Source organism: Schistocerca nitens, chromosome 3, assembly GCF_023898315.1.
Source record: "Schistocerca nitens isolate TAMUIC-IGC-003100 chromosome 3, iqSchNite1.1, whole genome shotgun sequence".
NCBI lineage: Eukaryota > Metazoa > Arthropoda > Insecta > Orthoptera > Acrididae > Schistocerca > Schistocerca nitens.
Genome location: NC_064616.1, coordinates 846,476,830 through 846,765,187, shown reverse-complemented (window position 1 = coordinate 846,765,187; position 288,358 = coordinate 846,476,830). Strand labels below are relative to the sequence as shown.

General features: G+C 41.0%; 1 protein-coding gene across 3 annotated transcripts; it reads right to left on the bottom strand.

Annotated features, from left to right (window-relative positions):
- Positions 1-52,339: 52,339 nt before the first annotated feature.
- LOC126248869 (nuclear pore complex protein Nup98-Nup96-like) lies at positions 52,340-265,357 on the bottom strand. Of its 3 annotated transcripts, none has more exons than XM_049950313.1 (17): positions 265,224-265,357; positions 192,331-192,579; positions 179,396-179,649; positions 171,656-172,057; positions 166,025-166,184; positions 165,427-165,528; positions 149,426-149,860; positions 148,482-148,954; positions 147,515-147,722; positions 135,704-135,913; positions 121,681-121,915; positions 113,919-114,185; positions 106,128-106,283; positions 86,909-87,064; positions 69,916-70,013; positions 66,753-66,999; positions 52,340-52,658 (listed from the first exon to the last, which is right to left on the bottom strand). In XM_049950313.1, exons 2-17 carry the CDS (start codon positions 192,551-192,553, stop codon positions 52,454-52,456), a joined length of 3,831 nt encoding a protein of 1,276 aa, XP_049806270.1. In that variant the 5' UTR covers positions 192,554-192,579; positions 265,224-265,357; the 3' UTR covers positions 52,340-52,453. The 3 variants fall into 3 exon arrangements, with proteins under 3 accessions (XP_049806270.1, XP_049806271.1, XP_049806272.1); XM_049950314.1 differs by having other exon boundaries at positions 149,426-149,854; XM_049950315.1 differs by having other exon boundaries at positions 166,025-166,154.
- Between the last annotated feature and the right edge of the window lie 23,001 nt (positions 265,358-288,358).

The window sequence follows — 288,358 nt, the reverse complement described above, 5'->3', positions numbered from 1 at the left end:
AGAGGGGAGAGAAAGGTGCAGTGGAGGGGGGGGGGTTGGAGGAGAAAAAGAAAAAACGGGGGGCGGGGGGCGCACCAAGAGGCAGGAGATAGGTGGGGCAGGATATGAAGAGGGAAGGAAAGGCAGGAGGGAGTGCAGAGACACAGAAGGGGACCACAGGAAAGGAGGGGCACAGGAGGGAGGAAAACCACTCATAGAAAAGGAAGAGGAGGGGAGAGGGAGTCCTGAGGAGGACGAAGGGGAAGGTGGGGTTATTGATGGTAGGAAGGATAGACATCAGGACGAAGCTCATCATCCGGGAGGAGTAGGTGCAGGAAGTTGCGTTGGGACAGGAGGTGGAGAGGACGGACACAACGGTAAAGGCACGGCAATGTGCTGGGAGTGGAGGTCAAGGGTGAGGCCGAGGTATTTCAAGGTGGACAGGATTACCATAAATGATCAGGTAAAAATCCCCGAACCGGAAGGAGTGGGTGGTATTACCAATGATGATTGCCTGGGTCTTGGAAAGGTCGATGCAAAGGAGTCACTGGTTGCACCAAGTGGTGAACTGGCCCAGGTGGGTTTGGAGCATACATTCGGACCGTTGAAGGGCACGATAGAGGGCCAGGAAGGTGGTGTCATCAGCAAAATGGAGGAGATGAACAGGCGGGAGAGGTTTGACCATATCGACAGTATGCAGGAGATAGAGGAGAAGGGAAAGGACGGCACACCTGCGGTGGTATAGAAAGTAGGAGAGTTGGTATTGTGGATAGTGACATAAGAGGGATGATGGAAGAGGAAGGAAGCAACGAGATGGACGAAATTGATGGGGAGAACATAGGTCTGGAGTTTGAAGAGGAGCCCAGGATGCCAGACATGGTCATAGGCGTTCTGGAGGTCGAGGGAAACAAAGATAGCAGAGCAGGGGGGGTTAAGTGGGAGGGACAGGAGATTGATAAGATTAAGGAGCTGGTCGTTGGCAGAGGAAGAGGGCTGGAAGCCACACTGGGTAAGGGGAAGCAGGAGGTGCTGGTTAAGGAGGTGGTGAATACAGAGGGAGAGGATGGACTCAAAGACCTTACTGAACATGGAGGTGAAGCAGATGGCACGATAGGAAGAGGTGTGAGAGGGGGTTTGTTGGTTCTAGGGAACTGCAGGACATAGGAAGTCTTCCACAGGTCAGGGTAAAAGCCTGTGGAGAGGAGGACGCTGTACAGGGTAGCAAGGACAGCCAGGAAGGACAGGGAGGATTCCTTGAGGTGGCAGTAGGTGACACCATCATGAACAGGAGCGGTGTTGCATTTGGAATGGAGGATGAGTTTGATGTCATGTGCGGTAATGGAACTGTTTATGTCGGAAGGGGGTAACTGATCCAAGTACTAGAAACTGGGGGTGAGTGGCAGGACAGTGTGGTCAAGGACAGTGAGGAAAAGGGAGTAACCAAAATGGGGATTGTCAAGGATGGAGAAGATCTCGGAGAGGTTGCAAGCAAAATGGTTAGCCTTACTGAGGTTGATAGGGAAGGGACGTTTGTCGTGGAGGAGCAGGTAATGGTTACCAGTAAGGCGGTGGAAAGCAACCAGTACTTCGAGGAGTTAACAAGGAGGGTGGAGTTGAGGCTTGTATACGTCTGGCGACAGTCCTGGCGATTCTTTGCTGTGAGAAGGTTGCGGATGTGTCATTATATTAGCCAGTGGTGGAGAAGTGTATCCTGGTCACAGGTGTAGAAGAAGGAGCGGTAGAGCCTGCAGGATTCACAGAGAAGAAGGATGGCCTGTGGAGGAAGTGTAAGCATAGGTCGGTGAGGATGGATGAGTTTGGTAGGAACATGGGCCTCCACAGGGTCAGTGATGGTCTTCTGGAGGAAGGAAGAGGCACGGGTGACATCAGTAGGATGGTGAAAGTTAAGGGGGCGGCGTTCAACCTGTGAGGCCATGGATTCCCGGTAGGCATCCCAGTTGGCACGGTGGTTCAAAAATGGTTCAAATGGCTCTGAGCACTATGGGACTTAACAGCTGTGGTCATCGGTCCCCGAGAACTTAGAACTACTTAAACCTAACTAACCTAAGGACATCACACACATCCATGCCCGAGGCAGGATTCGAACCTGCGACCGGGCACGGTGGTAGTTGTGGAGGGCTTCGGAGGGGCAGAAGGGTGGGGGGCAGGAGGGTGGCCGTGGCGGAGGAGATGATGGGAAGGATGGGGAGTTGGTCACTACCAGTGGGATCGAGGACGTCTGCGGCGCTGCGGCCAAGGAGGTTGAGGGAGTGAGGACGACATCCGTGGTGGAGTTACTTTCAGGAAGGGTGTGCTGTGGAAGAGGAACAAGGTCACCATGGAGGGTGGAAAGGAACTGATGCCACTGCCGAAGGATTGTAGGGTCATGGCTGTGGATTTTGAGGTCTGCAGCAATTACTTAGCTGGAGAAGGTACAGTCAACATGGGAAATGAAGTCGTAGGGGAGAGGAACTGCAGGACAGATACAGATAGTGGCACAAGTGACGGTGATGGAGAGAAAAAAGATGCTGAGGAGAAGGTGTTCAGTAGGGTCACTGAGTAGGGGTTCTGGACGGACAGGGTGACGCTTGAGGTGGCCAATAGCGACCCTGCCTCGTTCGAGGGGAAGGAGGTTGCTGGTGCAGTTGAGTGGATAGGGAGAGGTGCCGACAACGTGGTGAGGTTGGAGGAAGGTCTCATTAAGGATGAAGGAGTCGACCTGGTGATGGGACATGGTATGCATGAAAAGGTATTTAATGTCAGGGATGGAGCGAATGTTTAGGTATAGGAGACGGTACTGTCTGCCCCTCTACCAGCCTCCCCTATATACTGGACTTCTGTAGCAACATCATCTGATGAGCAAACACACTTATATCTACTTACAAGTCGCAAGTCGCATCCTAGCTAAAAGAAACATAGGAAATACATCGTACAATATTTTTTGCAATTGTAGTGCCCACGAAAAAGAAAACTGATCATTCACCTCCAGTTTAGTCCAGCGCCACTTACCAGGTGTATTGTGCACCTGAAGAGCCGAACAGCGAGAGAGGTGCCACCCACCGAAGGCCTAGCTAATCCTTTACTTCCGACCGTCCCGAACACTCTTCCCACCAGCCGCGGTACATTGCGGCCAGACTCGGGCTAACTGCAGTCCTATCCCTGACGTAGACTACCCAGTTTAAAAAGGTCCGAAACGTGGATGTTCTTTTTGTGAATACACCTCGAATTCCTCACGCAAAATGTTACACTAGTCATTTCGAAGATAGAAAGGCCGGCCCCAGTGGCCGAGGGGTTCTAGGCGCTACAGTCTGGAAGCGCGCAACCGCTACGGTCGTAGGTTCGAATCCTGCCTCGGGCGTGGATGTGTGTGATGTCCTTAGGTTAGTTACGTTTGAGTAGTTCTAAGTTCTAGGGGACTGATGACCTCAGAAGTTAAGTTCCATAGTGCTCAGAGCCATTTGAACCATTTGAAGATAGAAAAAGTCGGACCATGCACGCGTTTTCACATCACTAAAGTATCGTTACTTGTTGTGAAAATCCTGTACAATACTACGTTATAGGCTATATTTTCTCTTCAGTGGCTCCCAACCTGGGAGTAATTACCCCCTGAGAGGTAAAAGAAATTTTCTGAGAGGTAAAAACAAAATGATTCTATTCTGTTTCAGTCACGAAACTAAATTGTTTCCAAAAGATCATTACTATTATCACAATTTTGTAATACTCAAATACTATCAATAATTACTTTTTCTCAATTAATGGCATTAATCCGGTGTAGGTTACAGGTTCGTTACATAGTCCACCCACTACTCACATATGTTGTGCTTTTTCTCGTACATTGCTGACGGTAAAAGTGAAACATATACGTAAGGAACGCTAAGTATCTCAAGAAAATGTCTTCTCCAAATTGTAGATAGTACCTGCAGTTGTCCAGGAATTGTTTCGTTACTCACTTCGAAACAGATAAATCAATTAATTGACAGCACGATGTAGCAGTAACTACATAAGCTGTGCACAGTATTATTATTATTGTTATTATAATTATTAGACTGGTTAGACACAAAGCATAAGCCGGCCGGTGTGGCCGTGCGGTCTAGGCGCTTCAGTCTGGAACCGCGTGACCGCTCCGGTCGCAGGTTCGAAAAAAAATGGCTCTGAGCACTATGGGACTCAACTGCTGAGGTCATTAGTCCCTAGAACTTAGAACTAGTTAAACCTAACTAACCTGAGGACATCACACACATCCATGCCCGAGGCAGGATTCGAACCTGCGACCGTAGCGGTCTCGCGGTTCCAGACTGCAGCGCCAGAACCGCGCGGCCACTTCGGCCGGCCGCAGGTTCGAATCCTGCCTCGGGCATGGATGTGTGTGATGTCCTTAGGTTAGTTAGGTTTAAGTAGTTCTATGTTCTAGGGGACTGATGACCACAGATGTTAAGTCCCATAGTGCTCAGAGCCATTTGAACCACAAAGCATAACGGCCTGGAGTCGGGCAACTTGTGCTAGTTCAGAAGTAGGGAATCCAGCACACAAGTGATTTACAAGCAGTCAGTGTACTGCAAGCATCTGAACTTCTTTGATTTTAAAACGGGTTGCAGTGCGCAGGACAAGCAAGTGCCGCAGTGGAGAGAAGTAATGCAAGGGAAATATGATTAGTAGCAAGTGTCTAGCCTCACTGTGGATAGTTAGCATTCTTACCTGAGAAGGAGTTGTGTGCAGCACTTGCGTTGCTCCGCAAATTGCTTCATCATTCATTCTAACACACACACACACACACACACACAAACACACACACACACACACACACACACACACACACACACACACACACAATATCACTCATCTTTCACATCTTTCATCATTATAAAAATAAAAGTGTACCAAGAAAAGTCTTTCATTCTACACATAGCATCTCGCTGTCTTCCGACCTGCGAAATGCAATGGTTGCCAGGCCACACCGCACTGACCAGCGCCTGAGAAGTTGCAAGTAGTGGCGTGCTCGGGGTGTGCTAATTCCTCCTCTGAACAAAAGCACACTTCTTGTCGCACGGGAAATACCTCAGCCTTCTTTCTTTGTGGCACACTGATCACACCATGTGGAGCCGGCTGTAGACCTGGAGCCATAGTGCCTTCCTCTCAGAGCCATCTGCAACGCACACAGATATACAGAAAACAGAGGAAATGCACTACAACTGTAGAATATGTGGTTGGAAGTGACTGCATGCATTCGAGTACAGTGCTATACTATACCATCCAAGCAGAAAAATAGTGCATTTGCGCTACGTGTTGACAACTTTACTACATTTATAAGCAATTTTAGTATAAATACCGAGAAGTGATGTCATGTTCGTATGGTCAGAAGGGACATAAATTCGATAAAATTACGAAAATTGACGGAAAATGATTGTACACTGAGGGAAAAAATACTCCGAAATGTGAAGAAATTGAGGGAGTACTTGCATGTCTTCTGCTTGGTGCAGGACAATTCTTGCACATGGGGACGAATATGTGTTAACAAGAGGAACACGAGAAAAAGTTGACATGGAAGCACCAGGATCCAGGGTAAAAGTCATATTTCGTTGACAGCGATAAGACGGCTGGAATAGAATGTTTAACGTGGGTCACCACAAAATGTAGAGTAATAAATTTGTATATGCCGAATCACAAGCCCATGTGCGACCACTCAAGTTAACGCCAACCACCTTATAGATTTTTTTGAAGTGTTCTTAGCTAAAGAGCGTTATATTACCAGTTGGGGAACTGCGGTACATAACTACAGAATGGATCGCGTGTTTGACGCTGTGGAGGACCGTTTAGGTAGTTTAAAACCTAACAAACAGTATTTACAATGTGCTTCCCTGTATTGTATTGTATTGTATTCTATGTTAACTGGGGACCTAGAAACGACGGAGAGGCTCCGTCCCCGCCGCAGCTGCAGTGGTCCACAACCCCACGACGACTACCGCAGTCCACTTCACCCTTCCGCCGCCCCACCCCGATGGGACTCCAGATGAATAGAACCTGAAGCATTTTACGTAAATCAATTGCGCTATCAATTCTAAAGTATTGTTCTGGTGTCAGGGGTCAGTACCAAGAGGGTATTGGTAAGAGAGAAATGATCATAGAACATAAACACATGCACTCTAATGCAGTACATACATGTCCAACATCTGATGTACATCCACCCAGCAAGTTTTCTATCCTGCAGCGCCAAACTTTAAGAAGATAAAACTACTTCCTTCTACACCGAACAAAATAAAACATATAGGCTTTGTCATACATTCAAAATATAGTTTTCCAGAATTGTATAGCGCCCACTGTTCACATATGATCACAGTTCAGAGATTATACTATGCTCTCGCTTCAGTCCTGCAAAATGATTGTCATCAACAGAGAAAGCCTCTTACAAGGAAACAGACAGACGCATAGCAGCAGTGTTTGATGTATGAAATTACACGTCATGCTGCCACTGACTCCATAAACAGGAAATCTGTCAAGCATATGTATACACAGGGATTGCAGTACCTCATTAACACCTGTCACCAACTTAGAATGGCCGTAGTTATGAAACGGAAGGCTCGATTTATGCCCAAAATGCGGTAGGGGAATGGAGTACGTCGCATAAATCTTCGTTTGGTTAGAGGAGGCTTTCCATCGAGAGACATGTTTCATGGTCATGAGTTGGATGTCCTCGGATAACTGTGGTATGGAGAGGTTAACTGTTAACAATTGTATGTAGATAGTGCTCTAAGTCACACACACGGAACATGCAGTTCTAAACGAGTCGAATGCAGGTTATATCACAGAACTGATACACCCCGAGAAACTAATGGAAAAAAATAGTTAAATACACAGTAAATGACCTACAGCAACATCTCCCTCTCTCTATAATACATCATTAGTCTGCCATTCAGTCATACCTCATTACAATCCCATCTCAACCGATCACTCCATCCACTTTCTATCATCCTTTAACGCAGATGTAAGTCAGTTTTTAGGCAAATGGTTGTCTTTCTTCTAGGAAAGCATCAAAGACAGCTGTCAACTTGCATGTATCACTACTACCTCAATAGGCATGCAGTAGTGTTGCCGTACAGCAACCGTTTGTTAGCTGACACCGCAAGATTGTGATTGACAGAGAGTACAGGGAAGCAAGCCCGCCCGGTTAGCCGAGCGGTCTAACGCACAGCTTTCCGGAGTGGGAAGGAGAGCACGAATCCACCCGGCGGACTTATGTCAAGGTCCGGTGAGCCAGCCAGTCTGTGGATGGTTTTTAGGCGGTTGTCCATCTGCTTCGGCGAATGCGGGCTGGTTCCCCTTATTTCTCCTCAGCTACACTGTGTCGACGACTGCTGCTCAAACAAGTTCTCCACGTACGAGTACACCACCATTACTCTACCATGCAAAAATAGGGGTTACACTCGCCTGGTGTGAGACGTTCCCTGGGGAGGGGAGGGGGGAGGGGGGGGGAGTCCACCGGGGGCCGAAAAGCACAATAACACATTAGTTTCTCGGGGTGTATCAGTTCTGTGATATAACCTGCATTCGACTCGTTTAGAATTGCATGTTCTGTGTGTGTGACTTAGAGCACTATCTACATACAATTGTTAACAGTTAACCTCTCCATACCACAGTTATCCGAGGACATCCAACTCATGACCATGAATCATGTCTCTCGATGGAAAGCCTCCTCTAACCAAACGAAGATTTATGCGACGTACTCCATTCCCCTACCGCATTTTGGGCATAAATCGAGCCTTCCGTTTCATAACTACGGCCATTCTAAGTTGGTGACAGGTGTTAATGAGGTACTGCAATCCCTGTGTATACATATGCTTGACAGATTTCCTGTTTATGGAGTCAGTGGCAGCATGACGTGTAATTTCATACATCAAACACTGCTGCTATGCGTCTGTCTGTTTCCTTGTAAGAGGCTTTCTCTGTTGATGACAATCATTTTGCAGGACTGAAGCGAGAGCATTGTATAATCTCTGAACTGTGATCATATGTGAACAGTGGGCGCTATACACTTCTGGAAAACTATATTTTGAATGTATGACAAAGCCTATATGTTTTATTTTGTTCGGTGTAGAAGGAAGTAGTTTTATCTTCTTAAAGTTTGGCGCTGCAGGATAGAAAACTTGCTGGGTGGATGTACATCAGATGTTGGACATGTATGTACTGCATTAGAGTGCATGTGTTTATGTTCTATGATCATTTCTCTCTTACCAATACCCTCTTGGTACTGACCCCTGACACCAGAACAATACTTTAGAATTGATAGCGCAATTGATTTACGTAAAATGCTTCAGGCTCCATTCATCTGGAGTCCCATCATGCGTAAAACCACACGTTTTCTTTTTAACCATCTTTTACATCATCACAACACTCTCATATCTACTATACACCGATGAGGGATGCTAACCACCTCGACAAGTGCGTATTTGGAGAGATCTTGTGCAGTTGGATGGGTGCCATGAGTAACACTGTTGCAGAATAGTCTTCACTGAACAGCGGCTACAAACACAGCTCACTCTGTTCCTTCACAAGAAGTGGAATGTAGCACGTACAGGAGCCTCCTATTTCTGACAGTTGCAAATTAAATTTGTTGCTGTGTTGCATGGAGGGTTGGTCAAAGATAGTGCAAGGAGATCTTTCCATCTCTAACTTTATCCTAAAAATGTTCTGTGACTCCCACATGTATAGGGAAAAATGGGCAATCATAATCGTAATTATACTCTATAATTGAAGTGCTAGAAAAATGTAGATAACATAACTGCATCGGTATAGGATGCTGTCTGGTACACTTTGATATACAGGGTGGTTCAAAAAGAATACCACAACTTTAGGAATTTAAAACTCTGCAACGACAAAAGGCAGAGCTAAGCACTATCTGTCGGCGAATTAAGGGAGCTATAAAGTTTCATTTAGTTGTACATTTGTTCGCTTGAGGCGCTGTTGATTAGGCGTCAGCGTCAGTTGATGCTAAGATGGCGACCGCTCAACAGAAAGCTTTTTGTGTTATTGAGTACGGCAGAAGTGAATCGACGACAGTTGTTCAGCGTGCATTTCGAACGAAGTATGGTGTTAAACCTCCTGATAGGTGGTATATTAAACGTTGGTATAAACAGTTTACAGAGAATGGGTGTTTGTGCAAAGGGAAAAGTTCTGGACGGCCGAGAACGAGTGATGAAAATGCAGCACGCATCCAGCAAGCATTTGTTCGCAGCCCAGGGAAATCGACTCGCAGAGCTAGCAGAGAGCTGCAAATTCCACAATCAACTGTATGGAGAGTCCTACGAAAAAGGTTAGTTATGCAGCTGATAAGATTAAAAGAATCGATTTCTGTGATTTTATCCTTGCTCAAATGGAAACAGATGAATCTTTCGTTTCAAAGATTGTGTTTAGTGATGAAGCAACTTTCCACACTAATGGGAAAGTCAACCGTCACAATGTCTGTATATGGGGCACTGAGAATCCGCGGGAAACAACTCAGTATGAACGTGACTCGCCTAAGGTAAACGTTTTCTGTGCCATTTCAGCCAATAAAGTTTTTGGTCCCTTTTTCTTCGAAGGTGCTACTGTAACTGGACTACAGTATCTGGAGATGTTAGAGAATTGGCTGTTCCCTCAGCTCGAACAAGAAGCACAACAATTCATATTTCAGCAGGATGGAGCGCCACCACATTGCCACTTATCTGTCCGTAACTACCTGAACGTCAACTACCCGAGGCGATGGATCGGCCGCCAGGCAGCCCGTGACAGAGCACTTCATCACTGGCCTCGAAGAAGCCCTGATCTTACCCCCTGCGATTTTTTCTTATGGGGGTATGTTAAGGATATGGTGTTTCGGCCACCTCTCCCAGCCACCATTGATGATTTGAAACGAGAAATAACAGCAGCTATCCAAACTGTTATGCCTGATATGCTACAGAGAGTGTGGAACGAGTTGGAGTATCGGGTTGATATTGCTCGAGTGTCTGGAGGGGGCCATATTGAACATCTCTGAACTTGTTTTTGAGTGAAAAAAAAACTTTTTAAATACTCTTTGTAACGATGTATAACAGAAGGTTATATTATGTTTCTTTCATTAAATACACATTTTTAAAGTTGTGGTATTCTTTTTGAATCACCCTGTATATGTTCGAGAATCAACAATGAATGGATGCACTGCACAGTCATCTATCTACATTCACAATCTAGTACATAGTACACGCGAAGTAGTGGAGGGGTGGTTTGGCGAAGAAATAGAAATTGGGAAGCAGGCTGCCGTGTCACTGGTCGGTGCTGAATTATGGAAAAACTGGTATAATTGCTAAAATTGATCACAATATCAATTGTGGTGCTTATTTCAGTACATCGATGGTGTCTTTCCCATCCCATCCATTCACTGGTACACTGTTGGTTATCACATGTTGACTGACTGACATCACTTGTTTGAGATGGAGAGAGAGTCTTGATGGGAGCAACAACTTCAAGGGATGGGCAGCACTGAATCAGTGATCGCATACATGACTGCAGTATGAGGAATCAATCGAAACAGAACACCGAGACATCTGCTACCCCTTCATTGTGGTAGATGAGAATAAATGTAGAGGTTATCAATCACCTTCAGGCAGCTGTTTGTAAACACACCACAATGCCGCAAAACTCTTCCAGTTTCCATATGTTGTGATGTCTTCCGCATTTTTATCAATAAGAAACACTGTGCAATGTCCAGTTTTCTGTGAGAGCCAATGCATCGAAATATGTTAATGTCAATTTAGTACCTGACACAGACCTCGAAGTCATGGTGGAAAAACAAAATGTACAAAGCTGCAGTCATACACTGCTTTGATGTGTTACAGCAGAAAAAACTATGTATCAAACAACAACAAGACAGGGACCCTCTCTTGCGACTGATAGTCTGTGGGATATGATCCTCTTACAGTACACTGACCACATGCTCCAGTCAACTAATACCTGTATATTTAACAGGATCACCATATATGGTCAGTATCAACATGCAGACAGTATTTGTTTTTGATATATTGGAATAGGGAGACACAGTAAAATCTTATCAAGTCCTCTATCACGTGAAGTTAGTGGGGATTTTTATAGTTTGTAGCTTTTTGCTGGATGGTACAAATAACAAGGATAGAAAGACTGTTTGGGTAACAGACATGAATGCACATCCTGAAGGATGCAGATCGCCTTCGGACTGCAGTACCTCATCCTTCTTCCAGTTTCTGTAACTGCGTGTCGTGTCTTTTCCACTACCTCATGCTGCAGTACAAAACTTCAATTGGCGCTGGCCATACACCTTGTACAGTGTTAGCGGAGCTACAACAACATGTTCCCATTTCCATGGAGTGGTCAAAACACGAAGTCCTGTCGCATTAACTCAGCTCACCCTGTTCCTCCACGGGATGCAGAAGGTGGTAGATACAGCGTTCTCCAACTTCTGTTCACTAGGTCGGGACAGATACTGATGAACAGTTACAAGATGCAGAGGGACTGTCTAAAAATCGACACTGGAGTTTTGCTGTATTGGGGGCCCTTAGCAGATATGTTTGAAAAAGGTGCCACGAATGTGATTCACCATTAGCTGTAATCACTAAAAGGTGTCTCCATAGGATCCGATGCAAGAGCACGTTTGAATGGAAAGACTTGATTCCAAATCGCAGACAGCATTTCTAAAACAAAGCGTAACACTATAGATCTGAAAAGGCAATGTATTGGTCATAGGATTTTGTACATTCGATAGTCGATATAATCTTCATCCAGTACAGGCGACAAAACTTTACACAGGTCTGTGGAAGCGAATTCGATTATTGTTCGCCTGCTCTAGTGGACAAATACATATATATTTAATGGGATCACCACATATGGTTGTTGCCAACACGCAGATGGTATTTATTGCCCGATATATCGGAAGAGAGAGATGTGTGAGAATCTTATTGAGTTCTCTACCATGTGACGTTAGCGAAGTTTTTAAAGTTCATAGTTTTATTCCGTTGTGTGTTCAAAAATAAGAAGGAGAAAGAACTGTGCTGTCAACGAAAACTCTGACACCATTATACTATCGTATTTCTAGTGTGCAGATTACAGGGATACGATAAAGGAGATCAGGTCATGTACAGGAGGGGTATTCGATATCGATGAATTGTAGGTATTATGCTCCTGAATTTCTTTGAGCACTCCATGTATACTCCGCATGGTTATGAATTTCGTGCCGAGCGGAGTGGCCACGTGGTTAGAGGCGCCATGTCACGAATCGCGCGACATCTCCCGCCGAGGTTCGAGTCCTCCCTCAGGCATGGGTGTGCGTATTGTCCTTAGCATACGTTTGTTTAAGTTGGTTTAAGTGGTGTGTAGATCTAGGGACCGATGACCTCTGCAGTTTTGTCCCCTAGGAATTCACACACACTACATTACATTACGAATTTCCTCCTATACATTACTGTGCTATTTTCTCGTTGTGATTGCTCTCTACTTAGTCAGTGATGGGTAGAGGACTTGACGGTCTTCTAACTAATGGAACAGTGCGGTCAGAGCGTGATGAGATTTCGAAAGAATTAGTAGGGGTCTGTAACTTTGCTGGGGAGGACATCTCTTATGCGTCGAAATCAGATCGATTCAAATACTATAAATCGAAGACTGGAAGATTTGTGAGAACACGACAGATAAGCGATACTGTGACGAAAGGGGGGTTGAGAGGAGAGCTCTATACCGTTTTTTCTAAGTATTGTGGGCAAACGTATTACAACCTCTCACATATGTCTCGCGATGTGACTGTAATGAGAAAATTAGTGGCTAATACGGAGATTTCTATAGAGAAAGTCTTTTGTTTTACCGGTAAATAAGAGACAACATTCTTCCGTGAGTTTTGCGTGCCTATAAATTCGATGGACTGACATCTTAATAGGTAAACTAAATTTACATCTGTACCCTTACTTTGCAAGCTATTGTACGGTGTGTGACGTTGGGTCTCCTGTACCACTACTAGTCATTCCCTTTCCTATTCCACTGGCAAATACAGCGAGAGAAAAGACCACTGATATGTCACCCTATGAGCGCTAATTTCTCGTATCTTATCTTCGGGGTCCTTATGCGAAATGCAGATTGGCGGCAGTAGAATCCTTCCGTGGTCTGCTTCAACTGCCAGTTCTCAACAGTGTTCCTCGAAAAGAGCACCATCTTCCCTCCAGAGATTTCCATTCGAGTTCTCGAATCACCCGCCCACTACTTTGGCGGGAAGCAATAGGGCTTTTATAGGGCTGTGAGGGGACCCTAGATCTGCGCACTCGTCCACATTTGGGATGTGGCGGCCAGTATACTACTATTTTCTTATTATTCACTGTGTCAGCCTTTTCGGTATATATCGAAAACACATTTCAGAACGTTTCGGTTTGCAGGAGAGATGAGAGGAAGCGTAGTTCAACGTCCCTGTATTTACCCCAGTGACTATGCTTACTTCGCAAATCGTCTTACAGTGTGGGGTGGAGGGTATGCTGTACGACTACTAGTCATTCTCTTTTCAATTCCAATCGCAAATACACCGAGGGAAAAAAATGCCTATATTTATGCATATGAGCGCTGATTTGTCGTATCTGATTTTCATGGTCCTTATGCGAAATGTATGTTGGCAGCAGTCAGCTTCAAATATCAGTTCTCAATAGCGTTCCTCGAAAAAGAACATCGTCTTCCATCCAGGGTGTCCCATTCGAGTTCTCGAATAATGTTCACATGCAATGTGGTGATGTAGGCCTCGTGGAGGTGGAGAAGACGGCGAAACATCCTACTCCCCCACAGACCGACAGGTCTCAGCAGGATTAGTTCGGGAGTCACTTACTTCCACCAGCAACACAGGACAACCGAGAGACAGAACGCAACTAGCGTTGAACGTCTTCAGCTATTTGACGACTGTTACTATCCATTTTGGTATCAGAGGAACTGTTTGCCTAGCCTGTGGAAAGCTTACAGAGACGCCACAGAAGCGTGCGTAACAGTTACCTGGCGACTGTAATCGGTGTCAGGAAAAAAATTGCTCAGCATGCAAAGGGGCTCTCATGATCAAATTAATTAATTAGCCTATCAATCTGATTCAATGACGTGCCGCCAGGAGGGTGGAAGCGTGGGGTGAGAGTAACAAAAATATGATTCGAGAGTTGGAGCGTTAATCAAGCGATTTTTCGTTGTGGTGAGATCTGTTAACGGAACCTACACAGGGCGAGATAATCATCTTAAAAAATCAATTGTATTATCGAGTTTATAAAGTGATACGTAGTATAAACCCGATTTTTACATCTTCTCTGTGCTGTTACCTTAAGAGACAAGGTATGTAGCAAAGCATTTCGTTACTTTGAGAGAGTTCGAAAGTGAGGAAGCATCCTGTGGCAGAGGTACAGCATGCTCTTAGCAATCCACGTGACTCAAAAATGAGTTTAATATTCTAGCTCTGTGATGCAGGACGTAACAGATGATAAAACATATTTTTCTACCCGTTGAGTGAATAGATAGAGCAGTGGTTCCCAACCTCTCTTAGACCAGAAGAAAAAAGTGAAATCGGAGGGAAAGCTAGTGGATATTTTACAAGCCTGTCTCATTCACATTTCTTATTTCTCTGATGTTAATTTCAGCTTTCGGCAGGATTGGGCAACTTCATTCTTCTTTTCAGAAGAAATCATTGTCATACTGAGAAATCAAAACATTGGTGGAAACTTTGTCTGCAAGATTAGCTCCACTAATGGATATACTTTTTGAGTTGTGGAATGAAACAATTAGGAAAGCGGAGGAACTTAACGTTGATGGACCAGTTTCCCCTAGAATATGGAAGACACCAAAACGCCACGACGAAGGTGGTGATCCTCATACGTATCAAAGACCAGAGGAAATATTTTTTGAAATAATTCATGTGGCTGTGGATTCGCTAAATCGTAGATATGACTCAGAGGTACCGGAACTTATTTCTCAACTTGAAGTTTTGCTATCGGTCAAATTGACATTGATCGAATCCTGCAGCTCTACGGCACAGACTTTGATGAAGACAAGCTAACATTGCATAGGGACATGTTTCTACATGTGTTCAGAACGAAGAAAGAGGAAGTGGCCAACTCCTCAGACATTACAAATATTTGAAGTAGGGAAACCAGTGGTCCCATGCGTGAAATGCTCACAGAATTTTTGAAGTTTGTTTGGATGGTTTTAACTATATATGTTGCTTCTTGTACCCCTGAGCGCTCGCTTTTAGGACTTAGACAACTGAAAAAGTTTTTGCGGTCAACAGTGACACAAAAATGATTGAATGATTTGGCAGTTTTGCATGTTCAGAGAGAAATGTCTAAAGATGTTGATATTACCAAAATTGCAAAGAAATTCGTATGTGCAAATGACCTAAGAAGGAAAGTGTTTTATACTGAACTTTAATATGTCACGATTAATATGCGTTACCTAAAGTGAATTATTTCGTAGTTTTCTTCACAGATAAATCTTTGTATACTTCTTTCTCCAATAAATTAAAATTATCTGATTTATGAAGATTTTTCCATTTTAATTTGTAATGTTGGGTCTTACAACCACTGCGCATGTGAGTTGTTTAAAGTATATAATACCTGATACGGATCTAACCGGCATTTTGTTAGTAGATTAAAAGTTGAAAAAAGACAAATAATTTAATACAGAAAGAATCGATTAATGTTACGATTACATATTTTGCGAATACTCGTTACAGTAACTCACTCTTATAATCCAAACACAACAGCGCACAGTCCTTGCGGGTCAGGGCCTGTCACAGAGGCCTTTGTGTGGGCAGATACGTGATAGTGAGTCGCTTTGGTTCCAGGGTTGTCCCCGGTATTCATTTCAGACTGAATAGACCTCAGAAACGAACGTGCAGGTAGTGTAACGTCAGGGCCTGCAATGCGGGCCGGCCTGGTACTTTGACGGTCCGCAGAAGGTAACGGATTATTGTTATTTTATAAAAAATTGAAATTAAAAATCAAAATATACACAAATATAAACACAGAAATACGTAGCCTACACGATAAACAGTGAAATCAAACGCATAGGAATGTTAAGATCAACGCACTTTCGTAGAATCATTTAATGCTCAACTGAAGTTAGTCCAGAATATGTAAACAAGGATTGTCCTTTCCATCTCTGCATCATGTTCCTCGGACCTCTCAAAAGTACGGCGCAGGTTACTCATTACAAAACAATGACAACAATGGAAATGTATACTAAAATATCACATTTAGGTAGAAAATTATCCATTCTTGACGTTTAGTGTACCTTAGACTGTATAACGCACATTTTTCTGAACATTTAACTGTTGTCATATCTTTATTCCGCAACAATGCCAATTATGCAGTAAGAAGTAATGGAGTAATAACGAGCAGTCTACTCAGTTTAGCACAATGGTTACAGACGTTTACAGTGTCACAAGTGAGTGCTATTTTGAAGTGAAAAGTTATAACAGCAAATTATCAAGGAGAAAAAGAAGGTGGTAGCAAAATCGCCATAAATGTAGTTAGGCCTGTTAATATCGGAGACCATTCAAATGATTACGCAGATTATCTGTTGGATGTAAATGATGAAAATAAGAAGTTCTTCGTTCGACAAAATCCTTCAGCTTGGAGGGAAGTGGTCCGAGATTGTCGGTAACTTTCGAGATTGGAGGTGGCTAACAAAAAGTATAGTGTGACACGAAGCTATATGCACGTTTTAAGGCATGCGTTGTATTCAATTCGTGGTGTAAGAAAAACACAGTTGACGCCGGTATGCATTCATAACTAAGGAAATCAAAGTGCATTACGAACAGAAATGGAAATACTAAGTGCAATAGATGAAAAGGGACTTTTTAACTAAATGCTGTGGGCAGGGTTATGACGGTTGTGCCAGAATGTTAGCCATATACAAAGCTATCAGAACGAGAATTCAGCCCCCCCTCTTCCTACCAGTAATTTAAGAAAATTATTAGTTATATTATGCTTTGTACACTCCTGGAAATTGAAATAAGAACACCGTGAATTCATTGTCCCAGGAAGGGGAAACTTTATTGACACATTCCTGGGGTCAGATACATCACATGATCACACTGACAGAACCACAGGCACATAGACACAGGCAACAGAGCATGCACAATGTCGGCACTAGTACAGTGTATATCCACCTTTCGCAGCAATGCAGGCTGCTATTCTCCCATGGAGACGATCGTAGAGATGCTGGATGTAGTCCTGTGGAACGGCTTGCCATGCCATTTCTACCTGGCGCCTCAGTTGGACCAGCGTTCGTGCTGGACGTGCAGACCGCGTGAGACGACGCTTCATCCAGTCCCAAACATGCTCAATGGGGGACAGATCCGGAGATCTTGCTGGCCAGGGTAGTTGACTTACACCTTCTAGAGCACGTTGGGTTGCACGGGATACATGCGGACGTGCATTGTCCTGTTGGAACAGCAAGTTCCCTTGCCGGTCTAGGAATGGTAGAACGATGGGTTCGATGACGGTTTGGATGTACCGTGCACTATTCAGTGTCCCCTCAACGATCACCAGTGGTGTACGGCCAGTGTAGGAGATCGCTCCCCACACCATGATGCCGGGTGTTGGCCCTGTGTGCCTCGGTCGTATGCAGTCCTGATTGTGGCGCTCACCTGCACGGCGCCAAACACGCATACGACCATCATTGGCACCAAGGCAGAAGCGACTCTCATCGCTGAAGACGACACGTCTCCATTCGTCCCTCCATTCACGCCTGTCGCGACACCACTGGAGGCGGGCTGCACGATGTTGGGGCGTGAGCGGAAGACGGCCTAACGGTGTGCGGGACCGTAGCCCAGCTTCATGGAGACGGTTGCGAATGGTCCTCGCCGATACCCCAGGAGCAACAGTGTCCCTAATTTGCTGGGAAGTGGCGGTGCGGTCCCCTACGGCACTGCGTAGGATCCTACGGTCTTGGCGTGCATCCGTGCGTCTTTGCGGTCCGGTCCCAGGTCGACGGGCACGTGCACCTTCCGCCGACCACTGGCGACAACATCGATGTACTGTGGAGACCTCACGCCCCACGTGTTGAGCAATTCGGCGGTACGTCCACCCGGCCTCCCGCATGCCCACTATACGCCCTCGCTCAAAGTCCGTCAACTGCACATACGGTTCACGTCCACGCTGTCGCGGCATGCTACCAGTGTTAAAGACTGCGATGGAGCTCCGTATGCCACGGCTAACTGGCTGACACTGACGGCGGCGGTGCACAAATGCTGCGCAGCTAGCGCCATTCGACGGCCAACACCGCGGTTCCTGGTGTGTCCGCTGTGCCGTGCGTGTGATCATTGCTTGTACAGCCCTCTCGCAGTGTCCGGAGCAAGTATGGTGGGTCTGACACACCGGTGTCAATGTGTTCTTTTTTCCATTTCCAGGAGTGTATAATCAAAAATTATGTTGGAATTTTTTATTTTCCTAGTTTGACAATAGTTACCTTTTAAAATACATTCAGTAATGAGTTAAAACAAATAATTATTACAGCAGTAAGCAGGTTAACTGAAAACAAGTGGTGTGAATCATGATAGTGTTACGGTGCTGCGGGCACTCAGAATTTGTCCCTGTGCGTGAACCTTCAGGTAAAGTCTGGCGCTGGCGGGCCAGCGCTGCGGCCACGGCGACATCAAAAGGACTGGAGCACAAGCGCCTGGAACCCTCCGCCTCGCGTCGCCTTTATGCTTCGAGACATTACGACGCCACGGCTATATAAAGCCCGCCCTGCTGTCGCAGTCATTCAAAAATGGTTCAAATGGCTCTGAGCACTATGGGACTTAACATCTATGGTCATCAGTCCCCTAGAACTTAGAACTACTTAAACCTAACTAACCTAAGGACAGCACACAACACCCAGCCATCACGAGGCAGAGAAAATCCCTGACCCCGCCGGGAATCGAACCCGGGAACCCGGGCGTGGGAAGCGAGAACGCTACCGCACGACCACGAGATGCGGGCCGCAGTCATTCAGTGTAGATAGTTTCGTTCAGTGCATGCTGCAGACGTGTTTAGTGTTCCGACTTGAGTGTCTAGTGGACTATTTTATATAACTATATTTTATTCGTTTACTTTAGTCTCTTAGTGTATTGTGAATTAAGTTTGCAATGGATAAATTTGTTACCAAAAAGGAGTGTTTGGAAGTTGATGATACTGCAAGTAAACCTCCAACAACTACTGTGTCGTCAATTGCTTCATCGTCTTTAGGCGCGAACCGTGCACAGCCAAAACCTGGACAATCCGGTAATCCGGTAAGGGAAGATCATTTCAGAAGTCTTGGTTGATCAGTTACACATGGCTAGAATATGAAGCATCTACCGAAAAAGTTTTTTGCAAAACCGGCAAAGAGTCAGATGCTTAACATCTATTACAATTTTCTTCAAAAAAAAAAAAATTACCTCCGTAGGGTTTTCTAACTGGAAAAAGGCTTTGGAAAAATTTCGTCTTCATGAAAATATATTTACGCATAAAGAAGGTGTTCTGAAACTAAATTCTATCACTAACCGAAGTGTGGCCTCCCAATTGAATGAACAGTTACATAGTAATATGAAGAAAGGCCGTGTAGCTCTTGAGACAATTTTTACTACCGTGCGGTTTCTATTCCGACAAGAACTAGCAATTAGAGGGCACGAAGATGTAAACTCAACTTTTTTTCAATTGTTGGAGCTCCAAAAGAATGACATACCTGAGTTGAAAGATTGGTTAGGGCATTCGGGGTATAACTGGACGTCCCATGATATTCAAAACGAGATCATTGATCTACTAGGAAAGTCCGTGTTGAGAAAGGTATTGGTTTCAATCAAGAAGACAAAAGACTTTTCTATTATGGTTGACGAAACAAGTGACTCTTCGATCCACGAACAAGTGTCATTCTGTATTCGTACTGTCGATGATTCCTTAATCAACAATGAAGACTTTATTGGCTTATACGAGGCCCCCAACACTGAATCACAAACTCTGTTTAGTATTTTGAAAGACGTGTTTGCTCGTCTTGATTTGTCAATGGATAACTTAAGAGGACAGTGCTCTATGATGATGTCTCGAATATGAGAGGTAATTTCAAATGACTAAAAAGTTCGTTTTGGATATACAACCATAAGCACGTTATGTGCACTGCACTGCTCACAGTTCAGATCTGCCAGTTGTAGACAGTCTCCGCCACCTTACGTCTATGAAGTATATTATAGCTTTAGCCAAGGACTTAATAAACACCGTAAACGAATCCAACAAAAGGATGGAACTTTTCAGAAGCATACGCTGTGAGAGCGCCAACGACCAAGCTGGTATACGACCTCTTTGCCCGACACGATGGACTATGCGAGCTTCTAGTTTCTTGAGAATATTGAAAAACTTTGAATAACTTCCAGTGTCTTTTGAAACATTTTCTGCAGAGGACAAAACAGAGGCAGGCTACAAATGTGTAGGCTGACTTGAGTTCATGTTACAATTCAAGACTTATTTCTTTTTACGTCTTTATTGCCATGCAATGAACCCAGTAGAGTATGTCAATGAAAGAATTCAATGCCCTCATCTAAGTGTTGCTGACCTGGAAAAAATATATGAGGGCTTGTTTTGTATATTGAATGGAAAGTGTGATAGTTTTGGACACTTTTGGAAATTGTGTTTAAAAGAAAAACCTTCACAAGTTGATGATCCTTCGCTTCCTCGGAATCGAAGTATACCATAGAAGTATGAAAGCAACGAAGCCAGCTCATCGCACACTTTCAAAACCCCAAAGGAATACTACAAAGCTATTTACTTTGAAGTTTGTGAAACGTTGCAATCTTGCATCACTGAGCGGTTTACTTCAACTGGACTCACACAGGTCATTGCAGTTGAACACGAGTGCTTGCTTTTAGTAAACAGAGGCGAAACAAATTTGGAAAAATCAACTGAGTTTTTAAAAAATGACCTAGACACTGAGAGACTGCGCTTACACTTGAATACGTTAGCCAATATCGCAAATAAAAAACAACTGGTTTTAAAAAACATGCGTGACGTAAGAAAGTACATTACACAAGAGGCTGCAGTTCGAGAAATGTTATGTGAAGTAGTGAAGATCATTAAGCTTCTTCCAAGTAGTTCCAATCACGACAGCATCAGCAGAACAGTCATTCAGCACCCTCAGACGTCTGAAGTCATATTTCCGATCAACAATGGGACAGAAGCGATTGAACAACTTAGCTGTTCTTCATGCCCACCGAGATGTTTTGAATGAATTGGATATCCGACCAGTCATCAACGACTTCATAATCAGTAATCAAGTTAGATGGTCGATATTTGCACCTTTCTGAAAACCCTTTAGCCCTAATAATGGCATTTAGAGCAATATTAAAAATCTTTATCAAATAGAGAATTAAATACATACATAATGTTAAATTTTCAGTTTCGACATATCTACATCTACATTTATACTCCGCAAGCCACCCAACGGTGCGTGGCGGAGGGCACTTTACGTGCCACTGTCATTACCTCCCATTCCTGTTCCAGTCGCGTATGGTTCGCGAGAAGAACGATTGCCGGAAAGCCTCCGTGCGCGCTCGAATCTCTCTAATTTTACATTCGTGATCTCCTCGGGAGGTATAAGTAGGGGGAAGCAATATATTCGATACCTCATCCAGAAACGCACCCTCTCGACACCTGGACAGCAAGCTACACCGCGATGCAGAGCGCCTCTCTTACAGAGTCTGCCACTTGAGTTTGTTAAACATCTCCGTAACGCTATCACGCTTACAAAATAACCCTGTGACGAAACGCGCCGCTCTTCTTTGGATCTTCTCTATCTCCTCTGTCAACCCGACCTGGCACGGATCCCACACTGATGAGCAATACTCAAGTATAGGTCGAAGGAGTGTTTTGTAAGCCACCTCCTTTGTTGATGGACTACATTTTCTAAGGACTCTCCCAATGAATCTCAACCTGGCACCCGCCTTACCAACAATTAATTTTATATGATCATTCCACTTCAGATCGTTCCGCACGCATACTCCCAGATATTTTACAGAAGTAACTGCTACAAGTGTTTGTTCCGCTATCATATTATCATACAATAAAGGATCCTTCTTTCTATGTATTCGCAATACGTTACATTTGTCTATGTTAAGGGTCAGTTGCCACTCCCTATACCAAGTACCTATCCGCTGCAGATCTTCCTGCATTTCGCTGCAATTTTCTATTGCTGCAACTTCTCTGTATACTACAGCATCATCCGCAAAAAGCCGCATGGAACTTCCGACACTATCTACTAGGTCATTTATATATATTGTGAAAAATATTAGTACTAGTTTAGTACTGCATTACTATAGTACTGTAGTAATTATCAAATACTTAAATATTTTTAGGGTGTAAGACCAAATTAAAACCCGCTAGTTACGTACTTTTTGACTGAAAGTATTAGGCATACTGTATTAACTTTATTAACTGTATTAAAGCATTAACTTTGAGATATTGTTTTTATTTAATGAACCCTGAGCCCTTTTCAAAGTAAGCTTAAATTAGCTATTTCACTTATTAATCAAAGTGCTATTATTGTGCGACAGCAATGTTTTATGTTTTATTCTTTCAATGATAGTTTCGGATTTATTTAAATATAATTTCAGTCTTTTCAGAGCTATATACTCACTGCTCTGTAATAGTCTGTAAGCATGATTATTACTGTAAATTAAATTAGCTTTTTACGAAAATACGGTGCGTGTTTATGTTTTGTTTCCTTTTTCAAAGCCAACAAATGTGTCAGGCTTGTCGAGTTTCCTGGAGTGTTGAGTTATCGAAAGTCCAGTTTTCGGAGTTCGAATGTTGATCATATGACTCTAGAATGCTTTAAAACTCACTATTTTTCATCTAAAATTTAAAAAATTTTCCGGGCAAGACCCTCAGTATGCCAATCCCCCCCACCCTCCAATATTTTTGTAAGTCGGCGCCCCTGAGCAGAGACAAAAGACTACAAAACATGTGCATTGTGCAGTGCACGCTTTAAGTCTAGCAATTACATGTGAAATTCAAAAAGCCAGGTCCTTTTATGACTCAATAGAAACGTTGTATCTTTTCGTCAGTTGTAGGATTACAAGATCGGCAGTTTTGGTATCTCCTTGTACGGTACCTTAAAACAGCTTGACCCAACGCGTTGACTTTAAGATACCAGTCTGTAAAAGCCCTTCTTTATGCTTATGTCTATTAGGCTATTTAAGGCTACCGTACATAAAAAATAATACTAACATCTAATTAAAGGGAAGAAAGAAAAAGCCAGTTATAAAATGTGAATTCACTTTTCAGATAGCGCTGCAATCAGAGCTCTGTAATTTAACGTATCAAATTATGCAGTCGGGAAATGTGGAGCTTGATAAAGCGTGTTCTCTTGTTCAGATGCAGCTGATAATTTGTCTTGCTATTGGCACAATTTTTAAGAAGCTATGTCATCGAGTACATCTTTGGCAGAGATATGGGACATTTTAATGGCTGTTTAGACATCGTTGTAGCCAAGTAAAAGAGCAAATTTGAGGGTATGCATAAGGTTAAACCATTTCTTCAGAATTATTTTCCCAACATTTAAAAATTGTGCTTCCAACGAAGACATTCAAAATGCGGTAGTAATTCTGCAAAATGAATATGAGGATGATTTGTCCAGTAAATTCCAAGACCAAAAAAGCTCTGAAAAAAGAAATAGCCTCATTAACCCCTGGGTAGCTAATTAATAAAACTATTGCTAACAGAGAATTCAATCATAGCTGTAGCGTGCCAGGTGAATGTACAAATTTTTACCTGTTTTTAACTATTCTTGTCGCTGTTTCTTTTGCTGAACACTCAGTTTTAAGATCATACTTATAAAGAATCATCTGGGAATTCTATGACCCAAGACAGCGATAGTTAACTCCGCCTCCACGGTATCCAAAGTCATCTATTGATGCAAGTGAAATAATCAATACCTTTCATCATAGAAAATACGCTGCATGGTCCAAACTCACTAGAGGTCAAGGTGAGTTCAGTAAGGTATTATAGGTACAAATCAATTAAACAACAGATAGAACTATAGGCCTATGCTTATTGATATTGACTGTCAATGGCTATAATGTGTTTATTTTTAACAACATTCATCGATATTAATAATTTTTGTTTAGTAGAGGATGATTGTAATTAAAGTTAAACTTTCAAAATGGTTCAAATGGCTCCGAGCACTATGGGACTTAACATCTATGGTCATCAGTCCCCTAGAACTTAGAACTACTTAAACCTAACTAACCTAAGGACATCACACAACACCCAGTCATCACGAGGCAGAGAAAATCCCTGACCCCACCGGGAATTGAACCCGGGAACCAGGGCGCGGGAAGCGAGAACACTACTGCACGACCACGAGCTGCGGACTTAAACTTTCAATCCGCTGTAGAAATAACACCACTGGTCAGAATGACGTCAAATTGCAACAGAATATTATCGGAGAAGGTGGAAAACGTATGGTAGAAGAAAAATAAATAGTTACAAAATGTAGCACTAGATGGTGCTGTAAGCATCACAATTTAATAGTGGTCGACTACAAATGATAACTGAATCATACAACAATGCCTAAGGTGTACGTTTCACGCTAAACAAACTGTACTACTCAGTGTGAATGGGTGTACAGGTGTGATACTCTTAGTTATGTAAACCCATCACCCCGGCAAGGACATATTTATTTATTTATTTATTTATGCATTTATTTTACCTGGCAAGATTAGGGCCTTCAGGCCCTCTCTTACACCTAACCAGGCATACTCAGATTCAACAAATTTCAGTTTCTACAGAACATTAAGGACATATTACATGTTATACAGTATTAATGTTAAGAAAAAAAATAGAGATTATAAACGTAGTACAATGATAATTATAACAATCAGAAATTAATTATAACAATCAAGAATAATAATAATAATAGTAATAATAATAATAATAATGACTATGTATATGAAAGTAAACATATTTTTCTTTTATGAATGTCAGTCCTATTGCTAGTTGGGAATTTTCTCGTTATGTTCTTGCAGCTTGTGAGTTATTCTCATCAAGCAGAGACATAAGACGATAGAATGGGGTGAAAGAGATATAGAAGAGGTAGATAGGTTAGAGGAAGAGAAATAGAATGGTAAAATTCGAAGCTATGATGGAGAGGAGAAAGAAAGAGATGAGAGGGGCCCAACAATGGTGGCTATACCGTCCCTAATATGTAAGTCTTGAGTTCACTCTTGAATGTTGAGTGGTTCCGGATAAGACGCAGATCACAGGGGAGCGCGTTCCATAGTCGTATGGCTGAGATGGAGAATGACATGGAGAAAGATTTTGTGTTATGTAAAGGTACAGCCAAGATGCTAGACGTATCCGATCTGGTATTGCGGTTGTGGAATGATGATAGGTGTTTAATGTGAGAAGATAAGTATTGGGGGCACCAGTGGCTAAGAAATCGATGAAGTAAGCACATCGTGTGGAGATCGCGTGCCTTATGTGGGCGTATCCAACCTAGCTGGGAGTATGAAGGACTGATATGATCATACAACCGTATATTGCATACGTATCTAACGCAAGCGTTCATCACTAGCTCGAGGCGTCTCGAATTTTCACTATTTGTGCCGTGTTGAACTACATCACAGTAGTAAAGATTAGGCAAGACTAGTGTTTGGACTAATTTTTGTTTAACATGGGTTGGAAATATTTTTCTAAATTTCTGAATTGCATGTAGGGAGGAGAGCGATTTCCGGCAAGCTGTAACTGTTTGTTCTTCCCAGTTTAGGTGTTCATCCAAGATTATTCCAAGGTCTTTTACTGTTTTTTGGTATGGTAGTTGGGTACCATTGAGGTGTATTTGAGGGACTGTTTCGTGAAAGTGCCGACTGATTAACTTTGGATGAGATATAAGTATGACCTGGGATTTCTTGGGGTTTAGTTTCAGACCTAGGTTCTGTACCCATCGAGAAACAGAGCAAAGATCTGCGTTCATACTCGCTACTGCGTCAGCAATGTTCTTGGGGCTTGCACTTATGTACAGTTGGATGTCGTCGGCATATAGATGGTAGTTGCAGGAGTGAATCACTGAAGAAATATCATTAATGTACAGTGAGAAGAGTAATGGACCAAGGACGGAGCCTTGGGGAACTCCAGAGCGCACGTTTTTCCATGATGACTTTTCCGACCCACAAATGACTTGTTGACTTCTGTTTTTGAGGTAGCTGTCGAACCAGTGTATTGCGCTGTTTGAGAAATTCAGCTGCTTCATTTTAATTAGTAATATATCAAAGTCAACTGTATCAAAAGCCTTGCTAAAGTCAAGCAGTGTTAGGATGGTAGCTTCACGTCTGTCCATAGCATCGGATGGGAAAAATCGGTTTTTAATTGTCCTGAGGCGAAAGACCGCATAAAATGCATCACTCACATCGGTTTCTAATCCTCCTGAGGCCACAAAAGCATCAATCATATCGGTTTTTAATTGTCCTGAGGCCAAAAACCGCATAAAAAGCATCAATCAAAATCAGATCGGATTATTGATTTCCATGTGACTGGCGCAAAACATGTTCAGTATGCTGTCCACCGTTTCTGCAACAAGTTGAAATCGAAAAACAGCATGTTCCACAACTGATCGAAGTATTTCCAGGGTCACGTTCAGAATGTGTTGCGCAATGCGTGCCTTCAATGCAGCAAAGTCTGCAACTGGAACACTGAACACAACACCTTTCAGTAAGCCCCACAGCCAGAAGTCACACGGATTAAGTTCAGGTGATCGGGACGGCCATGCTTTAGGGAAATTGCGGATGATAATTCTGGCATTTCCGAAACGGCGCTTCGGCAGCTGCTTAACTGGATTTGCAATGTGCGGATGTGCGCCATCTTGCATGAAAATGATCCCATCCACACATAAACGTTGTTGGAGATCTGGAATGACGTGGTTGCGCAAAAGACACTCATAGCGCTTACCAGTGACGGTACAGTTAACAGGACCGGAATTACCTGTCTCTTCGAAAAAATATGGCCCTATGATAAATGATGCCGCAAACCCGCACCACACAGTGACGTTTCCAGGATGAAGTGGTACTGGTTGATTTGCGTGTGGATTTTCCGTTGCCCATATTCGACAGTTCTGTCTATTGACATATTCTGTCAGATGGAAGTGGGCTTCGTTTATCCACAAAATCTTATATGGTCGATCATTGTCCACTTCCATGCGAGCAAGAAATTCTAAAGCAAATGTCTCTCTTGCTGGCAGGTCAACAGGAAGCAACTCGTACACACGGGTAATTTTGAATGGATAGCAAAGAAGGACGTTTCGTAGGATTTTACGCACCATGCTCATGGGTATGTCCAATGTTCGGGCAACTCTCCGTGTCCTACATGTTTGCGCACCACCACTCGTCTCCTTCTGCATTGCTGTGGCCACTGCTTCCACTGACGTCGAATCAATTCGTTTCTTCCCTCCACCAGACTGCACAACAAAAGAACCCGTCTTGTTGAATTTCCGTATCATTTTCTCCAGACCCACGGCAGTCATCGGACCAACGCCTTTTTCCAAACCCTTCAGTGTCCGGAACTTCTGCAGAGCGATGTTTGTGCACAGTCATCATACTTGTAATACAGTTTTACAAGCAGAGCGCGATCCCGCATAGAGACAGTCATGGCGAACGGCGCAGACGCGAAAGGAGGAAAAGCCATGCACCCGGAGCGTTTATACCAACTTCAATGGGTTGTGCACATGACAGGTGTTTTCGTTTACATTTTCTGACACATGCAGCTCCATCTATTGATCAATTTTCACACTTTTTTTTCTTCCGCCATACGCTTTCCCTTCTCCGATAATATTCCGTTGCAATTTGACGTCATTCTGACTAGTGATGTTATTTCTACAGCGTTTTGAAAGTTTAACTTCAGTCACCCTGTATTTTGAATATAGTAGACGATCTCTTTGTTTATATTACATGGGATTTCACAACACACTCCATTAAATTTCTATTTCTACCTGCTGTAATCAAAGTTACGTTACTTAATGATAGGTTACACATTTTATGTTAGGGGGTCAGGATTTTTGTTTTTGCAGGTGGGCCCGTATCGCGTACGTTTCGCCTCTGGATCTGTGGTTTCGTCGAAGCACATTTGAACACGAGACTGATCTCATTTCTGTTGTTTTTAAGTCAGCTGTGTTACCGACTGAGCTAGGGGGCAGTCTCAACGTATGCTTATAGTACCGGTATATTTTACTTTATCGCAGCACGATCTTTATGACACAGGCAGTGTTCATAGAAGATTATAAATGAAAGGTAATCATTTTAAAACTATCGAGACTATCCAGAAAACATATACTACATTCCGCCATTGATATGCACCCACAGACATTTTGGAAAGTCGGCGCCCTTGTTTTTACTTCCTTCCGCTACTACTTTCACTGAGCTGCTGTCACAAGTTAAGTTTCGAATCTTAACACTCCATGTTGCGTCTCCTGGCAACAAAACAGGAAGAAGTCTCTTGACAAATCCGAAGCAACTGCCAGTGATATGAATCTGTATTATGTTATTCATCTCAGTATCAATCAAGACTGGATTAATCACAATTACAATGAATAAACTTGTCAGTATGCACTACCTATGGTAGATCTAAGAGATGAAAAAGTGTGAAAGTACACAATTGCATGTGTGTCTGTTTTACTTCTGCTTCAATAGTCATACTTCAATTTTTCGCTGTGAATCTACAATTATTTATTACTCTGTGGCATCGATGTATTAGTATATTATCCACAATATCTCCACATTTTGGTCGTATTCCTGATACTGTAGCTGTACGTAATATTAGACAGTACGTAGATGCAGTCCATTTAAAGTCGATAGTGCATAGTGTATTACTGTTTATTGACTTTTGGACGAGATCGTTTTGCACACATTCTTAGTCTCGTTAAAGTAAGTTTTCGCCACATGTCGAACAGGGCAAGTGTACAACTCTTGTATTTTTCAGCGGCGTAGTCTACTGACGATTTGAAGCTGTCACTTAGATCGGCAGCTGGTAGCGCAGCTCTATTGAGGGCTGGCTGGAGCATGCCGCGTATAGCAGTGACGACATTGTGAGCTGTCCATGGAGTTAATAGTGATAGTGCAGTTTGGACTTGGCAGTATTGCTGATGATGTTGGCACCTCGTGATGGTTCAAATGGCTCTGAGCACTATGGGACTCAATAGCTGCGGTCATAAGTGTTGTGGATTGGCAGGAGCCAACCCACGGAGTTTGGAGGAAGCCGAAAGGCACGCGTTTAAGCTCACGCAGGCTGGCGTGAGGTCTGGAACAGGACAAGGAATTTAGACTTCAGAAAAAAGGTGGTACTTGGTGGAATACTTAACTTTAATCCATTAATGTTGAACGTAGCTCTTGTCTGTACATTATTTACAATATCAATAGTAACTGATAATGGCGCCTTGCTAGGTCGTAGCAAATGACGTAGCTGAAGGCTATGCTAACTATCGTCTCGGCAAATGAGAACGTATTTTGTCAGTGAACCATCGCTAGCAAAGTCGGTTGTACAACTGGGGCGAGTGCTAGGAAGTCTCTCTAGACCTGCCGTGTGGCGGCGCTCGGTCTGCAATCACTGATAGTGGCGACACGCGGGTCCGACGTATACTAACGGACCGCGGCCGATTTAAAGGCTACCACCTAGCAAGTGTGGTGTCTGGCGGTGACACCACAATAAGTCCCCTAGAACTTAGAACTACTTAAACCTAACTAACCTAAGGACATCACACACATCCATGCCCGAGGCAGGATTCGAACCTGCGACCGTAGCTGTCGCGCGGTTCCGGACTGCGCGCCTAGAACCGCGAGACCACCGCGGCCGGCCACCTCGTGATCGTTCACTCATTTTTGGGATTGGTTCTCTTTTCGTACTGATGAAGTGATCTGCATATTAATTGCGCCGCGCGGGATCGGTCGAGCGGTCTAAGGGGCTGCGGTCATGGACTGTGCGGCTGGTCCCGGCGGAGGTTCGAGTCCACCCTCGGGCATGGGTGTGTGTGTGTGTGTGTGTGTCCTTAGGATAATTTAGGTTAAGTAGTGTGTAAGCTTAGGGACTGATGACTTTAGCAGTTAAGTCCCATAAGATTTCACACACATTTGAACATTATTAATCGCGTTTATATGAGACTGAGATCGTAAATTTAATTTTTCGACCCTAGAAGGGTAATTCCTCGCTTAAATTTCAACTGGTTTTGTATTTCAAGTTGTGAACTGCCTGCCATTGCTCTGGTAGTAGTTACTGCAGAGCTAAAAGCAGCAGTTTCACGTTTGCTCCGAGGCGCCACGCTCATCTCGTGATCTAAACCAAGGATAATCGCTGGTTTAAATCTCGTAGGACTCAATTGTGTATCGTTTCAGTTTTTGTTCTTTCTTTTTTTTCTCTCTCTTGAAATAACCAGACCGGGATTCAGTAACAAAATGCTAAAAGAATCTTTGCGTTGCGCCAACTAATAATCAGCCTATTTTCATTTTAACTGTCAACATTCTTTTATAATGCAATAAACTTCATTCATTATTAGTTTTTTTATTGTTACTATCATTATTGTTATTCGTTCATTCGCAAAAGCTTTCATATTCCTATTTGGTACCGATGCACATGAGCAGTGAATCTGGAAGACGTTAGAAAGTATCAGGAGATAAAACCAAACGCTGTCACATCTCCCCTACGAGCACCCGTAAAAGACGAGCACGACGTACATTTCGCTACATATCTGTCCCTAACACAGCTATGAATTGGCAACATCGTTGCAGATATTTGCCAACTGTGATGCAGCTCTTACTTCCGCATGTGGTCCTGAATAGATCCGCTAACTTCACTTGGAATTGCCTTTCCATTTCGATGACTTACTAAATGATTCTCAAGTAAGAAAATTTTATTTTTTCACTCCAGGAACGCCGTACTTCACATAAATAACAACTGTTCGTATCTTTAACGTTGCGTTATGAGGCTTAGCGACCAACACTGCAAAGAGAGAAACCTGCTACCAGCAGCGTTTCGTTAGCTAGGTTGCTCCACACCTGTCTTGTGATGCAAAGATGGCGTGAGTTCTTAGTTCTAATCGCGGTGCAGACCAGTGCACTCCAGGTTGCTAGTTTCCGTTTTATTTAATGTAGCTGCAAATTGCTAGAAGAAATTCTTTAACACACCCTAGATTACTACACCCTCGTAAAGTTTACGATTGCAATAGGGTATAAACCGGAAATAGTATGTAACATACCATTGGAGACTAAATAATTGTAACTGAAATGAACTGAAATGAAATGAAATGAAATGTCGTGTGGCAAGGTTCTCCCGCCGGGTATACCTGTCTCCACTTCGGCGACTTGCGTGTCGATGGGGATGATGTGACGATGCAGACAACACAACACCCAGTCCCTGAGCAGAGAAAATCTCCAACCCAGCCGGGAATCGAACACGGGCCCCTTGCATGGCATTCTGCTACGCTGACCACTCAGCTATCGAGGCAGACATAACTGTAATTAACTAATGCATAATCTACGACCTATAGCATCCTTTCAATAAACTGTGGCGTAGTGAACTTTACGACGGTTTAGTAGCAATGTAACATTTTCCTCCCTTTAGTGTTCTAGGGTTAAGTCTTCTTACATGCTTGACTCATTAAGCTGTGTCAATGGTCATAGATGTCTGCTTTGTGAATACCAAGCTTTTTCACTATACCTACGTTTCTGAAGAACTTCGACTCTACTGTCAACCATACGAATTTGAGTTTTGTTCGTCACGTAGGACCCATACGTCAGTGGAATAGTTATGAACTGAATATAGTTCATCTGAGCTAAATCTCTGAAACAGCAGTTAGGCACCCCTGTAGACATATGCTGACACCGACGTTAGCAACTTCGTACCACGCTGGGTAGCTCAATAAATGAGCAACTTTGTTGGTTTAAATCTAATTAAATACCTTAAATATCACTTTCGACGATCATTAAGTTCTCCTTGAATCCATAAGTGGACCTCAAAATGTGCAGTGTGAATGCATTGTTATAGACCATGCATTGCATCATATTCACACAATTTATCACTTACATTTACCTTAAGCAATCAAACCAAACAGTAAAACTCATTACACCACAGTTACTGACTGTGGCTTGATGAAAAAATTGCATTAAGAACCGCTTCTAAAAGGGAAATAAACAAGATATAAAGCATTAAGAATAACCTTAAGCAACATAATAAGGTGGTAAGACGATCACAAACTATAAAAGTAATTTTGAGCCACATTCATGACTTGCATACTAGTGTAATACAGTACTCATAATAAAAAAAACAGGTCGTTTGCTTTTGTTAAAGCGATTAACACTACCTGACGCTTTCGACAGAGTACGAGGAAGGGAAGCGCCGCCGCGGCAAAGATGTCTTGATACGCGCGACGTTCAGAAGCAGACAGTCTGCCAACAACCCTTTTACAAAAGTACAATACTGGCCATTAAAATTGCTGCACCACGAAGATAATGTGCTACAGACGCGAAATTTAATCGACAGGACGAAGATGCTGTGACATGCAAATGATTAGCTTTTCACACCATTCACGCAAGGTTGGCGCCGGTGGCGACACCTACAACGTGCTGACATGAGGAAAGTTTTCAACCGATTTCTCATACACAAACAGCAGTTGACCGGCGTTGCCTGGTGAAACGTTGTTGTGATGCCTCGTGTAAGGAGGAGAAATGCATACCATCACGTTTCCAAGTTTGATGAAGGACGGATGGTAGCCTGTCGCGATTGCGGTTTATCGTATCGCGACATTGCTGCTCGCGTTGGTCGAGATCCAATGACTGTTAGCAGAATATGGAATCGGTGGGTTTAGGAGGGTAATAAGGAACGCCGTGCTGGATCCCAACAGCCTCGTATCACTAGCAGTCGAGATGACAGGCATCTTATCCGCATGGCTGTAACGGATCGTGCAGCCACGTCTCGATCCCTGAGTCAACAAATGGGGACGTTTTCAAAACAACAACCATCTGCACGGACAGTTCGACGACGTTTGCAGCAGCACGAACTATCAGCTCGGAGACGACGGCTGCGGTTACCCTTGAAGACTGAATCACAGGCAGGAGCGCCTTCGATAGTGTACTCAACGACGAACCTGGATGCACGAATGGCAAAACGTCGTTTTTTCGGCTGAATCCAGGTTCTGTTTACAGCATCATGACGGTCGCATCCGTGTCTGGCGACATCGCGGTGAACGTACATTGGAAGCGTGTATTCGTCATCGACATACTGGCGTATCAACTGGCGTGATGATATGGGGTGCCGTTGGTTACACGTCTCGGTCACCTCTTGTTCGCATTGACGGCACTTTGAACAGTGGACGTTACATTTCAGATGTGTTACGACTCATGGCTCTACCCTTCATTCGATCCCTGCGAAACCCTACATTTCAGCAAGATAATGCACGACTGCATGTTGCAGGTCCTGTACTGGCCAGCAGATTCTCCAGATCTCTCACCAATTGAAAACGTCTGGTCAATGGTGGCCGAGCAACTGGCTCGTCACAATACTCCAGTCACTACTCTTGATGAACTGTGGCATCGTGTTGAAGCTGCATGGGTAGCTGTACCTGTACACTCCATCGAAGCTCTGTTTGACTCAATGCCCAGGCGTATTAAGGCCGTTATTACGGCCAGAGGCGGTTGTTCTGGATACTGGTTTCTCAGGATCTGTGCACCCAAATTGCGTGAAAATATAATCACATGTCAGTTCGAGTATAATATATTTGTTCAATGAATACCCGTTTATCATATGCATTTCTTGTTGGTGTAGCAATTATAATGGCCAGTAGTGTAGGCCTATTATCGGACAGAACTGTTATTACCAGTGTGTCAGAAAGTGAAGTAAATTCTAGCTGTGCTACAATTATACTAAAGACTTCAGCATTCAGACGAAAGGCGATATAAAAATTTAGGCAACGAGCAGTTTCGAACGCGATATTTTGCAGTCAGCAGTGGTTTGGTGCTATATCAGTATAACAGCCTTAGGATCACTGATCGTCTACGTTAGCTGATTCGAAAAGTTCAGGTCTGTTGGTTACTAGACGGTCTCAGAAATCGGTCCTGTATATATATGCGAGGTATGTGAGAAAAGTAATGAGACTGATTTTTATATAACAAAGTTTGTATTTTATTTTTTTCATACAATATTTTCCCCTTCAAAGCAATTCCCTTTGGGAGCTACACACAAGCGGAGTCATTGATCTCAGTCTCGGTAGCAGTGCCGAAAGGCTTGAACTGGTAAGACCTTTAAAATATCGGTCACATTCCTTTGAATATTCCCCAGAGTCCCAATACACGTCCTTTTAAGACATTTTTCAGTTTCAGGAAAAGAAAAAAGGCACAAGGGCTCAGATAAGTTGAATAGCAGGGCTGTGGAACAACAGGAATATCTTTCGAGCTCAAAAATTCCGTGTGGGAGTGTGCGTGTGACATGGGGCGTTGTCATGTTGCAGCGTCCACTTTTCATGAGCATTTCAAGGACTTCTTTGTACAACACTTGGTTAACAGTTTATCCTGGAGGAACACTCTCCCAAGAGGACCCACACTTTCGCTGTTTTCATCGGTTTTTGGAGTTGGTCTCCCTGAGCGGAGTTCATTTTCAACGTCTTCGTCCGCCGGCGGAAAACGTGTTCTCCTCATAACGATTGTTCCCATAGGCCAACTTGGACTTTGCAGAGATCACACTCACGGATTCCCCACGTTTAACACGAAACTTAATGGCACAACGTTGTTCTAAATTCCGCTGTTCCATTTCGTAAAACACAACACAAACACAACTTCACTTATCAGCTCTCAAAAATCACGTGATGGCTATACGGAGCTGAAATTCGGACTGAGCATCTGGAAGGGATGAACGCACCAGTTTACACAAGTAGAACAACACAGTATTGCCAGATCGCTCGCAGTGCTGCCAGTCTCATTACTTTTCTCACACATCTCGTACGCTCGAAATAATTTTCAGGCAAGATATTCAGCACAGTCTCACACGAATACCTGTCTCATGCAGTAGTTTCAGTCTCATGACTACCGTTATATAGCCGGTAAATTGAAGTCTACCCTTCAGCAAACTTAATCGTGATCTCGAAGTTTTCTCTGAAGCATTCTGCTACTACTGCTCTTGAGGCCGGTGGTCTATGAATGTATCTGATTAGACTGTGCGACCCACATTTGATGGGTATCATACAGAGATTACTGCACATTCGGAATCGGTCAAACCTCACTAGATATTATTCAATTCTCTGCAGCAATAAGTTCAGCAACACCACCATTTGCGTCTAGCCTATTCTTATGATATATATTCCAATTTTCATTTAGCATTTTGATACCACTCACTTCCAGCTCCAGCCCATTTACTGTTCCTAATGTCGTGTAGGCATCATGACCTTTAATTATCACTACTAATTCAGGGTCTTTACCAAAGATTATCATGTTGTTTATGAATACATTAATATTTTCTCTTTCTGATCTGCAAGGACTTCTACCCCGAAAATTCCGAGTAGCCGCTTCCTTCGTGAAGTGAACGCGACTTTTGAGGAGGTCTGCCCGAGTGCGGAGGTCGAGGAATTCGCTTCCGGGATGGATGCACAATCGTTTGAGCCTCTGCTTTAGGCCTGTATACTCAGCTACAAATCGAAGGACCGCCATCTACTATGGGTACGATATTGCAAACAGTACGGTCTGCTTCTGCCCTACATAAGAGGCTAGCTGCCTTCAACAAGCTCAGCCAAAGGAATCAAAGATGGCCTCAGAGTCCAGGTGGCAAGCGCCATTCATGCCGACATGCTACTATTTTAATTTGGTTGCTACTAGTGCTCTTTCAACAGTCGCTGGAAGAGCCTCCTCAACTGTGCGAAGTTTTTGCCGGAAAAAAAAGAAACAAGTGTTGAGGCATCACCCCAGTGAACGAAAACGAAAAGATGTCGATTAGGGGAGAGAAACGTGTAGTTGCAAATTTTTGCACAGTACAAGGAGTCAGTGTCCGGAACAACATACTAAAAATCCTGACCAGTGGGGTGTGAGCACTGGGGTGGGGGTGCGTTTAAAGGTCACTTGTTTGTGTTTTTCTTGAATAACTTGAAAATCGCGGTTCCCAACGAAAATGTTTCCCCATATAAAACAGCACTATATTTAACGTCCTGTAAAAAAAAGTCCAACTCACTTTTTTTCTCTAGAACTAATAGTTTCCTTGCTCGGGGAGGGAAAAGTTGTACATTATTGAAAATATTGCTCTAACAGTATGATGTTAATGTTTCTCTTTAAATGAAACGGATTAAAAACAAATATTAGACGTGTGGACAACATGTAAGTGCAGTAGACCCATATTAATGGATAAATTGTCTTCCGAGGGTGTAACAGAATGGAGAGAGAGGTGCGGGGTAGAAGCACAAACTAAGCTAGGTTACCCAATTGTGTTCATACACTTTCCTCCTTCATAGGTCTGCAAACTGAAGGTCAAGTAGGTGATTTCCTGCTCTATCTCCCCACTACGCCACATGAAGAAACAGGATGTTTCTCACAGTTACACGTGTCCCCCACAGTTCACTAACATACATATTTCAAAGAAAATGCGATGACACTACATGGATTGCAGATATGAGTTACTAGTAACACTAATGCAGATAACAAATAAGAACAGAATTTACACTGTTGTACACTTTCTTTCGCGACTGCCTTTATCTCACATTGTGCAGGGTCGGCGGGGTTAAGTACGGATTTGGCATGATTAAGTTTAAGGGGTGGCCAGATGCCCTTCCTGCCGCCACCCCGTATCCCCCGGGGCGGAATTTAGTGTACCCCAGCTGTCTGTGTCTAGTGTAGATTGTGAAATAGTGTGAATGTGTTTCAAATGTCTGCGAGTCGTGGAACTGAGGCGGGACGTGGGGACCAGCCTAGTATTCACCTAGTAGGATGTGGAAAACAGGCAAAAAACCACACCCAGTCTGGCCGGCACACCTGCCGTCGTCGTTAATCCGCCAGGCGGATTCGATCCGGGGCCGGCGCACTTACCCGAGTCCAGGAAGCAGCGCGTTAGCGCCCTCGGCTACCCTGGCAGGTTCACACTGTTTTACACTTGTCGGGGAGAAATTGATTCTTAGTCACCCCACAGTGCAGCTGTAATGTTCCTCCTGGAAAGGGAATTTCCCGCCATGAACAATACTCTCTTTTCATTTAATGGCCAGAAGATATCTCCCTAGCATTTCCTGCCCAGTTCTCTTACAAGAGCAGACAGAATAACTTCACTGACCTCATGTTTGTATTGCGAAGTTATTTTCAGATATTAAGCATGGACTATCTTGCAATTTTTAAGTGAGCTATAACATAAAATATGTCCCACTGTGCGTAATTTGTATGTCTGTAACCTATGTAGTGCACCTTTCTAAAGACACTCTAGCCCTTATAATGGCATTTAGAGCAATATTAAAAATCTTTATCAAATAGAGAATTAAATATATACATAATGTTAAATTTTCAGTTTCGACATTTCTACATCTACATTTATACTCCGCAAGTCACTGTCATTACCTCCCTTTTCTGTTCCAGTCGCGTATGGTTCGCAGAAAGAACGACTGTCGGAAAGCCTCCGTGCGCGCTCGAATCTCTCTAACTTTACATTCGTGATCTCCTCGGGAAGTATAAGTAGAGGGAAGCAATATATTCGATACCTCATCCAGAAACGCACCCTCTCGAAACCTGGACAGCAAGCTACACCGCGATGCAGAGCGCCTGTCTTGAAGAGTCTGCCACTTCAGTTTGCTAAACATCTCCGTAATGCTATCACGCTTACCAAATAACCCTGTGGCGAAATGCTCCGCTCTTCTTTGGATCTTCTCTATCTCCTCTGTGAACCCGACCTGGTACGGATCCCACACTGATGAGCAATACTCAAGTATAGGTCGAACGAGTGTTTTGTAAGCCACCTCCTTTGTTGATGGACTACATTTTCTAAGGACTCTCCCAACGAATCTCAACCTGGTACCCGCCTTACCAACAATTAATTTTATACAATCATTCCACTTCAAATCGTTCCGCACGCATACTCCCAGATCTTTTACAGAAGTAACTGCTACCAGTGTTTGTTCCGCTATCATATAATCATACAATAAAGGATCCTTCTTTCTATGTATTCGCAATACATTACATTTGTCTATGTTAAGGGACAGTTGCCACTCCCTGCACCAAGTGCCTATCCGCTGCAGATCTTCCTGCATTTCGCTACAATTTTCTAATGCTGCAACTTCTCTGTATACTACAGCATCATCCGCCAAAAGCCGCATGAAACTTCCGACACTATCTACTAGGTCATTTATATATATTGTGAAAAGCAGTGGTCCCATAACACTCCCCTGTGGCACGCCAGGGGTTACTTTAACGTCTGTAGATGTCTCTCCATTGAGAACAACATGCTGTGTTCTGTTTGCTAAAAGCTCTTCAATCCAGACCACACAGTTGGTCTGATATTCCGTAGGCTCTTACTTTATCAGGTGACAGTGCGGAGCTGTATCGAACGCCTTCCGGAAGTCAAGGAAAATGGCATCTACTTTGGAGCCTGTATCTAATATTTTCTGGGTATCATGAACAAATAAAGCGAGTTCGGTCTCACACGATCGCTGTTTCCGGAATTCATGTTGATTACTACAGCGTAGATTCTGGGTTTCCAGAAACGACATGATACACGAGCAAAAAACATGTTCTAAAATTCTACAACAGATTGACGTCAAGAGATATAGGTCTATAGTTTTGCGCATCTGCTCGACGGCCCTTCTTTAAGACTGGGACTACCTGTGCTCTTTTCCAATCATTTGGAACCTTCCATTCCTCTAGAGACTTGCGGTACACGGGTGTTAGAAGGGGGCAAGTTCTTTCGCGTACTCTGTGTAGAATCGAATTGGTATCCTGTCAGGTCCAGTGGACTTTTCTCTGTTGAGTGATTCCAGTTGCTTTTCTATTCCTTGGACACTTATTTCGATGTCAGCCATTTTTTCGTTCATGCGAGGATTTAGAGAAGGAATTGCAGTGCGGTCTTCCTCTGTGAAACAGTTTTGGAAAAAGGTGTTAAGTATTTCAGTTTTACGCGTGTCATCCTCTGTTTCAGTGCCATTATCATCCCAGAGTGTCTGGATATGCTGTTTCGTTCCACTTACTGATTTAACGTAAGACGAGAATTTCCTAGGATTTTCTGTAAAGTCGGTAGATAGAATTTTACTTTTGAATTCACTGAACGCTTCACGCATAGCCCTCCTTGCGCTAACTTTGACATCAGTTACCTTCTGTTTGTCTGAGAGGTTTCGGTTGAGTTTAAACTTGCAGTGAAGCTCTCTTTGCTTTCGCAGTAGTTTCCTAACATTGTTGTTGAACCACGGTGGGTTTTTCCCGTCTCTCTCAGTTTTACTCGGCACGTACCTGTCTAAAACGCATTTTACGATTGCCTTGAACTTTTTCCATAAACACTCAACATTGTCAGTGCCTGAACAGAAATTTTCGTTTTGATCTGTTAGGTAGTCTGAAATCTGCCTTCTATTACTCTTGCTAAACAGATAAACCTTCCTCCCTGTTTTTATATTCCTATTTACTTCCATATTCAGGGATGCTGCAACGGCCTTATGATCACTGATTCCCTGTTCTGCGCTTACAGAGTCGAAAAGTTCGGGTCTGTTTGTTATCAGTAGGTCCAAGATGTCATCTCCACGAGTCAGTTCTCTGTTTAATTGCTCGAGGTAATTTTCGGATAGTGCACTCAGTATAATGTCGCTCGATGCTCTGTCCCTACCACCCGTCCTAAACATCTGAGTGTCCCAGTCTATATCTGGTAAATTGAAATCTCCACCTAAGACTATAACATGCTGAGAAAATTTATGTGAAATGTATTCCAGATTTTCTCTCAGTTGTTCAGCCACTAATGCTGCTGAGCCGGGAGGTCGGTAAAAGGAGCCAATTATTAACCTAGCTCGGTTGTGGAGTGTAACCTCCACCTATAATAACCCACTTCTACTTCACTACAGGATAAACTACTACTAACAGCGACAAACACGCCACCACCCGTTGCATGCAATCCATCCTTTCTATACACCGTATGTGCCTTTGTAAAAATTTCGGCAGAATTTATCTCTGGCTTCAGCCAGCTTTCCGTACCCATAACGATTTCAGCTTCGGTGCTTTCTATCAGCGCTTGAAGTTCCGGTGCTTTACCAATGCAGCTTCGACAGTTTACAATTACAGTACCGATTGCTGCTTGGTCCCCGAATGTCCTGACTTTGCCCCGCACCCTTTGAGGCTGTTGCCATTTCTGTACTTGCCCGAGGCTATCTAGCCTAAAAAAAAAACGCCCAGTCCACGCCACACAACCCCCGCTGCATGTAGTGGACTCCTGACCTATCCAGTGAAACCCGAAACCCCACCACCCTATGGCGGAAGTCGAGGAATCTACAGCCCACAAGGTCGCAGAACCGTCTCAGCCTCTGATTCAGACCCTCCACTCGGCTATGTACCAAATGTCCACAGTCAGTCCTGTCGACGATGCTGCAGATGGTGAGCTCTGCTTTCATCCCGCTAGCGAGACTGGCAGTCTTCACCAAATCAGATAGCCACCGGAAACCAGAGAGGATTTCCTCCGATCCATAGCGACACACATCATTGGTGCTGACATGAGCGACCACCTGCAGATGGGTGCACCCTGTACCCTTCATGGCATCCGGAAGGACCCTTTCCACATCTGGAATGACTCCCCCCGGTATGCACACGGAGTGCACATTGGTTTTCTTCCCCTCTCTTGCTGCCATATCCCTAAGGGGCCCCATTACGCGCCTGACGTTGGAGCTCCCAACTACCAGTAAGCCCACCCTCTGCGGCTGCCCGGATCTTGCAGACTGAGGGGCAACCTCCGGAACAGGACAAGCAGCCATGTCCAGGCGAAGATCAGTATCAGCCGGAGACAGAGCCTGAAACCGGTTTGTCAGAAAAACTGAAGAGGCCTTCCGTTCAGCCCTCCGGAATGTCTTTCGCCCCTGCCACAGCTCAAGACGACCTCCCACTCTACCACGTGTGAGGGGTCAGCCACAGCCGTAGTCCGATCGAGGAATGCGTGGGACGAGCTGGCAGTCCCCGACAAACCCCCATTCGGACCCCCCACAGTGATGCCCATTGGCAACAGTCTCAAGCTGTGTGACCGAAGCCAACACTGCCTGAAGCTGGGAGCGAAGGGATGCCAACTCAGCCCGCATCCGAGCACAGCAGTTGCAGTCCCTATCCATTCTAAAAACTGTTGTGCAAAGAACGTCTGAACTAATCTACAGGGAGCACAAACAATTCGACACAAAATTTAAACGGTTATTAAAATACAAGATTGCCTAGTAAATGCAGTAATGCTGCTACTTGCGCACTGCTGACACACTGCTCAGCGGCGGAAGGAGACTACGCGATTTTACACTATTCAGGTACTAAAACGCGATGCTACAACTCTCAGATGCTATAATACGCCCGAAATTTATGAACTAAACATGCAAAGAAATTAAGAATTAAACTATGTAACAAATAAGTCAGCTAAGAATATATGACTTGCTGCTGGCAGCTGCTTATCCAATGGCGGCAGGGAGCACACTGGCTGTGACCAACCGACACAGGCCAAGTAGCGGTTGGGCTGCGATTTTCTCAATGCTCGAGCCGCCTGTTGCTTGAAAACTGGACTCATTTCCTCAGAGAGCAATGTATGCACATCATGCTGTGTGTCCTTTGACTGGTGCTTTCTTCTGTGGTAAATTTCTAGAATTATTTTGAAAAAGGCTGCGTTTCATTGGCAGGACACTTATTAGATGGAACAAGTCCACTAAAGAGACAGCTTACACTACACTCGTTCATGCTCTGTTAGAATATTGCTGCGCGGTGTGGGAACCTTACCAGGTGGGATTGACGGAGGACATCGAAAGGGCGCAAAAAAGGGCAGCTCGTTTTGTATTATCACGTAATAGGGGAGAGAGAGTGTGGCAGATATGATACGCGAGTTGGGATGGAAGTCATTAAAGCAAAGAAGTTTTCGTCGCAACGAGATCTATTTACGAAATTTCAGTCACCAACTTTCTCTTCCGAATGCGAAAATATTTTGTTGAGCCCAACCTACATAGGTAGGAATGATCATCAAAATAAAATAAGAGAAATCAGAGCTCGAACAAAAAGGTTTGGGTGTTCGTTTTTCCCGCGCGCTGTTCTGGAATGGAATGGTAGGGAGATAGTATGATTGTGGTTCGATGAAGCCTCTGCCAAGCACTTAAATGTGAATTGCTGAGTAATCATGTAGATGTAGAACATTAGCAAACATAGCAGCTGCTGCAGTGAATGGATGAGCCAAAATGATTGCACTGACTAAATTTCACCTGTGTACTCATTAGGTTTTTTCAGTTTGCTTTAATTTTCTTATAAATGCATCACGTTTTTGAGTGAGCAAGAAATTTTGGAAGGTCAAGAGGAAGAAGATGCTAAATAACCGAACTCGCGAGGATAATTGTGTGTTCTGCCATTATTTTGAAATATGTTATCTACCAAAGAAATGAAGTAAATCTGAACAAATAAATCTTCAAGCTCAGTCCTTTTTTTAGTATATATTACTCAAAGCTACATCAATTACATATGCGCCAGTAATGCTTTTGATAATGTCATAAATGTCCTATTTTCAAGGTCTTATATTCTTCTAAGTGGCCAGTCTCTGAAGTGTTAACGCTTAAGGTTCTGCTGGGGCAGTCTACATACTATATTCATTATCTCCTGTATTACCTGAGAATTTTTCCTTGACCTGTTATTTTTACCTGTTTTATCACCTGCTGCATTCACCATTTCATCTTGCAAAGCTACTCATTTGCCTTCTATTACATTCCTTTTACCCTATGAGCCCAACATTACTTAAAGCTCCCTCGAACTCTCAACGTCTGATTCTTTCCATTTATCATGTTCTTATTTAATAAATTCTTGCACTTCATAACCAATTTCATTTTGGTCCTTCCAATAATACTCCTGGGAAGGTCATAGCTTAAACTTTTATTTCGAAATCTGTCTTAACACTACAACTTACACTTACCATAATGTTTATTGAAAGTGGAATTTTATGTATATTGACTGAAGCAACAAGTGAAACTTTGTACCAAGGCTGGGAATTGAACCTGGGTCTCCTGCTCATTAGGCAGGTGCATTAGCCACTAACCCACCTTGGCACAGCAGTTCACATAACTGCACGAATAACCCTGGCATGGCCTCCCTTCTTGATCCAAATTCTCATTGTCACCCCAGTCTACTTTAAATTCCTGCTTACACACAAAGATAATTGCTGAGGCTCTCCATGCTCTGGAATAGCACCTCAGCATCGAATGTGAATGAGGGATCCACCTGAAACCCAGGTACAAATACAAATGAAATGACAATTTCAGAGACTCAATGGGTCTCATACAGACATGGTTTTGTGAAAATTTGGACATTCGATGGTGAGGTGCTATTCCAGAACATGGAGAACCTCGGCAATTCTGTTCCTGTGTAAGGGGGAATTTAAAGTAGACTGGGGCAGCACCGAGAATTTCAATTGAGGAGATAGGTGTGACAGAGTAATCAACGCAGTTGTGTGAACTGCTGTGCCAAGGTGGTTTGGTGGCTCACACACCAGTCTAGTAAGCAAGAGACCTGGGTTGGTCTCCTGGCCTTGGTACAAATTCAAATTTTCACTCACCACTTCACTCTATATACATAAAATCATACCCATACGAAACCACCAGTCTCTGAAATTGTGTCATTTAATTTGTACCAGAGGCTTCGTTAATACAGGGCTTTACTGTAAAAACAAGCTATAAAAGAGATAAGCTGAGTGCAATATTAACAAAAGAAAGAATTAGAAGTTCAACCTATCACAGTAAGCACCTCCCACCATGAACCTTTGTTGACCTCTAAATTAGAGAACTCACTCAAGCTCTTCTTAACAATCATCATCACAGACAAGACAGCAAGCTCGAACCACCCCACATGCTAAGATTACACTCTCGTTATTTTCCCCCTCTTCTCCATTTTATCTATTGTCTGTGTAGTGCACATATAATATATTCCTGAATCATTCAAAACATTGGTCAGGATGTGCTGCTCCTAGATTTATTGGTCAGAATATAGTTTTCAATATGCATATTCCAATAGTGCATTTTGTTTTGCTGGAAACTATGTTAGAAGTAACAGATTATTACTGTTGTAAGTAAAGCTGATTTGGACTAAGATATAGGTAGTCAGAAATATTGACACTACTGATTTGAAACACTAGCATACAGAATTTACAGAAGTATGTTTCGATTTTCCTGAAAATCATTAACAGACAATTAGTATTCAAGTTTGAACACACCAAGATGTTTCTATTTCATATCTAGACATTTCAGTTGTTAAATTCCGGCTTCTACACTATACTTTTTATGCTTTACATTTTCTGGACTGAGTGAAAGCCTTCATTAATTAAAAAATTTGTGTAATTTATCAATTTTCAATATGGGAACTGTACTCATAAATGGATTATTCCCAACACAGGTATACAAAATGCTCCAATAATGTTTAGCATTTTACTAACCCACCACATATTTTGTAAACCTAATTACTGTTGAACATATGTCTTCATCTAAATTAGAAAAATCTGATCTAGAAGTTTTCCAAACCATTGCATAGTTCTTGAAACACTGAAATGTTTGTAAGTAAGTCTTTATAAGGGCAACACCATTCCAAAATCTTCAGCCTGAGCTTGGAAGTCTTAGTGGCAACATCAAGTGGCAAGTTTTCGGTGTAAAGTTCACGCCTAGGCAGCACTACGATAACATGTATGTAAGAAATTCACTTCAGCTACCAGTAGCAAGTACACATCTTGCACCGGTATTCGCACACTCTGTGTATCTGTACGACTTCTCACCCCTTTTGCTGCTGGGTCTTTGCAGCAGCACACTGGCTGTGCGCATGGCTCGGCACCTTGCGCAATTTTTGCCTGTGTGGGGCATTTTTGCTTTGCAGCACGGCATGCCTGTAACGCCACACTGGCACCACTGTTGCTGTTGATAGAGCATCAAGATGAGATGAGCAATGGTGCAAGAGGGAGATTTCACTTGGTGCTATCAAAAGATCTGTTTCACACTTTGTATTGATTACTTGCTGTTTTGAAAGACTAAAGCTGTATCATGTTTACTGAAGTGCCTTATAGATCAGATGTTGGTAGGATCTACAAGCAACACAGAAACTTCCAAATTCCATTGACAAATTCTGAGAAGAACTATGTAAACAGTGTGACTAGCTGTCCCACACTTATGTTTTTTTTATTTATACAAATAAACATACAAAATAAATTAAAAGATAACAATACATTTCATAAATTCTTTTTAGCACAATACATTTTAAGCATGTAACAAGACATGGTCTATCACATTGTTTGCAACAATACCATGATTCGCATTGCTTGTTTCTCTTACAGCAAACAATGCATTTTTTCATGAGGGCTTCCTTTTCAAAACGATTCAACAATGCTTGGAAAGTGTCTTCCTTGTAGTCACAAGGGCAGTCTCCAGATTTTGTTTTGTGGTGATATTTTCCTAACATTTCTTGAATATAAATCAAACGAAACTCAGATGTTGACAAACTTCTCTCTGTAAGGACTTTGTAAATGAAATGGGAATTTAGTACACAAGTCTAGAGGGGCTTAAAAAAAAATTTACTCATTCAGTTGCACTTGGTATCACGTCACTTGTTTGCTGCTCCCATTGATTGATGGATTATAATCCAATACGCATTTTTGTTTGAGTTCTTCAAGATTACTTTGATTCTTCCTTTTTCCTGTTTATGCCATTTCACCTGTATGACATGTGGTCAACATACAAGTCTCTTCCGTTATACCATTTCATTACCAGCAGGGTGCTCATCGACCTACTTCAGTTTCTCGTTTCTGCAATTTCCGTTCCAGTTTTGGCATGTTTTATCTCTTGCATTAGTTCCTCTGTCATGCAAATATTGAAACAGATCTGGACTTTTGTACCAATTGTCAACAAAGATTATGTGAACTCTTGCCAGATAAGCGTTGTCACTGTATTGCTTGATTTTCCTAAATAATCTTCCTAGTTTACTTCAGTCAATGCAACGGTATAAACTAAAAAATTCAGTTTCACAGTCACACAGAACAAATTTTTTTATTTCAAAACAATTTCTTTTTGCTGGAATGTACTGTTGGAAAAAGAGGTGACATTTGAACAGGGAAGTCTTTCATCAATACAAAAGTTTTGAAATGGTCAGTGTGCAGATCTAAACTTCTCTTTGACATACACTGCTACTGTCATCTTTAAGAGTCTGTCCCCCTCAGAAGGAATATTGTTACAAAAATGAAGCATATGAAGCAAATACCACCTGTCTTCAGACACTATTTTGCAAAAAACTGGAATAATCAGAAGAGGATCTCTTAACCAGTGTTCTAAAACGTTCAACTTGCTAGTGGGTGACATAAGCACAGTTACCACCATGAAACAATACGTTTCATCCACACACGTGTCTCTAGCCATTTACAGCTATTCCCTTGGAACAGTATTATTCTGCAATCTATATTTATGATACCTGTTAGTGAAACTAAATCAGACATAAAAAATTTCTCGAAAATTTCCAAGACACTACAATTAGCTGCAAATGCAAGATTTACACCAGAATTTGACGAGTCAAACTAACTTATCAAAGCACACATTTCTTTTTTATGCCACTTAAAACTGTCCAAAGATTTTTCTTTTCACTGGAGGGGACAGCTCTGTGCTATCATTCTGTCCTCCGTTATCAGTTTTGCTTGTGAAAGCTGAGCAAGTGAAACAGGAAGGATGATTATTTTCAAACCCTGAGTTGCTGAACGGCCAAAATCCTCATCAGAAGGTGAAGTAGAATTAAATTCATTCTCACTCTCACTGTTCATAAGCAACGTTTCTGCTTCTGCATTCGACAGCCCACGCTTGCACATTTTGTAAGTGATTTGTACACACTTCAGTAATGGCGAAAGTTGCGAAAGGCAAATAATGGTGTCTCCTGCCATCTGTGAGCAGTATTATGAAGTTATTAGTGTGACTAGGAAACACATGATTCACTGTAGTTCAACTTTTTTAAGCACATAGTGATGAAACGTGAAAATGTATATAGCCGACATTTGCGCTCGGGGCACTGTCGACTGCTGCCGCACATGCACATCGCTAGCAAAGAGAGCGTGCAACTACATGGTGGACATATATGTCGGAAGCAGTTAAAGGGTTACTGTATCAAATTCAATTTGTGACTGGTATTAACTTTTATGAAATATTTCTTCGAGCAAATGTGCGACTAATTTGGACTCATGTTAAATACTGTGTCGACATGGGCACTCATTTATTTACGTTACTGATTAAATGACATAGGGAATCCATCACCTCCATACTCAGAAACCACTAGTGTAATGTATGTCCTGTGTCGGACTTAAATTGTGATTGTACTGTGAATATCCTGTCCTTGCTATTACAGATAAGCAATAACGTAATGTGTTTGCTGTGTAAACCAATTTTATGCAAGAGTTGAAACTGGTCACTGTACTGCTTATAGTAACAATAAATGTGGGAACAAAAGCCATATTAATTAGAAGGTGCATGGTGCACACTATTGGAATATTTCCTGTAACACCAGTTTTACAGCAATTCGAAAAACTTTATTCAATGATACACCAAGTGCGTAGTAAGGTGTTACAATTAGTCAACCACACAAACACTTAATATTTTAGCATATAACATTCCACAGAATACAGTGGCGTGACATACATTTTTAAGCATTCTTGTCATATTAGTCCTCCCCTTCCCTACTCTTAATACCAGGCAAACTACAAAATTGTTATCTAGCCTTTCATGAAATATTTTTGTCATTCATCCCAGCATCAGCTGAAAATTATTATTTTGGAATCATTTATTTATTTTACAGGTCCGTCAGAATAACATAAATTTTTACATTTCACTATGACTGGTTTTGGCAACTACCATCTTCAGATCTGTTAGAAGAACAAAAACAGTGTGTAACCAACTAAGCTAACTTTTCTGATGCTGAATCTATAAAAGTCCTGGTGCTACATAAGACAGATAGAATGTTTACATGATGAACAGCCATGTATATCAGCCATACATATCACAAAATATTCTGATGTAGTATCAACATCAATTATACATGTAGGTACATAATAAGTGCTGGTGATGATCAGAATGTGACTGGTATTTATGCAATGAAACTGGGGCCAGCAGAGGGCACTATAGCTAGGCAACACAATTAACCAGTATCGCAACTGTAATGGTTAAAATGTGGCATGAGTAGTCATTAATTAAAATTACTTCACATGGCAAAACGAGTGTCTGATTAAACATGTACTGACATACTCCACGTGGAATAGGATCCATACTTAAAATCCACATATAAAGTGCAAATATTAATAATGTGAAACTTCTAGCCTGGCAAGATAAAACATACAGTTGTATAAAAGTCAGTATAGAAAGTATAAGATTAAAGACCTATAAAATAAAATCTACCAGCCTGACAGATGAACTACCGTAAACGTAATTGTAAGGTAATTAATGAAGCAGTGACTATTAAATATTTCAAAATTGATAGTTGATAATTCATCTGGAGTGTGGTCTCAATGGCAACACGTCGCGGCTTCTCTGTGTGACGTTCTTGTTTTCCTGCGGTGGAACTTGCGGAGGAAGGCCCAATCTCCTCGTCACCGGCTCACATGACCGCACACCAATCCGCTGGGGTGTTCGATGCTGCTCAAATCAACAGGTTTCTGAATTCATCATAATAAGCATTTAGGTTAAACTCATTTTGTCCATTCAGCAGTAATTCCAGTTGCCGTTTTCTGTGCACCTAAATCTCCATTTCTTTGAGTATGTTCAGTCATTGTCCCGTTGGCGCACTATGCAGCTCTTTCATATTAGTCTCAGTGTTTCCTACCGAATGTTTTTCTCTGTCTAAATGTGTACTAAAAGTGCTCTTATTTTAGTTATATGTATGCTCTCTAAAACGAGTCTTTAAATTCCTTCCTGTCTGACCAATATAAAACCTTTCACAGTTGATCTTATAGACACCAGATTCCAAATATTTGTTGCTGTTGTTGCCAACTTTGTGGCGTAGCCTACAACCAACTGTGCTTTTCATTTGAAATCCAATTTTTATTTTCATTCTTCTGAAATCTTGCGCAATTTTGTCGGAAAATGCACCACTGTACAACATAGCAACAAACTTCTTGCCCTCTTGTCCTATTGTCTCGTTCTTGTCACATACTTTTGATTTTAGTTTATAGTAAAGTTTCATTACATCACGATCCTTATATCCATTTGCCTTGGCTACTTGTCTAATCATACTTAATTCTTCCACCTCATCATTAGGTGTGACTTGCAGTTTTAGCATCCTGTTGATCATAGCTCTGAAATATGCCCATTTATGCTTCTTAGGGTGACAAGATTTATAATTGTGTCAGTGGCCGTCGTATTCCTGAATATGCTAATCTTATACCTTCCATCCCTTTTAGTTCACCTAAGCTCCAAGAAAGTTATACTTCCTTCTTCTTCCAGTTCCACTGTGAAATTAATTTTTTTAGTGCATCCCACTCATTCTTTCTGCTACCTCGTGTATTTCACTTTCGTCACCTTTGTACAGTAATATGTCATCGTCTACGTAACATCTGTTATAGACAGTTTTTTTTTTTTTTTTGCAGATGTTAGGATTTTGTTCCAAAACTTATTTTCTAGCTCATTTACAAATATCTCAGCTAATTTACCAGACGAACTGTAACCCATTGCGAGCCTGTCCTTCTGATAAACTACGCCACAAAGTTGGCAACAACAGCAACAAATCTTTGGAATCTGTTGACTATAAGATCAAATGTGAGAGGTTATATATCGGTCAGACAGGAAGGAATTTCAAGACTCGTTTTAGAGAGCATGCATATAACTAAAATAAGAGTGCTTTCGGTACACATTTAGACAGAGAAAACCATTTGGTAAGAAACAGAGAATATTATGAAAGTGTTTGCACAGGGCGCCAAAGGGACAATTACTGAACCTACTCTAAGAAATGGAGATTTATGTGCACAGAAAATGGCAATCTGAATTACTACAGAATGAACAAAATGAGTTTAACCTAAATGCTTACTTTGATGTATCCAGAAACCTACTGGTTTGAGCAGAATCAAGCGCCCCAGCAGACTGGCGTGTGGTCGTGTGCACCGGCTGCTGGCGACGAGGAGACTGAGCCTTCCTCAGCAAGTTTCACCACAGGAAAACAAGGACATCACACAGAGAAGCCGCGACGTGCTGCCATTGAGACCACACTACGGATGTATTATCAACTATTGATTTTTTATATTTTTAATTAATTGTCACTGTTTTGTTAATTACTGACTTTTATACAACTGAATGTTTTACCTTGCCAGGCTACAAGTTTCACATTATTAATATTTGCACTTTATATGTGGATTTTAAGTATGGATCCAATTCCACGTGGAATATGTCAGTACACGTTTTATTGTAAGATGCTCGTTTTGCTATGTGAAGTAATTTTAATTAATGACTATGCATACCACATTTTTACCATTATAATTGTGATAATGGTTAATCGTGTAGCCAAGCTATAGTGCCCTCTGCTGGCCTCAGTTTCCTTGCATAAATGCCAAACGCATTCAGATCACCACCAGCACTTACTTTGTACCTACATGTATAGTTGATGTTGATACTACATCAGAATATTTTATGGTGTGTATGGCTGGTATACATGGCTGTTTATCATGTAAACATTTTATCTTTCTTATGTAGCACCAGGACTTTTATAGATTTAGCATCAGCAAATTGGCTTAGTTGGTTACACACGGTTTTTGTTTTTCTAACAGATCTGAAGATGGCAGTAGCCGAAACCAGTCATAGTGAAATGTAAAAATTTATGTGATCAAGACAGACCTTTAAAATAAAGTGCCAAAAATTCATTTTCAGACTTTGTCTCCAATTGAAAGCACTTCTGTTCATATTTTCAATTTTTGCTTTATTACCGCAGAACATCTGGGTTGTGTTTCTACCGTTTTGCCTCCTAAATAGGATGTAAATCTGTGTTTGTGCCATTCCCTATCCACACTTCCTCCCGGCTATTACTCAGTATTTCAAAACAAAGGCAGAAGAGAGAAGAAGGGGCACGGAGGGGCAGAGGGGGGGGGGGGGGGATGAATGTCCATATCTTGATCATGGTGCCCAACTACTAACACAACTGCTAAGTTTCAACAGTTGGGAGGTATATTCCGCTGTTGTGTGCCTATTATGAATTTAGTTAACAAACATGGAAATGTCCTAAAACTGGAGACAATTCTATATATCGGTAAAGCATTTTCTTTGATCATGTGTGTCATATGTGGGAGCTTGTATCTTAGAACATGAGACCACTTATTACCCGTTTTCACTTTTGTTTTCTTGTTCATTATATTTTCATAAAACTTCATTTATGGATATATTTTTATTAATGCTCTGGTGGTTTTCGTAAATAACTGTATTTTCAACCATATATATATAAAAAAAAACGTAAAAAGACAAAATTTCTGCTGAGAGAGTGTCCTTTGGATGTGTTATATGAAAGTCAGACATCGAACAACAGTTACAGAAGACTCAGTATTTTTAATTGTCATCTTGCACAGGATGGGACCTGTTGAAATAATTATTAAACACATAACAAGAACATTACTCAACACATAAACACTACAGAAATATTGAATACATTTTTGTGGAAACTTCAAACTAACATACTGACAATTTCATATCACAAAACTAAGCTAAAACTGTTACAAGTACAGATCTTCAAAAAGGCACGTGAAAGGCACAAAAAATTCAAAACTTTCACCAATAATGTCCTGAAGATACCAGTATACACGATCATTAATAAAACCATATTTTCAGTTTTGGGGCATGAAATTAGCAATGATTTCCTTGATCAATGGAACTAATACAACAAACTGTTTATTGTATGTTAAAAGCCCAAGTGTTAATGCGACTTACTTCAAGTACAAAAAAGAATGTTTAGTTTATGAGGGTTTCCTAACTGAACTCTGAGAAAATATTTATATTAAAACAGTTATAAACATTTCACTGTTAATTAATACTTATTTCTCAAAAAGTATAGAAAATATAAACTCAGATAGGTATTGAAGAGTGACATCATTTCAAAAACTGCTATTCTGGTGTGTAAAACACACACACATACACACGTAATGTGTTATAGATAATAAATAAATAAAAAATCCTGATTATAAATCAAAGAATAAATCTCTTAAAAATTTCCTGTACGTACTGAAGGAGGTTGCACAACACAACAACACAAAACTTTTCTTTTTTTTTTTTAAATTTCAGAAAATATACCATGGTTTTACAGTCACATGAAAGTTATTAAAATTCATGCTGATTCTCATGTGAACAATCTAGAGTTTGCGAAGTCTGCAGGCCAGTTCTCGATGAAGTTCCTTCTTTCACGTACTTTAAAATTATCTGGCACAGGCAATTTTGTAGTCATATACAGAAGGATGCGACAGCTCATTTGATCATTCCTCTGCAATCTTACGAATTCACCGACCAAATCAAAAAGTCGATCACAGATGTCAATTCTGCACAACCTGAAGACACAGGAAACAAATACACACTCAGGACAATATAATACAATTATCCAACACACACACATCCAACACACACATCCAACAAACACACACACATCCAACAAACACACACACATCCAACAAACACACACACATCCAACAAACACACACACATCCAACAAACACACACACATCCAACAAACACACACACATCCAACAAACACACACACATCCAACAAACACACACACATCCAACAAACACACACACACACACACACACACACACACACACACACACACACACACCACATAGTGTGCACTGAAGTTGCCCAATAGAAGGAAAGGGCATGGGATGTGCCCACAAGAGTTCTGTCATTCCATCTCCACCCAATCGATCATGAGGTGGAATATAAAAAGAACACACTGTGATTTTAACTTCCACTGCAATTGCTCGCCGAGCCATGGTAAGAGTGGCACGAAAGGACTGGCATCTGTCACTGATGGAAACAGCCACTCCACACTTAGCCCTGTCTCCAGTAATACCCTCCTCCCTGTAAGACTGGTAGCCCTTTAAAGCAGGTATATTGGCGACCTTAAAATCAGTTTCTTGTAAGCAGATGCAGAATAGTCTCTCCTGGGAGCCGTAATTCTTGCAAATACGATCGGTATCTGTGTACATTCCACTGCAACATAGACGTCCCTGTGGGAGCCAATGGCTAGTGATGATTGCCCACCCTCAGCAGCTCTGATCTACCAGAGGGATCGATGGAACATTATAGACAGTGCCTGGCTCTCTTGTCCCTCCATGTGGACATCAATATACTTGACAGTAAAATCACATCAGAAAGGGAGAGTGATCACTAATGTGAAGGTCTAGCTGCTGCTTTCTTCAATTTTTGAACAAGTGACGAGTTTCCCATGGACCTTGTCTTTGGTGGGGAGGCTTGCGTGCCTCAGTGATACAGATGGCCGTACCATAGGTGCAACCACAACAGAGGGGTATCTGTTGAGGGGCCAGACAAACGTGTGGTTCCTGAAGAGGGGCAAGCAGCCTTTTCAGTAGTTGCACAGGGGCAACAGTCTGGATGATTGACTGATATGGCCTTGTAACAATAACCAAAACGGCCTTGCTGTGCTGGTACTGCGAACGGCTGAAAGCAAGGGGAAACTACAGCCGGTATTTTTCCTGAGGGCATGCAGCTTTACTGTATGGTTAAATGATGATGGCGTCCTCTTGCGTAAAATATTCCGGAGGTAAAATAGTCCCCCATTCGGATCTCCGGGCGGGGACTACCCAAGAGGACGTTGTTATCAGGAGAAAGAAAACTGGCGTTCTACAGATCAGAGCGTGGAATGTCAGATCCCTTAATCTAGCAGGTAGGTTAGAAAATTTAAAAAGGGAAATGGATAGGTTAAAGATAGATATAGTGGGAATCAGTGAAGTTCGGTGGCAGGAGGAACAAGACTTTTGGTCAGGCGAATACAGGATCATAAATACAAAATCAAATAGGGGTAATGCAGGAGTAGGTTTAATAATGAATAAAAAAATAGGCGTGCGGGTAAGCTACTGCAAACAGCATAGTGAATGCATTATTGTGGCCAAGATAGACACAAAGCCCATGCCTACTACAGTAGTACAAGCTTATATGCCAACTAGCTCTGCAGATGATGAAGAAATTGATGAAATGTATGACGAGATAAAAGAAATTATTCAGATAGTGAAGGGAGACGAAAATTTAATAGTGATTGGTGACTGGAATTAGAGTGTAGGAAAAGAGACAGAAGGAAACATAGTAGGTGAATATGTATTGGGGCTAAGAAATGAAAGAGGAAGCCGTCTGGTAGAATTTTGCACAGAGCATAACTTAATCATAGCTAACACTTGGTTCAAGAATCATAAAAGAAGGTTGTATACGTGGAAGAATCCCGGAGATACTAAAAGGTATCAGATATATTATACACTCCTGGAAATGGAAAAAAGAACACATTGACACCGGTGTGTCAGACCCACCATACTTGCTCCTGACACTGCGAGAGGGCTGTACAAGCAATGATCACACGCACGGCACAGCGGACACACCAGGAACCGCGGTGTTGCCCGTCGAATGGCGCTAGCTGCGCAGCATTTGTGCACCTCCGCCGTCAGTGTCAGCCAGTTTGCCGTGGCATACGGAGCTCCATCGCAGTCTTTAACACTGGTAGCATGCCGCGACAGCGTGGACGTGAACCGTATGTGCAGTTGACGGACTTTGAGCGAGGGCGTATAGTGGGCATGCGGGAGGCCGGGTGGACGTACCGCCGAATTGCTCAACACGTGGGGCGTGAGGTCTCCACAGTACATCGATGTTGTCACCAGTGGTCGGCGGAAGGTGCACGTGCCCGTCGACCTGGGACCGGACCGCAGCGACGCACGGATGCACGCCAAGACCGTAGGATCCTACGCAGTGCCGTAGGGGACCGCACCGCCACTTCCCAGCAAATTAGGGACACTGTTGCTCCTGGGGTATCGGCGAGGACCATTCGCAACCGTCTCCATGAAGCTGGGCTACGGTCCCGCACACCGTTAGGCAGTCTTCCGCTCACGCCCCAACATCGTGCAGCCCGCCTCCAGTGGTGTCGCGACAGGCGTGAATGGAGGGACGAATGGAGACGTGTCGTCTTCAGCGATGAGAGTCGCTTCTGCCTTTGTGCCAATGATGGTCGTATGTGTGTTTGGTGCCGTGCAGGTGAGCGCCACAATCAGGACTGCATACGACTGAGGCACACAGGGCCAACACCCGGCATCATGGTGTGGGGAGCGATCTCCTACACTGGCCGTACACCACTGGTGATCGTCGAGGGGACACTGAATAGTGTACGGTACATCCAAACCGTCATCGAACCCATCGTTCTACCATTCCTAGACCGGCAAGGGAACTTGCTGTTCCAACAGGACAATGCACGTCCGCATGTATCCCGTGCCACCCAACGTGCTCTAGAAGGTGTAAGTCAACTACCCTGGCCAGCAAGATCTCCGGATCTGTCCCCCATTGAGCATGTTTGGGACTGGATGAAGCGTCGTCTCACGCGGTCTGCACGTCCAGCACGAACGCTGGTCCAACTGAGGCGCCAGGTGGAAATGGCATGGCAAGCCGTTCCACAGGACTACATCCAGCATCTCTACGATCGTCTCCATGGGAGAATAGCAGCCTGCATTGCTGCGAAAGGTGGATATACACTGTACTAGTGCCGACATTGTGCATGCTCTGTTGCCTGTGTCTATGTGCCTGTGGTTCTGTCAGTGTGATCATGTGATGTATCTGACCCCAGGAATGTGTCAATAAAGTTTCCCCTTCCTGGGACAATGAATTCACGGTGTTCTTATTTCAATTTCCAGGAGTGTATAATGGTAAGACAGAGATTTAGGAACCAGGTTTTAAATTTTAAGACATTTCCAGGGGCAGTTGTGGTCAGTCCACAATTTATTGGTTATGAACTGTAGACTAAAACTGAAAAAACTGAAAAAAGGTAAGAATTCAAGGAGATGGGACCTGGATAAACTGAAAGAACCAGAGGCTGTAGAGAGTTTCAAAGAGAGAGAGCATTAGGGAATGATTGACAAGAACAGCGGAAAGAAATACAGTAGAAGAAGAATGGTTAGCTTTGAGAAATGAAATAGTGAAGGCAGCAGCGGATCAAGTGGGGAAAAAGACAAGGGCTAGTAGAAATCCTTGGGTAACAGAAGAAATATTGAATTTAATTGATGAAAGGAGAAAATATAAAAATGCAGTAAATGAATCAGGTGAAAAGGAATATAAATGTCTCAAAAATGAGATCGACAGGAAGTGCAAAATGGCTAAGCAGGGATGGGTAGAGGACAAATGTAAGGATGTAGAGGCTTATCTCACTAGGGGTAAGATAGATACTGCCTACAGGAAAATTAAAGAGACCTTTGGAGAAAAGAGAGCCACTTGTATGAATATCAAGAACTCAGATGGAAACCCAGTTCTAAGCAAAGAAGGGAAAGCAGAAAGGTGGAAGGAATATATAGAGGGTCTATACAAGGGCGATGTACTTGAGGACAATATTATAGAAATGGAAGAGAATGTAGATGAAGAGGAAATGGGAAATACGATACTGCATGAAGAGTTTGACAGAGCACTGAAAGACCTGAGCCGAAACAAGGCCCCGGGAGTAGACAACATTCCATTAGAACTACTGACAGCCTTGGGAGAGCCAGTCCTGACAAAACTCTACCATCTGGTGAGCAAGATGTATGAGACAGGCGAAATACCCTCAGACTTCAAGAAGAACATAATAATTCCAATCCCAAAGAAAGCAGATGTTGACAGACGTGAAAATTACTGAACTATCAGTTTAATAAGTCATGGCTGCAAAATACTAACACAAATTCTTTACAGACGAATGGAAAAACTGATAGAAGCCGACCTCGGGGAAGATCAGTTTGGATTCCGTAGAAATATTGCAACACGTGAGGCAATAGTGACCTTACGACTTATCTTAGAAGAAAGATTAAGAAAAGGCAAACCTACGTTTCTAGCATTTGTAGACTTAGAGAAAACTTTTGACAATGTTGACTGGAATACAATCTTTCAAATTCTAAACGGGGGAGGGGTAAAATACAGGAAGCGAAGGGCTATTTACAATTTGTACAGAAACCAGATGGCGATTATAAGAGTCGGGGGGGCATGAAAGGGAAGCAGTGGTTGGGAAGGGAGTGAGACAGGGTTGTAGCCTCTCCCTGGTGTTATTCAATCTGTATATTGAGCAAGTAGTAAAGGAAACAAAAGAAAAATTCAGAGTAGGTATTAAAGTCCATGGAGAAGAAATAAAAACTTTGAGGTACGCCGATGACATTGTAATTCTGTCACAGACAGCAAAGACTTGGAAGAGCAATTGAGCGGAATGGACAGTGTCTTGAAAGGAGGATATAAGATGAACATCATCAAAAGCAAAACGAGGATGATGGAATGTAGTCGAATTAAGTCGGGTGATGCTGAGGGAATTAGATTAGGAAATGAGACATTTAAAGTAGTAAAGGAGTTTTGCTATTTGGGGAGCAAAATAACTGATGATGGTCAAAGTAGAGAGTATATAAAATGTAGACTGGCAATGGGAAGGAAAGCGTTTCTGAAGGAGAGAAATTTGTTAACATCAAGTATAGATTTAAGTGTCAGGAAGCCGTTTCTGAAAGTATTTGTGTGGAGTGTATGGAAGTGAAACATGGACGATAAGTAGTTTGGACAAGAAGAGAATAGAAGCTTTGGAAATGTGGTGCTACAGAAGAATGCTGAAGATTAGATGGATAGATCACTTAACTAATGAGGAGATACTGAATAGAATTGGGGAGAAGAGGAGTTTGTGGCACAACTTGACAAGAAGAAGAGACCGGTTGGTAAGACATGTTCTGAGGCATCAAGGGATCACCAATTCAGTATTGGAGGGCAGTGTGGAAGGTAAAAATCGTAGAGGGAGACCAAGAGATGAATACACCAAGCAGATTCAGAAGGATGTAGGTTGCAGTAGGTACTGGGAGATGAAGAAGCTTGCACAGGATAGGGTAGCATGGAGAGCTGCATCAAACCAGTCTCAGGACTGAAGACCACAACAACAAACACGATGAGTTTCCTCATTTGTGGGAGGAATTGCTTGTGTGGGTAGAGAGGACAGCTTAGAGGGCTTCTGATGATGGTATTCAGTTGCACATGGCTGAGGTTCCAAGTCCGTCAACAACTTCTGAATGATTTCAGGTTCATGTGAAGGGCATGTTGGCTATTTGAGACCTCAGTGAAGGATGTGGTTAAGCCATTCAAGTTCACAATGATTTGAGGCAATGAGGGTGACCTTTAGCATATTTGGTTAAGAGGACATTTTATCACTGCAGATGGACCACCCAGGGGTGGACGGACTGAATGAAAGACTTACGAGAAAGGGTGATAGATAGGTTTGTAAAAGTATCATCATTTGAAGTACCTACCCATTAAAAATTATTAGTAACTCATTACCTTCATTGCTCATCATATCTGATCACATATACACCGTTACTACTGTTCTGCAGTTGGCTGTCGTGGAACAGGTTGTACACACATATTTGATGTGGAGGTTCATGCAGTAAAATTTAGCAATGGAAACTCCAGGTTGCAATATCAACAATATAAAGAAAAGGTAGATTGCTACTCACCATAAAGATTACATGTTGAGTTGTAGACAGCCACGAGGGAAAGACAATTACACACAGTTTGTGGCTAAAGCCTTCTTCAATAAAGAAAACCAACAGACACACGTGCACGCGCACACACACACACACACACACACACACACAAAAATAAAAAGCAAGCGCACCTCATATACCTGACTGCCATCTCCGGCAGCTTTAACCAGAATGCAACTGTCATGTAGCACAGAAGCAGCAATCTGGAGAGGGCAGGGAAGGGGTAGCAACACATTGGTGGGGGGAGAGAAGAGCACTGTCTGACAGAACATGCACACTGCACCAACAGGCACAGCATCAAGAGGTCGTGAGGCAGGGAGATGTGAAAGGTGTGAAAAATTAGATGAGGTACAAGAGGACAGACTGGCAGGTGTATTGGCAGAGGGCGGCACACAACAAGGGTGGGAGGTAAGAATAGGGAGGAAGTAATAGAAAGTGGGGTGGAAACTTGGGTGGAGCGTATGGGATCCGTAGGTTACAGCTGACGCCAGGATAATTTCGAGAGCAAAGAGTGTGTTTTAAGGATAACACCCATCTGCACAGTTAAGAAAAGCTGGTGGTGGAGGGGAGGATCCAGATGGCTCAGATACTGAAGTAGCCATTGAAATCAAGCATTTTATGTTCAGCTGCATGTTGTGTCACAGGGTGGTCTACTTTACTCTTTGCCACAGTTTGGCAGTGTATGTTCATCCTGGTGGAGAGCTGGCTGGTTGTCATACCAATATAGAAAGGTGTACAATGATTGCAGCAGAGCTGGTGTGTGACATTACTGCTTTCAGAGGTAGCGTAATACATTTATGGGCAATTTTACACAGTTTCATGCATTTGTGCATATTTTTACATATCTGCACATATTTTTAGATTTTTTTTTACACGTCTTTTCTGTCATTCTGCTCCCCTCACAACCAACTAACACCTACATTTGCTCATCATTCTCATTATCCTACGCCATCCCTGCCACAATGCACCCCAACTCCATCTTTCTGCACCATTTCAGAGAAGTATCCCTTTCCGTGGCTAAAACTCAGTCCCACGTACTGTTTTGTAAATGCTGGCTGAATCATGGAATCCAATCAATGGCCTAGCCATAAAAATTCCTTGCTCTGGATCCCACCCCGTCTTTCACAGTGACCTTCATCTTTCCAGATTCCGCCAGTCCCTGGCCCTTACAAACCTGGTACTGCAAAAACGCATCTCCACTGCAGAGGTATTCCCGAACAGTCTCTGCTCTCCCAGCAAGATACTGCTACTGTTCAACCTTTACTACATACATCACATCTCTGAAATCCAGTCCCTTACTCACCAGCACCTGGAAGAGCATTCCAGACACCACTTCCGTAAGTTATCCAAAACTGCTGACATCCTGCCGCCACCTCGGAGCATTACTATCCAACACCTACCCGACACACAGTGTCCCTCCTCCTCAATCCCTCTTATCACCCAGAACCTGCTTAGCTGACCTTTTCAACTTGCCACATGCCCCAAAACTTCCTACCAACATTCCATCAAATCCAGAACTGAAACATTCCTGTAACACTTAACATTTCCATGAAAACCCTCATCTCCATAGAAGTTTAAGTCCTATCCAAAGGCCTCACCTTTAGCCCTAATCCCAAATTTAACGACTTGTTGAAGACCTATTCTACTCCTCCCAATCCCTGCAATAAAAACATTTCTTTGCCACCAACCCCTCTAACCAAAATCAACTTAGTCCCCACAATGAACTCTGCCTCTTCCAGTTCATACCACTATACAACTGTGATTTGCCCCTCCCACCTAACTACACCCTGCTCACCTTCCAGGAATTCCTTACTTCCGACTTGGTCTCACCATCCTTCCCCAGAACACCAAATTTTCAGCAAAAGAAAGGGCATCCACATACAATGTCAAAACAAATACTGATGCAATCACCCTACCTACAGCCAGAGGTTCCACCACTGTTATGAATCCCAGTGACTACCTGGTGGAATGCCTCTGCCAATTATCTGACTACTCTGCCAGACTGATCCCATCCAAAGTCCAACATAACCTCCAATCCCCGTTCATAGAGTGAGGCCCTTCACAGACCCCTCTTGCCTGAATCCAATTCCCTCCTCACCCTTATGAAACCCCGCACACCAATCTCCTACATGCTCCCCAAAGTCCATAAACCCAGCAATATCAGATGCTCAGTTGTAGCTGATTATTGAGCCCCCACTGGAAGAATTTTAGCCCTCATTGACCAACACCTATAACCACACCAACAACCTCCTTCACAGACTATCTTCCATCCACACTCCTCTACCTCTTGGATTCTACTTGTCACTGTTGACGCAACTTACCTACATACCAACATCCCTTACACACATGGTCTTACCACTACTGAACACTACCTTACCCTATGCCCTTCAGACTCCAAACCTACCACCTCATTCCACATGCATTTTAATAAATTTATTGTAACTCTCAACTACTAACAAATCCTTGGCACAGCCATGCGTGCCTACATGGCACCCTCCTATGGCAACCTGTTAATGGACCATCTAGGAAAGACCTTCCTAATCTCCCAAAATGAGAAACCCATAGTCTGGTTCAGGTTCATTGATGATTTCTTCATGATTTGGATTAAGGGCCAAGACACCCTATCCTCATTCTTTCAAAACCTCAACACCTTCTCTCCCATCTGCTTCACCTAGTCCTCTTCAACCCACGTCACCTTCCTGGATGTTTACCATCATCTCTCTGATGGCTCCATCCAAACCTCTGTCGATATTAAACCAACCTACCACCAACAGTACCTGCATTGTGAAAGCTGTCATCCCTTCCATACCAATAAATCCCTCCCATACAGCCTGGCCACCCAGGGATGGCTTATCTGCAGTGACAAGAACTCCCCTACCTAGCAAGTTGATGGTCTCACCAAGGCCTTTACAGATAGGCACTACCCCCAGACCTAGTAAGCAAACAGATGTTCCTTGCCATTTCCCAATACACCCCCATCATCCCTACAACCCCAAGAACCAGCTACAAAAGAGTGCCCCCTTTGTCAGCTAATAACACCCCAGAAGGGAATAAGTAAACCACATCCTTCATCGTGACTTTGATTACCTATCGTCATGCCCTGAAATGATGGACATACTATCCAAGATCCTCCCTGCCCCTCCTAAAGCAGTGTTCCATCACTCACCCAACCTCCACAACATCCTTGTCCATCCCTATGCCACTCCCAATCCCAACCCCTAGCCACAGGGATCATATCCTTGTGGAAGACGAGAAACAAGACCTGCCCAGTCCACCCACCCAGCACTTCCTATTCCATTCCTGTCACAGGCTTATCCTACCCCATCAGAGGCCACACCACTTGTGAAAGCAGCCACGTCATAGACCAGCTCTGCTGAAACCATTGCACCCCTTATACTGTGCCTGTTGGCAGTCTAGGAGTCTAGTACCTGCATATCCCACCAGGCACTGATCTTTTACCCCCCCCCCCCCCCCAATACCTTGCTATCCCTATCTCTTACCAACCCTCCCCCCCCATCCCCCCCACCCACCCCCTACATTGCTACTTCCATGCTATTTAACAGTTTGATTCCAGCCTGAGATCCAACAGACATTGGTCATGTGTGCGTGAAGTGTGCTTGCTTGTGTGAATGAATGTCATGTTCCTTTACTAAAGAAAGCTTTGGCGGAAAGCTACATACGCTTTGCCTTGTGCCTGTCTGCAACTCAACTTGTCTGTACTGAGAGCAGTCATCCATCTTTTCTTTATACTGTTGATAAGGTAAAATGTAAATGTAAAGATGTAGAGGCATATATCACTAGGGACAAGATAGATACTGCCTACAGGGAAATTAAAGAGACCTTTGGAGAAAAGAGAACCACTTGCATGAAGATCAAGAGATCGGATGGAAACCCTGTTCTAAGCAAAGAAGGGAAAGCAGAAAGTGGAAGTTGTATACAGAGGGCCTACACAAGGGCGATGTTCTTGAGGACAATATTATGGAAATGGAAGAGGACGTAGATGAAGAAGAAATGGGAGATATGATACCGCATGGAGAGAGTGACAGAGCACAGAAAGACCTGAGTCGAAACAAGGCCCAGGAAGTAAACAACATTCCATTAGAATACTGACAGCCTTGGGAGAGCCAGCCATGACAAAACTCTACCATATTGTGAGCAAGATGTAGGAGACAGGCGAAGTACCCTCAGACTTCAAGAAGAATATAATAATTCCAATCCCAAAGAAAGCAGGTGTTGACAGATGTGAAAATTACCGAACTATCAGTTTAATAAGCCATGGCTGCAAAATACTAACACAAATTCTTTACAGACGAGTGGAAAAACTGGTAGAAGCCGACCTCAGGGAAGATCAGTTTGGATTCCGTAGAAATGTTGGAACACGTGAGGCAATACTGACCTTATGACTTATCTCGGAAAATGGATCAAGAAAAGGCAAACCTACATTTCTAGCATTTGTAGACTTAGAGAAAGTTTTTGACAATGTTGACTGGAATATTCTCTTTCAAATTCTAAAGGTAGCAGGGGTAAAATACAGGGAGTGAAAGGCTATTTAGAATTTGTACAGAAACCAGATGGCAGTTACAAGAGTCAAGGGGCATGAAAGGGAAGCAGTGGTTGGGAAGGGAGTGAGAGAGGGTTGTAGCCTATCCCCGGTGTTATTCAATCTGTATATTGAGCAAGCAGTAAAGGAAACAAAAGAAAAATTCGGAGTAGGAATTAAAATCCATGGAGAAGAAATAAAAACTTTGAGGTTCGCCGATGACATTGTAATTCTGTCAGAGACAGCAAATGACTTAGCAGAGCAGTTGAATGGAATGGATAGTGTTTTGAACGGAGGATATAAGATGAACATCAACAAAAGCAAAACGAGGATAATGGAATGTAGTCTAATTAAGTCTGGTGATGCTGAGGGAATTATATTAGGAAATGAGGCGCTTAAAGTAGTAAATGAGTTTTGCTATTTGGGGAGCAAAATAACTGAAGATGGTCGAAGTAGACAGAATATAAAATGTAGACTGGCAATGGCAACAAAAGCTTTTCTGAAGAGAAATTTGTTAACATCGAGTATAGATTTAAATGTCAGGAAGTCATTTCTGAAAGTATTTGTGTGGGGTGTAGCCATGTATGGAAGTGAAACATGGATGATAAATAGTTTAGACAAGAAGAGAATAGAAGCTTTTGAAATGTGGTGCTACAGAAGAATGCTGAAGATTAGATGGGTAGATCACGTAACTAATGAGGAGGTATTGAATAGAATTGGGGAGAAGAGGAGTTTGTGGCACAACTTGACGAGAAGAAAGGACCGGTTGGTAGGACATCAAGGGATCACCAATTTAGTATTGGAGAACAGCTTGGAGGGTAAAAATCATAGAGGGAGACCAAGAGATGGATACACTACACAGATTCAGAAGGATGTAGGTTGCAGTAGGTACTGGGAGATGAAGAAGCTTGCACAGGATAGAGTAGCATGGAGAGCTGCATCAAACCAGTCTTCGGACTGAAGACCACAACAACAACAACAACAACAACAACAACAACAAGGTAAAATGTCATTCTGTGATATTTGTATTGAAACTGGTACACAATGAGAAAATTCTGTTTTTAGATGCTGGTGCATTAAACATCCATAAAAAAACGTGCCCCTTTATAACATTTGTTAATATGTAACATGCACAAAACGTTCTATTCTGGCATATTGCAAATTGCATCAAAGGTAAATGAGAATTTCACTATGAAACATGCATCGCTCTGTTGTGCAACAGCACAATGGGTAAATGCCATGCTACAAAAAGGGCATGCTTAAAAGCAGTGCCTACAAATATTTTGTCTGAAAACTCAAAAGGCCTTTTAAATTAAAAAATATTAACATTTCGTATCTTCCTTCTTAATGTCTAGATATTTGCAGCTCTCTTCTGTTAGAGCGCTCCAAATTTTAGCATGTAATATAACTATATTAGTGCACAAGAAACAGCGAGCTGTAATCAAGTTTCAAATTCGAAGTGTTTGTCGACACATGGAGCACCCTCTCTTTCAGCATGACAATGCCAGACCACACACGACTGCTGCAATATCTGCAACGAATTGGCACCTTGTGTTCACTGTCATTGATCATCCTGCATATATTTCTGACTTGGCTCCATCTGATTTTCATCTACTTCCAAAACGTAAAACACATCTTCGAGGACTTCACTTTGATAGCGATGAAGCGGTGCAATCAGAGATGAGTTTGTGGCTCCGTGAACGAGTCAAACATTCTACAATCAGTATCAACAAACTGGTCTCTCACTGGGAGACATGTGTTCATCAACAGGGTGATGATGTTGACAAGCAAATGTCTACACATGAAGAATGGACATGTTGAATGTTAGTAACATTTGCCTCATTTAAAAAGCTTTAAGAGCTTTCGCATGAAAAATTCAGCAGCAGTATTTTTCAGCACCCCTCGTATAAATGTCCATGGGGCGTTCACAAGTCATGCCTGGACTTTTTCTTTTGTCACCTACTGCTTCTTTCATCTGTTGGGCCTGGTGGTCTTGTGGTAATGTGCCTGACTGGGAAACAAGAGGTGGCAGAATTGAATCCCAGTTGAACCATGGCAGTTTTTCAATCTGCCTCTAACCTACGCTGCACAACTGAATGATGCAAACTTTCACTAGGAACAAAGCGAGGTTCTGAGACCATGTTAAACTGCAGGTATCCTTTCTACAGTAGTATTACTGGGGTAGGCTAGAAATGAACAAGTGGCTGAAGTAGCATCCAAATGAAAACTTGCACCAGGCCATTGAACCACACAAAATAATTTCATCTTCCATCCCACCCAACATTTTGGGGTCAGCTTTACTCTATTCGTGCAGTATCCTTCAGAACATTGTATAATTATTAATAAAAAGCAGTTTTACACGCCAAACTGTCTAGTTAACTCAGCTGACTGAAGTGCTTCCCAGATACTGGATGTACCAAATTATGTTGGTTTTCACGGAAGATGTATAAGCAGTAACTTGCTCTCGAAGCTATGAAAAATGAAATTTTATGAAAGTACTTTTGCAAGTATGATCTAATACACAACATCACTCCTGTTGATATTCACAGCTTAATTTCTGTTGCTGTTAAATTGCTGCAGGTAGTGCAGTACAGTGGAATACCAAACAAAGCAACAGTATGAGGTAATTGATTGTAGATTAATTAGTATGGCCAACAAGTTTTAAATGAGAATTCAAAAACATTTCAATTTTGAGAAACTTCTTCTGCTTGAGACTGGGCCTTAAATTTTATAGTGCAAGACTATTTCTGTGCCTACTGTGTCTTCCTGTACCGCCAAATTGTTAATATAAAAATAAGTAATTTTATACAACATTTTCTAACATTACAGATATAATGGATGAATTTTTAGTTCATTGGATTTTTGTCGTGGATTCAAATGGTATATAGTATGTACCAATTCTCCTACCCCCCCCCCCCCCCCCCGCTTCTACAGTTTGGTTAAAACTCATTACGTTTGACTAGCATTTGTTTTTATTGTTTTCGTGACACTCTTTAATTGCGAAAATGGTGTATTTGATTACTCAACTATTTCTGGTATCTTTTTCAGTTAGCTTCAAATGTTAGCCGCTTAGCTATCGAAGTGTTAACATCCCTTACCTTCAAAATCATCACAAACACCATATTGAAAATTAATTTCTTTTGCAAATGCTGTGGCCTTATTCTAGTGAGTTCACCACTCTGCTAGGAGAGGGGAATATATCAGTTATCTACCTTTGAAATATTAAGTAGTAGTCTGTACTTTATAAATCGTGGAAACCCCGGAACTTGCAAATCTTGGTAATAAATACGTAAGTGCTGCCTGAACGGTATTTTCTGTACAAAATTAATTCAAGATTCAAATCATAAATATACAAAATGCTCACCTGTCCATCTCTGTATTGACTATGAACTCTGGAAGCAGTCTACAGAGGCTAATGGCATCCAACTGCACTTTCTGTAGTTTATAACCATCAACATATTCTGGATGCTTCAGCATGAGGTTAATTTTTGTCATCACTTCGAGGTACAACCAAATAACATATCCACCCTTCTCCCAATTAAAAAGAGTGTTTTCCTTCTTACATTCAATGGCTAGAGGTTTCAACAGCTTAAGAAGTTCTTTATACTTTTCTGAAATATGGGAAAAGAAAGGAGTTTATGTTTCCACATACACACACAAAATTTTAAGCAAAAACTGTCATGTCTTTTCTTTCTTCATAATATTTTCAAATGCAAAAAAGTTTAACATTTTCCTGGTTTGTTTTAGGACACATTCAATACTAAACCATTAGTGTCCCAATTTCTGAACTTCTGGCCACCACCACCACCACCACCACCACCACCACCACCACCACCACCACCACCAATGAAAGCAATACAGCAGGGCTCGATAAAAATCGAGACAGTCACAGCAGAAGTACATACTAATAACTGAATCACAATGTAAGAAATTATTACAGTAATTAAGCTTATCCATTATGGATATTTTAGAACCAGTGACTGTTAATTGAATATAAGTAAGTTATATATATCTGCAGCCAGTCACTTTTTTGAATAATTATGTTTCATTCCATGAACCAGTTTTTTAACCCTTTCATGTTCATCTTCAGATTGTTTCTGGAGGTCACATCATTATTTCTAGCGTAATGTAGGGTGCTGGCTCTGTAACAAGAAGATGAAACACGTTTTAATATATCACCTTGACTTTTGTTTATCTGCCGATATGGATGTAAATTAATGTTTTTTACTTACTGCCATAGTATGGGCAGCTTTCTTCTGTTAGTGTCCATCTGTCTGCTTCCATCTTGATGGCCATCCAAATGGAAGCAGACAGATGGACACTAACAGAAGAAAGCCACCCCTACTGCCGCAGTAAGTGAACAATTAATTTACATCCATATCAGCAAATAAACAAAAGTCAAGGCGATACATTAAAATGTGTTTCATCTTCTTGTTACAGAGCCAGCACCCAGCATTACACTGGAAAAAATGATGTAACCTCCACAAACAATCTGAAGAGGAAGCTGAAAAGGTTCAAAAACCGATTCATGGAATAAAACATAATTATTCAAAAAAGTGACTGGTTGCAGTTTTATCTAACTTATTTACATTGTATTACAGTAATACTTCTACGCTTAGGATGTTAAGTCCTGCGATTTCTAGATCCATGTGAATCACACAGCAAAGCACCAGTATTACTTAGCTCTCCTTAACACCAACTAATACATCCTGTTTCTGAATATGTTGTAATGAAGAATTACAACTTTACCTCATCTGTGAATGCACGCATCTTTTCTTCAATAACCTATCACTCTTTTACATCTTACACAATTTCATATCTAAAGATAATGTAAAATCTGAAGATAATGTGAACAGGACAATTTCAGATGTCATCACATAGTACTAATGTATCCAAAACCATGCCTAGCACATATTCCTTCATGTAGGTACACTGACTACATAGCAGATCAGAGGCAGCTGATAACTTCAACAACACACTTCACTTTCATACACTAGTTTATGAAACCACATAAAATTTCACAAATTTGAACTGCAGCTAGGGCACTCTTGAATTTAAATATTGTGGACACCAACTAACAAAACAAAACGGTGTGCTCTAGTGGAGTGTGACCTCGAAAATGCAAGATGCACATTTATTTGCATTATTTTACATTTCACTTTAGTTTGAAGTTCTAAGCTCTGCTGTGTTCCACATGAACACTACATGACATAGGTAGTTATGTATGAAAAATCAATATTGAAAGGTAATGTACGTTGAGTACCATTGTAGACAGGAAGCACTGTTGATGGTCCTGTAACAATACTAAAACAATTTGAAAATTTTGTTTAAACAATTGATATACCTTACCTCCTGAAGTTTTTTTTAGAAGAGTTCCTATTTTAAAAGATAACCTTAGAAGCGATTTCATTATAAGGAATCAATCAAATGAATTAGTTAAAACATTCATGGAATTCACATGAAGTGATTTCAGGGAAGTTTATGCCTTTTTTCCAACCTATTTATTTTGAAATGTCTTTTACAAATGATCTGTTACTAAACATTCTGATGACATATAATCTCTATTTTTAGGACAACTTGTCTCAACACAACCAGACCCTTAAACAATTGGCTATTTTCTCAGACTCCAGGATACATGTGGGACATCGCCAACTGTGGTCTTAAACAAGCCATCTTTGATTTTGAATCACGAGGACAGTTTACCAGGAATTTGAGAATTATTTTTATAGCTCCACAAATTTATTGGAACACACTTCCATTTGCCTTTCCAACAATCACGACTGCCATCGTGTTATTCAGCTTCCTCTGGCTAACAGTTTTTTTTATTCTTTTCTTTCAAATACACACACTTAGATAATAAAAATTTTCTTTGATTTCTCTAATCAGATGGTAAATGATAATGATGACACTGCACATGCATTAAGACGTAACTATGAACCTAGCGAAAAGTAATAGTGAATCATCATGCAAACTGTATGTGAAATACATGCAATCCACAAATTGAAGGGAATTCTAATCAATGCTCTTATTCTTTAAGAAAGGAAGAAACAAACTAGAAGCAATAATAGTATCAAAATACCTTATTACTATTTCACCTGAGAGTCATTTATTTATTTAAATAAAAAAAAATACAAATGTATTCTCTATATCCTGAACTTCCATTCCTGTTGCCGTCCCCCTAACCCCCTTAAAAAAAAAAAAAAAAAAAACCTCTCCCGCCTGCACCTTAGCCAAATCCTCTCCTTGTTTTGCGTAACATCCAACTGAATTATTCCATTAGGAACTACTGATGTGACATTTCTTCCTACAGCTTCTGCTCACTTGCTGTTTCAGATTTAACAAAATATGTATTCTATGGGCAAATGCCCAATTCTCTCTCTCTCTCTCTCTCTCTCTCTCTCTCTCTCTCTCTCTCTCTCTTCCCCCCCACCCCACCCCCACCCCACCCCCACCCCCCCGACACACAAACACACACACTCACACTCACACACACACACACACACTCAAAGACACACACATATTCTTACCATTCACTACATACTCCGGAGCCAAATGCCTCATCAGAATTTTATGGGCAAAGTTGAACTGTCCTGCTTTATTTAAGAAACATGCAGCAAAATGATACCTGTAAGACAAAATAAGAAAATATGACAATATATAAGAACAACCACAGTAATTGCTTATACAAATAGGAATTTAACTTCATGAAAGCACAACATTGGAAGTACAATTTCTCTTAGATTATTCTAAAAATGTATAAGAGACTAGATGCTTTAATTGACAGTAAATCTTAACATAAACACTGATGGAACTAAATAATCTTTTGTAGTGGAAGAAAGAATTATGAAACAGTATTTGCGATTTACTGGAAGAGTGCAACAATTGCAGATCCCATATACAAGAATACTAATACAGCCACATACATCAAACACTAATGAGTCTGGCTTCAGCAGCCAGACTGTGTGTGTGTGTGTGTGTGTGTGTGTGTGTGTGTGTGTGTGTGTGTGTTTTGACAAAGGCCCTGTTGGCCGAAAGCTAACAATCCCACAGTCTTTTTCTTGTGCCTTGAGTGACAGTAACATTTCTCAAAAGGGAATTATAATGATGTCTAAGCAAATAACACTAAAAGATTCCTGAAACTTATGATAATGGGGTAAATTTTATGGCAGGTAAGTCAAGAGAGAGAGATGTGAAAGTAGGATTTATATATGAAAGCCAAACTAAAACATTACTCTTAAGTTATTATGTAAGGATATACCTGTGAGGTTTCAGCTAACTTTGTAGTTCAATCAGTAATTAGTTCTCTCTCTCAGCTGGACATCCAATGCTACAAAAGCACAGACCATAAAAAACCTATTGAGGACTGCCAAGCATGTCAAAAAATATAGGACAGTAGCTGGGATTTGAAGTTGATATTGACAGATCACTCAGTTAAATGCCCTTGTTAGTTTTCTAAGTTTTTCCTACTGCTTTCAACAGTGAAAAACATGGCCAATATCAAATGGCACAAAGTGCTCACTGTCACGGGCTGTAAGTGGCGGGTGTATCTGTGTAGAAATTACTTCAGAATTCATACAGTAAGATGACATCTCTTGACTGTCTTTAACTTGGAAGGGACTTTCGCATGAAATATGTACAGGGATTAAAAATTTCCTGCAAATTTTTGTAACTTTCAGTGGATGTTGTGTAGTAAACCAGTCCGAAACAAGTCTCCTCAGGCAACAAATTTTCATCTCTTTTTTTTTAATCACAAAAGCCAACTACCTTGAATTCCACTGTGTAACAGTTTTTTCTGCATGCAAAGACTGCTTAACTGGTATCACAGCAAGTGGTGGTATTAACCTGATTATGCTGTTTTTGAATCTCAATTGTTCATTACACCATTGTGCAGCTAACCAGAGTATTGATTGGAGGGTGCTTCTAACCACTGGAAATTTTATATCTGCAAGTCATGTACTACTAGAAGTTCATGTCTTGTGATCATCATTACGAGCATAATATAATAAACATCTTCAGAATGATGAAATAATCTCATGTTATCAACCAAGTGGCATCATCATCATCATAAAGCAATATTTCAACAAATTTCCTACTCATTACCATGGCATGAAGCTACGGATTCATATGAGATGTGATGTTTTCCAGCGAAGGAACTTCAGATGCCTCTGGCTGATCTACAGACAGCCAAACCTACACTAAACACATTAAATGTGTGTCTGAAGCCATTGTTGACAGAGCCAAGCACATCCTGGAATTGTCATGTTGGGTGAAAGAAGATTGTCACGAACTGTTTCTCCTCCTCCTCCTCCTCCTCCTCCTCCTCCTCCTCCTCCCCCCCCCCCTCCACCTCCTCAATCATATAGAGGTAGTGCTTTATTTGCTTCAGCAGAAGTTTATATGGCAGCTTTCCATTAAATGTTTTAACTCAGCAGGTAGGCTTTTGTTGTCTCCAGCAGCTTCAGGTCCAGTGCTGCCTTTTACACCACAAGCAGCAAAGAAGGATCAGCATAATGGATTTCACTTTTTATACAATCTATGAGATGTACAATGGCGATTAACCGGTAGCCACATGATCACCTGGTATCGCTGAGACACCTGAATATGGCGTAATGTAACACCTACATGGATTGAAAGTAAAATCAGACCTATAAATACAGATGAATGTGTCATCTTTACTGTAGGGGAAAAAAAGAAAGAAAGAACCACCACCTTCATGGGGACACGGTGGCAATTTAAAAACTCGGCATGTAAGTGTACAAAAATGGGTGTTCACTGTTGCAGGACATTGTGATGAATCCAGATAGCTCACTGGAGCAATACATGCACAGGCAGAAGAACATACATGAACCTTTACCTGAACACTGAAGAGTTGATATCATCCACTATAGTACAATACTGTGTTCACGACCTGGTGCACTAAGGTTGAGCAAATTTTGACAAGTGAAGCCTGCCAGTCAAGCTGCAGTATTTACAGGAACCCTTTTGCAAGAACAGCTCTTCTGAGATGTAAACAGAATGTGATCTCCAGTTTAAGAAGTACACAAAAAAGCCACAAGGATGAAATCAAATGTCTGGTATGCCTGTGATATGTAACCCATCTGCCACTGCAAAAATAGCATGCAAGGACCATACTATAACAAACACCCAGAAGTCTAGTACATTCCAGCCTCCTCATACCAGCTAGAGCTGAGGATGCCTATTTGTAATACTCTGACTGGTTCTGGTAAAAACTACTTATGGGCTCCAGACAAATCTGCAGTGGCGGAACACAACATCAACAAAGAGCATGTTCAGCTTTGAACACACAAATGTGCTGTGTCGTGCCAATGAGGTTTTGTGCACACTTCAAAGACAATGGTAGAACAAGTAATTTAATATCTTGTGAGCTAGGTGAATGGTTCCCACTCTGCATCAGATGTATCTTTAATGCAAGACTGTCAAAGCAATGCAGGCAATAAATATTACTGACAGGCACCATGTATCTGGGACTCCCTCTTGGGGAAGCACGAAAATGGTCCAGATGGGATCGTTGATAATCACTGCTCCACAATCTCATCTCTTTTCACCTGAGGCGACTTATATAAACGTTCCTTCAAAGAGAGACTACTCAACTGATGAAATAAGACTCTATTCAGCTGATAAAATAACAACAATAATTCGTAAGTAAAATGCATTCAAGAAAGCCTACATTCTCATTTCATGAGTTGTCAGTCTCTTGTGCCACAGCCAGAAAGTGCTTTCACATCTTCCTCTGGCTGTGTCCAAATCTCAACCAGATTTCCAATGTGAGGCTGATGCCACAAAAATGGGAAGAGATGGATGTGGGTAGCCTGAGATCAGAATAATGGGCCACTTAGACCAATCCATTTTCCTCCTGATTTTCAGTGAAGATTTTAACAGTGAAAGAGGGATCTAGTGCTAACGATAACTAAATTTGTTACTTGACTGGCAAAATGGTGATGTTCAATCAAGTGTAGAGAAGAGAAAAACACTGTTGATTAAAATACTGAATTGCCTCAAATTGTTTTTCTTCATTACATACAATAACATAGCACATTACTCATCAAATCTATTCATAGAACAAAAATTATTAATTACCACTCAAAAGTCTGTCAAACATAATATCTCTTATGATAAAGATTTTAATGACCGTCAGAGGAGATTACTCTCTGTGTGCCACCACCCTCTCAGTGTGAGGTCACAGCAACCTGTCCCTAATTTCTTACCTTCTTCAACCCATCCCTCTTTCCCACCAGAGAAAAGCTAAAACGAGATTGCTTCTGTTTTTAAAATAATATATGTCAACAAAAACACTGACTTTTACCTCCTTAAGTTGAGTACAGGCCAGCCATTCCATCAAATCAGTGCACACTCCACTGCAGAGTGAAAAATTATTCTGGCATCGACCTCACATAAAGCACTCATTTACTAAATTAACAGATTAAATAGTGTTCTAGAGTAATAAAATCGTATTATTTAACGAGAGCTGATTTTATTTTAATCTTATCAGGAATATGTCCTGAATCCAGGGTTTTTGTACATAGTGATAACTTCCTTCAAAATTATGTGGTTAGGGGGAAGGTTAAAGTGAAACCTCACAATTAACTGTATTTCTGAAGAAAGATGGTGAATTAACTCAGATTCATAAAATTTATGGGATACTGCTTGGATGTGATTTAAGGCGTGTGTGTGCACATATATACAAAGCAAAGCATTTCACAGAGTAAATAGCCAAAACTTAGGAAATCATATATAAAGAAGTCTCAATTGTGCTTCGACAACCACAGTGTGGGTTAATTATATAAAGCAGCTTATCTTAGATTAGCACACAAAACAAACTATTTTCAAGATGAACTCTGAAATCTAGTTTGTACAAGTTAACCTAAGATTATATCAGCATGAACTGGTACTACCTCTGGCTGGCAAAATTTTCTGTATAAAGTGAAGTTCATCTGTAATTTAAGTTTGCAATTAACAAAACAACAAACCATATTTTGTGTGAATACAAGTTGAAAAAAGAAAACAAAAATGATGGAAAAAAAACCCGGCAAGAACATACATGAATGTTTCCAGAATTAGACTTTCACCGGAGTGTGCACTGATATGAAACTTCCCGACAGATTTAAACAGTGTACCAGACCGAGACTCAAACTCACGATCTTTGCCTTTCGCAGACATTTGCTCTGCTTTTTGAGCCCTGAGTCATGCTTGGGTAGCTCAGATGGCAGAGCACTTGCCCGCGAAAGGCAAAGGTCCCAAGTTCAAGTCATGGCCCGGTACACAGTTTCAATCTGCAAGAAAAGCAAAGCTTTCACATATAATACTTTTTTTTGCATGTGTTACCCTTTAAGATGTATCAGACGCAAATGTACCACTAAAATTTTAAATAATGACAAATGTCTGGTCTTCTGGGCCCACATTTTTCGAACTGACTGGTCCTCAAATCGTTACGCTTCGAATGAGAGTCAAACACACTGTGATTTAAGAAATTCATTGCATGTTCTCACACATAACATAGTTCATCTTGTGTAAAGGAAAAATTACTTTAAAGGTAATGATTTTCAAGACTACCATCTGCAATATTTTCCTGACCTGTTCAAATTTGGTTGGCTTGAGCAGTTGCCAGAGAGAGCCAGGAAACAAGTGTTACAGCACATGCACAGCTACAATGTTGTAGGAAGCCTGTGCTTAGTGCTCATTCTTCTCACACACCTTTCACTGCATTTTTTTAGAATTTCATGTGTAGACGGGCATCATGTGGCCAGCTGCAGCACTGCAGCATGTTGTTCAGAGGGGATATATGGAGTTGTTGTTCAGAGGGGATATATGGAGTTGTACTTTGGGCAATTGTTTGTTCATCCTATCCAGATAAGGAATGCAAAATAAGAAAGCAGTCGTTGGCACAATATTTATTTCAAAACTAGACTCAAACTCATAGTATCGTAATATTTTGCAGTGTGGTGGTTTTAACATAGATTTGTTTTATTTCTACACTGAAATACTGTTACATAGCGTTTCTTGTCAGGTTTACACCTACACAGCGATGTAAAAAGCTAGTAAGACACAATTTTCTTGGGGAAAAACGTCAGAAGTATACACTAGAACTAATAAAAATCAACTTTCCACGAATTTTTAGAATATATAAAAATTAAAATGGTTGTAAGTAAAACCAAAGAACTGTATAATTGACAGTGTATATTCTACACTAGGTGTAAATATAAAACATTGCAGGGAATTACAACAATAAAACATGATGCGCTGCCAGTCTATAATTTACTGAGGAATGGCGTTCTGTAAATTACGACATGAACAACACAAATTAAGAAATAATGTCAAGCCTAGAGGAGGTACAAAACTATTGTTGAGACAAGTCTTGTGATCAAAAAACACTTACTGTGTTTGATGGAAGGCAGATATGTAAAATTTTGTTAAAGCTGGTTTTTGAGAAGTCAATTTTCTAGGAGTACCAGTATGTATTACCTCACGTTTGGCTCTTTAATATGGCGTAATTCCATTTGTGGCAGAAGATGAAAATATGCACTTGAAATTAAGTGAACAGTTGAAACTAACCACTTCGTTTCAAATAAATTGATTGTCTCTGCAGAAAAGAAATAACAACAGCCAAATTTCTTTAGCAAACTGACAGAAATAACTTCATTGTTCTTCAAGATGATTAATTCTTGATTGCCAATAATGTGGAAACAAAATAAAAATAAAATCAAAAATTTGTAACTAATAACAGTCTTCTGTAATTATGTGAATGTATTTTAATTCCCTTGATAGCTCCCAGCCACAGAAATCCATTTTGTTTTCATTTGGTGGGAGAGAACAGCAAAATCATGAAATAAACACGGATCACATGGAGGCTACTCCCCACGATAACTCTGCAATGTGCACACATGAATCTGGCACCTTGGCTGCACCAGAAAAAATTTTCAGCGTAGCATTTGGCTGCTTGCACCAACTGCTTATACAGCTAATAGCCACACTTTAAGTAACAAGATGCAGGAGGAGAGCTGTTCATACGCAATTTCAGCTCTGGTGTGCGCACAAGCCAACTGGCAACTGCTCAAACGAGAACCTGATTTAAACAGTTGTGATGTCACAGTCATTGAAAGCAGTTTGCTGTTATGAAGTATCACACAGTCTTCATCCTAAAGCCTTTGACACTTTTGCTGCCAGTGCACACTTGTGTGCATACTGTGTTTTGTTGCTGTAAATGGTGCATTTTCTTTGACCCTCAAGTTTTATATTGGCGTTTTTCTCTGGTTTGTATTTTATTGCTGCAGTATTATTCTGCAATAGCAGGCTAAAGTAAAATTCTTTGTTACAGTATCAGTTCTTACCAGTCAAAATTACAAAAATTTAACTGAAAACTGAAACAATGAAAAATTCCCATAATTCTTAAAAATTCTGGGTTTTCCCTGGATTTCCCAATTGTCCTGGGACACACACACACCCTGCAACACTATCTCATGCTAATTCAGACAGACTGAGCCTTGTTCAGTTGCTCAAATACTGGTATTATATAACATGGTGAATTTGTTAACAAGGTTCACTTTCTGAACTAAGATCAAAACTTATTAGTGGAGCTATGTGAAATTCACATACGCTATAAATGCAAAATGGTTTCACTGTGAAAAAAAAAAAATAATAATAGTTATTCCAATACTACCTGGTACAGTCTGTCATATTTTCGGTCGATTTCAAAGTGCAAAAAAACGTGAAACCAGCATATTTCAGTGAAATTTATTACTTAAGTGCTAAAACATCTGAATATACAGGCACTAGACTTTTACTGTTTTTAATACATCCACAACTGTAAGTGGAGTAACCACAAAGATGAGGGGAAAAAAAAGGTCAAAAATTATGATTGAAAACATATACTTGTTGAGTAATTACATATGTGCTAGTGACATTCTGCTAAAGGTCCAATATACATTTACGCATTACAGAGTTACCACAGAGTAGATGAAACAAGGTATGTCTCTGGGACATTTTATGTCATTGGAAAGTGAACACTATACCAAGGATGTTTTATTCATATCTGGATAGAACAGAACAAATAAAAGTGAGGAAAGGAACAAGCATCAAAGTCAACATAAATAGTAGAAAATCAGCATTTGCAGCTTACAAAACTTTACTACATAACTGAACAGTAAGTGTTTTTTCTTTGTTGGGTGTGAAAGTAAAGCAGTGTAGAATTCTTGGATTTGATGATTATCAATTTTTTTGCTTCACTTTCATTCGCTTCATTTTCTATCCGAGTATAAATACAGCAGCTTACACTGGAAACAGAAATGTTTGTTAGAAAAGCAGTCAACATACATCAGTTGCTTGACTTTTGAGATGGCTGTTCTTTTCTGTCATCTAGTGTATTCTTTACTCTTCAGTTTTCATAATTATTAAACAATTTCTAATACACTTACAGCTTCAATTTTTTGTAAATATTTTCGCCAGATACACATGGTATCACGGGAACTGCACACACTTAACCTTTGTGATGTAAAGTTTTGTTAATTCATGAACATTGTAAAGTGATTGTAGTGTGTTAAAAAAAATGGGTAGGCATTACTTCAGTTTTCAGAAGTGATGTCATGTCTATCCAAAGAAGGAGGCTATTATGCTCATGACAAATTCTTGTGTGTGTGTGTGTGTGTGTGTGTGTGTGTGTGTGTGTGTGTGTGTGTGTGTGTGTCACTTTTGTATTGTGTAACTCAACTGGGAGGAGGACAATTTAGAGAAAAACGTTGAAAGTGCTACGAAAAAAAGAAAGATATTTGAAAGGATTCCATCTGATAGTTTTTTGACGCATTATCATAATTCCATCAACACCTTTTTGCCTGTTTGAGATGTACTGAGATGCCTGAGAAAGCGCAACTTCTACTCTATGAAAAGCTTGAATACAATGAATCTCTAAGACCTGCTTTATCTCCAATTTGGTAACAAACCCTTCTTTAAGAAAAGGACTGCTTTGAAGGAATAAACATGAAACATTTTTCATGTTGAAATCCAGTTTTTATGTAATTCCTAACATGCTCAACTGAGTTTCTGATTTATTTCAATTTGACACAGGTTGTATTTTTTTGTTGCGAGATGCAGTAAATGGTAATCAATTCAACTGATTGACAGGTATCTAGATCATAGTTAGTAACTCTGCTTCTCGTTTAACAATATTGGCAGATGCATTTAAAGAATCGGATATCTATTTCCACGCGACAAAGTCATGTGATCTGACCTTAGTCACTAAATCTATGAATGGTGTGTGAATTGCAGTAGTTTGTTTACTGAAGTGTTGATGCTATCAATTTTATTTTTGTCGAGTTATGACCAGCAAATGTAGAAAGCTTACTTCACAGCAACAGCTGCCAATCATCCACAATGTTGATGACAATCTTAACATAAATCTTTCTGACATGGTGGAAGAATACAGTTCAGCACCACCTACATAAGCGGCACACTCAAAAATATGGAAGCGTTTTTAAATACATCAGATAATGATACCTGTGGATCCAAAAGGAAGGACAGTCATATGTCTACATTCAATGATGTGGAAAACACTCTTCTGAAGTAGTTTCAAGGACAGAGAAGAGGAAGCATTCCTGTAGGCAGAAACATACTCCAATATAAGACTCATGAAATCATTCTGAAGATCAGCATTGACAATTTCAATGTATCCAATGGCTGGTTGCATCTTTTTAAAAACCTCAATCTCTTGTTCCAAAGTGTAAAAAGAGAAAGTGAGGCTCTGGTGATTAAAAAAAGAGAACCCTCGGCAGAAGCCTGGAGTCTTTTATAATATAATTGCTGCAAAATCATATTCCTTTACAGGAGAAAAATGTCACAGAGGTAAAAGAGTAAAGAAAGGGTAGCACTAGTTCGTGTAAATTGTGATGAAATTGAAAAGTTGCATTCACTATTAATTGCCAAGTATTTCTAAAACATAAAAACAGTAATTTGTACTTCCAAGTACATCAGCAGTCCTTCAAGACTGCATATAAATGCTTGAAAAAAGTCAAAGATTTCTGACAAGATTAATGCAGCAAGAAGGAAAATTGTACTATTTACTGATGTGTTCCCTGCACATCCCAAGGAAACTTAATCTATCAGGAATTTAAATGCTTGTGTGCCTCCAAACTCAGGAAGTCACCTGTAGCCTCTGGACCTATGTACAAAATACTTCGTTAACGCGAAGTACAGAGTAGCAGTTGTGTTGAAGTTATTTTCAGTCTTTGAGAGGAAGGAAGTGATGAGACAGCATTGTACAGTCTATAGGAATTGATACTGTCAGGAATCTCTTTTCCTCCTTAATGCACATGAATCAATTTTAACTTTTATTAACTATCTGTAGTGACACTTTCCTTCACTGCAAAATGCTGTAAGGACAAAATAAACGAGATATCTTGATTTAAAAAAGGATATGTTCTGTGGAAAGTGCAAAACTATATATTTATTGCATTTAAATTTTTAGCACAGCACATTAGTAATTTTGTAAATAAAACCACTTTACCCATGATATACTGTGGAAGACATGAATTTGTAACATGTAAGACAGTTGGGTCACTCATTTATGAAATTTTGTGTGTCTAAGAATAAAATATAGCAAGTGACATGACAGAAAATCCACAGTACTTACGGATCATGTTGTTACTTACTAAAATGAATGGCATGTGTCTGAATAGCAGGCAGCAAAGACTGAACAATAATTCCTCAGGCGACAGACACAAAACAAGTCATTGCCATCATTTTCCAATCTTGAAACCCAGATGTTGGTTCAACAGGTTGTCTGCTAATTTTATTTCCATGGCTTCCTTGGCTACTGAATCCCAATAGGATTAGGCTGTAGCCAGTATCTTGATTTTCATGTAAACCACAGAATGGGCAGTGGAAAATTTATGTTTGGTACTGCAGATCTCCTTTTCTGGTGTTTGATGCATTGTTCTTGTACAATGTGTATTGTTCTCCTAAGTAATTATTACCACACTGATGAGGAATTCAATAAATACCCAACTTTCATAAAAACAAATCATCTTCCACATATACCTTATGATTTGTCGATCTGCCAGTGCGTGGAAGAGTACGTACACTTTGTCTTATTGAATTTATTTTCCAAAAGTACCAGTTCGTATTCTCTGCTGTGGAGTCTGATGTAAGAGCCCTATGTACAGTAGTTCTACATACAGTGGAATCTCTTAAGCACATTTTTGAAAAGACTGCAGATTTTGAGCCTTAAGCGGAACTACGTACTACCGAAATATACCTAATTTGTTAATTCTATTTTTTCATCTGAGAAAATGCAGGATTAGGAGTACCATACTTGTGGTAAAATGGAATCTCTTAATGGCACACTTACTGACATGCTATAGCAGTAAATTATAGCAAAAAATGCCCTTTTTCAAAATCATGTTCATAATATCCTACCCAGAAACACTCGAAATTATGTGTTAGTGTACAAGAAACAAAAATCTACATCTACGTGATTACTCTGCTAGTCACAGTAAAGTGCCTGGCAGAGGGTTCAATGAACCACCTTCAAGTTGTGTCTCTACCATTCCACTCTCTAATGGCATGCGGGAAAAACGAGCACTTAAATTTTTCTGTGTGAGCCCTGATTTCTCTTGTTTTATTGCGATGATCATTTCCTTCTATTTAGGTGGGCACCAAAAGAATGTTTTCACAATCGGAGGAGGAAACTGGTGATTGAAATTTAATGAGAAGATCCCATCCCAACAAAAAATGTCTTTGTTTTAATGATTGCCACTCCAATTCACACATCATGTCTGTGGCACTATCTCTCCTATTTCGTGATAATACAAAATGAGCTGCCCTTCTTTGTACTTTTTTGATGTCATCCGTCAGTCCCATCTGGTGCAGATCCCACACAGCACAGCAATACTCTAGAATATGGCAAACAAGTGTGGTGTAAGCAGTCTCTTTAGTAAACCTGTTGCACGTTCCAAGTGTTCTGCCAATGAATCGCAGTCTTTGGTTGGCTCTAGCCACAATATTATCTATGTGATTGTTTCAATTTAGGGTATTTGCGATCGTAATCCCGAAGTATTTAGTTGAATGTACAGCATTCAGATTTGTGCGACTTACCGCATAATCTAAATTTAGCGGATTTCTTTTAGTACTCATGTGGATAACTTCACACTTTTCTTCATTCAGGGTCAATTGCCACTTTTCGCACCATACAGATATCTTATCTAAATTATTTTGCAATTCATTTTGGTCATGTGATGACTTTACAAGATGGTAAATGACAGCATCATCTGCAAACAGTCTAAGATGGCTACTCAGATTGTCTCTTATGTCGTTAATATAGATCAGGAACAACTTCCTTGGGGAACACCGGATATTATTTCTGTTTTATTTGACAACTTTCCATCTATTACTACGAACTGTGACCTTTCTGACAGGAAATAACTAATCCAGTTGCACAACTGAGGTGATATTCCATAGGCACACAGTTTGGTCAGAAGATGCTTGTGAGGAATGGTGTCTAAAGCATTCTGGGAATGTGTTAAATACAGTGACACTGGCTAAATCCAACACATTGGATATGTACACTTATGCCATCAGCCTAATGGAATGCAGGGGAGTCACGTGACATGACAGTGCACCTACCACCATCCAAAATATCTATGTGGCATGTGGTGAACAAAAAATGAAAACACACTAAAACTGCAATTATTATTACAGTTCTCAAAACAAACTAACATTCTTCATTTAGCCACTCTTCATTAGTGAATCACTACTGGTAACTAAATAAGGGTTGTCATTTCAACAAACTATCAGTATACTGTACATCATGTTAGCCTAACTACACTAAAGCATGATAACATACAGTGCGTACTCCTGTCTTCATGAATGTTTCTATATCCAATTTTAATACTGTATTGTCTATCTTTGTTACTGTGTTCAACACACCATTGACTTCAAAACGAACATAATGCGTAACTGTGACCATTGCATCAATAGCTTCCGACATTGTAGGAAATGGTGAAGGTTCCAATTCATCCTTGTCCTCACTTTCCTCTGGTTTCTCTGCCATCTGTTCCTTCAACACATCATCAACTATCATGGACTGACAAACAGCAACACCTTAGTCACAGTCAACATATTCATTGAAGCTAAGACAGTAATCGTTTTCTTCTTGTCCTATTATTTGCTGCCACTGTTCAGCTGCAATTACTTAGTTTTCTGGTGTGATGTCTTCTGCCAGTATCCGATGAAAGCCATCCTCCTTGAAGCAGTTTGAGATTGCGCTTTCTTGCACATAGCATCCCAGGTCATAACCTTTTTCATTGTACAATGAGGGCAAGCCAGTCTCTTCTGTACAAGAACCTTCGCGTATTTTTGTTTCAGGCATTTTGTAACACCTTACTCAAGTATCTGCAGGTGACTTTTAGAACTGGAAGGAAAAAAACATCTACATCATTTTACTGTAGTGTATCTTAGGGATGCACTGCACACTGGTCAATAAACAGAATTATTTTCCTTTTTGTAAAGCCCAGTTTTGCATCCCAGGCATGCAAAAATTGTTCAAAAGCAGTAGTTTTTACCCGTGCACTCTCATTTGATGTATATCTCAACATGGAAATATCCCCACATTTTTGAAGCATTGTGGACTCCATCTTTCCAATTATTACTGGCAACAACTTTTCTATTACATCTTTGTTAGAATATAATACAGCAGTTAGCCTCTCTTCATTAAATTTTTCACCAAAGAGAGGGGAGGGGGAGAGCCTGTTCATCTGCATTAAAAACATCATCGAGACTGTACTTTCCTGAGACAAATAGAAGAGTATTTTTCCACGACTGAACATTGTCAACATTCACACTTCCAGCCTCTCTTCAAACATATTTATACACTAAATTATGTCTGTTCTGGAATGTTTCATTCCAACAATCAGATGCCTTGAAATCTTAGAGCCCCAACTTCTATGCCAAATATCTTGCTTTAGCATGAACCACTGTACTGTCTACTGAAATGTTCAAAGCACAAGCATGTTTTATCCACTTAAGTAGTACATTTTCCCGTTCTGAGAACAGACTGTTGTGCACTATTTTGCTTGCAATTTCCTCTGTCCAAACATGCTGCTTTAATTATTTTTTGTTTGCTCACTATTATATTTAATGTTGATAGAGGAATGTTTAGTTTTCAAGCAATATCAACACACTTTATGTGTGAATTTTTGTCCACTTCCTGAATAATGTTCCACTTTTCTTTATTTGTAAACTGGCTTACTGCCTTCTTGTCCATGATGAATTAGGAGCAGCTAAACTTTGGATTTCTACTGGCCATTCCATGGATGACAGGAAACTCAACATACTGAATACAGCCTCATCCTACTGGGATTCAGTGGTCAAGAAAGCAGTGGAGGAGGAGGGAGGGGGGAGTAAAAAAAATACAAGAATACAAAAAATAAAAAATAAATAATTAAATTTGCAGACAACTGAGCTTGACAAAGGAAGTAATTCATTTCACATTTGCCTTTTACGGCACTTTTTGCTGCCTAGTATTCAAATACATGCTGTCAAGTTTAATAAATGAACACACAATTCATAAGCCGTATGGATTTTCTGACTTTGCATTTGGTATGGTTTATTCCTAGATGGATGAAGTTTTATCTATGAGCAACTACCTTATCTACGACCGATACTTGTGCCAACTGCCTCGTGTATTTGTGGCGAAATTCACATTTGAATTTGTTGTTGCCTGTAAATGATCGGAATTACTAATTTGGAAGGTTTTTATGATGTGCCTTAAGACAGAGCCTCAGTGCTCTGAAACTGACTTAAAGAAAGTGGTGATTTGAGAGCTTTTTGAGTGGATTTACTTTTGCAAAAACTTACAATTTTTTTCCTAAAGTGGTGTTTCTTTGTTTTCATCTTTTGGATCTATCTATACTTTCACCCAATGATTGTTTCTGTTTAGAACAGCAGCGTTTTCCTGCCGGTGAACAGTTCTCCGATTTAAGGTGTGTTGACATCTTTCTTTTGTTACCCAATAGATTATTACAAAAAACTGCCGAATATTAATTCTGACCTTTCAGGGGCATACATACTTAAAAATACTACATATGGAACCGACAAGAAGCTTAGCATAGAAATAGAACTGAAAATACCTATTTGCACTTCAGTGGAAGACTTTTGGCATGTTCAAGACTGGTGAGACTGCCAGAGGGGAGAGGAGCTGTGTGGAGAAACAATCCCACTCTCCCTCCTGCAGGGCAGCCAGCCTACACCCACCTTCTGTTTTTCTGTGAGAGCAGAACTGACACAGTCTTACAGATCACCGATGACTTCTGGAGTTGTGATGGTCATACTCTAACTCTATGACGGGACTCAAAATAAGGAAACAATGAACAATGCACAACAGAAAGTGTTTGGTAATAGCTATCATGTAATTGCTTGTTGAGGTTTGCAGTGTCGTATAAACAAGGTAGTTTAGGCCCAATGTCTACCAGTATTTGATGCACACAGAGTTCAAAACATCCATCACCTTAAGACACATTAAAATCTCCCCATTACACCAAGTTTTGAACTTCAACTAGCAGACAAACATACTCATTTCTTTATTCTAAGATGTTAGGTCCAACAGCCGAGTCCTATGTTTCATTACACTGTGTATATTTTATACCAACCATCAAACCACCCAACATTTTGTGTGACACTAGAGCATCGTGCACATCGATACGTTGTTCTGTTCATGCACTTTTTAGTTGTAAACAAGTTCTTATGCACTTTATGTTTCCAAACTGAGCTTTGCTCGATGACATGCAATACATGCAACTGGCAACTGGTCACATTTTTTGTATTTATATGCAGAAAATCAAGCTATTTCAGAAAATCAAGCTATTTCAGAAAATCAAGCTATTTCAGAAAATCAAGCTATTTCAGAAAATCAAGCTATTTCAGACCATTTCTGTTAAAATGGTTCATTAGGATACAATTTGCTGTGAAATAGCATTTATTAGGTAATTTCACATTTTGAGGCAAAATTTCCATCTGTATCCATACTTATTGCAAATGCTAACTTTTCAAGTTCCTATTTACTGAAGCTCTTGTGCCTATTGTCTTTCCAATGACTGATGGGCATTTACTTTACAGTACATCATTGTGTGAAGTGGTTTTAGTTCAGTCACAGATTCATCTTTACGATGGCTGTATAGTTACAAGAGAAAATTTCAGAGGAAGTTATATTGCTGTCCTGGATGCATGCCTGAAATATGATGGCATATTTAAGTTATCAAGATGCATTGCAATTCTGGCATACAGCAATTTTTCATGGACTTTAAACAATGCTGTCTCAAGTGAGACAGTAGGCTTTTAGCAGTGTACTTTAAAAATTGCCTACCCCTATTAATCTTTTGCTTTTTAAAGATGTCCGCTTGCTTCATACATTGTTAAGAGGGCTTTACTTCTGTTTCAATGGGTCAAGGGAACACTTTCAGAAATTTAGCGGCATTTTCTGTAATGTCTTGTATCCTGTTTTCCCAGCAACACAAAAATACTGATTGTATTTTTCAGTTGCTTTTTTCTAAAATTAAATGCATTGTTATTTTCAATGTTATAAAAATGTCTGAGGCTCCATTTGTAAAGGCAGCACCAGTATAATCCCTACTTAACTAACAATTTTTATTTTATTACTAACATTATTTTTAAGGTTAAATACAGACTTTTAGGTTTCTCAATAACTTTACTCATTATTTTACAATACTTGCTGTAATGATGTAGCTGAACGGGGTTGTCTGAAAATTCTAATCTGATATACAGCTCACACTTCCTTTTGCATCAAGTTTTTATACCAATGGTGATCTATTAGTTAATGGTGTTGTCTTTGGTTTGAATGCTGGAAACCAATTTTGCACACTAATAGCTCCAATTCATCACTGACCGAACTGCACTTTTAGATTGCGGCACTGTATACCATAAAGAATGGGAACACCTTATTGGAAGCATGATTTAAAGTCCTGAATACTTACTTCATTTGTTGTCTAAACTAGTTTCCAATAGGACTTGGGTATATGCTCACTGATATTTGTATCATTTATACTGAGTTTCTGTCCATCATCGTGAGACTATTGGAGATGGGCAAAGCAAAGAATTATCTTCCAATAGGAAGATTGCTAGCAAATTAGGGAGGCTTTTTCAAAGCCACTTTGCCGATAAATTTATTAGGTTACAATAGGAATCTTTAAGACAGTCAGGAAATTTACTATCTGCCAAACTAACCTCGCTTCCTGAGCATCCTAAAATCAATCAAGATTGAGCCATTACAAAACTACCACCATTAATTTTCTTCATTCTTTACAAAATTAATTAAGTGTACAATGTTCAAACTATACTGTCTGCACAACATGTGGTGATTGTAAATGCTTGTCTGAATGGAATATGCGCCATATGATACATTAACATATCCATCAAAATGTATACTGCATTCAAGAAATTTTGTGTTCAACAACTTAAATTGACAGGTGCCCTGTAAAGCATTCAAACTCAAATTCTACTTACTTTGCTTGACCAAGAGATTTGTGAGCTTTTATCTCATATATCCAACTAGCAGGTATTTTCAGCTTTCGTTTCACAAAATATTCCTTCTTCTTATAATCTTTATCCCCAACACTGCACAAGTTTCTTTCCAGCATACGTAGGACTGCCATTTGGCGCCTTCATGAAGATAAAAGATGCGTTAAATGAGAAGTGTTGCCAACAGAAATTATTTTTATAGAACATGAGACATAATATACACAGCAATGACACAGTACAGGTAAAAGGCCACTGACTGTCCTATAGTCAACTCAGTGTAAGTAGATGCCCAGCAGTGCAGTGGGCTGACTATGGCAGCTCCACATGCCTGATTTAACCAAGCAGCTAATACGATTTTGTCGAAGTCTCTATGGTAGCAGCACCTCACTGTTGTCACAGCTGTATAAATGGCTTATCTTTTTTGCCTGCAGTTAATTGCACTTCACAGCTGAAAGCTTGTAACAGTGGTGCTAGCTGTCATGGATCATCTTACACCAACTCGACTATAGAGAAGTAGTAATATTAAGCATAACAAGAATTCAACCAAAATGACAATTTGATCAGGATAACATTTTCAGCCAAATGTTTTTTACACAAATTTTAAGACTGAAAAAGCATATCATTGACTGAAGCTTCAGTTCCGGATCTCTTTGTGTGAACAGTGAACTATTTTTGATCAGACAGTTACTACTAGTGGCACTCAATAACTATGGAAGGAGGAGGAGGAGGAGGAGGAGGAGGAGGAGGAGGAGGAGGAGGGGGGGTCACAACTATTCTGGTATGAAAAGGAAATTTATAAGTGAACTTGTTTCAATGTGTCATTGTCAATCACCCTAGTTGTGATTACTGCTCTAGACTGTGTGGAGAAATGCAGCCAACAGCACTGCACTGATGGTGAGAAATTGAATTGGCATTAGACCATAAGTAAGTACTGCAACTGTTTTTACTGATGTATAATGTAGCGAATTAATTATACCACCACCACCACCACCACCACCACCACCACGTTGATAAGTAGGGGGCCACTATCATGTCGTGAACCTACCCCAAGTTGTAGCCTCCTTGTTCATCACCAGAAGACTGTAAAGCGGGGGGGGGGGGGGGGGGGGGGGGGGGGAAGGAAGAAAGAAAGAAAGAAAGAGAGAGAGAGAGACAGAGAACTTTTTTTGGGGGGGGGGGGGTTGAGGGGGGCAGTCAAATGACAGACGGGGAAAAAAAAAAAAAAGTAAAGTAATCGTTGTAACTGTTAACGTATTTACCCAATGTGACACGAAGTCCATTCCTTCATGAAAAAATTGTTTGCAGTTGCCTACGGAACCACAATTGGACCTAGGTATACACATTTTCAACCAAATCATAAACGGCCACAAATGTGTTTCTTCAGGCTCCAAGAATACACAAACCACACGAGGCAAGATCGGGACTGTATGGAGGATGTGTAAGGGCCTACCTACCCCATGTTGCCAAGGTTGTTTCCCCCTGCTGCAAAAGTTTCGCTGGGAAGCCCTTAGCTATCCTCCATACAGTCACAATCTCTCCCCATGCAATTTCCATATTTTTGGAGCTCTGAAGAAACAACTCTGGTTGTCAATTTGCTTTGGATTAAGAGGTGTACACTTGGATGCAATTGGTTGCTTAGGAAACTGCAAACAATTTTCAATGAATGCACTGACCATCTTGTTTTGCAGTGGGATAATGAATTAAGAGTTATGGTAATTACTTTTGAAACAATAAACAGTATACTTACTTTTTCCATCTACCTCATTTTCATTTGACTGCCTATCACAGTAACAGAAAAGCTGGCAACTTCGCTCACAACCTGGAATAATCTTTTAATCACAGCATTACACATATTGATCGGAACAACCGAATGAAAACAATCATGGCAATTTGTTGTAGTTTTATCTGTCAGTTGAACTGTCATTCATTTACTTTTTTCAAGTGAAAGCAGTCAGTGGCAGCAATCAAATGAAAAGATTCGACACCACTGTAACTTTGCATCTTGATAGTTTGTGGCCTGCAAATTTAGCCCTCTTTCAGCCCTTTCATCGGTGGGGAAATCCAAAAGATGTAACCTTCCTTCCCCACCTACCTCCTCATGGTGTATACCATTGTAAAATAAATTGTGGTTATCATTAAAAAAAATATTTTAAAAATTCAAATGATATAAATATAATGATGAAGTAGTGATAAAATTTTGTACCATATCAGAACTATGATTTACTGCCAATGAGAAACAGTTTCCTAGGATATCTGAGTACACCTGAAGGACAAATTTTCACTGTCAGTTAAGTCTGGATTTTTTATTTCCAAGCACACCAAACGTTCAAATGTGTGTGAAATCTTATGGGACTTAACTGCTAAGGTCATCAGTCCCTAAGCTTACACACTACTTAACCTAAATTATCTTAAGGACAAACACACACACACCCATGCCCGAGGGAGGACTCTAACCTCCGCCGGGACCAACTGCACAGTCCATGATTGCAGCACATTAGACCGCACGGCTAATCCCGCGCGGCTCCAAGCACACCACCACATATTCTCGCATGGGGTACATGAAAATAGTGCAACGGGGGGAATGGATGTAATTCCATTAGTCCTCACACCATCCAAATTTTCCCAGTAGTGCTATTCCCACATACCCTACGGGATAATTTATTGTAGTTGTGTCTGGACGTCTCAGGTACGAACATCAGTGGCAACTTAAAGTCAGCCATGAAGGCAAATTCATAGTCAAGCAGAAAATCTGGGTTTGAGTCTTAGTTTGGTATAAATTTTCAGTTTTTCCTACATATTCATTACATTACAATATCTGCATATTTGATCAGTTTAACACCTGATCTAATTTTATGCCACTGCATCTTATTGCTTTCCATTAGAATCATACCTCTGATTTCAGCCCATTTACTTAATTTCATGGTATGAATATAATGCAGGATGGTTGAGGCAACTAACAACAGTTCCATTTACATTTCCAGACAAAAATCAATGAGCTCCAGTAATGGAGAAAAATTACTTCACAGTATATTCTGAGAAACACTGCGTGAATCACAACAGAAAATTAACTAAGAGTTGCAAAGATATCCATACATATGCAAAAGCTTTGAGCTATACAAAAGCCTACACATACAAAGAATTTTGAAACTGAAAGTGTACCTAAAAATTCAAATACACAAAATTGTGATTGATAAAAATATGGCTTTCAAAATACAAAATGGGTATCACCACCTCTGTCTTATCAACGAATTGGAAGACCATGGAAGCACGAATATCACAACCTGTGGAATGACGGAAGAAGTTTTCTTTTTCTGTAATGGAAATGTGGAAGCTGTGCACACACACTTGTTCATCCTCTTAAAATAGCTCCACACAAACAACTAAGAACAGCACTTATAACCATGACACAGTAAATGTATTACTCGGAATCATTTCACTAGGCGACCTCCCAATCAGTAGCAGTGTCTGAAGGCGCTAGGTACATGACAAACCACCTTGTGCAGATGATGCTAATGCAACAAAATCTTCTCATTATTCAGGATCAAAAATTTGCTCTCACAAGGGAACCTCCCCATCGCACCCCCCTCAGATTTAGTTATAAGTCGGCACAGTGGATAGGCCTTGAAAAACTGAACACAGATCAGTCAAGAAAATAGGAAGAAGTTTTATGGAACTATGAAAAAAAAAAAAAAAAAAGCAAAATATACAAACTGAGTAGTCCATGTGCAAGATAGGCAACATCAAGGACAATATGAACGGAGCAGCTCCGTGGTCGCGTGGTTAGCTTGAGCAGCTGCGGAACGAGAGGTCCATGGTTAAAGTCATTCCTCGAGTGAAAAAATTTTTATTTTCAGACAATTATCAAAGTTCAGGCACTCACACATAATCAACTTCGCTCTCCAAAATTTCAGGACATGTTCAGATTTGCTTGGACATATGCAGGATTTGACGGTCTACACACGGAAAAATTTGAAAAATTTAAAAACATATGTTTTGACAGAGCACAGGGAAAACTGTGTGACTGTGAAACTGTTGTATTCATTTGTTGCAGTTTATGTGACAAACTCAATGTTTTCATCACTTTTTGGGAGTTATTATCATATCCACAAGAAAACCTAAGTCGGGCAAGGTAGAAGAATCTTTTTACCCATTCGCCAAGTGTACAAGCTAGGTGGGTCGACAACATATTCCTGCCATGTGACGCACATGCCGTCACCAGTGTCGTATAGAATATATCAGACGCATTTTCCTGTGGAGGAATCGGTTGACCTACGAACTTGCGATCAAATGTTTTCGGTTCCAATTGGAGAGGCACGTCCTTTCGTCTACTAATCGCACGGTTTTGCGGTGCGGTGCGGTCGCAAAACACAGACACTAAACTTATTACAATAAACAGAGATGTCAATGAACGAACGGACAGATCATAACTTTGTGAAAATAAAGAAAGTAAACTTTTCACTTAAGGGAAAACTTGAACCATGGACCTCTTGCTCCGCAGCTGCTCACACTAACCACGGGACCACAGCGCTCCTGAGCTCAGAATATCCTTGATGTTGCCTATCTTGCGCATGGACTACTCAGTTTGTATATTTTGCTTATTTTTTTCATAGTTCCACACAACTTCTTCCTGTTTTCTCGATTGATCTGTGTTCAGTTTTTCAAGGCCTATCCACTGTGTCAACTTACAACTAAATCTGAGGGGGGTGCGGTGGGGAGGTTCTCTTGTTAGCACAGCTTGGAAACACACACAGGACTTTATTGGGAGAGAGAGAAATCACACTGTCACCAGATATATTACTGCACAGTGAGTTATGAACTGTCATTCCTATAAATTGGAAGGTGTGCTTCCTGAAGCATTGCGGACACACTATAAGTTCATGATTTTTGAACCCAGACGATATTTTGCCAAGTGTTTCTTGTTATCTATGTGATACCTGATGTCTGGCTGACAACTTCAGCAATCTAGTGGCTAGAAAATGCTGCCCACTGAGCTCCATACAGAAATCAGTGGTATTCATTCCATCTCTCACTATGAACACAACTAATTTTAACAATACCAAATGTCTGGGAATCAACCAAATAACCAACCACTGGTAATTTTGGAGTTTACTGCACAATAGAAATCCAGAAATAGCAACAAGATATTCCACAACTAACGCAACATTTAGAGTTAAGCGTTTCACTGCTTTCAAGTCATCTGGAGACAAGGACAAATTTGTGTCTCACTCTCTAAGAAAGAAATGTCTTGGCATTCACTGGACTGCCAGCAGAATCTCAGAAAAAAATTACTTACGTCAGCAGGACTTCCAACTGGCTCTTTCCAGTCCAAGTGCAGTTTAACAACTACTATATTTAACCATGTATAACACAACGCCCTCCCTTTTTTTAAAGTGGCTCCTTTGGAAAATTTTATTTTTAACATAATATGACTAAACAAAATTACAAGCTGTTTTACTGATAAAAGTATCTCCACAAAAAAGTTCTCATTATACCCATTCTTAACTTATACTCTTTGTTGGCCGTCTTATATTTTAATAATAAAAGGAGAAATAAAATGAACAAAATGAAATGGTTTACCTCAATTTTTATTTTCATTTCTTTTCTGCTTACTGTTTCTGTGGTATCAATATTTTTACTTGTCATAATCAGAGGTATCACTATCTTCATTTGTAAGCCTACTAGATTTCTTCCCTCCTGACACCCATCCCATAGTATATTCTCAGTTAAGTCATCCATAGTATTGGATATACAGTACTTTTTGAATCCGTCATAATAGATTCTGCCCCAAGCAGTACAGAACCACTGGTCCAGCATGCATACTGAGGGTTTTTTCAACTTCCTCCCTGGAGTGGGTGCATGGGCTGGCTCTGTGAAGCAGTCACTCAAACGCTGTCACAACAATATCCATTACCTGAAGTTGTGAGGTCATGCTACCAGAAATGACCATCAGTTTTATGTTGTTCTTTACTATCAGAGCCACAACTTCCCAGGTGAGGTGTTTCCCTGAAAGTATTTGACAAAAATGTTTTCCTTCTGTTAAGCAAAGAGCCTGGTATTCTGTTCTAAACAACACTAAACCATTCTAGCATCAAGTCATTTGTCATCCATTGCTTTTCTTGGCATTTGAAAATAAGCCTGCAGGCAGTCTTCCTTTTGGCATATTTGTCCTGCAAAAACACACACACACACACACACACACACACACACACACACACACACACACACACAGGAGCTTGCTTCCATCTGCTAGTGCACCCAGAATTACTGTTATTCTGGCCTTTTCATTGACAGAAGTCCTTATAGGAAGACTTTTAATGTCCTTCACATTGACAGTAACATTAGTAAGCATATCAAAATAAATGGGCATCTGACTGGCATTGCCCATATGCTCAAGCAAACAGTCACGCCATTTCCTAAGATTGATTATGTGGTGCTGACATGCAACTAGTTCTTCGTCATGCATGATAGGAAGTCTTTGACTTGACGTAGTTCTGCATTGTAATGTAAGCCCATCTTTTTTCAGCATCCTCACACATCAGCCAGTACTTGCTTCGAATTCAGAGATGCATGTAGTTGGAAAATTCTTTTTTACCTCCAGTGTCTTCATTTTGATAACTTCGAGCAATCGGGAAGCCATCATTGAGTTTTTCTAGTTTTTACTGAACAATTGCTACTCAAAATGTTGTACCCTTCCTTGCTTTGGTCCCCTGAAAGTCTGATGTGGGGAACTGGTGTTCTCTACTTTATTATTACCTGTTGTACAGTTGTTTGTGGCCTTTGCTTCATGAATAACCGTTACCTTACTATTAATGTCATACTGCCTGTGTGAACCAGTTGGCAACTGCCAACTCTTAGATCCAGGTTTCCTAACCGAGTCACAGCTGTAATTTGCATCTATGGTGCCCTTGGGGATCTGTATAGAGCAACTGGCAGAAATCTTACAAATTTGGATTAACACTGTAGCCAACTTCGAAAATCAACAGTGCTGCAGAGCAGTGGCAGCTTTAAGGGCCCCACACATGAGCGAGGTAAATCACAACACATTCAAAAATAGCCTAATATTTTTGACACGATGAGCTGTACTATTAAGTTCCTGCCTAACACCAATTTGTGAAGGCATAGCTTTGCTTTTAAGTAACTGTTTATATTTTGAGATATTGACCTCACTTGTGGCACCATACTGTCTGTATCTGCAATAAAAATATTGAAAGTACTTTAAATCCACCTTTGCAATTACAAGAAAATGCATTTTTCGTCACCAAATGTGTTTCATAATTTTGGAATAAAACTATCATTGGTGGTCTCCAATTGAAGGTATTTATATTTTGGCTTGCATTCTAGGTTTAAAAAGAAAGTTTCTTACAAAAGATGTTTATTTTTCTTATGATATTGTATGTCTCATTTTTGCTCACATCAGGAAACGCCGCTTGACTGCATTTTTGAGGTACAAGGGCACTCTTGATTCTCGCCTAATGTCACATTGCTTTGTGGTGTTGCATTTTGTTGTCTTTTAAACCACGAAATGCATATTGCTGCAAAGCAATGTGGGATTAGGCCAGAATCAATGCCAAACAAAAGAATAATCTGAAAATGTGCAAGCAGAGAGCGTTTCCCAGTGTAAGCAAAAATTGGACATAAAATACCGTAAGCAAAATCAACCTCTTTTGTAACTAACTGTTTTCCAATCTAAAAAGCAAGGCACAGTGTAAATATCTTTCATTACAGACCACTGATGATGTTTTTATTCCAATAAAACAAAAATGTGCACTGTTTCAAAATACAGTGTGTGTTAAAATACCTCCAACATGAGGCATTAACTATCCTTATTTTATTGGTGCTGATGTTTAATGTTGTATGGTATAAGTAATTGATGTGTCATGTTTGGTGATGGGCTGATGGAAGCAAATCAGGTAACCACCATCTCAATTTCACTGCTGATGGAGCAAACGTCTGCATCTACATCTATACTCTGCAAACCACCATGAGAGGCATGGCAGAGGGTATGTCCCATTGTACAAGTTGTCAGGGTTTCTTCCTGTTCCACTCACGTAGAACAGATAGTAATTATTCTAATTTTATCCTCACTGTTCCTACGTAAGAGATACATGGGGGACTGTAATATATTCCTACAGAGATCATTTAAGCCAGTTCTTGAAACTTTGTTAACAGACTTTCTCGGGATAGTTTATGTCTATCTTCAAGAGTCTTCCAGTTCAGATCCTTCAGTATCTCTGTGACACACTCCCATGGATTAAACAAACCTTTTCTGTTTATGTTCAACATCCCCTGTTAGTCCTATTTGGTACAAGTCCCACACACTCGAGCAATATTCTAGAACCAGTTGCATAAGTGATTTGTAAGAAATCACCTTTGTAGACTGTTGCAGTTCCCAGTAGCATACCAGTAAACTTTAGTGTACCACATGCTTTACCCATGACTGAACCTGTGTGGATCATTTCATTTCCTCTCCCTAAAAATTGTTATGTCAGATATTTGTACGAATTGGCCAATTCCAGCCATAGCTCACTGATATTATAGTCTTAAGGTTTACATTTTTCCATTTTGGGAAGTACACAAAATTTTCATTTCTGAACATTTACGTCAAGTTGCCAATCTTTGTACCACTGTAAAATGTTCAAGATATTACTTAGTATTTATGCAGCTTCTTTCAGATAGTACTTCATTATAGATAACTGTGTCATCTGCAAAATGCATAAGGTTACTATTAACATTGCCTGCTGGGTCATTAACATACAACATGAACAGCAAGGCTCCCAACCCACATCCCTAGGGCACAACCAAAGTTACTTCTACATCCGACAATGACTCTCCATCCAAGATAACACGCTGCACCCTCCCTACCAAAAATTACTCAGTTTAGTCACAGATTTCACATGATAGCCCATATGCTTGTACTTTTGACAGTAAGAGTAAGTGTGGTAATGAGTCAAATGTTTTTCATAAATCAAGAAATAGTGTCTACCTGATTGCCTCGATGGAAAGTTTTCAGCATGACGTGAAAAAAGTGCGAGTTGGGTATCATATGATCAATGTTTTTGAAATCCTGGTAGGCACTGAGGAGCTCTGTTCTACAATTCTACAACAAATTGTTGTCAAGGATATTGGACAGTAGGTTTGCCGATCATTTCTACAACCCTTCTTGTAGCCTTGTGTGACCTGTGCTTTTCCAAAGAACTGGGCACAGTTTTTTGTTCGAGTGATCTATGATAGATGATAATTAGAAGGGGGCATGGGGCTAACTGCCACAAATTCAGTATAGAATCTGACAGGGATTCTATCGGGCCCTGCTGGAGCTGTGTTCAGTTTTAACAGTTTCAGTTATTTCTCAACACCACTGACACTAACTTATTTCAGTCATCTTTTCAGCTGTACAGCTGTACAAGGATTAAATTGGGGCAATTCTCCTGGATTTTCCTTTGTAAAGGAACATTTGAAAACAGAGTTAAGCATTTCAGCTTTTGCTTTGCTACTCTCAATCTCAGTTCCTGCTTCATTCACTATAGACTGGACACTAACTTTAGTGCCACTAACAGCCTTCACATAGGAACAGAATTTCTTTGGGTTCTGTGATATATCATTTGACAATATTTTGCTATGGTAGTCATTGAAGGCATCATACATTGCTCTCATGACAGCCAAACGAGTTTCATTAAGCATTTACCTATAACCCTACACTTTGTTTTACACCTATTATGTGGTAATCTCTGTTTCTTTAGAAGTTTCTTTACAGTGACTGTATATCATGGAGGGTCCATCCCATTATGAACTGTTCTAATGGGTACATATCTATCCAGTACATGGTCAACTGTTTTGTTGAACTTGAGCCATAGTTCCTCTAAACGCTCCAACCTTGTGCTGAAAGTTTGAAGTATCTCATTGCGCTCTACATGTACATCGATGTATATAATACTCTGCAAGCTACCGTACGGTGTACCACTACTTTATATTTCCTTTCCTGTTCCACTCACAAATGGAATGAGGGGAAGATGACTATATATATGCCTCCTATATATATATGCCCAAATTTTTCTAATCTTACCTTCGTGGTCCTTACGGGCAATGTATGTTAGCGGCAGTGGAATAGTTTGGCAGTCAGCTTCAAATAACAGTTCTTTAAATTTTCTCAATAGTGTTTCTCGAAAAGAACTTTGTCTTCCCTACAAGAATTCCCATTTGAGTTCCCAAAGCATCTCAACGCTTGTGTGTTGTTCCAAACTACCAGTGACAAATCTAGCAGTCTTACTCTGAATTACTTCAATCTGACCTGGTACAGATCCCAAACATTCTAGCACTACTCAATAATACGTCATGGCAGCATCCTATATGCTGTGTCCTTACAGGGGAACCAGTCTTTCTTAAAATGCTCCTAATAAACAGAAATAGAGCATTTGCCTTCCCTAGCACAGTTCTCACACGCTCATTTCATTTCATATCACTTTGCACTGTTACGCCCAGATATTTAAATGACTTGAATGTGTCATGCAGGACACTAGTAATAATGTATCCAAACATTATGTGTTCGATCTTCCTACTCGTCTGCATTAACTTACATTTTTCCACATTTAGGGCTAGCTTCCATTCATCACACCAACTGGAAATTTTGTCTAAGTCGTCTTTTATCTTCCTACAGTCACTCAACTTCGATACCATACCGTACACCATGGTATCATCAGCAAACAACCACAGATTGCTGCCCAGTCCGTCTGCCAACTCATTGATGTACATAAAGAAGAACAACAGGGGTCCTATCACACTTCCCTGGAACACTCCTGACAATACCCTTGTCTCTGATGAACACTCACCATCGAGGACGTACGACACTACTGATTTTTTTCTTTTTTTAGTTTACTGACCATCTATATCTTTCTGCTTGTTTTAATTGTCTACTTTTGTAATCATCACCGTCACAACTGTCTTGATCACCATTACCAGTTTTGGTGTGAACATCCTCAAAGAGGACAGGTCTATTAGTTGCCATTAGATCCAATATATTTCCATCATGAGTGTGGTTCCTACTATCTGTTCTACATAGTTATCAGAGAAGGCATGAAGTAATGTTTCACAAAATTCCCATCACGCCAAGCATTAACAAAACAGCAATTTTCCCAATTAAACTGTTGGATGTTACAGTCTCCAGTGATGGTTACAGTATGATTGCAGAACTTACACACAAGTGAACTGAGGTTTTCTCAAAGGTTTTCATTTATATCAGGAGATGAGTCTGGTGGGTGATAAAAGGACAGAATCATCGTGTTATGTCCAACCCTGATACTGAGTCTTGCCCACACAATCTCACGTGCAGCTTCAATTTCTATCTCAGTGGATTTGAGTTTGTCTGCTGCAGCAAATACACCACCTCCATTTCCGATTTGCCTATCCTTTTGATACACACTTAAATTTTTCCCAAAACTCTAACTGACATCAATTTCAAGTTAAACCAGCTTTCTGTATCTAGCATTAGGTGAGCTTCACTGCTGTTCATGGACCCTTCAAACAATGGCACTTTTTTGCAAATTCTATGCCAGCGAGCGAGCGAGCGAGCGAGTGAGTGAGTGAGTGAGCGAGTGAGTGAGTGAGTGAGTGAGTGAGTGAGTGAGTGAGTGAGTGAGTGAGTGAGTGAGTGAGTGAGGCAGAAGGCCAAGCGCAGAAGGCCAAGCGCAGAAGACAAAAAAGGAGAAAAAGAACAGCGCCACAGACTGGACAAAATTTAGCGTAAAAGGGGGGAGGGGATATGAAGAACCATGGGCAGTATGGAGGCAAAGCCGAAGGCCTCCCAACCCAACACCAATGCTGGCCAAGGCACTCCAATTCTGGAAGGAAATTCAAGTAGTTAAATTTGGGAGGACACTCAACTTTCGTAAAGAAAACTGATGCCTGACTCAACCCTATGAGGGCTGTTGGCTAACATCTGGGACAAAGTGAGTGGGAGGGTATATTTAGTGTGAAGAGCCAAGAGGCTGGGGCAGTTCAGCCAAATATGGATCACTGTGAGGGGAAAGTGGAAATTGGGGAGGGGTAAGGAGTGTGGCTTATTACGGAGTAAACCATCTTGAGTGCACCTGGTATGGCAGATATGAGGATGGTAGAGGACAGTTAATTCCCATCGGTAGAGATGGGAAGACAAATGACAGACAGCAATAATCTGGCAGCTATCAACTCAGTTACAGAGATTTTGGAAAGATATACATTGGAATGACTGGCAGGACATTCAACAAGATACAAAGAACACATCAGAGCATTTAAATACAACACAAACCATTCAACATTTGCAGATTATCTAAAACAAGAACACCACAGACCAAGCAATACTGAAAAAGATATGAATACCACAAAAAACAGTGAAGACAGACAACTCCTCCCTTTCCAAGAAAATTTCCCCATACACAGAGCATTAACACAAAAATTGTTGCTCAGTGACCTAATAAATATTGGAAACCAGACTCTATATAAAATAATTGATGAAATTACATGAAAATGAAAAGAGCCTTTTCCATCCTTCGACCCCCCCCCCCCCCAGGTGGGCCCAATCGGTAAACCCATCCAGTGTGTGCAGCGGGTGGGCGTGAGAAAGGGAAGAGTAGATAGTGGCAGAATAGGAAACCATGACCTAGGACTGTCCACATGAAGAGGGAGGTTGGGGGGGGGGGGGGGGTTTATCATAGCCTCAACCAGGTGACTACTGACAGAGCTAGTGGGAAGGGCACTGGTGTTCAAAGGGATACCACAATGGTGGACAGGGTCCAAGAAGAGCAATGTGGAAGGGGGAGCTGAGCCATGAACTTGACAACCATAGTCCGAACAGGACAGAACTAAGGCCCAATACAGGCAGAGAAGGGTCAAATGATGCGTGTCCCAACATGTGTGCTAGGAAGTGAAGGACATTAAGCTTACAGGAAAAGCCAATCTTCAAGAGGCAGATATGGGGGCAACCAAGTAAGCTTGTCAAAAAGAAGACCCAAGAAACAGAACTGGGAACCCCAGTCATGAAATGGGTGTAGAGGTAGAGCTCCTGATGAGGATGGATTTTCGAACACCAACAAAAATGCACCAACCACAATTTAAGGGGGTAGAATTGAAAACCCTGTGAGAGTCCAAGTGATAGTGCACCAAATGGCACCCTGGAGCTGTCACTCCGCAGAGGCTACAGAGTGTTAACTACTGCAGATACAGAAATCGTCCACCTACTATCAGCGGTTACCAACAGTATGATGGAGCCACACGCCCATTAATAGCCATGAGGAATGGACACTTAACATAGGGCCCTGCAGACTGAAATTCTCCTGGGTCCACGGAGAGCTATGAATGGTTCCAACCCAAACCCTGACCCTGACCAGCAAGTGGGACAGGAAATCAGGAAATGGCAAACAAAAATTGGGAGGAGAGAGGAGAGGGGGGGGGGGGGCAGAGGGTGAAAACCCCACTCATTCATGGAGTGGAAGATATCATAGCACCAAGGCTTGTTGCAGGCCTTATGAAGATCAAAGGAAACTGTGACAAAATGGAGGCCCTGAAAAGAGAACTACTGAACTGTGGTTTCAATATAAAGCAACTGATCAATCAGAGATCATCCCTTCTGAAAGCCGCACTGGTAAGGAGACAAGAGATCCTGAGATTTGAGGGCCCAACACAGCCGACTAGCCAACCGTTCAAATAATTTGCAGGGGATGTTGGTCCGATTGATCAGTTGGTAACCACAGAGGGACAACTGATTCTTACTGGACTTAAGTACAGAAACCACAACACTGTCCCTCCATTGAGAGGTGAAGGAAACCTTTGAGCTAAGTACAGTTGAACACGTGAATGAAATACTGTTGTTGCAGAGAAATGAGGTGTTTAAGCAATTGGTTATGAATGGAATCGGGGCCAGGGGTAGAACTGCGGGAAGAGGTGAGGACCAGAAGTTCCCATTCACAGTAGGATTCCACCCAACAAGGAGTGAAACTTATATGGGAAACTTTGTGCTACTCCTTCACAAGGTCAGAAAATTATTTTTAAACACAGAAGCAGAGCTCCAATCTTTCCTGTACTGCACTAAGTGTAAAATTAGTCTGCGCCTCCGGAGTACCCAGATTGACAGACAGTTAAAATTCTGTGAATTTTATCCACAGTGGATATTGCTGAACTCCGTGACTGTTATTGTGACTGGTAGTGGAAATTTTTCCACAGCTGGTTAAAATTCTGTATTTGAGCCTGTACGTGCCCTGTGCCTAGGGACTCTTACACACACTTTGCTGCACAAATCCCTAAAGACCTTGTTGCCTGTGGGTATTGGTAAAGAGGCATTTCATAGCTGGATGAGCAATGGTATGGTATGGTATGGTATGCAGGGAAATTTGGACTAGCAAGCAACTTACATGCCTCATGCACTATGAGGAGCTGCCACCGGATATGAGTAGCAGGTCACCAGTCTCAGCACAGAGAGTGGTCCTGTAAAGCCCCGTGACCAGCCTGATCCTCTAATGGTGTACAATGTCAATGATCTTCATGTAAGAAGGCTTCATTGAACTGTACACTGTGACCCCACAGTCCAGCCGTAATTACACTAAAGCCATAAAAAACTGGAGCAGACAAAACATGTCTGCTCTCCAAGACCTATGGCTAAGATACTTCAAAATGTTCAATGCCTTCTGGACCCTTATCTTCAGGGGTGCCAACCACAACAATTTGGAGTAAAGAATGAGGTCGAAAGACCGCATGGAGTCTTTGAACAGGAGAATGGTGTTCCACATATGTGATTCAGGCCAATTAAAAACATGACAAGAATGATTAAAATAATGAATAAACAGACACACACAAAAACACTGCAGAAAGTTTAAAACTGGTCTTTGCAGCTCACTCCAGTGTCATGACCATCAGTTGCAAACTAACACATTTCTGTTGCAATACTTGAAGATGAACAGGAAACTGCAAAATCATCCACAAGTAAGGGGCATTGTAGAGGATTCTTTACCATAGATATGCGAGTGTTTTTGGCTATTGGTAAGAGGGTAACACTTAGAACACTGCCAGGAGGAGCAAAATTCTCCTGCTCGAAACTATTCAACAGCACTTCATCAGGTCAGTACCTAAAAAAGCGTTTTGATAAGAAGGACTGAATGAAGATGGGGAAATGACCACAGAAGCTCCATTGGTGCAGCTGCTCTAGTGTACTGTGTCTCCATGCAGTGCCATACACCATGCAGATATAACGTAGGAAAGTCTGCTGGACAGCCACCTCTAAACAGGGTCAGGTTGTCGACATTGGATCGACATCTCCTGAAAGCACAGTGAGAGCAACTTAGGAGCTGCTTGGTTCCTAACACAGAGACCAGACGACTGAACCATTGTAAAGGCTGCACTCCAGTAACTACTGCAACACATTCAGTTCTTTCCTGGTTTGATTTGAGGTATCAAAATTGCCTCCCTCCATGATTTGGGAAAACCAGCTCCCACATGGACAGTGGGCAGTTGTAGGATTCCAAATAGTTACACCTGAAGTCCAAGTCATCCCTTTCTATGGTAGCATGGTAATAATGGAATGCTGGAGTGTGGCTGGCAGTGGCAGTAACCATTGCAAAATGGTCTGCCATTGGCTGTGTGAGGTCTAAGGTTCAAATGGATCTGAGCACTATGCGACTTAACTTCTGAGGTCATCAGTCGCCTAGAACTTAGAACTAATTAAACCTAACTAACCTAAGGACATCACACACATCCATGCCCGAGGCAGGATTCGAACCTGCGACTGGAGCGGCCGCTCGCCTAGAACCGCACGGCCACTTCGGCCGGCGTGTGAGGTCTCCTGATGGTGTTTGGAAACACTCATTTCAACAACGCCACTATAGGCGTTTACTGTAAATCCTCCTGATGGCTTCCCATACTTCTGTGTACCAAGTGGAACCATTGCTGGAGTCCAGTAATGCCTGCTATGGCCTTTTCTTGCTGTCTTTGATGCTGCATTGAGCATTGGCCCTTGCTAAGTGAAAGTCTGCAGGGTATTTGCTGTTAGGCAGCATTTAAATCGGTCGCAGAGCTGCACACCTGGCCCACATTACAGAATGGCAGTCACAGGTCCACTGAACGACAGAAGGCCTCCTAAGATGAAAAGAGGACTTTGGAATGGGGAAGACAGCAGTGTGGTGTATTGTTCATGTGATGCAGTCCACCTAATCCTGGACGCTGTTGCAGCGTTCAAACACAGCCAGTTGGCCCAACAGCATCCAGTTGGCTCTGCTGACTGTCCATTTTGGCTACGTCCTTTCAGGGAGAGCTCCATCCACTAAGTAAATCCAGAGTGGTAAGTAATTACTGGAATGAAGGTAATCAGAGACTTCCCACTGAACTAAGTCCACAAGGACCGGAGAACAGAAAAGGAGGTTGATGGCTGAGAATGATCCAGTAGCAGCACAGAAACGAGTGGGAGTGCCTGTGTTGAGGATACGCATCTCACGAGACGTCCTGAGGCTCTCCAAAACATGACTCCGAGGGCAAGCACACGTTGAGCCCCACAATACATGATGGGCATTGACGTCTCCCAATAGGAGAAATTGTTGGGGGGAGTTGTTCTGTTAGAGCCAAGGAGTGCAGAGGAATGGTATGCATTATTGACAATCAGACGATTCAAATCACATTTCCTGCAAACACTAGCACAGGGGCATTCCTGTGTTATGAGTTTCAGTTCCTCCACATGTGCCCCAAAACCATTAATGTTCGCCTGTAGTACGGAAGCCATATACCACAAGAGTTTCACTTTCACCATGACTTCCAAGGAGGGGTGCCCGCAATTGGTGTAGGCTCAGTCTTGGGGGCCAGATGATTGTCCCAGTCTGACATCAAAGCCCATCAGCTGTGGAGATGATTCGAGACACACATCAAAGACTTAGGGAAATGACAGAAAACATGAACCAGGATGGTCCAAATTTGAACTGTTGTCCTTTACAATGTGAGTCCAACGTGTTAGTCACTGCACCACTTCACTCGGTCTTGGGGGAAATAACACTGCATGCGTAGGTGGAGGAAACCTACCTTCACATGCTCTGTAAGTTTCATGCTGTTGAAAGCAAATACGAACAAGTCCAATTTGGTCAAATCATTATCCACCCTTTTCATGTTGTTTCACACATCAACAATGCCTTTTTTTCACCCACTCCGCTTTCACCTCCTCACCGGGTATTTCGATGAGATCTATGCAACAGTGAACACATTTTGTGGAGTCCAGTTTCAATTGCGTTCTCTCTAAGGCATTGAACTTTCTAGAGTTGGAAACTGAACAATTCTATGAACAGGGTGCAATTTTTCAAGTATTTGACAGATTTTAAAGTTCCAGGGAACTTCCTCAAAGTTTCCCTCTTCCCCCTTTAACTATTAGAAATAGATTCTTCAGAGAGGTCCATCTCAGTTCCACTAGCAGCTAGGGAAACACGGGTCCACTCACACAGAACCCTGCTTGCCTAAATAAGCCTTATACAACGGTGGTACAGCAGGTTCCCCAGAGGTCACCCACTCGTGACTGTTCCACCTCAACAGCCTTACACCTCATCAGTGTACAGCACTCACTGTGATTGAGGGTTGGTTTTTCTTTTAGGTTTTTACCACACACACAACCCAGGCAGTCAAGCCAAGATCCTCATTCAATGTGCACACAACATTCCACTGCTGTGCTGCACTTTGGTCACTGAAGCAAGCCCAGAGCTTACTGTGACAGCAGACTCCTGGCATTTACCAGTCCCCAGCTCAGGAAACCCAGGCTTGCCAAGTCCATACCCAGAAAACTAATGCTGAGCCCCCAGGGGCAGCCAGGAGGTAGATAAGAGACTGAAAACTGTAACCGCAGAGTCCAAGTGGACCCATACAGCACCTGCTTCGATCTGGTACGAAATTCATACCAACAATGCCCATATGGACCAATGTGTAAACACACTGGAGGCCCTCGAAGGGCCTATCCCATTCCAACAGCATACACTGAACCCACAAAGGGTCAGTGAGTGAGCATAAGTAAAATGAGATTCCTGAATAACAACAGAAGCTGCAAAGCAAAAGGAAATAAGGGACTGCAAATTTGGAAGGTCATTATGGTATCCATTACAATGCCATTGAGTAGGCACAGAACTGGAATCCAAATGGGAGGCAAATGGGCCGAAGCCAGTCATAATAAATAGGAGATCAGACTCAGGTTGAGAGGGAGGAGTTGGCACATCCAGGGACAACAGAAGGACAGCCTCCTCCTACCCCTCCCCCCCTTCCCTCTGTTTCGTAAGCCAAGAAGAGTAAGGGGGTAGCGACTAAAGAGAGAGAGAGAGAGAGAGAGAGCTGACTTCAGCAACATCTGAAACAGAGAGAGTTAGTGACCTTGGGGCACATGGATTGTGGGCCCTGTGGCTGACTTTTGGCAGCATGCCTCCAGTCTGGGACACAACTAGAGGAAGGGTCGCAGGAGGGGGGCAGGCCCCAAAACTGGCAGGAGCCAAAGAAGTGGGACACTTCTCTGGCTGGGTAGGCTGGAGTGACATGGAGATGAGAGGGCATGGAAACTACACAGAAGGGGGAGAGGTGGGCATGTCTGGCATAAGGAAGAGGGAGGAGGTGGTGGAAAGGATGTAACAGAGGCAAGAAAATGTGGAAAAGGTGATAAAGCCACATGGCTAAGACACTAAGTAAGGTGTTCTTCCCCAGCTGGCTCTCACTATGGAGAGAGGTCAGACCCAAAATGGGAACCAAAAACACTGGGGGGGGGGGGGGGGGGGGGAAACCAGGCACAAAACTGGATGAGATAGTAGAAACCAATAGGATAGCTGGGCCGACGCAAGCAAGGAGACACTGGGGAAGGGGAAGGGGTCAGAGGGGAAAGGAGCAAACACATAGAGGGACAGGCACAGGAGAGAATGCAGCCTGGGAAGGAAGGTCCACAATAGCTCAGTGCCACACATGTGCCGCGCACCATCTCGCAAGAGAGCCATGACTCTGCATGGCAAGGGGGGGGGGGGGGGGGATGAATCTTGGCAAAAAAACCTCGTCTGATTATCAGGTAATGGTGTATCACTTAACTGGTTGCAGTAAGTACTAATAAATGCATTTATTTTCTACATCACTGTCTCTGTTTCATTAATGTGATTATTCTACTGACAAAACTACAGAACTTCAATATTACAAGTCTAAAATTTTATAATTTCAATTTTACATGTAAACATTATGTGACAGTCCACTGTACCTTTTACTGTCAGGGATATGAAGCAGTACAAATACAGCCCACTCCCACATTCCATACGACTCAAGTTGAGCAGCAAAAGATGAATGAACATGTGCTGCTCCATATTCAGATGTGTGATGATAACCAATTGCATGGAGAGATATGTACACCATCCAGCTGTTAAAAAAGAATATTTTTTAGTGTTACTATATCAAACATACATATCCAATAATAAATGGTCGATGTATAAAATACTAATTAAGTTTGCATTTATTGTCAATTTGCTGATGACAACATAATTTAACAAGCACAATAGCTTGCAAGATAGGCAAACAAACCAGATTGAAGCCCACACACACTATTACTTCGTGTGAACCAACACACACCATCTGGATGCAGTTAGGGCAAACATTCCAGATGAATATTCATTCAAATTCACAATGTTGCATCTAATAAATCTCTCCATTGTTAGTAATGACACTATGACAGACTTCAAACTAGTGTAAAAATGAAACCTAACCAAAGAGGATGTGTGTAAATCTACATTTTTTCACAGTCAGAAATCACATTTCTTCATGAATTACAAATGAATTCTTTAAGCAGTTTCATTTTATACCATACATTGAAAATTAATTTTTTAGCTTAATGCAAGAACAAGTACTGTCAAAAAACCTTACTTGCAAAAATAAGGCATTGAAATTTAGAGGAAAGTTTCAACGCCATTAACACTGATAATACTTTATACTGCAGATTCTTATTTGGCACTAATAAATATTATAAATGTTGTGATTTACACTGTGTAGAAGTCCCTAGCACTTTACTTGATTAGAATTTTTCTGACATTGATTGCTTTCATACTGAAATAGTTTCAGTAACCTTTAGACATATATTGTTTTTGTGTCATTTATTAATTATGAAATGTGTATTTTTGCTGTTTTACGTAATATGATAAAATGAGTCACTTATATTATTACAATTTGTGCATGTTCTACATTTCACTCACAGGATAATATCCGAACCCTTGTAGGTATAGTTAGGCTGTCAGCAAGTGGGTTAATAGTTAGGGAGAGCACTACTCTGTAGCATGCGGCATATGGAAATTAGGGTCAGACAGGGAATATGCTCAGATAGCCGAGGTGGTTAGGACGACCACTCACATAAAGCAGGAAATCCAGGTTTGACTCTTAGCCCAGCATGAAAATTTTCATCTGTCGTCGTTTAGTTTGCTCAATGCCCCAGTGCAGCTAAATGTCATCCGTTTCTTTGATCATGTAACATTATTCATAGTCACTTTTATCTGGTACGTATTTGACAGTCTCCTGGATATCCTAGTAACAGGTTTTGGTGAAATGTCTTCTACAGTGGATGTGTGAAGGTCATTAATGAATACAGGTCTTTGATCTTTTCTGCAAATAACTATATAGGTGTTGTGTGAATGGGTTACAAGTCATGATCCAACGGACGTTTGTTGCATTTTGCTAACTGAGAAATTATGAAAGGCACTGTGTGTTGTATTAAAAACGTATTAGTAGTTGTGGCAACTCTAATAAAGATGGTAGAGGAAGACATGGCAACTAAAATAAACACTGAATGAAGGAAAGTGCCTAACGCATCTTCCCATTTTTATTTTATTTTATTTATTTATTTATATATTTATTTATTTATTTTTCCCCATACCTTACACAGTACTTTTCATAATTTTGGGATGGTGTGTTTAATACTGTTGTTAAAAATAGCACCTTTGATTGTGGCACCATACACAATCATTAACCTGGCTCCAGGGAGGAATGGTCCCCTTCCCTATTCCTCCACTGGGGTAATTCCTGTCTGGCGCGTCCACGTCGCGGGGGTGGGCATCTTACACTTCAGTAGGCTGGAGTGCTAGGATGGCTGAGTTCAGGCAGGGACCCAATCCCATGGGGTATAATACAGAACCCATGCCCATGGTTATGGGTGAAGACCTTAATGGCAGCGACAGCGGAGAAGGAAGACTTCAGAACGGCGTAGCTGGCAAATGAGGCAACCCTCCTTTCTGGGGATTAAATGAGAAGGGAACCACTGCCTTGTGGTGGAGGAGAAACTCCAAAGGCTAAGGGAGACAACCCCAACAGAAAATCCTTTCTTGCATTAGGCCTAGCAAGCCAGTACGAAAGTCTTCATATATTGCTTTCAAAACACAGACGAGCCTCGGAACGAACCACTCAGGATTTGACCCCACTGCTTCAAGTACTGATGCGAATGATGGGAGACCTGACGATATTCATCAGTACAAGAAGATGAAACCAACTGGACTAAAAAATAACGTAAATATTGGCACCCTTAATATATTAACCCTCAATGGAAGAATGGAAGAAATGACAGATGTACTAACAGAGAGAAAGTTAGATATATTGGGATTAAGCGAAACAAAGTGGAAGGTAAAAGGTGAGAAGAATTTGAGAGGAGGAGGAAAACTGTACTGGAGTGTGAATAACAGGTCTGGAAGAAATGGTGTGGCAGTGATGGTGAATAAGAACGTACAAAGCTGTATTGAAAGTGAGAGATATATATCAGACAGGATCATACTCTTAAACCTGAGATTCCAAAACGAAACACTAAGAGTAATCCAGATTTATGCACCTCAAGTGGGATGTAACGAAGAAGAGAAGATTGACTTTGAAAATGTGTTAGAAAACCATATATAGAGTGCTAATATAGTGATGGGAGATTTTAATGCACAGGTAGGCAAAGACAGAACGGGGTTTGAGCAAGTATTGGAATGTTTTGGATATGGAGGCAGAAATGAAGAAGGGGAAAGGCTCCTGGATTTGTGCCAGAGGAATGGAATGAAAATAGCGAACAGCAGGTTTATGAAGAGAGAAAGTCATGTTATCACCAGATACAGTTGGGATGGAAGAATCAAGAGTGTAATTGATTATATTCTAGTAGATAGGGAATGGGGAGAGAAAGTAACAAATGTGAAGGTAATTCCAAGTGTGAGTGCAGATGGACATCATAGATTACTGGTGGGACAATGGAAAATGAATCAGTGTGTGAAAAATAGAAAACAGAAGAAAGTGATGAGGATACGGGATTGGAAACTGAAGGAGAGTGAATCTGTTGAGAAGTACACAGAATTAATCACACAAAAATTTCCAAAAGAAGTTTTCTGCGATGTAGAAAAACAGTGGAGTTTATTCGAAGACACTTTACTCAAAGCAGCACAAAAAGTATGTGGCAGAACATCTGGAAAAGAAAAAGTAAGACAGACAAGTTGATGGGATGATACCACAATCCAAGCAATTAGAAGAAAAAAAAAATGGAGCATGGAGAAAGTGGTGGAAAACTAAAAATGACGAAGACCATAAAAGATATATAAAGGAAAAGAAGAAGTGCAAAGAAATAGTGGAAACAGCAAAGAAAAAGGCATGGGAAGAGTTTACAAAAAAACTTGAAGATGATGTGAAGAGCAATAAGAAAATTTTCTATAAAACGATGAAAAATAAAAGGAAGGCTTCTGAAGTACCAGTACAAATGGAAACAGAGGACGGGGTACCGTGATTGAAGATCCAGGGAATATAAAAGATCTCTGGAAAGAAAATTTAAAAAACTGTTAAATGCTGAGGATCAAGTACATGAGGAAACAACAAATAATGAAGAAATTGAGAGAAGCTGGGAAGCAGAATTAGGACAAATTACACAGGAAGAAATGAAAAAGCTGTGAAGAAGATGGAATGGGGGGGAAAGCCCCAGGACCTGATGAAGTATCAGTGGACATGATAAGAGCAGCAGGTCCAGTGGGAATGCAGTGGCTGTATAGAGTACTACCAAGCGCGTGGAGAAATAGTGCAATACCTGACGATTGAGAACAGAAGACACTATTCCCATCTTCAAGAAAGGCAATAAAAGACTTTGTAAAAGCTACTGAGGAAAAACCCTTATGAGTCATACAGCCAAGATTTTTGAAAGAATTTTAGTAAATCGAATAAGTGAAAAGATAGAAAAGGAGCTGAGTGAAGAACAGCATGCGTTTAGGAAAGGAAGATGCATGATCGATCTGATATTTTCTATCCGTCAACTGATGGAAAAAAGTTGGGAGTATAAAAAAAGGGTGATAATGGTTTTTATAGACATAGAAAAGGCATATGACTCAGTTAACATGGAAAGACTCTGGGAAGAAATGAAGAAGATAGATACAGAAGATGGTTACATTAATGTAATAAAGACAATGTACAGAGGACACAATTGTAGAATTAGAACACCATTGGGGAACTCTGAATGCTTCGAAATAAGACAAGGACTTAAGCAAGGAAGTATTCTATCTCCTGCACTTTTTAATGTTGTGATGGAGGGAATGAACAGGGCAGTTAAAGATGTAGTAAAAGAAAAAGACAAAAAGATGATTTTTGCAGATGATATGGCAGCTAGATGTACAGTTACAGCTTGGTGCATGGAAGGAAATAATGAAAAGGTATGGATTAAAAATAAATAAAGATAAGAGTGAAGTAATGGTATTTGGAAGAGAGAAAGGGATCAACAGAAATATTACCTTGAATGGAGAACCCCCTCAAAGTGGTAGAAAGTTTCACTTAAGTGAATGAAATATCTAGGGATGGAAGACTAACTAATGAAATTAATAGGAGGTTACAGAAGGGAGGCAATTTCTACCAAAAAATAAAACACCTGACTTGGAATACGGAAGTTTTTATGTATAAGAATTATTACTTCCCTATTGTCACCTATGGTGGAGAAACATAGACAATGACAGAAAAAGGGACTGGAGCAGACTGCAAGCAGGGGAAATGAAATTTCTCAGAGCAGTTAAGGGGAAAAACAAGAATGGACAGAGTAAGGAATGTAGAGATTAGAAAGGACCTTAAACAAGAAAGTATGGGGAAAAAAAGAGAGAGATTAAGATGGTATGGGCATGTTAAAAGGATGCATGGGCAGAGACTCCCCAAAATTATGGAAGAGCTCAAGATGGATAGGAAAAGACCTAGAGGGCACCCAAGAACATGGTGGAAAATGGGAGTGAGAATATCTGTAGAAAGGAGAGATGTGACCTGGCAGCAAGTGGAGGAAGAAAAGTGGTGGGAGGACCGAGCCAAATGGAGAGGACTCTTCAGCACCCAGACCCGGCAGTAGCTGGAGCGGGATTCGGATATAGATAGATTAAAAATAGCATGCTATATTAATTTTCATTCATTTTACGTTTAATGTGATCTAAAACTTACATTCAGTGAATATCTATGTGGGGTTTACATTCTCCTATCTACACACCACCACTGTTAAGTTGGTTGGTTTGGGGGAAGAGACCAAACAGCGAGGTCATGAGTCTCATCGGATTAGGGATGGACGAGGAAGGAAGTCGGCCATGCCCTTTCAGAGGAACCATCCCAGCATTTGCCTGGAGCGATTTAGGAAAATCACGGAAAACCTAAACCAGGATGGCCGGACGCGGGATTGAACCCCCGAATCAGAGTCCACTGTGCACCACTACTGTTAAGGTGGAAAGAAGAGTGTCTCACTGCTAGGTAGCAGTGAAGGGTTAAAGGGGGGGGGGGTGTTGACTATAATGTCACAAGTAATGTGAAACCTAGTGCCAAGCTTCACAAGATGTAAGAACATAGGGGCTTTGTGCAGAGATTTGGATGATGATGATGATTATTTACTTACATGAGCAGGAACCTTGTTTATCAACTTGAAAGAGTATAGTATTATAGGTGGCTGGAGGGAAATAGGTACAGCAAGAGTGCACATCCATGTGGGTTTCATGGAGCTTTTCCAGTGCCACAACCAGCCCTGGGTTAACACAGCTGTCAACCACAATAATCAAAGATGTGAGAGGATTGCTTCTGACTGAAATGAAGTCTCGTATCTGTGCTCTACCTGTTGCTGCAATTTGGAGATGAGGATTCAAAAATCATGGCCTGCACCTGAACAGGAGGAGGAACACAGATTAGCTGATCATTTTGCCGGAAGTATAAGGTACAATAAGCACATAAGGCAAAAATCCTGTGGTTACTGGAGTCAAGGGGCTCACTTTTTAGGTAAGAGCCAGGTTATAGACAGACTGTCTTGAAAGAAGTTAGAAGTAAGCTGACACTCCATGAGCTGACACTTAGGGAAAAAGAAAAACAAAAAAACAAACACACGAGCTTATTGAGTATTGGAGCAGATTTGGGGCTGGATTCATAATAGAACAAAATCTACAGATGTAAAGGTGATTTCCTGAGTACCTTAAGTAAGCGTGATAGGACTGTTACTGTTTACAATATATACATAAAAGATGTTGTAGAAAGCATCGGATGCTCTTTAAGGCTGTTTGCAGATGATGCCATTGTCTATTAAAAAAGTAGCAACACCAGAAGATAGTAACCAATTGCAGAATGATCTCCAGAGAATTGCTAAATGGTGCAGGCTCTGGCAGCTGCCCTGAACGTAAATGAATGTGACATATTGCCTGCACATGGGGAAAGAAATCCACTACTATACACCTACACTACTGTTAGAAAAAGCATCAACTGTAAAATAACCATGATTAACTATCCAGAGCAACATCAAGAGCAATGACCACACATAAAACTAAGTGTCTGCAAGATGGATGCCACAGCAACTGACTCCTGAAATGAGAGAACGACATGTTGATGCTTGTGAAGAACTACTTCGGCGCTTTGAACGAGAAGGTGATGGCTTCCTTGCAAGAATCGTTACTGGGGACGAAACCTGGGTTCACTTCCACCAACCAGAAACGAAGAGAGCGAGCAAGGAATGGCGCCATTCCTCATACCAAAACCAAAGTAGTTTCAAACAGAACTATCAGCAGGGAAGGTTATGCTGACTCTCTTTTGGGACAAAAAAAGGCGTCATTTTGGAGCATTACATGTCTAGAGGGACCACTGTCACCAGTGCATCACACACAGATCTCCTAAAAAATCCTCTGTGGCTTGCAATCAAATCAAAGCGACTTTGATTGCTGTTAGCAGGTGTCCTTTTGCAACGTGACAATGCAAGGCCCCACACTGCCCGTACAACAGTTGTAACAATCACAGACCTGCATTTTGAGTGTCTTCCTCATCCATCATACTCACCAGACCTTGCCCCCAAGTGATTTCTATATGTTTGGACCACTCAAAGACGCAATGGAAGGAAAGAAGTCCCGTTCTCATGAAGAGGTAAGACACGCAATGCACGAGTGGTTGTGCAGACTACCAAAACAATTTTTTTTCTAAAGGAATTTATGCACTTTGTAAGTGCTGGAGGGCTTGCATTGAGCGTGGGGGAGATTATGTTGAAAAGTGATACAGCTTTGTACCACTTCTGCATAATACATAATATTTAAAAGAATATTTAAGGTTTTCATTTGACTCACCCTTGTACTCTACATGGGATTATTAACCAAAAGTAGTACCCACTTTCACACAGTTTGTGTTAGGTGAAAAACATCCCTTGCTAAAGCTTCTGTCCCTGCAGGCAGAGCTGTGTACGACAGTTTCTTGAGATCCACGTCAGAAATTACAGGACTGACTATCTACCATGAAAAATAATAACAACAGTAACAACAATAACCATGACTTTTCCTACTCACTGAACCAGGTAGGATGCATTAAATTTAGGATATGCAGTTATGTTTGACCCTTACTTATTCACCCTGTTACAGTTCACCATGAATATTTTCAGCAGCAACACAACTCACTGGCCATCTGTACGGTGATCCCAATGCAATCCTTATAAAAGTATAGATCTGCTGGTGAACCTGCACCGTCTTTAAAACTAGTTAATCGAGAAGTGAACAACTTAATAATTACAATTTAGTTCTAAAATGTTCATTACCTAAGGCTGTAGTCCAATACATCCAGTGTGTGTGCAACTGGATCAAACATTTTTGCCATAGAATAGAAGCGATCACAATACAAATGGATAAGGTGGTAACAGAGATCTAGTGTCGGTAGTTTCTCATCTGAGTCATATATATAGCCCTCTTCACAGTAAGGCGGTAATGGAGCTTTTGCATAAAGATTACCAAAATCCTTTGGATTAAATGCCTTTTGATATGCAGTGAATGCATCTTTGATTGTCTGGATACTGGATGTTAAGTACCTGTAAACCAAATTAATAAAACTCAGGAAGGAGAAAAATGAACGACAGCAATACAATTTCACATACACACAAAGTACAACTAAACATTACTAATATTAAATATCTGTGCTTGCAGTTGACAATGTTCTAAGTCCAAAAGTGGTAAAAATTAGTTAAATCTACAAGTACTTCCCAGGCACTTCACTTCTTGTCTAAACACTGTGTCAAGACCTATTGGTACCTCATGCTGAGCAGTGCATTAATGTATAGTGGGTTATTTTTGTAAATGTTGATCTGATGCAGTGAAGGAAGTGTCTAGTTCAACCATCCTGACATGGCACATTCTTCCTTGGGCTCAATGCAGTTGGGAATGCGTATTATCCTTCAAGTCCACTGACCTGTGCTACGTGCCATGCCGTTCTCAGTGAAGTCTTGAGCTCTGCAGAACAAATGCTACTAACAAGGAGAGGATGCCTAATCATCATTGCCGAATTCGTCCAAATTCATGGTACATGTAGAGCATGGTGAGACATGAAAGTGCCCGAAGTGGGAATTTCAGATGGCAAAGCATTCAGGAAATAAGAGGAATTTCGATACGGATCTATCACCATGTGTACCTTATCAACTGTCCCTGTGATAATGTGGTGTTGGCTCAGCAGTAAGCGAACGGATTTGTATTGAAAGGGTCGCGGGTTCGACTCCGCTCAGCAGCAAATATTTTTGCGCTCCTCCTTCAGAATCCGGTAAACTGTCAACAGACTTGTACAAAAAATATTTAACTGATGTGATGAAGCCCTATGTGCAAGAGAATAAATGTCTTCTGTTGATTGACTCATGGGCAGGACAAACAAATCCACAAACGTACAATGAACTGTTCCAAGATCAAGACAGATTGCCAATGTGTTGTATCAAAGTAATTCCCCAAATGTACACCACTAGCGCAACCCTGTGATGTATATTTTCATAGCCAGGTAAAAAATCTAGTAAGAAAGTTTCAAAACTGCACTTACCTTATCGAGAAAGAAGAGGAAATCACTTCCCGAGAAGCTTGTATCAAACTTCATTCCATTGTACATTACCTGCTATCCTCGCACATATTCAGCGACATGCTGCATTACACATGGTTCGCTGCTAGACTGTGCGATGAAAGAAGCTGTTTTCAGAATGTCAATCAAGTTTCTTTTTCTATGGAGACATTAAAAAAACCACGTCACTGCAAAAAGGCGGCGTTTATAATGTGCGCAAGATGCGGTCAAAATTATTGCTTCCTCTGTTTCTTTCATGAATATCATCCCAGTACATGATGTTCCCATGTACACGTTAACTACAATCCATTTTTAACTGTTTGCAGTCCCGCATTTCATCCTATGCCTATACTTTTTGTGCTTATATGAGGGTAAGTCAATTATTATCCGCAGAGTAGTTATAAAATTGTATTGTAATCAAATAGGAAACTTACAAGAACATCGTTTTTCGACAGTCTCCTTGCGGTTCAACGCACTTGGTCCATCATTGTGCAAGCTTCCTGATGCCCCCATGAAATAAGGTTCTCCGTTGAGCTGCGAGCCAGGAATGCACCGCTTCATTCACTCCTTTGTCCATGGCAAATCAACTGCCTCTTAATGCCTGTTTGAGGGGACCAAACAAGTGATAGTCAGAACGGGCAAGATTGGGACTATATGTAGGATGATCTAGTACTTCAACTTTGAGTTTCTGGAACGTTTCAGCAGTTTGGGTAGCAATATGCGGACGGGCGTTGTCGTACAACAGAACACCTTTTGACGGCAATCCTCATCATTTGCTTCGAATTGCAGGCTTTAGCCCGACAGTAAGCATCCCACTGTAAAGTAAACTGTTTACTGTTGTGCGCCTTTCCCCATGATGTTCCAGTACTGGACCTTGTGCGTCCCAAAAAAACTGTATGCATCAGTTTTCCTGCAGACGGTTGGATATTTAACTTTTTCTTGCATGGTGAATTTGGATGTTTCCACCCCATACTCTGCCGTTTAGTCTCCGGCTCATAATGATGGATCCATATTTCATCACTAGTGATGATCCTGTCTAAGAAGGTGTCCCCGATCATTACCACAGCGATCCAAATGTTATTTCGCAGATGTCTAAGTGCATTTGTTTATGCAACTGTGTGAGCTGTTTTGGGACCCATCTTGCACAAACTTCATGAAGCCCAAGTCTGTTATGGATGATTTCATAGGCAGAACCATAACTAATTTACAGACAATGTGCCACTTCATCAATAGTTAATCGTCTGTCCAAGAAAATCATTTCACGTAAACGCTCAATGGTTTCTTCATTTGTGGCGGTAAACCAGCTCCTTCATCGTGTTTAACACTTGTGCGACCATTTCAAAATTTTTCAATCCATTCATACACACTCCGCTGTGGCAAATCACTGTCCCCATACTGTACCAAAAGTCTTCGGTGGATTTTGGCCCCTGATATGCCTTCTGACCACAAAAAATGGATCACTGAATGTTGCTCTTCTTTGGAAAAATTAGACAGTCGAGCAGCCATGATTAACAGCACCGCAGCAATAATTAAACTAACCTAGCAGCCTGAAAATTGCAGAGATATGCCAACAAATAAACAAAGCATGTGTCATCAATGTAAAACGACAGTACTACCAAAATAAATAAAAATATAACTAAATTGCAGATAATAATTAACTTAACCTCATATAAATTAATAAAATAAACTATATGATGTTGCCGTTAATTGTGATATCAGTATTGTATGCATTGCCAAGGAGCACAAAAATATTTGCCACTGGCATAGGCGAACTTGCAACCCTTCAATGCGAATCCAATGTCTTACCGCTGAGCCAAACTCCGCTTCCTACACATTGTGTCACAGGGACAATTGATAAGGTGCACATGGTGATAGATCCCTTTCAAAAGGGCGCAGCTTAAGAGGAGCAGCTTATTCGCAATCACGCTGGAAATGTAGAACCAGGTAAGCCTCCTTCCTTTTGTTTCTTAGTTGGCACTGATGAGGTGAAAAGATTTGCCACCAAACCATCTTCTGAGAAAGAAGACTATCAGGAAGAAAGGGCTGAAGGAGGAAACACAGCCAAAAAGGATGCTCGCAAAATGTTTCGAAATTGAGGGTTGGAATACGAGATGAAGTGAGGTAGAAACAAAACTTACCCCAGGAGAGAATGTACACCTTTACACTTGTACAGGAACAAGAGTTCAGGAAAATTAATATATATGAAAGACGTGAAATACTGTCTAAGGAATACTGGTCGAGACTCCTACAACTGACGGCCTCAGAAAGAACAAGATTCAGGACAGAGGAAAGCAGCTTTGAAGGCAGTTACAGCCTCTTACTGTTTAATGACTAAAGAATACTGCTGTGCAAATGATGTTTCTTGATTGTATTTGATGAAACCAGGAGATTTGTGGAAACAGTTATTCAAATGAAGAAAAAGAAGTGATGTTCCGCCTGGAGCAATTCAGACAGGAAGGAAGGTATTTATCGGCTCAGGAGTGAAACAAGGAAATCTGTTAGAGCCAGTGTCAGAATTTCTCAGGAACATTCCAAGCTAACGGAGTCACAGTTCAAGAAGAGAATGCAGTGAAAGGTTTTTGGCCCACCACCTTACAATTATGTCCCTAAATGAAGAGTATACCAAAGATATATGGACTAATGCCAATGCACCCTACAGGGATTTTTGTGAGGAGTTCCTGAAGATGTAACTCAGTATAAAAAATCCAAAAGTGAACACATGTGACCTGAGATGAAACAAAATCGCAACTAAAATTTGCTCCACAAAGTGAAATTACAAATGAAAGGCTGCTGATAAAGAGAATGTTAAGAACAGTAATTAAATACAGGCCATTACATTTTATTTGCAGCAATCAACTCCTTGACTCACAGCAATCAACTCCTTGACTCGAAAATTTAATATCATTTTACAGACAGACATTACGGACAACAATCTCACAGTACACGACTGCTGTGATGGACTGACACATTTATGACGAGGCTAAAGCTGCAAGAGGAGCTCATGAAATGGGATCTTGTTTGCACAGATTCATTCAAGACACCAAACCACAAGTGGAAACATTGATAATGTATTCTGGCAGCTATTCAGGCCAAAGTAAGTACAGCCATATTGCAGTTAAGGTTTCCATGTGGTCTTCAATTTGTGATATTCACTCACTAATGGCACCTTTTAACAAATGCATCTTTGTTAAAAGGTGCCATTAGTGAGTGAATACCACAAATCGAATACCACATGGAAACCTTAACTGCAATATGGCTGTACTTACTTTGGCCTGAATAGCTGCCAGAATACACGCATGCACACGCACACACCCCAAATCTTCCATACTGATCATGGCAGTTTTTTCCTCCCTTTTTCTTTTTTGGGGCAGGGGGTGGGGGGCAAAAATGGGGAGGGCACGAATTCGTAATAATAGGCAGGTATAACCAAACCACAACTGGTAAACAGAATTCAGAAGACACATTAGAGAAAATACAAATGTAGGTGTTCTCTCATTGCAATAAAATCTCAACTCAACCAACATCTTGCTACACATAGAACAGCACAGGATTCTGGAGTGAGCAGAAGGACAGTCTAGAGATTTCTACGTGGTAGTTCTTTACAGCCAAGCTCACAAAGCATCATGCAAAGAGGATTTTCAGGAAACTGCCTTCTGCACCTAGTTTCTACATCAAAATTGGGACTTCATGTCTTTGCTACTGTTGACTAATGAAGCCACTTCAAACTCTAACAAAGTAAATATCCACAAGACTCCTTTTTGTCACAAGAAACCCCTTGCTGGATATAACAGGAAGCCAACTGAAATGGCTTGAGCATAAATACCTGTTTTCGACTCATCCACAATCTTATTATGAGACTGTAACTTTCTGATTAATGATTAAATGATAGTGAGTACTGAACATGCAGTGGAAGACATTCCACGAACAACTAGGTTGTTAATATAATGGCAGAAAGATGGGTCTCAGATCTTAAATGTCTCCTTGTCTATGGACTGACAGAGAGAGGATTGGCGATCTGTGCGACTGGTCACCAGATTTAACTGCTATTGATTATTACTTTTGGGGGCGCATTCAAGACATTCCGTACCAACAATCATACAATATGTGGTGATCTGCAAGATGACATTGCAAATGCTGTCACTCCCAGATACACAGATACTCTGAGTACCTAAGAGGGTACAAAGGCACACACATCTGGGCTCTGAACAGGGTATAATGCATTCTTAACACCTGCCACCATAAACCAAAACAAAAAACTTAATTTTTTTAGAATATGTCTTCAGCTCTAAAACTGCAATTAAAGTTTATTCAAAATATGAAGTATAAGAAAACTTCTACCCTTCACTGCAAAATTGAAAAGCATATCACTTATCTTGCAAACTTTAATTTCCTTCTTTAAGCCTTGTTACAATCATCATCTCCAGTACAAGTTTTTCTATATCACCAGAACAGCAAAACATATACAGACTGTCTAAATAATTTCCAGTTATGAGAGCTATTATTAATAATACTAATATTTTCCATTTTAAATCAAGTTTCCTCAATTTTTAGCAGGTTTCAGATAATGTAAGGTTAATTATTCTATTTGCCCTTCTCAGTTCGCCTAATACGTATTCTAACACACTGTCTCTCCGTAACATTTACTTTACAAGTTCTCGAATTTAGTGCAAAGGCTATGCTCCTCAAACTCAAGGTCCTATTGAATTGTATTCTGGATTGTGAATACAGTTCTGTGAAATGAATGGAATGGCAGACCACTCATCACATGGAAGTAGTTTAGGTGCATTTTACTGTGGGACAATAGTAGTAACTCTTAGGAAACGAGAAATAAAAATACTTCACATATAAAGGAATCAGGCTTGCTTGAATCATCCAACCATCATGATTAATGTTTGTGCAGATCATTTACAGCAAATGCCAGGATAGATCCTACAGACAGTCCATAAGCAAGTCCAGAATGAGATTTACACTCTGCAGCAGAGTGTGCACCGATATGAAACTTCCTGGTAGATTACAACTGTGCCGGACCGACACTCAAACTCAGGACCTTTGCCTTGCGTGGGCAAATGCTCTACCGACTGAGCTACTGAAGTGCAACTCACGACCCGCCCTCACAGCTTCAATTCTGCCAGTACCTAGTCTCTTACCAAAGGTTCCAAGTTAGAGTCTTGGCGCGGCACATGGTTTTTAATCTGGCAGGAAGTTTCATAATGAAGTCCTTCCCCTTTTATTGTCAATTATTTAGGAGTTATAAAATGAAATCAATTATTGTACTTTATCATAACCATCTATTCCATCCACTTTTTTTACTGTTATTTTCACTCCTGAATGTTGGAATTAATTTTTAAATGATTACAACAGTAAAATAAAGTTCTGCATACATTATGACAACTACGACTGATGCGCCGACAAGAGTAGCAATTATCTAAAATAATACACAACTGATGATTTTTGACAGCATGTGTGCATTGGTAACATGGCTGCTCATAAAAAGAAAGGAAATTAATACTTGAGTAACTAATCTTTTGCCGGCCGGAGTGGCTGTGCGGTTCTGGGTGCTACAGTCTGGAGCAGAGCGGCCGCTACGGTCGCAGGTTCAAATCCTGGCTCGGGCATGGATGTGTGTGATGTCCTTAGGTTAGTTAGGTTTAATTATTTCTAAGTTCTAGGTGACTGATGACCTCAGAAGTTAAGTCGCATAGTGCTCAGAGCCATTTGAACCATTTTTGAACTAATCTTTTACAAACAATAACTATACTTGCTCATTTAAATCGTCACTATGATTTATTGTCTCTGAAATTTTAATTTCATTTACCAACTAATTTTTCTTACTAATGTCAATTCTGGAAATTCAAAGTCAAGTAACTAATAAAATGGTAAAAACCTTTTTATAGCCAAGATCGCATAAATACTAATTTGTTTTCAACAACCGGTTTTGACTGGCTTTGCTGTCATCTCCTGGTCTTCAGAAATTGTTACAAAATGTGTTCATTTTGAGTTGGAAGTTCATATTAGTGGATAAAATTTAACACATTAAACTATTTAAGGTGATTTAGCAATGAATGTAATATGTCAAGCTACCATATACAGATATACTATTGTACATTTCATTATATACTGTTTTTTTAAAACTTAAACTGTGAATGCTACACGTACAGACGTTGCCACGTATATGAGGTGCATTTTGATTGTAAACCTTTTATTCCTGACAAACCTTTGCATAGCATCCAACATTTTATCCACTGATGTAACAACTTGGTATGAGATTCCAACCCGCAATGAACATATTTTGTGACAATTTTTGAAGATCAGATGACAGCAAAGCCTGTTGAAACTGGCTCTTCAACTATTTATGCAATCTTGGCTAAAGAAAGTTTTTCACAAAGTAAAACAGATTGCTCCTCCTCATTTCTGAAGATGAGAAATTTCAATTTTATTTAATATTATGCATTCAATAAACTTTTAATATTTTGTAGCAAGAATCACATTACCAGAGGTGCAGTCCTAGTGTCCTCTTCCAGTCTAGGCGTTCACATACATTAACTGTCTCATCATTTGCATTGAACAAAGGTAATCCACAGATAAGCAAAAATAACTTCAGTCTGTCCCTCTTAACAAGTCCATCAGCACCAATATTGATCCATGCTGTTACCTGCTCCCTCATAAGGTGATTAACAAACTGACCTGACGATAACTGTGTCAGCAATGTAATCATGAACAGATCACCTGTAAACATTGAACAATAAATTAAACAACATAAAGTCTGAACTGGAATATTGACAATATTATGATAAGGATTGATTGCTACTCATTGTAAAGATGACGCACTGATTTGCAGACAGGCACTTTCATATACAACTGTCTTTTCATCTTAAAATATTTCGTTCGCTACGAAACACCAAAACTGGTAATATAATGATGGTGACTAATGTTTAATTAATTTAAAATTTTCTAACATAGATGGAAATAACTTAAATAGTGTCTGGAACACCTTTAATCCAAACAAAACCAGTTACTATTCATGTTTCTTCACTTCTGTCCCACTGTACAAAATATTCATCCATACTGGATTTTACATTAATTGAACACAATTTCACCTTTTGCAGGACAACCACACTCACTCATGGTTGAATGACAGTCCTCATTCCAGCAATGAATTTACTTTCCATTTTTTTTAAACAATTTTGTATGTGTCTGTGGCCTGATGGACCAGTCTAACTACATTGCCACCCATATCTTCATATTTTTTTTTTTTTTTGTTAAACACTAGCTAGTTTTAGAGACTTTTTAAACAAAAAGTTAATGTAAAATACTAGCTACTTTTACACTTTTACATACACCATGAACCTGCCTTAGCAGGAGGGGAGGTGAGACTCCTACATGGTGCACCCGAGGCAGCAGATAGGGGATGCCTAACTGCCTTACCCGTTGACTTCAGTGACTTAAAATCCCTCTTGTGCACCAAAAACGTCTCTGCAGTTAACAATCCTAGTTGTAAATCTTAACTTGCTCCAGCTAAAGTTAATTATCTTTATTATTATTATTATTATTATTATTATTATTTCTTTACTTTCTCAGACGTTAAGTCTGGTTGAGAATGGAAAGTGACGCGGACCTTGATCAAGCGTCACTTCCTATTAACTGTACGGTATGTGTTATATTGCATTTAGGAACTTTCGGGTAATTGAACATGTATCAATAATTACGGATTTCTGTAGTTGTATATATATGGTTGGATGTAGCTGTATTGCATTGATGTACTGGTGGATATTGTGTGGTATGACTCCTGTAGTTGATAGTATAATTGGTATGATGGCAACTTTATCCTGATGCCACAGGTCTTTGACTTTCTCAGCCAGTTGGATGTATTTTTCAATTTTTTCTCCTGTTTTCTTTTGTATATTTGTTGTATTGGGTATGGATATTTCGATTAGTTGTGTTAATTTCTTCTTTTTATTGGTGAGTATGATGTCAGGTTTGTTATGTGGCGTTGTTTTATCTGTTATAATGGTTCTGTTCCAGTATAATTTGTATTCATCATTCTCCAGTACATTTTGTGGTACACACTTGTATGTAGGAACTTCTTGTTTTAAAAGTTTATGTTGTAAGGCAAGCTGTTGATGTATTAGTTTTGCGACATTGTCATGTCTTCTGGGGTATTCTGTATTTGCTAGTATTGTACATCCGCTTGTGATGTGATCTACTGTTTCTATTTGTTGTTTACAAAGTCTGCATTTATCTGTTGTGGTATTGGGATCTTTAATAATATGCTTGCTGTAATACCTGGTGTTTATTGTTTGATCCTGTATTGCAATCGTGAATCCTTCTGTCTCACTGTATATATTGCCTTTTCTTAGCCATGTGTTGGATGCGTCTTGATCGATATGTGGCTGTGTTAGATGATACGGGTGCTTGCCATGAAGCGTTTTCTTTTTCCAATTTACTTTCTTTGTATCTGTTGATGTTATGTGATCTAAAGGGTTGTAGAAGTGGTTATGAAATTGCAGTGGTGTAGCCGATGTATTTATATGGGTGATTGCCTTGTGTATTTTGCTAGTTTCTGCTCGTTCTAGAAAGAATTTTCTTAAATTGTCTACCTGTCCATAATGTAGGTTTTTCATGTCGATAAATCCCCTTCCTCCTTCCTTTCTGCTTAATGTGAATCTTTCTGTTGCTGAATGTATGTGATGTATTCTATATTTGTGGCATTGTGATCGTGTAAGTGTATTGAGTGCTTCTAGGTTTGTGTTACTCCATTTCACTACTCCAAATGAGTAGGTCAATATTGGTATGGCATAAGTATTTATAGCTTTGGTCTTGTTTCTTGCTGTCAATTCTGTTTTCAGTATTTTTGTTAGTCTTTGTCTATATTTTTCTTTTAGTTCTTCTTTAATATTTGTATTATCTATTCCTATTTTTTGTCTGTATCCTAGATATTTATAGGCATCCGTTTTTTCCATCGCTTCTATGCAGTCGCTGTGGTTATCCAATATGTAATCTTCTTGTTTAGTGTGTTTTCCCTTGACTATGCTATTTTTCTTACATTTGTCTGTTCCAAAAGCCATACTTTTATCATTGCTGAATACTTCTGTTATCTTTAGTAATTGGTTGAGTTGTTGTTTTGTTGCTGCCAGTAGTTTTAGATCATCCATGTATAGCGAATGTGTGATTTTGTGTGGGTATGTTCCAGTAATATTGTATCCATAATTTGTATTATTTAGCATGTTGGATAGTGGGTTCAGAGCAAGGCAGAATCAGAAAGGACTTAATGAGTCTCCTTGGTATATTCCACGCTTAATCTGTATTGGCTGTGATGTGATATTATTTGAATTTGTTTGGATATTAAGTGTGGTTTTCCAATTTTTCATTACTATGTTTAGGAACTGTATCAATTTAGGATCTACTTTGTATATTTCCAATATTTGTAGTAACCATGAGTGGGGTACACTATCAAAAGCTTTTTGGTAATCAATGTATGCGTAGTGTAGCGACCTTTGTGTAGTTTTAGCTTGATATGTCACCTCTGCATCTATTATCAGTTGCTCTTTACTTCCTTGTGCTCCTTTGCAACAGCCTTTTTGTTCTTCATTTATAATTTTGTTCTGTGTTGTATGTGTCATTAATTTCTGTGTAATGACTGAAGTTAATATTTTGTATATTGTTGGTAGGCATGTTATGGGGCGATATTTTGCTGGGTTTGCTGTGTCTGCTTGATCTTTAGGTTTCAGATAAGTTATTCCTTGTGTAAGTGTATCAGGGAATGTGTATGGGTCTGCAATGTAACTGTTAAATAATTTAGTTAGATGTGAATGAGTTGAGGTGAACTTCTTTAGCCAGAAATTTGCTATTTTATCTTTTCCAGGGGCTTTCCAATTGTGCGTAGAATTAATTGCTCGTGTGACTTCATGTTGCAAAATTATCACTTCAGGCATTTGTGGTATCATCTTTTATGTGTCTGTTTTTGCTGTTATGTTGTACCGGATTTGACCATATGTTGCTCCAAAAGTGTTCCATGTCTGTTATGTTTGGTGGATTGTCTATTTTAATGTGTGTGTTATCTATTGTCTGGTAAAATTTCTTTTGGTTTGTGTTGAATGTTTGGTTTTGTTTCCTTCTATTTTCACTTTTTTTGTATCTTCTGAGTCGTTTGGCTAATGCTTGTAATTTCTGCTTCTTTTCGTCTAATTGCTCTGTCGCTTCTTGTTGTGAGATTTTACCTAACTTTTTTCGTTTTTTTTCCGAGATTTCATTTCTTATAAATTGTGTTAGCTGTCCGATGTCTTTTCTCAGTTTTTCTATTCTGATCTGTAGCCTGTGTTGCCATGCTGGTTTTGTGGGTTTCTTCTGTGTGTTGGTTGGTTCTGATCTCTGTCTAGTGTGTATATTTAGTGTAGTGAGTGCTCCTATATAAACCAGTAGTTGTAACTCTTCCATAGTTGTGTTTTCATTTATTTTGTTGTGTATGATTGTGTTGATAGTTTTTATTGTTGTTTCGACTTGTGGGTTATTTGGTGGTCTATGCAAGAATGGTCTTATGTCTGTATTTGTGTCTTTGTATTCTATATATGTCAGCTGAAATTTTTCTTCTATATCTAACATGTGTGTCACTTTGTGTTCTATTTGTGCTTGTTCTGGTGGCTGCCTTAAGATTTCGTTTTTCTCTGATTGTTTAATTGGTGCGTGTTGTTCTTTGTTTGTTTGCTCTGGGATGTTTGTGTCCATTACTGTATTTTCTTCTTCTTCTGATTGCACATTATTTTGTTCCAGTATTTCTTGTTTGATGTTTTCTAATTCTGACTGGGGTATCCTGTTATTTTTGATTATTACACGGATCTGATCAGCTAGTCTTTGTTCTGTTAAAAATTTTAATTCTGGGTATCTGGTAATAAATGTTGTGTATACTTGTGATCTGTATCCAGTTGTGTTGGTTCCTAGGTTTGTTGCTTGGTAATAACAGAACATGAGGTGTCGATTAACTTCATCTGACCATCTCATCCTCTGTCTTTGTTTTCCTTCTAGGGTGGTTGCAGGAAGCATATCCTGCAAAACACCTCTATTTGGATTTAAATCATTTTCCAGTTGGCTAGCAGTGTCGTTACCATTGTGGGCGGGCATAGGGTTCAAGCGTCGTCCCCGACCATGACGGCGCTTGTCCGAGGCTTCTTTAGTTCTGTCCTGAACCAACTAATCACACTAAAAGGGGGGGGGGGGGGGGGGTTAGCCCTATTAGTGGTTTGTTCTTTTCGTCGCCTTTTACGACTGGCAGAACATACCGGAGGCCTATTCTTTTCCCGGGCCTCCACGGGTTTTATTATTATTATTATTATTATTATTATTATTATTATTATTATTATTATTATTATTATTGTTAATAAGGAAAATATACCACCATCCCGCCCAAAAAGGCAGGTAAAGGCTACATTGGAATCAGTGGGTAGCCAATTAGAAGACACTAATGAATCTGAGTGTTTGGAATCACCTAAATTCACACTGGCATACAAAAAGAAGATTCAACATAAGATAGTAAATTATATAGCAACCCACAACATAAACTCGCTGCTTAAAACCAGAAAACTCCAAAATTCCGCAAATGAATTAAATAAACAAAAAAATTTAGTAGCAGGGCTCCAAGAAATGAGAAACACAATAGATGACCAGTTCAAATCACAAGCCTATAGAAATTATAATGGGAAACGAGGACAGAGGGTTCTGAATCAATGTCCCCAATTTGGAACAGAATTTATTGTAAATATAAAGATAACAGATTCAATACCCAATTTGCAAGCAATATCAACAAGAACTGCAGCTCTCACTTTTAAAACAATGAATAAAACCTACACAGTTATAAATGCACATGCTCTCACAACTGAAAAAAGTTTTCTATCAAAAACAAAGGAAGAGGTATATAAATTTTTGTACTTTCTCGAGCAAACGGTGAACAAAATAAATAAAAGGAATATAAAAATCTTACTGGGAGCCTTCAAGGCCCAGCTGGGAAAAGGAAAGGAAAGTAAAGATATAATTGGAAAATGGAGCCCACAAAACTTTGCGAACAAGAATGGTCAACGACTAACTCTGTGGAGAACACGACCTTGTATTTAAATCAACATACTTCAAGAAGAAGCCAAATAAACTTAAAACATCGAAACATCCAGACTGCAAGAAGGTTGAGTGGCAGCTAGACCACGTCTATATAGAGAAAAATGTTCGTAAAGAAATCTACGACATTACAGTATTGAGAGCAGCAGACACAGGCTCAGACCACAACTTAGCTAAAATTAAAATTGAAGTCAAATCCACTACATTAAAGAAAAAGAATAAAAAACTAACAAAACAAGGTGGTGGTATGACCCACATTAGCTAATTAAAAATGACAAATACGAACAAATAACACTAACCATTAAGGTAACAGACAATCTAGAAGAACTGGTGTCAAGTCTCAAGAAACAAGCAGACAATCTAGCTCCCTTGCACCCACAAAGAAAACCTGCATGTTGGACCACAGAATGTGACGAATTCTATGAAGATAGACACCAAGTACTGTTTAAGTTCTGAACAAACAGAACAGAAGAAAATGCCATCATCCTCAAAAATGAAAGAAAATCACATGAAACCCTGGGAGAACTACCAGAAAACTCCATATACACATGATGAACTCTACAGAAAATAATTACCACAAAACCAATTCCAAGAACTACTACAAAATCTTTGGGAAATAAATAGAACAGTACGAACCCCCGATGCCAATACTGAGAGATGGAGATGGAATAATGGCAAACAGAAGAAAGAAAAGAAAAGTAAAGAAAGGGGGATGGGGGGGGGGGGCGAAATCATGGCAAAAAGGCTTCAATAAACTTTCTAATCGTGAAGAATCCAAAGAACTCTTACAAATCTATGTAAATACCACAGTTAAAACTGAACCTAACAAATCAGACCCCCCCCCCCCCCCCACAACTTTCCAAATAGTAAAAAGATTCCCAAAGGAAAAACAAATTGCATGTGGAGAAGATCAGGTTTTTGTTGAAATGTGGAAATATTCAAGTGACACAGTCAAGACTCCTTGCACAAGGCATTAACAAAAACGTGGGTAACAAGAGTTCCCTGAACACTGCACCACTGCCATCACCCATGAACACACGAAGTGGTAAGAGAAATCCAGATGTTTACAGAGGAATATCTTCCCTTGGCTGCACATACAAGATTTTATCTAAGCTCCTGAATGGAAGAATCAAGGAAAAACTGAAATGGGAGTTAGGGGAATACCAGGGAGATTTCGAACCATGGAGAGACTGTGCAAAGCAGATCATTAGTTTGAAACTGATTATGGCACCCTATAGGAAACAGAACAAACATCTGGCAAGAACATTGGTTGCTTTTAAGAAGGCATGTGACTGCTTCCATAGACCTTCTGTACTAAAAATTTGAAGGAATCTGGGACTCCATCCAAAACTAACTAAATCAATAGGACTTACTCTAACGAACACCAAATCGAAAGAAGTTTAGAGGAGAAATTTCTGAACCATCCTTATCAAAACAAGCTGAAGACAAGCTGACAGGCAGTCACCATTAATGTTCAACTGTGCCCTGGAATACATAATAAGAAAATGGTACAAGGATAACCCAAAGAACATAAGAACTGGAAGTGCTAAACCGTAAGTTTCGACTGCTTGGGATTTGCTGATCTTCCTCTCCTAGCCAACAATGTCCAAGGAATGAGACACGAAGTTAAACTGCTACAAGAAACAGCACACAAAATCAGCCTCAGAATGTAATTTAAAAATGGATTATGCTTACTGGCCCACCACTCACAAAAAAATCAGAACTGATTATAAATTTAAATATTTAGGTGAAATCTCAACTTACAATCTAAATGAGAAACCATCATGGCAAAATAGAATACAAAACTGAACAAAGCAAATTAAATTACCAAAAACACATGCAACAAGAACAGTGTATTCATAGATGCCTGTCGTCGTCGTCGTCGTCGTCGATCTGGTCTTCAGTCCAGAGACTGGTTTGATGCACCTCTCCATGCTACTCTTGTCTTGTGCAAGCCTCTACATCTCCGAATACCTACTGCAACCTACATCCTTCTGAATCTGCTTGGTGTACTCATGCCTTGGTCTCCCTCGATGATTTTTACCCTCTGCACTTCCCTCCAATACTAAATTGATGACCCCTTGATGCCTCAGAAGATGCCCTACCAACCGATCCCTTCTTCTAGTCAAGTTGTGCCACAAATTTCTCTTCTCTCCAGTTCTATTCAATACCTCCTCATTAGTTATGTGATCCACCCATATAATCTTCAGCATTCTTCTGTAGCACCACATTTCAAAATCTTCTATTCCCTTCTTGTGTAGACTAGTATGTATGTATGTATGTATTTATTTATTTATTTATTTATTTATTAAACTGGGGACCTAGAAACAACGGAGATGTTTCGTCCCACCTTAGTGCTCAGTGGTTCACAACCCCACAACAGGTCACATCAGTCCACCCACCCCACCACTGCCCCACACCGAATCTAGGATTATTGTGCAGTTTGGCCACCAGTGCACCCCATGGGAACGTCCCATGTCAGATGAGTGTAACCCCAAATGTTTGTGTTGTAGAGTAATTATGGTGTACATGTATATGGAAACAGTGCTTGTGCAGCAATCGCCTACAACGTGTAACTGAGGTGAAATATGGGGAACCAGCCAGCATTCACCGAGGTAAATGGAAAACAGACTTCAAAACCATTCACAGGCTGGTTGGTACACTGGACCTCAACAATAATCCGCTGGGCAGATTCATGCTGGGGACCAGCGCGCCTTCCCACTCAGGAAGCAGCGCATTACACTGCACAGATAGCCTGGTGGGCTGTGTAAACTAGTCATTGTCCCAGTTTCAGTTCAACACATGGCTACACTCCACACGCAAACTTTCAGGAAAGATTTCCTGACACTTAAATGTATACTCAATGTTAACAAATTTCTTTTCTTCAGAAACACTTTCCTTGACATAGCCAGTCCACATTTTATATCCTCCCTACTTCAACCAGCATCAGTTATTTTGCTTCCCAAATAGCAAAAATCATTTACCACTTTAAGTGATTTCCTAATCTAATTCCCCCCACATCACCTGATTTAATTCGACAACATTCCATTATCCTCATTTTGCTTTTGTTGATGTTCATCTTATATCCTCCTTTCAAGACATTTTCCATTCTGTTCTGCTCCTCTTCCAAATCCTTTAGTGTGCCTGACAGAATCACAATGTCATCGGCAAACCTTAAAGTTTTTATTTCTTCTCCATGGATTTTAATTCCTACTCCGAATTTTTCTTTTGTTTCCTTTACTGCTTGCTCAATATACAGATTGAATAACATCGGGGATAGGCTACAACCCTCTCTCACTCCCTTCCCAACCACTGCTTCCCTTTCATGCCCCTTGACTGTTGTAACTGTCCTCCGGTTTCTGTACAAATTGTAAATAGCCTTTCGCTCTCTTTGTTTTACCCCTGCCACCTTCAGAATTTGAAGGAGTATTCCAGTCAACACTGTCCAAAGCTTTCTCTAAGTCTACAAATGCTAGAGAAGTAGGTTTGCCTTTCCTTAATCTATCTTCTAACATAAGTCGTAGGGTCAGTATTTCCTTGCATGTTCCAACATTCCTACGGAATGTAAACTGATCTTCCCTGTGGTCAGCTTCTACCAGTTTTTCCATTTGTCTGCAAAGAATTCGTGTTAGTATTTTGCAACCATGGCTTATTAAACTGATAGTTGGGTAATTTTCACATCTGTCAACACCTGCTTCCTTTGTGAGTGGAATTATTATATTCTTCTTGAAGTCTGAGGGTATTTCGTCTGTCTCATACGTCTTGCTCGCGAGATGGTATAGTTTTGTCATGGCTGGCTCTCCCAAGGCTGTCAGTATTCTAATGGAATGTTGTCTACTCCTAGGTTTGTTTCGACTTAGGTCTTTCAGTGCTCTGTCAAGTTCTTCACACGGTATCATATCTAGCATTTCATCATCATTTACGTCCTCTTCCATTTCCAGAATATTGCCCTCAAGTACATCGCTCTTGTATAGACTCTCTGTATACTCCTTCCACCTTTCTGCTTTCCCTTCTTTGCTTAGAACTGGGTTTCCATCTGAGCTCTTGATATTCATACAAGTGGCTCTCTTTTCTCCAAAGGTCTCTCTAATTTTCCTGCAGGCAGTATCTATCTTACCCCTAGTGAGATAAGCCTCTACATCCTTACATTTGTCCTCCAGCCATCACTGCTTAGTCATTTTGCACTTGCTGTCGATCTCATTTTTGAGACATTTATATTCCTTTTCACCGGATTCATTTACTGCATTTTTATATTTTCTCCTTTCATCAATTAAATTCAATATTTCTTCTGTTACCCAAGGATTTCTACTAGCCCTTGTCTTTTTCCCCACTTGATCCGCTGCTGCCTTCACTATTTCATTTCTCAAAGCTAACCATTCTTCTTCTACTGTATTTCTTTCCCCTGTTCTTGTCAATCATTCCCTAATGCTCTCTCTCTTTGAAACTCTCTACAGCCTCTGGTTCTTTCAGTTTATCCAGGTCCCATCTCCTTGAATTCTTACTTTTTTTTCAGTTTTTTCAGTTTTAGTCTACAGTTCATAACCAATAAATTGTGGACTGACCACAACTGCCCCTGGAAATGTCTTACAATTTAAAACCTGGTACATAAATCGGTCTTACCATTATATAACCTACCTGCATCTAGGCCTCTTTCATGTATACAAACTTCTTTCGTGATTCTTAAACCAAGTGATAGCTATGATTAAGTTATGCTGTGCACAAAATTCTACCAGGTGGCTCCCTCTGATTTCTTACCCCCAGTCCATATTCACCTATTACTTTTCCTTCTCTTCTTTTTCATACAATCAAATTCCAGTTCCCCATGACTATTAAATTTTCGTCTCCTTTCACTATCTGAATAATTTCTTTTATCTCATCATACATTTCATCAATCTCTTTGTCATCTGCAGAGCTAGTTGGCATATAAACTTGTACTACTGTGGTAGGTGTGGGCTTTGTGTCTATCTTGGCTACAATAATGGGTTCACTACTCTGTTCATAGTACCTTATCCACATTCCTATTTTTTAAATTCATTATTAAACCTACTCCTGTATTAACCTTATTTGATTTTGTAATTATAATCCTGTATTCACCTGACCAGAAGTCAGGTTCCTCCTGCCACCGAGCTTCACTAATTCCCACTACAAATAACTTTAACATATGCATTTCCCTTTTCAAACTTTCTAACCTACTGGCCCAAATACAGGATCTGACATTCCTCACTTCAATCCGTGGAATGCCAGTTTTGTTTCTGTTGATAGCAATGTCCTACTGAGTAGTCCCCACCTGAAGATCCAAATGGAGAACTATTTTTACCTCCAGAATATTTTACCCAAGAGGATGCCATCATTTAACCATACAGTAAATCTGCATGTCCTCAGGAAAAATTACAGCTGTAGTTTCCCCTTACTTTCAGCCATTCACATTACCAGTGCAGCAAGGCTGTTCTGGTTGATGTTACAAGGCCAGATCAATCATCCAGACTGTTGCCCCTGCAACTACTGGAAAGGCTGCTGCCCTCTTCAGGAACCACAAGTTTGTCTGGTCTCTCAACAGATACCCCTCCATTGTGGTTGCACCTACGGTACGCCTATCTGTATCATTAAGGCATGCAAGCCTCCCCACCAGTGTCAAGATAGATGATTAAGACATTATAAAACAGTTACACAGCCAGAAATAACTTACACAGCTGAAACTACCTGTGAGACAATTAATACAGCATAAACTGACAAAATACTAAAGATAGAAAGAAGAATAATTAGGACAGGTATAAATAAACAGTATCAAATAAATGAGCATTGGAGAATAGCTTCGAATTAATCAGAATAGGAGAATGAGAACACCTGAAAACAGAATTTGTAAGAGAATAATAGAAAAATTGTGGAAAGTAAGAGCAACATCAAATGGATCACAGGAATTAAGGGAGATACGAGGGAACTCCAAATTACAGTAGATGACTAAACAAAATTAATGAAAACTGAAAACCAAAATACTGTAAGACCTACAAAACCAGACTACAAACGAGGGTCAATAAAAGGGCTACAGCAAGGGTTTTGTTTCATTTCAGCGTGCAGAGGAGGAGATTAGTGTTTAACGTCCCGTCAACAACGAAGTCATTGGAGACAAAGCGCAAGCTTGGGTGAGGGAAGGATGGGGAAGGAAATCGGCCATGCCCTTTCAAAGGAACCATCCCGGCATTTGCCTGAAGCGATTTAGGGAAATCACAGAAAACCTAAATCAGGATGGCCGGAGACGGGATTGAACCGTCGTCCTCCCGAATGAGAGTCCAGTGGGCTAACCACTGCGCCACCTCGCTCGGTCAGGGTGCAGAAACTGAAGTCATATTCACCTATGTCAGAACCTTGGAACACTAATACCACAGGAAGAGTGGTCAGAGAGAGAGAGAGAGAGAGAGAGAGAGAGAGAGAGAGAGAGAGAGAGATAGAGAGAGATAGAGAGAGAGAGAGAGAGAGAGAGAGAGAGAGAACAAAATATGTGAAAGAATGATTTATTGGGCAGACACATTAGCAAAACACTCTTCATATAATAATAAATTATAATAATTCTTTTAAAAACATTGTACTATTGAATTGTCTTATTGAATTATTGTTGAACTGTATTGTATTAGTGAATAACAATGACCTACGTACACCACCCCTCCAACTGCAAGGCTTATGAACACCAATCATTATTGCACATGCTGTAACAGCACTGTTTTCAAATGGTAACTTGTTCTTCATAATTTATTTAAACTCTCATCACCATGGAATTTCAGTGCGATCATGATTATTTGTATTTTATACAAATATGGACTATGTGACTTAAGCAGTTCGTGATGCCATTTACAGTGCTGTAACTGGATGACATTATTGCGTGTGTTCATAACTGAAGCATGCAATAAATCACAACTTCCCAAAGACCTTTGTTGCAGTTATCTTCCAATAACATCTTTGTCAATACCCTGATTTAATTTAATACACTGTTTCAGTACGTGGAAGAACGTATCAGTTCTTCCTGATGGCAACACACAACATTTTGAAGACCATAGTGCAGTTTAAAACTGTTAACCACACCCATTGTGTAACTATTGTAAAATGATGGATCTTCTGTTAGGCTAGTACTTTATTAGCCCAAGATTTGTATCATCTTTTGGCCGTTTTTCAACTTTTCCGTAACTTCCTTAAATTTTTTTTTAGGTCTCTAAACTCAATCAAATTCTTATGCATTGCTCACTAAATCTAAATGTCATCCCTTAGTAACTAAGATGTTTACCACCAGCACCATATCATATTAAGATTTTTTTGTTTCGTATCCTTGAGAACTTTCCTTTACAAAACTGTTATCTCCTACTATTTCCTTGGCCAGTGTCACTTAATCCACAACCTTTCTGCTACAACTATCTGCAAACTTTATGTGGAAAAGAGTAAGTTTACTGACATATAGTTTTATGTAAAAAAATAAAATAAAAATAAAAAATGTATCAAAGTTTTCTGTTATTACTAGACAGTTAAAAATTTTAATGTGAGCAATATCAACTTAAAAATAGTTGGGTGTAAGAGATAACTAATTTTCATCTCTGACCTATAAACAGGTAAAAATTAATTATTTGTATTAACGACTACCATAATTTAACAGGAAGACAGACACACCAACACTAGGATGGAGCAAGGAAACTACCTACACTTTGCCTGATAGGTTCTCGGGCATTGCATCTAATGGTGCTGTGGAAACTTTACAATATTTCAATAAGGCAACAGCTTATCATCAGATTTGAAGATTATGACCAGTTTTAATGATGGGAAAACCTCCAAATACCCCTGCTTTCATTTGCAGGGTAAAAAAAGTTTATTTCCTACCTTGTGCAGTTTCTTCCAATTTTGAAGCAGTGGTGGCCCATGATATTTACTGCAATATTGTTCATATTTATTGCAATACACTAACAAGCTGCATTTGGAAAATATATAATCTTCAACTAATGACTTATGTTTCTGAACATGTTTTAATGTCTATCTCACAGGTATGTTCACCTGGGAATACGTTTCTAATTTGTTTTCCTTCGGCTGCTGATGTTCCTTCACAAGTGATCTGTTTATTTTAGAAAGTAAGCAGGATACTGTGTTGCAAATTCAAATCTCACAACAAATTAACAAGCAGCTTATAAGGTACATAACTGCACCGTGTTGTCTTACTTCCTCCCTCAAGTTTACTGGTGACTAAAGCTCCAATCTTCAATGTATGAATAACTACTAACAGTATGTATTACACACACCCTAAACCAAATACGCTTCAATACTTTAAAACCAGTGGTTTGAGACACAAGTACAAAAACTATGTAGCACAGATTGAGCTTTGTGAAAAAGGTTAACTAGTCAAAAAGTACCTGACATGAAATTGCAGAAAGGTTATGCACTCACCATTTTCCCTTGCCAAATTACACGCTTCCTTTATCATGTTTCCAGTTACCAGATTCCAAATGTCCTCTAAATAACAGTCATTTCCAGATTTTGGAGAATACAGTTTTCCATCATGCTGCTTCAACAAAGTGTTCTGATAAACAAATGTCAGCCAGTCACCCAAATACTGTTTCCGCTGCATGAGATTATTATGTGAATTAATTGGTGACACTGTAACATAAGAAAGTATTTACTACAAATAAAATAAGACAAGGGATTCTGATACAGAACACAAAAACAAACTTTTGTTGAAGTTTTTGGGTATTTAAGACAATCAATGAATCCTAAACTTTTCACTATTTTTCATATACAATAGTTTTTGGTCTGGCATCATCTGGGAAGTGCTGAAGACTCGCGTTATGTACGGCACATTTCACTGAAGCCTGATTCTGCATTCATTCAAACATTACACCATCTTTTATTATCTGCAGATTCTATTTAATGTAATGCCTATTCCCTTTCTTTACGAACTCACTATATATTCTTATTAACACTCAATGTTTAAATGTATTCGAAGTCCAAAGGGGAACTTTCTATTCTTGACAAAAATCTGTTAGCCATTTGAACTTTGGTCAAAATGATTTTTAAGAAAAGCACAGGTTTTATCACTTGTTCATGTGCAGTGCAATGCTACCAGGTGACAAGATTAGGCAGCTAGGAAAGTATGGAATGGAAGGAGAGGTTCAATATCAGAACAACACATCGTAACAATGCTCAAGCAATGAATAAAATGTTCCGTATTTATTGTATCAAACACTGAGCTATTTTAACATCAACATTTACCCTTGTTAATAGCACTATGATGCAAGTTGAGAGGTGTGCACCCCTGCCAAATTTTGAAAAGGGCTATCAGTAAAACTCATGCTCGACCAAAAAATCTAACGATTTTCGACCTACCCCAGCTTAACTCAAATAATAATACTTCTGGGCAACAAAATACAATAATTCATGCTTTAAACAGGCTACTTCAATGATATCACATCTACCCACAACATAGGCCAATGACTTGTAGATGAACATAACAATCAAGAAGAAATCCATGTTGAACAGCAGCAGGCATGGTGAATATTAGTTTGGAACATACAAAAAAGGACTTCCTTGATAAATTAATCAGATATGCAATAACTGAAAAAGGCTTTACACAATAAAACTTGTTTAACGTAACACAGACAAGAGCCAAAGAAACTGGAACACCTGCCTAATATACTGTAGAGGCCCCACGAGCACGCAGAAGTGCCGCAACACGATGTGGCATGGACTCAACTAATGTCTGAAGTTATGCCAGAGGGAAATGACACCACGAATCCTGCAGGTGTGTCCATAACTCCGTAAGAGTACGAGGGAGTGAAGATGTCTTCCGTACGCTACATTGAAAGGCATCCAAGGCATGCTCAATAACATTCATGTATGCGGAGTTTGGTGGCCAGTGGAAGTGTTTGAACTCAGAAGAATGTTCCTGGAGCCACTCTAGTAATTCTGAAGATGTGAGAGCATCACACTGCCCAAATCTGTTGGAATGCTGGACATGAATGGATGCAGGTGACCAGACAGGATGCTTAAGTATGTGTCACCTATCAGAGTCATATCTAGATATATCAGGGGTCTTTTATCACCCCAACTGCACACGGCTCACACCATTACAGAGCCTCCACCAGCTTGAACAGCCCCTACTGACATACACAGTCCATGGATTCACGAGGTGGTCTCCATACCCGTACCCGTCCATCCACTTGATACAATTTGAAACCAGACTCACCCAACCAGGCAACATGTTTGCAGTCATTGACAGTCCAATGTCAGTGTTGACGGGCCCAGGCAAGGCATAAGGCTTTGAGTCATGCAGTCATCAAGGGTACACGAATGGCCTATGGCTCCGAAAGCCCATATCGTCGTGGTTTCATTGAATAGACGGCAAATCATCGAGTAAAACTGAAGTGATATCAGGTGTTCCCCAGGGATGCGTCCTGGGACCTCTGCTGTTCCTGATCTATATAAATGACCTGGGTGACAATCTGAGCAGTTCTCTTAGGTTATTCACAGATGATGCTGTAATTTACCATCTAGTAAGGTCATCCGAAGACCAGTATCAGTTGCAAAGCAATTTAGAAAAGATTGCTGTATGGTGTGGCAGGTGGCAGTTGACGCTAAATAACAAAAAGTGTGAGGTGATCCACATGAGTTCCAAAAGAAATACGTTGGAATTCGATTACTTGATAAATAGTACAATTCGCAAGACTGTCAATTCAACTAAGTACCTGGGTGTTAAAATTATGAACAACTTCAGTTGGAAAGACCACATAGATAATATTGTGGGGAAGGCGAGCCAAAAGTTGCGTTTCATTGGCAGGACACTTAGAAGATGCAACAAGTCCACTAAAGAGACAGCTTACACTACACTCGTCCATCCTCTGTTAGAATATTGCTGTGCGGTGTAGGATCCTTACCAGGTGGGATTGACGGAGGACATTGAGAGGGTGCAAAAAAGGGCAGCTCGTTTTGTATTATCACGTAATAGGGGAAAGAGAGTGTGGCAGATATGATACGCAAGTTGGGATGGAAGTCATTAAAGCAAAGACGTTTTTCGTCGCAGCGAGATCTATTTACGAAATTTCAGTCACCAACTTTCTCTTCCGAATGCGAAAATATTTCATTGAGTCCAACCTACATAGGTAGGAATGATCATCAAAATAAAATAAGATAAATCAGAGCTCTAACAGAAAGGTTTAGGTGTTCGTTTTTCCCGCGTGCTGTTCTGGAGTGGAATGGTAGAGAGATAGTATGATTGTGGTTCGATGAACCCTCTGCCAAGCACTTAAATGTGAATTGCAGAGTAGTCATGTAGATGTAGATGTAGATTGGTTCGCACACTGACACTTGTTGATGGCCCAGCACTGAAATCTGCAGCAATTTGTGGAAGGGTTATACTTCTGTCATATTGAACGATTCTCTTCAGTCATCATTGGCCCCGTCTTTCAGGATCTTTTTCTGGACGCAGAGATGTTTGAGATTTGATGTTTTACTGGATTCCTGATATTCATGGTACACTTGCGAAATGGTCATACAGGAAAGTCCCCACTTCTTCACTACCTCAGAGACGCTGTGTGTCTTCATTTGTGCGTTGACTATAAAATCACGCTCAAACTTGCTTAACTCTTGATAACCTGCCATTGTAGCAGCAGTAACCGATCTAACAACTGTGCCAGACACTTATTGTCCTATAGAAGTGTTGCCAGCTGCAGCATTGTATTCTGCCTGTTTACATATCCCTGTATTTGCAAATGCATGCCTATACCAGTTTCTTTGGCATTTCAGTGTAACACACACTGCAAATCACATGCTAACTCAACTTTAAATTCATAGTTGTGGCCTTTTTAGCCTCATGCAAAAAGTCTTGAAAAAAATGTTTTTTCATAACGGGGATCAGAACTCTGTGTCTTCAAAACAGAAATAGTCTCCAGAGATTCATTGGACATGGATGATCTGAACTCTGTTCTGTTTTTCTTGGCAAAGCTGAAAACATATTCATATTCTGCCTTGCTATGCAGTACGGTGATAATTGTGAGCATTATTTGTACCCAATTAGAATCACTTGCAGCATCTTCATTTGCAGTTTAAGTGTCATCTGCCGGAAGAGCTGCGAACTGCCTGTGAAGCTACTTCACCACCTCATCTGTGGTTTCATTCTCTTCCGTGCATAACATGATAGGAAATTTTTCCTGGGAGGGGAGGGGGCGGGGCAAAACCAAATGGAAGGAAACTGTTCATCTTCAGTTTTGTCTAACCTAGCAACTTGAGCATGCCTTAACTTCATCCTTTAGTGTGAACTTGTTTATGTAATCACAGGCAGACCAAAAGTAGTTTCTCACCGATTAAAAAGAGAGAGTTATCTGTATCCTGGAGATCATTCACTATGTTTGAAGTCTGAATGCCGATAACTGACTCATCATCAGGTCTTTGATTTTGAATCAAGTTTTACTCAGCTTCAAGCAATAAGGAGCTTTTGACAATTTTGGGCTTAATAAACTTTAACAACTTTTTTAGCAAATCCATTAGAAGTTATAATAAAAAGTGAACTTGTGGGAAAGTAGTCTCAAGGGCAACATTTTATTTGTCAAATACACGAATAGTCACATGAGGAAAGTGCAAAAGGCCTTGTTCAAGTTTGAGGACAGGAATATAAACAATTTTTGCTCATGTGCTGCACCAGAAGTCTTACTTTTTAGAATGGGTTTGTCACATTTGGAAGAATATGCTGTTCTTTTAAGGGCATGAGTAGTAGCAGAATCAAGAATTCTCTTCTGATACTCTTTGGATCCAATATCTTCAACTCTAGGAATTCTGAAAGGTGCCAAGCTTGTGGATATGTTTTGGGTACATAATATTACTTCCTTCTTGAAAAAAAGGAGTAGGTGGATCTCACTGGTCCAGTAGTATATCCGAACATCTGCCGGAAGATAACCACCTAGTACACACATGCTTCAGAATTTTCTCTGCCTCTTTGTCATCCAAATTCTGAAATTTATGACAGCATTCTTTTCTTTTGACACTCTGATCTAGGAAATAAAATATATCAACAAGGATCTCATCTGCTTTAACTGGTAATCTTCCAGCATCTTTTTAGCTGCCAAATTAATCACGTGGCAACTGCTACTGTGATGGCAATACCCGGTTGAACTTACTTCCTTCAGAACTACTGGAACCCCATTTTTGTGTCCTATCATAACACGAGCAGAAAGCCACACAGTTCTCAATTGGTATGCTATGAGAATTCAGCTGTGGTAACATCAGGTTATCTATGTTTCACCCTGTTGAGTTTCTAACAGTGGTACGGGTAGCACAGTGCTCACTACTTTTTCCCCGCAGAATATCACAGAATGTAACAACAGGATACAACTTGGCATTCGTATCATTGCTTCCATCTGTTGATCAAGAAAGTGATCAGTTCTACAGGTACTTAACAACTGCAGATTATACACTTTCTCCCATTTTATTCGCAATGGATGTCGTTTTCATGCAACCACAGTTATATTTCTCTGCAATTTCTGATGTAGGAATCATCTTAAATAATGCACCATATGCTCTGCCACACTTAAGGGCACATTGTGTTCCACCAAACAGGAAGTAAACGGACACTCGACCCTACTTAAATTACTATTAACGTTTCCAGACTTGGCAAAAAACATGTTATTTTCTTTTTATCTTCCTTCAATTTAATGTAGCTTACGTGTTTACTGCACTTAACATGATTACTTAAATCTTTTCTTCCACCGTGTGCAGTATCATCATCATAGCCACATACCCTGTAAAAGGCAATTTTTCTCCCTTATTTCATTTTAGTGTGCACAGAAAATCAACAGAATGTGATTCCTTAAATGTCTAGAAGTACTGTTTCTTGTTGGATTTGTTCATGAATCCTACAGTCGGAATATATCAAATGAAAATGTGCAAGAACAAATGTCTCAGTATGTACTGAAACATCGAAAGGAACCTGGATCACAGAATGTCACATAAAATTATACTCAAGGCAATAAAATACTTCATTGAAAAAATGTCAAAGCACACAAAGTTTTTAACCATTACATGAACACAACGCCAACTTTGTGAACAAATAATATGCATGTGATAAAACAAACATGCACACAGACATGCGTGGTCAAAGGATACGGGTTAAATCACAACAAGTGAATGGAGCGGAACAAAGAATTTGCAGAGCACAGTCTGTCAACATGTAAAATTCACATGGAAGAACTGTTACTCTGGCTTTAAATTCAATTCCAATAATGACACAAATACCACACAGTTAAAAGTACCAATCATATCACAGAATGAGTTACTGACTATTGTAGACTTGCCTTCGACCCACACAATCGAATAGTCACTTACCTACAACCAGCATACAAGCTGTGCATGATCTGCTGCGATCACTTTTCTTTGTCACGAATAATCCTACAACTACAAGTCACTGCAACCACATGCTGAACATTGATTCCTAATGGACTGAGATTTGTGTCTGTCATTCTACACACACGATACTTTTTTAATGTAAGTGGAACCCCTCCACGCCCACACTAGCATGGTGAACACCACAAAAATTCTATCAACTCTGTGTTTGTTGGTTACATGAATCTAGGTATCACAGGACACAGGACTGTGCTGTCGTCCATAGATCTTTGTATGATTACCCATTTATACGGGCCCTTCTGGGGATAGAAAGTAGATGAAAATTATTGAACAGCAGATTTAAGGACAGGTGGGAAACAAGTGTCATGGCAAAAAACCTCTGCAAGCATCTGATGAAGCAGAATGAGCAGGAAAAGATTTATTGCTATCTGCAACATATGCAAGGGTAGGTTATGTTAGTAATGGGTATAACACACCTCAATACCATTGTCAGAGCCATCTGTTTGTCATAATGACGTCAGTCCAAATCTGTGCAATTGCACAATGCACTACTATTGGGGCCACCTCTACTGCAATTTATCAGTGACTTGGCATGGCAGCAGACCCAAGTCAGCTGCTGTTCCATTCCCTAGTGTCATCATCTTGCATCTGGGGGCCACTGTAACTCCCCACCCATCACAAGGTCAGGCAGTGAGGCTTTGGTGGCACTGCTAGTAGGGATGTATGGAGCAACATCTACTGTGTGGTGCAGCTGTTTGTGCCACGCTCATCAATGTTCACTCCAGCCTGCAGTAGCCTCTCTCTGAAGGCAGCAGTGGCTGTTAGGTTATTTACCCATTCATCTACTTCCATCTTCTTGTCAGGTGCCACACCAGAGGCTTCTTGCATTTCTGCAGTTGCCAGGGGGGGGGGGGGGGGGGGTTGATCGTCTGCTTGGCAGCACCCTTTTTTCTCCCTCTGCAACACAGCTGGGGCAGAAGCAGGGACACGTGGTTGTGGGCTAGTTCTGCACGCAGTTGCTGCAGGCCACCACAAATGCAGCCTTCTCTGCAGTCACAATGGCTCTCAGGACCGCAGTTACTTTTCGAACTATGTCACGCACTGCACTGCACATGTGTCTCCTGCTGCTCCATCTTCTTTGGGTCAGGCAGTTTCCCCTGTCCTCCTGCCACTGGCCAGTATCTTCCACCATTGATGGGAAATTTCGGCCACCCACAAGTCAGGGGATTTAGCACCAATTCCTCTGTCTGCTGCTTTATCATCGACTTTGCTGGACATCAGAGTCACTGGCGCCATCGTCATCTTCACCAGTGCATCCTTGTGGTTGGGGTTGCATTCCTGCCATTGGCCTGGACGCAGATTGACAAAGCCAAGCAGCCTCACCAGTTGACAAGGAGCCCACCACATCAAGTGCACGTCAGCGTTTCTTCTTTGCCATGGCCACAGGCACTATTGTTAGTTTATTATTCACTGATTACTTGTGATCCTTATTAGTATGTAACCCAATAACTTGGAATTTGTATTCTCTTCTTTGAATTTCCCACTCCGAAAACATTTGTTGACTAGCCGAGACTGGCACAATGATGCCCAATTCCTGTTACCTGTCCAACTAAACTTTCAGTGGATGTCACATTGCAAATAGAAATGGCCATTCACGATAAAATTCAAGCACAGTGGACTGCTTGAGTGAAATATGCAATTCAAACCATTTGGCCTGAACCCAACGTTGCTTGAATTAACTGCTTATAATTCTGTGATAATGATTCCAAGTCCCAGAATGGTACTTATCTGGATGCCAGGTTCACCTCTTCCAATGCTTGGAAACCAAATATGGTTAACACACCAAAGTCAAAAATATTTACAGATTATGTCAAATTTACAATGAACAATGTGATTTGCAGTTCACATTGTTCTATTTAACCCATACAGTAATTTACCCTCCCAAAGCTATCTCTTGCCAGCTATATGAAAATCTGCCACTGGGGCAGCTGGAGATGGATGGGCAACCAAACACTGATAGATTTCCCAGGTAATCAGAGAAACTACACCCCTCGTATCCACGTGGAACTGGGTCAAAATTCCCAACTCAATCTGGAGTTTATGAGGCATCTGGCCAGGTTCTGCCTAGATGGAGTTAAAGTGAATACTGATGCTGGGTCAGGTACTGCTGCAAAATGTTTTGGTAAACTCCAGCACATCAGCCCACAGTGCTGTTTACCTGTCCAAGTACACTGTTGCTAAGTTCCCTCACTTAAGACAGATTTAATGTGTTGAAAAAATACAAATACTAGCAATGCTCATGTGCCGAGCAACATCACGACAAGACTTAAGCATCAATGGTAGCGAATATGACATTGAGGGAGAACATATCTTATTATCCAAAGAACGTTATCTACGTCAATGCATGGCTAGGTTGCTTCTATTTACCACATCCATTGGAATCCAGCCAGGAGCAAAAACCCTTTACTTACCCAGGACACACACCCCCCTCCCAAGTATCATCCAGGGGACGAAACAGCTGGCACGCAGCCAAGAGCTGACTTATTTGCCAACTATTTGAAAATGCATTTTGAGCTGCTGCCAACACCTCAAATGTTTTGGCAACATTTGCAATTGTGCTTAAATCTGGGTACGGTGATTTCAAAACTTTGGACTGCATCTCCTTGTTGAGAGCTTATCTGAAAACAATGTTTCTCATTAAAAGAATTGGCATAAGAGACCCCACAATTAGTAAAGGCAAACTTGCATTTATGGTCGAGGCCTTGCAAATCTGCTATTCAGTTTGTGAAAGACCCATCACTATGTTTCCATATTGCTCAAATTGTAACAGCATTGCCACAGTACGAGTTTGATGGCAGAAATGCTCATTTGGCTGAAGGCTAAGTTCAGTAAATTCTAATGCCTCAGGGTCAGAGTGCAGATGCAACTTCTGGACAGTTTCATAAAGACTACTGCTACTGATAAGTAACATAGCACTCTGGACTACGCAATATCATACATTTCTTACCTTGAAGTACAGCACAAATCTACACAGGTAGTTTTCCCATCCCTTAACAGTGTTATCAAACTGTAAATGGTAGGGGGCGAGGGCAAATTTTACCCCACAGGAGAACAACCAACCGGCTGTATGTCCGTGGTTCAGATCAGCTCCGCATTCTGCTTGATCTCCAGAAGACTGACTCTTGTGTGTGAAATAGCTTGTAATGATGGATCAGTTTCACTGTCACTTTAATAATGCACTACCCAGGAGGCAGACAAGCTGAAAACATTCAGAAAGGCAAAACAAGAGGAAAAGCAAATGTAAAGCCAAAAGAATTTTCAACAGTGTGTGAACAAACCCTGAATCACAAACCAAGCAAATAACCTAAAACAATCTTGTCACGTGCACAACAGTAATGTTGGTGACTGGAAAGCTTCAGAAATACAAACACAACTGAGTGAGGAACGCGTGCTCACTTTCCTCCTAGCCTATGCCACCGGAAGGTAGTGCAAATTCATATGGCATCTGTAGAGCCCGTGGTTCAGCCACGAAACCAGACAACTCTGTATGGGCAACGCTGGTCCATTCATCTTGGTATTGTTGTCTGAAACCAGTGACAATACTAAACCATCACTCAATCTTAATCACTACTGGGGCTATGGGGATAGCATACAGGCTCAAAAAGCCAGGAATGGCTAAAACGATTTGGAGGAGATGCTGGGCACATGAACCTAATCAAAACATGAAATAAAGGATTGTATTGATAGAGAATGGCAATAAATTTGGGACAGAACAAAGCAGGGTGATATTGTGAGTTTGTTCCGAATTTACACGTAAGGTCGCAAAGTCTTACTTTTTGCAGACCAAGGAAGCAACACTTGCTGCCAAGACACAGAACATATCCCGCTTATTCCCTATAAATATGCCAATGCAATCCAGACACTTGGGCATGTGGAGAAATTGGCACTGCAAAATCACATCATCTGAGAGTGTGCCTATGGACAAGATGTTACATATCAGGATGCATCATCTTTGGAATAAAATAGTATACAGCCTAATGAATTAGGAGCTTTAGTACAATCTGAATGAAGCATCAGATGCTGCAAACTACCTGGCCAAGAGAAAGACAGCAAAAAACATCCACTTTGATAATGAGACACAGGAAGTCAGAATGTCTAACCACAAGCCACTACTGGAGCCACAAGAGAACCATGAATTTTTCTGAGACCCTGACAGTCAGTGTCGTCCTAATCCCTACACTCTGTAAGGGGTAAAAAGAATAAAAGTGGCATGGCAGTACAGTCGCTGCAATTCCAGAGTTATACCTATGTCTGCAAGCAGTTAACAACACAAAACAAAATGAGAAAGAAGGTTTGTTTTCACCTTGCATTATAACAACAGTGTGTATTGTAGTGCAATGCAGTACACTGTAGGAAAGTATTGTATAATCTAAAATTAAAAATTATAGAATATGTGGTAGCCTGCACCTTCAAGATCCCGTACAGCCACCACTTGATTTTTGAGAGCCCCATCAGTGAAGTTTTGTTTTGTTGTGTGTTATGAAAATGGAACTGCATAATTTAGAGCTATGTTTTGCCATCAAGTTTTGTGTTAAACTTTGGGATTCCATGGGAATGATTTCTGGAAAGTTGCAACAGGCCTGTGGGTAACATTCCTTATCAAGAGCTCATTTTCTTCACTGGCACAAATTGTTTTTGGAAGGCCAGCAAAAAAACTGAAGGTGAATCTTGTGGTGTCACCGCCAGACACCACACTTGCTAGGTGGTAGCTTTAAATCGGCCGCAGTCCATTAGTACATGTGGGACCCGCGTGTCGCCACTGGCAGTGATCGCAGACCGAGCGCCACCACACGGCAGGTCTCGAGAGACGTACTAGCACTCGCCCCAGTTGTACGACGACTTTGCTAGCGACTACACTGACGAAGCCTTTCTCTCCTTTGCCGAGAGACAGTTAGAATAGCCTTCAGCTAAGTCCATGGCTACGACCTAGCAAGGCGCCATTAACCATTTCAAGATAGAGTCTCACTTGTATCATCAAGAATGCTGTATACAAATGATGGAATAAAGTTAAGTATTCTAGCAGCTATGTACTTTTCTTTATAGCATTCATTACGAATCCTGTTTCAGACCTAAACAAGCCTGCGTGAGTTGACGCGTGCCCTTTCGGCTTCCTCGCCTTGTGTCTCGACTGTCTTGTCTAGACACAACAAATCTCACTCAGGGAGACCTTCAACTTCAAAAACTGATGAAAACGTCAAATGCATGTGTGCTCTTGTGAGAATTTGTTCCTCCAGCACAAAATGTCAACCAAGTGTTTTGCAAAGATGTCCTCAAAAGGCTCAGGAAAGGGGTGAATTGACACCGGACACTGCAGACAAGTGGATGCTGCATTATGACAACACCCCTTGTCACACAACCAATTTTATCATGGAATTTTTGTTTTATCAGACCCGCTATTCACCTGACCTCAGTCCTTGCAAATCATTTCTTCTATCCCCCCCCTCCCCCCTGGATTGAAAATTTCCTAAAAGGATGTCATTTTAGGAATCTGGAGAACATTCAAAAGAGTGTTATTGACATGTTAAAGGCCCCACCAGTTTAAGCCTTTCACACTGATACCAAGACTGAGAACGACTCTGCCAGATGTATAGCTGCCAAAAGGAATTACTTAGAAGGCGGCAATATCATTGTTTGGGTAATAATAATAATAATAACAACAATAACGATAATAACTATAGTAGCAGTAGTAGTAGTAGGTTGCTATATTTCAATTTCTAATACTAAATTTAAATCAAATGTATTACGTGAAAAATGATGATTGTAGTATCATTTTCTGTAATTTAAATAATCGTAGCAGTGCTGAATACTAACCATATTCTGGTAGCTCACCCCAAAGTGCATCACACAGATGCCACACATTGTAAGGATATTCTCTTTCCTGAGAATCATCTTTCGATCTCAGGCTACCATGCAAAGTGACAGATGAACTTCCTGGAATGGGTCTGATGCCAGGTATCTTTTGGTCTTTATAGAATTCACTGCATTTCAGCATCACTTTTAAATGCTTTCCCCAATATTCCTGTGAAAATAGAGTAAGTTTCAGCACTAATAAATGAGAGGTTTTTAATCCTAACAAGTAGTCTTATGCAGAAGCTATGTAGGAACTTTCTTATCTTAAGCTAGTTAAGTTATAATCCAAGCAAGCTTTTTCACACACACACACACACACACACACACACACACACACACACACACACACACATATTATAGTAACAAGTTCAACCAGTATCATGTTGCAAAAAGCTTTGTCAGAAGTCACCATCTAAACATATCTTGTGTTTGTGCATTAAAAAATACTTCATTCTAGAAAATTTTTGAACCTGCAATTACAACAACAGCAGCAGCAGCAACAACAACAACAACAAATACAACAACAACAAATCCCCATTCAATGATTCTTGGAAGTCAACCTCCACAAAATCTGATGATCCCTAACAACCTCTTTATCAAACCCACCAATCAAACACTACCCCCTCACTGATAACTGCAACCCCTTCTACACAAGAAATTATCTTAACCTTCATGGACAGACTAACTTCACATGTAAGGGCTACTTCAAAATTTAATTTCAACAAGACATTTTACATTTAGCTACAACTCAGTGTCTGAATTTGTGAATGGTAAACAGTAGTAGTAACAACAATAAGAAACCTCATTTGATCGTTAGTATTTGCTTAAGAATGATTGAAACAGAACTGAAAATTTATTATTTCAGCTTAAAATTAACACCCAACACTTTACCATGTGTGTAACATAGCATCAATGTACGTCTACTCACCCTTAACTCATTTTCATATGAAATTCGACTTTCTTCTTTTGCCAACTTTCTTCCCCCCCTCAAGCAAATTCTCTGCACTATCTGTTTAGAGTTGTCATCATCAGACCTGCCTTTCAAGTATTTATCCAGGTCCTGTAATTCAGCTTCTAAAGCTACAGTAGATGCAGACTTCTGTGTAGTTAAAATTAGAAGCACACCACCTGGACCCCACCCAACACGAAAGCCATGTCCCTTGTAAAGATCAATATCTCTCAGGCTTCGTGATTTGACTTTGTTAGTAGAAGTTTCATGAAGTGGAACAACATGGTTTGGGTACTTGTAGGCACTGGTTTCAAACATATTGCTTCCCTGAACTTTTATTTCAGGAAAGATTGTTGCTGTTCTTATAAGTCCAGTTACACTTGGCAAGGGTGGTCTTTGCTTAATGGTTCCTTTTGGACGAGGAATCTCTTCAAATTGTGCCAGCTGTGTTTCTGAAATAAAAGACGTGAGAAAATTACTTCCACAATATTCAATGCAATTACATCTGATTATTATAGCATTTCTCCCACCACAATACAACTCAACACGAATCAACCATATAGCATTGCATGAAAATTGATATTCATGCACAGAAATGAGATTTACAGAAAACTCTACAATTCCTGAAACTTCCTGGCAGATTAAAATTGTGTGCCAGCCAGAGACTCTAAATTGGGACCTTTGCCTTTTGTGGGCATGTTCTCTGGCAGAATTGAAGCTGTGAGGACAGGTTGTGCGAGTTGTGCTTGGGTAGCTCAGTTGTAGAGCACTTGCCCACAAAAGGCAAAGGTCCCAATTTCGAGTCGCAGTCCAGCACACAGTTTTAATCTGCCAGGAAGTTTTGCATCAGCACACACACACAGCTGCAGAGTGAAAATTTCATTCTGTGTGCAATTTCTAATAAACTGTTATAAACTACATACTTGTCTTGCTTGTTCGGATTTTCTTTCCTGAGTATTCATCTTCCAGGTGAAGATTATATTTGGGAAAAACATGTAATGGTCTTGTGCTGCGAACAAGCTCCTGCCCTGCTAGCGGACTTTTAAGATTCAGTTGGGTTCCAACATTCTTCATGAAAGGAGGAACTTCATCAGACACATCATCATCATAGTCATCATCATCATCATAATATCCAACATCATCATCGTCGTCATCATCATCGTCATCGTCATCTTCTTCATCGTCATCTTCTTCATCATCAACATCAACACCAACACCAACATCGCCGCCAACATCGCCAACATCACCGCCACCGCTGACGCTGACGATGCTGACACTGCCGCCGCCGCCGCCGCCGCCGCCGCCGCCGCCACCGCCACCACCGCCGCGACTACGACCACGACCACGACCACGACCACCTAATGAAACAAAAATTGAATATAATTAACCGATAAATTTTAAGCTAAATGAGCAATTAACTCTCATTCTGCACTGCAAAAACTAAAAACATGCTGTACTCTCAAACATACATACTCCAATACAATAATAATTTTAGATCTAAGCAGTGCTTTAAAGGAATTAAAAACATTTACAATATGTAAGAATATAAGGTATCCTCAAACAAAGGGTACTACTGATGTACAGAACAAAGTTGTGAACTTCTGGTATCAATATAAGGAGCCGGCCGCGGTGGTCTCGCGGTTCTAGGCGCGCAGTCCGGAACCGTGAGACTGCTACGGTCGCAGGTTCGAATCCTGCCTCGGGCATGGATGTTTGTGATGTCCTTAGGTTAGTTAGGTTTAAGTAGTTCTAAGTTCTAGGGGACTAATGACCACAGCAGTTGAGTCCCATAGTGCTCAGAGCCATATCAATATAAGGCTTTAAAAATGTTTACTACACTAATCAACTATGGTTGAATGAGTCCTGTTTATTGGAAGTCACCATGTCATTTCAACAGATTCACCACAATTTAAATACAATTGTCAACACTGACAACATGGACCAACAGAAACAGAATTTAGAAGATTATTTAGTACTGACAGAAAGAAACATTAATGCAGAATCAAGTCAGCAATCTTCAGAAAAGAAGTCAGACTTTTGGTTGGTACATCTACAGGGTTTAACAAAAATATGGAAACGCCACAAGAAATGCATGCTTACAAAAAAAGTAGATGCTAGCCAAGGCTGCAGGTTGTGCCATTATATTTGTTCAAGAACGTCACCTGTGCCATTTCCTCAATACGTGGAAAGTGCCCATTGTGTTCAGAACAGTGGTGTGTGTAGTTTAGAGTGCATTACATCTGAACTAAGTGAATGCAAACGTGGGCAAATTGTTGGTGCTCGTATGGCAGGTGATGCTAACGAACGTGTGTGTTGAGTAATTGTGGCAGACTGTCATAGAAGAAGATAGTGATGGAAAATAAGGGGACGACAACTATAAAAGTCACTGCTGAACTGAATATCGCACTTGCTAACACTGTCAGCACAAAAACACGAAGAGAGCTTTAGAAGTAGAGAACTGCAGGGAAGTCTGGAATTCCAAAACCACTCTTCAGTGATGCAAATGCCCTTAACGTGAAAATGTGGTGCTAAAGCCGTAAAATCTGCACTATGGAGTAATGGAAGCAAGTCATTTGGTTGGATGTGTCTTGTTTCAGCTTCTGGCCAAGTTTATGTACCAACAGAGAAACATGGAGGGGGTTCAGTGGTGATCTGGGTAGCTGTATCATGATGTTCCGTTGGCGTCACAGTTGCTCTGTAAGGTCGCATTACTCTCAAGGATTATGTGACCCTTCTGGCTGATCAGGTTTATCTCATGTTACAATGTTCATTCCCATATGGTGGTGATGTCTTCCAAGATGACAAAGCTCTTGTTGACATAGCTCACATTGTCCAGGACTGGTTTCGTGAGCACGAGGATGAATGCTGCCACTCCCCTGACCATCACAGTCACCGCATCTAAATATTCTAGAGCCTTTCTGGGCTACTTTGGAGACAAGGTGCATGGCCACAGCTCACCTCCATCAACTTTACCTGAACTTGCCACTACTATGCAGGGAGAATGGTATTAAGATTGCATTGAAAACCATACAGGACTTATTTCTCCATTCCAAGATGACTGGAAGCTGTTTTGAATGCTTTTCAATGCCAATGGTTGTACTACACTGTATTAGGCATGGTAACATGTTGTTTCTGGCACTCGCTTATTTTGTCCACCTACATACACCAAACACCACCATACAGCACATAGCTGAAGTTACTTCGTACCACTTTTAGTCATTCCATTTCCTGTCCCACACACAATTGGAGTGACAGACAAATGGCTGTCTATGTGCTTGCATATAAGAACTGACTTATCTTCACAAGATGTATGTTGGTGACAGTAAGATCATTCTGCAGTTTTGATGCCAGTTCTCTATAGTTTCTCAATAATGTTTAGCAAAAATTATTCCTTCTTCCCTCTAGGTATCCCCATTGCAGTTTATGGAGCATATCCATAATAATTGTATGCTGATCGAACCTGCTAACAACACATCTCTGAATTGCTTCAGTATCTTCTTTTAATTTGATCTGGAGGGAATCTGACATACTAGCAGTACCCAAGATCAAATTACACTAGTGTTCTGTATGTCATGTCCTTTATAGATGACCTAAACTTGCCTAAAATTCTTCCAATTAAACAGAGTCCATCATTCGCTTTCACTACACCCAGCCTTACATATTCGTTCCATTTCGAGCATCTTTGCAACATTACACCTTGATATTTAATTGGTGTGACTGGTTCTGGCGCTGCAGTCCGGAACCGCGGGACTGCTACGGTCGCAGGTTCGAATCCTGCCTCGGGCATGGGTGTGTGTGATGTCCTTAGGTTAGTTAGGTTTAAGTAGTTCTAAGTTCTAGGGGACTTATGACCTAAGATGTTGAGTCCCATAGTGCTCAGAGCCATTGGTGTGACTGGGTACAGTATTGGTGAAGTGTTGCTTGAGACAAACATATTCATTCATTCATTCATTCATTCATTCACGCAATCAGGCCCAGTGGACCACTCGCCACCACAGTTAGAGCTCTCCATCCGTCTCTGTCTTCTGCAATCTGTCTCCAGTTTTCCGTGACTCCCAGCTGCAACAAGTCTTCTCTCACTCCATCAATACACCTCTTTCTAGGTCATCCCACTGGTCTGCTGCCTGACAGGATCGAGTCCATTGTGATTTTGGGCCACCTTGTTGCCTCCATTTTAACTACATGTCCAGCCCATTGCAGTCTTTTGCTTCTCATCACTCCCAAGATGTTAGGCTCCTTGTACAGCTCTTCTAATTCAGTGTTATGGCATCTTCTTGATTTTCCAGTAGTCTGATCTCGGACTGGCCCAAATATTTTCCTGGAGACCTTCCTTTCAAATGTAAGCAGTCGGTTAAGGGGTTTTAGTGCTCCAGGTCTGAGAACCATAAAGTACTACTGGCATTATTAATGTCTTATACAACCATAGCTTTAGTTGTTGGGAGACACTTCTACATTTTAATATAGGATCTAGACAGTGATAGCATTTGTTTCCTGCCTGCAGTTGTGCTTTTATCTCTGCTTCAGCTGATGTTGCTTCTGTAAAAATTGATCCAAGATATTTGAAGTCTCAAATGTTTATACCTGGTGATGTTCATAATTAAATCTTGAGATTTTTGGATCTTTCTTTCCATGGTCATATACTCAGTCTTTTAAGAGCTAATTTGTAGACCGATCTTAGCTGCCAATAACTCCAAGTTCTGGATATTTCCCTACAGATCACCTTGTGCGCATGCTAATAGCGCAATGTCGTCTGCATAGGCCAGATATGTAATGTGTTCATTGCCAATTTGAATGCCCTGGAAGTTTTCTTTGTCGAAATCCCGCATTACCTTGTTAAGTGCCACGTTGAAGAGGACAGGTGATAGCTCATCTCCTTGACGTAATCCTGAAAACTTGGAAGCTTTCTGTCATTTTACTTCCTACCTTAACCTTAAGTTTTGTGTCATTTAGGCACACCTCTATCAGTTTGACCAATTTCTTCAGTATACCAAACTCTGTGATAATTCTAATCGGGCTAAATCTATGTATACTGTCGTAAGCCTTCTTGAAGTCTACAAACAGGAGATGTATCTCTCGGGCGTATTAGTACATTTTTTCACAGACCTGTTTTAGGACAAAAATCTGGTCCGTGATTGATCATCCTGCTTGAAAACCTCCTTGGTATTATCCAATTATGTCTGTTGCTAGAGGTTTTAGTCATTCTAATAAGCAGTTGGAGAGGATCTTATAACAGGTGTTGAGTCTATGCCCCTATACTTGTCACATGCTGATTTGTCTTTCTTTTTATATATTGGGCATGTCACAGCTACCTTCCATTCCTCTGATATTTCATGTTTTGACCAAATTTGCTCCATTAGCTTGTCAATTTTGAAACAAGGTAGGCAGCCCTGCAGCTAGGCAACGGCGCCAGTTTTGGTGTTCTCGTAGAGATAAGTCATGCAACAAATCTATAGAATTTCGTTTAGTTGTTCTTTGCTCTCTCCAGCAATTTAACTGTAGCATACCTCTTCATTATTTAACTAGCATTTCCGGAAAGTAGTGTAAAGTTTAAGTAGTTGTTTCAGAAACTTTGCACTGTCTTTGTTTACACGCAGTTGTGTATAGGCCAAACATGTGGAGCCATATTTTCGTGTTTATCTGTAATTTAACTGACTTATTCTTAATGAACTATTGCGTTTATCATGAGTGAAAAATGCTTGACTTGCCATACAATTGTTATGGTCGGAGCTTTGGTGTGATGGGTGCTGTAGTTTTTTCCATGTGGGAGAGTGTAGTGGCGTGGGAATAGTGGAAGTAAATGAGACTCATCAGTGGTTTTGTAGGATTTGTAGTAAAGATAGTAAGATACTAGAACAGGAGGGGAAAATTGCTGCCCTTCAGGCTGAGTTAGACAAGGCCAGGGGAGATATTGACAGGTTAAGGAGGGAGAAGGGTAAAGAGAGGTGGGAAGTGGCAACAGGCAACAGGAGGAATAGGCGTAGAACTTTATCTGACAGCTTCGTAGTGAATGTGGAAAATAGATTTGACCTGTTGCTTCAGTTAGAAACTGGTGAGCCTCAAGCAGTTGCAGGTGTAGATACGGCACAACAAAATTTAAGCAGCAAATTGAAAAGTAAGGGAGTAGGGAAATCAGTAAAGAGAAAGAAAGTATTGTTGTTAGTTAGTTCCCATGGAAGAGGTATAGGCCAACTTTTGCAGGATGAACTAGGATCAGAATACCATGTCACTAATTTTTTTAAACCTAGTGAGTGACGCTGCCCCATAGAGGATTATGGATAGTTAATTACTCAACAAGAATAAGTCGACTAGCTGTGCCATGAACTCTAACAGCTTGAGACAACTGAAAGGTCTGTGTGGGGGTAGATAAACATCACATATTGTCATCTGAACTGACAGGGAGAAACTGATAGTCATGACCTCTAGTGCAGTGGTAAGGGGCAATTACTCACTGAAAAATATCAGAGCGTATGAGGGTACAGACCCCACCAGACACTCTTAACATTAATGCAATTGGTACAGTTGGGTTGATAGTTTTTCAGAGCCATAAACTGTGTTTCCTGAAGTTCTATGCCAATTACTGAGTAAGTAGCCATTAAATGATGTAGATCAGCCAAATGGCGATAGTAGCCATTACAGTGCCATTGAAGGAGCATTGGAGTGAGGTCTGAGAAAATGGCAAATGGATAATGGGTGTTATTACTTTGCTACAAGGTTGTGGTCCAGTCTGTTGCATGATTCTTTGTCCATCTGCATAGGCTCGACCGCTGCAGGGGTGGGGAGCTGAACGTCCGAAGCTTCAGAAAGTAGCTTCTTTTTCTGCTTATCCTTCCGAGACTTCAATTCCTGTGAAGATTTCCCCATTTTATCTTTTGGGGGATGCGAGGACTGTACTTTTCTTCAGCCTGCAGACTGTGGCTGCTGTTCCTTGTCTTGAGAGGAGTCCACCTTGACTGGTGTCGTCATCCCTGACACCAGAGGATGACTAGGCATCTCTGGCCACCTGATGGTATAGGAACCACTGGTGCTATACATGTAGCGGATGAGGAAGCTGATGTTCCCTCCCCAAACTGTGGGGCAGGCCCCTGGAATATGACCATGGCTAGAAGGTGTCATGGGAGACATTGTCATCGAATGAGGTGTGGACTGTGACAAGACTGTCAAAACTTAAGGCCATATTAGTCAGATGAAGTCTTTAAAACGTTTTCTTTGCATCTTGGTAAGACAAGCAGTGAAGTGTTTTATACTCTTGTATGTTGTTCTCCCTCTTGAACACTGGGCACTGTGGTGAATGAGGAGGATGTGGTTCCAGACAGTTGACACATTGAGGGGATGGGTACAAAGGCTGCCCTCATGGGGCACTTGTCCATATGCCCTACATGTAGCCTCATTAGAACAGGGAGAGGACATGTGTAGGAACCTTCAGCACTTTAAACATCTCATCGGAGGAGCAAAGTAATGCCTAACATCACACCTACAAACCATGACCTTAACCTTCTCAGGTAAAATGTTGCCATCAATGTATAGGATAAAACCTCCAGTGTCCCCTCTATCATCCTTGGGCCCCTTCAGGGTGTGGCGAACAAAATGGAGTCCACACTGCGCCTCATTAATGCACAGCTCTTCATCAGTCTGTAGTGTTAGGTGCCAATGGAAGGCAACACCTGGAATTCTACTGAGTTTGTTATGAGGAGAAGTGGTGACTGGTATATCTCATATCTTGACACAGGCCTGAAGTGCCTCTAATTGGTTGGCGTTTGATGCTTTGATTTACAAAGATTCATTTCTCATCTTCTCTATTGCCGCAACCTCCCCAAATCGATCTTCAATATTATCAATGAAAAACATTGGCTTCATTGAGGCGAAAGAGCCACCGTGAATGCGAGAAAAATCCAAGAACTCTGCAAACTGTACACTTTCATTTATCCTTGCCTGGCTCTCATATTGAAGCATGGTCAATGACAGAAATGCCATAGTATTGTAAACTTCTGCAATAAAATCACTGTTCCCGACTGATGAGATGGCTGTGTTGGCACAGCCACCATTAAGTTTGATCTGTTTCACTGCAGATCATCCTTCCCGATTGCAGGCTCTCACATGGGCACCACCCCATCAAGGCAAATGCCACCTGGCACAGTAGCCATTGCCCACAGTCCCAGTATCATGAAGTGGACAGGCACCTACTCCTTGGCTGACATGAGGTGGTCACAACTCACACAACAGCAGTGCAATCATTGCATTGGCAGGGTGCTACCATCGAGAAGGTTCACGACAAACCAACCACAACAGACTGACTACCGCGCTGGATTTCGGGTGCAGAGGTAGATTCACTTGATTGGTAGGTGCAAAAGGTAACAGTGCACAGCAGAGAGGTAATGTGCCGCAGTAAGGCGTCCTTCCGCAAATGGCCTGCACTTTGGTAATATTGGGAAAGTGGAGGTCAAACCCAAAAAGGTGGCTAAATTTCAAAAGCCAAAAAATGTGAGGGGGAAAAAGTGTTGAAAACAGTGAAAAGAACAAAAACCTTCAAAAGTCCAGAGAACAGTCACAAGATCCAGGTACAAAACTTGACCCAATAAAGAAACTCCTATTAGTTGCCTCCTATGACATGCAAGGAAGGGCTGTGAATCTATTCTAGCCCCCGACACCACAGGGGAACAGACTAAGTTCATACAAACCTCTTTGCCACCAATTATCTCTGGTCCTTGGACATAGTGTGGCCACATGTGCAGTGAATCACCTCTTGTGTTTAGAATAATAGGTTCAAGTGCAGTAACCTCAGGCTGTTCACTAACCCAAGATGGCCAGAAAGTATATGGCCAGAGTATCAGTTGATGAAATGAAGTTTCTATAGTTGCACACTCAAAATCTAATGGATCAGGAAACAGGTTCCCCAACAGCTATATGTTGTCATTCTATGGCAGGGTCTATAAATGTCTGACAGGACCACATGGCCCTGTGAGGCATGTAACAAAAGGCACGCATGCTCAGGTAAAGTAACCATTTACAGAAATTGCTGTGTTAGTGACAGTAAGAGAAGTCCATCAAAGGCTGACAAGAGTTCAACACCGAGAATTGCTCAGTAATATCACCCTTTCACCACTAAGGAGTCCTACAGACCATAAATGCCATGAAAATGGTAGACATCAGTTTAAAGACTATTTCATAACAAATTTGTACATAGGGGTCACCACAATTTTACAACTTTCCTTCAAAAGCTATAAACAGATAATTAGTACAACTCTGAAAATTCAAAATTTCGAAATGGAAAGACCATCACCACAAAATCTGATGAGTATCACATGTGTTCCCTTGTCGACAGCTAGGGAAAAAAACAAGGTCACATGTGCACCACATTGTCTCATAACCGAGTGCGCACACCCTGATACCATTGTTGGTTTCAACAATAAAAAGTAAGGTCGATCCTTTTTGAACATCCCTAAAAAAATTTTATTGTGCAATTAGGATACGGCAAAACCGTGCTCATGAGCCGAATTTTTAGCCTTTGGCATTTTTTTGTTCTGTGGAAGGACGCAAAATGTCAAATTGGGAAGCAAAAGGGCTGTACGATGGCCCAGACTGACTGTTTCATTCATGTCAACAGTGATATTTGGTTGTGGGAGTTTGTCTTTTCTGATACTTACAATTTTGCATTGAACAGTTCATGAACATTACCACACGATGCTAGACCATTATACTGTATCTTTGTGTACCAAGACACTTAAATCACTGGCGACTAGCTGCTCAAATTATTCTTTCACCATTCTGCAAAATATGAACAGTATTTTGATAGACAGAATTTAAAATTCAAGTCTAATTGCTTCAATGTTACTCACAGTTATAAGCCCCAATGCCTAAACATTTACTTTCCTTTATTTTCAGCTGATCTCAGATACAGCAAAAATCCATATTAAGGAATTCCCAATTCTTTGAAAAATCAAACTTCTACGCATAAAACAGCTTCAAAAGTCTAATTATTTCACAAATGAGTTCATGTGTAAATACCTCACTTTAAGCATACACGTCAGAGTGCTTTCATTTCAAAACACTGGAAGAATATAGTCTGGGTAATTTGCCCTCCTCCTTCAGCAAAACATCCTAACTCCTGAACTGTGTGTCATACAATGATATAATTTTGCAGGTACATTCAGTGGTATAATTAGATACTGCCTGCAAACTGTGTTGCGAATACTCTGTAGTAAAGTAGTAATAAATTCAAACATCATGACTGATGCTGACGTTTTACTGCTTGAACAGCGAAAACTTTACTATCTCCTTCGGGTAATCAGGGTGTATACGTAGACAAGGAAAAAAAATCCCCGGATGAAAATACACTTTTTCCTTGTTAAGTGACAGTATACTGTAAAAGTCATCAATCCTTTGAATGTTTAAGGTTTTATATACTGACGTAGAATTTCCCGGCACTTTAGAAAACAAAAGTCGGGGGGAAAAACACGTTTTGAAAGACCTTTGATGTGCAGCAACATGTACGCTGCATATTTTCGTATTACGAAGGTATAAATTTGAATTCCACCAAACAACGCATGTCACTTTCCGAAGCATTGAAATCGAGAAAGCAATGCGCTTTTGTAAGCGTCATAGCTCATTCACGTGATCTCACCAGCTGATGACAGCAATACGACACGTGATGTAGTCAGTCAATAGCAAGATCACTCTTAAGTAGCATGAATACACAAATAAGAAAAGTTAATGGTTTAAATTAATATACATAGCATTCACATATAATATTGGTCGCGAAGATTAATAAGTTGGAAGAGAAGCTAAGCTTCCACATATAATGTTGATCATTTTTGTGCATCTTACGCTTTAAGATACATCACACAAATGTGCCAGTAAAATTTTTAATAATGACGCAAATGTCTCATCTTCTGGACTTTAAATTCTTCTAAATGGTCGTCCTCAAAAAGTTGATTTTTAAATGCGAGTTAAACGCTTTGTGATTTAAGAAATTCATCGTACATTCTCGCACATAGTTCATCTTGCGTAAAAGGAAATCTGCTTTGAATGTAACGCTTTTCAAACCACCATTAGCAATATTTTCCCGCGACCTGTTAAAAATAGGTTTGTTTCAATAGTTGCAAGAAAGCGCCAGATAACTGGCGTCACCGCACTTGCGCAGCTATGATGACGCAGGAAGCCCGTATGTTCGTACGTGTAAAACATTAAAAGATCTTACATGATGTCATAAAAGAAACAAGACATCAAAGGATACTTCAAGAGCGTCGGGATTTCGCGAACCATACCAAAATGCATAATTCGGCTTAAAATGCACATCCGTATGTAAATTTTCTTGGAGTACCAGTACTCATATTTGGTTCTTTATTATAGCATGCCATACGTGCACTTGAAATGCAGCGAACAGTTGAAAATAGCGAATAGTGTGAAATTAAACACTTCGTTTCAAATAAATTGACTGCCTCAGTAGAAAGGATTAATAAAAGCCAAATCTCTTTAGCAATCGGCAAAAATAACTTCATTGTTTTGTAAGGTGATTAACGCTTAAACTGTCAAAGGTGGAAATAAAATCTGAAACTATTAACATATTTTAGCCTGCCGTAATTATGCGAACGTATTTTAATTGATTTGATAACTCCCGGCCACAAAAATCCGTTTTGTTATCATTTAACGTGAGAGCAATAAACGAAGAGGTAACAACAAACTCACTGAACGTAAACACAGGTTACGTGGAGACGACCCACCTCCACACCACAACTCGGACTGTTCTGCGCATCAGCCCCGGATCTACGATATTTCGGAACAGGGGCAATATTAAGTAGTGGCGCCCAGCCACACATCTGTAACCAGAAGCGGGAGAAGGTACTACTCATTCGCAACTCAACTGCGCATGCGCAAGAGCCCGCCCGCAACTGCTCAAACGAATCTAATTTAAACAGTCGTCACGTCATGCTCATCGGAGGCAGTTTGTTGTTATAAAGCATTGCATAGTGTTCCTGAAGCCTTTGACACACTTTACTGTTGGCAGACGCTTGTATGATCACTGTTTTGTTGTTGTATACGGCACATTTCCTTTGCAACTTCATTTATTTTCGCTTTTATTTATTTTTTCCCTCCCGTTCATGTTTTGTTGCTGCAGTATTATTCTGCAGCGGGATACAATAATATACTTTGTTAGAGTATTGGTTCTTACCAGTCAAAATCACAAAAAATTAACTGAAAACTAAAATAATGAAAAATTCCCAGAATTCTAGACAATTCCCGGGTTTTTCCCGGTTTTCTCCCAGATGAAAAAATTCCCAGGTTTTTCCCGCATCTCCCGGTTGCCCGGGTCGTATACACCCTGGTGATACATACTGAAAAATAACCAGACCTTCCTGAATGCTGGAACTCCTAATGCTTCTGCATTAAAAAGGTAGAATATTCATGCTTAATCATTTAAAGGGCCTTATGCCTTTAAGTGTACAGTTATCCAGTAAAGTAAAAATCTGTACAGTTATCTGAACTGAAGATACAGACGCTACATTAAGTTTCCTTCATCAGTTCACTGTAATCTGGCATTCCGTGCAGCGTTGCTGAAAAAGTGACACTAAGAAACAGAAAAAGGACAGCAGCAGTTTGTTGTGTGGTTATAGCTGTGTTGCTGCTCCTTTCATACTTTTGTGAAAAGCAGATCAAAAGTTTGTTTTTATTTTCTTCTCTTCACTACACTACAAGAAGAAGAAGCGCCAAGAAGAAGAAGAAGAAGAAGAAGAAGAAGAAGCGCCAAGAAGAAGAAGAAGAAGAAGAAGAAGAAGAAGAAGCGCCAAGAAGAAGAAGAAGAAGAAGAAGAAGAAGAAGAAGAAGAAGAAGTGCCAAGAAGAAGAAGAAGAAGAAGAAGCGCCAAGAAGAAGAAGAAGAAGAAGAAGAAGAAGAAGAAGAAGCGCCAAGAAGAAGAAGAAGAAGAAGAAGAGCCAAGAAGAAGAAGAAGAAGAAGAAGAAGAAGAAGCAGCAGCGCCAAGAAGTAGTGCCAAGAAGTGGAGTCAGAGACTTGAACTCTGTACCTTTGCCTTTGCCTTTTGCGGCAAGTGCTCTACTGTCTGAGCTACCCAAGCACACTCCACTGCAGAGTGAAAATCTCATTCTGGAAACATCCCACAGGCTGTGGCTAACCCATGTCTCTGCAACAGCCTTTCTTCCAGGAGTGCTAGTTCTGCACAGTTTGCAGGAGAGCTTCTGTGAAGTTGGAAAGGTAGGATACGAGGTACTGGCAGAAGTAAATCTGTGAGGACGAGATGCGACTCATGCTTGGGTAGCTGAGACAATAGAGCACTTGCCCATGAAAGGCAAAGGTCCCGAGTTCAAGTCTCGGTCCGGTCCACATTTTTAATTTCTCTGGAAGTTCCATATAATTTCTGGGTCATACCCATAACACCAAGTCTCATCACCTGTAATGGCTTTGTACAAAAAGTGTGAATCACTTTAAATATCCATTCTTCCAGTCCTGGCACACATTCATGCACATGGGTTTTTTGCTTCTGTCTGAGAAGGTGCAGAAAAAATTTAGCAGCAACACATATCATGTGCAAAATCTCACTCAAAATCCACTGGAATGAGCCCCAACTCTCACCCGTCTTTGATGAAATTTGGTCGATCAAGTGAACGAACCTTGTTAATTTTTTGGCAGATTTTTTTCAATGTTTTCCTCAATTCCAATGTTGCAAGTTGTCCAGAAAGAGGTTGGTCTTCAACATTCATCTCACTATGTTTAGAATTCCCAAGTCAGTCGAACAATTTTTTTTTTTGGTCCCTTCTCTTACATTCAGTTGCTCTCTTAAGTCCTTTGCTGTCTGACAGAATTACTGTGTCATCAGTAATCCTCAAAGTTTTTATTTCTTCTCACAGAACTTAAATTCCCTTTCCAAATTTCTCATTGCTTTCCTCCACAGCTTGCTCAGTGTACAGGTTAAATATTTAGGATAGGCTACAATCATGTCTCATTCCCTTGATAACAACTGCTCCCTTTTCATGCCCTTCAACTTTCTACATCTGCCATCTGGTTCTGGTACAAGATGAAAACCTTTCACTCCCTGTGTTTTATCCCTGCTACCCTCAGTCACTAAGAGTCTGTTCCAATTAATATGGCCACAAGTTTCTCTAAATCCAGGAATTCTATACAAGTAGGTTTGCCTTTCCTTTTAACACATCTTCTAAGGTAGGTCAGAAGCTCAGTACCAGTTTGCTTGTTCCTTCATTTCTCTGGAACCGAAACTTACCTCCCTAAGGTTGGCTTCTGCCATATTTTCCTTTCTTCTCAAAATAATTCATGATAGTATTCTGCAGCTGTGGGTTACTAAGCTGACAGTACTGCAGTGTTCACACCTGTCAGCACCTGTCTTCTTTGGATTTATTACATTCTGCATGAAGTTTAAGGATACTTCACCCGTCTCATGTACCTTGCCCAACATGTGGGTTGGGTTGGGTTGTTTGGGGGAAGACACCAAACAGCAAGGTCATCAGTCTCATCAGATTAGGAAAGGACGGGGAAGGAAGTCGGCCATGCCCTTTCAAAGGAACCATCCCGACATTTGCCTGGAGCGATTTAGGGAAATCACGGAAAACCTAAATCAGGAGGGCCGGACGCGGGATTGAACCATCGTCCTCCAGAATGCCAGTCCAATGTGCTAACCACTGCGCCACCACGCTCGGTCGCACAACATGTGGAATAGTTTTGTCACCGTTAGTTCTCCCATTGGTATCAGTAGTTCTGACGGAATGTTTTGTACTCCAGTGGTCTTGTTTAGACTTGGGTCTTTCAGTACTCTTTCAAATTCTTGAGGCAGTGATTTATCTCCCGTCTCATCTTGATCTACTTCCCATTCCCATTCTATAAATTATCTACGTTCATTGCCTTTGGATAGTTATTCTGTATCTTCCTTCCACCTTACTGCTTTCTCTTCTTTGTTTAGTACTGGCTTGCCATCAGAGCTCTTGATATACAGCTTCTCTTTTCTCCTAAGGCATATTTTACTATAGGCAGCACCTTAGTTATGCATGCTGCTTCATCTTTGCATTTCTCATCTAACCATTCCTGCTTTGCTGTTTCACACATTGTCATTCTCTCTTTTGAAACCTTGTATTCCTTTCACCTGCTTCACTCACTCAATTTTTTTATACTTTCTCCTATTGTCAGATTCAGTTTCTGGTCATTATCTAAGGTTTTGGCGTTTCTTTTTTACTGGACTTCGCCTTTTCACTTTTCTGATCTGCTGCCTTTCCTTAATTTCTCATACGTGCCCATTTGCCTTCTACTGTGTTTCTTATCCTTGTTTCGAAGGGAAAACAGACAACTGACAAACTCTCAACAACCCCCTCCTCTTTCAACTTACTGAGCTCCCATCTTGTTAATTTCCTAATTTTCTGCAGTTTCTTCAGCTTTAATTGGCAGTTCATAAATTATGGTCTGACTCCGCATCCAATCCTGGCAGTGTTTTGCAGTTTAAAATGTAGCTTTGGAATCTCTTACCAGTACATAAGCAGTTTAGAACCTTCAGATGTGAGTTCAAACGTTTTCACTGCTGATCAAAATAGGATGTTTTGTGATTTATTTCCATCAAAAGACAAAAAGACAAAATGTCAACAAAGAAAAAAAATTAGAGCCCTGCTGTGTGTTAACAGTGACAGTAGCAAAAAGTCACCACTATTAATAATGAAAAAACTTAAACTTACACGTATCTAAAAGCACTACTGTGCACCTACGATTATTAGGAATGCCTGGATGATTGCTGAAATTTGTATGAAGTTTCTTAATTTAGATGCTGAGATGGGTGCAACACGAAGGATCATTCTTATTGACAGATGTCCTGTACACCAAAAGGAAATTACATTCATCAGGAATGTGTGTGTGTGTGTTCCTCCTCCTCAATTGTGCAAGTTACCTGAAGCCTAAAGAGAATGCTTGTTGTACACAAGTCAATTTCATTCCTTGAACGAAAGGAGGTATTGAGAATGAATATTTTACAGGTTATGGACATTTGATTCTACCTGGAATGCTGTGTTGAACTTAGCTGGCTGTGATGTCGGTATCAGCTGTTTTGGAAGCTTATTAGCTCTCTAAATGCTGTCATAGGTATTCCTGCAAGTGCGACATTTCAGGACTCTGTTGTTATGATGTACTAACTTTCACATGCAAGGCAGATGTAGGTAACTGCATCGTGCTTCAATATAGAACCAAGCAGAGCAGGTAGAAGGTTGGGAGAGGGGAAGGATAAGGGTTCCATTTGCACTGAGTTTTGATGCAGCTGTTAGAAACTTTTTCCTTATTCAGTGTAGATGAGTTGGTTTTAGCCCGTATCAAAAAGCTAGGATGACCAGTCTTCCCAATGCGTTATGCTGGCAGGAAGAGCAAACTACATTGATCGGTTTTCTTTAATTAAAGAAATAAAACGTTATATTTAAGACTTTTTCTTTGTGATATAAGCTTATTTATGTATGCTATTAGTTGATTAGTTGAATAAAACAACTTTCAAGCAAAACTAATTTCTCCTTCGTTCAGGATGCTACCTTTAAATTTAAGACACCAGAAAATATATTATGGATTTTTTTTTTTTTTTACATACTGTAGAAACAAGGTTAATTTCTTAAAACACTATAACACACACGAATTACCGATCTATCCATCAGAATAGTGCTAACATTTTTCTTGAACAGTTGTGTAATCTCATCACAAATAATGTTTGTATTAACACTCAGAAAGACACTGAGGTGAGATGAAATTTTCTCCGTATTAGTGTTGAAAAACACAACTCACATTCACATCTTAAGCTTACACAGATAATGTACAGGTCCATAATTCAAAACTGTAAACAGTTGCACTGCAATGGGTAACTGATTTTGCTGGTTAGATACTGACAATGTAATTGTCACTTTCAACACATTTAAGTAGGAATGGTAAGATCACCACATTTCATACCAGATTCCTTGTCTTCTGGGAAAAATGCACGCTTCATGGACATAATTTTCTCTTCTGAAACATCCAAACCCTTTTCAAGACAGAAGGGCTTCAGCCACGTGTCTGTAACAGAGACACAGAGCAATCAGCATGTCAACACTCAAACTAATTATGTTCACACATTCTTGAATAATATGTAGCATTTCATTTGCATGCACCAGGAAGTTCACTGTAACAAGAAAAATCTTTATTTATGATAACTCCGGTGTCTTCACCTGTGCATTAACTTATCATGTAACACACAGTAAAAAATCCATGCTTTCTACCTGTTGAAAACTTCCACTGATTTAAAAAGTTTGAAAAATATAAGCTGTAAGATAAATGCCAAACTGCACCAATTTTACTAATGATCACAATTTCTTTCCTCCTGAGGTTCACTTAAGTAAATCATCAACAGAATAATTCTCTACACATTCTTAAAAACAGTTAAGAGGGCAATATGTGCTACTTTTACTTAGTACTGAAATCAGGAATTAAAGTTCAGATTATAGGAAAAAATACAGTCAGCTTTTCATAAATGACAGTTTTAAGATAGAAGACATTTCTGCAATGTTCTCACCTGTTATGTGAGTGACGATATCAGCGGGCGTTGGATAAGCTTCCTTCATTACTACATCATCTTCATCTTGGTTACTAATGAACTGCAATCTCCCCTGAGTGAATTCATTTTCTGGAGACACTACATTTGTCTGTAAAGACCCATGAATTTCAAGATGTGGCTGTAACAAGACCCACTGAAGTTTTTTTTAATAGAAATAACTAACACAAAACAGATTCAAACAACAAGAACTAGGAAATATGTAGGTATGAGGAAATACAAAATAAACTGCTACACGAAAACATTCACACAACCAGGAAAATGGTCAGTACTGAACAACTGTATCCACAATCACATCAACAACTGACTAACGAATTAATCCTAAAATATGTTAAGAGGTTGCACGAGAGAGAGAGAGAGAGAGAGAGAGAGAGAGAGAGAGAGAGAGAAGCTACTCTGGCATGGAGAAGTCATACAGTTTACGGAATGCTGACAAAAAGTAGAAGAGACTACAACTGAAAGAAATTTTGTAGTAGTTTTTAAACATTAATAATATTTCACAATAAAATGCTCTTAATTACTGTGAGGAAGCCTTATATTGTGCAAAAGTAAAACACCACAACAAAACCTCTGAACTTACATTTTAAAATGTGGTTTAAGAGTCCTATTTTGCAGTTGTGCTCAAGCCTTTTCCAAATGGAACCAGCACAATTATGCACAACATCTTTCTGTATTAAAAAGTTGGCACTTTGAGAAAATAGTACGCACAGAGCGAGTATTGCAATTTCTTCTGGATGAGTTTTACAACCCACAAATCCCATGAGGGATTATCTGCATAGTGATGACTTAGTTGGAATTCCTAAGTGGAGACGGATGTTAGGCTCTGCTGTTCTTGTATTTGTAAGCATTTTTAACTAATTCCAGGAAAGTGAGGCTACTTAGATGCCATTAGTATATACAAATGAACTTTCTCTTTAGCGAAGTTTCACAATACAGTGGAGACCCAGTTTTACACTTCTCGAGGGACATTATAAATGGTGAAAGTCACATATAGGATCCCTCCACCTTGCATTGTCATGGCTGAATTTTGTACTATGTTTAGTCACTGATTTAACTGGAACCGATTACTGTCTAGGAAGTGGAAACTTTTGACTTAATTTCGTTCATCATAATTTTTGGAAAGCCTGCAACTGTGTCATTCATTATTTAAATAATGAAACACTTCACCACTTATGAATTTTTTTCATGCTTAGCATGACACACAGAGAATTTATTCTCATTGTCAAGTGCAATATGATGTTCTCAACTGTGTTGTTTTGCCTCCCTTGCACCGGAGTCTTCTTTTTGGGATTATACGGTATACCTTTCCTCAACTGTTCCACATATTGCTTCAAGAAAACAGTATTATATATTTTTTGTCATAATGGAACACGAAACATCCAATCAAAATACTGTGAACATGATGAATAAGATACATATGAAATAATCACTTACACAAAAGTAAATCCTTTCAGAGATTCAAGAAACAAAATAATGATCATCATCCTTTTTAAAAATTTATACCAATTACAGAAGTATGGAGTAACAAATGATTTCACTTTAGCATGATGCCAACAAATGAACCCAAGTCCAAACATTGCTCAACACTGAGCAATACAGGCATACGTTCTACAAGATGCACAGTAACGAGGAAAAATAACAATCGATATACAGATTGCACAAATCTTCCTGATTTCCCTACACTTCAATATGATTATCAATAAAAATCACTAATGAGGTAAGTACTTCTGACCACTGCCCAAAAAAACTGAAATTGTGGGTTTTCAGAACAACTTATTAGGTTTGACAATAATTAGCAAAAAACTGGTAGAAATAATGGAATAATTGGGAGGCAGGAGAAATAGTGAAAAATCTAGTTTTCTGCCTTGATCAGGGGAGTTGGGAGATATGCAGGTGTTACATTGTCGGGAGGCATAATCATTTGTGAGCATACCTATTCCAAATCTCTGAACACAGTACAGTCACCTGTCAAAGTAGTTTTAACACTGCACTCCTTCACTATGTCTTTTCAGGGACGCATTTGGCCCCAACTTCATTTTTACGGACGGGCATGGCAGGATCAAACTGCACAGACGGGAGAAGTTCTTTGAGGCCAATATTCACCTAATCTGAAAGGGAAACAACCTAAAAACCACATCCAGGCTGTAAGTCCAAATTGATACACACTGGTTGTGGGACCTCCGCTATTCAATACAAAATGTCAAATCAAAAACAGCTTCAGCAATCTATATTTTCAATTTTATTTTACTTTTGCTATCAGTGTTGGCATCACAGTATGCCTCCTTCCGGCCTTCTGGCTGATGTAGGAAGAATACCACCTCTTGCACAATTGAAGTAGGGGCCAGCATACGGCCAAATTTCCTTTTTGGATGTACTGGTACCTAGAAAACCCAACAGAACTTTACACCTTAAAGTCCTCAGAAAGATTATTCACGAAGATAGATGCCTTCACTTAATTTGGACCACCATCCCAAGCAGCACAGAGGAGTGATCAAAACACTGGTAGAACAGGCTACAAGAATTTTAACAACAATAGTTGGAAGATAAGCTCTATCACTTAAGAACTGCCTTCAGAAGAAAGTGCTACAAAGAACCTACTACAGAGAACTTTTTTTTTCTATTTGCAAAAACTGGAATAGATCACATCAGCAGAGTACTCAGAAAACATGGCATTGATACAGTGATTAAACCAATAAGAAACGTGTATGAATATTTGAGCACTGTGAAGGACCTACACCACTGTTTGCCACAGCAGGAGTATATAAAATCCCTTGCACTTGGGGACAAGTCAACATACCAAATACAAAAAGAAACATTACGACCCACCTTGGAAGGAACATGAGAGCAACTGTCACATGAGCAACACTGAAATCAGCTGCAACATGTCACGTGCTGTGACCCGGAAACCATCAACTTTGTTTCTATGATACTGTGGTTTTATGAAGCTGTAACCACTAGTATGCTAAAATGTACAGAGTGGCCATAGAAATTCAAATCACAGGAACAATTTTGACAGAAAGGAGGATTGAAATTTCTCTGACTTTAGTATTTTGGAGTCACCCTATGTACTTTCACATCACAAACCAGCAATCTATGATAAATAGTTTGTGACTGTCTTTCATACCATAACAACAGTTCAATCATGCAAGGGATGATGTCAGATGCAAGATGTAAAGAACTGTGGAACAATGATTTATACTGAAAGGTTTTCCTGTGTGTTATCACCATATTCAGTATGGTTCTCATTCTACTGTCAGCATTATAAATTGTCATGATTTGCATATTTTGGAATAATAAAAACCTGTCTTAATATGGGATTAGCTTATTTAAATGACAGTAAAAACAATATGGAATGAAGAGAACACACTGTCAGGCAAACACACGTCACCAACAACTTTAGAGACAAGTTTTTCACCTAGAGCTGTAACTGGTGACATTACCTTCGGTGTCAAATTGTGAGGGATTATTTATGATCAGTTTTATTAGCAAATTCAGAAAAGGTGTTAATGCTTCGTTATAATTTCTAATTCCCTGAAGAGGCACAAGATTACTGCACACAAACATCACATAATATTAACTTTGCTCACTTGGGTGTGACAAGTTACCCAAGGAAAGGTATGCGGCAAGATGTTAATGAATGACATATTTAAAATATGGTAGGAAGTTGATTTGTTTGTTTCCAAAACCAACAACCATGATAAGAATATAAGTTAATGAACTTTGGTGTATGTGAAGCTGAATACTGTGTATTCTTCCAGTAATTACTGATTGTGACAAGATAGGATTAAAATGACTGCCTTTACAGACTTCTTGTCTTAAGTGGATAAATATACTACTTCACTGGAGCACTGGTTCCAGATGACTCTGATATGTTAGCATGACGCGGTATTTTCCGCTGGAAACTGAAGGTGTTCTGAGGCTGAAGTTAACCATGTATCATCACTTATTTTACAATTAGTAGCATTCAGACTATTTATCTTCTGGATACAAAATTTCTGCTAGCACAATTTTATTAGTGTGGTCCTTAGTTCCAATTCACTGAACTTAAGTGAAGAAATCAGAATAACAGAGGATTTGTACTTTATAACATGCAGACTGACAGGCTAAGATTGAAAAAGAACAACAACAATTTGTGCGACTTGTGACTTGCATTGTAGTTCAGTGTCTGTCATGCTGTGGAGTCATCCTCTTGGATCATTGGAACTCAACAGAAAGCATCCTGCAGCTGATAAGATTTCGACTTTTATCCAGATTTGAGCTGGTGGGCTGGTGTCTTCCCCAATCAGCTTGAAACAGGTATTGGCCAGAGCACACTAAGTTAACTTAAAGGCCAATAACTCCCACGACAGCCAGTGTTTACCAATCTCTGCCTGCAATAAACTTGCTGGAATTCCTGGCAGTAAGTAGCACTTTAAGAGTGCCAATAGATGAAGTAGGGGATCACCAATAAATAACCCTGAATTTATGCTCCTGAGGCTGACTGGCTAAAAATTCTGATTGTTGAAACAATTTTGGAAATTTGTCATTTGCAGGATCAAATAGGCAGCTGTAAGCCATTCCCAAGGTAGGAGGTAAGTCCTGTGCCCTTTGTGCTGGAGATGGTGGTTGAAGTGTTTAGCATTTCATAACTTTGTTGTTGGTGATCCTTAGTGATCAGTTACATTAAAAATAAAGAAAGCCCGCAATAAGTTTTATTTTCTAAGCAGACGTTTCATTTTAGTGCTTCTGCATATTGGTCAATAGGCAGGTTTCATATCAAGTCATTACCTAGCTGGAGGCAGTGTCTAACAAAAGACATGCAAGTGGCAAGGTATAATTTAAGCTCTCAAATTACATTTGTTTATGTGAACACAAAGTAGTGTTCTGTGGGACTGTTGACCTACTGCCTAAGTAGTTAAACTGTTTCGGCTTTTGGGAGAATAGCTGTGTAAGTTGCGATGGACCAGTTGGAGTTAGTGTACTAACATGTTACAGTCCAGGGGCCTGAATTTTGAGTCTTCCAGGAAGCAGTTAAATTACTATAGGTTATTTTATATTTAGTGATAGAGTAATGACCATTTTACACTGTCTCATGAGTCAAAGTGCAGGAGGCAACTCTAATGACAGTTTTCTGTAACAGTACAGTGAAGAATCCAGGTCCCCGATAATTTTCTAGTTAATCTTTGGATCAATACACAAATTTGTCTCAAATGCCAAAAGAGCATGACAATTTCGATGGCAACTATGGGAGTTACTTCATGCAACACCATGATCTCTGAGGGCGAGACACAGCAATGTCTCCCTGTAACCATTACCAGTACTGAGGTATGAAGGACTCCTTGAGTGGTGTGAACAATAGAGGAAACTTCTTTCTGTTAAGCTTCCCTCTAACAGAAGGTAACATTATGAAATATAATGAAGGCAAAAGGCAAGAGCTACACTGTGCACCATGGGTATATATGAACAATTAACAAATGAATGAAGAGGAAACATTAGGCACTGATGCACTTAACTGCAATGTTTGAAGAACAACAGCAGCCTCATCTGAAATAATTCAGTCAATATAAGCAACATGTGGATTCCTTTGTAAATTACTTTTAAAAATTACTCAACCTGTAATGAACTGTTAATGCCAGTTACTATGTTAACTGCATCCATTCCATCAATACCATCAATTCCAATTCCATCAATCCTGATTCCATCAATTTCGATTCCATTGATGCCATCAATTCCAGCAATTTCAATACCATCAATTCCAGCAATTTCATTAAGTCCACTGACTCCATTAAATCCACTAGTTTCATTAAATCCACTAAAGCTATCAAATTCGTTAACTCCCAATGGCAAGAATTCTTCAGCACTCTTCAGACTAAGATCAACAGCTGGCTGCTTGGCATGTATTAGTTGTTTTTGTGGTTTCTCTTTCCCATGTTTTACTGTGTGATCCTTTTTATCTCCTTTTTCATCTCCTTCATCATCTGTGTCAGACAGACCATATTTTGAGAAGTGTTCTACCTGAAACATTGAACCAGAAATGGTAATTTCACAGCAGCTGAGTGTAATTTCCATTTACCTTAGACTACAAATGGTAACACAAACCAGCCAACAAAAAAGAAGAAAAGTCAAAGGTGCTCTTCAGTTTCATAAAATCTCCTAAATACAATTAGTAGTTGTCCCAACAAATGATGAATACATACAACAAACTTCACAATTTGAAGAACTCTCACATAACAGAGTTACACTTTTTTCAGTACATGCAGTATAAAAAATTAGTTTCTTCCTATTTCTTCAGGTGAGTAAAAAAAAAAAAAAAAAAGAAAAATTGCCAGGCATGAAACACAAATAGTGAGCAATGTCTCTTCAAGGTGAAACATGTAGAACTGCCGACATCTGGCCTTCACAATATTCTGTGAAATTGTATAAAAGTAACAATCCTCTATTTCTTGCAGGATTTATACTGCATGAAAGGTAAGTATGTGCTACATTATGTTTCATGGTACTGTTAAAAATGCATCATGTTCTTTGAAATGTAATGTTGCAGGCACCGGAACCCGGCTACACTGCTAGTATGTTTCCATCACAGCACAAAATGTCAAACTTACTTTTTTGTATATTAAGGTTTATTAGCCCACATTTGTCAGAATTTGTATATACACACACAGTACTAAACCCTGTAACAAGACGTACTAGGAAGTGCTACAATGAATACTGCTGCCTGAAGTCGCCTAATATCATCAATGTAAGGACAAGGTATTATAACCAGCTTTTTGATCTCTAAGATTATACAATATCTGTGCAAAGTTTGTATCTACTATTTAGATGCAGTAAGGTATGAAGTCTTTGATTCGGGCCAGTAGATCTCATCTCATCCTTTTATAGTGTACAGAAAGTCCTGGTTGATAATTACAAATTATTTAGGAATAAACAAGACGACTCGCCAAAAGGTAGAAGTGCTGCATCATCGGCAGTAAACAAACAAGAGGTACAGGGCTTTGCTAGCTTTCAGTATGAAATTCCATTTTCAAGCTCGGTGGACTGTCAGCTCTTTCCTCGCCCACGATGTGTGTACTGGTGTAAAGTGGGGATGCAGGTTGGGGTGGGGTGAGGGATAGAGAGAGGCAGGAGGGGCAGGGCAGGGCAGGTGTTGGGGGAAAGCGTCTAGCAGCTTATGGGAAAGTGGGAAGCCATCTGTGGGCTATCTAGGGGTGCGAGAGAGGGCGGTTGGGGGGGGGGGGGCGGCAGAGGGCTGGGCGTACGATTTCACAGATTCAGGTGTGGGATGGCAGCAAATAACTAGCTGACACGAATTGGGCAATGGTACTGGGACGTGGAATAGTGAGTGAATGTGTGTGTGTGTGGGGGGGGGGGGGAGGGGGGGGGGCGTAATGTGGACGTGAATTTAAGCTAACAGCCACAACAAATTATCTATAGAGCCAAATGGCAGTTTGATAGCTAGCTCTTTTAGTGGGAGTCTGTGTTTACTGTCATAAATCAAGCTTCAGAAAGAATACAAAGTGGGAAAGGACACATGTTACAAATTCAAAATTGTCACAATAGACTGTGCTTGTGCTTTGCTTTGGGGCGCAAAAAACAACTGCGGTTATACATGCCCAAATCAAAACTATAGAAAACAATGTCTGTGAGGAGTTAAAAAACGACTATACATAAGTCCCAACTGACTTAAGAGAAGAGCGCTAAAAACAGGGACCTGGAGAAGGGGCTAGAAAAGACACCATACCGAAACGGAGGTCCAAAACTAAAAATTAAATGGCCTTTGCCATACTGCTTTCGTGGATGAAAAGTAAAACGCGGCTGACAGCCAGCGCATCATCTGCTAAAATTACCGATAACTTAGACGGCAAACCCAAGTGGGAAGGTAAACGGTTAAAAAATGGGCTTTCCGTCAGGAAGTGGCAGACAGTTAAAACTTAGGCACAATGTGTACAAAGTGGTGAGGTAGCACCACTTATCAAATGACGATGGCTACAAAGGTAGTGCCCAATATACAGCTGAGCTAAAATGACCTCCCCTTGGTAGGAGGGCCGAGAGGAGGTCGTCCAAGCTGTTGGGAGAAAGACTGAGCTTATTCCCATGAAGGGAGGACCATTGGAGATGCCAAAGGGACACCATCTCATGACAGACGGAAACACAGAGATCATCAGAGAGAATATAGGAACAAGCGGGCTGAGGTACGAGGGCCGCAGTCTTGGCAGCAGCATCAGCAGCCTCATTTGCTGTCAGACCAACATGACCAGGAACCCACATAAACATCACAATGGCTCCACCAGGAGTGAGCAAGTGACAGCATTCCTTGACCCGTTGCACTACGGGATGGGTGGTGTAAAGCGCACGTAGACTTTGAAGGGCACTGAGTGACTAAGCAGACAACAAAATTGTGAAGCCCGTGTCGCCTGATGTACTCCGTGGCCTGATACAGGGCAAGGAGCTTAGCTATAAATAATGAGGAGTGTGCCGGAAGCAGATATCTAAAGACATGGGCACCAATGACGAAGGCACTCCCGACCCCATGGTCAGTCCGAGAGCCATCAGTGTATACAAAGGTACTACCGCGAAGCTCCATGTGAAGGTCGTGAAACTGAAGGTGATAGAGCGATGCTAGAGTAGTGTCCTTAGGATGCGAATGAAGACCAAGGTTAACACAGGCCGCTTCACGAAGCCAAGGTGGTGCAGCGTTCACACCCACCGGGGAAGTTGCCGCAGCAAGTGCAGAAAGCTGACTACAGGAGGTAACAGAGAAGAGGGACATACCCCATACTGGCAACAAAGGGAATCATCGAAGAAAAAGGCATAGGATGGGTGGCCACGCATGGCAGACCAACTGCATGCATACTGGCTGAGGAGAAATTCACGGCTGTAGGACAGTGGTATTTCAGCAGCTTCAGCTCAGCGACTTTCAACCGGGCTAGTGTAGTAAGTGCCAGTGGCCAAACGGATGCCACAATGGTGGATAGTGTTGAGATGGTGTAAGAGGGATGGATGTGCAGATGCGTAAGCAAGGCACCCATAGTTGAGTTTCGAACGGACAAGGGACAGGTACAAATGGATTAGGATGGTTTGATCTGCACCCCAGGAAGTACCATTGAGGACACGTAGGAGATTGAGGGACCACATACTGCGGGCTGCCAGGTGACACACATGGGAGGACCAAGAGTGTTTCCTGTCGAACACAAGTCCTAGGAATTTCGTAGTTTCAGTGAATGGAAGGGCAACAGGCCAAAGATGTAAAGACAGTGGGAGAAAACATTTGTGCCGCAGAAACTCTTACAGACAGTCTTGTCAAAAGAAAAATGGAAGGAGTGAATATGATCAAGACATCGCTGAAGATGCCGCTCAGTGAGACAGGTCTGTGGAGAACTGCAACAGACGGCAAACTCATCAACAAAAAGAGAGCCGGAGATGCCAGGTGAGAGACAGGCCATTATAGGGTTAATGGTGATAGCAATGAGGACGATACTCAGGACAGAATCCTGAGGCACACTTTCCCTGGATAAAGATGTCCAACAAAGCAGAACCCACATGCACATTGGAAACGTGGTCTTTTAAAAATTCCTGATGGTAACAGGGCAGGTGGCCACGGAAGCCCCAAGTGTAAAAAGTACAGAGGATACCAGTTCTCGAGCACATGCCTTAGGCCTTCTTCGAGGTGGACAAAGTAATGAGATGGTCCACTGCAGAATGCTGCACTCAAAATCCACACAGTGCATTTGTTAGTAAAGTGCGAGACTCGAGCCACCATACCAGCCGGGCATGAATCATATGTTTCATCATCTTACAAATGCAGCTGGAAAGTGAGATGGGGCAGTAACTACATCTACATCTACATCTACATCCTACATCTACATCCTACATCCTACATCTACATCCTACATCTACATCTACACTCCGCAAGCCACCCAACGGTGTGTGGCGGAGGGCACTTTATGCGCCACTGTCATTACCTCCCTTTTCTGTTCCAGTCGCGTATGGTTCGCGGGAAGAACGACTGCCGGAAAGCCTCCGTGCGTGCTCGAATCTCTCTAATTTTACATTCGTGATCTCCTCGGGAGGTGTAAGTAGGGGGAAGCAATATATTCGATACCTCATCCAGAAACGCACCCTCTCGAAACCTGGCGAGCAAGCTACACCGCGATGCAGAGCGCCTCTCTTGCAGAGTCTGCACCTTGAGTTTGCTAAACATCTCCGTAACGCTATCACGCTTACCAAATAACCCTGTGACGAAATGCGCCGCTCTTCTTTGGATCTTCTCTATCTCCTCTGTCAATCCGACCTGGTAAGGATCCCACACTGATGAGAAATACTCAAGTATAGGTCGAACGAGTGTTTTGTAACCCACCTCCTTTGTTGATGGACTACATTTTCTAAGGACTCTCCCAATGAATCTCAACCTGGTACCCACCTTACCAACAATTAATTTTATATGATCATTCCACTTCAAATCGTTCCGCACACATACTCCCAGGTATTTTACAGAAGTAACTGCTACCAGTGTTTGTTCCGCTTTCATATAATCATACAATAAAGGATCCTTCTTCATATGTATTCGCAATACATTACATTTATCTATGTTAAGGGTCAGTTGCCACTCCCTGCACCAAGTGCCTATCCGCTGCAGATCTTCCTGCATTTGCTACAATTTTCTAATGCTGCAACTTCTCTGTATACTACAGCATCATCAGCGAAAAGCCGCATGGAACTTCCGACACTATCTACTAGGTCATTTATATATATTGTGAAAGAAGCTGTAAGCTCTAAGTGGCCACGAGGGCTCAATTTTGTTTCCTGAAAGCAGAGAACAAGGGGACGCTGTGATGCTAAAAGCAGCCGTAAATCCTCTTTGTGGGACCGAAGGCCATGAACGTTTGATTGGAGGAGAGTCATGATGATGAAGAGATGTAGGGGTGTCACCTCGACGGCTGCTGAATGGCAGCCTGTGAAGAGTCACTGCTACAGGGCACAGAAGCAGGAGGATCCTGCTCCATGGAGTCCACAGAAGCATCGGCTTGCTTGTGCTGTCAGTCTGTGGATTCCAACACTGGTGGTGCACACCAGTGACACAGAGGCCGGCCAGGCTAAGGTATAATGTGGCAACACCGTCGAAGTAGATTGTCAAGTCAGCAAAGGGTAAGACTGTTTGACTTTGGTGGACTTCTTCGAGCCTTTCCAGATAGAGCAAGACTCAGGTTGTTGTTTGGCTGGAGGGACGTAGGAAGTCTTCAGCTCCTGTCCTTTCTGGCCTACTGGTTGTGTAGCTGGTAGCTTTGCCCCTTGAGGCCAGAGTTTAATGGCTTGTTGCACTGCTGGACAGGGGGATAGTGATGCTACCTTGACACTGGGCGATTTCACAACCTCAGAGCTGAATCTGAGGTCGCATGTCTGCATTGCCACGTCTTTCATGGAGTGAGAGGTAGCAAGAACAGAACTACAGATGCCAGAGGGCACGACACAGGGTTTGTGACTAGCCAATAACTTAAGTGCGACTGGGTAAGGCACTTTCTCCTTTACCCAGATCTCTTTGACAGCCCGCTCATGAAGCTACACGGGATAATCCTGAAAGGAGGCGGCATGGCCGTCATTGCAGTTGATACAGCAGGAAGAAGGAGGCGGACAGTTTCCCTGATGCGCATACCTCCCACAGGTTACACATACCACAGGTTACACATTTGGCTGGGTGTCGACAAGATGTTCTAGTGTGGTTGAAACAATTACACTGGTAGCAGCACATCAGGTTCAGAATGTACAGCCAGACTGTGGTAATTTCGTAGCCTGCTTTGATCCTGGATGGAAGCATCACTCTATCAAAGGTGAGAAAAACAGTGCGGGTGGGCACTAAGGAGGAATCTACCTTTTTCATCACCTGATGGACGGCAATGACACCCTGGTGAGAGAGGTAGGATATGATTCCAGCCTCTGTTAGACCATCAAGCAGCCTAGTGTAAATACCACCACAGGAAGAATTCAAAGTTCTATGGGCCTCGAAACGAACAGGGTAGCTGTGGAGAAGTGAGGCGGCAAGCAGTTGACGTGCTTGAGAATCTTAAGTAGTCTCCAAAAGCAAAGTGCCATTCTGTGAACAATAGCAGGATTTCACAGGGTTGACAACTGCATCAACACCTTTCTGAATAATAAACGGATTTACTGTGGCGAAGGACTAACCGTCTTCAGTATATGAGACCAAGAGAAACTGTGGTGCAGTGGTAAGTGTCTTTCAATCATTAGCCTCATTATGTTTATGTTTCATAAGCATTGATTTGTGGAGAGGATTAGCTGATTGCGAGAAATTTCCTCATGATTGCCAGCATCTCTGATGGCGAGCTCCTTCTGACTGGGAGCCCCTTCACAAGGAGGCACGGCTGCCTTAGACGATTCTTCACATCTCAGGTCACACCTCCTGAACACCTGACAGAGGGACCAATGGGCAATTTTGGAAGGTTGTAGCTCAGGTGATCATACCTCCCTGGGCCTGGCCTGTACCAGAGGTATGTGTGAACCCTACTTGTCGACCCGGGGCTGGGAATTACGCATTACCCAGTCACCTGTTACACGTCAGACACATGAACCTGTCTTCATGAGCGTATAAGGAGGGAGAAGAAAAAGAGGAACCTCAAACCTCGAAGTGGAGAAACAAGAGGAGAAGGGAAACAAAGAAAGGCAAAGGGAGCGTAAAACAGTGGTGAGACTGTTCTTACGTTAGCGACAGGCAATGCAGAACAGTTCTATTAACACCTCATGCATGTTCCCCAAGGGAATGGAAAATGAATAGCAAGAGTATAGACATGCAGCACGGAAGGGAAAAGATGCTGCAAAAGCTGGGGCCCCGTGGTAGCCAAGCACGAACCCGCCGATGAGTGGTGAGCCCCCAAGGGGGTTACTAGGCTGTGAAGTCTGTATTCTTATTGCAATTAATCCTCTGCAGCCTTCAAAATGGTACCTAAAGTCAAACAAGAACTTTGGACACAACAATCTGAACTTTTTTAGCTCAGAAAGGTGGCAATTTATTACTGTATCTCTCAGAGTAGTAAACCATGCTATGTTGAAAGTGAGAATGTCACTGAAGTCGAGCAAGAGTGAACTCAACCTGGAGAACTGTTGCTAAAAAGACAGTGAATTTCTGTGATGTTTCATTTGTAAGTGAGCCACATATCAATCAGCTGCAGCCATTTGGTTATCTGTTTCCATTCCGAAACTTCCATTTTTCTAAGATTAAAACACAATGTACTTACTATAAAATTACATTTGAGGTATGATCTCTGCTACAAGATTCACTCATGAAATGAGTGGTAATACCATGCCATACATTTTACTAAAACAAATGAAATTGATTTTGTCACAAACCTTAAATATCCATGTTCCACTTTCAGGTATATAGTTAATAAACTTTGTGGAACATTTGTGGTTAGTTTCTTTCAGTTTTTCAACGAAGCAAATTTCTTCAAGAGCCTGAGGATCAGTTATGTATTTAGACACACAGCTATCAAACGGCCACACCTTTTCCAGCCTTACTTCTGCTGCACAGTTCAGACCATGTCCAGCAGGAGGTTTCTGCTCCTCATTGGGATATACTATTACCTCCTTATGATTAATATGCACTATAACAGACAGAAAAATTGCTAAGAAATGGACACTTGACAGTTTCTGCTGAATGGGAACAATAACATAAAAGTAATTTAAATAAGAAATTAAATGAGAAGGAATTCATGGTACAGTCTACAAGAAAGATAATACCTTTCTGTGAAATTCACAAAACAAGAAGAAGAAGAAGAAGAAGAAGAAGAAGAAGAAGAATCAGCTGTACATTTTATAATGTGGCCTTATGCACAACCTATGCACTATTTGTGTCATACAAAGTGCCATTTATAATCCTGCATACTATTACGTCAGCATATGTACATAAGAAATAATATAATATGAAACTTTTACATAGGGCCTCAAGCATATTTTGTTACTTTTAATACTAAGTACAACAGGGTTAAGTCAGAGCACCAAGTTTAACTGCATGTCATTTTATAACTAACTAGGTAAGTGAGCTCTAACAAGGGGAGGCCGCCAATTGTGAAATTCAGATTCGATTCATACTGCGCATAATAAAAGCTCATGGCCAGAGGTGTAATGTGGCAAAGCACCAAGATGCACTTCTCAGCCGTTGTCGAGAAAATCGGTTTCTTTTAACTGTCGATTTTCTCGACAACAGCTGAGAAGTGCATCTTGGTGCTTTGCCACATTACACCTCTGGCCATGAGCTTTTATTATGCGCAGTATGAATCGAATCTGAATTTCACAATTGGCGGCCTCCCCTTGTAAGTCCTGAGGAAAACCAGGGCTTACCACACCAAATAGTAATGTTCCTTCTAACTGGGGACAGCTTTATTTCTAATCATTCTACTTCAATTCTAGAATTCTCAAAGACCTCTTTAATAACCAATAAAAACTTGCTCCAACTTTGCTTGGGAGTTTGAATTGGTTACACATACGGCCCTTTGTCCACATCCAAAGTTACACACAGCAAGCAGTAAAGAATTTGCATTTTAGAGTGCTGACTTTGGTACTAAACAGTTGCGACATGAGAAACTGCCTTCTAACAAAGAGTTGGCGTACCAGCCTCTGCCCACAAGCTAGAGATGAGGCTCATTCTAGAAGTTTTTGGCATCAGACACACCCCACTAGAAAACCCCACTAATGACTGTATGCTGTTTCAGTTTAAAACACACAAACGAAAATAGTAGTTTAAAATCCTGCTGATGAGACATGAGCTCAAGCACTGACTCATCAAGGAAGAGGAAAAGGATTGATCACATTCTATTCAAAGTAATCATCTTGACATTCACCTAAACTTACTTAAGGGGACTACAATACACTTAAACCTAACACGTTGGATGGGTATATGAACACTGTATCTCCCAAATGTATGTCCAGCTTCTTAGCAGTGTGCCACCACATTTGCCATATGAATAAAAATTTAACAAGTAACGAGAACTTTAAATAGTCAGCAAAAGAAAGATGATTATTTCCATTGTGGATTTTACCAAGCTTGCATGAATTACTTTGCCTTAGAAATGTTAGTAAGGAAACATGTATCAATGGGAACATTTCAAAACAACAAAAAGGCAAGTACATTTAAGTAAGTGTAATTTCATAAAAAGAACTTTGCAAGCAATGGTTCAGAAATGGCTAATGGTAGTAGCCAGTTGTCAACCATGTCGTGAGCTCCACACAGTCACTGTATTATCTTTATTAATTGACTGCACTGACTGAATGGTGACTACGCCATCGTCAGTCCCTCGATCCCACACGTGTCAAGCTGGGAGGAGTCGTCAGACTGGAAGGACATAGAAGACAAATCCTGATGAATGAGATTTTAACCCAGAGCCAAGAGAAAGAAGCAAGTAGAACTGAGTAAGGGGGTAAGAGGGCAAAGATGGGTGAGTTGCTGCAACCAGAATGCGGCTGAAGGCTCCTGGGATGTGTTATGTTATGGAAGACCCACCCTCCACATCCGACCAATGTTTCTTCACCCTCAATTACCACAAGAAAACTAGCAATGCAGACAATCTCAGGAAAGAGAACAACGATTATGAGAGTAAATTTATGAGAGATGTAAAACAATAAGAAGAATTAAGAGGGTGGGAAGGACAGGAGCCAGGCCACATCCCTGAGCAAAGGCAGCCTGGGGCCCCTGGGTCAGAGCAGGCAATGGGGACCCTCCCATTCCTCAATCAGCCAATGAGGCCCATTTGCCCTTTCTCACAGAGAAGAGTACAAACCACCTTCATGGGGAAAAGTTAAAACCAGATCAGCCAGTTTGCTGCCATCCACTATAGTTCACTCATCACATGACTAAATCTGATGTAAACAAACAGAAATGCGATGACTTGTCAAGAACCATAGCACACGTACACTGGTGGTGTTAAAATTTTATACCGTGAATGTGGTCTGACACCTGTCTTAGAACCATGGCAAACAATTGTAATGGCACAGATCACACCACACAAATACTGCATTTTTACAGTTGCTACAATACCACTGCAGTCTCAACTCAATAGAATTCATCTGGAGCCAAGTTACAGGATTTGTTGCAACAAATAACAAGACATTTAAGCTGCCAGACATACTAGCATGAATGCATGAAGCTTTGTCACACTCACAGCCAAACACTGGAAAGATGGGGAACAGCAAGTCACAAAAGAAGACGAGAAAATGTGGTGCTTAGGTGGCTTTTTGGATTCTGTTGATCAACTCATTATCAACGTAGATGGTGACAATCCCATTACTGTACGGAAATGTAAAAAAACATGGATAACATTGCCGTGGGTGGAGCTTGTGCAGTAGGCAGTTCTGCCACTAGGTGCATATAGCACAACTTATTGCCAGTTCATTGTTGCCTGTGGTGACCTGGCTTGTTCTGTTCATTTGCAGCAATTTTTTTTCCTAGTGCTGTTTTGTTCTTGTTTCGTTTTTTATGACTGCAAGTTTAAGTGAACTATGTGTAGTTGTGAAATTTTGTTTTCTACTCTGTAAAAATGCTGCTGAAACTGTTTTAATGTTGAAAACAGCTTACCAAGGTGAAACTAGAGGAAAAACTCAAGTACAGAAGTGGTTTGTTCAAATTAAAAATGGCGACATGTCGATTGATGACAAACCTCAATCTAGACATCTACCGTATGTACTCGAATCTAAGCCGCACTCGAATCTAAGCCGCACCTGAAAAATGAGACTCGAAATCAAGGAAAAAAAATTTTCCCGAATCTAAGTCGCACCTGAAATTTGAGACTCGAAATTCAAGGGGAGAGAAAAGTTTTAGGTCGCACCTCCAAATCGAAACAAAGTTCGTCTAATTGTAATATGAGACACAATTTAGGTCGAATGAATGACGATACAGCTGCAGTAGTTTGGTTCGAGTCATAAGGTTAGTAGTTACAGTTTACCAGGTAGCCATTGCTACGCGTCACGCGCTCCGTCCGTATTTATACGGATATCCTTCCTTTTTCACGTGCTTCGTCTGGTTTGAATTGATTGCTTATTTTTCTTTGATCTGATAAGTGCCGTTCTCTTTGTTATAGGTGTTTACGTCACTCTAAGCTGAAAATGCATTACTGTACTGTGTCATGCATTGTTTGTCGCATTCTGATAGTGCGTGTTTACGGCCTGTCGCCGCTCGCGGCGTGGCTTGCTTTTGTGCGCGCTACCGCCGCTTACAAATAAAAAATAGAGAGGAATCGTTTCATTAGCGAAACATTTGTTGTTACTTACACTACTGCTTTCTTTGATAATGATCAACAAGAACCAAATAATAGACTGCATATGATAGATGATGATCTGAACGAAATTTTAGCGAAAATTTTTCCCCGTTTGAAAATCTTTGCAGGTGCCTCTTTTATTTCATTACATTCTGCACAGAAATTAGAGTCATCTTAGATTTAAAAATCTAGTCAGTTGCCGTGTTTCATTTCTGACTGTATCACTATCAGGCATAAGAATAATACGAATATAAACATGACATGATATGTATATTCTTCCCCGTTTGCTGTTGTCTCACTCTAGTTTCGTAGTTTATTAGGCAGACAGGATTTAAATGAGATAGTAGCAAACACGAAACAATACATGGCAAAATGTTTATATTCGTATTAATCTTATGGCGAAGAGAATACTACATGTGATTCACAATTCATAAAAGCTCCTATTAGCAACCATCTCTTCTCACAGGTAGGAAAAAATTCAGAACGTAGAGTTGGCCATATTGACAAACATCCCAAACAGTCTTGCCAGTCGGATTTTCATAGTACATTACATTGAAATGCTGCTACATTCGAAGATCAACAATACAGAATTTGTATTTACTTCGTTGAATAATGTACCAAAATGCAGTGGTCGAAACTCTGGGCGGAGGACAAAGGCTCGTCTTCCACTTTTTTTTTATTTATTTACTGACGCAGAGATTTTGGTGCCAGTATTTATCTTTGTGCCTACAAAGTATGCCTATGTGGCGCTACATATATTCGACGGCAGAAGTTAGTTGTGGCGGCACCCAACAACATTTTTCAGAACTCCCGCTTGCTTTGCACTCGATTCTAAGCCGCAGGCAGTTTTTTGGATTACAAAAACCGGAAAAAAAGTGCGGCTTAGATTCGAGTAAATACGGTATCGACTGCCTGAATCAATGAAAATATTCAAAAAATTTGAGAGCTTTATTTATTTACTGACGCAGAGATTTTGGTGCCAGTATTTATCTTTGTGCCTACAAAGTATGCCTATGTGGCGCTACATATATTCGACGGCAGAAGTTAGTTGTGGCGGCACCCAACAACATTTTTCAGAACTCCCGCTTGCTTTGCACTCGATTCTAAGCCGCAGGCAGTTTTTTGGATTACAAAAACCGGAAAAAAAGTGCGGCTTAGATTCGAGTAAATACGGTATCGACTGCCTGAATCAATGAAAATATTCAAAAAATTTGAGAGCTTGTGCTCACAGACCATCAAACTGCCAATCAAACCTTTTATTTGGGAGTTATTAGGTTGCGCAACAGTGTCTGTAAAGTAAAAAGAAAAGACCCGATTTGTGGCAGACAGGAGACTGGTTCTTCCACCATGACAATGTATCTGCACACACAGCTATCCATCACACAGTTTTTGGTTACAACTGGCATAGTTCCCCTGCCCCATGCACCTTACTCACCTGACCTGGCTCTTTGCAACTTTTTCTTTTTTCCATGCATAAAAAGAGCCATAAAACGACACCAATTTTAAAACATTGAAGGAGACTACAAAAAATGTTTCAAACAATGGAAGTGCTGGTGGGACAAATGTGTTAGTTGTAATGGACAGTATTTTGAAGAAGATGATGATGTTTTGTAAACAATTTGAAAATACAGGTTGTCACTTTCAATTATTTACTGCAGAAGAACTAAACATTGCACAGATGTCATACATATTGCATTTTAAAGAGAAACTCAAAGTTTGTAAAAAAAACATTCGATATGCAAACCGTAAGTGACCCAGCAGACGTCAATACGGTAATCGAATTCTTGGCATAACCATCTCTTGTATGCACTCCACGTTCACTTCACACTTTAAAAAAAAAAAAAAAAAAAAAAAAAAAACTTTCAGGGTTTTTTTCTTCAAAATGACATTTGAATGATATCTGTACAATGTTTGGTTCTTGTGCAATAAATAACAAAGTGTTCCCGGAGTTTATATACACCCTGTATATAGCTTTTAAAAAGTAATTCCATTTTTTATGGGTACCCCCTCGTATTCCTCGGATTCAGGTATAGGAACAGTTCAGAGATTACCAGGCACTGTCCGTGGCTTCAATACTTAACCATATAATGAAATATCTGCAATACACTTTTATGTCACACACAGCTCACGCAGAAAAATTATCCTGTGTTCAAGTTAGGAATTTTCATAACTTGTTTTTAATTACAATACTACTTTAGCTAAGAACAGCATGTTATATTCACCATCTGGTCCCATAAAAAGTGTATTGCCAGAGTTTTGTTATATATTATCACATTCTATTTAAAAATTAAATGACAGTTGAAGCTTCACTGTTTCTTTGCTCATCTCTTTTTATGTCTTAGCTGCAACTGTTCACATCACTGCAGGTTAGTTGGACCAACTGGCTGGTCAGTTCTGCCCAAGTTAAATGTGCTCATAAAGCTGTTTTCCTGCATTGTCGTTTAGTGGATGTGTATGTAATTCACAGCATAAAACGTATCCTTATTACTATACTTGACTGTACTCAAGACCGCTTGGCTTCTGCTCCACATGAAATTAAATTCAATGAGATTCCTGCAATACATAGTGTAATGTTTACATCAGCTTTATTCTTGTGATGAATGCAGTACTGCGGCAGAGGCAGTAAGTCTGCTAGTTGAAGGTTTCACCATAAGATGGCCAAATTGGGCAGTCTAGTAGGACAAAACACAAACAGTGAGGTGGATCCTTACGTCATATGATGTTGCCATGGGTCAGCCAAGTGCAGCCAATGTGAGGGTGAAAGAACAGAAAATTCCCTGCAAAAAGCATGAAGGGAAGACCAGCACATGCTTGTAGTCCCCTTCACTGCTCACAGTTTGTTCAGAGAAACCAATGCACATCAATCTAAGTTCCAGGTCTCCAACAACTGACAGTGTAGAGTTGACCAAAGGTCTGGTTCTGATATCATCTCCAAGATCAATATCCTGGTAGCTAACTTTGCCAACTTGTCAGGAAATTCATTTCCTGGGATCCCAACATGACCTGGTGTTCACACATATGACCAAGCTTTCAGCTTGATGGAGGTCAGGAAGGAGATCCCGGATAGCAACTAACAATGGGTGTGGAGGGTAGCACCGGTCAACAGCCTAAGGACTACTCAGAGTGTCACTGCCAACTAACAACATTTCAGCAGTGCAAGAACAAACATGACTGTTGGGTCACCTGATGGCCAACAATTGTTCATTTAATACTCTGGAACCATTCAGCAGGAAGTGTAGTTCACTGCACCTTTCATGTATTTGGGCAGAATTGTTGTCCACTGACAGAGCCATCACTGTATACCACTTCCAAACCCGTTAATGCACCAAGGACAGCCAGAAACAGGTGACAAAAAAATCATGGATTCAACAGTCTTTTGGTCCAAAGTGTAGGTCAAGACATCTGACAACAGGGTACACACGGTGCGGGCATATGTGACTGCTCCCTAACAAGAGGTGAGAGATGGAAGTTGGGAGTTCACTGTATGCAAACTGCAATCATGACACCAGTAATGGGATGCTATTGTGAGAGATTGATCTCCCTACCATGAAAAAGAATGCAGTAGTACAGATGCTCAAGGGTGCACTCAATATATATACAGTGCTGTTAAGCAGCAGTTGTTGGTGGCTCATCTGTACTGGAGAGACCTCAACTTCTGAGAGCAGGCTGTTCACAGGGCTGCTGGGCCAAAGGGCACTTGTCACAAGCCAAAACCCACTATGGTGTACCAGGTCTAACACCACAATGCTTAAAGTGCCAGACTCCCAAAATCAAGGTAGGACGCAATCAGAGCTGTGTAAAGCCGATAAAGAGAAGCGAGGTCTACCTTGTTTCAGTAGTGGTAGAATCATGCTTTCTCCCCACTGAAATGGGAGCTCACCCTCACTCCAGATACCAGTGAAAATGACAAGGACATGATGTCGGCAATAAACCGATTGGTGTTTGAGCATTTGGCTCTGGATTCGATCTGGCCCTGGACCTGTGACAGGGCAAACTGTTAAGAGGCTAGAGCACTGAGGAATTCCCACTCACTAAATGGAGCATTATATGGCTGTAGGTGATGTGTAGTGAAAGGCAACCAAATTTGCTCCACCCACTGTTTAAGGACACTAAATGCATGCTGATAATTCTCAGATGCAGATGCTCGAGTTTAACACATCTCAAAATGTTTGGCAACAACATTTGTGTCACTGTAGACAATGCCATTCCGGTAGACACCAGGAGCACCTGTCAGGTCTGGTGTCTAGAAGCGAGACATACCTATACCTAAACTGCAAAGGAGGGGGTATGTGGTCCAATGTATTAACATACTGTTTCCTGCATTGTGGTTTTTGCCATTTTATTTGGTGGCAAACCCAACCATGAAGATGGATGAAGCGCAGTGAGGTGTCACTTAGGGTGTTGATGATTTATTATTATTATTATTATTATTATTATTATTATTATTATTTTCTTTCCTTTCTCAGACCTTAGGTCTGGTTCGAAATGAAAGTGACGCGGACCTTGATCAAGCGTGACTTCCTTTTAACTGTACGGTATATGTTACATTGCGTTTAGGAACTTTCGGGTAATTGAACATGTATCAATAATTACGGATTTCTGTAGTTGTATATATATGTTTGGATGTAGCTGTATTGCATTGATGTACTGGTGGATATTGTGTGGTATGACTCCTGTAGTTGATAGTATAATTGGTATGATGGCAACTTTATCCTGATGCCACATGTCTTTGACTTCCTCAGCCAGTTGGATGTATTTTTCAATTTTTTTCTCCTGTTTTCTTTTGTATATTTGTTGTATTGGGTATGGATATTTCGATTAGTTGTGTTAATTTCTTCTTTTTATTGGTGAGTATGATGTCAGGTTTGTTATGTGGCGTTGTTTTATCTGTTATAATGGTTCTGTTCCAGTATAATTTGTATTCATCATTCTCCTGTACATTTTGTGGTGCATACTTGTATGTAGGAACGTGTTGTTTTATAAGTTTATGTTGTAAGGCAAGCTGTTGATGTATTATTTTTGCTACATTGTCATGTCTTCTGGGGTATTCTGTATTTGCTAGTATTGTACATCCGCTTGTGATGTGATCTACTGTTTCTATTTGTTGTTTACAAAGTCTGCATTTATCTGTTGTGGTATTGGGATCTTTAATAATATGCTTGCTGTAATACCTGGTGTTTATTGTTTGATCCTGTATTGCAATCATGAATCCTTCTGTCTCACTGTATATATTGCCTTTTCTTAGCCATGTGTTGGATGTGTCTTGATTGATGTGTGGCTGTGTTAGATGATACGGGTGCTTGCCATGTAGTGTTTTCTTTTTCCAATTTACTTTCTTTGTATCTGTTGATGTTATGTGATCTAAAGGGTTGTAGAAGTGGTTGTGAAATTGCAGTTGTGTTGTTATTGTTATTGTTATTGTTATTGTTATTATTATTATTATTATTATTATTATTATTATTTTAGGACATCATGGTCATCAGTGCCCTAATGAAAAGTCATCGTGCCAGTCTCATGATAGGGAATGAAGGCTGTCCCCACATGCGGAGCAGTGTGTAATGCATTGAAGTCTGCCTCCCTTTCCCAACAATTTAGGGATGAGGCATGACAGTTCACAAAATGCCACCACTCTTCGAACACTGGAATCAGTATCAACAAGGTTGGTGGGCAGATCTCCATTGAGACTTCGGACTGCCCTAATATCAGTACATAGGAGACGTGTTTTCAAAATATGCTGAACTGGAAGTGGCACACCACCGAGGCTATGTCCAATACTCAGCCTGGTAAGAAGAGCCGCCTTCCAGCTGTGCGGCTGACATGAAGTCCGCCATGCCTGTGTGGTCGATTTGAGCAACCACAGTTTGTTTTATGTCACCGTCAACCATTCAGTCTACGACTGATGCACGATGCGTCTGTCAGAATATGAGATGACAACATGCAATGGGATGGGACACTGCCAGACAACACCATCAAAGCATGCTTACTTGGCCAGTTTGTTGGCTATGTCGTTTCCCCATATCCCGATGTGGCCAGATACCCAGTGAAGGATCACCTTGCCATGGTGATGGAACCACTGTAAGGAATCATGGATGAGCTGAATCAAATGGTCTACTGGACACATTTAGTGAAGTGCCTGTAGTGCACTGAGCGAGTCTGAACAGACAAAAAACCTTGTATGGTGATGTCTGTGAATCCTCTCCAATGCCATCATAATGACATGTCACTCTGTATCATAATTTGTACATTGTTCCTGAAGATGCACTTTGAAAATTGTATCAAGGAAAACAGAGGAACAACTGAGGACATTCTCTTGCTTTGCTCCATCTGTATACACAGCGATAAAACTATGGTCTGTACTTAAAATGGAAGAAAAAGTTGTAAAAATATAATCTGGAATACAAGTTTTCTTGTACTGCGTCAAGCTTAAAATCACTTTGGGAATCTTAAGACATCAAGGCAACAACACGTTCCATTCCTGGCTGTGTATTCCAAGGTCTGATAGATCCAGATACTTGGGACAGTCAGCAACACGTATCCCAAATGGCTTGGTCCCTTGGGGGAGGGGGGGGGGGCTGATTCCTGAACAGCCGTTCAAACTTGGATTGGACTACTGCACTAAATGCCAATGACTGAGGTGACATTGCGATTTTTAGTGCCTGTCATGCCAAAATGATATGTCGCCACATCCAGATTGGTGGTTCACTGGCCTATGCACACAGAATCTGAACTGGGCTGGTCAGATAGGCTCCAGTCAATATCTGAATGCCCTCATGGTCGACAGAATCTAACATCCTGTGGTAGGAAATATGGGCTGATCCACAGACCATGTTGCCTTAATCTAAATGTGATCGAACAAATGCCCTATAAAACTGCAGGAGGCAGGACCTGCCAGCTCCCTATGCTTTTCCACTAACCCATTTCAAAATAGTCAATGACTGGAAGTCCTTTGTTTATAGGTCTTTCAGGTGTGGGTGCCAAGTTAATTTTGACAAATAATAAACCCAAACAGTGCACAGTGCCATGAAAATGTAAAATAGTGTCCCCCATTGTGAGCACTGGTTGGTTAAACTTCGACGAGCATGGTTAAAACCGAAATGTTGTCTTCTCTGGTGAACACTGAGAACCAGTTATTTTGGCCCAGGTTTCCAGCCTCTTGATGGTCACCTATTGCTGCCTCATTGTCATTGTAAGACTGAATGAAGGAAAGAAGATTGCAATGTCATCCACAAACAAAGAGCATTTTACAGGGCTCCTGAATGGAAGAAAATGCCATTGATAGCAATGGCAAACAATGTGTCACCGAGTACACTGCCTTGGGGGTACCTCATTCCCTAGAACATAGCAGTCAAAGTATGACTAAGGCGATAGCAAAAGTGCCAGTCCTCAAGGAAGGATGGGATAGGAAGTAGCTGATGTCCTCTTAGTCCCCATTCGCGAAGTTGGCGAGGAATGTTGTACTTCCAAGTAGTGTCATATGCTTCTTCAATGTCAAAAAAACAAACCAACCAAATGGTTTTGGCACAAGGGCGACTTCTATATCACCATTTCCAGTAGACTTAAGTTGTCAAGGGTGGAAAGGCAGCACCTGAAAACTGCACTGGGAATGACTCAGGTGACATCAGGATTTAAGAAGCCAGACAACGCAGTGGCTTACCATGTGTTCAAAGCTCTTAGCCATAGAACAGGTAAGGCCTACACTCTGGTAACTGTTAGGGGTTCTACAGTCCTTGCCCCTTTTCCATAACAGAATTAATATTGCCTCCTTCCGAATCATAGGGTACTGCCCATCAAACTAGATTTGATTGAAACAAGAGAGAAGCTGTCCTTTTGCTTCAAGGCAGAGCATGGCATAATGAATCTCACCAGGTCCTGGAGCAGTGTCTCTGGCCATAGACAGAGCTGATTCCAGTTACCACATGGAGAATGGAAGGTTGTAGATTTCCTCATTATGTGATAAGAAAAAGAGCTTCCTCATCTCTGCAGTTCTACGGAAAAGCTGAAATGCAGGAGCTTGTCTAGATGACGCAGTGACTAAAAAGATGCTCAGCTAAAACCTGAGTCCCATTTCTGAAGAGGTCATAAGGTGAAGTGTACTGCCCTCAACTGAAATCCGCCTTATTGATTCCCAAACATGGGCAGTGGAAGTGGACCGATTAATTCAAGTTGCGAATTCCTTCAAGGAATCCTTTTTTGCTTATTTTATCACTTGCCTTGCATGTACTCTTGCAGATCTGAAAGCGTGAAGGTTTTATGTAGTTGGATGGCGTTTGAAGTTCCATTGAGATGTCCGTCTGGCTCCGATTGCCAACTGACAGTCCTCATTCCACCAAGGTACAGGTCATCATATGAGGTGGTTGTTAGACTGGGGGATAGATTCTGTGGCAGCCCGGCCACCATCTCCCGTGCACAATCCTTTTGTTCAAAAATAGCGTATCGACTGCTCAGCAACCAGTTTGCCCTTTGAATGTCAACCACCATCCAAGTCGGCAGACGGATCCACACTGGGAAGTGATCACTAGAATGTAAATCTGTAGCCACTTCCCACTGAACTGTGTCTGCAATAGCTGGGGGGAGGGGGGGCAAAAACAAATGTCAATGGCTGAAGAAGACCCTCTTGCTGTGGAAAAGGGTGTCATCTGCCCAAAGTTCAAAAGGCAGATGTTCTCAGTATGGATGGTTCACTCGATAATTCGACCTCTGGAGCAAGTGACAGCCAAGCCCGTCAGCATATTGTGCGTACTCAGGTTAAGTTTAGTGATGTGGGATGAGAAATGCATAAATTTATTACTACTAGTTCAAAATGATTTTGGATTTCAAGAAAGGAGCCAACATTCGTGTATTTTCAGTACACAATATACATGGACAACTAAAACTGTGTGACAATACAGAATTTTCAGAAGCCCATGCATACTTCTGCAGGATCAGAGACACCCCCACCAAAAATATGAAAGCAACAATTATTCTGCATGTCGTAAATGAATAATGCACACACAAATTTGTATTACTTTACATCTTCAATAATTCAGAGCTACAAACCTATGTCATCGAAGTTCAAGTCCTTTATATTGATTGGGCTGTCAAATGTGATGCTTCCAAATCCATTTCTGCCAATGGTTAATTTCTCAACAGTATAAATTCCACATTCGGTGTAATTCTTGAGTTGATGGAAAGGTGGAGAGGTATAGTAATCTTCTCGCGTGAGGTGGATTCCGCAACCGACACCACCACCACCACCTCTCCCTCCATCTCCCTTTGCCATACTTCGTGGTGCAACAAAGTGTACAGCTGGGAAAAGAAAGCCACGTGACACCACCAACAATGACAAATTGTACTGTAAGAACACTGAAGAAAGATGACAACTTTTGAGTGACAACTACAAAATGTAAATACAAATCCTACAAAAAGTAGTTTGAGTAAATGTAAAGAGCAGTTCCATTAACGTAAGCCCATCACAATGAATGTTACTAACACTATGCAATGAATAGAGACCGTTTACACTGCACAAACAGTGCTGATACTGTAGTTAAAAGCTTTCAAAATTTTTGCCTCCATTGCACAACAGCCACTGAATAAATTATGAAAAATAGCAGATGAAACAATTTCAAGGCTACCAAACACACAACAATGTCATTAAATTATATAAAATGCAGAAACTTCATTAGTAACTACAAACCTTACATATGTTACAATTCCAGGATCAAACATAGAAATTCTGTTTTAAAACACGACAAACAATTCAAATTTTAATATCAATCTATGGTTTCCTAGACAGAATTTTGCTGTCAGCCTTAGAGCCACAAAAAAATTATACACAACCTTCTTTTGGCTTGAAATGCAAAGTTTTCAGCTTTACAAACAGAACAACAAAATCTGGTCATGGCTTTCTTGGGAAATTTGTGAAGTAACATTGTCAAACACACTATATAGCAATACTGAGGACTATATGCGAGTGCAGGCTTTCTCGGCGAATTTCATATATGAAGTCTTCATGGGTTGTCAGCTGAGCAGCGTCGTCATCTCGTAGCAATGTTTTGATGGAATGCATCTCCATCATCTTCGCCTGAAAATGGAGACACATTCCATCGAAACGTTGCTACAAGACAATGGCGCTACTCTGCTGACAACCCGTGAAGACTCCATATATAAAAAATACTGAGGACTGTTTTTCTGATGACTACTTTATTCTTAGTTGGTGGCTATGTGTTTCGCTTTTATAAAAGTAAACAGTGTAAACAGATACGTCATGTATTGGATCTATGCAGATTGTAACAGGGACCGCATTACCCATGTCTAAGCATCCTTTCACTGCATACATTCCACTAGTGACGTGCACTTTACTTCCTATGTGTGCACGCTTGTAACAAGATTCATCATCTGGCATGCTTTGCAAACAAGCAGACATCAGTTGCAGCTGTGTAGCTACCCTGCATGCTGAACACTGTATTTTTAAAATGTTCAAGATTATTTGATTTCCCAACGTGTGCGAGACATGGTATGCGATACTTTTTTGAGTGCATGAAACACATTGGCTGCACCCATTCATTGTCAGTTTTGTGACGTGTATGGTGTTAATGCAATGAGCAAAGGCAGAGAGCAAAAATGGGTAAGAGTTCAAAAGTGGTTTTAAATGCAAACATCGTAGGCCAGGCTTTACCTTGACTGTTATTGACATTAAAAGAAACAACAAGTTTACTGTTAGCAATCAATGTTTGCTGATCTCCACTACACGTTTCAAAGGTTTAAACTTCCATCAGGTGGATTTACATTTGTTAGTGTGTCATTTGTGTGTGTGGTGTTATGATTTTTTGGAGGAACTTTTGGCACTGTCTAATGGATACGCAAAACACTATTTCAGAACATGGTTTTGGGTATCTTTCGACAATAAAATAACTGTATTTCTAATGGTAAAAATAAAATAATAACCTAAGGACATCACACACATCCATGCCCGAGGCAGGATTCGAACCTGCGACCGTAGCGGTCGCTCAGTTCCAGACTGCAGCGCCTAGAACCGCACGGCCACTCCGGCCAGCGTTCATGATGCACACTCAGGTGAACCATCTGTGGCCTCAGAAGATTTAGTGACTGCAACTTACACAAAAATTCAGAAGGGCAGAAGAGCACAGTAACTACTTTCTAATGGATTATCCTGAAGAGTCTACGTCTGTACTGCACAAAACTGTGTCTGAAACGGTGAACTTCAGAAATTGTACTATCGAAGGGTACCCAAATACCTCACAGAAGACCAGAAACTACAGATACTGGACAGTTCACCTTTTTGACTCATGTCTGAGGGGTGACATTTTAAGCCGCATTGTCCCATGTCATCAAACATAGGTATCCAATTTCACCCTTGAATCCCAGCAACATTTAATGGAATGATAGCACTCAACCTCTCCAATCAAGCCCAAACCTGAACACATGCTGCCACAGCACCAGATTATGGCAACTGTGTTCTGGGACAGACAGGATATTTTGCTTAAGCAAGGCATCACACTTCTCTCCAGACTCTGAAACTGACTGAATATTTCTCATAGGAAATTTTGGATCATCCACCGTACAGCTCTGACCTTTCTCCAAGCAATTTCCACCTTTTTGGGCAGCCAAAATGCCATGTTGGCAGGACGTGCTTCAACGATTAAGTGAAAACCACTGTGAACTCATGGCTGTCGAAGCAGGTGGACTACTACTTTTAAGACTGATGTCAAAACTAAGTTCTGTTTGACAAACATGGCAACAATGTATAAAAAAATAAACAAATTTGTGTAATAAATGTAGTTCGAAAATAAAATGTTTGGTTACTTTTGTAAAAAACTGTCCTTACTTAAAACATGATCCATTATAGCTTGTCTCAAAATTCATTTTTATGGTACTACTGTTCTTTATTGTATCCCAATTCCAATCACTTATCTTTTTTCTTCCCTCAATGTTTGTCAGACAGACAGACATTTGAAATCTCACATGTGGCAGTAGAGCAATAGTTAAGATACTTTGTTGAAGTAGCATTGGCTGCTCAATATTTCCACTAGTGTTTCAGCAGATGCGGAAAAACTTTGTAACTTTTTCTACAGTCACAGCTCTGTGGAACTGAGCACTCACAAAAAGGCAGGGGCTTCAAGAAATAGTAGATAAAATCAGTCATTCCCAATCTTTCCAAGACCGTTACCCCAGAGTGCAATCAGTTATTAGATAGTACCCTCTGCCTCTCCCCACATCGCAGCAAAGGCTACTAAATACACTTAGAATGAAAGATAATTTCTTTGAACTCTGTTTTAAAATGATGGATGATAAATAACATTTAATTTTTTGTAGATGCTTGTTAAAACCCACAAAGTAATCACATGACTGCTGGACTCCTTACTTCTGAGCTGGCTGCCAATGCTTTGTGTCTGGCCACTGCCAATAATAACTATGACTATGTTGACAATGACGACAATAATAATAATAATAATAATAATAATAATAATAATAATACATTGTAGGCCCTACAGCAGTAGGGAAGCCATTACATAGTTGCTGTTGTGCTGTCAACTAGTTCGTTTATTGTTGCAAAGTGACTAACAAAGCAATTTCTGATCTACTGCAGGAACTACTAAGAACTTCGAGACAGCATTTTCATGAGATATTTAAGCATATGTGACATATGTGTCGTATGGGTGTAGTCAGTGGTTTACATGAGGAAGATTATGTTCATACAGACAATTTGCAAGCAGTAACCCCTACAACAATATTTCATACGTTACAAATAATTTAGTTTTGTGATTCAAACATAGTTGAATCCTTTTGTTTTTACCCCTCAGGGGCTAATCATCCCCAGGATGGGAACCACCGAGATAAAGTAACTATTAGTGGATTGGATTCTGGAATGTTTAGCATATGTGAGTTGTGCAAGAACATTACAAACAATAAATAATCTTCATGTTCATCACATGGAAAACTAAAATCACACCAAGAAGTCAAGAAAACTCGTCTTGCCCACATCCATGAAGGTGGAATGATCAACATTTACAGAAGGAGAAGTTTTACAAATATGGTAAGGTAAGTTCTGGAAGTATGCACAATAGAATATTCTCGTCACAAAATTATCCTTCTACCAGAAATTTCCTTGCCCTATTTATATCATCTAGAGGCTTACTTCCATCCGAAACTGTGTTGCCTGTCCTTAGTTACTGTCTCTCAATTTATATCTGCTTTGTCTTTTCTGTATTGGCTGATTCTCCAAATTATGGAAGATTTCTTATTCCCACTAATGTTACTGGGGCTGACAGAAATGACAATGAAAGCAACAGTTTGCAAGGTCATAACAGAACATGAGTTGTCGTCCTGTCAGTTTTATGACTTTTTCCCATGCACAATAACAACTTATGTGCAATTGAAAAGAAGTCTTAAAAAATTGTGTAGTTTAGTTGCACTACAGCTTAACAACTACTGTAATTTAATATGACATAAGTGGGTAGTTTTAGTGTGTTTGCTGTGTGTGCTTTTATTTGTTTCAAAAAATTCTCTCCTCCTTGGGTCCACAGCCATGAAACTGATTATAAAATGTCATAGTTCTGCTGATGCTGTACAACATTAGAATAAAATCGAACTGTCCAATACTGACAAGGCAACCACACAGTCATTACCATATATATAATCAAATGTATGCTGATAGTACATTGTAGATACAGTCAAATTTAAAAATTTCACACTACGTTCAATAGCATTGGAAACTCAAGAGACAATAAACCGCACTGTGAAACTTTAAAAAGCTTTCTCTACTCATTTCTATTGTCAAATAGAATATAAAACTCAAATCTGTTTTCCTGTACATCATCACAAAGTGATCTGTGGTCAATTGGGTTGATAAGGCATTTGGACACGACTTGTGGAGTTACCTTTTTATTTAGGCCTGTATGGAGAACCTGCTATTTTTTTTAACGCATGAGCAGATGTACAGGGCATGTTAATGACCAAGTGCTCAAAATAGGCCAAAAATAAATGTTTTATTTAAAGAACAAGACAACCTCAGTGAAACCATGAAGTGTTTAAATCTTTTTTATCCCTTCATACTGAAGAACTATGTTATGAACTAACATAATAGACTGGTTTTTGGTAAGATTCCAACACATGGTTCTTTTACAATAAATAAAACACAAATCTTATCTTCCATCAGATAATGACAATGAAAGTATTTAACAGAACTGCAAACCACCACTTTGATTTTTTTGTACTGCTTTCCTGCTTGCAACCATAATCAGTTTGAGCAGTTGATACCTTTTGAGTACCACAGAGAAAATTGGAGGCATAATATAATACTGACTGCCAGAATTTCACTATAAACGATACTGCAAAGCACTGAAAAATTTCATTAAAAAGGCTGAAACATGCCTTAGAATACAACAGGGAGCTTTTAAAACAAAACTGCAGCTGTGTAAGGACAGTTCTGATATTAAGATGGATATATACTGAGTGTTTCAAAAAGGACTGTACACTTTGAAAATTCATATAAATTAATTTTTAGTGCCTACAGAGGCAACTGTAGTGTCAATTTGTAGGGAAATACATCAAGTTTTGTCTCGCGTAGGTTGCTAGTGTGGAATCGCACCATAAGGAGCGCTAGTGGCAGTTGCATTAAAAATGGCTGCCTTCACTGGACCCAAGTGCACTAAGGATCCTCCTAGTAGGCCTACAATTTATGAGTGGCATAAGTGTTTTGTAGAAATAGGGTGCTCAGTAAGACATGGGAAATCAGGTCGTCCAAGCACATTTGACAATGTCATTGAGCAAGTGAGATAATATTTTGTCAACAGCCCTATGAAATTGATCCGGCATGCATCTCGCGAACTGCTAATCCCACATACAACTGTCTGGTGTGTGTTGAGAAACCGTTTGCATTTGAAACCGTACAGACTGACAATCGTACACGCGTTAAATGAGATGAGATGATTTGGGTTGATGGGTGCTCAACATCATGGTCATCAGCACCCTGACAAAAAGTCAACATGCAAATCTCATGGATGGGGATGAAGGCTGTCCCCACATGCAGAGCAGTTTATAACGTATTAAAGTCTGCTGCACTTCCCCACCAATTTAGGGATGAGGCCTGGCAGTTCACAAACATTTCACCACTCTTGTAACACTGGTATCGGTATCTGCGAGAATGGTGGGCAGATCTCCAGCAAGACCGAGGTATACAGCATACAGAACACACGTAGTTACAATATGTGGAACTGAAATTGGCAAGCCACGAACTTCACAGAATGGTGGATCCTCCTGCTGGAGGAGGAAGCCATGTGTGAAAGGGCTATGCCCAATGTGCAGTCTGGTAAGCAAAACCTCCTCAGAGGGGCGAGGCTGATGAAGTCCGCCAAGCCTTTGAGGTCTATTTGAGTGACCACCGTTCGTTGTCTGTCACCTGCAACCATTCAGTCTCCAACTGATGCATGATGCACCTGTCAGAAAATGAAGGTAACGGCATGCAACGGGATGGGACATTGATGGACAGCACTATTCCAACATACTTCCTTGGCAAATTTGTCAGCCATGTCATTACCCTGTATCCCAAAGCAGCCAGGTACTCAGCTAAAGATCACCACCTTGCCACAGTGTTGGAGCTGCTGTAAGGAGTCATGAATGAGGTGAATCAGCGGGTCTACCGGATACATTTGGTGAAGTGCTTGCAGTGCACTAAGAGTGTCAGAACAGACAAGAAAACTCTTACAGTTATGTCCCTGAACCCTCTCCAGTGCTATCAGAATGCCATGTAACTCCGCATCATAATTTGTAAATTGTTGTGGAAGACACACTTTAAAAACCCTATTAGGGAAAACAGCAAAACAACTGAGAGCATTCTCCTGCTGGGATCCATCTGTGTAAGTAATGGTGAAACTGTAATATGTACTTAAAATAGACGAAAACAAAGTTATAAAAACCAAATCTGGAGTACAACTTTTCTTGTACTGTGTCAAGCTTAAAATCACTTTGGGCCTCTGAAGACACCAAGGCAGCAGTGTGTTCCATCCCTGGGTGTGTATTTTCATACTTAAGAGATCCAGATCCTTGAGACAGTCTGTAACATGTATACCACATGGCTTGGTTGCTTGGGGCCAATTCTTTAACAGTCGTACGAAGGTGGGTTGGATCACTGAACTAAATGCCAATGACTGAGGTGACGCCGAGATTTTCAGTGTCTGTCGAGCCAAAAGGATATGTCGCTGAATCCAGAGTGGTGGTTCACCAGCCTCTGCACACAGACTCTGAACTGGGCTGGTCTAAAAGGCTTCAGTCAATGTCCGAATGCCCTCATGGTGGACAGCATCTAACATCCAGAGGTAGGAAGGACGGGCCGATCCATACATCACGCTGCCATAGTCTAAGCGTGATCAAACAAATGCCCTATAAAACTGCATGAGGTGAGACCTGTCAGCTTCCCATGTTTTTCCACCAAGGAATTTCAAAATGTTCAATGACTGGAAGGTCTTTGTTCGTAGGTGCATGGGAGCCACGTTAATTTCGAGTCAAATAATAAACCCAAAAAGCACACAGTGTCTTGAAAACGTAAAATACATCCCCCACTGTAAGCACTGGTTGGTTAAAACTCCGACGAGCATGATTAAAATTGACACACAGTCTTCTCAGTTGAGAACCGAAAACCAGTTGTCTGGACACAGGTTTCCAATCTCCTAATGGTCAGCTGTAGCTGCCTCGTCGTCGACGTCATCGTTGTAAGATCAGAGGAAGAGAAGAAGCTTGCAAAGTCATCCACGAACAAAGAGCATTGGACAGGGCTCCTGGCTATGGAAGAAATGCCACTAATAGCTATGGAAACGGATGTGGCACTGAGGACACTGCCCTGGGGCACACCATTCTCCTGAACATAGCAATCGGACATGGCATCGCCAATGCGATAACGAAAATGCTGGTCCTCAAGACAGGATTGGATCAGAAGCGGCAGGCTTCCATGTAGATCCCATTCATGAAGTTGGTGAGGGATGTTGTACCTCCAAGTGATCATACACTTTTCAGAGATCAAAAAACTCGAACTAAATGGTTTTGGCATAAGAAAAACTCCTGTACTGCCGTCTCCAGTAGAATTAAGTTGTCAAGTGTGGAACGGCAGCACCTGAAACCACACTGGGAGCGACTCAGGTGACCTCAGGACTCGAAGCCAGACGAGGTGGCGGCATTCAAGAGTATTACCCATACAACTGGTAAGGTCGACACTCCAATAACTGTTATGGGCACTACGGTCCTTGCTCGATTTCCAAAATGGAATTAATATTGCCTCCTTCCAAGTCATAGGGTACTGTCCATCAAACCAGATCTGATTGAAACAAGAGGAGCTGACCTTTGACTTCAGGGCACAGATGACTAAGCATGGCATAATGGATCTCATTTGGTCCTGGATCAGTGTCTCAGGTTGCAGACAGAGCTGATTCCAGTTCCCACATGGAAAATGGAAGGTTGTGGACTTACTCATTACACAAGAAGAAATTGAGCTTCCTCATCCCTACAGTCCGATGGAATACCTCAACAACTGAAGCTTGTCTGGATGACTTACTAACAGTAAAGAAATGTTAAGCTAAAACATGAGCCATGTCTTCTGGAGTGTCCACCAAGACCCCATTATTTGACAAAGCCTTAAGGGGGTGTGTACTACGCTTGCCTGAAATCCGTCTTATTGATTCCCAAACTTGCGCACTCAAAGTGGACTGATTAACGCAAGTTGTGAATTCCCTCCAGGAAGCCCTCTTCCATTCTTTGATCACTCGCATTGCATGTGCTCTAGCAGACCTGAAGCCATGAAAATTGTCTTTAGTTTGACAGCGTTTGAAGTTCTGCATAGCTGTCCATCTGGCCCTGATTGGCAATCAACAGTTGCCATTCCACCAAGGTGCAAGGCCATCGTCTGATATGGTTACTAGACCTGGGGATGGACTCGGCAGCAACCCTTTGGATCTCATGAGTAATACGGGCCACCGCCTCCTGTGCACAATCCTTTTGTTCAAAAATAGCCTGTCGACTGTACTGTAACCAATTTGCCCTGTGCATCATCCACCTGTGTGGTCTCCTGTTGGCCACTGTCTTAGTCGGCAGACGGATCCACACTGGGAAGTGGTAATTAGAATGTAAATCTGGAGCCACTTCCCACTGAACTAAGCCCGCAATAGTTGGGGAACAAAAACCAAGGCCAATAGCTGAAAACGATCCTGTTGCTGAGGAAAAGTCAGTCATCTGACCCACGTTCAGAAGGCAGATATTCTCAGAATTAACATGTCACTCAATCACCCGACCCGGGTAGCAAGTAGTAGCCAAGCCCCAAAGCACATTGTGGGCATTGAAGTCCCCCACAACAAGGAATGGGTGTGAGAGTGCCTGGACGAAGTCTGCCAGTGTGTCTGCATCCAAAGCGTCATTGGGGGGCAGGTACAAAGAACACACTGTGATAGTACAGGGTGCGAGAACTTTCACAGCAATTGCTTGCATGATTGTGGTAAGAGGGACTGGAGAGGAGTGTCATCAAGGAAAATAGTAACTCCACCTTTAGCACTGTCTCCAGTAGTATCGTCCTTCCTGTATATGCAATAGCCCCATAACGCAGGTGCGTCTGTGACTTTGAGATGCGTTTCTTGTAAGCAGATGCAGAAAGGTTTATCCTGGACCAGCAGCTGCAATTCTTACAAATGTGAGCAATATCCATTCAAATTCCACTGCAACACAGAAGTCCCTGTGGAAGCCATTGGTTAGTAATGGTTGTTCTTTTCTTTCTCCCTCTGAAGCAGTGATTTACAAGGGAGGTCAGGGGGAACGTTCCGTGCTCTCTGGCTGCTCCAAATGGAAGTCCATATCCACAAGAGCATAGTATCCATCAGAAAGCGAGAGAGCTCGTAGATCCGAAGGTTTAACAACCACTTTCTTGGACTCACAACTACTTTTCGAAGGACTTTTTCTGTACTTACAGGAGGAGGCGGTTGCCTGGGTTGCGGGGATGGCTTAGGTGTCTTCTGAAGTTTGGGAGTGGTGTATGGCTTAGGTGGTAAGCCTACTGCTGACAGCTTCCAAGTGAGATCAGTTGCAAGTGGAGCGTTTCCCCCACAGGTACATCGACAAGAGCATGTGCTCGTACTTGAATCCATGGCCCGAGTTTGTGTGGAGGTATCACAATTAGTGATTGGTGTCTTAAGTGCTGATGCAAAAGAAGTAGCAAACACCGGTGGTTGCATGGCTTTGAAAGCTTAGCTTCACCATAGGGTATGCGTCTCTTTACTTTCACAACCCTTGAATTTTCCTTTCTTTGTTGTAAACCCTACACTTTTTGCTCCACACTGGGTGATACCCAGAGCAGTTTGGACATTTCAGAGGAAGTGTAGAAGAAGTCCCTGACTCGTGAGCTGAGCCTCCATAATTGCCACATGTAGCCTTCCCGCTCCATACTTAACAATCATACACACCCATTCGCTCGACGAAAGATCTGTACCCCAAGACTGGAAAATTGCACAAGTACACCAATATTCAAGAAAGGTAGTAGGAGTAATCCACTGAATTACAAGCCCATTTCCTTAATGTCGATATGCAGCAGGATTTTGGAACATATATTGTGTTCAAACATTATGAATTACCTCTCAGAAAACTGTCTACTGACACACAGTCAACTTGGGTTTAGAAAACATCGTTCCTGTGAAACACAACTAGCTCTTTATTCACATGAAGTGTTGAGTGCCACTGACAAGGGATTTCAGATCGATTCCGTATTTCTGGATTTCCGGAAGGCTTATGACACTGTAGTACACAAACAGCTTGTAGTGAAATTGCATGCTTATGGAATATAGTCTCAGTTATGAGACTGGATTCATGATTTCCTGTCAGAGGGGTCACACAGTTCATAGTAATTGACGGAAAGTTGAGTAAAATGTAAGTGATTTCTGGCATTCCCCTAGGTAGTGTTATAGGCCCTTTGCTGTTCCTTTCCTATATAAACGATTCAGGAGACATGAGCAGCCGTCTTAGGTTGTTCACAGATGACGCTGTCATTTATCGACTAAAAGTCATCAGAAGATCAAAACAAATTGCAAAATGATTTAGAAAAGATATCTGAATGGTGCAAAAATTGGCAGTTGACCCTAAATAACGAAAAGTGTGAGGTCATCCACATAAGTGCTAAAAGGAATTCATTAAACTTCGGTTACACGATAACTCAGTCTAATCTAAAAGCCATAAATTCAACTAAGTACCTAGGTATTACAATTATGAATAAATTAAATTGGAAGGAACACATGGAAAATAATGTGGGGAAGGCTAACCAAAGACTGCATTTTATTGGCAGGACACTTAGAAAATGTAACAGATCTACTAAGGGGACTGCCTACACTACACTTGTCCGTCCTCTTTTAGAATACTGCTGCGCGGTGTGGGATCCTTACCAGATAGGACTGATGGAGTACATCGAAAAAGTTCAAAGAAAGGCAGCACGTTTTGTATTTTCGTGAAATATGGGAGAGACTGTCACAGAAATGATACAGGATTTGGGCTGGATCTCATTAAAAGAAATGTGTTTTTCGTTGTGACAGAATCTTCTCTTGAAATTCCAATCACCAACTTTCCCCTCCGAATGTGAAAATATTTTGTTGGCACCGACCTACATAGGGAGAAACGATCACCACGATAAAATAAGCGAAATCAGGGCTCGGAGAGAAAGATGTAGGTGTTTGTTCTTCACGCGCGCTATACAAAATTGGAATAATACGGGGGCAGTTCAATAAGTAATGCAACACTTTTTTTTCTGAAACAGGGGTTGTTTTATTCAGCATTGAAATACACCAGGTTATTCCCCAATCTTTTAGCTACACAACACTATTTTTCAACGTAATCTCCATTCAATGCTACGGCCTTACGCCACCTTGAAATGAGGGCCTGTATGCCTGCACGGTACCATTCCACTGGTCGATGTCGGAGCCAACGTCGTACTGCATCAATAACTACTTCATCATCCGCGTAGTGCGTCCCACGGATTGCGTCCTTCATTGGACCAAACATATGGAAATCCGACGGTGCGAGATCGGGGCTGTAGGGTGCATGAGGAAGAACAGTCCACTGAAGTTTTGTGAGCTCCTCTCAGGTGCGAAGACTTGTGTGAGGTCTTGCATTGTCATGAAGAAGGAGAAGTTCGTTCTGATTTTTGTGCCTACGAACACGCTGAAGTCGTTTCTTCAATTTCTGAAGAGTAGCACAATACACTTCAGAGTTGATCGTTTGACCATGGGGAAGGACATCGAACAGAATAACCCCTTCAGCGTCCCAGAAGACTGTAACCATGACTTTACCGGCTGAGGGTATGGCTTTAAACTTTTTCTTGGTAGGGGAGTGGGTGTGGCGCCACTCCATTGATTGCCATTTTGTTTCAGGTTCAAAGTGATGAACCCATGTTTCATCGTCTGTAACAATCTTTGACAAGAAATTGTCACCCTCAGCCACATGACGAGCAAGCAATTCCGCACAGATGGTTCTCCTTTGCTCTTTATGGTGTTCGGTTAGACAACGAGGGACCCAGCGGGGACAAACCTTTGAATATCCCAACTGGTGAACAATTGTGACAGCACTACCAACAGAGATGTCAAGTTGAGCACGGAGTTGTTTGATGGTGATCCGTCGATCATCTCGAACGAGTGTGTTCGCACGCTCCGCCATTGCAGGAGTCACAGCTGTGCACGGCCGGCCCGCACGCGGGAGATCAGACAGTCTTGCTTGACCCTGCGGCGATGATGACACACGCTTTGCCCAACGACTCACCGTGCTTTTGTCCACTGCCAAATCACCGTAGACATTCTGCAAGCGCCTATGAATATCTGAGATGCCCTGGTTTTCCGCCAAAAGAAACTCTTATCACTGCCCGTTGTTTGCAACGCACATCCGTTACAGACGCCATTTTAACAGCTCCGTACAGCACTGCCACCTGTCGGAAGTCAATGAAACTATACGAGACGAAGCGGGAATGTTTGAAAATGTTCCACAAGAAATTTCCGGTTTTTTCAACCAAAATTGGCTGAGAAAAAAAATGTGTTGCATTACTTATTGAACTGCCCTCGTAGATAATTGTGAAGGTGGTTTGATGAACCATCTGTCTTGCGCTTAAATGTGATTTGCAAAGTATCTATGTAGATGTAGATCTGAAGTATTTTCTAACCGACAGTAAAATACTTTTGTGCAAATTACATAAGCAGTCTAATTATGGAAAGAAGTATTTCATTTATCAACCTCTCAGAAAAACCAAACAAAAATGCATTTAACCAAGACAACTGGGAAGAAGATTTCTTAAGTCAGGAATGAACACTACTGAAGCTCTTTGCCATACTGATTAACTGCAAGTCCTCTAGGCAGGTCAAGCTGCAGAGGCTTCTGCAAAGGAGGCAAGAGTGAAGCAAATACTTCACAGAAGGCAAGAACATAAGAGTGCAAATTAAAATCGTTATGGAACTGGAATATTCCCAGATAAGAAAACCAATAAAAATATTTATTTAAATAATAAATACTATAAACTACATTTTTGGTTATTTAGGAACCTTTTCTCAAAAACTAAGAGTTGCAACACAGAGTTTGCACAATTATTTTGGACAATCCAAAGTACATTTGCCCAAATTTTAAAAATGTAAAAGTTCCTGCTTTAGGTATCACTTTATGTTCTGTGAAAGAAAAACACAAACTTTTCAAATAATTTCTTTATCAAACAAAAAATGTAAGATGAACTATTTGTGCTAGAGACATAATTCTTTCCACTTCTTTCAAGAATGTACCATACAAATCACACTTAAATTTTCATAAAAATAGCATTTACACTTTTTGAGAAAGTAGTACCTAAAAAGGACTATTTTTATACTTAAAAAATTAACATTTATTAACTAATTCTTTTTTATATTATGAATGTGACAACCTAGAATAAAAATTTACACCAATGTTGCTCAAGATATATTGTGTGGTAAAATATTCACTGAAACGCAATGAGAATTTTAAGAGTTACAACGGTTTGTGTTTGGAACTGCAAGTGGAAGGTAATGTACACTACCCGGGTCCCTTAAAGAACACATGCGAAGACTTTGCTTCAATAGTAATGAAGGTGTGCAAGCAGAGGTGAGGTTGTGGCTCTGTCAACAGAGTCTAACATTTTACACTGACAGCATCAACAAACTGCTCTCTCCCTGGGAGAAATGTGTTCATCACTGGGATGACTATGTTGAGAAATAAATATGTCAGGCACGATGATGTGTGTGTTTTTTTTTTTTTAGTTTAATTTTTACATAAAAATTTGGAGACATTACTTTTCAGCAGGCCCGCTTAAAAGTGGGAAGGCCAAACACAATAAAATTCAAGTGTGTATTTGACATCCAACTCTGAAGTTGATTTTCATGAATGGAATTATGTGGATTTTCAGTTATTTCAATCCAAATTTTTTGGTGCTGTCTTGCACAAGGCAATCACATTTTGAGCACCAGTTCCAAAAGACTTCTCTTCCAACACATTCAGTACTCCCTTATCCTTATAAAAAACTAAGTCATAACTAATACCAGATACCACAGCTTCTAGAAATATTTTGACACACCATTTATGGGACTTATTTTGAGTGTACTGAAAGAGATTACCTGCCCTCTCTCATGACATTGTACGATATCATTTCATCGATCGACTATTCTGTTTCTTGATCTTACAACAATTTTCAACCACTGCACAAAGAATAGGTCTTAACTGAACATTTCATTGCTACTAATGATAGCCACTTCATTGCTGGCAAAATGAATATCTGAAACTTTTTGAAACACTTTGGTCTCACTAACTTTCAAAGTTTCAACATTTGTCAACTGTGCCAAGTAACCTGTGCTGCTCTATTTCATTTCTGTTGGTATTAACAGATGTCTGCTGCACATGATAGAGATTTGCCTCCATTACTGTGTCCATTATTGCACAGCGTAAGAACTTCTGCAATGGTGTCTCACTAATAGTTTTCTGTTACGTTTCAGTATCATTGAGTCTGAACTGAACTGTGCACTATGGATGTATTGTGCTTTCCCTGGCTCTTCAATTTGTAATCAATTTAACATACCAGGCTAAGTATCTAACACTTTACAATTAGTTTCTTCAAAATCAACAAAGTCTTATTCTGATTCTGTATCCATATCCAATTGTTCTATAACCATACCAGACTTCCTAGCAGAAGAGGCTCTCTGCAATCATGATCACTCGTCATCTCTATGATTTCAGATTCCTTCAGGATCATCACAGGCAGATAAGAGGTTTCAAGAAAAGGTGATTTTATTATTATTATTATTATTATTATTATTATTATTTCTTTACTTTCTCAGACGTTAAGTCTGGTTAAAAATGGAAAGTGACGCGGACCTTGATCAGGCGTCACTTCCTTTTAACTGTATGGTATGTGTAATATTGCATTTAGGAACTTTCGGGTAATTGAACATGTATCAATAATTGCAGATTTCTGTAGTTGTATATGTAAGTTTGGATGTAGCTGTATTGTATTGATGTACTGGTGGATATTGTGTGGTATGACTCCTGTAGTTGATAGTATAATTGGTATGATGGCAACTTTATCCTGATGCCCCATGTCCTTGACTTCTTGACTTCCTCAGCCAGTTGGATGTATTTTTCAATTTTTTCTCCTGTTTTCTTTTGTATATTTGTGGTATTGGGTATGGATATTTCGATTAATTGTGTTAATTTCTTCTTTTTATTGGTGAGTATGATGTCAGGTTTGTTATGTGGCGTTGTTTTATCTGTTATAATGGTTCTGTTCCAGTATAATTTGTATTCATCATTCTCCAGTACATTTTGTGGTGCATACTTGTATGTAGGAACGTGTTGTTTTATAAGTTTATGTTGTAAGGCAAGCTGTTGATGTATTATTTTTGCGACATTGTCATGTCTTCTGGGGTATTCTGTATTTGCTAGTATTGTACATCCGCTTGTGATGTGATCTACTGTTTCTATTTGTTGTTTACAAAGTCTGCATTTATCTGTTGTGGTATTGGGATCTTTAATAATATGCTTGCTGTAATACCTGGTGTTTATTGTTTGATCCTGTATTGCAATCATGAATCCTTCTGTCTCACTGTATATATTGCCTTTTCTTAGCCATGTGTTGGATGCGTCTTGATCGATGTGTGGCTGTGTTAGATGATACGGGTGCTTGCCATGTAGTGTTTTCTTTTTCCAATTTACTTTCTTCGTATTTGTTGATGTTATGTGATCTAAAGGGTTGTAGAAGTGGTTATGAAGTTGCAGTGGTGTAGCCGATGTATTTATATGAGTGATTGCCTTGTGTATTTTGCTAGTTTCTGCTCGTTCTAGAAAGAATTTTCTTAAATTGTCTACCTGTCCATAGTGTAGGTTTTTTATGTCGATAAATCCCCTTCCTCCTTCCTTTCTGCTTAATGTGAATCTTTCTGTTGCTGAATGTATGTGATGTATTCTATATTTGTGGCATTGTGATCGTGTAAGTGTATTGAGTGCTTCTAGGTCTGTGTTACTCCATTTCACTACTCCAAATGAGTAGGTCAATATTGGTATGGCATAAGTATTTATAGCTTTTGTCTTGTTTCTTGCTGTCAATTCTGTTTTCAGTATTTTTGTTAGTCTTTGTCTATATTTTTCTTTTAGTTCTTCTTTAATATTTGTATTATCTATTCCTATTTTTTGTCTGTATCCTAGATATTTATAGACATCTGTTTTTTCCATCGCTTCTATGCAGTCGCTGTGGTTAACCAATATGTAATCTTCTTGTTTAGTGTGTTTTCCCTTGACTATGCTATTTTTCTTACATTTGTCTGTTCCAAACGCCATACTTATATCATTGCTGAATACTTCTGTTATCTTTAGTAATTGGTTGAGTTGTTGATTTGTTGCTGCCAGTAGTTTTAGATCATCCATGTATAGCAAATGTGTGATTTTGTGTGGGTATGTTCCAGTAATATTGTATCCATAATTTGTATTATTTAGCATGTTTGATAGTGGGTTCAGAGCAAGGCAGAACCAGAAAGGACTTAATGAGTCTCCTTGGTATATTCCACGCTTAATCTGTATTGGCTGTGATGTGATATTATCTGAATTTGTTTGGATATTAAGTGTGGTTTTCCAGTTTTTCATTACTATGTTTAGGAACTGTATCAATTTAGGATCTACTTTGTATATTTCCAATATTTGTAGTAACCATGAGTGGGGTACACTATCAAAAGCTTTTTGGTAATCAATGTATGCGTAGTGTAGAGACCTTTGTTTAGTTTTAGCTTGATATGTCACCTCTGCATCTATTATCAGTTGCTCTTTACATCCTCGTGCTCCTTTGCAGCAGCCTTATTGTTCTTCATTTATAATTTTGTTCTGTGTTGTATGTGTCATTAATTTCTGTGTAATGACTGAAGTTAATATTTTGTAGATTGTTGGTAGGCATGTTATGGGGCGATATTTAGCTGGGTTTGCTGTGTCTGCTTGATCTTTAGGTTTCAGATAAGTTATTCCATGTGTAAGTGTATCAGGGAATATGTATGGGTCTGCAATGTAACTGTTAAATAATTTAGTTAGATGTGAATGTGTTGAGGTGAACTTCTTTAGCCAGAAATTTGCTATTTTATCTTTTCCAGGGGCTTTCCAATTGTGCGTAGAATTAATTGCTCGGGTGACTTCATGTTGCAAAATTATCACTTCAGGCATTTGTGGTATCATCTTGTATGTATCTGTTTCTGCTTGTATCCACCGTGCATGCCTATTATGTTGTACCGGGTTTGACCATATGCTGCTCCAGAAGTGTTCCATATCTCTTATGTTTGGTGGATTGTCTATTTTTATGTGTGTGTTATCTATTGTTTGGTAAAATTTCTTTTGGTTTGTGTTGAATGTTTGGTTTTGTTTCCTTCTATTTTCACTTTTTTTGTATCTTCTAAGTCGTTTCGCCAAAGCTTGTAATTTTTGCTTCTTTTCATCTAATTGCTCTATTGCTTCTTGTTGTGAGATTTTAACTAACCTTTTTCGTTTTTTGTCTGATATTTCATTTCTTATAAATTGTGTTAACTGTCCGATGTCTTTTCTCAGTTTTTCTATTCTGATCTGTAGCCTGTGTTGCCATGCTGGTTTTGTGGGTTTCTTCTGTGTGTTGGTTGGTTCTGATCTCTGCCTAGTGTGTATATTTAGTGTAGTGAGTGCTCCTACATAAACCAGTAGTTGTAACTCTTCCATAGTTGTGTATTCATTTATTTTGTTGTGTATGATTGTGTTGATAGTTTTTATTGTTGTTTCGACTTGTGGGCTATTTGGTGGTCTATGCAAGAATGGTCTAATGTCTGTATTTGTGTCTTTGTATTCTATATATGTCAACTGAAATTTTTCTTCTATATCTAACATGTGTGTCACTTCGTGTTCTATTTGTGCTTGTGCTGGTGGCTGTCTTAAAATTTCATTTTCCTCTGATTGTTTAATTGATGCGTGTTGTTCTTTGTTTGTTTGCTCTGCGATATTTGAGTCCATTACTGTATTTTCTTCTTCTTCTAATTGCACATTATTTTGTTCCAGTATTTGTTGTACTTGTTGTTTGATGTTTTCTAATTCTGACTGGGGTATCCTGTTATTTTTTATTATTACACGAATCTGATCAGCTAGACGTTGTTCTGTTAAAAATTTTAATTCTGGGTATCTGGTAATAAATGTTGTGTATACTTGTGATCTGTATCCAGTTGTGTTGGTTCCTAGGTTTGTTGCTTGGTAATAACAGAACATGAGGTGTCGATTAACTTCATCTGACCATCTCATCCTCTGTCTTTGTTTTCCTTCTAGGGTGGTTGCAGGAAGCATATCCTGCAAAACACCTCTATTTGGATTTAAATCATTTTCCAGTTGGCTAGCAGTGTCATTACCATTGTGGGCGGGCATAGGGTTCAAGCGCCGTCCCCGACCATGACGGCGCTTGTCCGAGGCTTCTTTAGTTCTGTCCTGAACCAAGTAATCACACTAAAAGGGGGGTTAGCCCTATTAGTGGTTTGTTCTTTTCGTCGCCTTTTACGACTGGCAGAACATACCGGAGGCCTATTCTTTTCCCGGGCCTCCACGGGGATTATTATTATTATTATTTCTTTACTTTCTCAGACGTTAAGTCTGGTTGAGAATGGAATATGACGCGGACCTTGATCAAGTGTCACTTCCTATTAGCTGTACGGTATGTGTTATATTGCATTTAGGAACTTTCGGGTAATTGAACATGTATCAATAATTACGGATTTCTGTAGTTGTATATATGTGTTTGGATGTAGCTGTATTGCATTGATGTACTGGTGGATATTGTGTGGTATGACTCCTGTAGTTGATACTATAATTGGTATGATGTCAACTTTATCCTGATGCCACATGTCTTTGACTTCCTCAGCCAGTTGGATGTATTTTTCAATTTTTTCTCCTGTTTTCTTTTGTATATTTGTTGTATTGGGTATGGATATTTCGATTAGTTGTGTCAATTTCTTCTTTTTATTGGTGAGTATGATGTCAGGTTTGTTATGTGGCGTTGTTTTATCTGTTATAATGGTTCTGTTCCAGTATAATTTGTATTCATCATTCTCCAGTATATTTTGTGGTGCATACTTGTATGTAGGGACTTGTTGTTTTAAGAGTTTATGTTGTAAGGCAAGCTGTTGATGTATTATTTTTGCTACATTGTCATGTCTTCTGGGGTATTCTGTATTTGCTAGTATTGTACATCCGCTTGTGATGTGATCTACTGTTTCTATTTGTTGTTTACAAAGTCTGCATTTATCTGTTGTGGTATTGGGATCTTTAATAATATGCTTGCTGTAATACCTGGTGTTTATTGTTTGATCCTGTATTGCAATCATGAATCCTTCTGTCTCACTGTATATATTGCCTTTTCTTAGCCATGTGTTGGATGCGTCTTGATCGATGTGTGGCTGTGTTAGATGATACGGGTGCTTGCCATGAAGTGTTTTCTTTTTCCAATTTACTTTCTTCGTATCTGTTGATGTTATGTGGTCTAAAGGGTTGTAGAGGTGGTTATGAAATTGTAGTGGTGTAGCCGATGTATTTATATGAGTGATTGCTTTGTGTATTTTGCTAGTTTCTGCTCGTTCTATAAAGAATTTTCTTAAATTGTCTACCTGTCCATAATGTAGGTTTTTTATATCGATAAATCCCCTTCCTCCTTCCTTTCTGCTTAATGTGAATCTTTCTGTTGCTGAATGTATGTGATGTATTCTATATTTATGGCATTGTGATCGTGTAAGTGTATTGAGTGCTTCTAGGTCTGTGTTACTCCATTTCACTACTCCAAATGAGTAGGTCAGTACTGGTATGGCATAAGTATTTATAGCTTTGGTCTTGTTTCTTGCTGTCAATTCTGTTTTTAGTATTTTTGTTAGTCTTTGTCTATATTTTTCTTTTAGTTCTTCTTTAATATTTGTATTATCTATTCCTATTTTTTGTCTGTATCCTAGATATTTATAGGCATCTGTTTTTTCCATCGCTTCTATGCAGTCGCTGTGGTTAACCAATATGTAATCTTCTTGTTTAGTGTGTTTTCCCTTGACTATGCTATTTTTCTTACATTTGTCTGTTCCAAACGCCATACTTATATCATTGCTGAATACTTCTGTTATCTTTAGTAATTGGTTGAGTTGTTGATTTGTTGCTGCCAGTAGTTTTAGATCATCCATGTATAGCAAATATGTGATTTTGTGTGGGTATGTTCCAGTAATATTGTATCCATAATTTGTATTATTTAGCATGTTGGATAGTGGGTTCAGAGCAAGGCAGAACCAGAAAGGACTTAATGAGTCTCCTTGGTATATTCCACGCTTAATCTGTATTGGCTGTGATGTGATATTATCTGAATTTGTTTGGATATTAAGTGTGGTTTTCCAGTTTTTCATTACTATGTTTAGGAACTGTATCAATTTAGGATCTACTTTGTATATTTCCAATATTTGTAGTAACCATGAGTGGGGTACACTATCAAAAGCTTTTTGGTAATCAATGTATGCGTAGTGTAGCGACCTTTGTTTAGTTTTAGCTTGATATGTCACCTCTGCATCTATTATAAGTTGCTCTTTACATCCTCGTGCTCCTTTGCAACAGCCTTTTTGTTCTTCATTTATAATTTTGTTCTGTGTTGTATGTGTCATTAATTTCTGTTTAATGATTGAAGTCAATATTTTGTATATTGTTGGTAGGCATGTTATGGGGCGATATTTAGCTGGGTTCGCTGTGTCTGCTTGATCTTTAGGTTTCAGATAAGTTATTCCATGTGTAAGTGTATCGGGGAATGTGTATGGGTCTGCAATGTAACTGTTAAATAATTTAGTTAGATGTGAATGTGCTGAGGTGAACTTCTTTAACCAGAAATTTGCTATTTTATCATTTCCAGGGGCTTTCCAATTATGAGTAGAATTAATTGCTTGGGTGACTTCATGTTGCAAAATTATCACTTCATTATTATTATTATTATTATTATTCCTATTATTATTATTGTTATTCTTTACTTTCTCAGACGTTAAGTCTGGTTAAAAATGGAATGTGACGCGGACCTTGATCAGGCGTCACTTCCTTTTAACTGTATGGTATGTGTTATATTGCATTTAGGAACTTTCGGGTAATTGAACATGTATCAATAATTACTGATTTCTGTAGTTGTATATATACGTTTGGATGTAGCTCTATTGCATTGATGTACTGGTGGATATTGTGTGGTATGACTCCTGTAGTTGATAGTATAATTGGTATGATGTCAACTTTATCCTGATGCCACATGTCTTTGACTTCCTCAGCCAGTTGGATGTACTTTTCAATTTTTTCTCCTGTTTTCTTTTGTATATTTGTTGTATTGGGTATGGATATTTCGATTAGTTGTGTTAATTTCTTCTTTTTATTGGTGAGTATGATGTCAGGTTTGTTATGTGGTGTTGTTTTATCTGTTATAATGGTTCTGTTCCAGTATAATTTGTATTCATCATTCTCCAGTACATTTTGTGGTGCATACTTGTATGTAGGAACTTGTTGTTTTAAAAGTTTATGCTGTAAGGCAAGCTGTTGATGTATTATTTTTGCGACATTGTCATGTCTTCTGGAGTATTCTGTATTTGCTAGTATTGTACATCCGCTTGTGATGTGATCTACTGTTTCTATTTGTTGTTTACATTATTATTATTATTATTATTATTATTATTATTATTATTTCAGGTGAAGGGCACTCAACATCATGGTCATCAGTGCCCCGAAAAAAGTCGGCATGACAATCACATGGGTGCGAACTAAGGCTGTCCCCACATGCAGAGCAGTGTATTATACATTGAAGTCTGCCTCCCTTCCCCAAAATTTAGGGATGAGGCCAAACAGTTCAGAAAATGCCACCACTCCTCTAACACCGGAATCAGTATTGCCAAGGATGGTGGGCCTATCTTCACTGCAACTGAGGTCTGCCCTAACATCAGTAAATAGGACACACGTTTTCAAAATACACTGAACTGAAAGTGGCACACCAAAAACCTCACACAGTGGTGGATCCTCCCATTGGAGAAGAAAGCCATGTGATAAAGAGCTATGTCTGATGCTCAGCCTGGTAAGCAGAACCTCCTTTCAGCTGTGAGGCTGACATGAAGTCCGCCATGGCTGTGTGGTCAATTTGAGCAACTGCAGTTTGTTTTCTGTTACCTTCAACCATTCAGTCTCCCACTGATGCACGACGCATCTGTCAGAGTATGAGATGACGGCATGCAACAGGATGGGACATTGACAGACAACAACATCCTGTCATGCTTCCTTGGCCAGTTTGTTGGCCATGTTGTTTCCCCATATCATAATGTGGCCAGGTACCCAGTGAAAAATCACCTCCTTGCCATGGTGCTGGAACCACTGTAACGAGTTGAGGATGAGCAGAATCAACTGGTCTACTGGACACGTTTTGTGAAGTGCTTGTAGTGTACTGAGTGAGACTGAACAGACAAGGAATCTTGTAGGGTGATGTCTGTGAATCCTCTCCAGTGACATCATAAAGCTATATAACTCTATATCATAATTTGTAAATTTTCCTGAAGACACACTTTGAAAACCCTAACATGGACAATAGTGGAACAAAGTATATGGGCTGGACCAGTACATAGATCAGAGCAGACAAAGGGTCTTCCAGGACTGATCCGTGGCAAGAGAAACTCCAGCCCATGTCCTACACCAGACACCCCGATGATGGGTGAAGACAATGAGAGCAAGTAATGCCTTCCAACTGGCAGAGCCAAAACACGAAGTGAGAAGACTAGAAACGAAATGGACCATCAATAATAATAATAATAATAATAATAATAATAATAATAATAATAATAATAATAATAATAATAATAATTATTATTATTATTATTATTATAACAATAATAATAAGATGAAAGAACTGGGGGAGGCAGCATTTGGGCATCTTCGGTTCCCTGCATGCTGTGGGAAGTGTCCCACCCACGGCCATTCCACCCACAATCTGTCACAGTAAACGCACGTGAGAGTACCCACTCTTCAAGAGACTGCTTGCCCTAAAATGGAAAATACGGTGCGACGTAAAAGGAGGCAAACCACATCTAAAAGTAATTAAAACCGAGTATAAGAAGGCCGACAAGTGAGTGGTCAAGGAGGTAGGAGCATGCAGCAGGAGACACTTAACACCAACAACCCTACCCCCACTCCAAAGGTAGCTTATTATCTTGAATCTGAGGGGAAAAAAAACCACTTTCATTGAGAAAATGGGAGAACCAGTTCAACCATTTGCAAATCGTCTGCCAGTATTGCAGGCAAATAATTTGGAAAACCGTGCTCAGCATAAAGGATCAGGAGCAGAGGTTATTCAACCAGGGTATGAGCGACTGTCTGTAAGGCTCCACAACCACAACGCTGTGTTACTCTTTACACAAAATAAAACTATGGGCCAGCCTGGTATGACTGATGCAGAGGCAACACAGGAGTGGAGAATGTCTGTTGAGTCATTACACTTTAAAACAATGTCAAGGGAGACATTTTTCATAAAATGAAGGGCTCTCAATGGCTATTAGGTCCACAGTTTTAGAGCCATCAGTGTGAAGAATGGTAGCACACTTAAATTCCTAAAGAACTGTACGTAACAGGTCCTGAAAGGTCATTGGGGTGACAGACTTTAGGAACTTGAAATAGTTAAGTTCTAATTTGTGGCCTGGGTACCAACCACGGGGAAATGCTTAAGAAAATATAGGGAGGAGGGTGGAGGTCATGTCAGATGGCTGCAAGGCTCATTCCACCTGGTAATCCCACCCAAGGGTTGGTGTAGGGGCATCAATGCCCCTCATAGGCAAAAAGAAAGGGTACATTTGAGGCTCACGGAACTGTCAAATGGTGACTGCATAGGAGACCAGAAGTCGGTATCAACTAAATTGATGAAAGAATATCCCTCCTTCATCAAGGAGACAAGTCTGGAAAGCACTAGTGGCCAGGCCTACACCATGATGACTATCAGAACCCCTAGAGGTATGGACACGGAAGCAGAGAGTGTTAAGCTTTAGCATGCAGCTCATCTTTAGTTGGCAAATATTGGGCAGCCCAGTCAGCTTTTTATCAAAAAGGAGACTTCAAAAAAATCTGGATTGTGTAACAACACCCGAGTGCTGGGTACCCACATAGAATTCAGGATCAGGATGAACCGTGATACGACAAATACAGGAGAGAATTGAAAACAATAGGGAAGTGTTCAAGTGGAGGGCTTCAGATGGTGCCTTGAAGCTAGAGTTCAGCAAAGATTACTGGGTGGGAGCTGTATCAAATGCTAAAGTCACAGACAAAGTCCACGGGTGACCAGCAGCCTAATGGAGGTCAGTAGCCCATTGATGGCAATGAAGGATAGCGATAGTCAGTATGGAGCCCAGGGGGACAACGTTCTCTTGAACCCGTGGAGAGTTGAGTGAAATGCTAACTGTAACCCTGGACAATTGGTGGGATAAAAATCGACAAAAACTGGTAGGAAGCCTCAGAATCTAGTTAATTAGAAGTAAAATGTAATGACACCAGGCAGTCATAAGTCTTAAAAAGACTGTAATGAAATGTGTGTTTAAAAATGCCTGTCAGATTGCTGTTTCCAACCTAACCAGATGGTCTATTGGGAATTGACCCTACTGGAAACCACAATGGTAGGTGGGCGGGAGAGAGATAAAGCACAGAGATTAGAGAACCCAGCACAATCTGCAGGCAACTATCAATCTAAGCAGTTTGCAGAGCAAGGTGGTGAGGCTAATCTGTCAGTAGCTATCAAGAGACATTGGGTATCTGTCTGAGTTGAGGACTGACAATAATACTGCTTGATCACTGCGAAGGAAGACATCTTTAAGGCAAATACAGTTTAAGAACCAGAGTAGATGTAGCCTTTGGGAAACATTCAGGTGTCACATTCAGGTCCTGAAGCCATACCACGAGACGAGCCAGTAGTCTTAAGCAGTTACCAGTCAGTGAAATGTTCAATATATAATTCGGCCTGGCATGGGGTAGGAGGCATGAAACATAGGAGGATGTCTTTAACTTTATGTTTCTACATTGAAAAAGCAGCCAGGTAAGAAGATGACAGCAATTCTGTGGCAAGATATTCAGCAAGGACTGACCCATCAATATGAAGACCGCTTTGACAGACAAAACCTAAAAAAGTTATTATCTTTGGTGGCCATGGAGACTATGGAGCCTGGCCCCCACCTGGGAGGAAGTGGTACACATTCCCAAGGAGGAAACATGGCATCCCTAGCATTGCTCCTTAATGTACTTAATTAGATAGCGAGCCCTAGTGCAGATTTGTTTGAAAGTGAGGAGGGCAACCTGTGGAAGATGCTACTTGAGGCATTCCAGGGCCCTATGGCAATGCTGAATAACTGTTGTTATGTCTTCAGTCCACCAAGCACTGACCAGCAATGGAAGGGACATGCAGAATGGGTGATCATGAGACGTATTGCATCTAATCAGTGCGATCTGAAAAAAGTGGCCCAGTCAGTCAGTGACAAAAACGAGAGACAACCAGCAGAAAGTGGTCACTGCCATGAAGATAATTATGCAGTGATCAGTGCAAGAAAGCCATATGACCAGGGGGAATAGATCGTTAGGTCACGAGCCACGGGTGGCACTGAAGTGGGTGGGAGTACCCTTATTAAGGAAACAGTGGTCTGCCTGAAGGTAAATAAATGTTAGAAATTATTATCACTGAGGTCATTTCCACCCGCAATGTGCTGGTGTAAGCTGCTGCCAGCACACCGATCGACAAAGGCATAGAGCCAAGATCAATAGTATGTGCTCGATCAAGCGCACCTATCACGAGAGGGGCCGGAGACAAATTCACAAGCAGCATGTCGCCAATGCCCTCTCAACATCGAGTATTAAGGCCGCCACCACTGACCAGATGGCTCAGTCACTGACACACTAACTCGCACTCCGGTGTGGCACCTGTCATTCATTGCAGAGGGGACTTAAATTACGACAATACCTATTGGGACAAAATTAGAGTAATAGCAAGATTACAGATGTCTGCAGGATGGCAATGATTGAAGAGCTTGTACCACAACACATTTCACAAACTCAAAAATGCCTCTCTCAGATGTTTAGCGCATTTTGACCATGCTAAAGCAGTAGTATTGCAAGTTGACGCTTCTTCCTACGGAAGTGGCACTGTGCTTTTGAACAGGATTGGTGCACAATACAGACCTATTGCTTTTGCCTCAAAAGTTGTTAACTCAAACTCAGTGCAATTACTCTCAAACAGAAAAAGAGGCTCTCGCTATTGTGTATCATGTGACCAAATTCCACCACTATTTGTATGGTCTCAAGTTCTATTTAGAGTCAAATCACAAGCCTTTGCAGTCCTCGATTCATACGTCAAAGCCAGTTCCTACACGCACTGCTCAGAAATTGGAACAGTGGGCTTTCTTGCTTTCGCTGTAACTGTATGAAATTGTGTACAGACCTACGACATAGCATGGCAATGCAGACGCCTTATCTCACCTTCCAATTGGCCGATACATTTGCCGAACCTTGTTGCCAAATCGATGTGCAGGACTCTAAATTACTGAAATTTTTTCCCTTGCTATACAGAAAACTATGACAGGCCACAGAAGCAGACCCACATTTCAAGATTTTGTTGCATTACATTTGGACATCTTGGCCGCACTCACTGAACACTATCCAGAACTCAGATGTGCACAAATATTTTGATCCTCTATGTGATTCCTAGATCAAAATGACAGTAGATAATCGTATGTGCTTATTCCCAAAGTGTTGCCAAAGGATGTGTTGTGCTAGCTCCACAAAGGGCACTGGGGAATTGTTCCCACTAAACAGTTGGCACACCAGCACTGTACTACAAGGTCATCAATCCCTTTTTCCTGACACAAGCAAGGTTCAAGGTACAAAAACACCAAACACCACACCTAAAAAAAAAAATGAAAGGAACGAACAAAAAACGGGGAAAACTTACACCACAAGGAAAGGTAGAAGAAGGTATTAAAACCATAGAGCATATGGTCTGGGCTGATCGATCACAGTAATAAAAGAGGATGAGCCAGCCACTCTGCAACACATTAAAATGTCCACCCCAAAAAGACAAGGCAAGATTAACACATGCAGGGAAAAGAAGACCACCAAGACAAACAAATGCAAAGAAAGTGTGTCAGAGTTAAAATGGAGGGAGGGTGGTGACATCAGAGAGAAGGCTAAATACCCACCCTTAGATGGTATGATAAAAAAACCCTCACAAATAAAACGTAAAACTAAGTCTGCTCTTGAGGCATTGTCACCCAACACTGAAGGTAGGGTGCTGGGAAGGTTAAAAGTCCGCCGCAGAGCGGCTAAAAGTGGGCAGTCCAGCAAGATAAGGACGACAGTCATATGTGAGCCACAGTGACACCGAGGTGGGTCCTTGCGACAGAGGAGGTAGCCATGTGTTAGCCCTGTATGGCCAATGCGGAGCCAGCACGAAACCACAGAATCCCTGCGAAAGGCCCGCATGGAGGTCTTCCACACATTCGTAGTCTCCTTAAGGGCACGCAGTTTGTTGTGCAAACTGAGATTATGCCATCTGTCTCCCAAATCTGAAAAACCTAGCGGCGTAATAATGATAGCAGGTCAGTTACAGTGATGTCTATCTCCAGAAGCGTTCTCCATGTAGCCTGTTTGGCCAGCCAGTCGGCTAGTTCATTACCTGGGATTCCGACTTGGCCTGGGCACCAAACAAACACCACAGGACAACTGGACCGTTCCACAGCACTGATGGACTCCTGGATGGTCGCTACCAAAGGTCAATAGCTTGTAGGCTGCTCAAGGAGTCAGTACAGAGTACAAACGACTCACCAGGGCATGAGCAGATGCACTCAAGAGCACGAGAAATGGCCACAAACTCTGCAGTGAAATTACTGTCGCCATCTGACAAGGGGTGCTGTTCAATATGTCATCCATTAACATACAAGAAGCCAACGTGACCATCAGCCATTGAACCGTCAGTGTAAACCACTTCATGGTCCCAGTACATGTCAAGAATCAAGAGGAAGTGACTGTAGAGAGCTGTGGGGTTAACTGAGTCCTTAGGATCATGTGAAAGGTCCAGGCAATGCTTCGGCCTCTGTGTACACCATGGAGGAGTACATGAATGGACCTCACGTATAGGTGGTAAAGGCAAGGACTCCACTTCAGACAGACGAGATCCGATGGTAATCGCAGTCTTAGGCCTTGACCTGAGCCTCTGATACAGGAGATGAACCGCAGTGGATGTGAAAAGGAAATGGTAATTTGGATGCTCAGGAGAACTATGAATGTGTGCAATGTAACTGGCGAGCAGTTGTGCATGCCTAGGCTTCAATGGAGGGACTCCGGCCTCCACCAGGAGGCTAGTCACTGGACTTGTCCCAAAAGCTCCTGTTGCCAGTCGAACACCAAAGTGGTGCACTGGGTCGAATAAATGCAATGCTGAGGGCACTGCCGAACCATAAACCAGACTCCCATAGTCAAGGCGGAATTGAACAAGGGCTCTGTACAGCTGTAACAGCATAGAGCAATCTGCATCGAAGTGTGATGTTGCTCAGGTAGCAGAGGGCATTGAGGTGCTGCCAGCATTTCCACTTCACCTGATGAAGATGAGGAAGTCAGGTCAGTTGGGCATCAAAAACCAGTCTTAAGAATCGGTATGTTTCCACTGCAGTGAGTGGATCATCAGTAAGGTAAAGTTCTCGTTCCGGATGAATGGTACAATGAAGACAGAAGTGCAGGACACATGACTTCACAGCTGGAAACTGGAAGCCATAGGTTAGAGCCCATGATTGCGCCTTGTCGATGGCTCCCTGTACGCACCGCTTGGCAACACCAGTACTGGAGGAGCAGTACGAAATGCCGATGCTTGTTGTCTGCATACAGAGCAGGTGAGACGGACGGCCTGACAGCTGCTGCTAGACTGTTAATGGCCACTAAAAATAGAGATACACTCAATACAGAGCCCTGTGGGACACCATTCTCCTGGATGTGGAGGCTACTATGGGAGGCACCAACCTGGACACGGAAAGTACGGAGTGATGGTAAATTTTGGATAAAAATCGGGAGCAGACACCAGAGACCCCACTCAATGTGGCAAGGATATGATGTCGCCAGGTCGTGTCTTAAGCTTTTCGTAAAAGACTGCAACCAGATGTTGGTGTCTGGAAAAGGCTGTTCGGATGGCAGACTAGACGGAAACTGGTAGAGCAACCCTGGTGGAAACTGCCCTGGCATGGAGCCAGTAGGCTATGTGACTCCAGGATCTAACACAACCGCCGGCTTACCATACATTCTAACAGCTTACAAACAAGGTTGGTGAGGCTGATGGGCCGATAGCTATTCACATCAAGCGCGTTTGTACCATGTTTAAGCATTGGAATGATGGTGCTCTCCCGCCATTGCAATGGGAAGACGCCATCGCACCAGATTCAGTTGAAACTGAGGAGATGTCGCTTGTAGTCAGGCAAGAGAGGGAGGAGATTAGTGTTTAACGTCCCATCGACAACGAGGTCATTAGAGACGGAGCACAAGCTTCGGGTTAGGGAAGGATGGGGAAGGAAATCGGCCGTGCCCTTTCAAAGGAACCATCCCGGCATTTGCCTGAAGTGATATAGGGAAATCACGGAAAACCTAAATCAGGATGGCCGGACGTGGGATTGAACCGTCGTCCTTCCGAATGCGAGTCCAGTGTGCTAACCACTGCGCCACCTCGCTCGGTCAGGCAAGAGATGTTTGATCATCTGACTGGATCCAATCTGGCCCAGGAGCTTCAGGAAAATGTGCATGGATGCTGAGGAGCTCCCACTCTGTAAATGGAGCATTATAGGGTTCACTGTGACACTCAGTGAATGAGATGGCTTCCCTTTCCGTCTGCCATTTGAGGGTGCGAAATGCTGGGGGATAATTCTCTTACGCAGAGGCTCAAGCGTAGTGCTCAGCAAAGTGCTAGGCAATTGCGTCTGCGTCGGTAGGTTAACACAACATTGATGTTAATGCCAGTAACACCTGTCGGGGTCTGGTACCCACCAACACATCTGTTCTTTGTCCAGATCTGCGAAGGTGACATGGCACCCAATGGTCAAGACATACCTCTCCGAACACGCCTGTTTCCGTCTTTTTATAAGCTGGTGAACGCGGGCATGGAGCTGTTTAAAAGCTATTAGGTGCTCTAGGGAAGGATGCCACGTAAGTCACTGTAGAGCTCACCGACACTCTTTAATGGCTTCATTGATTTCCAGTGACCACCAAGGTACTGACTTTCGCTGGGGGCACCCTAAAGAATGAGGGATCATGTTTTCCGCCACAGAAATGATAGTTCTAGGGACCTGTTCAACTACCACATTGATGTTACCATGTGGGGGAGAGTCAACGGTGACAGCAGAGGTGAAAGCTTCCTAGTCTGCCTTGTTTAAAGCCCATCGTGGTAGACATCTGAGGGAATGGCACTGGGGGAGTGACAGGAAGACAGAAAGTGGTCACTACCACACAAGTCATTGTGGGCTCTCCAGAGGACAGATGGGAGAAGTCCTGGGCTGCAGAGGGATAAATCAATGGCCAAGTAAGTGCTGTGAGCGCACACTGAAATGTGTGGGGGCCCCAGTATTTAAGAGGCAGAGGTCGAGTAGAGACAGAAAAGTTTCGACATCTCTATCTCAGCCAGTAAGCACAGTGCAACCCCACAAGGTGTTATGGGCATTAAGGTCTCCCGGAAGTGGGAAAGGTTTAGGGAGTTGATGAATCAGTGCAGCCAATGCATTCAGGGGTACTGCACCATCTGTAGGAAGATATACATTGCAGACAGTTATTTCCTGCGCCGTCCTTACCCTGACAGTCACAGCTTCAAGAGGGGTTTGAAGGGGCACAGGTTCACTGCATACTGACTTCAGGACATAGACACAAACTCCACCTGACACCCTATAATAGTCACTACTGTTCTTTTAATATCCTCTATAGCCGCAAAGAGCAGGGGTCCGCATTGCCAGAAACCAGGTTTCCTGGAGGGCAATGCAGAAAGCAGGTGTAAAGCGTAACAGTTGTTATAGCTCAGCCAGGTGGTGGAAAAAACCACAGCAATTCCACTGGAGGATGACATTATCGTGAGGCTGGGAAGGTATTAAGCATGCAATGAGGCAGGTTACACCTCAGGGTCACCTGCTGCCACCGATTGAATACTTGTATCCACTCCTATTGTGGATGAGCCATCAGTGAGATCCAGGTCCTCAGGGGTCGCCGAGATCTCCACCTCATCCGCAGGTACAAAATTGGTAGAGTGTGGTGGTGTTGGGAGCCACCGGAGGGTTCTTTTTCTTAGCAGACTTCTTTGTTTGCTTGCCCTCTCGCTTCTCTTTAGGGGCTTGCTGGAAGGACTTATCTGAAGTAGCTCCAGGCATGGAGGAAGACCATGAAGCTCTTCGTCCAGCAGCTTTTGGCTCCTTTCTCCTTTAGCTATTAGCGAGTGTCCGCTGTGGCATTAGTGGAGACCTTGGGAGAGAGTGTCCCACAGGAACCCTTCCGCATGAGAAGAGCCAGAGGAAGTTGTTGCTTCTCCAGCTGGGGGGAGGGAACTTACGCTGCCTGCGACTGGTGGGGGGAGGGGGGGTGGGGGGGGGGGGGAGGGCCCTTGCTCCTGAAGTATGTACTTTGGGAGCAAGAGAAGGAGATTTTCCCCCTACCACCAAGGGGGCAGATGTATTCTGGAGGCCCGGAGGGCCCACTGTTCATGGCATAGAGTGTGGTGCAACTGGTACTTGTGATGGCGATGGTAATGTAGCTGCAGCGTATGTGGACTATGTGGACGTCAACCGAACAGGGTGTAATGTTTCAAATTTACGTTTAGCCTCTTGGTAAGTCAACTGGTCCAGGGCCTTGTACTCCATAATTTTCCACTCCTTTTGAAGTACTGTGCAGTCTGGCAAGCAAGGGGAGTGCTGCTCTCTGTAACTGATACAAGTGGGAGGAGGAGCCCAGGGAGTGTCTGGATGCAGTGGACGTCGTCCGCAGTCTCATCATGTGGCGTTGGAAGTGCAGCAGGAAGACATGTGCCCAAATTTCCAGCACTTAAAACACCACATAGGGGGAAGGACGTATGGTTTAACGTCATATCGGAAAACCATCAACTTACTTTTCAGGCAACGCCAAGATGAAGGCACCGGTAGTAACCCTGTTGTCTTTGGGTCCCCTGTAAATGCGCCAGATGAAATTAATGCCCAGCCGTTATAGATTGGTGTGGAGCTCGTCGTCTGACTGCAAGAAGAGGTTGCGATGGAAAATAATCCCCTGGACCATGTTGAGGCTTTTATGGGGAGTGACGGAACCAGGAATATCACCCAGCCGGTCACAAGCGAGTAACATCGAGGATTGTGCTGGGGATGCTGTCTGAATCAAGACTGCACCGCTTCTCATCTTGGTCAGCGCTGGCACTTCCCCAAACTTATACTCAAGATGTTCAACAAAAAATTGAGGCTTCATTGATATAAATGAGTCCCCATCCATTCTGCTACAGACTAAATACCGAGGCGAATATGACACTCTTCTTTCTGTAGCTCTATGGTTCTCCCATGGTGTAGTGAGAGAGGGACACGATTTGGTTCGTATCTGTCAGCATTGTACTCGACCTCGCCCTTCTTAGACACTGCTGGTGCTGTACAGTCACCATCAAGAGATGGCAGTCCGCTTCACTGTGGGTCATCTGCCCTGATACCACCCACTCTGTCCGATCAGGGGCTCTCCCCACGGGCGCCACCCAGCCACAGCAAAGGCCACCTGTCATGATGGCCTTTGCCGGGAGTCCTGATGCCCCAGGAAGATTGGCATCAACTCCTTGGCATACGTCAGCCGTTAGCAGCTCAGGCATCAGCAGTGCGATCCCTGTGTTGTCAGGGGGCTACCACCAAATGGGTACATGACAGTCCCAACCCAACAGACTGGCTACCATGCTGGATACTGGGCACAGAGAACCCCTATTCTGTAATGGGGGCAAAAGAGGACAGGAGACAATGGAATAAGATGACATAACCCGGAAAGTGTCCTTGACCAAATAGTTGAATTGCAGGTGGAGATGCAAAGCCATGACAAGAGGTTCAGGAAATCAAAGCTAAGGGCACTATGGGTAACTCATGCAACATGTACGGCGTCATTCCCCATATGGCCCGCGCTTCTGTAGAATTTGGAAAGTGGCAGGTCAAACCATGGAATGGGACCTGAACGTAACAGGGCTGAAAAAGTGAGACTCCTTTTAGTCGCCTCTTATGACAGGCAGGGATACCTCGGGCCTATTCTAAGCCCCAGACCTGCAGGGGGAAGAAGTTCTTTAGTCCCCCCCAGAGGAGAGGAGAGGAGAGGAGAGGAGAAAGGTGGGTGGCTTGCAGCCTAGTCCCCATATTTTGTCAATATATAAAGGAAGCAGTATAGGAGACCAAGGAGAAATTTTGGAAATGTGATTAAAGTTCAGGGAGAAAAAATAAAAACTGAACGTTTGCTGTCGACACTAATTCTGTTAGAAAAATTAAAGAATCTGGAAGACGAGTTGAATGGAACAAATAATGTTTCTGGAAGTGGTTATGTAAGATGAATATCAACCAAAGCAAAAATAAGTAAATAAATAAAAACAGATGGAGGAGATACATAACGACATCTGTCTACTATGGGATTGCCGCCCAATGCGAGAAATGCATGGTGAGCCCATCACTACCACACAGCACATCAACTTGGTTGAAAGCCCTGACATAGCGAACAGCAGCAGAGACTGGAAGCTTTTCATTAACTTCACCAAAGTGCAACCAAATCACAAGCCTACTGTAGCTGAACAGCTAAAACGTGCTGTTGGCATCGTTTTCAACAGTGGGAGGAGCCTGAGGGTGCTGATGCACAACTGTCACAGACGTCAGTCACGGCCCTACATGTGCCAGCTAATTGTACTGCTCCTGTGAAGAAATTGGTCATCAAAGCGAACAATTAAGTACAGATAGCAACAAATTGATGAAGCCAACTTCAGCACAGAAATTACCACTCATTGGTATCTGCACCACCTCACATGCCAGGATACAGAACCAGACGTGTCTAGGACAAAGATGGAAACCGATACCATCCATCCAATGCATGAACCTTAACCCGCTGTGACACACTTGCGATCCAGCAGAAGCTTCATGCTAAGAACCCAAGTCCTCATTATTGCAAATCAGGAGCACCACGTGAAACAATAGAAAATTTAACAGGAAAACCTGGACATCCCCTGAAGAGAATATCTAGCCTTGGGCAAAGAGCTCCCATATCCTGTTGGTTGGTTGGTTGGTTGGTTGGTTTGTTGAATTGGGGGAATGGGACCACACAGCAAGGTTATCAGTCCCACCGGATTTGGGAAGGAAGTCGGTCACATTCTTTCGAAGGAACCATTCCAGCATTTGCCTCAAGCTGTTTAGGGAAATAATAGAAAACCTAAATCAGGGTGGCCTGACACAGGTTTGAACCCGTCATCCTCCCAAATGAGAGTCCACTGCACTAACCACTGGGCCACCTCGCTTGGTCCCTATCCTGTGTGGCAAACACTGGCAACATGCAGAAGTGGGGCCTGCTCTCAAATGAAGCAGATGGGTCCGAGTGCACTGATGTGCTAAATCAGGACCACATTCTGTAGTACCACCTGCTGGCTGAATCTTGCATACTACACCTTTCTGAAGTTAATATCAAAACCATTTACACCACAAAAAAACTTTTTAAAATGAACATTGAAATAATATCAACATGGGTCACACCATTTGTGGCTATGGTGTCAGTAGCTGCAACACTAACAGTTTATTACTAGTGGTGTGTGTGTGTGTGTGTGTGTGTGTGTGTGTGTGTGTGTGTGTGTGTGTGTGTGTGTGTGTGTGTGTGTGTGTGTGTGTGTGTGTGTGTGTGTGTGCGCGCGCGCGCGCACTGAAATATGTATTCTCATCATGATACACAGTTCATTTTATTCAATTACGACATTGTCAATGGCTGGTTTTCCGCACCTCTTTTTTTTTATTAATAATAGGGATTTGATATCGACATGCACATTTTACACGAGTTTTCACCTCTGGCTCAAGTGCTGCGAGTAAAAACTGGCTTCTTCAAAATATTCTTCTTCCTAGCAAATCTCTTCCACCTGAACCCTACTGCATCAAACATTATCCTCACTACATTGATGTATTACAAAATTCAATTTTTTTCATGACTGCTCACTTCCAGCAAGTAAAAACACAATGTAATATTTCAACACATCCCAGTCACAATTCTTGAATTTAAACTACTTCTTCGAATGTACGAAGAATTTTACCAGCAATACTGAATAGATTCACTGTCAGTAATTTCAGTTTTTGATGTCTTGTTTAGATTTCTGATTATTTGCTAGCATCATCAGCAGCCTGTACCATTTGATATTTAAAATTTCCTGCCCTAACTTACTTTCCACTTACTTCCTTAGCCATATTAAGAATACCTTTCCTCCAGATCTAAAGACAAGTGGATGATGATGAATGTAAATATATTACATTTGTATATAAGTTTGTAGTGTTTTTATTTCGCATGCTGGTATTCTGGTTGCTATGGGTTTGTTTATCGACTGTCATTTTTTATTTGTAGTTCACTGTTGCTATTTTAGTTGATGTATTGTCATTTTGCCATTTGGAGATTGTGAGTGGTGCTGCAGATGCTTGAAAATGGTGTGCCAATAAGAAAAATCTGAACATTTCTGTCATCAATTTGTTTAAGTTCAAAAGAGGAGCGACAGAAGTGGAGGCAGTCAGAAGAACTTTCACTGTGTATGGGGATAATGACAATGGACACAGCATGGCAGGAAAATGGTTTTTTTCAGTTTAATGAGGATCGTTCTGACATTAGTGTTTCTCCATGTTCAGGAAGACCTTTGGAGTTCGATGAAGATTGTTTAAACACATTAATCCACAATGATCCACATTAGTATATTCAAGAATTGGCAGACGTAATGAACTGTGATCATTCCACCATCATGCAACATTTGCATGGAAGGGGAAGGTTCAAAAATTTCATGTATGTGTACCACGTGCTCTAAGCCAAAATGACAAAAATCAGTGGGTGGTGTGCATCTTTGCTTGCTCCTCATCAATTAGTTCTCGCAGATGACAGTAACATTAATTGCAGTTCCTCGAAGTATCACATTAAATGTGTTCTGGTAAGAAGTGAATGGGCCACGAGATCAGATCACACCCCAGGATCACTGTGGCACTGGTGAGGATGGAACAACATCAATGAACATTAGTTCACAGTGACGGTGTGGGGATCTGGTGGCTCTGGGGTCACTAAAATAGCTTCCTCCCAACATTTGTTCTTTTTCTCTTTCGTTGCTTTTGGCAGTTGAGAATCTTGCAAGGGCTTATCTGTTGTGGATGTTGGTATCCAAGAGGCGCTACCAGCTCTGAGACCCAGACATTGGCTCCTTCAGCCACTGGCTGATGTCAGGTGCCTGGTCCACTGATTTCTAGTGAGGGGTTCCTTAAAGGGAGCCCTGCTGCCAGTAGATGCTGCAGGAGGATGCTGCTTCTCCAGCCAGGTGTTGAAACTCTGGTTACTGATGATTATGCTGCTCTTGTACCGGAGGGAATCAACTATTACCCAAACAGTCTAATTTACTTGCACAACTACCAGAGGTTGACGTCATGGTAGAATATCACAGAGAAACAACATAAACTATCATACTTTTTCAGAGCTTCAAAATACACGTTGTAATCAGAGACCAACAGTTTCACAATTTTGTGCTCCTTAATTAAAACAGCACACTTCTGAATCAGGGAGGGCAGCCATTTCTACAACTAACATGTAGTTTGTAGCGCATGTAGCGAGTTTTCATCTACCTGTCTCAACAAATCAAGTTGTATGTATACTGGGAAGCCATATACCTGAAGCACTGTACTTAAAGCACTGCATTAATAGTGGAGAAACTGGCTTCACATCAGAGTGATAAATGATTTTGACCTGTTGAAGTAAATTCCAGTCAGAAGCAAGAACAAATGCTCCACTGTCAACCATGTTCTGTGGCAGACCATGACACATGAAAAGGCTGCTATGTTACATTAACAGGTAGCTCACAAAGCTTTTTACAGATTTGTCAACACCCAGGACTACATAGGAACTGCTGTTTCAATGGAGATGGAACCACTCCATAATCTACTAAGGGACGAGATTTCTCGAAATACGTTTTCAATGTTCTCCACAAAGAGCATGATTGTAGAGAGGAAGGAGCCTCTATATGTATGCAAATTAGCAACTGAGAAAGTAAGTTTCTGCAAGACACTGTTTTGCATTCCTCCCACAGCACGGTCAAGGACGAAAAGTTCCTGGTCATAACAATCAGAACTAACAAATTCTTGGCTGTCTGAAGAGAGTGAAAGAGTCTCACGGTAACGGGCTAATAACTTCGGTCTTTTTACGGCGCCAAATGTCTATCACAATGCTTCCCACTTCCAACGAGGGACCCCACAAGCACCTCTCAGCCAGAGCAATGGTCATCTGGCTTGGCCAGAGCCCAGAGCCCCAGTGCCTAGTGATGCGCTGTCGCATCCGCTTCCGCATTTTTTGTCGGAAGTTTATCTGAACTCTCAACAATGGCGAGACCGTCGATACGCGCACTTATTGGCCCAAGGCACCGGTTGCTGCGCAGACGGGAGTTCTTTGGGCGGGGCGTGTAGCAAGCAGACACGTGCCCCGATTGTTGGGTTTATTAGATTATTACGCAGTGACCTATGTCCGTCGCCGCGAAAGTATAGGGTTTTCTCACTCGTCAGTCTACTTTGTGCTGCTGTACAATATTACTATATTGTACAGTGTTTTTTAGTCAACAGTTTTGCGGTGTAACGTTGGTTACGAGCGCAATAATAAAGCCAAAAATATGTCTTATTTGGAACTATTTCGTTCAGATTAATGATTTGAGTGTAAAATGCAAAATTATGATGAAGTATACTCGCGAAATGGGCATACGACCATCGCACTGAAGACTCATTAAATAATTACATGTCGAGAAATTTGCGGACTTTGATAAGTTAGATGAAATTACCAATCTTTTCAGTGGAAGCGAAAAAACGATAGGTTAGTGCATCTTTATATACAATGTAGTCGGGTGCTACTAATACAGTTCGATTATTACAGTGTGAGCTCTGTCCACTGCTGGTGCAAAGCTGTTTTATCCGAATGATTGACAATATGGTAACATTTTAAAGATCTCACCCCACCCATATTTCTCGGGTCATGTTCGTACAAGTCGATAGAAATGTGCCTTTTCCCGTTGCTGCCAGCACTTAACCCATGATCACAGCCTCTTAATTTTAACGACACACGATTGGTAACACTGCTTTGTCTTTTACACTGTTCGCGTCACACTGCTATACTTCATCGCAGCTTCCTGGCTTACGTAGTGGTTGTTCAGTGAGTATGCAATGTCGGAATTCGTTTATTTTATTCAGTGGTACTGAGTGCTACGACGTAAATTTTACGAGAGTTTTTGTCTGTGTATCAAGAATTACATAAGGTAAGTGCAACAGCGAACTATTTGAAGCAATAATATTGGTTGAATAAGTACATGCTATAGTAGAACGTGCATACTGTGCGCCAGCAAATATTTGAATTTCTATTTTATATTATTTTAGATAAGTATTCTGCGTGGAGACGACCAACATTTCGAAGATAAGCTTATGAAAATGCTTGAAAAAGAAATAGATGAAAATAATTATTCTGGTTCCAGCAAAGAAGATAATGTAAAGATTGATGTAATAGTAATAAGTAATTCAGATCATGAAGACATCCCATGGTCTAATACTGACTTGACTAACAGTCCCAAAGCCAATCTTGTGCTTTGACAACGTGGACGGAAACGGTAGTAGCTTGAATCTGACAATTCCAACGAATCCACATACGAAAGTAAAGAAGTTGACAGAATTCCCTCCCCGTCAAGAAACACGAAATATTGTGTTACCACCAAGAGAGGGCCGGTCGGGGTGACCGAGCGGTTCTAGGCGCTACAGTCTGGAACTGCGCGACCGCTACGGTCGCAGGTTCGAATCCTGCCTCGGGCATGGGTGTGTGTGATGTCCTTAAGTTAGTTAGGTTTAAGTTGTTCTACGTACTAGGGGACTGATCACCTCAGAAGTTACGTCCCATAGTGCTCAGAGCCATTTTTGAACCAAGAGAGGTTCTAAAAGGTAAGAACAATTACCGCTGGTCCGCAATATCTGCCAGTAGTTTCAAGTTGTCGCAAGCCAAGCAGAAACATTATCTACTTCATTCAGGCGCCGGCTGCACAGGTTAAGGCAACGAAGACTCCTCAGGAAGCATTGTCTTTGTTTTTCACGGCTGAGATGGTATACGCTATAGTAGCACATAGCAATGAAGAAATAGATACGAGGATAACACACACACACACACACACACACACACACACAAACCTGCATAGCAAAGATAAAAGCCCTTCTTGGAGTCTTCGTAATAACAGCAGCTTTGAGAACAGTCACCCGACTTTAAGAGAAATGTTCAGTCCCAGGAACTCGTCGAGCCACACCACAATGCGATATGCTGGAACTGAGACAAATGGAACGCCTCTCGGGGAATTTTATGTAAAGGAAATGATCAAGGCTCTTCGAGGGTCAAACGGAAGCCTCAGTGAAACGGCAGATGATCTTTTGAAGGGTAAACTCACAATGGTTGCCGCTATTTGCTCCAACAAACCTGAAACACCGGCTCAGTTACGACCATGAAAAGCAGAAAAGTAGGTACATCTAGGTTTTGCTTTGATAAAGAAAAAAACCCTGGTTTCATACAAAGCAAAACCAAATAACTGCTCACGATCAGCCCACTATCAGTGACATCGGTAACAAACCACACACAACGCCACCAAATTTGGAGTAGATGTACTGGGCCAGATATGCAGTACCTATTTATGCAGTCGGAAAACCAGAAGATGGCCACTGTGTGTATTTTATACAATCATAAATATTGAATGTGTGAATGCTTGGGTTACCCATACCCACATAAATCAGCAGCAGACAGCCAACAGACTGCCAAGAAAAGACTATTATACGCCAAGTTGAAGAACTCTCTAAGCCCTGGATGACGAAGAAGCTAGAAAATCCCCATCTACAAACATCTTCGAGTAGCCATACAAGATGTCCGAAGTAACGACTGCCGACCGCGGTGGTCTAGCGGTTCTAGGCGCTCAGTCCGGAACCGCGCGACTGCTACGGTCGCAGGTTCGAATCCTGCGTCGGGCATGGATGTCTGTCATGTCCTTAGGTTAGTTAGGTTTAAGTAGTTCTAAGTTCTAGGGGACTGATGACCACAGATGTGAAGTCCCATAGTGCTCAGAGCCATTTGAACCATTTTTAAGTAATGATGTGCTGCCATAAGCTTTCGCCAGCATGCCGGTCGGCAAAAATGTAGCGCATAGAGCGATAGTAAGTGCTCGATCAAGCGCACCTATCACAAGATAGGCCAGAGAGAGAGACGCAAGCAACACACTGCCAACGCCCTCTCGACAGCAGGTATTTAGGCCGCCGCCGTTGACCTGAGGGTCCCTCCCAGATGATGCCCTCTCTCCCTCCATCTATCCCTCCTGTCAACTCTAATCCTCACCCCCTCTACATTCCTCCATCCTTTCCCTGGGCTCCCTCTCCCCCCCCCCTTCCATCCTGTTTTCTCCCCACCAAACCTCTCCCTACCTCCCTTCTCCCCCACAAAGTCCTTTTGTATTCCCCTCCTCTGCCTTTCCCGCTCCCTGTCGCATCTGCCCAGCACCCCCCACCCCTCTTATGCGTCCTCATCCTCCATCGGCTCGTTTCCCCCCTCCCCCCTTCGCTTCTCCTTCACCCTTTTTTCTTTTCCCATCATCTATGCAGTTTCCCCTCACCTGCTCTCGGCTGTGGTATGTCACATTTGCCAACATTTTAGTGCGGTGTTCCAGTGAATGTTCCGTGTTGTTCGTCTTTCTAGTGTTGCGAACAGAAACCATGCTGTCGCTGGGTGTGAATTTTATGTCTTCTGCGAACAGAAACCAGACTGTCGCCGTGTTTTTTAATTGTTTGTCTATTATTTTACCTGTCTGCTTCGTATGTATTTTATTAGAATCATCATCCTTTGTACTACGTTTTAAGTTCCTCGATTTTTTCGCCACGTTACTATTTAAGTCTCCGATTTTATAGCCTGTTTTTATTATTCATTCTCTTCATGTTTTTAAAACAAAGTCTGTAGGCTGAAGAGCGGCATACTAAGCTGCTGCCAGCCCGAAATTCACTAAGGGGGGGGGGGGGGGGGAGGAAGGACCCGAGGGCCTCAGTAACTAGCTCGCTAAGGCAGTCACTAACTCGAATCCTCTTTGCGTCTGTCAGATCACACCACCGGTTACGAGAGTACATAGCGACCAGATTAGTTGTAACAGTAAGATACCTATACTGCCTGCAAGAGGACTATTACTACTGATTTTGTACCACAACACATGGACTATATTCAAGATAAATAGCTTCCCCTTCTTGTAAATAAAGAACTGTGTTAATCCACGTGTGCATTTGCGTTGTAGAAATGGGCACTGGCCACCCATAACATCCTCTCCCTTGCTCCCATGGTACAAGACATTACACAGGCAAGTAGCGTAACTCAGTGGCGATCAAAGCTAATTAACTTGGCCGACGATTTTGCTTGCTTCTCTTGCGTTTTCCCTTGCAGAGGTGCCCATGTTCAAGGGTTTACTAATTTGTTGCTGTGTTCTTGCATGTATTCCACGAGGGGAGCCGCAGAACTAATCAAATTTCTCTTTCCAGAGGCTTTGCTTGCTTTGTGATACATCGTATTTGTGTAAACCGTAAATTCCCCGCCCCCTCCTCCCCCTGTCCCCGCGCCGCATCAAAATGGTTCAAATGGCTCTGAGCACTATGGGACTCAACTTCTTAGGTCATTAGTCCCCTAGAACTTAGAACTACTTAAACCTAACTAACCTAAGGATATCACACACATCCATGCCCGAGGAAGGATTCGAACCTGCGACCGTAGCGGTCACGCGGTTCCAGACTGCAGCGCCTAGAACCGCACGGCCACTTCGGCCGGTCCGCGCCGCATCCTCAGACGGCCAATGTGATGGATCTGACAAGCTTTTCAGTTACAGGACCAACAAACTGCTACCCTACTGACGACGGTACAACAACTACTGGCTGCACAAGCTGCGTTGGCCACACGACCGATCAACCAACCAGCCCAACAAGTGCCGCCGACCAGCATACCAAAGTTCCGCAATTTAACGACACAGAAGAGGAACGGCTCGAATACCTGAACCAGTTCCAAGCACGTTGTCACGTTCATCATTTTCAAGTTACAGTAAAGTTACAATACTTCCTTTCGATTGCGGGGTCCCCAGTGTTCAGGTTAATACAAATACTATTCCCAACCGCGTCTCCCGACGAACTGTTATGACCAAGTAATCGTCGCATTAACTCAATAACATGACCAGCAAGTCCACGCCAGTGGTAGACAGAATTAGCGGGCAAGACTAGGAACTGTAAATTTAAGCGTAGTTGTGGCAACTTTTACAATAATCTCATGATACAGGATGCAATAAAATTCAATGTTCCAGATCGTAGAATACGGGGACAGATCTTTACGTACTCCGATCCATGTTTTTCCCCAGTACTGCAAATTTTAGAGCAATATGATTCGAGTGCCATAGCCGCCGATAAGTTTGACCAGGCCCCGATTTGTCAGTTCGAGTCGCTTCTTGTTCGCGACCGCCCCAAGTAGCCACAACGAGGGCGTACGCAGCCGTGTGAACAGCCACGTAGGCAGGTAAACAGGCCTGAGCATTTAGTTAAGTCTTGCCCTAGATGTTTTGCTCGCCATAAAAGACAGGATTGCCCATCACGTAACGCAACGTGTTACACGTGTGGGAAAAAAAAAATCTAAGAAAATTGTTTACAATGGCATAAAAACACCTATTTCGCCCGCTCTCAGAAACATGCTCATGCAGCGAACGCTATGTTTTCTGATTAAAGGAAGATTAAGGTTGTGGGGCATCCCCGCCCTAGTGCTGTGCAACGACATTCTAACAAACTATTTCTCTCAATACGAATTGCTAGCCGTTTTGTGAACTATCAGTTAGGTGTATCAGTAACTTTGCTTAATCGTCCAGGTACGATCAGTTAGGCTCACCACGCCTTTCTAAATCTAGCAAGCACCTCACTGCTAACAATGGACAAGAAATTCCAATGCTTGGACAATGTTGTCTGCCTGCCACTTATAAATCTCACAGCAGAACAGTGAATTTTACCGTGTTGAAATCAAGAGACAGTGAGAATATATTCGGTTTAGATGTCTGATACGTTTGGCCTTAGCATCCAAGACAATGTACTTCAGTATCGGCTTTTGACGATGAAAGACAATGTAGCCAGCTTGCTTAAAGAATTTCCTGCACTTTTTCAGAACGAATGGGAAAAAGCTATTAACTCTGTAGCGCATGTTACATTGAAAGACCATGCACAGCCTAAGTTTTTTTCCGGCCCGCCCCATTCCAATTGCTTTAAGAGACAAAGTAGCGAGTGAACTGAGAGAACTGCAGGATAATGCTGTAATTGCTCCCATTCAACGTCAATGGGCAAGTCCTCTCGTTTTAAGCCTTCTGGTCGCATTCGCATTTTCGTTGACTTCAAGTCTACAGTCAACCCACAGACAGTAGCTGACAATTATCTGTTAACTCGCCGTGAGGCACTCTTGCACAGGCTTGGTGCAGGGCATTACTTTTCTGAGACAGATTTGCGTGACGCCTACTTGCAAATTCCATTGGATGAAGAATCACAGAAAGTTTCTATTGTAAATACACACTTGGGACTTACGTATGTGCGTTTGCCCTTCGGCAGTGCATCCACACCAAACTTTTTCAACATTACTTGGAACAGCTGACTGCAAAAGTGCCATGTTGCTCAAACTACCTTGACGATATTGTTATCCAAGGTCGTAAACCAGAGGAACACATAGCCAATTTGTGTACTCTTTCTCGAGTGTTGTCAGAAGCAGGTCTAGTGAGGGGATATACCCCCTCCAATCTCATTTGCTTGCAATCCGTGACCAGCCTGTTCCTCGCAATGTGTCTGAACTGCAGTCCGTACTAGGCTAGATGACATACTGCACCCGGTTCGTACCGAATGCCGCTCAGATCGCGGCTCCACTGCATCGCTTGCGTCGCAAAAATGTACCTTTTGTGTGGACGAAAAAGTGTCAGGTCACATTTCACACACTCAAAAATGCCTCAGTCACAGATGTTTAGTGAATTTTGACCCTGCTAAGCCAGTAGTTTTGCATGTCAACGCTTCTTCCTACGGAAACTGCGCTGTACTTTTGCATGGAATTTGTTCAAATGGCTCTGAGCACTATAGGACTTAACATCTGAGGTCATCAGTCCCCTAGAACTTAGAACTACTTAAACCTAACTAACCTAAGCACATCACACACATCCATGCCCGATGCAGGATTCGAACCTGCGACCGTAGCAGTCGCGCGGTTCCGGACTGAAGCGTCTAGAACCGCTCGGTCGCAAAGGCCGGCCCCGGAATTTGTGCACAATACAGACCTATTGCTTTTGCCTCAAAAGTTGTTAGCTCAAACTCAGCGTAATTACTCTCAAACAAAAAGAGGCTCTCGCTATTAGGTATCGTGTGACCAAATTCCACCACTATTGGTATGGTCTCAAGTTCTATTTAGAGTCAGATCACAAGCCTTTGCAGTCCTTGTTTCATACGCCAAAGCCTGTTCCTACACGCACTGCTCAGAAATTGGAACATTGGGTTTTTCTTGCTTTCGCTGCATCTGCATGAAATTGTGTACAGACATACGACAAAGCATGGCAATGCAGACGCCTTATCTCACCTTCCAATTGGCCGATACATTTGCCGCATCTTGTTGCCAAACCGATGGACAGGACTCTAAATTACTGAAATTTTTTCCCTTGCTATACAGAAAACTAGCACAGGCCACGGAAGCACACCCACACTTCATGATTTTGTTGCATTACATTTGGACGTCTTGGCCTCGCTCACTGAACACTATACAGAACTCAGTTGTGCACCAATATTTTGATCCTCGGTGTGATTCTAGATCAAAGTAACAGTGGATAATCGCATTTGCTTATTCCCAAAGTGTTGCCAAAGGATGTGTTGTGCTAGCTCCACCAAGGGCACTTGGGAATTGTTCACACTAAACAGTTGGCACACCGGCACTGTACTTGGCAGGGCACGGACGCCCACATTGAGCAGATGTCACAGAGTCGCGCATGCGCGGAAAACCAATCCGCCCAGACACGCGTTTTCAGCTTAATCTAAGACTCAATCGCCATGGCAACGAGTGCACATTGACTTTGCAGGACCATTTTGGAACACTCGTTGTTTCATAGTGGTAGACTCCAGCAAGTTCCCATCTGCGGTGCCTATGGCTTTTACCACATCACGTAGCACCATTTATTAAGCGTTGTCCTCTATATTTTGCATAGCTTTGCCTCAAGTACTTGTCAGACAACCGACCACAGTTTTCAATTCACGTTATTTTGAACAATTCTGTGAACAAAGTGGCATTCTTCATCTAACAAGTGCTCCGTTTCACCCACAGTCCAATGGAGAAGCACAACGCTTTGTACTCACATCCAAACAACAGATGGCCAAGCTTCATGCCACCCACACACAGGAAGAGGCGCTGCATCTGTTTCTTACCTCCTCTCGCTCCCACCCACGAGAGTGAGCGTCACTCTCGGAACTTCTACATGGCTGCCGCCAATGGTCCGCAAGTATCTCTTTGTGCCACGCGATCTTGTTCTTTTCAGGGTTTATGGCAACCGTGAGAGCTGGGAAAGAGGCGTGATCCAGGAACGCATTGGCTCTTACATGTATTTGATCGGAGGTCCCAATGGTTTGCAGCGCTGCCACCAGAATCAAATTTGTCTGTGTCATTTGCCCCGTGATTCTGCTGCTTTTCTTCCCTAGATTTACAGCCTCACGGAACCGCATGGTATTCGCAGATGCCCACTGTTGCCGCCAGTGCACCTCAAAAGCAGCAGATAGACGAAGCGCCCTCGCCCCTGCAGTCCCCACTCGCCGAACGGATGGACGTGGACCCGTCGTTGCCGTCATCGTACCAGGACATGCCCTCAGGCCTTGACGTGTGCTCTGGCAGCAGTTTTCTGAAGGATTTTCCTGTTACCTCGCAAGCCAGGAGGCAGGGTACCATAAGGATTACGCTGTCCTCCACGGTCACGGATCCCGGCTCATCTCTACATCCAGCGTCCTCCCTTCTCTACCGTAGTCGTTCGCATCTTCGCTACACGACAACGGTGTGGCATTTCGGAGGGGAGGAATGGGCTGGCGTACGCTGTCAGCAGCACACACGTCGGCAAGGTTGTAGCGTGAAGATCGACACTAAGCGTTTGATCAAGCGCACGTATCACGAGAGGCCAGAGGGACTCGCAAGCAATACGCTGCCAACGCCCTATTCGTAGCAGGTATTTAGGCCGCCGCCGCTCACCGAAGGGGCTCAGTCACTAAATCGCGTTCAAGTTGGCGTCTGTCAGTTCGCATCTCAGGCTACGAGAGTACATAGCGACCAGATTAGTACTAATAGCAAGATACCGATATTATCTGCAAGAGGACTATTATTACTGAACTTGTACCACAACACATGGACTCTATTCAATATAAGTAGCTTCCTGTTCTTGTAAATAAAGAACCTTTTTCATTCTTGTGTGCATCTGTGTTATAGAAAAAGGAAACCGGCCACTCTTAACATCCTCTCCCTTACTCCTTTGGTACAAGCGACTACAGTGGTGAGGACGCAACACTCACTACAACAAAGCAAGAATAACCAACGATTGGCAAGAACTTTGTCACATCTGCCCTTCTAAAAAGGAAGAACTGACAGTCACATGTTGCAGAGAATGTCTTCGTGCTTACTGCGAAGAACGTCTAGCAAATCTGGCACAAACTCCTGTAAAAGTGCAAGAAAATATGTTTTGTTTTGAATGTGTGCCATATTCGTTATATATTCAATTTGCTGTAGTGTGTTTTTATGAAAATAATAAATAGGAAGTCGTAAATTATATGAGGATTTGTGTTTCTGTAATCTAGGAATATGGGCTTTGTGATCTAGGGTTAACGATATAAGCTTGTAACAGTCCGTGGCACAGAATCTTCAGGGTGTTACAAAAAGGTACGGCCAAACTTTCAGAAAACATTCCTCACACACAAAGAAAATATGTTATGTGGACATGTGTCCGGAAACGCTTACTTTCCATGTTAGAGCTCATTTTATTACTTCTTTTCAAATCACATTAATCATGGAATGGAAACATACAGCAACAGAACGTACCAGCGTGACTTCAAACACTTTGTTACAGAAAATGTTCAAAATGTCCTCCGTTAGCGAGGATACATGCATCCACCCTCCGTCGCATGGAATCCCTGATGCGCTGATGCAGCCCTGGAGAATGGCGTATTGTATCACAGCCGTCCACAATACGAGCACGAAGAGTCTCTACATTTGATACCGGGGTTGCGTAGACAAGAGCTTTCAAATGCCCCCATAAATGAAAGTCAAGAGGGTTGAAGTCAAGAGAGCGTGGAGGCCATGGAATTGGTCCGCCTTTACCAATCCATCGGTCACCGAATCTGTTATTGAGAAGCGTACGAACACTTAGACTGAAATGTGCAGGAGCTCCATCGTGCATGAACCACATGTTGTGTCGTACTTGTAAAGGCACATGTTCTAGCAGCACAGGTAGAGTATCCCGTATGAAATCATGATAACGTGCCCCATTGAGCGTAGGTGGAAGAACATGGGGCCCAATCAAGACATCACCAACAATGCCTGCCCAAACGTTCACAGAAAATCTGTGTTGATGTGATTGCACAATTGCGTGCGGATTCTCGTCAGCCCACGCATGTTGATTGTGAAAATTTACAATTTGATCACGTTGGAATGAAGCCTCATCCGTAAAGAGAACATTTGCACTGAAATGAGGATTGACACATTGTTGGATGAACCATTCGCAGAAGTGTACCCGTGGAGGCCAATCAGCTGCTGATAGTGCTTGCACACGCTGTACATGTTACGGAAACAACTGGTTCTCCCGTAGCACTGTCCATACAGTGACGTGGTCAACGTTACCTTGTACAACAGCAACTTCTCTGACGCTGACATTAGGGTTATCGTCAACTGCACGAAGAATTGCCTCGTCCATTGCAGGTGTCCTCGTCGTTCTAGGTCTTCCCCAGTCGCGAGTCATAGGCTGGAATGTTCCGTGCTCCCTAAGACGCCGATCAATTGCTTCCAACGTCTTCCTGTCGGGACACCTTCGTTCTGGAAATCTGTCTCGATACAAACGTACCGCGCCACATGGCTATTGCCCCGTGCTAATCCATACATCAAATGGGCATCTGCCAACTCCGCATTTGTAAACATTGCACTGACTGCAAAACCACGTTCGAGATGAACACTAACCTGTTGATGCTACGTACTGATGTGCTTGATGCTAGTACTGTAGAGCAATGAGTCGCATGTCAACACAAGCACCGAAGTCAACATTACCTTCCTTCAATTGGGCCAAATGGCGGTGAATCGAGGAAGTAGAGTACATACTGACGAAACTAAAATGAGCTCTAACATGGAAATTAAGCGTTTCCGGACACATGTCCACATAACATCTTTTCTTTATTTGTGTGTGAGGAATGTTTCCTGAAAGTTTGGCCGTACCTTTTTGTAACATCCTGTATACACCAGTGTAATATATGTATGTTGGCGGCACTACACGAAATTTAAACTGGTTTTACGTCCCTGCCCCTCCTCCAATCTTAGGTGAGCACTTTAAAAAGTTAAAACAATCTATCTAAAAACGTTTCTTCGAATTTTATCTTCCATTTATATATAGAATAGTAATGGTACTCACGTTTTTTTTTGTTAGGGCGCAAAAACAAGAAGTGTCATACGCGCCCATGTCAGAACTTTAGAACACGAAGACAAAAAAAAAAAAAAACAAAGGCTATGAATGACTACACGTTAAACCCAATCGATGGAAGGAAGGAAGGAAAGCTAAAAACAAGGACTTGGAGAAGGTCCACAAAATATGCCATAGAGAAATGCAAGTCCTGAACTAAAGATTAAATGTCTTTCGCCAAATTGTTACGACGGATAAAAAGTAAAACGCGGTCGACAGCCCGCGCGTCGTTCGCTAAAACGGCTGTTAACTCAGATGGCAAATCTACATGAAAACTTACGTGGTTAAAAAACGGCATTGTCAGGAAATGGCGAACCATTAAAGGTTGAGGGCAATGAACACTAACTGATGGAGAGAACCACTTAAATGGCGATGGCTAAAAAGGTCAATATGCAGTTTCGCTAAAATGATTCCCTCACGGAGAGTGGGCCAAGAGGAGGTCGTCCTAGCCGCTGAGAGAGGCTTAATTCCCTGGTGATTGTTCCCATAAAGGGAGGACCAGTGGTGAAGCTGAATTGACACAAACTGCTGACAGACGACACCACCGAGACCATCGGGTGGAATGGAAGAACTAGCAGGCCGAGGTACGAAGGCTGAAGCCTTGGTAGTAGCGTCAGCGGCCTCGTTTCACGTCAGATCGACGTGACCCGCAATCCACAGAAACACCACACTGACTCCATCAACAGTAAGAAAGTGAGAGCTTCCCTGAACCCATAGCACCGATGGATGGATGGATGGATGGAGTACAGCATACAGAGGCTATGAGGAGCACACAGAGTCTGAGCAGATGATGCAACTGGAAAGTCTGTGTCGCTTGATGTACTGCATGGCCTGAAACAGGACGAAGAGCTCTGCTGTGAATACTGAGCAGTGTTCCGGGGGGAGCCGACATCAAAAAATGTCGGTGCCAATGACGAAGGCACACACGACACCATGGTCAGTTCGAGAGCGCCATCAGTGTACACAAAAGTATTATCGTGAAGTTCCGTCCGAAACTTCCGGGGATACAGCGAGGCTGGAGTAGTGTCCTTAGGAAGCGAATGAAGGCTAAGGTGAACACAGGCCGCTGCACGAGGCCAAGGTGGTGAAGGGTTCACATCCATCGAGAAAGTCTCAAGTAGTGTAAAGTTAAACTACTGGAGCAAGAAAGCTAACTCCAGGAGATAACAGAAGAAGAATGCGCCCCACATTTGCGATCAAAGGAGTCATCAAAGAAGGAGGCATAGGAGGAGTGCCCAGGCATGGCAGACGAACAGCATGTGTATCTGCTGAGGAGAGAGTCACAGCGGTAGTTCGGCAGCTTCTGCATACAGATTTTCAACCGGGCTAGTGTAAAAGGCGCCAGTGGCCTAACGGATGCCACAATCGTGGATAGTATTGAGACGGCGTGAGACGGACGGACGTGCGAACAAACAAACAAAGCACCCATAGTCTAGTTTCGAACGGCATGGGACCAATCCAAACACAGGAGGGTGGTTTGATCTGCACCCAAGGGGGTACTATTGAAGACACTGAGGGACCGCATACAGCAGGCAGCCAGGTAAGACAAGTGGTACGACCAAGAAAGTTTCCTATAGAGCAAGAGCCCAGGGATTTCGTAGTTTCAACGAACGGAAAAGCAATAGATCGAAGATGTTAAAACAGTGGAAGAAACCAATTACGCCGCCAGACATTCATACAAACGGGTTTGTCAGTAGAAAAGTGAAAGCCATTGTTGACGCTCCATGAATAACAACGATCGAGACATCGCTGAAGACGCCGCACAAGGAGACAAGGCCGTGGATAACTACAAAATCGTCGACAAAAATGGAACTGGAGATGCCCCGCAGGTAACAGGCCATTATAGGGTTAATGGCGATGGCGAAGAGGACGGCGCTGAGGCACACAGTTTTCCTGGATAAAGGTATCTGACAAGGCAGAACCCACACGTACCTTGAACACTCGGTCTTAAAAATTCCTGAGGGAAAGGGAGCATGCAGCCACCAAAGCCCCACGTGTAGAATGTACGGAGGATAAGAGTCCTCCAGTAGGTGTTACAGGCTTTCTCCAAATCGAAAAATACGGCCTCAGTCTGGTATTTTCACAGAAAACCATTTATGACATTGGTTGACAAAGTGACGAGATGGTCAACTGCAAAACGGCGCGCTGGAAATCCACATTGTGCAGAGGTTAGTAAATTGTTAGATTCTAGTCACCATACCTGCCGGGCGTCAATCATACGTTCCATCACCTTGCAAACACGGTGAGAGAAATGGGGCGGTAACTAGAAGCAAGGTGTTTGTCCTTACTGGGCTTGGGTATGGATATGACAGAGTCTTCATGCCAGTGAGTGGAAAGAGTGCCCTGTGCCCAAATGCGGTTGTGCGTGTTAAGCAGAAAGTGCTTGTTCGCAAGAGACAGGTTCTGCAACACCTGAATGTGAATGTCGTCCGGCCCTGAGGCGGAGGATCGGGCTGTAATGAGATTAAGATCTAGCCCCCTCATAGTAAAGGCGGCGCTGTAGCACTAACGATTCCGAGAAGAGAATGGTATCGCCTGAGCCACCTCCACTTGTTTCCGATAGATGAAGGCGGAGTGCTAGTGGGTGGCGCTCGAAATCCCCGCAAAACAGCGGACCAAGGTGTTTGAGACAGCAATAAGATCCACTATGACATCGCCTGCTACTATCAGGCTGGAAATTGGGAAATGAACCTCGGTCCCAGAAAGCCGTCGGAGGTTGGCCCACATGATGGAAGAGGGAGTGGAACTGTTAAAAGAATTAGTAAAGGAAACCCAGCTAGCTCTTATTATCCTGCAGAACGCGACGACACTGCACACGCAACTGTTTATAATGAAAGCAGTTTGCCATTGTAGGATGACTGTTAAAAATGTGGAGAGCACGTCTCCGAGAGTGAATTGTGTCGCGGTACGCTTCAGTCCACCAACGGACCGAGACACTGCGAGATAAAGACAAAGAGCGAGGAATGGAACGTTCTGCAGCGGTAAGGATAACGTTTTTAAGATATTCTACCTGGTCATCACAACTGGGGAAATGTTTGTCGAAGGTCGCCAGGGAGGAGTGAAGCCTCCAGTCGGCCTTAGAAGGCTGCCATTTAGGTGTGCAATATACGTGGGGTAGGATTCAGCAAACGGATAGCACACGGGAAACAGTCGTTCGAGTATGTGTCAGAACAGACCAGAAAGACGATGGGCAAGCTGGGCAGTGCAGAAGAAGTCCAAATGTGAAAAGGTGTGCTTGGAGTCTGAAAGGAATGTGGTGCTCCCGTGTTATGGCAGAGGAGGTTAAGTTGATCGAGAAGTTCAGCCGAGAGGGCACCTTTCACCTTCTGGGAGAACCGCAAAGGGGATGATGCACATTAAAATCACTGAGTAGCAGAAGGGGGTGAGGGAGTTGCTCAATAACCTGGAGAAAGTATGCCCTGGTGACACCGAAAGACAGATGTAAACAGTACAAAGGGGAAAGGTCAAGTGAGAAAGGAAAATGCGGACTACAACAACTTTAAGCCGGGTAGTCAGTGAGATGGGTTGACTACGATCATCATCCCGGATGAGCACCATGACTCGCCCATGAGATTGAATGCCACAGCTCTAAGCAGTCGTAAGGACGCAATTTTGTTTCTTGGAGGCAGCAAACAAGCAGGCGCTGCGATTCCAAGAGTAGCTGTAAGTCCTCTTCATTGGATCGAAGACCGCAAACATTCCATTGATGGAGACCCACGACGAAGGAAGGGGAGGAGGGGGAGAAAATATAGGGTTGTCACCTCGGCAGCTGCAGAATATTAGCCTACTGAGTGTAGAGGCTGAAAGATCCTGATCCATGATATCTACAGAGGTGTTGGCATTCTTCTGTCAGTCTGTGGAGTCCAGGGCGGAACAATGGTTGGCAGTGCACACCGTCGACACGGAGGTCGGCCGGTAGAGGGTACCATGTGGCGACACCATCAAAGAGGATATCCGAGTTGGCAAAGGAGAAGACCGTTTGATTGATTTCTTGGAACTTTTCCGGTTGGCAGAGGAAGACTCAGGTATTTGTTGGCTGGAGGGACGCAAATAATCTTCGTAGAAGTATTCCTTCTCTTATTTCCGGCCTGCCGGTTGTGTAGCAGATGACGTCGCCTCATGAGGCGAACGTCTGGTGGCTTGTTGCACAGCTGGAGCTGGAGACGGGGAAGCTACCGTGACACTGGGTGATTTTGCAATCGCTGTGTTGAATTTGAGGTCAGATGTCTGCATGGCCTTGTCTTCGAAAGCGAGATGTAGCATGAACAGTACTTTTAAGTGCCGGATGGTAAAACACAAGGTTTCCAACTAGCCAACAACTTGCGAGTAACCGGGTAATGCACTTTTTCCTTCACCCAGATCTGGACGATCCGCTCATCGAGATACATGGGACAATCTCGGGAGGAGGTGGCATCGTCGTCATTGCAATTAATATAGCGGTTGGCTAGAGGTCGACAGGACACTCAAGTGTGGTAACAATGATACTGGTGGCAGCACATTGGGTTTGGAATGTATGGCTGGACTGTGATAACTTCATAGCCTGCTTTGATCTTTGATGGAAGCACCAGTCTATCTAAAGTGAGAAGAACAATGCGTGTAGGCACTAAGGATGCATCTAATCACCCAACAGACTACAGCGACACCCTCATCAGATACGTACGTTTGTATTTCTGCCTCAGTCAGACCATCGAACAGCCTAGTATTAAAAAAACACCACAGGAAGAATTCGATGGGTAGTCATGGAGGAGCGAAGCTGCAAGAAGTTGGTGTGCTTGAGAATCTGAAGTAGTATCCAAAAGCAAAGTGCCAATGTGTAAATGAAAACAGGGTTTCACAAGGCCAGCAACTGCATCGACAGCTTTCTAAATAATAAACGGATTCACCATAGTAAATAACTGATCGTCTTCAATACGCAAAATCATAAGGAACCGTTGCGCATCTGGGAGGGTCTTTGAATCATTAGACTCTGTCCCTTTACGTTTTGTGGACGTTGACTGAAGAGGAAGATTGACTCATTGCGAGAAAATCTCCCGTGATTGCCCGCGTTTCCGATGGCGCGCTCCTTCCAACTGCGCCCCGCCCCCCCCCCCTCCCCCCCATCGTCCCTTCAGTGAGGGGTGCGCCTGCCTTATGAGACTGTTCGCACCTCAGGTCACACCTCCCAAAAGCCTGACAGAGGGACCAATCGGCAATTTTGGAAGGTAGCAGCTCAGGCAATCACCCCTCTCTGGGCCTGGCCTGTGCCGGGGGTACGTGCAAAACCTACCCGTCGACCCAGGGCTGGGAATTACGCGTTAACCAGTGACCTGTCACGCGTCACACGTGTGGGTTAGTCTTCAGAGGCGCACCGGGGGGGAGGGAGGGAGATGGAGAGAGATAGATCTCAAATTCCGAAGCGGAAGAAGGATAGGAGAAGGGAAACTACGAAAGGAAACGGGAACAAGAAACAATGGACAATCTGTTCTAATATTGGCTACTGAAAATGCAGAACGCATTTCGAAAAACATCCCAGACATATTCCTCATAGGAGGGGAAAAAGAATAGCAAGAGGATAGACACGCAACATGGAAGGGAACAATGCTGCAAAGGCAAGCTAGCGATCGAGGACAACATAATGAGTTCTATTACTTAAGAAGTCTTCGGAGCCACCCACATATCTGTGAACTTATTCCATATGTTCGTACCTTCTCTAACAGCCTGCCGTGCGGCAGCATCTCAAATGCTTTTCCAGAAATCTAGAAATATGGACTGCCTGTTACCCTTCATCCATAGTTCGCAGTATATCGTGAGAAAAGGGCAGCCTGAGTTTTGTAAGAGCGATGCTTTCTAATTCCATACTGACTCGTGGACATAAGCTTCTTAGTCTGAAGAAAGTTTTTTATATTCGAACTGATAATACTTTCAAGCCTTCTGCAGCAAACAAAAGTCAGGGATATTTGTAATTTTGCGGGTCCGTTCTTTTACCCTTCTTGTACACTGGTATCACCTGCGCTTTTTTCTAGTCGCTTGGGGCTTCGTGCTGGAAGAGAGAGTCACGATAAACCCAAGCTAGGTAAGGGGCCAGTGCCTTACAGGCTTTGTAAAATCGATCCGGGATTCCATCTGGACTGGGTGATTTATCTGCTTTGAATTCTTTCAGTTGTTTCTCTACGCCAGGTATGCTTATTACTACATCGTCCATACGAAAGTCAATCTGATGGTCAAATGACGGTATGTTCGTACGATTCTCCTGTGTGAACGATTCCTTGAACGTGAAATTTAAAACTTCGGGTTTCGTTTTGCTATCTTCAACTGCCACACCAGACTGGTCAATAAGGGACTGAATGCAAGCGTTAGACCCGCTTAGCGATTTTAAATACAACCAGAATTTTCTCGGGTTCTCCGCCAGATATTTTTCTAAGGCGTGACTGTGGTAGTTTTAGGTTTCGCACATATATCTTTTCCCAGACGCACGAATCTCTGCTAACCTTCGCTTGTCATATATGCGTTCCGTTCCCTCAAGAGCAACAAATTCAGTTTTTACCCTTGTGTGATTTCCACACAGTGTATTTATTAAATTTCGTGCTTATAACTTAACACATTACTGTAAAACTGCAGTATGATTTACAAATTGGTTCAGAAACGTTTGTATTAGAATTGTTTTAGATGGGCACACTTGCAATTATTGATGTGCTCTACTTATTCTGGTATCTTATTTTTGTATTACTTTTACATATTTAATTTCTTGGGTTATTTTACTATTTCTATTGTGTCGTCGCTGTAGGTTTCTCTTACTCGGTCAAAGATGCTAAAAAACAACTCACACTGCAACAAAATGGGCAAGTAAATGATTATTGGGATTCCTCACACCTAAAGTCTCAACAAATGGATTGTGAACTGCTGAAATGATTGCCCTCTAGAACCGATCTTTTAATTTTGTCGAGGGTACTGGCTTTCGCAGAGTAATGAATGCTGTTCTTCCAAAGTGTAAGTTGAAAGGTCGTGATTTTTTTTACTTCGTATTTGTGCAATAATTTGTACAATAAGCTGGCATGAAAAAAAATCAAGAATTTACTTGAATCTGAATAATTTTGACATGTGGAGTCAGGACTGGGCGTCCTAGAGGCGACGTAATATCGACAAAATTTGAAACGATTCTTCAAGAAATGGGCATAAATCACTAAGCAGTGCATTGCATTGTTCATGATAATGGAGCTAACGTTATTAAAGCATTGCAATTTTCTGTCTTTCATGATGTTAATTGTGTAGTACATCAGATTATTATTTTTTTATTTCAGCTGCTGTGGAATCACCGGAATACCTCCAACAACTTACTGCTAAGTTAATAAAAAAAATTGCCGCACATTTCAAGCATGCGTTGGTCGCACAAACCGAGCTGGTAAAAATTAAAAATATATAAATGTATTTCAATTTGATGATATGTCTTTAGTATTAGTATTGGGTGTTCTGTTTTTATGTTCTGTTTCCAGCTGGAATAGCACGTTGTATATGACTGAACAATTTTCCAAGCTGAAGGATTCGCTAATTTTGTACTTATGTTCAAATCCAATCACGATTACCTCCACTGGAGACTGTATAAATGTTCCAAAGTATGTAGAAACAAACAATGAAATCATTCGGAAAGTTTGCTGGAAACTTTAGCAGTTCTCAAGCGAGCACCACTAAATCAAGTTCTTGTGACCACTTAAAGTAAGAAGAAACAAAAACTGATACTTCAGAACAATTCCAAAATTTTAGAAGAAAATTACGTGATGAATTCCAGCACGAGATTTGGAGTACTGAAAAAGAACTTTAAGTACACAATTGCGATGTGTTTAGGTCCGCAATAAAGGCCAAAATTTTTCATTGGTTTCGTCATACAACAAGCTGAGTCCCAAATACTTAATTTGATGATGAAACCGAGAGATCGAAACTCATCTCACGATGATTGCATACATACTAACTCTAGAAAGAGCCGATTTCAAACTGAAAATCAGCCTTCAATAAGTTGTAGCTTAATCACAGAATCTCAATTAGAAACATCGCTGCAAACGTTAGAATTAATGGTAAATGTGAACGAAGTTCGGGAAGACCCGACAACAACTAACGAAACGACTATCTGCTTTTAATGCAACAATCAAACCTACTGGAGTAAAAATAGGAATACAGACTTCCTCTAAACGATGATCGGCTAATGTGGTGGAAATCAAATTAACACGGGTACAACTGTATCTACTGCCACTAGCTCGCCAATATTTGTCAGCTCCTCCCAGCAGCGTAACCAGCAAATGATTGTTCAGTGGAGCTGCCCTACGACACGAAGAACATCGAAATAGACTGCAGGGAGGAAAAAAGGCAAAATTATTTTGTTAAACATAATCTGTCGCTGATAAATTTCGATTATTAAAATAATACAAAATACTGTTTGATAAAGAATTTTTATTTTTTCTTAACATATACACACTTTTCTTTCCGTTTCCGCTTCCACTAAAATTTGCTTTTGACATCTGTTTACGCTTCTGCTTCTGTTATCACACTTCCGTCGCATCACTAACTGTGCCCAAGACAGGCACCTACTCCTCGGCATCTCTGGGCGTAACAACTGTACCATCTAGGTTGTGTTGCCTGGAATCAGGGTGCTGCCAAAGTTCGGGTACTTGACACTAACTCCCATTTTGGAGTGAAACAGAAAGGAAATGACTAATGATACAAGATGCCCTCCGACATGTACCATATGGCGGCACGCCGAGTATTTATGTAGTTGTAGATGACGCCCCCACCACGTGCTGGTTACCATGGTGGGTACTGAACCATGTTCTCCCACACACGTCGCACATTCTGTAAAAGAATTTTGAAAGATGGGAGGTCAAATTCAGACGTGGGGACTGAAGTTACCAGAAATACGTGGTGTAACAAAGAGAATCAAGTGAGAAAAGCCATTAGCAATGTTCTACAAGCAAGCTACGTTGTGGGCAGGCAATCTGTGCTAAAGACAGTACGAGGGAAGCTATTAAGACGGCAGCACAGGAAATGCAGTACTGCAGTGGCTTGGGGCCCCATGCTCGCCCTGCACGTATTCACAACAGTTGTGAGGCCTCTTTCGGCCATATAGGGAATGATTGTACAATATATGAAAGGAGGGGGAGGGAACAAAGGAAAAATCATTAGTGAGGGAAATTTTATGCATGTTCATGAATAACCATTTCCATGACTAACAAGGGGAGGCGACGACGTTGGGATCGCACATTTAATTCAAACTTTGTACACCTTTAGGAGGTGTACAAAGAACGTAACATGCAAGTAATAAGGTGTACTACTCAGGCAACTTACAGAAAATCGTAAGAAGTTTTACGCGTCGATTATGTGAGGTACCTGTGAGTAGGTGCTACACGCTGGAATTCATGGTGGTCAAGTGATTAGCGTTCGCGCTTCGGAATATGAACTGTACACTATTCTTGTGGTCTGACACATCGTTACTGTATTAATCAATAATGTCATTCGCATGATTGTTTATCGAGGTTTGACTTGCGCTTTCCAAGCTTGTCCCTCGTCCTTGAAAATTTAATTATAAATAGTAAACAGTCAAATAACATTTGAAATTCAGTACAATCTCACGAAAATACGCGTGGGTTTTTTCACTACATTACCTCTCAAATGTCAATGTGACCAATGATGGGAAAAAAAAGAGTATAGATTAAAATGACAGTGTTGGCACGACTTGAACTGTCGTTTCGTCCACGACCGTCTTGCAAAGCGCGAACACTAACCACTTGACCACCATAAACCAAACGTCCGGCACCTACTCACAGAGACATCAGTTCCACAACAGACGCGTAGATCTTCTGCGATTTTTTCGGAATTGCCACTGTAGTACACATTACTACTTGAATGTTGTTTAATGACCTACTTAAGGGGTACAAAGTTGAAGTAAATCAGTGATCCCAAGATCATATACTCCGCTTATAAGTTTAGTAGTTCGGATTTTTACGAACAATTGCAACACAGTATTGTACGATCTGGAGGTAGCATCCTTAGCAATAAAATTGGAAACTCACTCTTTGATGAAGGGGTTTGTCATATATATACTGTCTACTATTATCTACGAACAATCAACTGAATTAATTCTTGAGGAAACTAAGTTGTCATATTTAACACTGGCTGCATGAATGGTGTTTAAACTGACACCTGTATCCCCGTCTGCATTGTCTGAGGACATGCTGTTTATGAAAGCCATGTCCAATTGAACAATGGGTTTTAGCTGGCTGTATTTTATTAAGTTTTTAAATTTTGTTAGCAGTGTTTTGATTGCACTTTTTTTGTTGGTACTGTCGTTCAGTGTCTAGCTTAAGTACTGTCCTTGTGTGTTTTGGCATATTATTATCAGTAGTGGTAGTAACACAAAAAGAAGTAGTAGTAGTAAACAGATGTGCAACTATTTACACAATATAATAATTAAACTTCCCAGGCTACACAAGTGTATCTCAACACACAGTCTAGTTGAGTGTGCTGTTGGACGGTTCATGTAGACTCTATGCCACCATGGAAACATCTGTTAGGACACTCAATGTGGCTCACTGAATGTCACCACAGTCACATGTAATGTCAGTGCTAAAGCCCCAATGGTGCACGTTGTATTTGCAGTCCGTTATCTGCACTCCCAACTCTCTATGATGATGGAAGCCTTGAAATTTAACAGTTGAGTTAATAAATTCATGGTTCTGGATTTCAGTTGCTTGCCAGGGACGTTTCCACTCAGCATCATGCTTGAACCCAGTGGAAAGCATTTGGACTCCTCCATATGCTGGTCTTCTGGACCTGAGGTGCTTCCTAGGTAAATAGAGTAAATCTTCATGTAGAGTAATTGATTCATTCATCGGAACTTGTTGGCAAAGTTTTAGAGTGCCACCTTTTGACAAAGACGAGCTGGACAGATGTTCGATAGTATTGGCACCTACCATGTAGATGTAGATCTGACTGTGCCACTAACGGTTCTCATAGCTGCATTCAAATGTACATCAACTTTCTTCACATGAGCACTTCACAGCCAAACTGCTGCAGAATATACCACCGCAAGGGATGCTCCACAGAGATCTGACTTATTCCCTCCCCATGTGCTACATGCCAGTGATGGGATGGCGAGGCGCGGCGACTCGAGCGCACCGAGAATTTCTCGAGCCTCTAGTTCTCAAGCAAATCTCGAGAGGCTCACGAGAAATGGCTCGGCGGCGTGTGCCGCTGCGCGCCAGTTGGCTGCGACAACATACGCCGCGCCGCTGTTTTATGAATTGAACGCCGCCGCTAGACAAACACGCTCGCTGCTCGCTGTGCTCGTTATTATTATTCAAATCAATATGTACACTCGAAACCGAACGTCATGGTGCTGGCAATACTTTACGGAGGATGGAGATAACGTTACTTGCAACATTCGTAGTAAAAATCTCCGTAATGTATCAAAAAATACAACGGGCACAATTAAACATCTTAAACTCCACAATTTATCGAGCAATAAAACAGCGACGTCCGCGGAAACAGAGGCTCATTCTTCCAATAGTGCGAAGCAGACAAAATATCCGGGTACGTATGGTACAAAAGGTGAATTCCGTGCAAAAGTTCGGATAGTGTCCGAAGCGATCCGCCACGCTTAAAAAACATTGATTTTTTAATCGTACTCCGATAACATACGACATACCCCAAAATCAAACCTATACCATCCTAGCTTTTGCACGATACGATATGTAATTTTATTGGACTAGTTCCGAGCATAACGTATCCCCTCGCAGGAGCACTGATCTAAATCTTACGTTGCTCTTCCTAGAGGGAAGTAAATGGCAACAACAGCTAGATGAAGCACTAGTGGCCGTGATAACAGACGATTTTCAACCGCTTTCAATCGTCGAGGACACTGGTTTTCGACGTTTTGTTTCACTGTTGGACCCATAATACTCGATACCAAATCGAAAAAAGTTGCGCCTCATGATTGATGACGATTACCATAAACAGAAAGAGGCTGTAAACTTGGCCGTGAAAGACTCTACTTGTCTTTCTTTAACGGCCGATATTTGGACCTCACTCAGTAGTAAGGCATATTTTGCTGTAACTGGCCATTTCATTAACATTAATTGGTGTCTGAAAGCTTTAGCTCTCGAGACATTCCGTTTCCCGGGAAAGTACACAGCGCTAAATATTAGTGAGGCTTTAGATAACGTGATTTCAGAACGGAACATTGAAAACAAAGTTGTAAGCATCACAACTGACAACGCCAGTAATATGATGGCAGCCGTACAACTTATTCACAGTGGCAACATAGATATGCAACATGTGCCTTGTTTAGCACACACAATCAATTTAGTTGTGCAAAGTTCTTTGAACAGCAACAGTGAGCTCTGCATAATGCAGGAAAAGGCCAGAAAAATTGTTAGCTATTTTAAAACAAGTTGCAATGCTAATGAAGAACTCCATGAGATCCAGGATCTAATGAAAATACCTGTTCATAAATCGATTCAGGAAACCGAAACCCGATGCAACAGTACGTTTTATATGATACAACGTCGAGTGGAGCAAAAGGAATGCATTGCAGCCTGTTTATCAACTTTGTATTCAGGTGTAGAGAACCTCACAGCTGACGAATGGCGAATTTTGAGCGAATGTTTATGTGTACTAGAGCCATTTGAAATGGTAACAACTGAAATCTCAACTGAAAACCGTACCTCTCTTTCGAAAGCTATTCCAATAATCAGACAGCTAGTCATAACCGTATGCAATGGGAAGTGGGCTACCACGACAGCGCAAGAGCTACAGCAACATCTGCACAACTCACTAATAGTCCGGCTAGGATTAATAGAAACAAACAAAGTACATGCCGTCGCCACAGTTCTCGACCCAACATTCAAAACGTTACCATTTGCGAATCCCATTCATTCAAAACATGCCGTTGCAAGCCTAATTGCGAAGTGCACAAACGTGGTAGAGACCGCACGATCTACTCATTCGGCTGCTAACGCCACTAGCCACGAGTACCATTTCGTACAAAACGCCAGTAGTTCGTTATGGGCTTCTTTCGATGAAGAGGTTTCCAATAAAAATCTAATGAAAAGCGGTTGCGATAGCATAGACCTGGAGGTACAACGATATTTGGAAGAATCGTACCTACAACGCACGGATAATCCTTTACACTACTGGGAAAAAAAATGAAAACAGTTACCCAGGTCTAGCTGTCGTGGCAAAAAATATCTTGCAATACCTGCAACTTCTGTTCCCAGTGAAAGAATATTTTCGAAGAAAGGACTACCTATAAACAAACAAAGAAGCAGACTACAAGGCCAATTGGCTAATAAAATCTTATTTCTAAACAAAAATCGACAGCAGTATAGCAATGGGATGTAAAAATGCCTTCTGCTGAACAACTTTTGTTTTCTTTCTTTCTTCAGTAAGTAAACGCATGTACGCAGTTTCTGTATATAAAAGGCTATAGCACTTCTCTTTTACGTTTAAGCATGCATGCATGCATACATACATACATACAGAATGTACAAGGTAATTTATTTTGTAAGATTAAAGCTTCTGTTTTATGCGAATTCTGTGCTTTGTTTTAAACAACAACTATGATTTTTGTCTTATGAGACATGTACTAATACTTCAGTACACATTAATAACGGTAGTACAGTTGATATCAATCATAGAATTTCAAAGTTTTCCGAGCAAGTGCGTACGACGAGTACGACCGCTGCTGCTCAGTGCTTCGTTTACTGAAGGTTTGCGCAATTTCTCAGAGAGCGCAGCACTGTCAACTTCTCGAGCGTACCCGAGAAATTGTCGAGAAATTGCCTTCGCATTGCGCGTTTCTCGAGCGCGAACATAGCCCATCCCTACTACATGCCAGCTTCCTTACCAGGTTCACTCTCGTTTGTACCTTCTTAGCTACAATGGCAAGGTGTTTATGATGCGTCAGTGTTCTGTGACACCAAGGTATTTTGGCTTATCGTTTTGCTTGACTATGCCAAGAGCACTAAATTGTGGATCTTTCCTGAATTTTTAGATGATTATTTATAGGTGGAAAAGACATTTCTGTTTTAGAAACATTAGAGCTAACAAACAATGTCTGAAAATATTCAGAGAGTTTAGTGTGGCTGTTTGTAAGGTGGTGTTCGCACTCACAAAGGTCTTCAATGAAGTTCCAACGTCATTTGCATATTGGAATTTCTGGCATCTTAAGTATTGCAGATATATTGGCGCACAAATTCGTAGCATTTTTGTTTTGCATGTAGGTATTCCTGCTGCTATCAGTTCAATTACCAATTGTCATTTTTTATGTTGTTCGCAGTTTCTGAGTTTCCATATTGTCATTTGGGGATAGTGTGTGGCCCTGTGGACACTACAACACGGAGTGCCAAGTGGAGAAACCTGAATGTTTCAGACATATTCCTCCACGTTCAGAGGTGTGACAGCAGCAGAGGCAGCCACAAAATTTATGCTGTGTATGGGTATAATGTCATTAGACACAGCATGGAAAGAAAATGGTTTCCTCATTTAAGGAGGATCATTTTGACACGGGTGACTCAATGTTCAGGAAAAGCTTCGGGGTTCAATGAAGATCATTCCAATGCACTAATCCATAACAATCCACTTCAGTGTACTTAATTAGCATATGTAATGAACTGTGATCACTCCACCATCAGGCGACATTTGCATGCAATGGGGAAGGTTCAAAAATTGGATGTATGGGTACCTCATGTTCTAAGCCAAAATCACAAAAATCTGAGGGGGGCATACGTGCATCTCTGCTTGTTTATCCTCAACTGGTTCACAAACAGCACCAACCATTCCTATTCTATTGTCACTACCAGTGATGAAAAATGGTGTCTTTATGCCAACATAAGGAAAAGAAAGGAATGGTTGAGCCCAAACAAAGCAGCAACTTCTCATACAAATACCTGTGTGCAACCACAAAAGATGTTACACATCTGGTGGAACTACAATGGTGTGGTGTACTACAAATTGCTTCCCCAAGGTGTAGCTACCACTGCTGACATTTACTGTCAACAGCTGATACTTCTTGCAGATGTACTCCAAGAATGACTGGGAAGATTTTGTGAAGTGATGCAAGGATAACACCTGCCCGCATTCTGCTAGACTGACAAAAAACATCGGACAGGAGTTCGGTTGCAAAGTCATTCCACACCCACCTTATTCACCTAATCTTGTGTCCACAGATTTTCACCTATTCTACACTATATGAAACATTCAAGGAACTAACTTTCCGGATGAAAATGTGCTCCAAACATGGCTTGACAAGTGCTTTGCCTCAGTAATATGCAATTTTTACAATTGCAGAATCGTAAAGTTACTCAGTGTTTGCACACTGTTGTAAATTCTGAGGGATAGTGTATTGTTGACGACTGAAGTCTTATTTATATCTGTTGTGTTTACTACACTTGTGAAAAATGCTACAAACTTATCAACAGATCTAACAGACTGTAAGGAGCAAGTTTGTTCATTACCCCTGTTCACTGCTTTGGTCACAGTTTCTTGTGCTGTTAACTACAAAATTCTTCAGCTAGAGCTGCTCTGATTATATTCTAAGTACTGACCAGACTGAAATGTCTGTTTATAGAAGGGCTATATCCCTGAAAACATATTAGCTATGCCTAGTGCCATCTTAGGTTAAGAGGGTTATTGTCCAATACATGTAAGCAGTATCATATGACAAATGGCTACTGCCTTAGTTGTAATGGTATCATCACTGAAGTTAATGAACACTGAATGAGCACAATGGGTAAAGAATCAGCTTAGGTGTAGCTTAGTGAGTGGATGCTAGTGTTTTTACAAATTCATAGTAACAATTTGTGCTAACTATACATGTGGTAATATCTGCAACTTTCTTATGGATGTTGGTTCTGGATTTTAACTTGGGTGACTAACCAGTGTGTTAACCAGTATCACTAGATGGTTGTGTTTGTGTGAGAATGCATACAATGATTATTCAGATATTGATAACAAACTGTGCTATAATAACTAATTGCATTGTCTGTTGAGACATTTAATACGGATTGATGCCACAATTTTATTTTCTTGAATAGCGTAATTGTGATCAGTGAATGGATTTTTTTTATGAAATACTTAAATTGTTGGTCAAACAATGGAAAATCCAGGATGGAATGTAACACTACCAGAGAAGGAAAGTTGCTACTCACCGTATAGCAGAGACGCTGGGTCGCGATACGCACAACAAAAAAATTTCACACAATTCTAGCTTTCGGCCATTAAGGCCTTTGTCAGCAGTACACACACACACACACACACACACACACACACACACACACACACACACACTCTCACTCTCACTCTCACTCTCACTCTCACTCTCACTCTCACTCTCACTCTCACTCTCACTCTCACTCTCTGCTAAATTGTTGGTCAACTGCATGTTTTATAGTGTGTTTGAAATATAAAATTGTCAGCCAGTTGTGTTGAAGTGAGGATGTGAGAACATTTAATAGTTAAAATCAGTTACTCAGATCTGTCCTAGTACAAAATCATTTGTGCCTTCAGTTTGTCTTTCATCTTCAGCAATTCTGACATTCGCACCATTGCTGATTATCGACACTGGGCTGGTCACGTTGTGTCAAGTTCTGATGTCTGGTACAGCATTCGCTCTGAAGACAATGCACGGTCAAATTTCTTCTCAGATTCTGAACACCCGAAGTTGAATTGCTTGCACAATTTGAAATTCAGGAACTTAATAAAGATTGTTTTAGCACAATGAGCTCAGTCCTACAAATGTATCAATCTACTCCCCTAATCTTACTGTGTGGCACAAATCATCCTCAACATTCATTTTGTCATTTATTGTGTAATGATTACAATACTTAAAAATGATGGGGTTTGTACACAACATCTACAGCAGCATGTCTGTTAAATTTTAAAGCTGCTCTTTCCCTTCATGTCCAACAGAACTTTAAATTCCTTTGATTTTTCTAACCATTACTGCCAATATAATCACTACAATAATTACTCTTGATGTAAATGTGAACATATCCAAAGTAACATTTGCTAATCCTTGCAATATTAGTTTTACAGTGTTAGGAAGTCCATTAGCTGCAGGATACCTAACAAGTTACTTCATACTGTGAGGTTTGTAAGGGTTATGGTTTCATTACTGGCATATAAAGCACTTTCTGCACCTAGAAGATACAGGAATGTGTAATACTCAATCTGCAAGAAATTAAATGCTCTTATATGAAATAATTTACAAAATGCCACAGATTTTGCCAGTCAACATTCTGGACACTGCAGGTGACTGAATATTATTTATCTACAGAAGCATTTCTGGTTTAACACTACAGTAACTAATAGCAATGAAGTTCAAGTCAAATCACTATGTCGGCAAGTATTTTCCCCCATTGTTTCTTTGGTGTACCAGAATGGATTAGAAATTAAACGTCCTATCTTCATAATCAGGAAGTGGAAGAACAAGCAAGCATTCAAATCAATGTAAATTAACACTGCCTACTCCACTTCTAATATGTGGTTTAAATAGTATGACCACTGGCTGTGTACAGAGTTACTGAACATCCTTTTAACTTGGAAACTAGAAAATTTCATTCCTTGCATTACTTAAAGATGAAACGTTTATTTCACAATTCTTTTATGCCAACAATCCAAAGAAGAAAATTAGCTCACCCAATTGTTTTAAAGAAAAATTGCATTGTTACACCGTTTCACCACTAACTGGTGACTGAATTACAACAATGTAATTTAATTGTTAAGAACACACACACGCCCGCGTGTACACAATGTTTTACTTCGCACCCCCACAGCATCTTGTTTAGGCACTAAGCCTTGATGAAACTTCTGTAGTCAGTGACTTCTGGAGAAACATAGTAGTTAAAGAATGGGAGGATTGCATTGTATTCACAAATTATTGTCCTGTCTTTTGTAGGGTTGTTAATAAGTACAATCCATTCTGCAACCAAGGAAACACTTATTACAGCCTTTCCAGCAGAAGAAATCCACCTTCCTTTGAGGTGAGACCATCACCTTTCACACAATTTCTTGGCATCTTATTTCTGGTATTGAATGCTGGATCTAAGTCTCATGCGCAGTAACAAATAGACAAAATCAGTTAAATTCTATTTAAAATTGTAAAAATATAGCTCAAATTCATTCAAATCTGATTAGGTAAGAAATCAAGTATGACAACTATCTTGCACAACACTTCCTTAGTAATTTTTTCCATATGACATACTAAAATTTCTTATGACATGCCTATGATGTCAGCTGTTCACATACCTTTCATCACACATCTTTCAATATACTAAGCATTTTTTCTTCCGCAACTACTATTTTTGGACATCTTACCTTTGTATTGTCTACCACAAATATGACTTGATAATTCAACTGCAAATTTGTTAACAAGTTAAAACTAAGGAACAAATCTCCTATAAACCTTTTACTGAAGTCTTTGAAATGAGAGTCCTCTAATAGTAAGCCAAAACCTGGAAGCAGCTGTGCTTCATGAAGTACACAGGTTAATGTAGTAAGCAATTCACAGCAGTAGTGTTATTAACTTCCCAAAAAATTGTGCAGTATTGGGGTAGGCTACCCCTTTATCCTCCACAGATTCTCCATCAGAATTAACCACACAGTACCATAAGAAAATATTCAACAACTACTCTGCCACTCAAGTTATGGTTTATGTTATTGTTCAACAAGAACTTCTTTCATATAAATTCCATCTCTGGGCCAGATCAAGAAATTTTCACCTTACTCATTCATCTCCATTGTAGGAGTACAGGGTGCCTGCACCTGAATGTTACAATGTACTACATAATCAAGTTCTTACATTAGTCTTACACTACAAAGGAAAAAATATTTTAAAGTATACCTCATCAAAAAGTCCAAAGAACATTTATCAGTTTATGTGGAGGCCAATAAAATTAATTTCTCCACCAATCCATCTATTAGGATATTTTAACATTTTTTGGGCACGTCTTCCAGATTGAACTTGATCGCACAGAAACAAATGTTAGCACCTAACGTTTAATGAACGTCATATGCTGCCCAGTGTTGGGAAGATATGCACACCAACATCTTGCAGGTATAGCATAGAAACCAGCCAGCCAAAAGCACATTTCACATACATCCCATACCCATGTTTGAGTTGAAACACACCAAACACCCTTGTGCAGGGATCATACATGAGTGGCAGTCAATAAAGAAAGCAAGCAAGCAAGCAACAAAAACCGCACAGTCTGGACTTAAAATCTGAATACAGGAAGTAAAATATAACAAATCAATAAGGTCTAACAATAAACGCACACTAGTGTGGCCGCAACATGTGTGAGTGCACACTATCAAAAGTTACGTTTTGCAGGTGGTAGGTCTCAAATAATCCATCTTCATTAGCTCCCTGAACATCAACACAACAGTTAAAGGATGGTCATCTTCACAAAACTTTTGTCAAATAGTAATATTACAAAATAATAATTTTGTGCGACATGAAACTGTATCTTGATACTGGTGCTGCTTCAAAATTTGTTGAATAATGTTGGCTCCATCTGTAGTTGTCCAGGTCCACAACAGGTGATAAATCTGTTTTAAGCAAACACAAACTTCAAGGAATGTTCTTTGAACCATTAAGTCAGTACAATGAGTAACTGCTTCGACTTAAGACTTCAGCTTGTGTACAACCTGTCATACACCCCATTTGACAGCCTGTGGTAACTATAGTTACACTGGCACAAGATGATCCCTCGCCACAAGTGCTGTTGCCAGCTTTCAGCTGTGAAGTGTGAATGACGTGTTATGTAATTGACTCAACTACAGGATAAATGCTGTGCTGGATATAAACTATTTTACTAGAAGATTCTCTGTACAAAGTTGGGTTATCCATCTCAACAGCCTCTGAAGTTAACAGTCCATTATCATAAGTTGCAGTTTTAAAGACTTACACATTTTAAAAATTCCCATACAATATGACATTCCTGACCTTTTCACTCCTAATAATGACACCAAACTGTGAAAGTGAATGTATTAGGCCTAAGCAGCAATTTGTAGTTCAATACATTAATTGTTCACACCATATGTGCCCAGAAGTGGCTAATACTTTCAAAATACGTTATGCATCACATTCAAATTTCTGATTTGGCTGTACACAATCACAGGTCACTGTATCACAAAACCTAGCACTTGAATATCCAATCTGTCCTGTATGTTGGGGGAATGATACAAGACCCAAGTCGAAACAAGGCCCCTGGAGTAGACAACATTCCATTAGAGCTACTGACAGCCTTGGGAGAGCCAGTCCTGACAAAACTCTACCATCTGCTGAGCAAAATTTATGAATCAGGCGAAATACCCTCAGACTTCAAGAAGAATATAATAATTCCAATCCCAAAGAAAGCAGGTGTTGACAGATGTGAAAATTACTGAACCATCAGTGTAATAAGTCATGGCTGCAAAATACTAACGCGAATTCTTTACAGACGAATGGAAAAACTGGTAGAAGTGGACCTCGGGGGAGATCAGTTTGGATTCCATAGAAATATTGGAACACGTGAGGCAATACTGACCCTACAACTTATCTTAGAAGCTACATTAAGAAAATGCAAACCTACATTTCTAGCATTTGTAGACTAAGAGAAAGCTGTAGACAATGTTGACTGAAATACTCTCTTTCATATTCTGAAGATGGCAGGGGTAAAATACAGGGAGTGAAAGGCTATTTACAATTTGTACAGAAACCAGATGGCAATTATAAGAGTAGAGGGATATGAAAGGGAAGCAGTGGTTGAGAAGGGTGTGAGACAGGGTTGTAATCTATCCCCGATGTTATTCAATCTGTATATTGAGCTAGCAATAAAGGAAACAAAAGAAAAATTCGGAGTAGGTATTAAAATCCATGGAGAAGAAATAAAAAAATTGAGGTTCGCCGATGACACCTTAATTCTGCCAGAGACAGCAAAGGACTTTGAAGAGCAGTTGAACTGAATGGGCACTGTCTTGAGAGGAGGATATAAGATGAACATCAACAAAAGCAAAACGAGGATAATGGAATGTAGTTGAGTTAACTGAGATGATGCGGAGGGAATTAGATTGGGAAATGAGACACTTAAATTAGTAGAGGAGTTTTGCTATTTGGGGAGCAAAATAGCAGATGATGGTCGAAGCAGAGAGGATATAAAATGTAGACTGGCAAAGGCAAGAAAAGCGTTTCTGAAGAAGAGAAATTTGTTAACATCGAGTATAAATTTAAGAGTCAGCAAGTCGTTTCTGAAAGTATTTGTATGGAGTGTAGCCATATATGGAAGTAAAACATGGACGATAAATAGTTTGGACAAGAACAGAATAGAAACTTTAAAAATGTGGTGCTACAGAAGAATGATGAAGATTAGGTGGGTAGATTACATAACTAATGAGGAGGTATTGAATAGAATTGGAGAGGAGTTTGTGGCACAACTTTACTAGAAGAAGGGATTGGTTGGTAGGACATGTTCTGAGGCATCAAGGGATCACCAATTTAGTATTGGAGGGCGGCGTGGAGGGTAAAAGTCATAGAGGGAGACCAAGAGATGAATACACTACGTAGATTCAGAAGGATGTAGGCTGCAGTACCTACTGGGAGATGAAGGAGCTTGCACAGGATAGAGTAGCATGGAGAGCTGCATCAAACCAGTCTCAGGACTGAAGACAACAACAACAAATCCATAAACATCATGGGGCTTAATAGAAAAAAAAAAAAGGGGGGAGTTCAGATTCACTGTCCAGTCAAAGTTGATAGCAACTGCACACAAGTTGAGCTGGATAAGAGTATCATATGAAGTTGCCAGTTTAGTTGGACATTTACAATTTGATTTTACATTAATCTGTCAATACATTCTTTTTTATTATTTTTTTTAATTCTTATTAGACACCCAAGCAAATAATTTATTTCAAGTTTATCCTCACTGATGCCTCATGTCCTTGCATGAAGCATGTTTGTATCCTAAACACTTCAACTGTTACCAGTGCCATTTCGAAGGCTGACTTAACTTGTGGAAGTACCAATCTATGCAAATTAACGTAAAGAATAAATAACTTTCCTAGTAATTTTATTGGAAAGACTCATTTGCTACACTAAGTAGACACCTGACAACTGGCATTTTATCATGTACCAATTCAGTAACAACACAAAACTATGTACGAATTCGAAAATATCGACTGTCAACGAAGGTAACATTGAATTACGGCAAAAGCTGAGAACTACCACATTAAGTATCAGCTGCCACAACTAACAAATGCTAATCGGAAAGAGCACAAAATCCATTATCAGCAATTCATAGGTCAAGTAAGTTCGTGATGCTGTCACTGAATCTTGCGCATTTCGCTCAACCACATCGTTAAATTTATATCATACTTATTTCCATTGCGTTGCTACACGTACACTCTCTTCAAATGGACTTACTTCACCCCACCCAACAACGGTTTCGCAACGGAGAAAATAAGCCACGAGGTGCAAGATTTCTACAACAAAACGATGTTTTTTTTTATAAATGAAATCTTCACTGTAACATGTTATTAAGTATTCCTCTTCAGATTACACGAAATATCACAATTCATTCCATTTTCTTTTATTATTTACTTTTTTCATATACCGTGATTATTTCCGCCACAACCTGCGAAATAAGTGCCAGATTTACAAATAAAATACAGTTTCTCTATAAAAAATTAAGGAATGTTAACCGTCTACGTAACTTCGTATGCCCAATTTCATTTTAACAGTCAACGTGAAATTCGAAGGTGGGCACCAGAAATTATTCTTCCAGCACGATTCCGTACAATAGATACTTTTTATTTGAGGTGCTGCCACAGAAATTTATTGCACAATGCAATGAATGTAAGTATGTAAAAATACATCAATTTAGTATGTTTTTTTCTTCCCAAAATCAGCAACTACGTGTAAAGCCAATGTTGCTGAACTCATGAGTTCCAGACAGTGACTTTATATATTTTTCAGCTCTCTGTGTTAAAAGTAGAAACACTTTTGTGACGTGAAATGCACAACCTGCGTCACAAATGCAAGTAGATGTATTAATATTTCAATGCTACAGTAACACGAAGAAAATATCTTCTACCTCACACGATGCATCCACTAACGTAAATATAACCCTACATTGTGTCAACCGTCGCACCCCAACAAGTATTTGTCTTCTCAACAGCATATAAATTGTATCCGTGTACTTACAACTGCACACTCATAATAACAATACTAAGAATAATTCTGCATAACTAAAAGGTATTTAATCGTGAATATGAACAGGCATTTGACTTGTTTACACCGGTCATCTACGTAGTATCCACACGTTCTTCCCGCGCACCTGCTGGCCACCGTCGCACAAGTGAAATCTGAATCACATAACCTAACAAAAAACGTGCAAAACAGCACGGGAATTCTTACCTTCGCTTAGAAGCTGTCATTCACAAGTTCAGATTTTTGAAACGACCGGTTACAAACACTTTCGAAATATACAGCCTTCAATGTTAGTGTCCAGAGATCACTGTTACAATCAGCTGGGCCTCCGTGTGTTACACACTGGCACAATAATAACACTTTGTCTTACCCCCCTCCTTCGTCAACATGCCAGTTATTGTTAATCTGTCTTTGTTGTTCGTTATTTTTGTTATTTATTTTGTTAAGCTTTATAAATTTATAATAAATGGCGAAAGATTAATTGAAGCAGTGAGACAGCAGTCTGAACTTATGACACAATGGCATTAATTTACTTGCCCTCTGCTACAGTTATTGAGTGGATTTTTAAACATGGCGATACTGTATTCAATATTTTCCAATGCAATAGATTGCAATATGGCTACAACTTGAAGTGAAAAAAGTACTGTGGGCAGAATCAGATTGATTAATAAGTGGAATTTATTTGTACGTTGTTAGTCATTTGGAATCTTTCATAAAGAGAGGGACTGAAACCTTCAGAAACTGCTACAGTAACAAGATGCTTCTCTTGCGAAATGTGCATCAACTATTGTATTAGACTTGTTTGTTTAAATACTCTATGTGTTTGTGGCTGCATTATTTATTGTTAAGCAGCTCTCTGGATTGCGTGTGAAATAGTTTCGCAAGCACCAGCGATCAATATTTACGTCGTTTCACTAGCTGACTCAGTACAAATACGGCACTTGAATTATTAAAAGCTAAACACAAGGTGTAAAGAAAACTTACAAATATTCAAGGGAAAGGTACTGAGGGAGATATAACTATTGCACAAAAATTTGCAGAAGACTGACAACTAAACCTTAAACAAATCAATTTTTCACAGATTGTGATGGCAGCTCGTAGCAATGTATTCCTTTTAGTAATTTTGGTTGCTATTTAACGTAACAAATGAAAAACCTGGTGCTCTGAGTTTCTAAAACACATAAAATTCTGATTCCTCGAGCTCCTTGCAAATAATGCATGAAATTCCCCTTCTGTATCACGTAATGACATTTTTCAGACGCACACTTTTTTTTTCTTTTCCACTTCTGTCTCTCATCTCTAATATACAAGATATCCATGCAAGCTTCAAACCATCTGAGTCCAATAAAAGTCATTTTCGTACAAATCTGGACTCCAGCATCCTCATGCATAAGCTACCATATTGTGTTAGCGCTCTTCCCACTTACAAACAGTTGAAAATCGTCTTGCAAAAATCGGAATTCCCTCGAAAACACAACTCAGGACGGACATGCAAGTTGAGATTACGTGACTTCAATTGATCTGACGTATCGTGACATGACAGATAGTCTTGAGTACACCTTGAAATGACGATGCCGTGCACTGACGGTGCCATAACAGCCAGTACGAACTGGCCTGCAGTCATGCCTTGTCCAGTGGTGCTTGTATTGCTTTTAATTATCTGATGTTGATGGACTGACAGATTGAACATAAAAATGAAAAATTCTGGTACGCAAGAATTAATTTATTTGACAGGAATGGATCAGCACTCTATGACAAAAATTTTGATGACAGTATCAAACTGTATTTACCAACACATATGTGGGGTTATATTTCATATATGGGAAGGTTAAGGCCAATTCACACTGGCCATCACGTCATGGCACGCCGAATCATTCCACAATACACCGCAAATTGTGGCACTAACACTGGTTGTCACGCCATGTCTGAACACCATCACGGATTCTCGAGAACAAAGTTTTGATGGCTGATGTCACCATCCATTCATGATCATGTAAATCCAAGTTCAGTTTCTCCTGATGGACAGCCATGTTCTCTTCCTCCATATGCACTTCATTTCATCATGTTTTCTTTAGATCTTGGTTCTCATGTTTGATTTCACTCATTGTTCTATGTCTTTGTTATTCATTCTTTCCTATTATTCTTTGTTGTATCTTGATATCTGCTATAGACTGAAAAGAGTTGAGGACAGCCATGCGATTTGCGTTCACATGATTTGAATTTACTCGGTGTGAAGTGATATGGTGGAAAGCATGAATACACCCTGACATGACAGTCATTGTGAATTGACCTTTATGCGAATAACAGTATCATTGAATTATAATTTTTGCAAGTTGCCATTAATTCAATAAAATCTCATACCTTATTTCCTGCATGATTTTCGACATGGTAAATACTGATTGCTTTACACACAAGCACTTGAAACTAGCAGAGGTACTGGTTTGGTCTGTATCTTTTCCATCACTACAGTTACTGAGATTTTTAATAGAGATATTTGAGTTTCACTCACCCTTTTCTCTGTGATATTGCATCGTAAGTAGTATACTTTTCCACTCTCTCACTTTCATTTTCGTTTTTCATTCGTTTAGGAGGTACAAAATCTTATGAACATCGTTCATTTTTTCATTCTATTCACTATACTTTAACATCTCACAGTGCACAGAACTAAAGGTAAACCACATTCACGCACATATGCTCATTTACAACTCAGTGTTGACGACGGAAAAATTGAGAGATAACTTCATGCACTGCAGACAACACTCTCAAACTGTACAAATCAGTTTGGTTTCATGAAAGCACATTATCGAGGTGCTCTTGCTCCAATATGGTGCTTATATCAAGTAGTGATAATGAAATCAATTAAATGAAGGCTGTTGTACAACAATTGCTCAAGGAACAGATCAAAGAGGTTAGTAGTAGTTTTAATGATGACAAGTTCCTACTTCTGTTAACAAGTACCAATCAGCATCCACACCGTACAGACACTGAAAATAAATGTAATGAAATATGTTTCATCATAAAGTTATTGTATGGCAGCTGTTAATCATAAATTTTGAGTAAGTAAGCTTTTTTAGGTGTGTTTTGTTTTGCAACTGTTTTGTTAGGCCAACTGCCATTTGCAGTTTATGAAGATGTGTGCAGCTAGTGATACAGGAACTATGATGCTGATTTTTTATGCTTTTGGAAGGCAGTATTTCCAAGATGGAACTATCACCAGGGACATCCCTCTTAATGGAATAATATATATTTAGTACTTTCATCACTCCATTCATTGGTAGATTCCTTTCATTTTATTATAGCTTATTAGTAATGCCTGGAGTTTGTTGATATGTGGTCTTTCTTTCCTTACGAGCTATGCATTGTTCACAAGTACTAAAATTTCAGATATTATGGCTATAGAAATGTAATTTTAATTGTAAGTTTTTCATCATATAGGAAACTTATTGTATTATATGTTTCAAGGATGATTTCATTTTTAAGAATTTACTTCATTTCTTACATGTTTGTGATTAACGTCCACTTCGACACAACAGTTCATTCTTTGAGTGTTGGCAAGAATGAGCAATGCATGTGCCTCTAGGAAAACCGAACAAAATGCTCAAGAATGTATTTCTACATGTTGAACATAAATTGATGGTTCATCTGCCTATCATTTCTGCTGCATCACTTACTGTTATTAACCTTTACCAGATATAGGTACCGAAAAAGGTGTATGTTTTGTATTGATATTGTACAAAGCATAGTATCCATTTGTGAAATGTCAATATTCATGTATTGAATTTTTAGATTCGTTTTGGAAGCTAAAGGAAACTATAGAAGTGCACACTCTGGTTGTTTCAGAAAATGTTGAAAGATGTTTTTAACTATAAGGGCTTACTGTCCAAAAACAGGCATCCACTCACTTTCAAGAACCTCTACATGCTGACTGTCATACACTGCAACAGCTCTAAGATGGTTGTACAACAACTTTCGTATAGCTTCAAAGAATGAGATTGTAGGGAAGCAGCCTACTCACGCCGTAGTAAATTCACATCAGTCTTTCCATTGTGTGCCAGCCAGTCCGCTGTAACTATCTCTGACGTCACAAATGTTGCGCAATACTTTAAAAATCAAGCAAATAGCCTAAAACGTTTCTAGCATGTCAGGAGTAATACTAAATCAACATTTGTTGAATGTCAGTTCAATAACTTTAACCATTTTCGAAATTTGGATGTTTTTCTGTAAGAATCATTGGCGCAACAGAAAAGAGCTAGAGACGTAAAAATTTATATTTAGATTCCTTTTCCATAATAATTTAATAGAAACAGTACTTTGGATCTCATAAATTAAGATTTTAGTTGAAATTCATAATTTTGTGGTTTTTGTCTTAAAAATTAAGGAAACAAGATAGATTAAGTAGGCCAATAAATAAGGCTAGGATGTTTATATTTAAATAGAATGGAGATCCGCTATAACTATAAAGATGTGAGAAGTTCCATTTGAATAACTATAAAACTATAGCGATAGCGTATCTCCAAAGGGCAAGTTCAGAGCTCGTCTACTGCGTTCAGTGTAATTAAATTAATTCTCTCGCCCAAAATATTTAACTTAGGCCGGTATTACACTATCAAATTTCTTTGTCAAAGATTTGATCAAAGATGTCATCCAATATTCCGTCCAATATATTTGACAAAGATCTTTGATGTAGCGCTACAAGGGGTATTACACTGTCATCAACTTTTTCGTCAAAGTTCAAGATGGCTGACAACAACTTGTTATTAACCACAGCAGTTCTACGTACTCCAATTGCATTGTGTGCACATGCGGAAAAGAAGAGGGGGGGGGGGGGGAAATGGAACCATACATACGAGGTTGACAGTCTTAAAAGTCCTGGGATTACAACTTGATAATAAATTCAGTTGGGAGGAGCACACCACAGAACTGCAGAAACGCCTTAACAAATCTGTATTTGCAATTCTAGTGTTAGCAGACATAGGCAACATAAAAATGAAAAAGCTGGCACACTTTCATTCCATAATGTCATATGGGATAATATTTTGGGGTAAATCTTGAAGTCAAACAAAAGTTTTCAAGGTCCAAAAGCGTGTAATACGTATTATTTGTGGAGTAAATTCACGGACCTCCTGCAGAAACCTCTTCAAAGAACTGGGTATACTAACTACTGCCTCTCAGTATATTTGCTTCTTAATAAAATTTGTCGTAAATAATTTTTCTCTTTTTCCAACAAACAACTCAGTTCATACATACAATACCAGGAACAAAAATGATCTGCACAAGGACTTAAAAGCACTTACTTTAGTTCAAAAAGGGGTCCACTACTCAGGAACACTCATCTTCAATAATTTGCCAGGAAACATAAAAAATTTAATTAGAAATAAAGATCAGTTTAAAAGGAGCCTGAAAGTCTTACTACTGGCCAACTCCTACTCCATTGGCGAAATTTTTAATAGAAACAAATTATGTATTGTATTTATTCATACTATTAGTATTTTTATTTTAGCTTAAAAAAAAATCTACATGTTCCACATCCACGAGGATCTCCTCAGCACGGATCTATGGAACGAAAAACTAATCTAATCCGGGTGAAGCTGTGGGTTTTACGACGACACGATAAAAGCATTCAACAAAACTTGTTACGTGAGCTTACTGTGGAAGGCGTCAAGTCGTACATCAATTACTTACGAATGGATGAGCATACATTTCTGTATGTGCTCAATGAAGTGTATCCTCATATCACAAAGCACAATTTTCACTTAAGAACTGCTACATCTTCAGAAGACAGGCTCACTATAACACTCCGATTCCTTGCTACAGGAGAGGGTTATGTTAGGTTAGGTTAGGTTAGGTTAGGTCTCCAATCTTCTTAATCTATTTTTGTATTCAGGGTGCCTCACGTTGTAAAGCGCCTCATCAGATTCAGACATCTCTATTAATTCTGTAGTTGTCGGCACACACCAATTGTATTACCGGCAATGGTTATAAAAACACTACAGACGACACAACGCTGCAGCGATGCTAGTGCTCCGCGTGGTAACATATCGGAATGCAGTGAACAGAAGACAAGCGATTTCTTTGATCAAATATACGGCCTCGGCCTAGATTTGATCAAATATTGGACGACATTTGTCAAAGATCCCTATTACACAATCAAATATCTTTGACAAAGATATTGGACAAAGAAATTTGATAGTGTAATACCGGCCTTAGCCACGTCAAACTTTTATTATGATTACTTACCTGTGTGTTGAATGCACATTTAAATTGAGAGCTTCATCGGCCATCAGCAAAAGAAGCTATGATTTATTCAATAACTTAATGTGGTGCATTACTAGCCCGCGGCTAGTCGGGAGAGCCGATTTGATCAGGCGTTCCCTTAGCCGTCCGCACCGCGGCTTTATATATAAGAACGCTGCGAGAGGAAGCAAGGCCCCAGTTCTCTCCAGACGCTGAACGGCACACCATCTGTGTCGGGAGTCGCGTCGCGTCGGTATCGTTGCTATAAACAGCCTCGGATGCCGTATTAAGTTACTCGAGATACACGTAACCATGAAATCATTTTCGAGTGAAGTGTTAATTCGGGGATGATTTTAATTATCTAGCTTCAGTTTGTGTATGTCGTATTTTCACGTGCCGCCGCGGGACAAACATTCTACCATTATTTAGCATGGCGTTTGATGAACCTTATCATCAAATTATGGCGAGCATTCAATTAAACAATTAATTTGGACAGTTATAGTTGCATCAGCGCATTAGACTCTGAACGGCTCTGTTAGATTGTGTGGATTTTCTTTTCTTTTTTTTTTTTTTTTGATCTGTGACTTTCAGAATACAGAGAATTTTTAGAAAATCGTTTTTTGATTATAAATCCCAGACAATCTCCTAATTTCTCAGAGCTATAAGTGTGTTTCTCAGATGAAGTGGACACTAGGAATTCTAATTACAGGCTTCACGTTTTGCTAATCACTTTCTGGTTGCCAATATTGTAGTTATAGAGCCAGTGTTGAGAACGGCAAAAGACAGCATAAATAATAGGAACATTTAACAACCATAATTCCACCCGCCGCCGCACATATGGTTAATCGGCCGGGAAATGCAGTGTTTCTACATTCAAACATTTTATATAACAACATTATTCCTACCAGCTGCCCCACAAGATTTCTTAAAGAAAAACACAGTAATTAAAAATTAATTATTCGTTTTGTAGTTTTAGTTCTAACATTCATGAAGTTTTTATTTACTCTAGTTCTTTTTATAATTCACTTTATATTTTTTATATCATTTTAAAATCATTTTATCGATTTCTCTGGTCATTTTAGTGGTAATTTTCCAGGCATTTTAGATCACACGAATCTGGGCCCTTTTTCATATTCGTCAACTAAATGACTGCCTCTACTACTTCCATCTGCCTCTCTTCACCTAATTCCCCTTATAGTAATATGTCACCTAAGGTGTAATATAGGTTATTCGTGAGAATGACCTATATTCCACTGAAGATGTTCATGCTGGCGAAAAATGGTTGTATCTTTTATAAACTCTTTATGTTGTGTGAAAAATCTACTGTGCGCACCCCAAACTGTGGTGTGTATGCAGTGACACAACACAGCAGGCAGAAGGTGCAGCATGGCAAGTACAGTAGCACTTCGTGGTCATGGACATTTATACTACAATGTAAATGCTCAAGACAAACGAAGATAGTAAATCTTAGGTCTTAAGGAAACAGGGTACTTTTCTGACTGACTCAGTATTATGTAAAAATCAACACCTATTTCTGTCAGGCACTGTTTGTAATCTATATGTTTTACAGATCTTTTTGTTGATATCAGATAATGCAGCACACTTTCTAAACAAATTAGAAGTATTTTGAATATTTTTGAACCTGCTTAGGGTTATTTAAAAAATTACAAAGAAATTGATGCAATTTTTTTCCAAAATGTTTCCTCAGATTGAGGTGCCACTTAATTCAATGTTATACATTTGAAGGAAACCAAATTTTTTACCAGATATGCATGACATGATGGTTGAGGTACTAGACCTATTTAATTCCACCTATTATGTATATTACAAGAATAAAAAATATCAAATCTTACATTTTGATTTTTATAACTTTTTTCCTAATAAAAAAGTTATTTTTTCTATAAATTAGTTGATTCTGCAATAAAGCTTAGGTCTACTACATGGGTATGGACTATTGTAAGTTACAGAAAAAATTAGAGCACTGCTTTGTAAACTTTAGGAAATACTTGTACCTGAATTCTGAAAAATACAACTTGCAAAAAATTGCCAATCAAGATGATAGTCCAATTAAATCGTGCCTCAGAACATTCCTGGAGCATAGTCTTCATCCTGCAGCATTTCTTCATCTTCAAGCTTTGTCTTGGTATTCCTTTTAGCACTTCTTGCTTCTTTGGTAAATTGAATAGCAAATCTTTCAGCTTCATGCAAGCAATTGATCTTTCCACATTAGAGCCACATTTTATGCCTAAATTTCTCAGGACCCCAACCTTCTATCACTTGATCATTGAAGCATATCACTGCATCTAGTACACAAACTTTTAATGTAGATAGTCCTACAAAAAAACTCTTGGGTAATGTTTCCCATATGCAATGGTTGAAACTTTCATTTGTATTCTGAGTGCTCCCATGAAGACATTTACAAAGTAAAACAGTGTCACTCAGGTCTCTAAAAATTGATTTAACTCATTCATAACAGGCTCAGGAAGAGAATGGTTATGATGATATATTTGACCACTTTCTTTTGTTTTTTGTAACCACACCTTTGGGGCAAAGTCTGTGAACAGGGTGGTCATCTGTGGATAACTTATGAAAGTAGGTGGCCCATACAGCTTTTGTCATTGCTGTAACATCATTCAGAGACGCATTTCGTCTAACGGCCAGTCCATAATAACTCTGAAGAAGGTCTGTTTCAGTTTCTGTCAATCTGCCTCGGCCAGACAGAGATTTTCCATCAGATAGCAACTTTCCATTCACTTCTCTTCATAGCTTCCTCAATACAGCACCCATCCTCTTTTGCACATGTCACAACACTCCAGTTTTGTTACCAAGGTATCACCATAAACATTGAACTGATTAATTTTATTGAAAGCTTTAGAGTCCCCATCACCTAGGTACTTCGTATATCTAACGTTATAAACAGGCACCGACCTCTGAAATATCTGTAGAGCTCCATCACACTCCACGCCTCACTGTAACCATCATAATTCTTAGTACACTGATGTTCAGTATGTCCTTCAGTGTTACCATGGCAGGTGTGGCAGTACTTAGATAAGCTCTCAGCATCAACATCTTTTCCATTCTCCAAAAAAGTAGCACTTACAACACCATTCAAGGAATGATGTCATCGACGTTGCAAAGTCCCATCAAGTGCAACAGCAATGTCCCTGGTTCCACTGATGTTTACAGTTTCTTCTACTGCACATTTCATAGATGCTTTAGAGACAACCGTAAAGGCACCTAAAAGTATTTTTATGTACTTGCTGAACCTACTGGGAGGAGGAGGAAAGTCAATCAAACCACCAAACGTTTGAGCAGCCTTTTTTCCTTTTCCTATTGCACGCATTGCGTATACTAACTCATAGTTAACGTAATATGAACTACGCACAATATTCGAAGTCATTTTAGAGGTAGATTTATCGTAGGATCTACACATAACAACTAATATTGACGCTAAACCCTTCCTGCTACTTTGTTGTTAAGTTATTTCGAGACATCCTACATCATCACATTGTTTACATTTCGCCACTTCCTTTATAAAAGAAGATAAGATGTCCACACTAACAACAACAAATCCACTATAAACAGCATCATTGTTAACACAAAAATTTGAATCACCAGGAAGTGTGCCATGTGGGCATTTCTTCCCTGAAGAACTGATGCACAGGTTACTTTCAACAGTGTGGCATGCTTTGTTTGTGAACTGGTTGGTTGGTTGTTTTGGGGAAGGAGACCAGACAGCGAGGTCATCGGTCTCATCGGATTAGGGAAGGATGGGGAAGGAAGTCGGCCGTGCCCTTTGAAAGGAACCATCCCGGCATTTGCCTGGACCAATTTAGGGTGTGAACCGGTTACCACGGAATTTCCTTTTATTGAATTTCTTGATGCATGGCATAGTTCATACTTATTGCACACTAAAGGATATGTACTTCCAAGTCACGTGGGATTAGCCGAGCAGTCTAAGGCGCTGCAGTCGTGGACTGTGCGGCTGGTCCCGGCGGAGGTTCGAGCCCTCCCTCAGGCATGGTCGTGTGTGTTTGTCCTTAAGATAATTTAGGTTAAGTAGTGTGCAAGCTTAGGGACTGATGACCTTAGCAGTTAAGTCCCATAAGATTTCACACACATTTGAACATTTTTTTTTTTGTACTTCCACATATATGTTTAGCACTTGGGCAACAAACATCCACTAACATGTGAACAAACTGCTTCATCAAAACAAAAGTAAATACTACCAAAGATAATCATTTAAAGACACTAGAAACCTGCACTGTTACCGACATATACTATGTATCATACGTATAATCGCTGGAAACAGAAAGTTCACAGTTCTTTTAGAAACAGTACTGGTTTCTGCAACAGAAATAAAGGGGATGTGGCGTCATACGTGACTGTAACTCCCGTAACTTTAAAATACGCTATATATAGGTCATTTCATTTGAAACCCTATAATGTATATATCAAGGTAACCAGGAAAGACTATAGTATTTAATAAAGACATAAAAAATTCGATTTTTCCACCATTTATAAGTAACCTGTAACCTTACTTTGAGTCCGGTGTGGTCAGACATGTTGAATGATTTATTTGAAGTTACGACTTATTGATAATTGGCTCTGTCTTCATAATTTATGTAAACAGTTCAAACAATACCGTGTATCATCATTAGAGATGTGTTTGTCATTCAGTAGCTGTTAATAGTGAGACACTCTCTTGCAGCATGACCCTGCCTGAAGATAAATTCGGTAAGAATAATTTTGTTCACAGCTATGGTACACAGTAGCCGGACCACAAGAACAAAAGAAGAACAGTAAAACGTAACTTAGGCTATTTCAACTGACACATCCACCCTGCAGTGTTTCCTACTCGTGGTTTTACACTCAAGTTACCTTGTTTGTTGTTGTGGTCTTCAGTCCTGAGACTGGTGTGATGCAGCTCTCCATGCTACTCTATCCTGTGCAAGCTTCTTCATCTCCCAGTACTTACTGCAACCTACATCCTTCTGAATCAGATTAGTGTATTCATCTCTTGGTCTCCCTCCACGATTTTTACCCTCCACGCTGCCCTCCAATACTAAATTGGTGATCCCTTGATGCCTCAGAATATGTCCTACCAAGCGATCCCTTCTTCTAGTCAAGTTGTGCCACAAATTTCTCTTCTCCCCAATTCAATTCAATATCTCCTCATTAGTTATATGATCTACCCATCTAATCTTTAGCATTCTTCTGTAGCACCACATTTCGAAAGCTTCTATTCTCTTCTTGTCCAAACTATTTATCGTCCATGTTTCACTTACATACATGGCTACGCTCCAAACAAATACTTTCAGAAACGACTTCCTGACACTTAAATCTATACTCGATGTTAACAATTTTCTCTTCTTCAGAGACGCATTCTTTTCCATTGCCAGTCTACATTTTATATCCTCTCTACTTAGACCATCATCAGTTATTTTGCTCCCCAAATAGCAAAACACCGTCACTACTTTAAGTGACTCATTTTGTAATCTAATTCCTTCAGCATCACCCGACTTAATTCGACTACATTCCGTTATCCTCGTTTTGCTTTTGTTGATGTTCATCTTATATCCTCCTTTCAAGACACTGTTCATTCCGTTCAACTGCTCTTCCAAGTCCTTTGCTGTCTCTGACAGAGTTACAATGTCATCATCGAACCTCAAAGTTTTTATTTCTTCTCCATGGATTTTAATGCCTACTCCGAATTTTTCTTGTGTTTCCTTTACTGCTTGCTCAATATACAGATTGAATAACATTGGGGAGAGGCTAAACCCCTGTCCCACTCCCTTCCCAACCACTGCTTCCCTTTCATGCCCATCGACTCTTATAACTGCCATCTGCTTTCTGTACAAATTGTAAATAGCCTTTCACTCCCTGTATTTTACCTCTGCTATCTTTAGAATTTGAAAGAGAATATTCCAGTCAACATTGTCAAAAACTTTCTCTAAGTCTACAAATGCTAGAAACGTAGGTTTGCCTTTCCTTAATCTTTCTTCTAAGATAAGTCGTAGGGTCAGTATTGCCTCACGTGTTCCAATATTTCTACGGAATCCAAACTGATCTTCCCCGAGGTCGGCTTCGACCAGTTTTTCCATTCGTCTGTAAAGATTTCGCGTTAGTATTTTGCAGCTGTGACTTATTAAACTGATAGTCCGGTAATTTTCACATCTGTCAACACCTGCTTTCTTTGGGATTGGAATTATTATATTTTTCTTGAAGTCTGAGCGTATTTCACCTGTCTCATACATCTTGCTCACCAGGTGGTAGAGTTTTGTGAGGAATGGCTCTCCCAAGGCCGTCAGTAGTTCTAATGGAATATTGTCTACTCCTGGGGCCTTGTTTCGACTCAGGTCTTTCAGTGTTTTGTCAAACTCTTCACGCAGTATCATGTCTCCCATTTCGTCTTCATCTACATCCTCTTCCATTTCCATAATATTGTCCTGAAGTACGTCGTTCTTGTATAGGCCCTCTATATACTCCTTCCACCTTTCTGCTTTCCCTTCTTTGCTTAGAACTGGGTTTCCATCTGAGCTCTTGATACTCATACAAGTGGTTCTCTTTTCTCCAAAGGTCTCTTTAATTTTCCTGTAGGCAGTATCTATCTTACCCCTAGTGAGATAAGCCTCTACATCCTTACATTTGTCCTCTAACCATCCCTGCTTAGCCATTTTGCACTTCCTGTCGATCTCATTTTTGAAACGCTTGTATTCCTTTTTGCCTGCTTCATTTACTGCATTTTTATATTTTCTCCTTTCACCAATTACATTCAATATTTCCTCTGTTACCCAAGGATTTCTCTCAGCCCTCGTCCTTTTACCTACTTGATCCTCTGCTGCCTTCACTACGTCATCCCTCAAAGCTACCCATTCTTCTTGTACTGTATTTCTCTCCCCCATTCGTGACAATGCTCTCCCTGAAACTCTGTACAACCTCTGGTTGTTTCGGTTTATCCAGGTCCCATCTCCTTAATTTCCCACCTTTTTGCAGTTTCTTCAGTTTTAATCTACAGTTCATAACCAATAGATTGTGGTCAGAGTCCACATCTGCCCCTGGAAATGTCTTACAATTTAAAACCTGGTTCCTAAATCTCTGTCTTACAATTATATAATCTATCTGATACCTTCTAGTATCTCCAGGATTCTTCCATGTATACAACCTTCTTTTATGATTCTTGAACCAAGTGTTAGCTATGATTAAGTTATTCTCTGTGCAAAATTCTACCAGACGGCTTCCTCTTTCTTTTCTTACCCCCAATCCACATTCACCTACCTTGTTTCCTTCTCGCCCTTCTCCTACTCTCGAATTCCAGTCACCCATGACTATTGAATTTTCGTCTCCCTCCACCACCTGAATAATTTCTTTTATCTCATCATACATTTCATCAATTTCTTCATCATCTGCAGATCTAGTTGGCATATAAACTTGTACTACTGTAGTAGGCATGGGCTTCGTGTCTATCTTGGCCACAATAATTCGTTCACTATGCTGTTTGTAGTAGCTTACCCGCACTCCTATTTTTTTATTCAGTATTAAACCTACTCCTGCATTACCCCTATTTGATTTTGTATTTATAGCCCTGTATTCACATGACCAAAAGTCTTGTTCCTCCTGCCACCTAACTTCACTAATTCCCACTATATCTAACTTTAACCTATCGACTTCCCTTTATAAATTTTCTAACATACCTGCCCAATTAAGGGATCATGCATAAAAGGGAAACACCACGCACCGTGTATTTCCCAGGATGCAGTGTGTGCAATATGGGGAGTAAGACCCTACAGGCAGTGTGAGTAATCAGAGACATCATTATATGCGTGGAGCTTTCGGTCTGGAGTCCAGAAGCTCATGAACGATCCCAAGTACAACACTTCCTAAACGATAGAAAAAGGAAGTGCAACTCCTACATCTTGCCTGGGTCAAATACTTTAGATAATTATTAACATTAGATTAGTGCCATAGTAGTAATAACAATAGTTATAAGATGGTATCAGTGCCAACGTGTAACTTTATAATGTAATGTAATGTTCGTTGGTTAATAATAGCAGTTGTGCTGGAATAGTAACAAAGGGTATAACATTTCAGAGCCTGAGAAACACCTACTGGACCGTGTAGATGTAGAGTAGTAGTAGAATGTCGGCAACTAGACATGGGGTGTATACTTGATGAGTATTCCAAGATTACAGTTCCTGGAAGCTGCAGTGGTACCTTACTCATAATGATGCCTACATTTTCTCTGTTCTGTTCATTTACCACCTTAGTTTTCTTCAGTTTTCCATCTGTAAGGTTAAGTGGTAATAAACTGCACATATAAACAGTAGAACTATTGTCCTCCATGCTATAATTATGCTTCAAAGTACAATGTGTATATAAATTGTCATTTAAAGTATAATTTATATGATTTTGTTATTGTATCTATTAGTGTTAAGTGAATATTAATGTAATGTACTGTCCAACACAGTATCTAGATGGTGGAACATAATGTTCTTACAGCATATAAATAAAAATTTCCTGGGCCCCTCATTCTTTTTACTCTGAATAGGTACCAGTATGTTTATGTCAACATTATCAGTGATAAAGCATAGCCCCTTCTTTTATTTCTTCATAATGGGTATGCTGTGGACACTCCCATCTTCGAAGATGAGAACACCATTGATTGCATGGCTGACTGCATTAAGTTACTGATTTGAAGAACACTCTGGCACCCTATTGCACTCCAACAGGCCTATTAGATCACTTAGGGCCGACTACACAACACGTCAATTAAAATTTAACCCTTGTTAAGTCAACCTTTAACCTGAGGTCCACGCCAAATTCGACTGTACCATTCTCAGTTAAAGTTAAATGAGGAAGTTGATCATGGTTAAAGTCGACTGAGGTCAGAAGCTCGTAATCTTGAACTGATTACCGTTAGAATAAAGTAAACACATACTGTATTAACACAGTGGCGTGTTTTGTTGTTTTATATGGCACTGAAGATGAAAAATGTTGTATCTGGACCATGTAACTGGTCACTGCAGCCGTACTGATGTACTTGCAGAAAGGGGAAATCCTTTTGAAAATTATGGAAACAAGATATCTGAGGGGAGGTTTCAAAATTCAAATGAAACAGTGTGGTGGTTATTAGGTCAAGTCAACGAGAAATTGGAATTTGCTGGTGGTCAGAAAAATGCTGTCTCACTGATAAACAGACTTCTAATGATATTAATGGCATATGCAACTTGTGCTTTTAATATAGTTATTGGTAGCAGAGTTAATGTATATAGTACAACAGCATAAAGAATTATCAGTGATGTATCGGATATCATTGGAGCCATGGCTCAACAATACATAAAGTTTCCTTCTTGAGCAAAAAAAGACCAGTTCACACTGCCTGCCATGGTACCATCACGTCATGGCACCATCATCTCATGGTGTATTCACATTGTCCATCACATCATGTCAGTTAAAGTCATGTGATCTCAATTCACATGGTTGTCCTCAACTGTTTTTTCTCGGGAATTGCTGTCTTCGCAAGATGATTCTCAATTTTGTTTTTACACATGAAAGCATATACACAATACTATATACACTCCTGGAAATGGAAAAAAGAACACATTGACACTGGTGTGTCAGACCCACCATACTTGCTCCGGACACTGCGAGAGGGCTGTACAAGCAATGATCACACGCACGGCACAGCGGACACACCAGGAACCGCGGTGTTGGCCGTCGAATGGCGCTAGCTGCGCAGCATTTGTGCACCGCCGCCGTCAGTGTCAGCCAGTTTGCCGTGGCATACGGAGCTCCATCGCAGTCTTTAACACTGGTAGCATGCCGCGACAGCATGGACGTGAACTGTATGTGCAGTTGACGGACTTTGAGCGAGGGCGTATAGTGGGCATGCGGGAGGCCGGGTGGACGTACCGCCGAATTGCTCAACACGTGGGGCGTGAGGTCTCCACAGTACATCGATGTTGTCGCCAGTGGTCGGCGGAAGGTGCACGTGCCCGTCGACCTGGGACCGGACCGCAGCGACGCACGGATGCACGCCAAGACCGTAGGATCCTACGCAGTGCCGTAGTGGACCGCACTGCCACTTCCCAGCAAATTAGGGACACTGTTGCTCCTGGGGTATCGGCGAGGACCATTCGCAACCGTCTCCATGAAGCTGGGCGACGGTCCCGCACACCGTTAGGCCGTCTTCCGCTCACGCCCCAACATCGTGCAGCCCGCCTCCAGTGGTGTCGCGACAGGCGTGAATGGAGGGACGAATGGAGACGTGTCGTCTTCAGCGATGAGAGTCGCTTCTGCCTTGGTGCCAATGATGGTCGTATGCGTGTTTGGCGCCGTGCAGGTGAGCGCCACAATCAGGACTGCATACGACCGAGGCACACAGGGCCAACACCCGGCATCATGGTGTGGGGAGCGATCTCCTACACTGGCCGTACACCACTGGTGATCGTCGAGGGGACACTGAATAGTGCACGGTACATCTAAACCGTCATCGAACCCATCGTTCGTTGTGCATGCTCTGTTGCCTGTGTCTATGTGCCTGTGGTTCTGTCAGTGTGATCATGTGATGTATCTGACCCCAGGAATGTGTCAATAAAGTTTCCCCTTCCTGGGACAATGAATTCACGGTGTTCTTATTTCAATTTCCAGGCGTATATATATATATATATATATATATATATATATATATATATATATATATATATATATATATATATATATATTGAAACTTTCCCCCTTTGAACAATTTTACACGACTGTGCTTAACCTGACGCACAATATTTTTTTGCGCAACGCGATCTGACTTTCAACACACAATATTTTGTTAGCGCAACGCAATCTGACTTTCAATAATCTCTACAAGAGAATGGCCCTGACTAACATTAAACTATACCTTTCGCAAATCACTTACCTCACAAAAATCTTCGCTGCTCAAGCTACTGCAATACAGCGAGCGCCACTACTGCCAGCTAAATAAAAGATTCAAACTATGGAAGGCACTAACTACTGATAGGGATAGTTAGCAAATGAAAGATATTAATAGAGAACAAAGAATGTATTTACCTTTATATCATCATATATATATATATATGTATATATATATATAGAGCAGTTCATGACAACTTCCAAAACTCCGCCATCTCTCTCCCCACATCCACCACTGCTGGCGGCTCACCTCCAACTGCGCAACGTTACACGCTGTTCACAGCCAGCTGCCTAACACTACAATGGTTGAGTATTACAACAATGCAAAGCAGCCACAGACTGCACACGGCACAGCCGATGATTTTCATACTGAGGTGGCGTTACCAATAAAAAAACCTAAACAGCCTACTTACATAGCCCCCATGCTCCCCACAAAAAATTTTACAAATTTTGTTGGGCACTGGCCAATACATATTTGTTAAAATTTTTCATAATCGTAATTACAATAACAAAGAAATCAAATGCACACACTTATTGATACAATGTTGGTCAAAAGCTAAAATTTTCTCACAGTCCATAAAGACAGTCCTAATCGTTCATCACAGTGAAATATCAGTGTTTTTCTCAAAGTCTGAGCAGTAAAAGAAAATGCACACGGAAGTAGTGGATTTCCATGTAGTCTTGAAGAAGTAGTGTTGTCCTTCCAACAGAAAGACAGTGTTGACTCTTGACATGCAGACAGGTAATGGGCCACAACAGAGCAAACCCACAACAGAGTCAGTCGAAGTTTTGAAGAGTATTGGTGGGCAGGTCATCACAGAGCAGACCCATTGTAGTCCTGGTAGAGATTACGGTATTGGTGGGCCACCAGAGGTGCAGACCCACTGCAGTCCTTGTAGAGATAATGGTAGAGGAGCAGACCCACTGCAGTCCTTGTAGAGATAATGGTAGAGGAGCAGACCCACTGCAGTCCTTGTAGAGATGGCCAGCAGCCATCTGTTGTGACTGTGCAGGTGCACAATCACCAATGAAGAGTCTTGCGGATAATATAGCAAGTCCATAAACCACCACTTGTGCACTCACAAAGATTGTGGAATTGTCCTTAGAACCAGCAATGCTGTTAACCAGTCCCTTGCTGAATTATTAACACATGTGCAAACACTATCAGTTCCTACTTCTCACATATTGTCCATATACTATGATCAACAGAAGCGTGTGCAGTGAAATGATACTTAATTTGAAGAACTGGTGTCAATTACAATATTATAACATGAGAGTACAATTACAAAGGTACAAAATACATCATTAAAGAACATAACAATACAGATAACATTTGTAGTACAGGCTTTACAACACAATAGAAATAAACATATACATCAATGTTACAGGAATTATGACATGAGTACATACATAAAAGATCAGAATAGCTTTTGAAACATCAACTTTACACATGAGCATTAAAACAGAACATAATAAATAATATCTAAGCATATTTACAAGTTAAATAACATATTATTAATATCAATTCTATTTGAGGATAGATTCCTCATCATAGTGAATGCAGCTTAGTATTAGAAAAATTCCACAACTTAAGTCTTATCAGATAAACACATAAATACAGGAAAAACATAAATACACAAGGGAACACAAACACATAGTGGGGTAACACAATGGAAAGGACAGGGTTCGTTATCAGTGTAACTTTTGGTACTGCAGTATTTTGCGAACAAAACCTTTTTTGTTCTTGGAGATCTCCCTTCGTTCATCATTATTCCCAAAAAGTCCCATCTATACCTGCTTTCTCTACTCTGTTCATATTTCTTTTCGAAATAATTATTTCTTAGTGCACAATACTCATTTTTGCCAAATCTGTTTCTTATATAGTCTACCCCTCTTAAGCTAACTTAAATCTACTGATCTCAGATGCTAAACTAATGGACGAGGCAATGTAGCATCACATAAAACAATTAATATAAACAGCAATAAAAAAAACGCAGATTTGCGAAGCAAGCAGCATTAAGAAATTAGCAAAGCAATTGTAATATTACAACTAATCTAAGGCAATGTGCAGCAAATAATAAAAATAAATCATTAGTAAAACTGGCTTAACAGAATAATACAAAGTCAAATTCAATAACACTATGCCTGGCAAACAGCAGCAACTTATACCTAAACATGACATAGCTCAAGCAGAAAAAATATTACAGTAAAAATGGCCATGTCTAATACCTATGTCACATCTTAACACTAGAGTGATGCATCACGATAACTTACTCTACCAAAAAATTACCAAGTAGTTGAAAAGAAAATTATGTATGCAGTTCCTGTTACTAGTCCCTTCTTATTGTTCTTTCCATTCCAATAGCTCCTTTTTCGAAGAATGTGGATCATAAAGTAATTATTTAATAGATCTGTTGACAGAAAGTGTTCACATTAGTAAATGCATTTAATTTTATTTTATGAAACCAATGCTGCAAGACAGCTGGAAACCAGATATCAAATGAAATAAGCAACTATGTACAAAGCAAAGCATAAAAATATCATTCAGTAGTCATGAGGTATTTCATAAGTTAGTAGAAAAATCTCTCAACTAGAGAGACAGTAGTCATAATCACGTGTATAGACATAAAAATATTTCTCGTCATTTCATTAGGCATTTCTGTCGCCATATGGCATTTCTCTCAATTAGCACGACAATAGCAGTGAAATGTTGCGATGCTTTCTACAAAGGAACGTCAATAGCGATTATAATGGCCTTCCCTTTGTTTTTTTTTCTACCTGTGCCGCTGGAAGGCTAATGGCTTTTTTTTTTTTTCGGGCGGCTGTCGCCCAGCTGCGTGCCCATGACGCATTACGTGCAGGTGGTCACTGAACTTTCTTACCGAAATATTTACGACAGCAGTTTCCGCTACGACAGTCTCACATAAAAATATTTCACAGGTCAAGAATTAGCGTTGCAAATCTGTAGAAACAAAATCCTATAAATATAAGTGTCAAAAAAAATATTCGTCAGCATTGTAATACATTCACGCATTTACACACATTTCACAACTCTTAAAGTACGATTCTTGGTTTCCAACAACCTTTATCACAAATCAGAGTCCCTAAATTACTATTCATTACTCCTTACCTTATTACACATATATATATCGTCGACACATAATCAAATTCCTCATATAGCATCAGCTTATTGTTCATAAACGTACCTCAACAGCATAAAACATATCGTCGTCGTAAAAATAACATCATAATACCTCAGTCAAATCTCAAAATCGTCGTAGCTTCCTCCAATAATTTCAAAACCTAAAAAAATTCTCTGCTCATGTCAAAAGTGTCATCTGCCTCAAACGTACTTCAAAAATCATGATCCCATACCAAATATATCATTCAAAGCTCTCATTGTATCACAATGGTTCCGAAAAAATATGAACAGTTTACAAAGTACAGACAAAATACATTTTCATAAGTGTGAAGTTATTCAACTGTGTAATTACGTAAACATCTGTCACTAATGCAGTAAAAAAAATGTTTGTCTCTCTCAGGTAAATAATCAGATAGCTGTGTAATTTGTGTGTTACAGAAATATGGTACCGAAGTGTAAAGTTGTGTAAGCAAATACCATATTAGCTAGGGCTCCTTGTGCTTGCCAAACACATGGTACACAAAGTAGGCGTGTACCCCCATGAGGATAAATGTAATTATACCCTCAGGTGTTACAAATTACAGCAATGGAATGAAATGTATCACGGAAAACTTTCTTTGTAATTAAGTGTTTTAAGTATAAGATTAATCACTCAAATGCGTGTACTGTAGCGCTAAACTGTGCGTCTTGTCGCAACATAACCTTTGTGGAAGTGTCATAGTTATCGTCCTCCGAAAGCTAAGTTCTGCAGAAGTCAATGTACTTACCTGATGATACACAAAAGTGAAATGCTTTGCGTATAGATATCTTAGTTATTACGCTTATTGTTGTGATGAAGAAAGTACTGTGCTGTAACGTATTGTTGTGCTACGGAAAAGGCTGCCTCATTGTTGCTATACCACAAAAGTTACTACTAAAACATGTTTTACTTTCCAGAAGAATTCAGAAAAACTGTGCAGATATAAAACAGATACACCGCAAAAGCAACAAGGTGAATTGTGTCACACATTAGTAGCGTCGTGATATAGTCGTGTAGCTGTTAAATAAACTAACCTCTGTGTCATCTGGTATCTCTCAGAAAGCACTTTAATTTCAGAATGTATTTGCAAGTAAACCAAAATGTTGCATTAAAATCTCAAGTTAAAAAAGCACATTATCTCTCAATAAACGGTTTTACGTGTGAAATGTGGTGTAAACCTTTGCTCTTCATAGTACTCAGAGTTTGAACAATGCAATTAACATGCGGTATACGTCGTTAAAGAATACTGGAATTTTTCTCAAGGTTAGCGTCAATGTTATTTTTCTCGGAGCCAGCCGGCGCAGGTGTCTGCCTGCGGTGCGGGTCATTGTTGGCGCGCGTCGTTAATGGGATTCGGAGACCGAACTTCTAGAAATTCACCTTGCCGAGAGGGCCCTGCCGTGTTTAAATCCCGCCAGTTCTGATGCAATTCAGGTCTGTCGTTACGAATATATCGTCTGTCGTCATGTCGGTAGGTTCCGTAGTTTCTTCCTTGTCCGTCACGTGGTGGAGAATTTCTCCCTGAATCGTAACTGTGCGCCGAACTGTTGCGTCTGAAGTTATTCTGCCTCCCTTGATAATAATAATTGTTTTGGTTCCCATATTGTCTGTTTCTATGATTGTCTCTGTCATAGTCATTACTACGGAAATGCGATCTTTCTCTGTAACTATTACTACTCTGCCAACGGTTGTCATACGGGTGGTGTCTGTTTTGGTCACGATTCGTGTTATGAGAATAGCCTTGTCGCGTCCAGTTATTATTTCTTTCATCGCGGAATTGCGACGGATGTGATCTGTAATTGTTGTGCTCGTGCGTTCCGCGATTGTCAGTGTCAATTTCTAGTTCTTGTAAGAGTCCTTGAAATGCTTCAATGTCGTCTTTGCAACGTCCTGCCAAAATAATATGTCGCAAATGTTCAGGCAGTTTGATTAAGCAAATGCGGATGAGTTCTGAGGGGCTGTATGGGTTTGACAGGTACTGATTCTTGTGCAACATGTCTTCAAAATATTTCACAAGACTGGAGAATTCAGATTGTTCGAAATGTTTCATCATTATGATGCCATGTTTTACTTGGTCTTGTGTGGCTTGAGACCAATATGCTGAGAGGAAGGCATGGTAAAATTCTCCTTCACTATGACAATCGTGAATGACCGAACGCATTCTTACAGCTGGTTCATTCTCTAAATAGCCACACATAAATTCTAATCTGTGTTCTAATGACCAGTTGGGGGGAAAACAATGAGAGAATTGATGGAGCCACGCTTGTGGATGAATGTCGTTGGCAGAATTTTTAAACGTTTTGAATTTACGTGTAGTAATGAACAGCTTATAGTCAAAGTCATCATGTCGGCGAGTCGCATATCGGTCATTGTTACGTCGTGTCGGCGGTTCCATCTCAAAATTCGGTATGCCTTGCCAATTTCTTTCATAACTTCCGAAATGCCCTGTGTTATTATTTTGCGTCTTTTCTGTATTTCTAAGTCCCTCTTCCCGTGTTGGAGCGCGAGTGTCTTCTGAAATACGTAAGTCTTGTATTACCTGTGTCAGCTGATCTTGTACTTCGCGGATTTCTCTTTGGTGTTGCGTATTAATTTGATTTTGGTTTTGTTTGAATTTTCTAATTTGTTCATACTCTTCTGTGTCAGTGAAGGCTACAGGTCTTGTGTCATTCAGATCATCATCTACCTTTGTAGATAAGTTAGTGACCTGATCCGAAAGTTCGCCTACTTTCTCCGATAGTGAACACATTTCCTCAGTGTGTTTTTCTGAACCAAGTTTCAGAGTGTCCATTTGTGTTGAAATCGAATCTACTGTGTCCTTCAAGTTTTCCTGAGTTTTTGCAAGTTGCATAACCGAATCGGTAGATGCAACTGAGTCAAATTTAGCTTGCAAGGTCTCATGATTTTCATGAACAGTAGTTTGCAGTTCTTTTATGGCTGCTTCGTGATTCTGTAGTGCATTTTCATGACGCGAAAAAACAGGTTGGAAATGTTCACAAATTTGTGTTTTTACATCATTAC

Excerpts from the sequence above, each read along its gene's own strand:
- LOC126248869 (XM_049950313.1), bottom strand. The coding sequence starts at position 192,553 with ATGGCAAAGGGAGATGGAGGGAGAGGTGGTGGTGGTGGTGTCGGTTGC. Across the intron at positions 114,186-121,680 it reads ACACTAGGACTGCACCTCTG|GTACTTAACATCCAGTATCC; the intron begins GTAATGTGATTC and ends TTTGGTTTACAG. Across the intron at positions 52,659-66,752 it reads GTCAATACAGAGATGGACAG|GTTGTGCAGAATTGACATCT; the intron begins GTGAGCATTTTG and ends CTGTGTCTTCAG.